This window comes from Dromaius novaehollandiae, chromosome 6 (genome assembly GCF_036370855.1).
Source record: "Dromaius novaehollandiae isolate bDroNov1 chromosome 6, bDroNov1.hap1, whole genome shotgun sequence".
Taxonomy (NCBI): Eukaryota; Metazoa; Chordata; class Aves; order Casuariiformes; family Dromaiidae; genus Dromaius; species Dromaius novaehollandiae.
In genome coordinates, this window is record NC_088103.1 from 14,262,599 (window position 1) to 14,496,887 (window position 234,289).

The 234,289-nt window shown below is 39.3% G+C and overlaps 2 protein-coding genes across 7 annotated transcripts; both read right to left on the reverse strand.

Moving 5' to 3' along the window:
• Positions 1-9,379: 9,379 nt before the first annotated feature.
• Positions 9,380-125,394, reverse strand: BICC1 (BicC family RNA binding protein 1). Of its 6 annotated transcripts, none has more exons than XM_064513725.1 (21): positions 124,875-125,394; positions 89,857-89,903; positions 71,595-71,664; positions 40,521-40,600; positions 38,425-38,583; positions 37,475-37,528; positions 36,381-36,575; positions 35,107-35,358; positions 31,254-31,385; positions 29,973-30,159; positions 28,378-28,536; positions 27,808-28,004; positions 27,373-27,514; positions 26,070-26,226; positions 24,524-24,689; positions 22,892-22,931; positions 22,061-22,215; positions 19,591-19,747; positions 16,543-16,703; positions 13,675-13,774; positions 9,380-12,272 (listed from the first exon to the last, which is right to left on the reverse strand). In XM_064513725.1, the coding sequence occupies exons 1-21, from the start codon at positions 125,329-125,331 to the stop codon at positions 12,142-12,144; spliced, it is 3,198 nt and encodes a 1,065-aa protein (XP_064369795.1). In that variant the 5' UTR covers positions 125,332-125,394; the 3' UTR covers positions 9,380-12,141. The 6 variants fall into 6 exon arrangements, with proteins under 6 accessions (XP_064369795.1, XP_064369798.1, XP_064369796.1 ...); XM_064513728.1 differs by lacking the exon at positions 124,875-125,394 and adding an exon at positions 124,032-124,272; XM_064513726.1 differs by lacking the exon at positions 124,875-125,394 and adding an exon at positions 123,707-123,977.
• Positions 125,395-154,193: 28,799 nt separating this feature from the next.
• Positions 154,194-162,674, reverse strand: LOC112996718 (protein NDNF-like). The gene is made up of 4 exons (XM_026122377.2): positions 162,261-162,674; positions 159,930-160,113; positions 157,771-157,904; positions 154,194-156,493 (listed from the first exon to the last, which is right to left on the reverse strand). The coding sequence occupies exons 2-4, from the start codon at positions 160,103-160,105 to the stop codon at positions 155,142-155,144; spliced, it is 1,662 nt and encodes a 553-aa protein (XP_025978162.2). The 5' UTR covers positions 160,106-160,113; positions 162,261-162,674; the 3' UTR covers positions 154,194-155,141.
• Between the last annotated feature and the right edge of the window lie 71,615 nt (positions 162,675-234,289).

Sequence of the window (234,289 nt, forward strand, 5' to 3'; positions counted from 1 at the left end):
CACCCAGCGTGCCCCGGCCGCCGCCGAGCTGCCACACAGCCCAGCCGCTGTGGTAACCACGGGCGCCCCTGCCCGCGGGAGGGCGTCCGGGAATTAGGCGGCTATCCAGAAATTAGGAGGCTTTTGCAGGACAGACCAACAAACCTGCCCTCGGGGAAAAGGCTCATGGAAGCGAGTCTACGCCCCCGAGCGGGGCAGAGCCGAAGGGGGCCTCGACCGCAGGCTGAGCACCCACGCACAGAAACCAGAGTGTTTTGGGGGCTCTTTTTTGTGTTTTTTTTCTTTTTTTTTTTTTTTTTTGAAACATTGTAATTCGTGGGGTTTTGTTTTTTTGAATTGAAAACTTCCAGACACTTGCTCAGTAGAGGCACGAAGCCACGTTTACATGAGCTCGGTGTGGTGAAACGATAAAAACACCTTGTGAAACGCCACCTCTCTCTGCCGAGCGTGGGTTTGGTGATGCAGCCCGTACCTCCGAGGAGGTGCTCTCTCCTGGCCCGTTCTCGCCTCGATGAAAAATCCTGAAAATGCACCGCGCACAACCCAGAGCCGGTGTCCTCCTCTTAGCACTAATCCTTACCAGCCCGTCTAACAGGGGATGGCAAGGCAAGCAGAGGGCTGCAATATTTTCTGTCCCTTCGTTTGAGGTCCATCGTGGCAGCTCTTCCACGCAGTTTTCCGGACAGTTGTTCATGCTCCTCTTTGACCATCCAGCTTCTCATTTTGTGTATAATACAGCAATATCATGCAGTGTGAATAAAAATAAATGGTGCTGGAAGAGTTCTTTATTAAGAAGTAATGTAATGAAAGTTGTGACTGCTTCAGAAGCAAAACACACCCGTAAGCAAGCGTTTGCCACTACTCGTTTTGGCTGCGGGTCCGTATCAAGTGAAACACTTCTATGCAGACTTGAGTGGCCACCGGGAGATGGTCATTACTTTCGTTTTACTAAATAGTTACCCAAGAGGGAGCAGCCCACTTTGTTCAACAGGAATTGGAATAACTCTACTTTTAGGAGCAGTTTAGCAAGAGAAAGACAGTTTTTTCTTTTTTTTTCTTTTTTTCCTTTCCCCCTCCCATGCTTGAGCAAGGGACATGGCCTAAGCTGGCTCCTGGGGATACACAAATTCAGAGCCTGCCCATCATGGAGCACAAGTTTCTTATCTCCAAGCAGGTGAAGGTTTAGCAACCGGACATTTCTTACAGTGCATGATCAGGTCTAGAAATCTGGAGAACCTAGTTTCAAGAAATATTGTACCCAAGATCACAGCGTATGTGGAGGAAGGGAGTGTTGCTCCATCTTGGACCTCTCTTTTCTGTGCTTAAACACAGAACAACTATCACTACATTCAAGCAAAAAGAAAAACTGACCTGGTGAAGAGTCAGAGGTCAAGCAAGAAAGCTTTCAACATCTTTTTGAGATTTCCATGCACCTCCCATGTTGAATAGCACATGAAAACACCAGAATGTTTACTGGAAAATGATTTCCCTGCAGGAACCATTAAAAATTCATTTGTCTCCTGCCAAATTTTGTGAGCTTGGAAAAAAATCTCGATTAAAAAAAAAAAAGCTTAGAAATGAAACACTGAATTCTTATCTATTTTCAGGAAGGAAGGTGGAAGGGACAGAGAGTCTCAGTGACTGCCTGTCATAACATTCTTGTTTCTGTGTATACGCACATTCTGAAATCTGCATAAAATTTCATTTAAGGATACCAACGGTTACAAAGCCCCTCCACAACTCAACTTCTAGTCCACCCTCTATAAGAAAATGCATCTCAATACAGTATTTAATGCCACTCTTTATCCCAGATAGTATAACCAAAAAAAACCCAAACATGAGAAAGTAACTTGATAAACAGAACCAGACGTGAAATGTCTTGAAGCTTCCAAATTCATCACACAGCGATTAGGCAGTGAGGATTTTAAAGTGTTTGATTTTTCACATTTTCAGCAGACCAACAAATCTGTTCAATCCAGAGGCGCTCTCATCTCCTGCTACGTTTACAGAGTGAGCAGGTAGACGATGAATTAGATCAGAAGTGATGTTGTTTTCAGGGTTTCATTATCTTGCCTTTGCAGCAGCTCCTGGAAAAAACATATTAATACACCAGTGCAGATCACAGATGCACTGGCCTCAGAATCTAGCCTCGGTAGAAATATTCCAGGCAGATGGGAAGCAAGGAAGAAATGTGCTGTTGTACTCTAATACTTAATGTTAAAGAGGAAGGGGGTGGACATTAAGAAATCCTCCTGTGTATGAATCGTTATGCATTTATCACTGGTTGCAGGAGGTGCCCTGAGGAGTCTCTTCACATAATCATATTTTTAAGCTGTAGGAAGAACTCAGCACAAAAGGTCAGGTGCTCCTTTTTATGAATATATAAAAAAATTCTGAACCAAACAAGTAAATGAATGTTATACATAACTTATTATAACTTAATATGTAATTATACATAATAAGTTTCCTTAGCTTATTCTTCATTAAAACCTGCCTAGCTGAAGCTCATTTAAACTGGCCTTGCGATCACAAGGTACTGTTTATGTTGGGGCTTTTAAATTTAATTTCTCACACTGGCTAACGATCACCATCAGCATCAGTACCTTCACTGCCATGGTTTCTAGAGTGCTGAAATCCACGTACAGAGCAATGGAGACACAAGTCTGCTTGAAAGTTTAAAAAGCTTCAAATCCTCCCAGTAGTATTTGTCTGAAACTTGACTGCTCACCAAAAGAAAGCAGAAACTAGAGCCAAGCATGGGAGAGCCAAGATCTAGGAGAGGTGAGCAGACAACACCAGCAGCCAAGAAAGCCAGTAGTGCCAAAACTGTTATTTCCAGTCTTCAGTCATGACTTTTAAATCCCTTCTCCCCCTCCCCCCCAAAAATCCCTTAAAGTTCTCATCCACACTAGCAGTTCTGGATACTATCCATATTAGTCACCCCTAGGCAGAGAAGTCAATGTTGTGCTTGTACAAGCAAAAAGCTCATGAAACTGTGTGTACAATTTTTTAAAAAAATTACCCCTTTCTAGAGTCCAACAGTAAGTATGATGGAAAGCAAGCACTGAATCAACAGTGGAGCATCTGCAACCACTTTCAGCTGAGATGGAAGATAAACCCATGCTAGAGGCATACTCAGGAGGAGCCTTTCTGCATGACCCCTGCCTTGAGCCGGCTGGCAATTGGCACTGCTTTGGTGGAAGAAGAAACACTGCTGGGACAAATAATTTTGATGGAGTTGCACAAAAATATCTGTTGGCCCATGGGGACGAGCTAGCTAGTTGTGTCTTGTCCAGTTTCCAATCAAGATTCAAATCTGTCAATAATTTGACCTCACTTATTGTGTTAGCAGGGTTTGTAATGTTTTCTAGATGTTAGGCTACACAAAAATTATTTTTCAGTACCAGAAGAATCACCATTTTTAGCACTGAAATGTCATTACGAAGCATATAATGCTGCCTTCAAGTTGTTTCAGAGTACAGGTAACTTTGGTACCATGCAACAGGCAACTGCACACTGAGGTGAGCTTAGGCTTGAAAATAGAGGCTTAGTCTTGAGAAACCAAAAACTGCTCTACGGTGTGGTGCAAAAAGACTTCTGCTAGAGGAAAAGTTTGTGACTATTTTGCTGTATTTCAATTTTCCTTTCTTTTGAAAATGGATTCACTTTTTGTTTCCAACTTCTTTTCCCTTAGCACATTCACGCGTTACATACAACGAGATTTACACTGATATTGAAAAGTAGCAGAACTGTCTTCCATGTTGGTTAACACTGAAGGCGGCTTATAATTCTTCCAAACCTTATACCTTTTGCACTGCTTTTCTATATTGCCCATATACAGCATGAGTGTATTTTTAGGAGCCATAACTTAACACCACACACAGTTGCAGACCTCTTCAAACCTTCTGTCCTTCACAGATGACAAACTGGGTGTTTTTTATTATAGAAAAAATGCTAATAATATCCATATCAATTCATGTTTCTAGGATTAGTATAGTTGTGGTAACATCACTTTCTAAAACATTCACCGCACATTGTTAGAAATGACAATTTTTTGATTTCATTATATAATTGTTCTTTTTTTTATGTTATGTTTTGCTTTTTCCATCTGTTGGTCTCCATGAAGTTGCAACACAGTTTTGGCATAAGCTACGCAATTTCCATCACAATGTATTCATCTTTCTTAATATTTTGGTCAAACATCTGGAGTTCTTATGCATCTCTCAGCAGAGCAAATACTGCCCAAATCTTCGACCTTAGAAGAATGAAGAAACTTGATGCTGGATGACACTTTGGCGAGGGTATATGGTTCTGCATCATCACAACAAAAATCATTTCACAACATAACTGAGACCTGCACTGTTTAAATTCAATGTCAAAAGAAATTCATAGAATAATTTTTATAATTATAGTCGAAGATATTCCAAGTAGTACCAGGAACAGCAAAATAACACAGTAAATATACTTAAGCATAATTCCCAGAATTTCAGAGAGTATTTCTGGGAGTATTTTAAAATACTATAACTAAGAGCTTGCAGACATGTCATTTTTTCCTTCAAGGCTGAAAATTTGCTTTTTGATGAAAAGCAATGTATTGGTTGGTTTTGCTTAAACTTACTTGTTTATGGTTGTTTTGTTATTAAACTTTATTAATAGTAAATATTTTGATAACATTTGAGTCTGCTCTTTAATTTTACTTTAAGTGAGGAAAAAATCTCATCTACCTAAGAACCATCAGCTCCCCTTAATAGCCATGTCAATATTCAAAGTTGGCAGATATGACTGTTCTGCTTCTTTATTTTGATCTATAAAATATGCTTTGACGACTTTGTGAAATGTAAAATATTAAAACCAGGAAAATTATAAAAAGAAACTTCTGTATATCCCTAGTGGAGGAGAAAACCCAAATTTTCTTGAATGCAGCAGCAAAGCATATTCTGACCTGAGGCTTCTGCAAAAAGCCTCTTTTGTATCTGAAGACTAAATCCAGAAATTAGTGTACCAAGTGGTATCTTAAGCCAAAAGAAAAACAAAGAAAGTTTATACCAAAAGCACAAATTTATCATTAGAGACTATTAGTGGGTTCTTGTGATATAATGTACAAAACAGAGTTTTAAGGATCAGTGGACTAGGAAACAAGAAAACAGGGCCCAGTTCCTGGAATGCCCGTGCAAGCCTTCCCATTAAAACTCTGATAAGCATGTTAACTGTCCGTACAGATTTAGTAAGGGGATAACATTTCTTGTTCTTCCAAAAGCTGTAAAATCCATTAATGCTGCAATGCACTGAAGATAAGGACCATACAGAGATAAATAGTTACTCTAAGCAGGGTTTCCTCAAAGGGTTATTGCTATGTCTCATCTTTACAACCACCCATTGTGACTTTTTAATAGAAGGTTTCTTTCTGAATCAGAGGTCTCATGGTCATTCTTCTTTGTTGTTGTAATTTGCAGTTAATTAGACCAGTGCTCAGCTGTGCCCAGGGGAAAACAAGAGACAAGCAGTCTACAACTTTATCAGTAATTGCTCTTATCCTTCCCCACTGTCAAGTCCCCTCCCAAATTTCCAAGAAATACTTAGGGCAGTGGAAAATGCATCCTTTGGCAGGATTAGTACCAGAGGCCAGACCTAAGTCTGCAGTCTGGACTGGGGATCCAGCAGGACAAAAACATGAAAGCAAAAGAGAGAGCAAGGGTGGCACGACTTCTGTGAGACTTAAGTCTAGCCGTTTGGCGGACAGGGTAGGGGATAGTACTCGAACCTTGGGAGGTCCCATGTTAAGGATTCTCATTCTCTCATTTTTCACCTGAAAAACATCTTCTACCGGTATGCATACTGAATGAGTGATTTATGCTCCCTTCTCCAGGTATTCAGAAGTCCTTCCTCCCTGTAACAGGTTTTGAAGCTTATGCAGAGTGATTTCCTGTTGCTTTTGTATCTGACATTTTTCCTAACATCCTCCTCAAAGCTATCAGCTTGCTCTTGCTGTTTGTTGAAGCAACAGCTTGATTGGTTAGTGGCATGCCCATAACGTTATTCTTCTTCCTGTATTTGTACTGAAAGACTGATTAACAACAAAACATTACAATAAAGAATATTAGCTATAAGCTTCTTCAAAAAAAAATGAAGTAATGAAAATGACATGAATTCAATGGGGGAAAAAAAAAAAAAAAAAAAAAAAAAGCCACCCCCCAGACCAGTGTTCTGGGCCTGCAAGATTAATAGACTGCATGAAAATTTTCATGGCATTAAATGCTATCATCCACCACCTTAATGGCAGATAAAGAAACATTAGCTTATGAAAAAAAGCAACAACATACATGCTAATGGTTCAAAGCACTATATGAAAAAGTTTAAACAAGTTTTTAACATTTTCCAGTCCTTAGATTTTCTAAATAAGCCATATGGAGCACAAGACAGGGCAGAGATCACTCGATACGCTAAACATCTCAGAGCTGATCAGCATTTAATGGCTAACGCCTGCCAAGGGGAAGCGCACAATGAAGCGCAAATCTTGGATGCAATAAAGACAACAGGAGAACTTTCAAGGTTGTTACTGAAAAAAGGTTTTTGTGGAGGAAAGACGCACATAAAGCTTATCTTTATGAAACCTAGATAATGTGCCTTCTCTGGTATAACCCCTCATTATTGTACACTCATGCATAGCTTCTGACAGCAGTGCCAGTCTTAACAAGGAGCATACTTCTATACCACGAAGCACAGAAGTGTTACACTAGCAGGTGCACAACTGTACTTACAATTGACAGCACAATGTAGTAACTAAGATTTAAGCATAACATTAAGGCTGGTTATTATTTCAGGCATACCACATACAATTTTTTAAAAAAGACTATTTACCAGCATGTCAGCTATTCATAGCTAAGACATCACTGACTTGTGAGAGTTAAAACCTCTGCCTTTCCTGATACAGGCAAAGACTCCCCCCACCTTCTGGGGAGCCTGAAGTTCATTTTGGACCTGTGCAGTTCAGATAGCAATTCATTCCCCAGCAGCTAAGCCCTGGGACATTGTGGCAAGGCAGTGGCCAGCCCTGGGATGAGACACTGAGCAAGTTGCAGAAGCTGGAGGAGAAGGAGAAGATGGTACCAGTCATTGCTGGTCAGGGGGATAGAAGCACCAGTGAAATCTTCCTCTAAGGCCCTGCCTCTTTCCTGGTGCCTTTTCACAGCACCACTGAGGAGGTGACTCCTCCATTAGAAACCCTTGGCATAAGGGCACTGCCAAGCTACAACCGCCCTGCAATATGCCTGCGGGCACCTCCACTCATGGGTCAGCAGGTTGGGGATGGGAAACCAAGAAGGTAGCATAGGAGTACAGTAGGGTAGAAAGAGATGAGGTCTGGAACGAAGAGCAGGGGTTAGACTCCAGCTGTTTGTCAATTCTCTTTTCCATTTTGCTCAATGTGGCATTTACACCAGAGCATGAAGTTTTGTTCCACAGCAGTTACAATCTCAATTCATCATGATGCAACTCTACAGGAAACTTCTGTGGAGCTTCATCTCCATCCACCAACATTATCACTTCCCAAATTCAACTGCTCAATTTTTTGTGCATTTGAGGCTACAGCACAGTCCTGTCTCACAGCTATCCCCAATTCAAAGAGCTCATTTATTTTTCAACTGCTTCGGGCATTTTGCAGAAGCACCTTTCCCAGATGACCGTACATCTTTTCAGCTCTCCCCTTTGCCTCCAAAGCTGCTGTGGAAAATATTGATACTAATCACGCATATCACAAAAATTTCACACAGACCATTTATCTTCCCATCTTCTCAAATCCTCCTCAAGAACTTTGCAGCAACTTCAAATAAAAGCCAAACCTCTCCTTTCTTTTGGTCAGATGTCTGTAAAGCAATGCCAGAAGGTTCTTCAAGGATAAGAGGAGAAATTGTAGTTCCAACAGTGTCCAGACTTGTCAGGACACAAATACTTAGCTTACTTCACAGTGCAAGCACAAGTTTCTGAATACCATTGCATATTGCACTTTTCCTGACCAGTCTGCAATAGTACTCACACACCTTCTATAACCGTGTTTCCAGTGCTTTGGAAAAATAAGAGTTTACTCCACTAAGTACTTGATTTCCGTGGGGAACAAGCAGCAGGGATAGATGTCCCTCTCAACCTTCACACAGCTTGGAGAACCAGTCTCTTCTCTCACGCATTGGCAGAGCCTGTTCGTACATCCTTTTCCTCTTCACATTCCAAATCACCACATTTGCTACTCTGACCGGGAGCAGAGACAAGCTTTCAGGTGGTGCAACCTCTGTGCAGAGAGCGATCCTGTTTGCCACCAGCCACATCAGCCGCCAGGGAACATTGCCACGCCGACAAGAAAGCAGCCCTGCTGCTCTGTCACTCCATCACCACTCCTGCTCTTTCCTTTTGGCAGGACTACACCATTTTTACCACTCACTTGACTGATGTCACATAGGCAGGCCATTAAAGGCAGTATTTCCAGATAAGCGGTCTGCAGAGAAAGCTGCTCTGTTTCATATCTCTGCACTGCAAGTGCTGTGCAATCTGCAACTCCTCTTGCCTTCGCAATTTCCCTTTAGTTTACGCCAGCGACTCATGAGTCGGTGCTCAGCACCATACACTCCAGGTGTCCTCTACAGAAGAGATTGGTGACTTGTCATCTTCCCCACCCCTGCTCCCACAATTTCTGTAATTCCCAGTAGGCATTCATGCAATTACAGAATTTTAAAGGTCAGTGAGCTAGGAATGCTGTAAATTGAATAAGCATAGAGCTGTGTAGACACAATAATTAACAAGGAAAATATGAGGCTGGAATAATGAAGAGCCTAGATGTACTCAATGATGTAAATAATATTAAACTTACATCACTACATGCCAAGCAAACAGACTAGACTGATATAACATTAGACTTACTATGCCAGTTTGAAAGGCTATGCCTCTCCCTAGGTTTTACTGATTGCACAGCCAGCACCCAAAATAAAAAATCCCTACTGTTTTTCAGGAATTGAGTTCTGTCTCTTCTGCACTGAAAGCACCAGTACAATGACCATTAAGAAATAATACTAGCAACTGTTCTGCTAACCAGACCAAAGAATGAATCAAACTCTTGTATTACAAACCATTAAACCCACTATGAATTGAACCTGATATAACTTAAGTCCTTTCATACTGCTTTCTTGAGATACATCTCTCAAAAAAGTATTCTCATTTAAAAGCCAGACAAAAAACACTGCACATGATATAAAAAGAACAGTAAAACACACAAGAACTAGCATGTGAAAGAAACATGTTGCAATTATGTGAAGTACTGGTTTTGATATTTTATTAACAAGCAAGCATCCCTGGAATGGGGTCTAAATAAAAACACTTCATTAACCAATCAGAATACAAGGAAGTTATATAAATTTATTTTATGTAACATTGATTAGTTTTGAAAATTCCCATTTTTACTGTTTTAATTCCATCTTTTATTTAAAAAAAAATCACTAAAAGGACACAACCCACAAAAATACAATCTGTATCTGCTCTATATTTACAGATAACTGGTCACTATTAAGGCACAGATTTAAAACTAACATTTTAATGTAGCAAGTCAAATAGTTGTGCATAATATAACACTAACAATACGGTATGCTGTACTGTCATATTCCCTTTGTGGAATCAAAATAAGTGAGAAATTTTTTTTTCCAGTGTGTTCTTTTTTGTGTGAAGCCCTATTGAAAATAATGCTGTTAATGGGAAATTCTTCACTCTGGTGTAGATGATATAAGCACTGCTCAGCAAAAGACCACATCAACTTAATACTGTAATAAATTCAGTTCCAAATATAGTACTGTCTAGATACATACTATATACTTATGAAAGACTAAAAATCTATGAGTGTAAAGGTTTTTTTGATGCTTTTAAATTTAGGCAAAAGAAGCGAGAAGGGGTCGCAGAAAATCCTGTACAGAGTGTTGCTAAATATTTATTCTATTAAAATATTTTATAAAATTAACACACTTGAATACAATTCCGTTTTCAAACACTGGTCTTGAGAATGCAAACACTGAAATGACAGCTCATCTGTAAACACATAAGTAGTCCATGTCAATGGAGCTATTTATGTGCTTAGAAGTAAGCACAAGTGTAAATACTTTCAGAATTAGGAGTTGTGGCTTCCACAAGGGTTTGCATGAAGTTGCTCTTGCCTCTCTGACACACATACCACAATTCTCACAGATATGTGGATATGGACTTTCGGCATTTAAGCACAGTTAATTTTGATGTGAACCACTGTGTGCCTACCAGATGCAGTTTTATCCATTCTCATTTGTAGTACAATTTTAAAACCAGAGCAAGTTAACTGCTACTTTACCTACAGTGGAAGTCACCCAGCTATACACCATTAAGTAGATATGGCTGACATGAGTACTGAGCAGTCACTTCTTGCTAACCACAAGTCATTTTATTATTGCTTGATCATCTATGCCCTCAAGTAATAGCTTCTTTAAATTCCCTTTGTGTGTGCAAATTTCTCTATACATCATTGTTTTCTCACCTTAAAAGAAAGAATTATCCATGGAAAGTGTCAAAACTATTTCTCACCCTTTTTTGCATAAAAACCAACTACTGTAAATGTTATTCTAATGCCTTCTGTTAAGAGCACTTGACAGTGGTTTATGTCCATCTCAAAAGGCTTGTACACTGAACATAAATAATACATTACAGTAGAGGTAATTCACAATATTTCCTATGGGAATGCTTTTCAACAAATTAATGTTTGGAAACTCCATATTGCATTGCAGAAAGAGGCACTTTATGAATTCCTTCATTATATGAGAACCCTTCATAAACCCATAACAAGACATCTGTAAAGACAGAGGAATAGTATTGCCAAATTTTTTGGACTTTCACAGTATAAGAATGCAACAGTTAGCTCTATCCGCTTATAATACGGACTCTCTGTTGAACATAACTTGTTTCAGAAATAGTTCATCTCAAGAGTTTTGCAGCTGACAATTACAAATCTTAATTGAACAAAACAGATGCTATTACACCTATTTCTGTAGGTTGCTTAATTGCTGCATGCATAGTCATGTAAGTATATACGTCATTTATTAAATGGCAACAGTGCTGTCTTGTCAAATTAGATTAGTCTGTTTAATCAAACTGACAGCCCACAGCTCTAGTTTGATGAATGCCTTTCATTCTCTACCATAAATCCGTAGTAGATCAGTTTAATCTGTTACGTATTGTAGGTGTATAGAATCTAAAAATAAAAGTCTGATATAAATAAGTGTCCTTTAGTGGCAGGATACTAAAAATAGCCCTTTGCTTTGAGACAACCATTAAAAACAGTTTTAGCATTACAGGCAGCAGTTAAATATGATGACTGCAAAGGGTTAATATTGCAAGGTCCATTTTGGTCTTTCATTGCATCTGTTACAGTGAATTATTTTCATTGCAAGCAGCTCTAGGCTGCTTCATAAGAGCGTAATAGGATTGGTCCACTACTAAGTGGTTTGATTTTGGAACAATCTTTTCAGATAACTACCGGGGAGACAGAGACAGAGAAAGAAAGAAGAAATCTGCAGAAGAATGTATAAGAATCAATTCCTAGTACCATTATAGTGAGATGTGACCTAATGCAGGAACATCTGAAAAAGATTTTTTGATTAGTGCCAATATAGCAATTGATATGGAAATGAAAGAGAAGTAAATTTCCACAGGACAAGAAATCAGAACACGTAAAGTGCAGAAAGACCTCAATAATTATCTTAAGCAGTACCAGAAAAATCCATCTTGATAAAACCAAAATCTATGCTCTCTGGCATCCCAGCTCTTCATTCTTCCTTCATTCAACAAAGTAAAAATTCAGTGCATACATTATAGTTATAGGTAATAAAATACTAAACAAAGAACCCTATATTATTATTATTGCAAATTCTGTCCAATCTACATGAGTAAAACATAACCCACATTTGGTGTTTTGAAAGACAACAGACAAAATGTGTTTTCTCTTTTTTTTGGCACAGTATTGTGCAGACAAAATGCTTTGGTCCTTGATACCCAAACTCCCAAAGTGCAGAGGGTGGTGTGCAGTGAAGGCTGTCCACAGGATTGCCATGTCCATCTTTACAGTTGACTTTGAGCCACAACTTACTGCTACCAGCGACCGCTGACGCTAGCAATGTCCGCATGATACTGACGTGGCAGTCTTCCACTAGCTCCACCTTCCAGGAACGAGGCACGTATGTTTGACGGGTCAAAGAGCTTTCTTCGGTTTTTATTCAGTTCTGTAAAGGCCACACACACACAAAAAAAGGCACTCTTATCAGAAATTAACCTTAATAGTTTTATCTAAATCAAAAGCAAAACTATTATTTAAATCAAAACATTATATAGACACAGAACAGTATCAACTGAAAATGCATGTGAGGTACTCATTCAGTATAGCAGTTCTTTGGGATAGTGCAAGGTTAAGACTTTCTAGAGCCTACTTGGGAAGTAAGCTTCTATTTACTGCAATTCTTGATCTACACTGATATGGTATGCAGGAGATATTTTGCAATGCTGACTTAAATCAAATTGCTGGAACACTAAGAAGGCTGCAATTTCCTTCTGAGGTGGCATCCACACAAAATGTATGGTTGCAGCATAACCTATATGCATCTAGACCATCTCCCAGTGCACATTATTATAAACACAACACTGAAGCAATATTTTAATATGGATTTTTATAAAAACCAGGTGCTCACTTCTTATTCAAATCTGCATCCTAAGTTTGTACAAATGCTCATCCAAAATATTTTTCCTTTCCCCACTTCTGCACTCTTGTGAACAAACTCCATAATAGATATGAATCACTGACAAAGATTATACAGATTTTCATGAATACTATTAAGTATATTGTGTATTTGCCCTCTTTATGCTATCACTTAAAATTCATAAAAACATTCACAAGCAGCATCAGTAAAAGGAATGCACTTTTGAGGAAGAATAAAAAACCCTTCATGTTCCATGAAATATCTGAAGAAAACTGTTCCTCTCATATAAATTCATTGCCAGGATGACAACAGCAGAGTACTCCTATGTAAATATGATATCTTTTGCTATTTATCACAATTAGCAAAAAGCTATAGCTCTATATACACTATAGCACATTGTGAGAAACCCTATTTGGCCTTTATCCTTCTGCAAGTAGGATACAAAACAACCTTTTACTTAAAGGCAGCAGGAAAAAATGCCAACTAAGAGTTAGTTTTTTCATTGGTCTTGGAAAAAAGAATCCAGGCAGTTTTTCCAGCTAGTGTGACTGCTTTGCTACCCAGTAAAGTGGAGAGGAACCAAAGGCCTGAAAATGCCAGTTCCTTGCAGTGTGTGGTGCCATTCAGACTTCCACTGAGCCCGAGATTCCAGATCTTCTCCGATCTGCAGTTTGGGGGCAAAAACGCCAACTTTACAGTCTTCTCTGAAACGAACTTTCCATCAAGCTTCAACTTTACAACAGGATACAGCGTTACACAGTGTGAAACCTCTATAAAGCCCAAAGTTTTAAAAGCGTTTTCCAATGAAGGACAAGCCAATGTGATCTGTGAACCAGATTCTTACTCCAAATTCCTGTAAGCCTGCAATTCAAGCGAGGAGAAAAACATCGTTTAAAATCAAGAAATAACCTGTTCAAATTTATTTATTTACCTGAGATTGCAAGCAGCATTTTTCTTCTGGCACCAAAAGTGGTAATTCCTAGCTCTTTCAAATCTTGATCAGTAAGAGTAAGGAATGTCTGCAGATCAATCTAGAGTAAAAAGAAATGGGAAATTTATGCAATACACAAATCTCTCCCCAGAACTATTAAGCCATAAATGTCGTTCAGGACAGCCACACAGGTTTTTTTTCTACTGCTTTTTATAGTCATTCTGCCAACCTATTCTCCATATGTAAACGGCAGTCATTGCATTCCAATGACTACTAAGTGCACACAGCTTCTCAGTTTGCTATTCTGTATTCCATATAAAGAGAAACAACAAAAAGAAAGGCAATTTTTTAAAAAGCACAGAAGATCAATTCATCAGATTCAACTGTGACTCTTGAGATTTTGAGTATTTACCTGAATTGCGACAATGCAATTGGGAACCAGAGAGGTAAATGTCTGTAGATATGGTAGTTGCTTCAAACCGTAGTAATTTAGCAGAGGATATCTGCTCAACTACTGGTGATGTATTTAATTAAAGTACTGACCATTTCACAACATGCTGAAGTGCATGCAGCCATTTTTTTTTTTTGTGGTTTGTTGCTCCTAATACAGTTCAAGGAAACATAGTGGAAAATTATTTATTTGTTACTGTGGCCAAACCACTTGGCTCATCACACTTAATCAGCGCCTCACGAGGTACAAAAAATAAAAGATAAAAAGTCAGAGCATGGGGGTGGGGGGACAGATAATACAAAAATGAAGAAGGTCAATACAAAAAGAGAAGTTAATTAAAAACACAATGGGTCAGTGGCAGATTGAAGACAGACCAACCTAAATTGTCTGTGAGGACTGCATCTCAATACCTCAATCACTTCAGATAAACAGCACCAGCAGCTGAGGCAAACAATCAGATGTTAACTTAGGATTTGAAGGGTTGCTATCTGCGTAGGCCCCTCAACAGCATTCAGAAGTGTGTGCAAAGAACCAGGATACAGTCCATTTCCTCAAGCTCTGAGTAGCACAGACTGCATTACTGTCACAGAGGTAAGATGGACATCATCTTCAAACAAATGTGTTTGTGTGTTTCAGCTAAACAATAAAGGAGTAAGCATGCTGAAACCTTAGATTTGAATATACATACACATGCTATATCATCTATTTCAATAAAGTGGACATACATACAAAGAACATTAACAGACTTTCAAACAAAAGCTGTCTTTAGTGTTCAGAGACAGCACAGCCACCTCTCCTTTCTTAGGCATAGTGGGTGGCTACGATAATGGAAAAGGATTAATACCTGGATAATATGGGTATTATGGAATACACAGGGAAGTGCAATGCAGACAAACCTGAGGGACTGCACACAGGATTGGTGGAAGCACCGCTGGATTTATTCACCCAAATTCAGTATCAACCTCTCACATCATGGCCAGTTCTAGGCTAACCCACTCCTGTGTCTCCCCCACAGCTGTCAGTACTTTGCTTTCCACAGCAGCTCATTAGCTCAGGTGCAGCCACTTCCTAAACATTTCTATGCCATACCACACAGAAATAACAAATTCCCACACAGCACTAAGCAGGATGATTAGAAAGCCAAGAAACACTGGCTGGAAGCACACCAGATCCAGCAGCTCCTGGGCTGAGATGGCAGCAGTATGCTTTGGTGGACTCAGTGTGATTCTATGGGTGCACGTACATTAGTGGTGTAGCACAGAGGAGGAGGTACACAAGTCTTCCTTGTGCATGCCCTTGAAACCCGCGAGCACTCCTGGTGTGCTCAAAGCAGTTCTCCTCTCGTGGAACCAAATCTGAAGCTGAACATGGGCACGCCATCAGAGCTCATGTGCAACATGAGCACAAGGTCCTCCAGGAGCTTGTTCTTTATGCATACACACAATTCTCGTAATAACAAGGTGATCTGTAGAGAAGCCTGCTTTGCACGTTCTCTTCGGGAGAGATGTGCAGGTGAGAATCACAGACCAGCAACTGGTGTAGAACTCAATGCTGACAAAGATGCAAAAGTGGACATACGGGTCCAGAAAGTAAGGAGCACACTGAGTCAAACTGTGGTCCTTCCCTTATACCACACAATTCAGTAGTGCTGACACACCCCACACAGGCACATATCCCTGTGTTTGGTCCTCAGTACACCCAGTTTCAGAGGTGTGACTGAGAACTTCCTGCATGCAACTATAGTGCTTTCAGGACAAGCTCGGTGGCTCTATGTCTGAGGTAGTAAGTCTTGCAGCTGGGCTCACCATGCTTTTCTGACGCAGTTCATCAGTCACCAGGATAAACTACCTGCAGATAACCTAGCTGACTCTACTTCTATCATATAGCATTTTATGGACACGAACTGCTACTGCTTGGACTAAACGGAAATACTAGCTTAGCTGGTGAAGAGGTGGAATGGGGAAGCTCCCACAGATGACTGACTGCATCCCCCTTGTTGGGAATGGGTCAGAAGAAATCCAGTCAACTGGCAAACAGGCAGGCACAGAAGGGAGGAGGGGAGGTATTACAGTATTCTTGGATGGAAACTGGTTTTCCACATCCTCTAATGAAGTTGACTGAAAAGCAACTCCTAGTTATCTTACTAATAGCAGCCCTGAGGTTTAAATTTCCTTGGAGGAAAGAATTTTAATTTATACTTAAAAAAAAAAAATTAAGCTAAGCTGCAGGACAAAAGAGTACATGTTTCCAGGCTGGCAATCCAGGAATTCACAAGATATGTTAACACAGCTTTGACAGAATAGCTCATGAAAATCCTGCTGCTAACAGAGACTTCTTAGTGGTTTTGTTCAAGAAGCAGAACAACCACGAGTAAAACACACTACAAACACAAAGATATCTTTTAAAAGAATACTGACCTCTTGCTGTTGGAATACATCTGTGTATTTGCCCAAACCGAGTTTGCTGAACAGCTCAGGCAGATCAGATCCCTTAAACAAACTGTTCAGATTACAGCCATTGCTTCCTGTCAGCGAGGAAATGCAGTCCATGTAATTACTGCTACTGAGATAGTGTTCAGCTGAAAGGGAAGAAGTGCACTTGAATTTTCAATCATATCAATGTTATATTCAATTAAATCCAAATATACCAAAATAGTTAAAACTCTACTATTTAGCAAAAAAACTCCTTTCAGTGGTTTGACAGAATGAATAACAAGGTTAATGCTTTGCTTATTAAGTTCCAGTGTTTGTTTTCTATAGAAAGATGTTTGGATATATCTTTTGGACAATTAAGTCACATTCCACAACCTTTCATGCAGCTAGAACTCAGGACCTTGAACTCAGAGGGGAAAGAGCTGCAAGGCCCCATTGCTGCTCCTTCCTCTTGAGCCCTCCCCTCTTTTCTCCAGTCAATACTTAGGAAAACACCACTGCACACAAAACACGGCCCACTCCTTTTGGTCTAGGGTGGGGAGAAAAGCATGCTGTAGCAATTACTGATAGAAGGTTTGCATAGTAGGCACATAATTTAGCAAGTACTTCAGCGAGGACACACACCGGAAACACAATAGTTTTACGGTAAATGATTAAATCTGGAAGTACTCTCCCCATTAAACTTTTCATTACATTCCCCAAAAGGTACACCTTAAAAAGAGTTCGCAGGGTGAGGCTCTTAAACTCAAGCAAATGACAACTGATTAAGATGGGCAAGTCTCTTCCTCTATATGCACACACTGATAGTATCCCATCACATAACTAGCGAGTATTTTTTCCAGTGAACGCATCAGGAATTTGTGCAAATGGGGCTGTAAGCAAGCAAACAGCTCTCCCTCACTAGTTACAAACATTGGAAAGTATATGGTGAATGCATAAGGGGCGTGCAGAAGATAGAATAGTTTCTCAGTTGGATAAAATGAAGATTGCCCTGGAGACTTCTGCTATAGCCTCCATTACAGACCGCCGACAGGATGTTAAGAACACAGCTTTTTCACAAGTGGCTACACTATGTTTATTTTCTGGGCATGAAGTAGTTAGAAGCATTTGCATCAACAACCTCAGCTCCATTCTGGAGAAGAATTTTAAAATATAGTAAACTACAAAACATGGTGGATGTTGAAAATGTGAACATTAGGTTGGACAAATGAAGTAGCTGTAAATGAAAAGCTGTAAAGAAGTTGATATTTTAGACTTTAAAAGGTGGTGCCTCAATTTCTTCTGTATCAGAGTAAAACACTACTAAAGATCCAGACAAATCAATAATCCTACACTCAGTACAGATTATGCAGAAACAGTGTAGGGAAACCTAAATGAAACATTAAGAAATACTTCTTATTGATGCAGTTGGGAAGCATCATCTTAACAACAAACAGAAAACGGCCACCACTATGTCATGGTGTTAATGAAAACGTACATTTTAGTACTCCTGCACCTACTCATTAAGGTAAATATACACATTTGTCCAGTCAATTCATAGCTGTTTCTTAGGCAGAAGATAGCCTTTGTGTCCAGTCTCTAGTTTTGTCCCCTGGTTTTCTCTCTTATTCCTGCTGTATTCCCTGAAGCCTCACCAGACTACAGGTATCAATGTTTTGGTTCTCAACAATTCTTTATTGAACTGTGAACATATAGCAAAAAACCTGGAGCCTTAGATGGTTTTACCTGGGCATTCTCACAGGTGTACAATTGTACCATAATTTTCAAATTCCATTTATTAAGTTCCACTTTTTTTTTTTTAATATGTATTAATCTATTATCCATTAGAGCACAATGCACAGGAAGCAACTACAGGCCTTTGCATAACCTATTGACAAGGACACACCAACTAAAGCTTTTTCACGTCTCCAGATACTTCATTCTCTGGCAAAGTTACAGATGCGATGGATTCACACTTCTAATTTTCATCTAATGTGTATACAAATAACTCCCTTAACCCCCTTAATTATTTTCATTCATCTAGAGCTTCTGTTTTTGTCCAGTTAACTTGTAGCTTTACTCATTGGCTTGATTTCAAACAGACTTTTCATCTCTCTTGTACTATGAGTACTTCAGAATATCTTATACAGCCATCGTTCATAGCTGAGCTAGTGTGCTTTTTGAAAGTATGAAAAATTACAAATATACCAACCATGAATATTTCCTCTAAGTGAAGCTATATCCTTTCTTAGGATGCTCAACTTTTGTTGTATGTACTTTAGAGTTAATCTGGGATTTAGGTTTTATTCACCTTTTATAAGAAAAATGCAACAAAAAACTAAAACCACCATAGTACCTCTTTCCCTACAATGCAGTTACACATTTAACATTGACAAGTATTTTCTCTTCTCCACTTTCTCCCCTTTTCAGAAAGGCAAATACTAAGTTACTGAAAATGAAAGTAAGTTTCAAATAGTTCAACCGATGTAAAAATTTAAATGTGTGAATTTTAAGCTTTGTTAAAAGGAATTATAATATTTACAACTTCCATCCACAGAAATGAGTGATTCAAATCATGTGCTAGCCCCTGACAAACATATGGAAGACTTTATTTTAGCACCATAAAGAAAATGATGCTTTAAAATTCAACATCAGCAGATTATGACTTCTCCACCAGCTGCTAGATAGCTCAATAAAGACCTGGCTGTTGTTGCACCGATAACAGAGCAGAATCACAATTGTCTAGAAATAAGCTTTTGTTAGTTCTGTTTTCAGTAAAACTTGACAAACAGCTTCCAAGAAAGGAAAGAACTTTAAGCTACAGAATGTCTTCAATTTTAAAGTTCTCCATAAAGGTTTTCCTTCTGGACCATCAATTTTATATTATTTTACACAATCTTACATATGCTTTCAGTTTTCAATTAAAAAAAAAAAAACACCCTTATTTTACATGCACAGGTAATTTAAATCCCTAGTGATATCAGGAAATATTGATATTAAAATAAATTTGTTGATATCAACATAATAAAAAAACAGTTCTCAAAAATTATCAACCTGATTTATTTTGCTTCCGTTTGGGACTGCCAATCGAGGACACAAATTCATTATGAGCTGTGGGTCCAAGTCCATTACGATCTCTCCAGTTATCAGATTCACTGCCACTTCCCAGGTGCTCCCGACTGTTGGACCGTGAGAGAGACATTGATGAACCCTTCAAGACACAAAAATAAAATTTTGCAGAAAACAGAAATTTCACTGTGATTCAAATATTTCCTTTGAAGCAGCTCAGTTAAAACACACAGCTTTACAAGCTTTAATGTTTGTAAACTTTCTTTTGGCAGTTGACCAATAGTCAAATAATTGCAAACTGTACACAAAAACAGCAGGTGTGCTTAAAACATAAGCAGTTTGTGGATTTTAAGCAGAAGTTATTTAAAGACCATGCTTCAAATATATTGCTCAATACATCTAACTTTATTTCAAAAATGTTCCATGGTATCTAATTGCCACACAAGTTCTAGATATAAAGCAGCCTGTTTTCTATATCTGTTCAAGGCAAAAGGAATACTACAGAACTAATGTTAAAACTGAATCAAGTAAAAGTACAAAAAATTAAAACAATTCTGCAATAATGATTTGCGAATTTGCTAGAAAACTTATGGTTTCTTACACACTCCTCTAAAGTACTTATTATCCAGTCTCATCCTCACTACGACTCAATGTTCCAAATTAAGGCAACAGTATTCCCTAAAAAGCTGCAGATGACTATGGAATTTTTTGAGGATGTACACCAAAAGAGATAGATGTTATCGATACCAAACACATACATGAACTAAACTCAGCTGAACCAAATTAATAATTTAATTCTATTTGCTTGCATCAAATTCTAATTGAAAAACACAAGTTAGGAGGTAGCAGTCTTCTCTGCTGTATTGAAAAACTGACATCATCAGAGAAAAAAGGCAAAAGCTCCTTGCCACTGGAGAAATCAGGAAGGTGTGAACTAGGGTCAGTATGATGCAACAAATGAAGAAAGGAATGGATTGTCTCCAAGTCTGTTAAAAAAGGGGGAGGGAGCAGGCAAGAAGAGACAAGGTCTCTACGCTGTTTGATCAAGGTGATAGCTAAAAGTTGTGAAGCAAAAAAGAAAAAGCCATCTAATGTTCCTGGAAAACTGAATGCACCCAAAATACTACAGTGAAGATGAAACATTCTCAGTGACCTTATTTTACAAATTAGCTTCCCAAACATTAGAGTACAATTCCAATATTATGTCTGTTCAAAGAACTTTCCTTCAGCACATCCCATATGGGTCACATCAAAAGTGACAATGCAGGGAGGAAATGTGCCAGTATTGCTTGGATACGAATGGACAGAGTTGAAGACTGCCAAATAGAAGTAGCAGGATACAAGCTTTTTGTCTTCCAAGATTTTTATCTTCCCAAGATGTTTCCACAATAGCTCATACCAAACACTGAAAGCAGGAACACTGAAGCAGAATCATTTCAGTGGGAAGAGTTAAGGCTGTGGTCTGTACATGCACTGACTCCAGGGGACTACAACACAAAGCATTCCTACTTAGGATAATATGTCCGCTTACAGACCTTTAGAAAAGGTCAGTGCATCCTGATGTGGAGAAAACTCCACCCAGCTTAATTTGTATAGAGAAATATTTGTCATAAAAACCAAACAAACAAAAAAACCCAACAGATTGAGTTTTGGTTGTAGGTCTTCCCTCCCCACCAAGTTATTACTGCAAACTTGCTGTATGTATCTGAGCCTATTATATATAACTAAATGATTCAAAAAGTTAGCATGCATCAAGTGAGGAACACCAAGGCACATTTTGCCATGGTTTATCACTTCTTTTGCATTAAAGGATAGGCACATCCTAGAGAAAAAGCTGTCTGAAGTTCCAGTGATGAAGAACCATACCATTTACATTTGCTATGTAGGGAGAGGAGAGGGGGAAAAAAAAAAAAAAAAAAAAAAAAAAAAGGTGCCTGTATGGAAGCTGAAAGGATTAAAGCATAGAAATGCATTAAAAAGCAGCTTCAGAATGCCTGTAAAACAAAGGAAACAAGTTCCCACAAAGTTCTCATGACGCCACTCCTTTTTCTATCACTGTATCACCATGCAGTAATCTACATTATATAGCTTACTTCTTACATGCAAATGTTTTTAATTAGGTCAGATTTCCACTGCTTATCTACAGCTATTGAATCATTTTACCCCATAAGTTGTCAGAAGTTTGTTTAAACAAACAGATATTCAGGAGCAGACTTCTATAAACTTGGAGCATGATTTACAAAGTTGATATAATTTTGCATGTTGGGCTGAATGTATTCCATATGCCTTCATAATTATATAAGAAACATTTTTCAGAATAAAAATGTTTAGTACCTCAAAAACAAAGCTAAGAATCTTATCTGTAAGATTGCTTTTCACGAAAGGTACAGACACCTCTCAAAGTAAGCAACTGTATTATTTACTATATTTCTATTACAGTACAGTTTTCATATACCTCATATGTAGTCGTCATAGATGGCTTGTATGATACATGATTAGCTCTTCTTAGTTCCTTGATAGTTTCTGCAGGCATAGATTTAGAGAACCCCAATCCACTCCACGTATTTGTTGGAGTTCTCACTTCTGTTACAACTGGCTTCTTTAACATAGCTGAAAACATACAGGGACAAACCAGTAAGTGTCAGTCTACGTAAAGGTAGGGAGACAAAAAATCCTTAGCTCATGTATAAGAACAGACTTCATTAACACACCAGATAGTAAATTCTGAGCACCTCCAGTTGCTATGCAGCTTGAATCCTGCCCTTCCTTAAGGCAATTTATTTTGTTGGAAGTTAGTTAACCCATTTAGGGCTGCAGGGTAGTGAAAACAATCAAACCTATGTTTCAAAAAGAACGTTTTTGCTTTTCTTTGGGGGTGGTAGTGTTTAACAGGGCCAAACCTATGGCGCGGTCCCATATCCATATCAAAACTGAACCCATCCCTGAAATAAAGAGCAACTTTGCCAATATGACAAACATCTTAAAATTTAAACCATATCTAAATAACTTCAAATATTACAAGTGGGAGATCTTTGAAACCACCTGGTTAATTTGCATATGAACATAGCCCCACACAGAGAATGTCCCACCTGCAATTGTTTACACTATGAGTATTTTATCCTACACCAGTATTAAAAATGGTTTGGAACACGCGAAAACCAATACACAAATGTTTCACTTCAAACCACCTTTACGTCTGCTTAAAAAACATATTGCAAAACTGAAACATCAGAAAATTGAGTGACATACACTAACAGACTTATCAGATGTCGGTTTATCCACATACCTTTGGTTGCTAGTAGCTTCTTCTGTTCATAGTCAAATGCCTAAAAATTAAACAGGCAGAAAGTGGCTTAATTGCTGTTCAAATTAAAGGTCACCCCAGTAATTAGCTCTTCTGAAAAACAAAGCTTTTGAATGCAGCCAATGAATACATCTAGGAGAAAATGCGAAGTACTGCACAACAATGTGACAGCAGTCCAGTGAAAGCCTCAGTTAACTTGAAGCATTCATTCAAATCTAGATAACAAAGATTTTAAATAACTATCTAGCTTCCATTTGAGTGAGGTTATAGCAGTATTTAGAATCTGCTTAGGCAGATTTTTCTGTAATACATTTTTTCAAGCATAGTTTATCTTCCCACATCATCTCCTTAGCATTTAAAACGTCCAATAACTGAAGAAGTTAAAATAACAATATACATCTTAGACAGCAATTCTAGGCACCACAGTTTAAAGTTCAATTCTCTGCACAGTTATTTTCTAAAAGAAAAAACAGGTAAGTTTTGACAGAATTCAATAAAACACCCATTCACACTTCCTATGACAATGGAGGATGTGAAGTTTAAATGTTACTGATTAGGTTAATTACAGTTCTTTCAATCACAGATTAGCAAAGTCTAAACATACAAAACTACAAAAACCTGCAGTACTCAGCCTGAAGTGTTAAATTCACTACTTAACATAGCTAGAGCACTGATAAGGAAGAGGTCTGCAAAACACTAACCTTAAACAATCTTGCTCAACTACTTCATGCAGTCGAGTTATGCCAGCACTGATAGAAGATCTATACTGAAAAGTACTCTGTTACTACTGCTTGACAAATAGTCAGAAGGGTGTCTCTTTGGGGAGACTTACAGTAATACAGTCATAGCTAATGTAAAGTATAGTAGTATATTACTTACAGTAATATAGTAGTAGACAGTAGTTAAACAAGCAGGAACACTACAAGAAAGGGTATTCATACAAAACTGTATTTGTAAGGCAAAAACAGTGTGGCTATTCTAGTAAAATCCCCCACAGATGAACCTGAAGCTACAGAAAAATTGTGTTGACACTGCTTATGAAGAGTCTAACTGTATTTTTGTACACACTATTCTCCCTTCTTGAAGCAAAGATGATATAAAATTCTACACACATAAGGTGCTCACATACATTAATATATCCATGAAATTTACTTTGTCCCCCAGCTTCTTTTTCTATCCACCAGAAGCATAAAGGGCTTTTATCTTCGAGACTTTTGGTGAATATCAAGCTATTTTTTCTTCATGTACTTTGGAGTACAAGTAAATGGAAAGATACGTTTTGCTTCTAAATAAAAAATTTATGAAAAGATGCAACTATTTAATTACTTATTTGAAAAGGTCTTGCTGCATCATGTCATAAAAATACCTAGTAATGACACAGCACTTAGAACACACAAAAATATAACCTTACTTTCTTCCCTCTGTAAGATACGGCCCCCCAGAAGGGGAAAATTACCTTCAAGCAAAAGAACTACTTTGCTGAGAAATGCTTTTACTGCAACCGTAATGTCAACATAAGTCTGGTAGCCAGCAACCACCTTTGCATTACTTGGTAATTTCATTTTGCAGTTATCAAATTCTGCGCTGGATTTGGGTGTACTGAGGAAGACCTACCTGCATGTTTACATACGATGGCTGCGGAGCGAGGCGCGCTCTTTCGGAGTTCTGCTGGGCAGCTGCTGCTCGCTCTGCTGCCCGCTCGCTCCCAGGAGCCTTCTTGTCAGCCATGGGACTTTCAGAAGCACTCAGCTCCGCATCCGAGAGCAACCTCTCGGTGGTACTGCAGAAGCAAAAATCAGCGTTAACTCCAGTGTTTCTCTTCTCAAAGAGTAGATGTTCAATGGGGTTTTGATAATCGAGCTTTACCCCTAAAAGTTTGGCAGCCAAATTCAAGAAAAGCCAGTACAAATACATCCCAGGGTTTTTAGCAATATTTTCAAAGTCTCAGCTTTCCTTTGCCACACATACCTGTTTCTCTGCCAGTGAAACAGAGCATATATTGCTGCTCCTTATGTGACCAAATATGAGGTTTAGTTTAGTCTCAATAAAATCATATTTGAGCTCTCCAGGATCGGGAATTATCACATACAATCACTAAATAGAGTTACTTATTTAGCCCTACTTAGGCCAGCTGCTCAGCAGTTCTAACAGACTGATAGTAGTAGGATAAAGAGAGAAATGCAATGAGGACTGAGAAAGTTAGCATCAATCCTACTTGTTCATAAAGCTTTAGTGTTTTTAGTCCCATGGAAGCACCTGTTATTGAAATCTTTTCTTTCTAAAAAAATCAGATATATTCTATCCCCACTCTAGAGAAGGCATGTGAAATCTTACCTCAAAGCAAAGAGAAGTAATCATATTTTAGATGCTACAGACTACCCCAGAAAGAAAAAAAATCCTTAAAGAAACTTTGAGCACTAAATCCACAACAAAAAAACCAAGACATACAAACAATTGAGTTTGGTTAGCAAGAATCCTTGGATTTCTAAGCTATGAAAACAGAATTAATGAAATATGTATTACAGCTTTAACATTGAAAATAAATTAGGTAAGAGAAAATATAATGTCACAAAACAGTTATGATAAACTGTCTGCAAAAGGAATAGTGAAAACACTACTTAAAGTAGATTGGACAAATATTGAACAAAATGTTGTGTTAAGAACAAAACCTGTATTGCCAAGATATATTACGACTCAAAAGATCCTTTCTCTTGGGTTGGGGGAACCTCGCGTGTTTTTAGAACATGTTATGTCCTGAATATCACAGCCTCAAGTGTATTATACACCCCCACACACATATAGGTAGGTAAGATAAGAATTGTTCTTAAAGCAATCATTAAAACAGGAAAAATGCAAAAATGCATCCTACAGAAATAGGCAATGAAATTCCTCTGGGGAAGAAAAAACCTCTTGTGGGAATGGGAAAGCATTTCTCTTTTTTCAATAATTGTACAAAAGAGAAAAATTCTTAGAACGTACAAAGTTAATGAATGACAAACTGGAGGGTACAATTAACAATGCAATTTAAAATATTAAGTCCAATTTAATTCAGTTCTATGAATATCTAACAACTGAACCACCCATTCTACCTACAAAAACACATTAAGTATTGTTTTTACATTGAAAGTTCCATTAATTTATATTTGCCCATATAACATACTGTAAGTGAGAGTTTTTGGTGCCTTGCAACAATTCCACTGTTTGCCTCTTAGAACAGGCTTGTTTGGAAGAACTCATCATCTGCTTCAGGTCACTGGTATTGGCTGAATGTGACGGACTTCTTGGCATGCCCACTTCTACAAAAGCATCGTTGCAACCTACAAGACCAAGAAAGAGAAAGGGTTGGGGTGGGGGGAGGGGAAATGGGACAGAAGGGAACTTTATATTCCAGCACACTTCCTACATGAATTACTATTCTAAAACAAAACCTGTCGTCTCTCCTTTAGAATTAGTCTAGCCTTCTGGGAGACTAGCTTGTTCAAAATTAAAAAGTCAGAAGTGTAATTTCACACACAAAAAAATGCATCAATAATTCATGCAGCATGTCTACTGCATTTTACAAGTACACGTTTATTTTAAAAGTAAAAGCCAGGTAATATTAGCTAATATCAAATCTAAGGATTCACAATCAGAAGTGATTATTTCAAATGAATTTGCTTTGGTATTCTGCTTTAATAGACCTTATTGGATGCTCAGATAGGCTTGGGCTGGAATAAAAGCTCCCCATTAAAATGCTCCAATATCTTTAGAATATATTTTTGCAAATACTTTTCACTTTAATTGAGCAATGGACCTTTTATTCAAGCCAGGATTCAAGATGCCCAGAAGCCTTAGGAAAAGGGCCTTTCCTTGCTGAAGTCAGTATTTGCACAGGAAACATGGCCTTTACATGTATTTGTTCAAGTTTGAAAAGGAACTGGCTTTCCCTCACCAAGAATGACAGAAACAGTTGAGTATGCTGCTTCATAGGAGCTAAAGGAACTAACTGAAATGTTGGTATAAAACATGCAAATAAAGTTCATCAGTGTCAGCTTGTGAGAGCTATACAAAAGTTTGTCAGAGTAACTCTCTGAAAGGCATTCATTCTTTTCTTTCAAAAGGCAAAAATACAACACAGCTTAAACCAGCAGAGATTCTTTTTAGCAATGAGGTTAAGCTATAAAACATACTAAGTTGTCATAGATTATTTCCCCATTCCATAAAAGAACAAATAAAATGATACAAGCACATTTATATCAACTTAAGGTTTTTTTTTTTTTTTTAGTCACACCAGCATAGCTCAATCAGTACAATTTTGTGTACTTTCTTTGACAGCAGACCTGTAAGATAGGGTGCTATTCTCCTTCAACATAGCTGCACAACCAATGCACAGGTAAAAAAATTTACTCTGTGGTTTCACAAACTGCATGTAGACTGCACAAACGTTACCAAGCAAAAGAATAAGATGTCAGCATCTTTCTTACCTTCTGCACTGTTAGACTTGGCAGTTACTTGTTCTGAGGCACCATGAGCATTTGTTTGCCTTGACGGATCACTGTGGTTTGTGCTCAACACATTTTCTCCCAGCGATGTGGCAGACAGTGCAGCATACTTGATATTTGAGGTCTGAAATAATTGTTAAAAAAAATACTGAAATGTTTGCTATATTTAAGGAAATACTGAAAAACATTTCCCTCTCCTGCCTGTGCAGGACAGCAAGAGGTTCATTTCTGATCTAGAAGAACAATATGGTATGTTCCATTTTTTAATCTTTATGTTGCATTTTGCAAATCCTCCTATGTTATTTCCAAACTTAGTAGCTTTAAGAGTCACTACTAATGCAACTAGGTTTTTCTTTCAGATTTTCTTAGAAGGTTCATTACAAACAGATGTGGTTATCCAGAGACCATGTCACTTACCTTTACGTGACCATTTAAAGAAGGCGATCCTTTTTTATTCTCTGATTGCATGCCGTTGACATGGACTTCAACAGGAGTCAAGCCTGGTGGTGGTGAGGGAGTGTTCTGACTATAACTGGGCACTCCAGATAACAGAATACTAGTTAAAGTGGCTTGGGCAGTAGATGGTATCATTAGGTGTGGAATAGCAGAAAAACCTACAACCAAAAATTTGGCAATATTCTGATTTATTTTTTCAAACTATTCTGCTTAGTACTTTAAATAAATCTCTATCTTTACATAGCTTTGACACATAAGTAAACAAATTTCCATTACAGTTCCACATCAAATGCGTAATGCTCTATCAATGATTATTAGGTTAACACAGTTTCCCATATAAAACAGATCAAAACATTGCAAGTGACGTTATATCATAATTTAATTAAAAACTTCAGATTTTGACATTTTTTCATCTGCATGAAGATAAACCTAAAAATTAAGTGTCTAAAGCATGAATGATTCTGGGTTTTTCAGCCGTCACTAATGACTTTATTGCACAATTCATTTAATTTACATTTAACTTTTACAAACCTGTGGCATTCGTGTTAGCAAGAGAAGTTGCCCATAATGTAGGGCTAGGTGTGCCAGAACTTGGACTCTGTAAGGGACTCACAGAGCTATTAAGCGCATTCAAAAGTGAGTTTGGAGCAGTTGAGGTGTTGACCGACAGGGCTGTTGGACCTAAAAGGCCTACCAAAAAAACCATACATATGGATATTTATCAAAGATTTATAGAAAAGCATTTTTACAAAGTGTTAAGCATTAATTATAAAACCCTGAATTTTATTAATGTGAATTTTTTACAAATGAATGTTAACATTAAACATGTTGCGAGCTTGGTGCGGAGAGCACATCAAGAACAAGGATTTTTAAACTAGAAATCATACAGCCAAGAACTGTAGCATCCTTATATCCATCTACTGGACTCTAAACTACTGCAACATCAGAGTCCCCTGGCTGCTTCTCAATCCCACCACCCTTTGCATCTTCTCCATTGCTTCTGTCAATTTGTTTCAAAGAAGCATCTCTTAAAGAACAAGAAAGCAACTACACTTCACAGCCTTAACTTCATTTCAAACAATTCCCTTTTCCTCAGAGGCCCATATGGATGAACCACCACTTCCTCACTAAGTGATTCTTTTTCTGCCTTCAGCACTGATTACAAGTCATCCTCCAAATGCATTGCTTATTCCCCAAAGCATTCCCTCAAACCAGCTCCTCATTTATAAGCATTCATGAGCCAGTTTACTCTTTACTCTAAAAAGGAGAGGGAGGTGGGGAAAAAAAAAAATCCATGAAAAGACCACCCTGAAGCACAGGCATGATGAGGATGACAACAAGCAGAGCATAAAAAAAAAATGCTGTCAGGTGGCACAAACACGTGTCCCTGTGCAACACCCCAATAATCTGACACAGAAGTACAAAGCACTCCTGGATAGCAGGTCGCAAGGGAGCACGGTGGTTACACAACAGCCACAAATTCCAGGAACAAGAGTCAAGATCTGTCACTAACTTCAAGGATTGCTCAATTTTCTATACATTTCTAGTGATCAAATATTTGCAGAGCTTGAAAATAAAATGGTAATTCCAGTCTGCATGATGCATATTTCTTCTATAAAGTTATGTAAAAGAAAGCTTAAACATTCCTGTTCTACATTTTATAATAGTAATTAAGGTCTAAAAACTAGTAGCATATGCATCACTCAGTACTACAGTGAAATAAAGCTACAGCTGAAATGTGCCATCAGCTATGTTAACTCTCAAGTTGCTGCTGAGAAGCTAAAGCTCATACACAAATTCAGGACAACCCGAGACACCACAGTATTGCTAAGGAAAGATTTCGCTTGAAAAAGATTCCTCTGGAAGTTTTAAAGCAGTGTCCTATTTCACCTGTATTTCTCTCCCTTTCACTTTCTGCTGAGCTATAGATACAGGGGTTTCAAGCCTCCAGATTTCTGCACAGAGACAATCCCTGCCACTGATTACTAAAAAGCCTTGGACGAAGCATTACAACAACAATTTGAATTTTCTCATCCTTTAACACAATTCCTTATCCAAAAATATAGCTTTTTTAGTACTAGTGAATTAATTTTCATATATCAGAATAAATAAATATGCATGTATACCAAGTCCAGTGAGTCCCAGTCCTGCTGAGGACAAGATATCCAAACCAGGACAAGAAAGACCAACAGGGCATGAGACGGTAGAGGGATTTGACGCTATGGTGACTCCACTACTTTCAAGTCCTAGGAGACATTTCCTTGCCTCGTACATGTTTAAGGCATTTCGTTCAACGCTTTTTACAATCACAGACTGTGGAGAGAGAAGGGGAAAAAAGAGGAAAACCAATGACCAACACAACTACATGACATGGACCTGCAACACACACAACTCTTACCATTAACCTCTTGGTTAAGAGACTCTTACCATTAGCCTCATGGCTATCTGTGAGATAGTACCACAACTACTTGAATTCAGCATCCTTGATAAAGTGAACACAAAATCCCTAACCTTATAACACAGGGAATGACGAAGCTCCCTTCTAAAAAAAACATATTATTACTACAGTAATTTCAAAAAGAGCACTTTGCTAGTTACTACCAAATCTTAAGTGCCCCAAGATCTAGAGAAGTCAGCCAACTGTTGAAGACTAATCTTTTTCTATCAGAGGTCTATAACACCAAGTGGAAAAAAAATTGTTCATATGGAAAGCTATTAAATTCACAGCTTTCAGAGAATAAAATCATAAGTACCTGGGAATCTATATTATAAAAATAATATTTTTTTTGTTCTTTGTATTCATTTTATATATCTCTACATAGAGAAGCTACGTTGCTGACGCAATGGAGTGGTCACTTATTTTGAAAAGTGTCTCTTATGTCATTATATATAATAATGCAGATAAAGTCTCTTACTGGGCATGTTCAAATTTATGTTTTTAAATGAACATCTGTCCTTATAAGTACAATTAATTCTAATTCTATTTTGACATTCTTTGTAGCAGATGGACTACTCATAGTTTTATCTACTGGGTTCTTTTGATTGCTAAAGAACAGTGGAATTAAGCAAGAAACGTGACTTGAAATAAAATTCTTTAAAAACTAAAATCAAGGGTAGTTTAGATAAAATACAGTTTGTTCATCATCTCATTTTTTTTCCCATTACCAGTATCTTCCATACAAAAGCTAATCTTTGTTTGGTGAAATATTTAATGAAAAAGCCAAACTGACATAAGGATTTAATTTAAACTGATATATTTTAAACAGAAAATAAATAAATAAATAAATAAATAAATTCTTTACAAGTTTCTGATTCATTACAGGAGGGAAGAGGAGCAGACATGTCAACTCATCACTTCTGAAGAGCAGCACTGAAACCTAAGAAGAATAAATTAGCTTTTCACCAACCTTGCTTGGTTGCTTTGGCTTTGGCTTAATGCTTATGAAGACATCTAACTGCTCCATTAGCTGTGTTATAAACTGTGGTTCTACTTCAATTTCTTCCTTCATATCAAACATCAGCACAAGAGGAAGGCAACCCTGAAGAGACAGGTGCAAAAATTCATACAACTCATAACCTAACCTTGTCCCACATAAATGTTGGCAATAAACTGAAATATCAGAGGGATTAAAGTAAAGCAATTACTGTGTATGCAAGAATATCTTTTTTGCTCTGGAATTCTGAACCAACAGCTTGGAAAAATGAGAGTGAAATGATTTGTTGGATGTTCTGACATTCCAACCAGTGCATACTCGCCTTGCATTATCTATCTATGCAAGATTAGAGGTGCCCAGAGGATTCAGTTTCAGAAGCAACTATTATCTATTGAATCCAAACAAAATATTGTCAAGAGTAGAGAGTAAGACACAAATATACTCAAATGGTCCACATTAGATTTTTTGGGGAAAAAAAAAATCTCAAAGAAAAAATCTCTTTAAGTCACTATTGTCTAAGACTTAACTGTCACCTTTCTTTTTGCCTGTCCTCTGTAGCTACATCAACATTTTCAGGTAAAATACATGATATCTCCAAAATCTTTGAAATACTAACCTTTTAAAAACAACAACCACCACCACCAAAAAACCCCACACTCACATGTTATCAAGGGATTATTAGATCGCTAGTTTTCATAACAGAAATACAGTGTACAAAATTAATGGAAAAAATTCTACTGATTGTGAACATAATTTCATAATAAACTAAGCACAGTATCACATACATTAGAAAAAATGCCACAGAAAGATACAGTTTAAAAGCAGCAGTTTGGTATATTCTTCAGACTTCTAGTTAAACATAATTTTATATCCAGATAGCAACATCCATAGCTATACAGAGTACTTCCAGAATGTAAAATTATTAATTAAATTAATTTTGACTTAAGGAAAAAGTAAAGCTACCTATCTTACAGTTTTGGCTTTGGGAAGACTGAAGAACACAGCTTAACTACATAAAGTGAACTTGGCTGAAACAAACAATTTTGAATAAGGATTATTTAAATAACACTCTGAAATCGATAATCCCACAATAAAGACTTCTACTATAACAGAACCACTGAGAAAATTTTGTACGTGGATTTTCCAAATGTTTCTGTAAAGTAGTTATAAAAAGATAATACCAAAAGGTCTCACTGAAAGCCTACTGAATAAAAACACACTAAAGATTAACAAAACAAAACAGGAAAAATCGAAACTTTGAAACATGGAAGTCTGTTTCATAGGCATATTAAATGGTTGGGGTTTTGCACTACAGTTTTGTTGCTGCATGCTTAGAGCAGCTGCATGATGGTGTTTAGTGTGTGTGCGGGGGGGAAGAGGGAGAAGCAGAAACAAATATATTCACAATCTGAAGCCAGTGTTAACTGGGAGGTACAGACTCCAATAACATCCTTTGAGAGAGAGTAAATGTAAACTTAGTAAAACTAAGTTTTAAATGTGTCTTCCGTAATTAAACCTACTATGGCCCACATTATTACACGCAAAATTGACAAAAATTAACCCTCTTTCTATTTTTAGCGATTACCAAGATATGGCTAAAACCAAAGGGCTAGGATGACAGGAAGACATAGCAGACATTTTTTATTATTGACATTTTTAAAAAGCCCCCAAACATGCTTGCTCAGAAAAGTATTTTAAAATCACTGTATGTTCTTTCTTCCCTTTACAGTTTGTCCTAATCACTATTACGAATATTGGCTTTACCTCCACATTGAGTATATTCCTTCAAGCAACACACAATTAGAAACCATCTGAGACATGCAACACTTGTCAGAGATGAGGGATTTTTTCAATTTATACATCACAGAACTCATGACCTTCTCAAAGAACTTATTTACTAGTTTATATTAATATTTTTATTGAGATATATGCTAAATAATTCTTAAAGATAATGCCAACACATATATATGGTATTAGAATGTATGCAATTTATGCATTGCATCATGCTTCCTGGTGATATTGTCAACTCTGCCTCAAATACTAGTCTCGTGACAATTACAGAAGAACACGCAAGTAAGAATTTGGTAATTCAGAAGGAGATTGCAATGTTTCTTTTCTTATTAGCAATATTCAGATGCTTCTAGAGAATTATTTCTCAGAGCTTTGCAAAGATCAAGTTGCCTTTCCCTCCCCATCACATTGCTTGTTCCACAGGACAGTTCTACTATCCAGCTGTGAACAAGTAACAGCTGTTATTCTGACTGAATGAAAACAGTTAGAAGGAGCCAATAATAAACGTGACCATGGCTAGAATGCTACTACGCAGTCACATTTTGCAGAGATATTCTCAAAAATACAAAAATCTGATTCCGCTGAACAAAGCCAAAGAAAACAATCAATTGAAATTTGCTTCAAAAGACCTCGAGAATGATTGCAGCTATCTATGCCAACGTAGTTTTCAGCATAGCTGGCATATCTACATGTTTTTATCTGAAGCTGAAAAGCACTGTTTTTACTAAGTTAGAAACTGGAGGTAAGTTTTACCTGGTTAGTCATTTCTTACCTCAGCTTTTCAAATCTTTAGTGTTTTAAAATACATACTCACTGCTTTTGCAAAATTTGCTTTAAGATCTTTCTATCCACAAAACTAGAAATATTAGCAATAGCTTCAGGAGATGTAATCCTGTGAGTTGAAACAGACTATATCTCGACTTATTCATGGACTTAGGTCAATATATTTCTTAGAGTGTTATATACTGGATACGATTTGGGACACTTATACTCATGTGTTTGTAATAACTAAATCAAACTGTAGTATCTCAAAAACGGCACTCACATAATTCTGAGTTTACTACAGCAAAGTGGTATTTTCACGTTTGCATAGTATCTTGTTTGCATTTTCTTCTACTTCAACAGACTACGTAAGAACACGGTCTGAAGCTCACCAAGCAAATGCACAGAACAAGGATATTTCTTAGTATTTACAGACAATAATATCCTAGAATATAATAATCATGAATATAGCTGTATAAATAGAAAGGCATCGTGTTTCTATTTCCCACTATGCAGCAAGGCACAGTGTGGCATAGCAGAGATCTGGACTTTTTGAACTTTATGATATCATGTTTTATATTGATAACAGCTTTGAATAAAAATCAAGTCTGATCCTCCCACATATTGTTCATAAACACGTAGGTAACAAAAACAAACAACAGCTACAAGCATTAGCACTGTCACCATGCCTAAAGGCTGTTACATTTAAAAATCCATGTAACAAAGACCCATGAAAGTGATAAAAACATCCCTTGCCAGAGCTATTTTTATAAAAGGGCTATAGTACTGATGCTATAGCAAAAGAAACAACACAAGACACTGGGGGATAAGTAGATGTCTCTTGTGGTTCCCCCGTTTCCTTGGTCTCACCTACGGAAGAACTAAGGAATTCCTGCCAGCTTATCTGACAAATGAGGAAAAGGGCAGTTGGTCAAAGGAAAAAAAAATAGAGCGTCTTTCCCAAATACCTGCCTTCTAATCAGGGGAACATTGTTACCACTAATTTAAATTTCTTATACTTCATTCATATTGGCAGGATATTTTTTTAAATCATGATACCACAGATCACATAATTACTTAAGATAACTTCAACTGATAAACGCTCACAAAACACTGTCAAAATTAGAGCACTCAACTGAATCAACATTTTATAATGTAAGTTGTAAACCTTCCCCTCCAAAGCTAATTTACATTTGACCAATAAGTACACACAGAATAAGCATGTTTTCTGTAATCTGTCGTTTTTCAAGCAGACTTCACTGAAAATATTTACCATGAGATATTGTCTGGCAAGACAGACAGACTCAATTGTGCCCTGGAGGTAGACAGTGGATTTCTTCTGTGGATTACTAGGGTCAGGGAAATGAATCTGAGCACCAGTCCTCTGCATGATATGTTTGATGTTACTGCCATTTCGACCCATCATGAAGAGATGATGTTGTGCTGCAATGTCTAGCTGCGTGCTCACAGGGATCGCAGAGGCCAAACTCCCGGCTAAGTGCTCTAAAAGCATGGCTGTTCCCTCCTGCAAAGGCAGAAAATAGCGTTAGAGGAAAAAACAGTGAAACAGTGCTCAGAGGCACATAAAACAACATTTCATCAGATTGTTGGCTTTAGTCATCATGCATCTCACACTCAAGATAAAGAAAATTTTGTTTTGTTTAAAAACCTGCTTAATTTGTAATAGGGCAAGAGACTAAACTTCACCTACTATTCTCACTTACTGAATAAATGCAGCATGTAATTGCCATCATGAAAGGCCGTACGGTGACATCAAATAGTTTGGTCCTGATGGAACTTTTGTGCTCACGTATAGTGGTGGGAAAATCAGATTTATTGAGACAGAGATACTTGCAAAATTCATCCTTCAGTTCCAGCCTAAGATATTCTTACTAACTTGAGATACACCCATTTAAGACCATATCTTTCCTTCTGTCACATTGCCATTTATTAACAATGAAGATTCTTTCTTTTAATAAATAGGCTTACAGCAGTTCCTTTACTTGAAGTAAAATTAGTTTTTTCAATCTTGGTTTTGCAAGACTAATTTTACTGACTGTTAAGACAAATTTCAAGTTTATACATTTGAATGTTTTGAGATGACTGAAGTGTGTAGAACTTTGATTTTTTTGGAAGGGGGCTGGGAGAGAGGGGAAGGCAGGTTTTCTTTTTTTTTTTTTCTTTTCCTTTTTTTTTTTTTTTCTTTTCCTTTTTTTTTTTTTTTTTTTTTTTAAACCACCACTTGGATAGGATTTGGATATACTCCAGAACTGCTGGAAACCCAGCAGGCATGTATTAGATTAAAAATAGATTAAAAGCTTAACACAAAAAACATTAGATGCTAAACTTAAAATCATTTCCTACCCATTTATACACGTCACCTACAGTTAAGGTGTTTTTTTAAATTAGTACTTTCAGACTTTAAAAACAATTATACAATAATAACATGCACTATTGAAGCAGGATATAACAGTAATATAGTGCCTAAGTATCTAAATTACGACTATATTTATGACATGTAGAAGCCTACTTAAGAAGATTCATTACCTTCACAGCACTAGTGTTATTTTGTGACCCTCTGACAATGACTGTAGCACCATACATTCGAGAGCGTTGTTTAAAGGAAACAGATATATTATAAGTCTGAGATATATGCTGAATTGTGGGAGAATTAGGATCTGGGATTGGTTGGAGAATTCCAGCAATAGGCAATTCAAACATGAGTACCAATGGAAGCAGCTCCTAGAATAAGATTGAAGAGCAAATATTGAAAACCTAAATTGTACTCACTAGAATTACCACAATTTTATTACTGACTTATTGGTCAGTGAAGATTAAATTGAGATTATATACTTTCTACCCAGGGTTCATTTATTAAAAAAGGCATATCATCTTCAGTTGGAAAATGGCACTGAGTTTTCCCTGGAACACAAGAAAGGTTCTGTTTGTTTGTTTCAAGATACCAGGATTGTTTGCAATTAGGTAGCAACAAAAAAGCCAGGTTATTTTTCCATATTCACCCATGCAGACCTACAACTAGAGGTTAGTATTTGTAAGCATTCATAGACAATTCCTTCTTGTGGATGAACGGGAGCTCTGAAGTCTGCTACAAAGCTACATAACATCAGCTTCTTTTTTTAACTGTCAGACCAATGTTGTGTGGATGACATACTTGACAGACAGTTGTGAAAAAGTTTTCAGAATTTATTAATTTATTACTAACTATGCCAAAATACATATACAAATCAAAACTAGATGGTGAAGATAGAAGAGTGCAAGTGAATACAGAATGAAACTGAATTCCACCAAATTATTTACACAAACTATACATGAAATAGTCAAAATTAAAGACAGCAATTCCCTTTGCAAAGCCAAGCTTCCATAGGATGCCAGAGCTTCTACAAGCAATTCGTGGAGGGTAAATTAAGATGCACTTGAAGATCCATCTAGGGCTAGTTAGAGATCCGACCAGAACGTGAATCACTTATTATAATACCCTTTACTCATATGGATATTCACATTTGTTCATGTATTTCTGATCTCAAAACAGAGCCTGACAGCCCTAGGGCTCTAAAAACTAGACTGTAACTTTTTCCTTTCAGGTGTTTTCAAAGGAACACTATACTGAAATAGTCTATTACCCGTATTCTAACTCTTGCAGACTCCACTCCAGCTGGCTGTCCTGCAATAGACACCTGAAAGAGTAAGAATACACAAAATATAGCATCAAATTTTCAAATAAAGTATTTGGAAAGTTGTTCAAGTACCTGTGTTTTCTTAAAATAAGTAAATGAAGTCAATATTTATTTTAATACTGGTGTCATTTAAGCATTTTCTAAACAGTAGCTGAAAATAAATCCAGCAAATAATGTATCTTAGAATATTCTAGTATCTTACGGTAAATAAGCTTAAGCAACTAGAAATTATTAATATAGCAACCTGTCAATACAGCTGTTTGGATCAAATAATGAAACTACTACTATACACATGTACTCAATGCTAATACTCAACACATGCATGTTTTCTTGAACATTTTGAAATTACAGTGTTTTGTTGAGCAGCCAGTAGGAAACACAAGAGGGATTAAGTACAATGATGAAAGACATGAAATTAAGCATTTCACTAACAATGGCATTACAGAAGACTTACAATTCAGGTTCAATGACTTATTCTAATAAAGTTAAACTGTTATAACAGGACATTCATCTTTGTTAGCTTGCCACTAACTTTAATTTTCAAAGTTATGCCATGAGCCGAAAGCACCAAAACTGTATTAATCATTAAGCAAGCCAGATGCTGAACAGGAAAAAAAAAAGTTGACAACTTCTGTTGGCTCAAAATAATTTTAATTAAAAAATTAAAATGATTCATGAGCCATCATAAATTGTTTCCATCTGTTTATAGCTACTTTGCTCATTTAGGAAGAACCGTGCTTTCTACAGAATGGAAATACCCTCAAAAATCTATTTCAATGAACTTTAACTCACCCATTCCCCAAACCCCAAATCAACAAAAGTAGTTTAGAAAAGAAGTGTTTTATATTCTCAGGCATTAACAGTATAAATTAGTTAAAATATTAAATAATACTTACTTGGTTGCTTTTTTCTGCTTGATTATTCCTATTTGAGTCTGGAAAATGGATATGGCATCCTGTTTCCTCCATTACTTTTTTAATATTATTGCCACCTTTACCTATCACATGAGAATGCTCTGTATGTGAAACATCCATCTTCAAGGTCACTCGATTGCTCTGGAAATCAAGCACCTCTGATCAGATTCTGTCAAAACGGAACCTTAGTATTTCATCTTAATATAACTTCCTGAATGACATTTAAAAAGGTATTTCCAATTTATGCTGGCAGTGGCTTATCTTTGACACAAATTTTATTTTTTATATATTTGAGGTGGATCACAGTCAGTTGTTAAACCATTAATGTTTTCTTTCCAATGAGGAAATAAACATGGAAAAATATACCCTAAAGGTACCTCTTCACAGTCACTAAAAGCCTTTAAAGCTTGCCCCAGATTCTATCACCAACCGTGATTTCGACGTCCTCTTGCCCCCCCCCATTCCAGTTAGTCCAGGCTGTTCTAGTTGCAGACTCATAGACCCCCATCTAATCTGAGCGGATCGTATGATGAAAACTTCAGCAAACCGGAAAGCTGAAGGTTTTAAAATAATAGCGCGTTCCCCCCCCCCCCCCCCTTTAGTACATAACTTTTTCTGGTACATCAATTTTTAAAACACACGAACATAGTTTAAAGTTATTCTTAACAGGTATAATGCTAACAGCTGAAAGGGCTGTTAATAGTTACTTAAAAAAACTGCACTTTTATCACTGGAGAGTTCCCCTTGGCAATCTGTTCAGCGAATCAAAAAATTAGCATATAACTAAGCAGAAGTCACATCTATTGCCTCAAAACACTTGCTATCAGACCAATGAAAATCTGAGAGGCCTGGTCAAGTTTTAGAAACTTTGGTCCTGATGTTTTAGAGTATAAGAGCACAGTAACAGATAGAAACAGAAGTATATAAAACCTCCTGAAATTGATCTTAAAACACAAATTGACAACTTTAAACATATTATTAAAGTTATATAGCTTTCAAAGCATCCAGTCGATTACATCAGAAACAGTTGCCGTCGATAGTGAGTAGAAGGAATCAGAAAATACTTCTCTCAGGAAAGAGCATTTCTGTTTAGGAACGTAACAAAGAAGTTTGAGTGCTGAAGGCGTTATTTAGTTTGTTTCCATTTTCTACAATACAACCAATGTACGGCAAAAATATTTTGAACCTGAGCGTGAAGAAAATTTTCAGTAAGCAAAATCATTTTGCCCCCCCCCCCAAGTTACTAGTTAAACTTATTTTCTGCAAGTATTTTATCTTTATTTGTTTTCATCATACATATTTATCAGAGTGAGTGGGACTCAAGTGCTCATGATGAAAGGAAAATGAAACAATTCTGTGATGTTCTACCAGTTTTGTGTCTCTCTAAGAACTTGTTTGGACTCTGAGAATAACCTTGCTAAGATAATAATCTAATTGGATTTGTGACTTCAACATACACATATCTGTAGAGATCTGTGTTAAGTTATAGTGTACGAACCGGTACATCTATCATCACTACCTTTGGACTCTTAGAGCAATGATATTAGCATTTTTTCAGAAGAGAAAAGTACTCAAGAACATCAGTGGACAAACTGGCATATGCTTAGAGAAGTCCAGGCAGCAGCCATAGAATGGGAAGTACAGGATTTCAAAATTCAAATCTACACATATTTCATCTTTATTCTATGTGCTTTATTTCCCAAATACCAAAAATGTAGAGAAATGTGGTTTTCACAGAAATTTTGGTTTGCTGATGTGCCCATATAATCTACCACTTGCAGTAAAGTTGTATTTCTGATTTTAAAGTAAAAAAACGAAACAAGTGAACAGCAAACCATTTATGCTTTTTGCCATATGGTTGGGAATATTATTTATAGATCAGATCTGGGAAAACTGTTAATCAAGTATTTTCTTGTTGCATATATGCCATATATCAACATCCACAACGAATATTTTGGACACTCTGCTTCAGCACCTCTAAATGCCTTCTATTTAAATGAACCCACTTAAAAAAAAAGTTAGTATACCAAAGAATATGGGGTTATGGTATCAAACTTTAAACGAGTTTTTTTTCTTACTTTTGTGTCCAAGACAGACATGATTTTCTCTTTAGCTTCTTTAACATTTTCCTTTTTTCCAGAGACTTTAATATGGGGATCTATGAAAGAAAAAAGACTTGTGAAAAAAAACATAATAATAATAAAAACAGAAAAATATCTATCAGACTTTTCCAAAGCCATTTCAAAACTGTTGGTATTCATTATCTACAGTTTATTGACTAGCTGCACCACCAACCAGGGGAATTTCAGCTAAATAACAAAGTTTCATTCAACCCATTCAGTCCCAGTTAGGACTACCAGATGAATTTATTAAATACAATAAACAACTTAAAATTAATAAAAATCAAATACCAAACATCTATCACAGCATCGCAGACAATGCTTGTAATACAGATACACAGCTAAGCCACATCTTCTTAGACAAATATTGACAGAGAGCAAGAGCCTTTTGAGACCTTTCAAACTCATGCTTCTAACACAGACAACCTGTAAAAACTCATCAGAACTTCATTATTTAATTGTTTTCTGTAACTATCCTCTGCAGTCTTAAACTGGCAATAAAAATAAAGCTTCCTTCACTGGAAGAAATTTTCTAATTGAATTCATCAAGTCACATTTAAATGACTACTACATGGTAAATGCATATACTTGACCCTTTGTAGAACTGGTTCAGGATTTGCTATAGAGCTATCTAGCCAACAGGAACACCACGCGACTGACGTTTTTGCCCAGTCAGATCTACTGTATTCATTCTACAACACAATTCAATTAGCATTATAATTTTAAGCACCATTGCCCTTAAATAATAAAATGTATTGTGTTATTAGGTAGAGATTTGACTCCTGGAATATACACTTGGTTAGAAACTGTGTCCACAAAATGTAAACTGACTTTGGAACCAAATCAAGTACTAAAAAAAAAAAAAAAAGAAAAAAAAGAAAAGAAAGCACCACCAACCACCCCACATTGGACAGCTTAGCAGCACCACCTGGTGTCCAGAAACATAAAGTACCTTGATGAAAAATTACTTTCAAAATACTAGAAATAATTTCAAACAAACAAACAACCCCCTCCCCCCAAAACTTCTAGGTATTAGGGACACAGTTGCAATTCTGCAGCTGATGCCTGCTCTGTTCCTCTCTCCCTAACTCTGGCATCATCTGCCTGTTTGCAGCACAGCAGTGGGCTTCCTATGATAGGAAGAACTGTTCTTTCTCAAAAAATTTAGAATCCTCTCCTGGCTCATAAACACTAACTTTATCTAATTCATTATGCTAAACAGATATATGCAGTTTAAAATAATGTGAAAGGATATTTTTTTTTTCAATGGCAGGAAAAAACATAGCTGTAACAAATTACATCTGCCTTTCCCATCATCTCAATTTTTGTAATCACTTCACTATTAAAGAAATGCCAAATAACACAACTTTAAATCATAAGCCTGTTGTAGTCAATTGAAAATTGAAGCTGTTTAAGCCATGCCTGGATATTCTTTCATTAAAAAAAAAAAAAAAGTTGTCTGTACCACTATGAAGTTTTGAACACATTCAGCTGGGGAGAGAAATGCTGGAGGAACACAGGATTCACCGCCAAGTTTTATGAAAAATCACGAAATATGCATTTTGAGTTCTGACAAACAGATATATTTCATTTTTCTAAAATGGAAAAAGTTTTAGTTGCAAAAATGTGGTATGCGTGTAGCATCTACAGAAGCTCTGAAAATTTGCTGCTTCAGTCTTTTCACAATCAAGTTAAAAGAAAAGTCTTAAGGGCAATTTTTCTTTTCTGTTTTAAGCTGACAGTAAGCCATGTGGTTCTAATGTGTTTAAGCTGTGAATGAGATTTGAAGTGGATGTTGCAGGCAGAAATTCCCAGAAACAGAGTCTAGCACACTCTGTATGCCTCAAATGCTCTTTAAAGGCAAGTCGGAAAAAAACAAAAGCAAAAGAATGTCACTTTGGGGTCCCCACCACCACTCATGTTTTTCAGTTTTCACATTTAAATACACATTTGGTCAAAAGTATGAAATATATCTGAAATCACTGCTGATAGCCCATTGCTCCTAGTTCCAAGTAAGACTACTGCTACTCAGCAATGCTATTTGTTCATCGTGGGTGAAAATAGATTTTGGAATACCTATTTCTTCCACTTCTGATCTCGGTTGGACTCTATTTTATTGGTGCTGACAGCTTCGCCAAAAAATCCTGCAGTTCTACATTTAACCTTTCCTCATTCTTTTTGGAGAAAAAAAACCTCCCCATTACTCAGTTAAACAAAAAAAGAAAAAAAAAAAGAATTCACACCCTGATACCAGTGACAACTTTACTCTACAAAAATCTTTCAAAACTGGTCGCAAGTTCCCTCTCCTTACTTGACTTCTCCTCAATAACACCACGGTTGGCAATGAATATGAAGCAGCAACTAGTTTAAGTTAACAGAATTCTTCCTTTGAAACTAGTTCACTCTTTCTTTCAAGGAAATATAATTAGAAAAGACATCCAAATCTCAATCTTGTGTAAAAAAATCGCTTGCAACTAATAAATGAAGAATTCAATTTTTTTTTTCTTTTTACAAGAATTAGAAGCACATTGGAATTAGGTATGATTTCAAAGAAAACCAAGATACTGCAGTAACACTGGACTGACGTACACTGAACAAATGACTTTTTCCAGGAACTGCTTAAAAATTCAGGGGGGCAATTAGATCATTTAGTCTGATTTTCCATATCTTACAGACCATTAAACTTCTTACACATACTTTTCTACAGAACCAATTGACTTTGTTTGCATTGCAGATGCACTGAAAAGTGTGGAAAAGTGGAAAACTCCCACTGGTAGTCTGCTCTAAAATGGTGCATTAGTTTGTCTCCCAAATTTGGGCCTGATTTCTGAACTGTTCTTTTACTTATCCTCAGTGGTTCCTGTTCTGTCTGTTTTTCAGAGATTAAAGAGCCCTCAGTATTCAATGTATTTTCTTCCAGTGAAGGATATACATAACACTAATCAAATCACCATCACTACACCACCTATTTTTCTGAGCCCACCCCTAAACACCCACCTGATCTATCATTAAGAAAAATGAGCTAGAGAAGTTCCCTAGTTTTTTCCTGGGTAAATTATGTATATTCAAAGGAAAAATTATTATTATTTTTTAAAACACTATCGTATGCAGATTTCCCAGGAGATAACCAAAATGCAAGCTTCTCCCTCCGAGCTGCCTAGTGCAGCCTGCATACAGTCCTCTCTGCCCCCACTCAGATCAGGCTACGTTTGACCTTAAATGACTGTCTGCCAAAGAGGGAAAAATCTGTCACTAACAGCATCAGAATTTCACCAGGAAAATGAAGTTGAAGGTAACCAGAACTGTTTTATGGAAAAGTCTGAAACTGGACAGTATCCCTCTGAGAACTGTCTGCAGAATTTCAATCATCGAGTGGGAATGAAACAAGCACATAAGGTTTTTATGCATCTGTACAAGGCAGTAATTAAAACATTCAGTTGACTTAAGCTTTCTAAATATTTTTTGAAGCTGTTGCCACCAGTGAGGAGCCAAATACCTAGAAGTCTTTGTTCCAAACAATATGTTACTTCTTGGCACCGCATGCAGAGGGTTGTTCCACAACTGCATGTGGCAAGTGATGTCTGTTTGCTGTTGTGTTTGCATTAGATTGGGCTGAATACAAAACTTTTCTCTGCCACCTACTTTCTAGCAGGAACTATTTACTCCATGGTTGTTATGATTTTAAGCATGGAACTGAAAAATTACTATTTTTGCTTTACTGAGGCAAAAATCTTCATTTGTCAGAAAAAGCCCCGCACTGGACATTTGAAGCACCCCCAGGGTGCAACCGTAGCAATACGTTCTCAACAGACGAGCCCCAGACAAGATAGTTAGCACTGTTTAATACGCAAAGAGTTGCCGGGCATAAGGTATAGCAGATGTAACATATCTGTAATACTGTCAGTACAGATAAGCATAAAATCACCTTCCCGTTTGTATGCTGACTGACCCCAATTCACCGCAGCACCGGCGCAGACTCTTAGGCTGAGTGAGCCCACTTCAGGGTCAGGGCAACCGACTGCCAGAAGTGCCTCCTGGGGAGGCTGCGACCATAGTCTCGCTGCGTGTGTCCAGATGACTACTGGATCACATCACTGAGATGCTATGCCACTATATCTCGAGGAGCATTGGCTTTGGTATCTGTTCTTACTGAAAACAATCAGAAGAGTTTGGTTTTTTTAAGAAAATCTTGAGGGTATTATTATTAAAACCTTTAAACACAATGGAGCTCCAATTCCACACCTATCAATTCCCTCAACTGAAAGTATACTAAAAATACAGTTATAATAAGAGCAAAGAACAGATGCCATTTATGAATGATGAGACACCGAGTATTTTACACACTATTTGCCACACAGACCAAAGGCTTCAGAAGAAGTCTTCCTGACATAAGCATAGACAGTTCATATACTTTAAAAACAAGTTGGCATCAGAGCCCAGAAAAGCTACAGCCTTATAAGCAGCATGATTAGTGTTCCTCAAAACGTGAACAATTTCACTGCACTGTAATCTATTTTGTAATCAATTTCCATGTGTAGTATCTTCTTTCCTGAGAATGGAAAAGATTAAAGAATTTAATTTAAGAATGTTTCCTTTCTGAAGAATGGGAGATTATTTACATAAAATAGAAAGCTGAAGCTGCACAAAGGAAAGTGCAGGAAATTTTCCCCAATATTCTTCATTTTGCCAGACTCCTGCCCTGAAGTGGCCTTTTATTGCTCCTATCCTCACATTCCTCACTCCCTGCTTTGGCAGAGTTTCCGCCTTCTCTGCCTTTGTCCACAGCTATACCAGCAAGCCTCTGGCTTTTTTGCTACTATTGTGTGCAACATTTCAGTAAACAAAATAAAACTCCTCCAAGCAAAAACACATTTGTGCCAGTGCAAATACATCTACACTGTGGCTTTTGCCAGGCAAGAAGTATTTCAAATAATTAAATATTTCACTGTGTAAGCCTCTACTGCAAATTAGGCATTACCTTTAATGAGCAAGTTTTTCAGACCACAGCTATGCATTTAACTTGTTTACAGGATGGACAGACCTTAAGTTACAGAAAATGCCATTATCCTAAAAATAGCTAGACAACTGGGCAATGCAAGGGCAGATGACAGTCCTTCTTGATGAGTACCTGATTAGGATGCAGAATAGCCCATATGTATTACTGAACGCAAGCCATTCAAATTAAAAACAAAACCAAAAAGGACAGAAGACACTTAGCATTTTTAAAAATAAGTTATGAAAGTGTTTGCCCAAAAAGTATTAGCAAAAACTCACCAAGCTATATTGAAACTCGGAATGAAAAGAGAAAAAAAACGAAATCAGATGAACACACATAAGTTGGTATTTTCTCAACTGAAAGAGTACATTATTTACATCACAAGATGAAACATAAGTCTATAAAACAGCAAGTTAATCAAGAAAGGTCAACTAGGAGTATTTAGCTACTTGAATAAAATTAAAAGTTTATCTAATTCTTTTAAATAAATTAGGCAATACTGCATATACAGTAGTTAAGAGTGGATATACACTGACCAGACTATGTTGATTGATGTCAATAGCGAAGATAGATTTGAAATAAGCTCAATCTGTTCCCATGGATGAGAATACATTAAGGCTAAAAGTGTGCAGCAAATCCTTCTGATTCAGGGCATACACAAACTCACTCAGTGGAGTGAGAAAGGAAATTTGTCATTTAGGCACTTTTTGCTGTTGATTCACCCTGCATCCACTTAAGAGACTTCTTGCTCTTCTCTCCAATGCAGGCCAGTACTGGAGACGTTACCTCACACCACAGAGGAAAAAAAAAAACCCTACTCAAGTATTAAGGCAGAATGCAACAGGTCAGTTCCTACTGCAGACCTCCTGTATGTCCTCATGCAAGTCAGTTGGTGCCATAGGCTTTATTCTTTATGTTTGGGGATTTTGGGGGATTTCCCCCTCCCCAATTGGATCAGGAGGTAAGACTAGATTCCACAGTTATCTAGTGAAAAATTCATCAGATGCATGAGGTACCCAATCTATCATGATGGAGACTATGCAAGTCCTTAGATAGGCATGACTTTTGAAATTACATAGATTTAATTACAGTGCAGCATTGTCATATCTGAACTACATTTAAACAAGCTAACTCGGGCATCAACAAAAGCCTATCCATTGCACCACAAAACTCAACATGGGCTGCAAACAATTAGAAGCTTCTTCAGAGCAGACATATCCCGAGGCTTTCGGCACTCGAGGGCATCTATTTCTTGTGGATGAGCAGCTGATTATGAAATGTCCTTCTGAAGAACGACGACTAGCGCCTACATGCATGCATGTGTGTGTCTGAAAAGCTTGTTTTCTTCTCAGAACTTTTTGCCGTTTAGCCTGCCCTCTCATTGGCATCTCCCTCAAAACCACCTCTGGAAGAATCGCTGTTCTACGCAGAGTATGAGAAGGAAGCTGAAGAGTAAATATTTCTTGCACTGTTTCTGCCACTGTTTCAGAAACAGCAGTGCACATGCAACTGTTATACTCTTTCTACATTTTTATTCCTTTGTGTTGTCACTTGAGGAGCATTAAATTTTGGAGCACTACTTTTCAATACTATACTGTAACAACTGTATGATAGTCAAACCTGCTATCTCCTCCTTACTTCTATTCAACCTTTATAAAATATATATATGTGTGTGTATACATATACACACATAAATACACATAGACAGGTCCATCTGACTGCAGATTCCTGCAGCAGAAACTGGATAAAATGACCTGGAGAACACCCCCATAAACACAGGGCTGAAGATATGCTGTGCAGTATCTGGCAGGAGTTGCAAAAAGGAACTTGTTTCTCAAAGGTTTCATAGTATATGTTATATAGGATAGCTCAAAAGAAAACTTAAATTTTTAACAGGCTGCTTCAAATAAAATAGCTGTTTAATGTACTCTATGAATGAAGTAAATGAAGTGCGCTTTTAGAACAAGTCATAACTATCTACCAAAATCCCTTAGGAAATCCCACATTTATCTCTCTTGAAATATCACGGCCGAACACTGGAAGTTAGATAAAAGTTCAGAATGCCTACAATTATCTAAAAATTTGCCAGACATATTAGATAAGCTTAAGAAAAATGGTTTACCTGTACAATTTATTATTTTTGGAGAAATAAGCTATTGATGACTGGATTTCGGATCCAGTGACAGAAGAAATGAAGTTGAAAAGACTTCTCAAAGCACAAGCATAGCAGACAGACAAGAAATAGGTACAGAACACATGGCAATTTAAACAGAAAGGTGGTCAGATTTGAAGGGAGAAGGGGAAGGCCAAGGTGGAGAAGAAGAAAACCTGAAAAGGAGAAACGAGAATGAATTAATTGTAATCACCCAGAGAGCTCTGTTTCAATTATGCAATTTTAGAGTCTCAAACAATTTTCTTCTCATTATAATTGGCTTAAATTCCTTATTTTTGTTTTTTCTAAGTAATACCATTACAGACATTTTATAAATGCATTCAGACACAAAAAGTCACATACCGTGCTGCAATACTTCTCGGGTAGCTGTTCTTCAGCCTTTAGCCTAACAAGCCACCCAAAGCAAGGCAATCTCTCAGCAGGACAAAAATCTGTTTTGTCTTATTTTTTCCAGCATTGAACCAATGAATTCATGGTTCATTAGCTAGAGGTCTGTTGCCATTGTACCTCTCAAAGGATAAATGCAGAACCACAATGCTTGAGAAAGAAAATGTGAAATAAAGGAAGAAAAAATATATAGTATTAATTCAATAGAGAACTTTTCTCTGAAGTAAGATTTCTATGAAAAAAGGCACCACTATCCCTTCACTGCACACGGACTCAAGTTCAAGATTACAATTTCGGCACACAAGCCTGGAGATAATTTTAGCTTTTTACACGCACATTTGCAAAAGAGAGTCATTGTAGCTGTGTTTCGCTAAATAAAAGGGAGAAACTTCGTAACGTCTGACTCATGAGCCTAAATGCATGCCTCAGGGCCAATCATCTTTCCAAATTATCCCACAACCGAATCCAACTACATTTACTTTGCATCTTTACGTTTCCCGACTACTGCTGTGCCTCTTAACACCTTATTGCTCCCACTGACTGCATTCCATTTTCTTTTTAATACAATTGTTGAAATAAACAATTAGTATTTATCGTGTGACTGAACAGGAAGATGAAGCTCATCTTTCAGCAAAGAACACTGCACTGAATACACCTGAGGGAATAGGTCAAACAGAACTGCTGTTTTGAGAATCTATACGAACTAAAATGCATCAGAAAGAGATGGAAACAGCTGGTTCTTGACAGAACATCAGACACCTCATGACTAAAGCCAAAGACAGCTAAACATACTATTTTTGGTTACAATTACAAATTCTCTGTCACCTTCTGTGCTCTAGTATCATGCTTCTATGGAGCAAAAAGGATTTTACCCTTTACTAGATAATCAAAAATTTTAAGTTTCATATTGCAACTGTGTTCATGATGAACACAGTGAATTTTTATTTTATTTTTATTTTTAAAAGACAGCAACACAAGGTCCAATAAAGAAACAGTTGGACAGTCTTCTTGAGAGATAACCAAGTAACAACAACTACAAAAACTACATAAGAGTGATTCCCATTTCAGGTTACAGCCAGGCATAGTCAGGTCATCTACAGTTCTGTTGCAAAACCTGTGTTGTTCCAAGCATGGTATTTGTATTAGCCTTTTTTTTTTTTTTTTTAAAGAAAAAGCTAGACTAATAATCATCATTACTGCAAATAAACATATTTTAGAACAAAGAACTAAGTATATTCTAGTACATTACAACTGGTCTTCTAGAATACCTTTAAGTATTAAAAAAAAAAAAAAAAAAAAAAAAAAAGTGTTTTGCCTTCTTAATGAAGAAGAACCCCAGAGAACCCTTGAATTACTTAACTACTACATTACAAAAATATTTCTTTCAGTTGCCGAAAAGACAATAACATAAGAAATACTCCAGAGGATTTTTTTTTCTTTTAAAGTTTCTCCTGGATTCACTAATGCTACTGAGCCATGTCCATCATCCTTCCCTCATCTTCACTCCCCATGAAAGGAAAGTTATTGAGTGTCCCTGCTTTTGAGTGACTTTATGCAAGGATGCATTTTGAGCATACTGACCTTTCAAAGGGTACCTCTAAGCTTCCCACCCCAAATGAACCAGACAGTATAAAGGCATAATACTAAGCACTTAACCAGCTGCCAAATAGAGGTCTTAAGTGCAAAGGACACAGAAAGGATGCGACACCCCAGAGAGGAGCAGAGCAAGACAGCAAGCAGCCCCTGCAGAGCAGAGGACAAGCGGGTCCCGGGCAGCAAACACGGCGAAGGGCTCACACAGAACTTGCTACTCATCTTGAGTACACGTTATTTACAATGCTTATTTTTATTACAGGTGACAAAAAGTAACTTGATTATGTATCTTAAAGTCCCTGGGTTACTGCTCATAAATCCTAGTGTGCGACATACCCACACTGACTGCCTGCGTGCTGTTGGTGCACAAACACGCAAACATTCAGACGGGCACAACAAAAATGCAAAGCAGCACAACACCGTGAGTTTCATCAGTTCACTGATAATCCAGTAAAACTCAGCTACATAGTCTAATACTGATTTAATGTTTTATAGACTCTCAAATATAAGTAAATCAAACAAAAACACATGTTCAGTGCCCAAAATTTTGTCTCTAAATGTAGCAGGTATAAATTATATCATTTATAATAGACATGTCCCAAGGAAGAGAAATTCTTAGCTCTTCTTTGAAGCTACAAAAAGGAAAATACTTTTCTATTTGATAGAGAAGTTAATTATTTTATTACACAGATTACATTTCCACATCTTGGGTTTCCAATTTGAAGTGCTAGATATGAATATATATTCAAACTTATTATAATATTAACTTAATGCATGAAATACCTAAGAATTTTGGATTCAAAAATAGGTAGGATTATCATTCTATTTTATCTGCCATTTAGACAATACTATATAGGTTTTTAATTTATTTTAAACACGAGCTACCTATATTACCACAGTGGCTATAAATTGAGATAGCTGAACACCTTTTTCCATGCATCACTGCTATGCAGGCCATAATTTCCAGGAAAAACAACAAGATTAGGCAGCCGGGGGAAGTATTTTCTTCCATCTCCCTTCCAAACCCACCTGTGATAGACCTAATCTACAGAAATTTTTAGTCATTTAGGGGCAATTATTTATGACTACTGAAAACTTCAGAAGTCTTTTAAAGAGGAAATTTTTGACGTTGTGAAGACCACTGACCTACTTTACAGTTTCTGCTTTTCTTTCTTAGGAGGGGTTCACAGCAAGTAAACATGCCGCTCTGTACACAATTTCCATGTAACAATAAATTCGTTGTACTACACAAAAAAAAAAAAAAAAAAAAAAAACTGAAACACATACATGTTAAGTTGATTTTGAAATTGGCAAACAAGCCCTGAGCTGTTCTCAGATTAGTTTCCTCTGCATCTCTTCAGCCCTTCTCTCTCCACTACTACACCCGCAGTGGAGCTCACCTCTGGAAATTAATTGCTTGCTGAGCATCGGTGATGCAAACTTCAGCAAAATCATTCCAATAAATCGCTTTCCGCGTGCCTGAAAATTGAATTCAAATAGGACGGGAGCACACAGCAGAAGACTTTGTCAGTCTCTAGTTTACATGTAGACACAGTATAGAGCACACTTCTTTGAATTTAGGAGCTTCTAGCTATTGACATATCTTGCAAAACAATGTATCAGCTATTCCCAGTTTCAGTCTGGAAAGACTGACAAATCTGTTTTCCCAAGTAATTTAATTATGATGATATGGGTTTGTATTACTACATTCTAGGGCCTGAAGTTTTAGTTTTACAGTCACTGCCAAGCACGCTCACTGGGTGTTGCGCCCCTTGCTTCTTTCCTTCATAATACATCTATGTTTGTATTTTGGCTCTCCTGTATCTGTCCCAGTATAAGCAAATTGCTTTTCTTTTGAAAAGATAGAGCAAGCTCTGATCAAAAAAAGAAAAGCTTAAATCTTTGTTCTCACTCTTCTTATAGGAATGATCACCGTTCAAACCACACTTTCCGTAAGTTTACGTAAAGTTCTTGGGCTTCTTCTTTTGTCTTACCCACCCACTGGCTCATTTGCCACTTTCTTGGAATTTGCCTCCTTAAATCATTCCTAACTGTGACCATACAGGTCTTGCATCTTTCCCTAAGCCCATACAAATCAATGATTTTGTGTCTTTCTGCAGAACCAGGATTCGGTGCAGCAGGTACAACATACATGTGAAAGAAGCAGCAGTTTAACTTGAAACGAGGTAAAAGAATCAGGCAAACAGGACCTTCTTCAACAATTTTCTCACTTGTCAGCTACACTGCAGTCAAAGGGAAAGAGAATTAATTGATCTGGCTTGTTTCTGAAATGGTAGCAATCTAGAGGCTCATATAAATAACTCCAGTAAACAAACCATTTGCTGCCAGCTGCTGGCACAAGGGATGCTGAGGACTTGTGCGTGTCTAAGTGCTCAGACAGAAGAGAAGCAGGATGAACTACTGAGGCCAAGTTTCTAATGGCCCGGGACAGTCTCTTCTGTTCATTTTTTTATTGCGAAAGAGGGAGGAGTCATCCATGCTTGGGTCAGCTCCTCCAGAAACAAAAGAAATAAACCAACTTGTGACCTAAACACAACTGTTCTTTAGAAGACACAATTATAGGGTTTGGGGATTTTTCTTCAGAATATGAGAAACTGCGTGCACTGACATTCCTCATTTACAGAGAAAGTTAACAAGAAACAGATGTAGCTCATAATACGGAGACTGCAATACATGCTGTAATTAATCTGGCATTCCAAATAATAAACACAATGTCACCAAGAGACTTGCTTTAAATCTTAAGGTCAATTATGTATTGATAGCATTAGCAACACATTAAGGAAAATATTTACCATTTACACAGTTGTGTTAAGATAGGCAATAGTTAAAATATTGTGCAACAGCTAGCTCGTAGGGCAATTAGGAAACTTTGCAGCAAGTGCAGTGCATAGTGAGTACTTAAGGTGAATACTTGGAGAACCATTAAAACTACAAAGATTCTTTCCCTCTATTTATTCACAAGCCGAACATCATAAAGACAGAAAACAGCAGAACTTTTCCACCTTTTTATCTCAGCCTGATGAGAGCAACCACTCAAAGAGATTGGACTGGGGACTCTACTTCAAACGAAATAAGCAGATATGAACAATCTTGGCAAATTATGACTAGAAAATGACGACCTATAGGAGATTTGGGATGTTAGGTAGGGAATATATCCACTCTGAAAAACGGTGGCAGTGGTGTGAGCAGCTGTGTTTTATCTGAGGTGCTGAGAAATTCAAGGATAAATAGGCTGCTTTGTTTTGCGTTCTATATTCACAATTTAAAGTAAAAATCTTCCCATATTAATTTGCCATTAAACACTTGTCTATAGCAGAAAAAAACCTCAGTCTCCTTTCCAGCATCTCCTACAACTCTGTCATGTCCCACCAGTTTGAACTAGGAAAATGCACAGAGCAACAGCTGTGGACAAACATAAAACAGCTGAAAGTTGTCCCCACAATATAGCCATCTAAATATTTGTGGGAGAAGACAAATTTTCCATTAAGTGTAAAAAAAACACAAAAAGTCCAAATTCTGTCTCACTAGTGTACTCAAAAAAAAAGAGTAAACCAATTATTCAATCAACAATAAGTTTATGCCATATTTGAAGACTGATTTTACTCTAACAAAATCCAAACAGAATTAAACAGAGTCCATATAAATACTTGTTTTGTTTACTACCACTATTAAGCATGGGAGTCCTTGCAAACATGACCTGCCAACACAAGACTTGCAGAACACAAACTGTTTGGAAGTAACTCAAGCGTACGACCTAGCACTGCCCATACACTACCAGGCCAGTTTGTAATACCAGTGCCGAATTTTGAATTTTGTCAATGTTTCAGTTAGCAGTCATGTTCCTACATACCTCATAGTCGAGTTAGCTTTTGGCCTTCTCATGCAAAAAAGCTACATTCTTAGGGTGGTTAAGACAGTGGCAACCGAAAAAAGGCAGAGAGGAGGGGAAAAAAGCCCATTGTAATAGCAGGATGTAGAGATACAGAGTATTTTCAGAATAAAACTCTTCAGTGTCTCTTCAGAGACAAATTCTGTGTCTCCTATGACTCCTAATTTATCCCCTCAACTCTCTATATTCCCACCTTCCTTAGGAGAGGCACAGTAGGTTTAAAAAATAAATTCTCCAACTTCTCACAGCCGTTTCATGGTTTGGCTTTTCAATTCAGTGCGAGTACAGGAGCTGGCTGTCCCACAGCCTCCTCCTCCTCCTCTTCCCTCCTTTACCGAGTTGGTGAAACAAGGACATTAAGAGCTATCACAGTGGCTCTTCTATAACCACTCGGCCAACTTCTGCTCTGTACCCGACCCTCTTTTCTCCTCCTAGCAAGGCAACGAAAGGCCAGAGGAGGCACTGCTGAGTTGCTGCACGTGGTGGTCTTGGTTTGAAAATGTACCAAGTCTCGGTGCTCTGCCATCCACTAGCAAAACCAGCTAGGACAGCAGATTATCCACCACTTGTTTATAAATATCTAAGTTAATAGCAAAATGCTAGTCGTGACACTGAAATACTATAACTAAACACAGTTGGTGCTGTGAAAGCAAGAGTGACAGGAAGAAAAAAGACCTGCTAAAATACTCTGAAGAGTCTCGACCCATGAGGAATGATCTCTCCAACATATATTCCTGTTCCAGCTCTGTGGTCACTCTCTATATTCCCTTTTCCCTGCCAACAGATGAGAACACCAAAGGACAACACTTGCAGATACAGATTTAGGAATCAAGCTTTAGGCACTCAACTATTAGTTATTACCAGACATTCATTTTCAGCTGCAGCTGAAGTCAGCAATGACTGTGTTTCAAGTCTTACTAAAATAGTGATAGAGGAAGAAGCAAGAATTATGCCAAAACTGTCTAGCACCCTTCTTTAGTTGGGAAGAAAAAAAAGGTTAATTGCCAAAAGGCTTCTTGCTTCTTGATAATTTCCTCCTTTGGGCTGATGTCCTATTTACACTGCTAAGTAGTATATATGTATATATTTAAATGTGAGTCAGCTGATCAAAAGTGCAATCTTAATTGGAAACTGGAAAAAAAAGATTTTGTCATAAGCTATCAATTTCATGGACTTCATTAGCTGTTTTTTCCAGCATTTTAACAAATGCTTCATGTTATAAGTAGCCTGCTCTACAGCTTTTTTTTTTTTAATGTTTTCTTTTAATTTCTTCATTTTGGAATAAACCCTCTCTTTCCTCCTTTTGGGATCCAAAAGTTTGGTCTCCTTCCTAGTGCACAGATGTGCTTTCACTGTTGCATGTATTTTACCTACACTGCTTTTTGCAGCATCCCTCAAAAAGCACCTAAAAGAGGATCAATTTCAGAAAAAAAGTCTCAGAAGGGAAGGACTGTACTACAAGGTGTCACTTAAGCCACCTGTGGGGCAAGCTCTGGTATACCTACAGCACTGCTGATAGTTATTTAACACATCCTGACAAACCAGCAGCATGGATGCCAAAGCCTATGCAACTTACTATAATAATTAGCTATCTCTGTCCTCTCTAAAATCCAAGAGAAATCTGTTCTGTAATAGAAATGTTTGCTTCTAAATTTGTCCTAAGGAGACACTGAGAACAATTAATCACCTTGATCCTATTCCCACATAATCTATATATTTAATATACATACAATTAATCTTTTCTTAAGCCCTTCCCCACTTCTTGTTTTCAAAGTATCTCATTTCTGTTACTCTCCTCTTGATTTTCTTCAATTTGACCATACTTTTGAAGAGCAACATTGACAATTGAGCATGATGTTCCAGGTAAAGCCTCAGCAGTACTAAGTAACACAAAATAACTATCCCTATTTACAAACAATGAGCATGAAAATATAACCCACTCCGCTTTATTTGGGGATGCAGCATCACACTATGGTATCTATTTAATCTGTGGTATGGAATCACCTTTAAATCCTTTTCTTCCATATTGAGCACTTGATTCTATTCCATCAATTAATGATCAAAGAAAACACGGACAAGTATGGGGCAGGATGTCAGAATATGCAACAGAAGAATAGATGCAACATTTCAGTCATTCTAAGGATGGGAAGTCACCTGACCTCCTTGGTTTTAGGCAAATATCCTAGAAGCAGAGAAGAAAACAACAACAGATACTTAACCCAAACAGTGCTTTCTCAGAGAGCCAAAGTTTGTTTTTTAAAGTTTGGATTTCTTTAAAGTGACCAAAAGTATATTTATGAGCAAGTCAGTTCATGTTTATAATTCTCCAAGTGACAGTACCCACAGGCAGAAAAGCTAACGTCAACAGCATTCTTAAGTTTTCACTGCATACCATTACAATAGAAAAAGGGGAATGAATATATATTTTTATATAAAAATGTATTTTGTACATGCCCACAGGTAGAGTTCAGTGTAATTCTACAAACATATTGCTAAAAATCTTGAAGGGAACCATCTGACATTGCAGTATTTTTAAAAAATTCCACAAAATAGCTTGCATTTTCTTAAAATCCAATATTCTCTCAGCTTACTTTATCAGCTATTATTCCCCCTAACTGTTGCAAAACCAGACAGTTTATATTATTTGACATTGCACTGGACTAAAACCTAATAAACTAGATGACAGTTGCACTCAAATTTAAACCTTTTTATTGCTGTCTTGTTTCACTTGCACACAATTCTGTTTTGTGCTTTTTACCAGGAAGCGCCAATATCCTCAGTTCCCACAGACTAGAAATTAATGCTTTGTTCCCAGTATTTTAAATCATACATATGTTTTGAGGCAAGGCAAGACAAGACATCTGTTAAATCTTTAGCAAATTGAAATTGTACTCATCTAAACTGCATCTTTATGGAAACTGCATAAAGATATGAGATAAAAGAACAGTGACATGTTAATGTTAGATATTTAATCAGTCTAGGATAGCACTGCAATTCTGTATCGATAGCAGTGTTTACCAGCTTCTCCACAGGATAGTGATCAAGTAGAAACTTCAAAGTTGTGTGTGATCTCATTTCCAAACCCATAATATGCAGTAGCACGCAGTGCCAGACACCTATAAACAGTCCTGTAAACCTCTGCTCCATTTCTTAGAATATCCATGTTCACTAGTTCCTTCCTCCACATCTTCCTCTCGACTTCCCACTTGTTTTCCTATTCTCTATATACCACTTCCACCATCCGCTTTTTATTCTTCTGCTCCTCCAAAAGCAGTATTGCTTTAACGCTCCCTCTTAACTCTGTTTCTGCGATTCATTTGCTGAATTACATTGTCTTTGCTCATAGTCCTCAGCCCCCCTCTTTTCAGTCTCTCTCCTCCATTCCACCTCGTCCCCAACTTTTCCCTTTCCCACAGCTTTCCTCCCATCAGCAAGAGCTCTTTAGCCTTACCCTTTCATACAACTTAATACAGGGAGTATATTTTGCCAGCAGTCCTCAATGACAAGCCTTGGTTGATTCACGTTGCCAGACTGTGTCAATCTCGCTAGAAAAACTCTACCAACTCAGCAGCTTGAATTGCAGCCACACAAGCAAAACTAGAGGCTACCAGAGTTCATGACTAGCAATTTACCATAAAATAACAAATCATATCTTTGCTGCTGAAAATCTGAAGGGGGAAGGAAAAAAGAAAAAAGTATCACAAAACCACTATTTATTCTCTGGATTTTTTCTCTTTAGATTTGACTTGCTTTACAGGAAAGGTTATTCTTGCCAAATAATCAAGGAATAATATGACTAGCACAGTTTATGCAAGGATAAGTTTGTACAGATGAAAACCTTAAAATTCTGAAAACCATTCTATATTATTTTTCAGATATGCCCTACTATTGCTTACTCAAGAAAAATCGTATGATTCAAATTAGCTTTTCCACAGAAAGCTGTTAAAGAGACTTTCTATCAATGACTGTTTTGTATGTTCGCACTTGGTCCTTCACACAGACTTATTCTATATTTAGAATCCATAGTATAAAGAATGTTTGAAACCAAACTAATTTGGAAAAAGACATTGCAGAATTTCATTTATAAAACAAAAAAGTCTACAGAGACTCAATGATATCCGCCTAGGTTGTGCTTCTAGGCAGTTCGCTGGAGTGGCAGCAGTTTGAAGAGGGGACTGGAATAACCACCTCTATCTGTAATTCCTACAGTCAGCAGAAACTCAGAAACTTCAGGTGAGGCACCAGCTTTCTATGGGGAAAGTCACTCTTTGGATGACAGCAACAGAAATACAGTGTTAACAAACTGGAGAAGATGGGAAGAATATTTTATTATCCACAGAACACCACTGATGAAGTATGATTCCTTCTGGGTGCTGACGTGCAGTGCTCTGACTCACAACTACGTGCATATGAATATTTTTAAGAGTGCGACAAGATCCTTAACAGGATTTCTGCCATGTGTACCTTTTCCCCCCATGATCTAGAAAGCTGTTTTGGGGTCCTGGCCTCTTTTGTTCAAGCAATTTTTGTTCCAAAACAAAATATGACAATTTATGTTATGTTTACTAACCTAACACATCAGTGTTTGCTGACCAAAGCTGAACGCATAACTTATTTGCTTAAATTAGCATCTGTAACTAGGTTTGCATTAAATTTTTCATATTAGTGTCAAGCATCTGCATAACACATTAGGTTTTCATCAAAAGTTTCTCCACTTTGCTCAAAACTTTCTGAACCGTTATGATTTTAACACATGGAAATGGGAATGATTTCTATTAAAAACAGAAAACAGGACACTGCCCTTTTTTCAATGCTTTTTCAGCCAAATCCAGGATAAAGTATATGTTAAAAAACAAAAATAACAAAAGCATACTACAGCCTACAACAGACATTTGACAATCCAGCACTTAATTTTCTCTTATGAAAAATCCTAGAGTATGAATAATCCCTTATCTAAAGGAAAAATGTATTAATGAGCAGTAATAGTTAACAAGCTAATAGCAAAGAACATTATAAATAACTGATGACTCCGGCATCTCAGACCACTGCATTCTGAAGCCTAACAGGCGAAAATATAACTGATTCATAGGAATTACTTGACCATCATTTTCTGCATTTTGATAATTTCACTGAAGACACAGGTTATTAAAGCATTTTTGTAATTCTACTTATTGTTTCAGAAGTGCCTATGTGATTCGGCTCAGAGCAAGATCAAGACAGAGACACTAATTTTAAGTACTTCAGAGGATATGAGTTACTATGCAGCGTAATTACAGAATGCCAAAAAACTGAGCAAGTACTTCTCTATCCTATAATTTCCCAAATGAAGATACTCCACATTTCAGATTATGTAACTGTTCAGTTTTGTTTCACACAATATTCACATGATTTCCAAATAAAGCTACGTAAGATGCCTTGATGATGAAATTAATTCATTTTTACCTATGGGGAAATGCAAAATAGCATATTAGTTTTGCTGTAAAAAGGGCAAGCACAGAAGTAATTTGAATGCCATCCTAAAGAACAAAAAAAAAAAAAAAAAACCACCTTAGAAATTCCCAAATTATGTACCATATCTGACAAGTTTTGGTTTTGTGAAGCAGCTGCAGATACAAGAAACCACCATTTTTTCCCCCTCATGAAATCTTTTGTTAATGTTTTCAAGACACATTATAGAGCATCCTTTATCTTTGATATGACTATCTGCAATATACACAAAAATATTATTGTGAAATTCATGTGCTTCCAAGATACAAGCATAATTTAAAAAAATTTGCTTATGTACAAAGTTACCAAATGTAGGAGAACTACAAGTCAGGATGAATCTTTTTCTTGTTTTCAGTGAGGTTAAAAAAAAAAAAACAAAAAAAACCCAAAAAACCAAAAAAACACCAAGCTGCGAAGGAATTTTGCTTCGTGCATAACCCACAGCAAAGCTGCCACAGAATACCTAAACCAATAGCTCTGTTGTCATAGGGACCAATGAGGAAAAGGCATTTAAATGTCAAGATTTTAAGAAAACCCTTACTGAACTGCCATAATGTCAGACCTACACTTTATACCTTGGGAGCCAAAACTAAACAGTTAAAAAGAAAAAAAAAAATCTGCTGACAAAAGGACGCAGGCCTCAATAAACCCGTGGTCCTGCATTCCCTCTCCATGTGCGGGTTTTGACACTGGGGCATGCCAGGCTGGAGGATGCAGCTGCCTAGCAGGTAGCTATGGAGACACAGAGACACACATTAAGTATGCAGGAAAGCAAGAGAGATAAGACCACAACTGTGCCGTCTAGCAGCTGTGAAAACAGTCCGTCTCCCTGGCCTATTTAATTTCTAGTAAAAGCAGTTACTAGTCTTCCCTTGAAGACTAAAATGTGCAATCAAGCACAGTGTTATCAGTATTGACAACATATGGAATAAGGTCATTCTAAGGATATGGAAATCAAAAAACATGGCGCCTGCTACTATTACATGAAGTTGTCTCAAACTGATGTGCAAGGATCCTGCTTCCACTTACAGATAGGAAAGACATGTGGAGTAACTTTAAAGGCTTATCTTTAACAACTGCTTGCTGCCCAGCCCATAACTAGCTGGAGAACTCCCCTCCTAGACAACGGCTGCCCACACCAGTAGAGCAGCACAGGTTCATACAGCCCGACACGGACCAGATCCACCCAGCAGACCCGTTCTCACACTGCCGGGGACTATTCACCTGACCCTGTAAAGGTGATCCCCAGGCACGCACAAGGGAAGCTACGCTACAGCGCTGAGAGCATCTAAAGTGATTCTCAGATCATCAGCAGTGAAGTAAAATCATGACAAATGGGTAAAAACCTCCTAAAACAGATTGCCTATGTGAAATACTTAGATGAAAATGTTTTCTACCTCATCATAATGCAGAGAATTACTTTCCAGCTGGTTTGAAGCCCCTGTTACTTGGTTCTGCTTGAATGGGCACATTTTCTTAATTCAAGATTTAATGTTCAGTTCACTCTAGCTCTCAGCTCAGCATATTTGTAGCGTCGCCTTTTGGGGGCGGGGGGCAACTGTTATAATTGCTTCTCATTTAATTTCAAAAAAGACGCCATGCTAAGGTCAGACAAAACTCAGGGAGATGGATCGGCTGGCAGAGGTCAACTTGAGATAGGATACGTGGCGAGTTCTTTATAGATCTTTTATGAGACTGGAACCTAGAAAGAATTATAGCTGTTAGGTAGCTCTTTACCAATAAGTCAACTGATCAATTCAAACTTTTCTGTGTTGTGACACTACCTTAAATCTCACCAAGTACATTGGCTAGATGGGCCATGCACTCCAAAGTTAGCCTTCCTAAAACTTGTGAGGACACTGAAGAGAGTTTGCCAGGCAGCACATTTTTCACTGCAGTACCTGGAACGACCTTCTGGTCCAGGCAGTCTTGTTTCACATGATCTAGCCTTCTTTGGTTGATTGGAAGAGTGTGTTCAAAGGGACCCGCTGGGGTCTTAAATATTCTTCATCAGTTGAGTCTCAACACATTCTATGAAGCTAATAAGAGTTTTCGAGGCTGGAAATACTATTGCAGGATTTTAAACAAATACTAAACAGCAAATACCAAAGCATAGTTATAGATGGTTTTGAAATAGCTAACGGGGGTTTTTTACTGGCTTTATTGGCATTCACCATAATTACTTGTCAAAGGCACTGCCAGTGTCAGGAAAATATGATTAATAGAGGGAAGAAAAGTGACCACACTAGAAAAATCAAAAAGTAAAAAGAGAACAGGAGCAGTTTTTCAGTCTTTGCTTCAGTAGACTGTGTGAATATCCACACATGCTCTTTACGTGCTATGCACATATTCTATGTATATCAGAGTGCAGAGGATGGTCAGTTCTGATGTTTGCCCCAGTGTTTGACATAGCTGGATTGGGCAGCAGGCTGAAAACAACATGCACTTTACAAGATAGTTACTTTTTTTAAAATTTACTAAAATAGCAGGTCACAACCTTTCATATATAACATACCTAACAGTAGACTCTGATCATCCATACTGCATGTTCTTGCTACAACTGCCAGTCAGAATATAGTTAGGTAGACTCTATCCATGGATCTTTACTCCTTTCTTTAAAAGGCTCAGATAAAACCATTCTTACCTATGGCTTAAGATCTCACAACTCTGTCTTACCCCCAGAAGTTGAAACTTAGTCTTACTGCACTCGACCCTCCTACTAGCACCCACAATGGATACCTGATTCATGCAGGTCTGCAGACAAAGGCTGAAACCCAGCAAGCCACAGCTTACGGTCCTGTCTCCCTCTAGCACATTCTTGTTGCCCAAACCGACTCTTTCCTGTGTGCCCTACATGGTGTAAGATAGATTTAACAAGTCTTCTGAAAACAACCCCTACTTAATTCCTCCATAACAGGCCATCCCATAGGGTGTTATTTTTTTTAACAGAGGAGAAACGTGTAGGACATGCAACTAATTCACAGCTGGCAGACAAGTGTGATCCGGTACCCTGAACTACACTTAATACTAAGGCAAACTAAGGCAAAGTGCAATGCCCAGTGAGACCCAAGTCATGTTTTATGTTGTTAGAGAAGCTTCTCATTTTTTCTAATGGAATGTACAAATAGTTATGTTTTACTTGACAGAATGTTGATCCCTATAACAATCTTAATATAAAATTCACATGCACAAGGGGTACTAACAAAGATCCAGCCTATTAACGCCCTCTTACATCTACCTGAAAGTCCTGACTTCAAACAGACCGTGGCAAAAAGGTATTATACCTTATACTTATCTTTCCATAGGAATTGAAAATTACTTCTCATGCATAAAGATACATACCTTAGTTTAATTGAAAGATAAGGCCTGACTAATGATGAGAGCCCATTTATGGCACTAAATACCTACACCTGAATTCCTATTTCATCTTCTAATATATTGCCACCAATAAAAAAAGTTAAGAAATGAGGACATCACTCACATGATCTGCTCAGTAACCCATCCAGGCAACTGCATTCTTTCAGTAAAACATACAAATGCAGCTAGAATTCTTTCTGTAATCCAGGTATAGAATTTACTGCACAGAGGAGCTTTATTTCTTGTACAGTGGAACAAGATTCACTTTCATCTTCAAAGACTTAAGATCATACCAAGTGTAATCAGAAATTTAGCCTTTGTAAGAAAATATTTTCACATAATTCAAACAGAAGCATCCTGAAAATACATAACCTATAATTTCTATTCAAAAGATATACCCTGATACTGTAGCTCAATTTATACACAGCTGTAAGTTCCCCTTTTTCCCCTCTAGAGCTTTAAGTCTCAATTTGCCAAGTAGACCTTATATAATAAAGAACAATTGATTTCAAACATCTATCTTGTCACAGATTGAGGCCATACACTGTCCAAATATAAAGAAATCCGAGAATATTCTTTTCCTCAGTGTCCATATTCACAGGAAAGTGCTTACAGCTGCTTATTTTCCACCAAGACAATAGTTCAAATATAAAAATTGATACCATATTCCTCCACTACTCTGTACACACAGCTAAGAGGTTCATACTCAAGGTTAGGATGACAAGCTCTACTCTAAATTTAACAGAGTACTAACATAAGCGAAAGACTTCTCTTTGGTCATTTTGTGAAATGTCAGTTTTATATAGTTGGATGAATAAAATAAAGTCAAGCAATTCCTCCTTGCATTCACTTCTATGAATATTTTTAGAAATGGTCATACGATAGCATGCAGAATGCTACGATTCTTGAAAGGCATGCATGGTTGCATAATTTATTGTATAAGACATCTTGCTGCTTAAATCAATGTGTTTTCATGACCCTGTAGTGGGTTTGGGGTTGTGGAGGTTTTTCTGGTTTCTTGAATGACAAAGTCTAAAAAAGGGAGTAGGTAAAGATATCTTTCTATGAAGTCAGTGGGGATAATCAACAGAAGCTACGTTGCCAACAATAGTACAGTTTTTCACAATAGTTAGTCCCAAATAATTTTTCAATCAAAATTAGGACAAAATTTAAAGCAGGCGTAGTATGCATGCACTGTCAAAAAAATGAAAAAACCCACCACTACCACCTAGTGTCTCTTCAGACCAGAATAATGAAGTCATTTAAGGAAAACACAGAATTAAAAAGACATATTTTAGCTCTGAGTATAGTTAAGTAGGGGATAACATATATATCTAACACCAAAGAAAAGGAAAATACTGAAGACTTCAAAAATACAGCATTCACTGCATTCATTGCTGGAACGCTAGTTAATAAACAGTCTATTATCAATACTTCAGTCAGTCATGGTGCAAGTGAGTAGATCTTGTACACGTCACTATACAAAGAACTATGAAGTCAGAAAGCAGTGGTTTAAATTTAGTACAGTTTACAATTATGCATATACTGTACATAAATGGCTTGTTTGCTCTGAGGTAAGTGAAGAACTATGGGAAAACAATGGACAGGAGCACGCACATCCAAAAGGTGAGTCAGTAAACAGACCTTCCTGAAAAAGGAAACGGCATTTTTACCATGTCGCCTCTCAAGAGCGGCCACAAACCACCACCAGCTCTGCAATGCTTTTTATGCCCAACAGCCTAAGAGACAACAGTCCTGGGTCTGGCTCAGCCAATAGACTCGCAGAAGGCACTCAGTTCTCCCAGCCAGCCTGGCCGGGCGACAAGTTTTAAAAGAAATATAGCACATTGCATTACATATTTAAATTGCAAGGACTTCAGTCTTGTAGATGCCAAGCTGCTGGAAACAGACTCTACAGTTTTCAACATAAACAGCTAGATGAGACAAAGTAGTAAATAGCCTAAACTATCAAGTCATTTTTAGTTACTTTTATCATTGCTAGACTAGCTTCAGGCTTTGCCAAATTCTTGAGGAAAATTTCAGATTATGTAACTGCACTTTGCAAATATGCCAGCCTCTGATGTAGACCAAGCCACCTGGCACTTAGAAAAACATTAAGTAACTTAAATTTAGCAGAATATACTGAAATCCTTGTAGTATTCCAGTGAGTTCAGTGTTCACTGAACACAAAACAAATCCATTCATTTCTTTAAACTTTGCATTCATTATAATAATAAAAATCAACAGTGCAATGAGACAGACATTTGTCTGAAGTAGGGGTCCAAGATCATACAGATATTTGTCATAATACCACTAGTTTCTCAACTGCTGCCTTAGTTCTAAATACTCACATTTGAGGATTATAGCCATGACATTTTTGTCCGCTATTAGTTCTCAGTCCAGAATGGCCGTGTGTATAGCTCGAGAAGGAAGATGACAAGAGCCAGTCCTGTAAATGGCTCTCCTGTGTGTCAGCACCAAACTTAGGTAACAGTACCCTACACAAGGCATTCGAGTGTGCTTCTAAACATTATTTTTAGAAACACTGAAAAGCAGCTCTCAGTGGGTTCCCTCTTATTTGATTTTTAATCACCTAGGAGTGACACACATTTTGACATCACGCTCCTGGCACCACCATGCATATCCTCACACCAAGAGCAGGCAATGCCAGTAAAATTCGGTACAGGCGGGGGCAAAGGGAGGCAAAGCTAGGAGACCCTGACGGCCCACATACCCAAGCAGCAGCAAGAGCGAGCTTCACAACGATGGGCAGAAGAGGAATGACGGACATCACACACCGCTCTTGAAACACATCCACAACATTCCTGCCTTACCTGAACACACTTCATTTCCAAGCAGGCTAGCGCACTGACTATGCCGGCCCCACGCTCATGGGAAGCGCCACCTGCAAGCAGTAAACTCCCTACTTCAGAGAAGCAGAACACCAGCAGCCACCTGCCTGACTGCATTCACGTGGTCCTGGGCAGGACTCAATCCTTGGCTAATTTTTCCATCCACAGAGTACGACATGAGTGCCAAAAATCCCAGTCTTCGGTGTTTGCCTAATACTGCCAAAGGAATGAGGTTTGGTGCTTTGCTTACGTTTTAGGAAATCCAGAGACCTTTGCACATATTAGAAGAGGTTATGGTGCCCTGTAAAGCTCACAGAACTACTATAGAGCTGCACTGCAGAATTAATAGCTCTTCCATTATCGCTGACATCTCATCATAACATACTTGTTTTAAACATGACTATACACAGTGCCTTAACTTGCACCCATGACATATTGGAATAAATAATTTGGAAGTTTTATCCATAATTCTATGCCCTATGTTTCACTGAAATTTCTATTTGGGAAGGGTGACCTCTACTTTGTGTGAATCTGGGATTCAGCCCAGTTCCCATAATGAAAGCTATATTGCATAATGGCCAGGGAGGCATGTATGTCTTAAGAAATGATGTAATCTCTCCATGGAACACATGTAAATTATGAAGTGTCTCCATGTGTGACATTAAAAGCTGGCAAGGAATATGCTGAACTGCTCTTACATAAGCCAATCTTACACGTACAAAATTTTACTACCAATGGAGTTTCAGCATAGAAAGCCATTTTCATTCGTTTTAAATGGTTTTTTTGTTGACAAACTAGATTGAGAAAATTAAGCACTCCAAGACTAAACAAAAGATGAGCTGAAAAGCATAAAATGAGATTTCAGTTATATTAGAAAACCTGCAGCAAAACAGCAAATACCCATGTCACTACACTTGCATGCATTCACAGGGCTGCACAGAAGGACTACACATTTTCCCTTCCCTCCTCCCCTCGAAATGTAAAATTCAGCTTTTAATGCAATACTGGGAAACAATTAAAAGCTGAATTAAAGGTCTGAAGCAATGAACAGCAATCATACTTTGGCCTACCCTTGAAATCTAAGGCAGTAACTTGTATGCAAGTTTGGCCTTAAGTTCACCATAAAGTGAACATTACTGTTCTAACAAAAAAAAAAAGTTCTTAAAATCTTAACACAGTGCTTCTTGGAACATCTAAAGCTCCTCCCCTACATCAAAATAATGCTTGAACAAACAGTAGCAATATTTTACTTGGTCTTACTTTACTTGGTTGAAGCTTTTACTGCATCTCTCACTACACAGAAATTAACTTAGCAACCATAATAATGTATTTGATGTAGATCTTTCATATTATCTCAGCAGCTTAAGATGCACAGGCGGAAGTATTTGACTCCAATTACAAGATAGAGAGTTTGCAAATAGCAAAAGGCAAAATTTAAGGAAAATATGTGAAGTGAAATCATAGAGCAAGGAATGCCAGCAGCACCCACTTCTAGTTGTTGCTGCCTTCTTCCTATCATCTTTACTGCCACTCTGCTTCCTTCCCTCTCGTCACTCTCTTTAGATACGGATTTGACATGCTAAACACTTGACCTACCTTTAGGATATGCCAGTGAAAAATGGCATATGTTAATACTTGTTTTGATAGTAGAGACCAGTTTGAATAACAAAAATTACTGAACTTTGAGTTCTAGTGCAGATGATGAAAGAAGTAGAAAGGCAAATCAGGTAAGGAAAAATAACATGCAAACAGAACAGACTGGTTATTTTTTCTTAACTTAAAACGCATCAGCAATACAAGGGGGGGGAGCACACACGTCAAAATCCAGGAATAACAAATGAAACAAGAACAGGTGAAATGAAACAACAACAGCCCAAGAAAGGAAGAAAAGAATTTACAGTAGGTAACTTCATCACAGGAGACAGATTTAAAAAGCTAGAGGATTAAATCTGGAGAAAAAAGGAGGGAGGAATAAAAATATGGGGAGAGCAGGAAGAAAAAAAAGATTAACAGAAGTTTACTAAAAGCAGCCCTTTTTGACAGGGCTGAACTGTCTGAACAATGCAAGGGACTCAGAGCTATCTCCACCTTGAGCTCAGTTTCCTTTGCGTTTCCCCTTATCACCTTTTTTAACCTTCCAAAACTTTGTGTTCCAAATCCATCAGGGCAAACTCCTGCCTAGTGCCACTAAGTCACCAGCAGCTGAAATGACTCTTATGCCTGTCGTTAGCCAAGTGCTATCGCAAGATTGTTGACATTCTTAGCACATGTGTGCACACACACTCCACACCCCCGCCCCCCAATTTCTTTATGGCTGCTGAAATGCAAAGAGGCATACCTATATATATACACACACATATATAGAAAAAAAAAAAAAAGCCAAGAGGTGAGGTGTGTGGATGAAATCTAACCTCATGTATACACCCCTCAAGTTCCAAGAGCACTTCAAATCACCGCTGCTGTGGAGTACGGCAGTCTTCGCCTGCCCCCAATGCTTTTACCCATCATGCCATTACAAGCTCATACAACCACATGCTGAGCCAGGCTGAGGACAGAGTTTGGGTTAAAACAGGTAATAAACAAAAAAGGTATCCAACGAACCGAGGTCTCCACAGTTAGTTTCAAGCTAACCTGGTCCCTGTATGACAACAATGGCACTGGGGCAACACAATGAAAAGGGCTAGAGAGGAGTGAGAAGGAGACCAGGACCAAGAGCAGGGCAGGAGGACATTTGGGGAAGGGAGAGCGCAACCCTGTTAACTTAGGCCTGCTTTGAAAGTGTTTACAGAACTATGGCATCCAAACATTTAGGATTTGGTGATCTACTTTCAACTTTCATATTAAGGAGCAAGTCTTTTAAAGACCACTAACAGCATTCCTAGGGAACATTAAAAACAGAGGGGAAAAGTAGTGTTGACAGCAGGAGGGGAATGGACAGAAAAGTTTCTGCCTCTCAGTTTGATCTTTAATTCATTGGACTAAGGAAGATCAGAAACCTATCAAATATCGATTTTTGATATGCCCTAATCTCTACCTCTTACATTGCTCATGCAAAGCAGAGCCACTCAGCTTAGAATATGAGAGCTCATTATTTCTGTCATTGGTAGAGAGGAATCAGGCACTACAAAAACCTTGAATTGTTTCCTTCTCTGAAGCCTTAATGTTATCGGACCTCTTTGTCAAGCTGGACAAATGGCTTTCTTGAAAACACATCTTGAAAATTTATTTCCGTTTGTGCATTTTCTAAACATGTACTTCAAAATACTTTACCCTGATCACCCCTCATCACCAGAACAAAAATGCAGCATCTGGTGTTCATTCCAGGCAGGAAATTCTTACTTTGGTCTTTATGAAACTGCTGAGAATTGGTAATCGATTTGTGAATTCCAGCCTTTGTAAAGAGGTATTTTAGCAATTTCACCTTAAAATAGAAATTTTAATTATGCAGAATTTAAACAATTTGCTATGTTCAATCCAGACATCATTTTGTAATTTAAAGTTTCAGAAAATATTTATTGAGTTATATGTAAGTTTCATAATGGTGATTTTTTTATTATCTCAAAATCAATTAAATTTTTTTTAATCAAAATAATACTGAATAGAAAAAGAATTTAGCAACCTGCAGGTCATCTACTCTTAGTGCTTCAAATTTATCAATAGAGCAAAATTTTTCACAGTATCAGAAAGGTTCTGGAACTAGCACAGATCTTCTGCGTCAGACCCTTACTGAACCTTGTTATTACTAACTTCAATATTTGTGTGCTATAATTAGAAAGACAGTATGTACTCTGTCATACTTGAAACAGTATGAATCTCATATTAAAAACTATAGGTACTCTCTCATTCTTGAAATAGTATTAATGATTTCAAATTAAAAACTGACACAACAACGAGAAAAACATGACATTAAGCCCTAAATGTTTCCTGATAGACTAGACAACACGCAGAAACAGAGTGCTGCCAGAGATTTTGTTCTTGCATTTTGCGAAGAAAACTGCGGATGACCAAAGGCCAAAACATACAACTACAGAATATAAAGCTACTGAAACTGCAGGCAAACTTTGCTGGCTTGGTATACTTGGTTATGCTAGGATAGAGATACATGGCTGGGGTACAAGCTGGTGAATCAGTAACTGTTGCTCCCTCAGTGAGGGACTCCTAATCAGACACTCGCTTCCCTCTCCAGAAGATGGAGAAAGAATAGATCTTCTCAGAGTTCAAGTCGACAGAAAGTTGGCCATTTATTTGTTGCAAACTCTCATCTCAATCACAAAATGTCATTAAGTAAAGCTAGATTATGTTAGGCATTTGAATATTTTCCCCAAATAAACAGCTGTTTAAGCCGCAAATGGAAGGTTACAGAATTGCAGACAATTGATGCCAAATGTAAACAGAATAGAGCATTGTTTAAACTACATTTCATTTCACCAGAAATAGGAACCTCTAGGTTAAGGGGTTCTTTCCACACATATTGTAACTTACTATCTTAGGTGCATATACAACTTTCTAGAGCAAAACTGGCCACAGTAAATTCTTTGCTCTCTTCACAGGCATTTGGAACATTTTCTAATAGTATAATATATTGCAGAAGTGCCTAGCTTGCAGCCCTTCACTATCTAAAGTTTCTTTTGGCCTTAAGACTTCCCAAGATAATCACTCCCATCACAGACAAGCTCAGTATGCCCATCTGTATTATTTTATCCCCCCCCCAATTGTTATTTTTATTATCAGCTCGTAACTTTTAGCTGTTTTATTTCCCTTGGTATTGAAATTCATTTCATATACTAGTAGAGCTTCCCCACGAATGTAACATTGTTTTCTGAGATCATCAATAAAGAGATTATACTAATCTGCACCACTAAGTACTAATTCAGAATTCTAGCAAGCCATTTCTCTTGCCCCTTTCTTCATGGCCTTTCATCCACGTATTTAATCTTCAGAACTAGGTTAATTTAAATTTGAAGAAAAAACAAAGGTAGATTTTTATTTCTTTTTCTCTCCCCAAAAAAGAACAAACAAACTCGCTCTCTCCTGCCTCAGTTTCCTGAGGAGTTTTAGCTGTCTATCAACTCATACCATCTCAGGCAGAAAGAACACAAGCAAAGCACAGGTTTGCACAAAGACCTTGCAACTCACACCTTACTATAAGCATTAGTTCCACAAATATATACATACATACACAACACAATTTTTTCCCTAGTCTGAATTCTTTCCCCATTTTCCACTTCCAAGTGAAAAATAACTTTATCTACACAGGTGGAGAAAAATACATATATTCAATTTGTACTTCAATACCATGTGGGAAAGTACCTGAGAGACCAAATCTCACTTTAAACAGTAAAAGTGTTACTAATCCTTCACCTTTCTAAAGAGATAATTTTTCCTCATGAGAGCTTCTTTACTTACAAAGATTATTATTCACCTCCACCAATACATTCCAAATAAAACATACAGAGAAATTATTTGGACTTCATTGTTTCTTGGTTTTAATATCTGTATCTATCAACCTGAACGAAGATACATTTTTAATTTCATTTCTCCTGCAGTAGAAGAATTAAGCATTACTTTCATTCAATCATAACATTGTTTTTTTAAGAAAAGAATTAGAAAACTTATTTCTAATATAGATGTTTGAGATTATATACTTGGTACAAATTGCTACACAGTAGGCTGTACATCCAAAAGAGCCACAATTTAACACAGCCATTAGTAAGGAACAGCTCTAAGTTTAAGAAGCCAAAAAGCAAGCTGGTCTCTATCAAGCACACAATGAGTAGTATATATTGTTCTATAGGGCCTTGAACAACCGTATGACATATTGTATAAAGACTGATCTATGATGTTACCAAAACAACTAACTAGCTTTGGCTACTCCAAAATAAAGAAACCATTCCATCTGGATCTAGAAAAAAACCCACCTATACTAAAGATAAAAAGTACAATACCATTGATAGTAAAATATCAGTAAAGGTTTAAGCTACTTGAAATGGATTTATACATCAGGGGTGTGTGTGTGTGTGTGTGTGTGTGTGTGTGTGTGTGTGTGTGTGTACACACTTTATTTATATATATATATAAAATATATAATATAAATATAAAAATACATATAAAGCTTAGATAACTGCTTCAACAAGAAATTCTTACAGAAATCAGAAGACCGAAATGAAAATACTTCAAATGTCCAGTACTGATAGGGTGACTCTAAAGACAGAATTGCTTGTTCAGTTGTTTTAACTACTTTTCACTACCTAATCCTTAAAAAAAATAAAAAAAATACCTTTTTTCGATTTTGCTCCAATCTTCAACTTTGATGGCCAAGCAATCTGTGTATTTGTTTCTTCCATAATCTGTTAAAAGAAAGTATTTATGCAAAATTAAATTTTTACTGTTCTTTTAAGTCAAGAGTTCATTTCTGGAAAAGATGTTTACTGATTTTAAATCTGTTGACTACTGTTACTTTTAAATAGCACAAGTCATTTGCTTTTGGGAGTTGGGGTTTAGAAGAGTGTGTTTGATGACAGGTAGAGCTGATTTCTCATGATTCAAGAGAAATCCAGAAAGCAAGCCAAGAATGCTGCTCACTGGTTTCCATGAAGTTCAAGTGACTGTCACTGGCTACAGCATGCTCTTTGTCCATCTCAGAGGAAATGGAATGCCGTGAAAACTCAATGAAAATATTTCTTTAGTTACATGAAAAGGCCTTCTAAATAAACCCTATCAAATTTAGGTCAGATCATTCTAAGTCATCATAAATTAAGGTGTATCAGGTTGCCTTCAAGGGGTGATTGTTGTTGTTTTGGTTTTAGAGGCCTTTGTTTTTTTTTTTTCTTGCCTCCACTTCACCTGAAAACAACTTTTCATCCTGAGATATTATCCAGATCTCCAAAATTTTATTTATTGATTCAGCAGCTCAAACACTGTCAGATTTCCATTTATCTGATGCAACAGAGTACACAGTTTATTTGTAAATCTCAAGATAGCCAACAGGGGGGAAAAACCCTTCATACATATATATGTATATACACACACACACAGATACACATATATACACATACACACGCACATAACTTCCTAAAACCATGTATTCATTTGGCTCAATGTAGAGTTATTCTGTTGCCTTCTTCATTTTAGTGAAGTCCACCAGCCACAGGCATATGCCATTGAAATTTAATAACAGCAGAGTTGTAGTCGATCACTAAAACATTTTGTAATAAGGGAGAAGAAACTGAACGACACCAAAGACTTCACAGAAGTGGATCAAAATTCAGTTCTACAAAACGCCAGGCACATGTACGGAGGCTAAAGAACTTTTGTTATATACTGGGACCTCATCAACCCAAAGAAATGAGAAAGACGTGATCAAAATAGACCATTAAAGAGACTGTTGTAGTACACCAAGAAAATGCATATATTAAAACAAGCAAATACAGTCCTGAGCTGTATCAGGCAAGGCATTCTAAAAAAAGATGTTAAATATAGAAGGCTCTGATGAAATTTCACCTGAAACATTTTGTTTGGCTTTGTTCACACATGGACAAGGGCCTTCACAGTGTCTAGGCCAAGGCTCTTTTCTCCTCTAAATTCCAGTGACTTATTGTAAAAAAGGTTAAAAAAGATCAGTTTGTTTAGCTTGATTAAATGTCAGTAACAAGTGGGCTTAGCACCCCAGAACAGTTTGCGATGGAAGGGACCAACTCCCCACACAAAGCAGGACTCCGAGGTTAGGTCAACTTTGCTGAGGGCTTTGTCCTGTCAAGTTCTCACCATATCCAAGGACAGAGATTCCACCACCTCACTGGGCAATGCTTCAGTGTTCAGCCACCCTCACCAAGAAACTCTTTTCTCCTGTCTACTTGGATTTTTCCTTGCTCAAACTTTGGCCATTGCCTCTTGTTCTTTTTGCTGTGAACTTCCAAGAGGAGTCTGACTCAGTTTTCTCTGTAACTACCCACTGGGTAGCTGAAAACTGCGATTAGATCCCCCCCTTCATCTGCTTTCCTCCACACTGAGCAAGCCCTGCTCTCTCACCCTCTCCTTGTACATCAAGTGTTCCACCTCCCCGACCAACTTGACTCACTGCAGTTCATTACCATTTTTCATGTGCTGAGACATATCTGGACTAAGTACTCCATATACAAAAGCTGTATAAGCTCACAAAGCTGAACAGATGGGGATAATCACTTCCCTTGATCTGCATACTATTTTAGACAGTAAATCTAAAATGCTTTCTCCAAAAGAAGGGAAAAAGACTATTTAACACAAATATTAACAATAAATTTAGGGTGAACATTAGGGAAAAATAACCAGAAGACTACTTGATCAGTGAAAGGAGGAAAGAGGTGGGAAAGGAGGAAAAGAAACAGCTTCTTTCAGGTGCATGACCATCCCTCTTGGTAGAACCAATTCCTTCCTAAATAAAGAGCACTCATACCACTTCAGCAAAAGAATTTAAAATGCACTTGCACTTAATAATTATACTGTTTAGTTGCTATTACAAACAAAAATTAAAAACAAAAAAATGGACATTATCAAAAATTTTTAACTCACCAGACTGAGTGTGACAGGGGAAAAGAGGGGGGAAAAAGTGAGACAAAACATTTTAATATTTCTTGCTGTCTGCAACAAGCATAATCAGTAATAAAAGAATATATATTTATATAGTCAAATGTCAAAATAATTCAAGTCAATTACAAGAAAAAATGCATTAAAGAAACAGCTACAACAGCAATCAATTTTCCAGAGTAGCCCAATTCAAGACTAATGCACGCGTGTCTAAGAATTCCTACATTTTCGTATTTTCATCCAAATCCCTAGTACACCACAACAACTTCTAGATTAGCACACCATGTGGAAAAACTGAAAGTGTCAGCCAGGCTTCATTACACTGTACTTTTGACTGGTTTCAGCAAATATATATAGACACACATAGACACACATAGACACACATAGACACACATAGACACACATAGACACACATAGACACACATAGACACACATAGACACACATAGACACACATAGACACACATAGACACACATAGACACACATAGACACACATAGACACACATAGACACACATAGACACACATAGACACACATAGACACACATAGACACACATAGACACACATAGACACACATAGACACACATAGACACACATAGACACACATAGACACACACAGACACACATAGACACACACTATATACAGCTGGAATAAGACATTTCCAGAAGGGTGAAATTCTACCAGCAACATAAGCATTTTGCACAGTTTTCCAATCCAGATGTGAAAAAAGCGATTTCAGAGAATTCACTTGTGTCTGACACAAGGCTTTGTGCCAAGATTATTCTTAATTGTGCAAAAGACAATTAAATACACAGAAAATAGGAAGGAATTAGATAAAATAAGGGAGACATTAAAACAAAAGAACGATGTAGAACTGAGGGGAAAAAAATCCAACATAAAAGGAACCACAAAAGATGACAGAAGAGGACTTAATGTCATTCAAGGTGAAGTGTTGTATCTCATCAAACCCTCATCCTCTCAAAGTTTGGAAACTTCTGTCTTAAAGAAATTAAACCCCCCCCCCCCCCATTTCTTATGCTAAACCAAAGTGAAATTAAAGCCCATAGAGAGATGCACACATTCTGGGGACCTACAAGAAAGATCCATATGAGATCTTCAAAAGGAAGGAATTAAAATTCTCATTGACTTGCAGTATGTCATCTAATATCCTTACGCTTTTTCAAAAATACAAGGCTAAAAATTTACAACATTAGACCAAAAGGGAAACTCACTTTGGTCTCTATAAAGACGAATTTGTCACCTGTCTTAGGCGGTTCAGCAAAAAATAATAATAATTTTAAAAAGTGCATTGACTGAAGTACAAAAAGGCTCATAGAGTGAACTGGCTTTGAATTCTAAACAGTAAACTTTAGGGTAAATCCCAAACTGATTGCAATCATAGTCTTTTCCACAATTTCAGAAACCACGTATTATACAAAAAAACGTTTTGCTGCAGCACTGAATGTTTTTCTTTCCCCGGTGAAAATAATTTCTTTTGCATATACAGCAATCTTGGAGAATTCTGACTACCTAAAAAGATTTGCAATGGAAAATAACTTCCAAGAAACTGAGGTTCTCATAGGAACCCTTAAAAGAACTTGAACTGTATTTTGTAAGTCTCACATATACTACAATATCTAAATAGCTCATGAAGTTTCAAGAAGAGGACCAGAACTGCAAAGAGTTGAATTTTGCATGTTATTGATTACTTTCCTTTTAAGTAATTATGGTAAGAGCAGGAGCATCAAAGCCCTAGTGGAAAATAAAAAGCTGAATTTTTACTACAGCCGTTAAACATTTTAAGCTAAACATGATCTTGAAAACTATGCCACAGTAAAATTCTGCACAATATAGATTGCTCTGTTGCATCAACTTTTAATTCTACTTTACCATTTTAATTCAGGCAGTTCTGAGAGCCAAAACCAGTCTTACCTTTTTTTCTTGAAAAAAGTTTGGAATCATTCCATAAAAAGCCTCGACTGCACGTTGCAATGAAACACATTTATTAGGGAAAACTCAGTGTTAAGCCACATATCCTGGAAGTAGCAGTTCTTTCAAGTGAACAAAACAAAAATGCACTTTACATATGCATACACTTCTATTTTAACTGTACAAATACTTCTGCTACAAAACATTTAGAGGAAATTCAGCTTTGGGATGAGTGAATCAAAGTTCATGATTATCTAGACTGCAGAGCAGCAGCTCTGCTTGGGTTTCCCTTCTCTTCATGGAAAGGGAGGGGGTTCCTACCAGCCCAGCTCTCCCCCTTGAAGGATGGGCTGACCCACAGCAGCAGCAGGCACATTTGGCAGCACACAGCAAAGCATCTCCAGCTTCTTCCTCTCAGAATGGGGGAAAAACCTAAGAAATTATGAATTTACACCTTCCTTTCTTTCCCTTCCCCCCCCCCCCCCAACAGAAATGGAGAGATTCATGTAGCTGAAATATATAAGCCAATCTCAGTGGAGAACATACAGAAGATAACAGAAAATACTGGAAGATACCATGAAGAGAAGCAGGACTGCGCCCTGACTCTGAGAAAACTGGCTCCAGCTGCACAGTATCAGGCCTTCAGGAAAAAAACCCAAGTTTTAAGGCAGCTGGAGGAAAAGCTTTTGGCCTCCTTGTATTCCAGCTACTCTGGACATACTGGAAGAAGTTAGAGTTTAAATACCCTCGGGAGTTTTTAACATTAAGACAGTAAGAAGTCATTTTTCCTTAAGTTGTAATTTTTCTTTAGATGTTTTGGATGGAAACTGGAATTCACTGAATGCAAAAAGAAAACCAAAACAACTCCTCAGAAACCCACAAGCATTTTAAAACTCAGAGGAAGTATTTTGAACATATTAGATGAAGAACAACCAACCAACCAGCCCTTTTCTCATTTACAGCAAACACATAAACCAAAGCAGTATGATCTGCAGCGGGGGAAGGAGCTGCCCGTTCCTGAGCTGCCGGGCTGTGGAGCAAGTGCGCCCTGGCCTCTCCTGCCTTCCTGCTTAGTCAGGGCAAGAGGAGAGGAGAGATGGGCAAGAGGCACCTGAATGGGTTTGCAACTGCCGGGGGGGGTCTGCAATTGTTTTTTTCCCAATTTCAGCTTTACCCTCTCTTTTTTGGTGGTGACAAATTAGCTTCCTCAGTTCAATCTTGTTTAACACAACAGAAAACATGTACCATTTTAATTATAGATAGTACTTAAATGAGTAATTGTGCATGATCAAAACCCTATGAACACCAACTTTAAATTCCACTTTTAGAACAAGTGTATGTTTAATCTCAATCTACATTTAGGAATACCAACATCTGTTTTCATAAAACTAGGTTTTGTAGATGAAAACAATGAATTTCTACATCCACTGGTGGGTTTTGTTATCAAGGTACTGTTTGGAACAGCTGAGTTTTGTCTTCAAAGACTTTTACTGGGTTTTCCCCCATTCGTGTTAGAAACAAACAGAGACATCTACATTTAGATCAACAGCATGAATGAAAGAGTTTAGACAGTACTTAAGCCATCGCCACTTTAGCCCAAAGGGGTACAAAGGACAACACACAGTACAATCCTATTTGGCCCTTAAAAATTTACACACTTAACCTTGCAAGCCAGTGAGAAAGCCACTCTGGTACTATAGGATCAGCACACAACAAAAAATACTTTTGCACAAAAGACAAACTTGGAAGAATTCAGGGGCTTAAAAAGAAATATCCTTTTGCATTTTAGGCATTGCAGCCTCTCCAAGACATGCACGTGTGCCACAAGACCCATATGAGGCCTGCTCCTTCCTTAGGCTTCAACATACGAACTACTGCAGCAGTACCTTATTTTCAGCTGTTAAATCATGCCAATGGTCAGAAAGCACGTAGCTTCTTTGCTACGTGGGACGTTGCAGGGACTACGCTCCATTTCTTAAAAGGCGACTTCAAATCCTGCCAAAAGACCCAGTGATAAAAGCTCAGAGTTTGAAATCTTGTGCAAAATATTTCTGGGGGTAGAGGTGATGAGTACCAATATTCCAATAAAATTCCAGATATGTTGTAAGCAAGGACCTAAAATTTCAGTTACAGTAAGTGGAGATAATGCAGGTAGCCAACCTCCACTTTAATTTGGCACTAAGAAGTAAGTTTCAAAAAATCCCTTCCCTGACAAGGGGAACCGCCTCCAACATTCTCAAGGCTAAAGGCAAAGCTCTTGGCTTTGGCTATCAGAAATTGCCTCTTTATGCAGACAGAAGAAGGAAAGAAAAAAAAAAAAGCAGCACCAAAGTACACAATCAAGACAGGGCTCAAACTACCTCCAGAACACCTTTAGTCAACCCTAATTCTCAGCTCTGTGTTTGCATGTCTTACACACAGAATATTTCCTACTATCAAATCATCTTCCAGCAAGAGAAAAGACATGTCCATGTAAGATAGGACATTTGCAAGCAGTATGAAGTTTAAAATTGAAAGAAGTTTGAGGTAATGCTAACCTAAGAAATCCATGGAAAAACAAAAATAGGAAAAAGGGGAAAAACTACTCTAAATCAAAAAAAGAAAAAAAAGCATTGAAATAAAGAGACAAAATATAGATAGCTGAACTTGCATACTAGCCAAAAAAAAATGTTTGCAAGGATCAAGTTCTAACTCAAGCAGATATTGGAGAGGAACCGAAAACACAGGATAGACTCTGCTCATTTGGATTGTGTGCACACCTCAGACTGCCAAGTGTAAGGACACCTCTAGGGAATTATTACTGGCAACGTCACCACCTTGAAGTTCAGACACAAATGCTCCACAATTTCAAGATGGCTCCTAGTCTCCATTTTAAGATAGCATCAATAAATATCTCTTTCTCTATGGACAAAAAAGTAACTACAAAGCTCACAGAGCCAGAAGCAAACCCCAACATGTACTACTAAGAAACAAGTGCCTCACAGTGTATTCATGTATGGTTAAAATTGCTGAAAAGGAGAAATATCCAAGAATGAGGGTAGGAAAGGGACTGAGAAAGACTGAGGACTATGAATGATATTATATACATAAATGTCATGATAACAGAAATAAATAAATTTGTTTGATAATCCTGTTTTGAACTTGAATCTCCACCAGGTTAAAAATGCTGTAATTAGTGTTCTTTATGGATGACCATACCTTGCTGTGTTCACAGAGGAGGAGTACATGCACTCAAGATAAACATTTCAAACAACCGCTGAAAGAAAGGTGACTGGCTGTTTTATTACATCACTGTGTCCATATTCATTTTTAATTTCTGTTTTCTGGGAACCATTTTTCCCTTGAACCTCAAAAAATTGTTGTATCAATTTTACAGGAGAGTAAGACACAAAGATGAAAGCTGCTGTGCAAAACAGCAGAGCCAAACATGAGGTCCAGAAGTAGCAACAGTATAAGAAAAAGCAGTAATATGGTAATGGCCTTTCAAAACTTGACAAATATACTCTTCTATAAACAAGAAGTTTCAATGGCATGATAGCTTTGCTGTTATAAAAACTAGGACTCTTTATGCAGGTCCAAAACACTGTCAAACAGTTGTTCACTGACACTGGTAGGTGGAGAACCCCAGCCAAGCATCATGTTTATGTTCTGCCAAGCTACACAGCCAGAAACAGAGATTCCTGCCACTAATATCCACCCGTGCGTCTCGGCATCACCCACTGCCGACTTCCGTGCTGAATTCTAAAGGGCATCTTTTTGCTTTTCTAAAAGGACATTTAAATTGCTTAATTATTCACAGGGAACACATTGTATAAAGTGAAAGACGCTTAAGCAGTAAGGTTAAATCACAATGGCAGTTGAGAATATTAAAATGAAATAACTAAGAAAGCTTCGCAGGGATGGTTTTGAATGATAAACAAGGCAAGGTTTAAGAACACAATGACTTCAGGAAGTCTGTGTTTTTTGTTTTTTTAAATCTAAAAACCTGCAAAGCCAGGTGCCTTACAAAAAATGTGAACTAAATGTGATAGTACTGCACTGTTATATATCATGAGAGAGAGATTTGTAAACACTGGGTTTCTTCCAAATATTATATGAAATATTCTTCAGGACACAAAATTAATTCAGTAGTTAACTGAACATACTATGAGAGAAATCATCTCAGAGTAGTCTAAACATATTTGTCTTGCCATAAGATAAACATCATCCTCATATTTTGTTATTGCCTGTTAATTCTCCTTTACACCTAAAATAACCTTAAATAAATGGTGAAATTGAGTAGCTGAGATGAAACCAAGATTTAATACTGTCTTAATCTCAGCAACAACTGTGGAATGCCTTGTGAGTAGACACATGTCCATTTAAAGTTAGATCCAGATCCTTACACACCATCATTTACCAATAGACAAAAGCTGCCTGCAATACCAAAACTTTCCTCTAAAACATCTAGTTTGCTAAGTCAAGTGCTCCAAATGCTTCAGCTCAATGGGATAGCCACAAAGTGAACTGAGAACTCAACAGGTGCTTTTAAATCGAGCTTAAATGCTGAATACAGGTTTAAGAACCACAATGAAATCTGGGCCTATGCACAGTACATTTAAAAATTTGGGGTTTGAAAAAAAAAAAAAAAAAAAAAGACATCAACAAAGTAAGTTCATTAGAAATAGTCAGAGTTTTGCTGTAAAAAGTGCTTGTAATTAACAAAGCAAAAGTACCAGAGTAAAGGGATTAGTAATTGTCTCAGAAAAAATTGTCTCAGAAAGTCTCAGAATAATAGAGAGCTAAAATTCAGTACTGTGGGTCTTGCTCATTATAACTTTGTAACATTCAAATGAGAATTTTACTTCTGTAAACATATGACTACACCATCCATCTAATGCAGTCTTGGCCAATTGGTGACATGTGACAATTTAAAATCTGACCTCACGATGCCTAGCCAAAAAACCCACAAAACAGGCAAGTCTTGAAATATTTTGTTTTACAGACAAAAATGCTCATCTTAGAACTTGTCTGAAAGTACAAGATGTAATAGTTTAGAGCAGTGTAGGTCCCTTGGTATAGATGCATTAATACCAGTATAAACAGGTTCAGAATAAGCTGTAGCAGCAAACATGTAGAATGGTTGGCATAAAGTCAGAAAAATGCTTTTTGAATAAGCAGGACAGCACCCGAGCTAAAGAGTCACAGAAGACAAGTAAAAATCTAAATGAGCTGATGCTTATTCTTCTAATGTGGAGAGGGTAAAGTAGCAGTAGCTGTGAAGCAAGATGACTAATTCCTGTACAAGAGTTTTGGTAGCAAGAACAGAGAGCAATGGGTGTAGCTGTTACCAGGAGGAGTATTTTATTTAATGGTTGGCGGGGGGGAAATAGGGATGGGAATGGAGAACAAGACACAAACGGAATTGTGTAAAGTTGCCCAGGAAAAGACAGCGTGGACTCAGCCTCTAAGACTGGATATGCCAGAGTACATGCTTCAGATGCCAGCCCCAGAACACATCAATGGCAGCGGATCAAGGACTACCGCGTTTGGCAAGGAAATAGGGGGATATAAGAAGTTAAAGAAAGGAGATGACAAAACTGAGCCCAAAGCTCAGTGCAAATATGTATTTCTCCTGCAAGTCTGGTCCACGTTTTGGGTACAGTAATGAATTCCTACCCCAACCACCCCACCACTCCTATTTATTTAAAGTAGGGTTCTATTTTTCCTAACATTTCATGAGAAAATTCTTTTAAAAATACATTTGGAACAAGTTTTGCAAGGAAGATTTTTGCAATCAACTAAATTCATTACGAAGCATTGCTGATAATTTTACTGTAATAGTTCTATACACATTAGCAAAATACAAACTGCACAAACTCATTCTAAATAAAAATTGAAACAAAGATAAGCAAGAAAATAGTATTTTAGCTTTCATACACCACATCTGTAGAGTCCCCAAAGGGAAAGCAGATACTCTGCAATTAAGCAAAACAAGAGCACCCAGAGACTTTTTGGTTGGTTGGTTTTGGTGTTTTTCTTGTTTGTTTTTTGTTTTTTAGGGCAACAGACTCTTGTCTATAGAAAAATTTGCTAGTTGGTCTCTGCATGAACTTCAGAGCTAGGAGTCCACTGTTTACATTAAAACTATATCTCTGAAAGAAAGCAGTAAAACTATCTAACTACACAGTATCAATGCTACCTTTCTTCAGGTAAAAGCGAACAGATGTTTCTGAACACCAGTACCACTAGAGAGTTTGTGCTCTTGCGTAGAAAAAGCATCTCCAACATAGACTGGTGACACAGCGAGAATTTAAACTATAAAACCTAGGAACCATTTCTATAAGTTCCTTCTTCATTTAGATTGCCTAGACTAATCATGTAAACATAAAATATGCAGCAAAACTATATACAGGTGAGGAAAAACACTGAGGTCTAATTACATCTCTGTATAGGAAGGAACAATATGAAAAATGTGGCATCCTTTAGGTGCAAGGAGGTGAATGCCTGTATCTCTTGCAGGGGGCAGAGCAGGAGGACATGATCTATTCCATTTTATTTTCTGACTGTCAGAAACCCAAACACATTTTTACTAAGTATCTGTACATAACAACTTGGCTAGGCCTTATCATTTAACCTTAACTGTCTATGAAAAGTGTAATACTAAAAGATTTTATAGACTATTATGAGATATCCTATATGGATAAGGTTCAGTATTGGTACAAACTAATTCCTTTCATGCTTTGAATGGAAGTCATTCAGTGCTTCAGTACTGCAGGAATCTGATTTTTACATATGTAAGTAGTATATGTTTTGTTAAATTCATTCATTTTTAACTTTAGATTAAGCTTCAGTAAACGCCAAGGTAACTTTACCAAAAAACTGAGTGTTTCAAAATTTTCTAGGTAATCTAGAATCAGGTACAGAGATGTGTCATAAAAAACAACACACTATTTCCAAAACACATATTTCTACATAATTTCATGCCAAACTAAGCAAAGTGCAAAAAAAAGGCAAGCTTTCCTTTAACTTCTCATGACCAAAAATTTTACGGTCTGTATGAACAGACTGAGACTTCCATAAAGAAGCAAGCATGTTGTTGAAAAAGAGTATTCCAAAATAGTGCTCAGGAAACTTAACATCTTCGCTACATATTCATACCTATTGCTTGAACAGTTACATTACCAAGAATTAAAGCAAGCATGTGCAGGTCAAAGACATACTGGAGCTAAAATCACTTTACCTTATATGTACTGGGAAGGAATATTCTTGAAACAGAGGTCCTCTCTAAGCATGCAAGTATTGCAGTATTGTTGCTGCATCTAAAAGCCACACTAAGTGAACCTTTTGCAACAGTAAAAGTCAGAACTTTGTACTTAGTTTATAAATACAGCAAATGAAATTAAGAGGGAGAAGACTAAAGATCAAATGTCCATTCCTTTAGAGAAACATTAAAACCCTTCCTTTACTTGACTTTAATGTTTTGTTAGCCCTGAATGGAAGTATTAATAAATCAGTGGTTGCAGGTAATGTTTTTATTGTAAATAAATGACTGAAGGTATGGTCTAAATGTGAAAGGATTATCTAAGAGCACACAAAAATGGTAGCTATAAATGTACCTCTGTGTATAGCACTAATGAATTCTAGGCAAGCAGCAGAAAAAACAGAGAAAGTTTATTGAGAAAGAAGTTACTTAACAGTGAAGTCTGCTGGAAACTGATACCTAGCTAACTCATCACTCTGAACATAATAAGCAAAACAGGCAGTCTCCTGAATGAGGAATCCAGTGTATGTCAATTTAACCTTCCCATACTCACCTCCTCCTTCCCCATTTTATTTCAGAAGGGGAGGAAAGAGTACAAGCATTTCAGAGGACCAATCTCTGTATTTTAATAGAACATTTTGCTTTCAGAGTGAAAAGGATTAACCACCGCAACTAAGACTGCTGTGACAAATTATTCCTTCTCTAACTGTTGCTGTAAGATGCAAGGGGATCTTGCAGATAGTATTAAGTATAGCAGTGAGGTGGCATAAAATGAGACTTCATTATCAGGTGAAGCTATATGATTCATTCAGAATTCAGTATGAGCTCTAAGCAGTGAAGTCACTCACTTAGTAAAGGGAGCTAAAGCCCCACTGTTCTGGCCAAGGGACTTATTTCCAGCAGCCACAGCAGAGAGTCACCATTCTAGGACTTCCACACGTGGTGGGCACTCCAAGGAGCAGGTCTATCAGAGAGCTGTGATAGCATAGCACAGACAAACTCTCAAGATTGTCTCCATTATATCAGAAACTATAAAACATTTTAAAGAAGATTTAAAGATATCCTTGTAATTACTGCATTCCCATAACAATTGCTATACTAGAGAGACGGTAAGTGCAGTTCTCCACAAGATTGAAGTCTTCCCACCACTTAGCTGTGACTGAAATAGCAAAACTAAGTAAGCATTCTCAATTTACCTTTTTAGAGACACCAATCCAAACTAAATAGTCTCCTCCTTTCCACTGGGTGTGGTTTTGCTAGAAGCGAGACTGAAGTCTTGATCTCACAGTTTCTCACCAGTGCTGACTAGTACTGAAGTTCTTTCAACTCTAACCTGTATCAGCAGCTCTAAGCAGTTGCCTTCTCTTCCCAGGAAGAGGAAGCTAGATGTCAATCAGAAGCTCATGTTCACATTCCCATCACTGACTAGCACAGTTGGGTGATTCAAGCAAATTCTGGAAATGTATGAGCTAAATAGATCCTTGTCACATATTAACTATGAACATAACTTTTTAGTAATGCCAGGCATTTACTGATCTCTCTGCAGGAAAATGGAAGGTGTGGAACCAGTTTCTGCAGTTCACAAATTGCTCCTGTAGTTCACAAATTGCTCCTGTCATTGAATTTGATACAAAACCCACATAGTATAAATAAGCACAAATCCATCATGTTCATCCAGCAAAACAAATAGCACTGGAAGAAGCCAATAGCTGAGCTGCTGCCATCAGAAAGGAGAATATAGCCTCAGGGAAACTGTAATTACAGCTATGCAGTTTGAGAGAAGTCATGGATGAAGACACATGGAAAGCCCTTCAAAAGTTACTACTGAACATGGATTATAATCAGTCTGAGACATCTTAGTCTCAGGTCAATGATTAATATTTATGCCTACAAGTGTACTGAGCCATTCAGATTTGGAGCTTTACCTACATGTTTCATGTTTAGAGATTAGACAGGAAGAAAGACCAACTTTCAGCCTGACCTACTGTGGACAGAACAACATACCTCATTTGGTTAAGTCTGGATTTGTATCAGGATATACAATGTATACATACAAAGGTGTTTATGTATATACAAATGTAATTCAAACAGTTTTTTCAAAAGTTACAAGGTTTACCCCATGTCAGCCCAACAAATATTTTGAAAAATGTTACATGCAAGTGAAAATACAGGGTGTTACAAACAGGGCTTCCTCCCCACCTTCGCTGCTGACCCTCAAACAAATAAAAGGTAATGTACATTCATTAAAAACTACTGCATATGGAAGAGGAACTTTACAGAAAGGCGAAAGATTCAGTGAGATATACCTACTGTTTACTTATTCGAATAATTGAAAATACTTCCTCCCCCCCCATCTCATCTCTTACCACTACTTTTTTTCGCAACCTCTATATTGGAGAAACAGCCAACTTTAACAGATAGTTCCACCAAATATTGCTTCTAAAAGGGCATCAGTAGCTTTTAAAGCACTATTCATATCATGAAGTAAGAAGCTACTGGTGAGATTTATGTTACATACAATGCCAGAAGAAAAAGAAGAGAATCCTAGTCTTCCTTTACATGCATGAGACTATTACAGTTAACAGACGAAATCTGGGTACATACATGTAACATTTTTCCATTTACATCTTCACATTCCCAAAACTTTCAGGCATGATTGTATTTCCTTTACTGAATAACAGAGCCCATAGTGAAGACAGAAGCATAAGCATTTAAACACACATTTTACCTAAATCTAGTGATAGCTTTAAAATCTTAAATATCTACAACTGTGTAAAAGCATACTAGTTTCTACAAATACCATTTTTCTTCATTTAAAACAAACAAAAAAACCCACCTTGAACATTCAGAAACAATAAATCCCATAAGCACAAAGTTACAGTTGTCTGGTAGTATGTTACAGCATACCACAAAGCCAAATTCTCCAAACAAACTCCTGAAAGCCAGGAAAGAAAGAGCTGAGGAGCTCATTCAGAAATACTCCAGAAAACACATGCCGAACACACATACACACTAAACAGCTCACATCTGACTTAGAGTCAAGCACTTGGAACAAACACCACTCCACCTTTTGCACATGCAGCTCCACCTGTCCCCCCACACGACATTCCCATGGTTAAGGTAAGAAGTTCCAAAAAGGAAGGTCATCATTAGCACTAAGACTTGCAAGTGTTAAAAATAAAAAAAATAAAATAAAAAAAGAGAGATGAGGCAAGAGCTAAAAGCAAACGGAAATGATGCATTGAATTCCCCTCTGTCCACACAAACAACAGTCATCTGTTTTGGATTATGAACTTTTCAGGGCAGAGACCAACCACCTTCTTACATTTACATAAAAGTGCCCTGCATATCTACAGTGCTACATAAATTATATGCTCCTTGGAACAATGTCTTGGCTTTGCCTGGGAAGGGCCTTGCTTGCCTATGAGGTGTGAACCAGATGTTATGGAATTCAATGGAAACACTCCATCAACTGAAAATGGGCTTTGGATCAAGAACAAGCCATAATTTTATATTATGTATTACTCCAATGGAATAAATTAGGACAATAATATATATATCCAGGTCTATGAGAACCTTTTACGTAAGATAATATGTAACACAACAGCAAAGCATTCCATGTTTATTTAAGATTACCTGCCACTGAGCTGCAGATCAGTAAGCTCTGGAGAGAAAGCCACCCCATTATATACCTATTTCTTGTTAAAACATTACCACCTTCCAGTGGTCGTGAAAGATCCATGTTAGACTACGTTAGGGTTTTTCATGAGGGTAAGCGGGATGGAAACAGTACTAACAAAGTATTAGAAGAAAGTATGCTAAAGTTCTCAGACTTTAAAGTGACACTATAGAAAAACAGGCAATGTCTGTTTTTGGCTTTCTTATATTTAATTCAGGGGAAGAGGAAGTGGCACTTCATCACTTGGTTCTTTCCCCCCATGACAGCGTGGAAATGGTAGCTTAGTTTGCCCACCATAGCCAAGAGCTGACCAAAGAACAGTGGCTTACTCTGTAATTCCACTAGCAACAGCAGAACATACACTTGTTTCTGCTAAAATGCTCTGTGAAATACTGCATTTAAAACTGTTATTAACTCTCAGAAGTCAGAAGTTGATAGAAGCAGTTTGCATCCACTAATAGTCTGCTTGATGATGACGATGGAAAATAGTACTGCTTACTCGCATGTTTGCAGGCCAGCAAGAGTTGTGAGCACCAGAAACCTCAGTATTAAGTTAAGAGAATTCATCCTTTAAAGGCACGATGGATCCGTTAGAGGACACCACGTATAGCATCACAACCCCCGGCAGTCCCTGACCTGAGGCCCTGCTCACAAGTACAGGAACAAGTCCTGTGCCTCCCGTGGGGGGCCACTGACCCAAGGGGCGCTGCCTCCCCACGTCCGAGCTCCCAGCATCGGCAAGCCATCAGCCCTGTCCCGCTCCCTCCACAACGGGCCTTTTCTCTCCTCCTCTTCAGTGAATCTCCTGACACATAGGACTGCCTTCCTGAATCCCTGCCTCCTTATTTCTATCGTTTCAGCATTTACATGAAAGAGTCTTCCACCCCACACCCCGCTTCCAGCCCACAGTAACTCCCACACGTTGTTTGAGGGCAGAGTTTGTCAGAAAGCGTCCCACACACGGCATAGCAAAACTCATGCAAACTACACCCTCAGCTCTCCACGCCGCTCTTAAACTGTGTGCTTCCCCCTCCCCACTCCACACACAAGCCTGTGCCAACACGGCCCTGAGAAAGCTTCCTTCTAAAGGCTATCTTTAAAATGCATTTAGTGTAGCTTCAAATTCAGGTTAAGTATCCTGCCACCTTGGTTTGCAATGTGTTTCTAAAGCCACAAATCTTCCTCCTCACCACACAACCTGAAACACATGCGCAGATTCCTCACTGTACCTCCCAAAACTCTGCCTTGCTCACTTCACTAGAGAAAGGAAAAAGCTTAACCCTGATTAAAGGAAACTGCACAGACAGAGACGGTGAGTAAGCTATGAGCAACTGTCCAAAGATTTTTTTTTTGAACAAAAGAGAACTTGCAAAGAAGATGGTTTCCATCTGTTTTCATTAGCTGTAGTATGGTATGTATGCACAGAAAAACTGTAGACATCTAAAAATAAGCTACCGAGTTGATTCGGCAATAGAAAGAATGCTAGCCAAAGTGAAGCAGCTTTAGCCCACCACATCATCCAGATCACACCAACATAGTAATTATGCAGATATATGACATAATGTCAGTATAGGCAGATGACACACACCTATTACCAGTATGGTTAAGTAGAAAACTCTTATTCACATACTTAAGTATTTCAGCACACTTCATTTTCCTATTAAACTTTTATTTCCTATTAAACAGTATTTTTCGCTTTAATACCAGTCACTACATAACTGCTGTAAGGTACATTATATTTACAGTAAATACAATAATTGAGTATCCAGTTATACATACCAAATATATAATCCACTCAACCACAGAAACAAGAAGCATTTTGTGTTTAGCTTCAAGACTTATAAGCTGTTTTATTCAGGTGAGAGAAAATGTTGTGTTGTAAACTAAATGATGTGCAGAATGAAGTATATATTACTAAAGCTTAACTTTGCTGCAGCAAATAAAAAGTCTCATGCATTTTGATAAAATCCTAAGGAAGAAAAACTGGCACATTCTGCTCTGTACACACTAATGTTGGAAAGGGAAGGACAAGCAGCATATTCCGAAAAGTAACTTTTGTCATCAGTCAAGAACAGTCATAATCTGAAGTCTCCCACTAATATTATTTGCCCTAAAACAAAATCCTTTCTAAAACAGACATTTTGGCAGTATACACACTCCTCCTCACTAGCCTCAATCAAAGCATCTGACAAGCATGTTCTTCCTGGATAAAGTATTCTTCCACATCCAAAAAGAAACTTTTTAGAAATACCACTTCTATTGTAAGATACAACCAGAACATGCAAAATATGTCAAAACTGCTTATTTAATGGACACCCGATCAAAAGAGTTTCAAGGCCTTTCGTTATACAGCATGAAGATTGACATTGTCTTCTCTATCATACGGGAAGACAAAACAGCTCATCATTTTTATTTGCATAATGTATGCAGATTTTCATTAATGTAACTCATAAATAACATTTTATACACTATTCCTGAAAAAGTATGCTGCTTTGCAAAAGTAATTTCATAGTCATTACTCCTGGCCATGCTTTGCTTTGTAGTTTAGTTGCTGCAGGACTATTTTTTCCAGCCCTTCCGTGACTCTGTAGCTGTCTAACCACAAACTTTATTGAATCAGTGTGGATCAGTATTTCCTTCTTAAAAGGACTTTGCATTTCTTGTCCAAATGTTTATGCTTTCAATGATACCACAATACATTTCATGTCAATATTTTGACAAAAAACCAACCAACCAAAAAGACCCATTATTTATTAAACTTGCAGCAGGATGCAGTGTTTATCCATAGACATGCAAAAAAACTTAAGACCACCTCACAACATCTTTTAAGGCAAACCCTCTTCTATTAATCAAGATGATTTTTATAATGCATATTTCAAAGTTTTTAAAATGAAGAATAATTTTATTGTTGTGTATGAATGACAGTAGAACACAAAGAGCATTTTGTATCACATTTTATGCATGATGGTTAGTAGATATGTTAAATGACAAGAACAAATAAAAATATTTAATCAATATAGTGCAAACTGTCCCATGTTAAATTTAATTAGTTGATCTCATGAATGAATAACGGGGATAATTTTTCCTCTAATAGATTGCCGTGATAGAATTAAATTGCCTTTCTTACCTTCTGAAAAAAGTCTTCCCCACTTTTCCCTTTGCCCTCAGCAGCAGCTGTCAAAAAAAAAAAAAAAAGGCAATATCTGGTTACAGAGTACATAAAAGAAACACTTACAAGTTTATATATAGAAATAATTAATGAAGCCATTCCACTGAAATTGTAACTCCAGGTACTACTACTTCTCATGTAGTAAATACTTTGAACTCTGAAAAATTGGCTAATACTTAGAACAGCCTTTTGCAGTTATTTTCTAAAGTTTCAGTCCAAGCAGATGCCTATATTTGCCTAGTAGAGCTGTTGTATATTAATCTATATTTTAGTTACAAAGTAAATATGACAGCTTAAGTCTAATGATTTATTCACATTGTACACTTTGCCAGGTAACTGTACCAACAGGATGCTTAGAAAATAGCCCTATGGGCACAAGATTTGCTACATCAAGATTAAAAATTAGAGTGAAAAAAACAAAAGACAAAACAAAACAAAACAAATACACCCTCACACCACTGCATTCAGCCAGAATCATGTTAGTTTTTCCTCTATCTTACTATTTTTGATATCAAGGTTAAATATAAAACCTTGACGCAATACTATTTGGCTCATTGAGACTGAGAAAACACAACAAAATCTAAGTAGATATTAGTCCTCTTAAATATTCCTTTTCCATTTGTTGCTATTTAGTGAATTTCTGCAGTAGGCACTCTTCAGCCAGCCAATGACTATGAGCTACTACATTCACTGCAGCTGAAGACCCAAACGCAACCTCAGGTATCGTTGCTAGCTACAGTGCCATTGTGCGAACCAGAGGTATGGTCACGTTGCTGAACACTGAAGAATTACACTTGAGAAAGATGAATTCAAGCAAAGAGCAGCACTGGACGTGGCTACTAGCGTGGCTAGGCAGCTGTGGACAAGTAAGAACTGGTCACGCAGGTAAGGACTGAAACATCTGGACCTGCTTAACCTAGCGAACCAAAGGCCAAAAGGTGAAAATCATGAGGTCTGTGAATCAAAACACTGCATTCAAAACGCTGTATCAGGGAAAAGGGGCATCACCAGATGTGCACATGCCAGAGCCTGGGAGTACCCCTGCGCGCTGGGGTTGTCCTGACCATGAGGTGGGGACATCTGGATTTAACATATAAGGCACAGTTGACATTAGGAAGAGAGCGTACTAACTAATCTAAACATATGGAAGCTGGAAACGAAGTGCACAACCTCGAGTGCTTTTCAGTCAGAGTGCAGGAAAATCAACAAGGGGAACAAACACTAGCCCATTCCAGAACAGGGCTTGTAAGCTTCTGAAAAGAGACCATATAAATCACCAATGTCAAGAGAGGGACCTCTGCTAGAGCCTGGATTCTCTCCTCTGTGTATTTAAATCCCTAATTGTATATTTAGTTAATCTAAATGATCACACTTAGAAACATACAACCGTTTGCATATGTTGTAGCTTATGTGTTGCAACTTGAGACCTACTAACCAATTCCAGAACCAATCATGAAAAGGATTATTTCCTTTTCCCAGAAAAAGATGCCTCCATATGGAGCTCCAAACACAGGAAGAGTTCTCTGAATTGTGTCAGGCCGCTGAAGCAAAAAACTTGCTGTCATTGTGATTTTTCCATTTGTATTTCTCAAGTACAAAACAGACCTCTAGTTTGCCTCATCCATCATCACGGCTTCAAAACTCTTTGTTTCCAGCTACTTAGTCCTCCCTTACTCTTTAAATTGCACAAACAATTCCAAAGTCATACATTGACATTAGCTCATTAATGCAATCAATCTGAGCAAATGAACGCTACTGAGAAGACACAACCTAGAGGCATGCCTTCCAAAGGGTCTCCCTCTGCGTCAAGCAAGACTGCTCCTCCTACCTCAGAGGAAGCAATGCCACTACAATAAAAATGTAAGTATGTATGAAATGCAAGCTTCTCATAAAACACCGAGAGCAACACTTAAATATCATGGAGAAACTGTACACTGCAGAGTTTTATTTAATACAATTCAGAGGTTCATGTTACTTAACTCGAATGTGGTTAAAATGAAGGCGCTGAATTAAGCCTGCCAAGCAATCATCTTGCTGTAGGAGCAATTCCAGAGTCCATTAGTCCACAAATTTAAGAGTAAAACATTGTCCTTACCTTCAAAACCTGCAAGCACCTATAACAGAACAGTGAACCAAGAACAAGGTTCTCTGGAAGCAGAGAAAACAACTGGAAAAGATTTCAGATTTTTCAGATTCTTTTCAGATTTATAAGCCACAGATACTAGCAAAAGAGACAACTGAATGCTAACTTTATTTTTGATGGCAGCCATTTCATCAATACACATCCTTACAAGTTTTTCATTAGCTTAGCAATAGCTATGAAACACATTAGGGAAATGAGGAGTAACACACTGTATCTGAAGTGAAACATATGACCAATATGCTTTTAATCAGAAAGTACAAAGATAAACTATAAAAAAAAGAACACAATAGACTGAAGGCTAAGCTGTAGCTTTAGGAATGGCCAGATTTTGTTCCAGCTACAAATGTATGATTTCTAAGCTGAATACAAATGAGATTAGACAGTAGCAGACATGCTCTGCAGGGTATTTAAATAGAATGTGGACATAGCAAATTCCAGGATTTTTATTGTAGTTTTATTTTTAATCTGCATCATTCTGGTGACCTGATTTATGGCCTGGCCCCACAAAATACTGTATGGACACAAGAGAGATCAAAAAGCATGGAGAAAGTAAGGAATAAGGAAGAGGAATACGTTTTAAATTGGGTTGACAAGAAAAAAAGCCCCCAAAAACACAGAATAATTAAGTTGGAGCATATGGTACTTTAGAAATATCTTTAGTTAATATTCAGTATACTTTGCAGTTGTTAAACTCTACCATAAAGATATGGTCTTTCCTTATAACTTTTCAGTAGATGAGATCTTTCACTATAACCTATTTTTTCAGGTACCATGATACCTGCTACACGGCAGAGAAGACTGTATGGTAGTTTTTGAAAAAAAAGACACAGAAGTTTAATCCGATTTTCTATACCTTATTTAAGTGGATCTTGACATGATTAAGGAGGTATTGCAGTATTTTAGTATTTTGGCCCTTCATGTCCATTATGCAGCACTGCTTAACTCATCAAGAGGTATGCCTATGTTAATTTTTCATACAAAGTATTTGTTGTATATTAAGGTGATCCAGTTATTACTGTCTGTTACACACTCTGAATAAAAATAAACACTCAGTATCGTGGCTCAAAGTACTGAGTTAGAATGAGGATGATATATTTCACTACCAAAGGGAAGAAAACAAAAACAAAAAAAACCACTAAAAAAAAGTTAGAAACCAAAGCAAGATGATCTACCTGAAGTAGTACATTGCTTCCTGTTAGATTAGTATTTTTCCAGTATTTCCTCCTTTTACCCTCCCTCTTCCTTATAGAGGTCTTTGTACCAATGATGCTAGTTTACATCTTGTTTTATTTGGCTTCTTAAAAGTTACTTATTTCTGTGAGGAGCAGTTACAGATAACAAAAATTGGCAATTTCATTAGTAGTTTATGAAGTCTGGGATGCTACCCATATTTGCACACTTTTTAAACCTATGTCTCCCTCCATATATTTAAGGTTTTTAACATGTATGTGAAACATTGACTATTAACCTGAAATTATTTTGAAATCTTCTTCCTCTCCAAATCAGCCACTTCTGAAAACAGTAAGCATTGCCAAACACAAGGAAAAAGTTATCCATTTATTTACTAATTGAAAGGCTAAGGGTTTTTTTCCCCCCTTCCTTCAAACACCACAAAAATTCCATCTTTTGCAGGGAAAGGATTGAGAAAAGCATTCCAGAAAGTTACGAAATTTACACAAAGTCATTAAAAATCAAAACCATTTTGAGGGCTCACTACAATGAGCCACAATACAATAAGGCATTGAGGTTTACCTTAATCAAATAAACTGAGATAAATACAAGTGTTAATTTGCATCTGCAGCTTAGGAAAAAACACCATCACTGTTTGTTAGGTCCCTGCATCCTAAGCTCAGCTTTTCTGAATAAATCTTGAGAGTATTAACCCCAACCCTCAAAATAAATCTCATCTTTGAAGTATTGTTTTGAAAAGCTTTTAGAATTTGCATCTGAGGGACATACCTTGGCAGATTATTTTAGTAATCCTACTAATATTAATTAAAAAGTTAATATAAAACTAGCTTTTTTTAAAAAAAAAAGCAAAATTTGGAAGTTTCAAGCAAAATTTTCAAACAACTAAGACAATAAGCCTTTGGGGGTGTGGGTAGATGGGAAGGGAACACAGAAAACAGTTTTTTAATTTCTCTCAGAGTAAATCTATATGCCTTCCACAATAGGCTAGAACGCACCATGTAATCCATCTCATTATTAATCTTGAAATAAAGTTTCATACTGTAATACACCAAGTTCTGCCTTGTCTGACTTTGTAAACAAAAGTAAGGCCTTCAAAACAGTATGCTAGTAGCAAACAAAAAAATTAAGTGAATGCCTAGCACTTTATTTTTAAATTATCAGTCTTAACTTAGGAGATATTACGTCCACAAGTCCAGTTCAGTTATTTAACTGCTTGCTAGATTCAACTTCAAATGATTAGGAGGAAAAAAACCAAGACACCCCCACTTTTGGGGTTTGCTTCCCACCAACACAAGTTGTTAAAACCACCATTATCCCCAGTTACAACAAGAATGCTTTAAAACGATGAGCCCAACAAATCATTAGTGGAAGACAGACTTATTTTAGAAGAACACTTTCAGTCATGAAAAGAAAAAGCCTTTGCTGCTCATGTCCACCTTGTCCTTCTTTGGATGGCACAGCTTTTTGCGTAGCCACATCAGGGACCAGAGCTAGCTTCAAATTCAGCAGAAAAAGCAGCTTTTAGGAGACCTGCACACGCCTGCTGCAGGTGTTCGTGCACCCGGGGCCTAGAGAAGGGGCCACCAGATGGAGGAGTCCCTCTGAGTCTTCTCCAGACCGACAGGCTCCTCCGTCGGGGGGACCCGGTGCCACGAATATGACCCAAGTAGGAAAAGAGCACTTAAACTTTCGAACAGTGCATCTTACAGCAAAAATGCTACCAGTCAATGGAAATACTCCTTGAAGTCATTTCAATATGTATAATGACAACTGATACGCAAGCAGCGTTTCTGATGAGAAACAGGAAAGCATCAACGTTTTGACAGTATTTCCAGCTGAGCTCTGGAAATTCAGGCCTGGTTACTAACCATGGATGACCACTTGACTCTTCTGCCAAAAGGCCCTTGTCCCCAAAGTGGATTTGACAGAAGCCAGGTCAAACCAAACAGTAATTAATACAAGGCACCGACCGACAAACCTGTTCATCTCTGCCAACCTCTGCTACTCAGGAAACACCATCATCTTAGAAACAGGATTTATTTTATGGTAGTAAAAAAATCACTCAGTTAACCTTCAGAGAAAGCAGGATTATTTTTACACAAAATCCTAACACTGGCTTCAGAAATATGGAAAAAAGACTATGTAAATGTGCATGGTAAGCATTTTGTATTTTAAGCTGTACTCTATGTTTGTTATAATTTCTTCCATACCATGAAATATTTAATATCAGGTTTTTGCTTTTCAAGATATATTGGATTGCCAGGGTTCTATCCAATACAAATATAAAACAGTTGAAACAGGTGTTAGCCATTATGGTACCCATGAAGTACACACATCTTGTCTACTTAATCACCAAAGCATAAAAAAGCCCAACTGTAATTTGTTGCAAGTTCACACAGAAAAGTGAACTTGAACTTTTACTTCATATATTACTTTAATTATGAAAACAATTGTTACAATATAGGCCACATTTTACAGGAACTGAACCCATGGTACACAGAGGTAGTCTTCTCTAAATGAATTATTGTAATTTATTGTTGATCTCACATCAGCTTTGCACCTCATTTTCCAAGTTCTTGAAATTGATCTTGAAAATGTAATATACATTTATGAACTTGTCTTTAAGTTGACTAGTATCAAAAAATTCTTCCATCACCTGCATTAAAAGACTGCATTTATACAGAATGTAACATGTTCTGCTCAAGATTTCAGCTTCATGGAAACAAAAAATTCCTTGCATCAAAAAACACTTCCACAGAGAAGATAATATAACTACATATTATTTGAATGTCAGTAAAACAAGTCAACTTTATGGGATTTGAAGTAAGTGTAGAATAATATACTTCAAGAGAAATAATAAAATATTTTTCACCTTTTCTATCCACTGAATGAGAATGACTTCATGACACTTATGTTGAGATAGTCCTCATCTTGGATTTGATCTTTTCTGAAACTGCCACAAAAAGGTGCCAACTACATAGTAATTTTTTTCTGAAATAGACAGTTATTCAAAAGAAAAGTAAAAATAGAGATATTTTTCAGAAGTTACTAAGCTGTTTATCATATTAAAAAATATTTTTCATTAAACAGCTAGGCCAGAAACCAACTGACAAAGATTGTTTTTATGTGCACAGAAGTCAGACTATAACCCATACATACTTTGAAAGCTTGCTCATATCAAGCCAAGATAAAGAATTCCACCCCCATAGGCCACAGAGTTAAGCTAAATTACTTAAAATAAACCTTTAGGAAAAAAGATACAGTACACATTGTATATAAAAAAAAAACTTAAGTTGCATTTACTGAAATCCAAACAAAACAAAACCTTACATTTTTCTTGCAATTATAAAGCTAGTCTCACTTCCAGTTTTCAACTTAGAAAATATGAAGTTATATAGAAGAAAAAACCCAGTATGCTGAAATGAAAGAGTCTGGCTAAAGAAAAAAGAGGTAACAAGGCCTAAATAAACAAGAGATTTGCATAATAAACAACCTGAACTCTATTTTTCAATTGGCTTTTCACTAGTGTACCAGTTATATATTCTTCTCATTGGAAAGTGCCTTAGATTTTTTGCAACTAGTTTTCCATTTGGCTCAAGTTATAAACATTCTTCCACTAACACAATTAACGTTGCTATCATGGGAAGGCAGAACCTTGCTATTGTGGAAAAAGAAAAAGGTCCACATTAGTAGTCTGCTCTAAGTGACAAAAAAAAAAAAAAAGATTACTTTTATTAGAATTAATTTGATCAAGTAGCCCAAGATATATGCCATCAATCTCAGTATTTTAGGGTATGAGGTAGCCTCATAAGTGCAACCAAGTTTTCCAGAGTCAATGAATGAAAATCAGGCTCTTCATATGTAAACCTAAGACAGTTTCTAAAGTACCCTCTAAATTATGAGGATGTTCATCATAGACAGGTCAGAGTAAAACCACAAAGTCAAAGGGAGGTGGGAGGAGAAGGATAGAGGGGGTTAAGAGAGGCAAAAACTAAACCACAAAAACAAACTAGCAGAAGTACAGCTGTCCATATAGTAAGCTGACAAGTTTGCTGGGTCAGGAACTGCACGATGTCTGCAATATTACATAAATTTCCTAATGGCCTACTTACCCTGTAACAAATGGACTCTAGTACTGAAGGTGAAAAATCAGGAATATCACCTTTGTTAACAAGTTAAAGACTTTAAAAAAAAATGAAGACACGCATGATAGAACTTAAAGTTTATATGTGACCTTTCTTGCTCTGACAGAGCAGCCAAAGAAGAAGAATTGGAAGAATCAGTGTGTTTCATAAATGACAATAAATAGATTGCTAAATAACTAGACATTTCTGGGTGGATTCCACTGTATCTCCTTCTGTTAGAAGGAACTTGATACACAAACTATTAAGCTATTCATAAAAAGGCCAGATGTGCTTTCACTTCTGATAGACATAACTAATTCTGTAAAAAAAAACAGATTCTGAACATAAGGATATCTTCACCCTGCTGTTGAAATACAGTCTGTATGAGCACCCTGGAAATCCTGCGTCTATGGCCTCTTTTCAAACTACTTGCTAGAGGATGAAATACCCAAGAAAAAAAAGTACTATTCAATTATCAGGTGAGAAAAATAATTTCAACTGTGGCTTTTCCTTTAAAGAGTTTGAGATGGAAGAAAGTATCATGAGTAGAGCTGTCTGCAATTACAAATGCAAGAATATCTGTATTAGCATTAACTGAAAAGGAATAGACAGCTTTTCAGCATGGTGTGGTAAAAAGTAGCAAGACCTAGCAACAGAATTGTCTCAGCTGAAAAGAAAAGTGGACTTAGGTGTTTTTCCCTTGTTTAAGGCTGTTCAATATTACTGTAAAGACCTAACGGTAAAATAAGAGAATACTTGCTGGCAAATAGCATTCGACCTGATATACCAAGGAGACAAGTGTAGGAATGTGCACACTTCTCATGGGTGAGAATTTAGATACTTTCAATGCAGACATGAAAGTGTCAAAAACGGCATCCCCAGGGAGAAGTGCTTTCATTTCCACTTGTTGTGGGTGTCACATCAGGGAAAGAAGGAACTAGTCTTAGGAGACACTGAAAGTTAACACAGTACAAAAACAGAAGATGACAACCCTACTCAGATATGCTCTAAAACCCAATAGGACAGACTTTGAACAAGTATTTCTAGTGATTTGCTCCTGGTTTCTTCAAAGATAGCATGGATTTTGGGGGCTAACAACATCAGGAAAAAAAGAGAATCAAATTATACTACAGGCTACCACTTTGTCAATTTTTTTCTCCCTATGTCAATATTTTTATAATTGCCCAACTATAAAAGTCCATCCAGAACCTGTAATACATAATGTAAATTTTAGATATATCCCAACAGATTTTTCCACTTTTGTAAAACATTTATCTCTAGAGAAAACGCTATCTGCCAAGTCTACACATACAGAAAGCTTATATGTTTATTTTTAAAGCCAAGTCACAGACTGAAAACAGGCTGTGAAGCTGGGGTTGCTTTGGGAACCCCACTTTCCTAAGTTAGAAGTCTCTCCTTCAAAAGGCAGCCACAGGACTAGCTTCTCCAGGCAGCCACAGAACACCTCTGTATGTGATGTGGAGTATAACGGACCATTTGGCCAAAGATTTAGGATTTCAGTGAAGAGAATAAAGGGAATTTTTCACTTCCTGCCAGCTATTCTTAAGAATGAAGCCAGGAAAACTGACTAGCTGCCAGCGCTGTATTACCTGATTAAAACTACTACGTTAACGGCTTCAAAGTGAGATGACAGGTGTTTTGTTTGTGCATTTGTTTTTTTCTGAAGTGTCAATTACTTTGCTTCTCTCCCCTTGCGCATGGAAATCCTCATAACAAGTTTTTCCCTTAATAGCTTGATTATGTTCGCAACATTAGAACTGCAATCGCAGATCAAGGAGAAAAAGAAACGTAGCACAGTAACTACTGCTAGCCTAGCCCAACAGTGCGCAAGTCAATTCTGCTCAGCACTTGAACACACTGGGTAAAATATTCCTGAAAGCCTCCTGCATCGGCCTGCAGAGGCATTTGACCATTCTGACCTTGCCTAGAGCAGACATGCCAGCTGATGTTTCTAGATGAAATTTTCAACTTCTTCTCTACTTTCATTCAAACTTTCACCAGCTTTTTCAACTTAATACTAACATTTCCAGAGCCCGTAGCCTGCCTGTTGAAGTTTTTCCAGTCTCATTGTGAAAATCTGGGTTGAAACCAAAGCCTCTTCCCCCTTGGGATACTCAGCTGTCCAAACATAAGCTGGAAACCAAAGAGTAAAGAGTCTATTTGAAAGATACTGTATGCCCTACACTTTTCTTCAAAAAACTTAAGTATTGCTGCTTGAACTACGGTATTTGTCATTATGAGAGTTGACTCCTGTATCTGAGTGGTGTTTAGCATAAATTAACATACTAGATCAGGGAGAGTAAAAGCTGCATTACAGCTGAATCACACTGAAGAGCTATGTGAGAATCTTTCATTTAGTCTGATTCCAATGACTGAGCGAGATTAAACCAGTGGGCATCCTTCTGGGAAGTGCAAAATTTCTTAGATAACAAAAATGGAACCAATATCTTTTAAAAAAATTACTTGAGATTTTCCTCAAAGCATAATTGGTCCCAGGCTAATGCAAAAACTCTTTGTCATCTCTTTAAGAGTGTGTTTTTTGTTTTCTTAATAAAAACAAAGGCTAGAATTGTTTAGACCACCTATGTAGATAGTGCAGCGAGTTACCAGGCTGTATGCAAGGAGGTAAGAACTCAGAGGAAAGGGAGATTTCAAAACAGAGTATCTCAGCTAGAGCACTGCTAGTCATAAAAGATGCTGGGTATTTTTCTGAAACAAGAAAGCCAGCTGGCCCATGACTAAGTATTATGTCCCAAAAAATACCACCTGTACTGAGATGCGAAAGCGAGAGTGGTCTGGTGGTTTGGCTTCTGTCATTTTATGTGAAGAGTTGGCTAACTGTCTCCCTTCCTTCAATGAACCTGCCTTCAAACCAGTCTTTCCAGAAACTTGGGACCCTGCAGTCAAAATTATAGACCAGCCAGAAAGTTTTTTGCATTATATTAACTCGTTCCCAATACTGTGGATGCACAAAACTGAGCAAACCAGTCGAAGGCCAGACATGAAGTCAGCAAGAAGGCAAGAACATTCTCGCACATGAAACAGCCTAGATAACACCAGCTCCCTTGACCTGTGATCCAAAGAGAGGTAGTTTTTGAAGAGACAGCTGGAACAGAGCTGCTATCATAGCTGCAGGAAAACATCACCAATGCCCACAGGACATACTGCTGTTATACAATACTTCTTGTCACAGAAATGAAAAGCTGTTTACCCAGGCAATCTGTTTTTCCATTACTATATACTTACTCCTCAACACAAGGGAGGAGATCAAAACAATGCAATTAGGTTAATCCACTCCAGCCACGCTCTCGTTTTGCCTCCCGCAGTTGACACCACTAATCCTGCTTTGACTGCCTTCTTGCTATTTGTCTGCGAGCTAACGAGCACCTCCTCATGCTGAATTCAGCCAGCAGTTTTCTATCTAAGATGATATTCAGCAAGAGCAGGACAAAAAGCTGGAAGACAAGGTCTTATCTTTTAGGCTCTAGCGCTTTTCCTCCTCCCTGAACCTAGCCACCAAGAGCCCTTCAGCAGGGAAAGTACCAGCTGATTGAGCAGCCTCCCACATTGTCGCACAGCTGGGAAGAAGACATACTGTTGAGTCAAAACATTGTCAGAAGTAAGAGATTTAAAGCTTGGCATTTTCTTAAGCACTCTGCAGCAGGGCAGTCTTCTCAAGTCCCTAGATGCAGTGGAGACGCAAGAAACCCTTGAGGAGTACCTCAGGAGGCAAAAGCTCTCCTGCTGCCAGGGACTGATGGATCTGATTCTGCCCCCAAGCTGCGGTATCCATTTAACAGAACTTGCTGTTTACAGGGGAAAGAAATAATTTGAAAAGTGCCCCAGGGGCTGACTGAGGATAACTGCCAAACACAAGAGCTCTGAGCTCAGCAGATTGATGACTAGGGATATTCCTTCCATTTGTTTAGCGTTCAACTTTCTCTCAATGCACAACCACTTTTCTTGTCAGGTATGTGCACAGATACTGTATGATTCATTACATAGGAGAGAAGAATGCAGAAAGGCTATAAAAAAATTAGAAACAAAAACCCTACAGATTTGGATAAAAATGTACACAATATTTTTCTGATGGGCCTGCTTATTATGAGTCATTCACAGATGTGGAGTTACAGGATAGAAGCCAAGATTAAGTCAAAGACAAAGCTTTATACAGGAAACCGGTTTAAGTCTGTTTCAATGCAGGTTACATTGAGCTACAAGGAAAAAAAGCCTTTCCAAAAAATAATGAAACACTGTGCGTATCTGGAACCATTACACCAAAAGAGATTTTGCAAATACATACAGATGAGGACAAAAACATTTGGAATTGAGAGGTCTCTTCCCTTTCTAAAAGCCAACCAACCACATACTCACCAGCTTCCCAGAGGTAACTAGAGCATTCAGAGAATAAAACAGAAATAGTTCCCTTTTTCTGCCTACACCATTCGAAATACCACTTTCTTTCTATTTTAGCCTTCCATACCATGAAAAACAAAAAACACACAACCACACACACAGTCCCAGGGAGTTTTTAAGGATACAGGCTATGCATCTTTTGCAGATCTCTCAGTTCCTGTTTCTGCATGTCTACACAGTGTCTAAAACCTCATATTAAAAAGAAAAAAAAATCCTTACTCACAAATCCAAGTATCTAGGAAGCTTGATATGACTTTTTTTTTAAAAAAAAAAAAAAAACCTGAGCATTCTGGATGCTTGTCCTTTTCTACTTTGCTTTAATTAGTTTGAAAATAGATGGATCACCTCAGATATAAGTTCTTTCCTAGATACCATTCACACATCTTTTTTAATTTGTGCCACAAACAAGGACACCTTACAACATATTTTGTATTCAGTTTAAGTGTTCAGTACTTACTGTACTATAAACAATCAGCATTAAGAAAGTAAGTTCTACTAATTATCAGAAAACATTTTTACAAATCTATAAAATTCCATTTCATAAACAAACATAAAATGCCTTCATTAATATTTCAAATATTAATCATCTAATTGACTCCCAATTTCAGTTATGGCATGGTATTTTCTAATTCTAGAAAGTAAGGCATGTGACTGTTGAACACCTCTAGAAGTGGGCCATCAAGATATTTAGAATAACATGATTTCCAGCTCAGTACAAAGCTGCAACTCTTCTAGATTAAATTTATAATGTATATCCCTACCGAAACAACTAGAGCAGTGACCGCTTTAAACTGTTACCTTGAGTATCTAGTAAAGTAAATCAGACTCTTCTATCTTATACTCCTCCTGCATGAAGAAAAGAGAAGCCTAAGTTTACATGCACAAAAATATAAACCCACTTAGATACTTTATATAAAGCGTAATTGGGCTATGGACTACAAACTACAAAATAGCTTAGGGCAAATGTTAAAAACAATTCAAGAAGAAAAGTGTTAGATATTAAGACACTGATCCTGCATATATAAATAATTACTACACTGAAATGAGTACATGTACAAGCACTGGGATAATGCATTGCCATAGTTAATTAAATTAAAAATGAAGAAAGTATAAACCAACTTCAACACAGAAGCTAAATATCACACTTGTACACGTACACCAAACTATGGCAATGCATTACTCATCTCAGTTTGTACTGTTCACAGCTTTAAAAAAAATAGTATTTTATTACAGCTTATTGTCAGATACCACCATAATGCAGATAACTAGCCACATTTGAATTAAATCAATTCATCTGTTTCACTTAACAAATCCAATTTTAGTTTTGAATATGAAGGAAAGATTTGTTCTGTATTTTGCAATGTACAGAACTAACAACAATATTATGTACACTCGAGGTTATAGAATAGTTGTGTAAAAAAACAGAGGGATAGATCACCCAAAATAACACTTTGAAAGGAGAGGGTATAGGAGAAGAGAAACTTACCTATACATCAAAATTAGAGCTATGTTTTACAACAGTGTACATTAATGTCACCTGTTTTCCCAGACATTACAAAGAATCTAAATTACACATTATCACAAGAACATGGCAGTATTAAGTTACTTCGCCAAACTGCAGTTTACTCACAGTACTAAAATCTTTCTGCTTTTAAGAAACTACGGAAATGAAGTAATTGTTTAGGTAAGAAGATCAAAGCACAAAAGAAATCTAGACCTTTCTGGTAAAGGTGAAGAAGTTTTATTTTCACAGCTGTTTATATGTCCACATTTTCAAAATCTACATGATTTTTTTCTTATGACCAGTTCCCAAATTAAAATAATGTTATATACAGCTGCCAAATAAGTAAATGATTAAATATGTGCACACATGTGTGCATGTGTATGTGTGCACATGTTCATGCACAGACACAGGGTGAAGGAAGAATGCTAAATTGTATAATTAGGATTTCTAGATACAGTTTACAGCAAGCCTGTTTTATACTGCAGTGGTCAAATTTAGCAGGGAGCCTAGCATCCATACTTGCTCTAATCATTGTATATCAGAAGACTTGGACAGTGTTAGCTATTAAGCATAATTTATAAAGTCTTACTGAGTGTTGAGGACTGTTCAGCAGAAAAGACGACAGCTAGGTTAAGACAAGGAAAAGCATTCCAAATTTTGGACAGCTAGGAGGAGACCAATTAGAACAACTATATTACTTTTATCTCATAAGCTATGTTATTCCATTTGGGAAACCCCAGTTCATTGAATACTATGTATACAAAAAGTACTGGACAGAGACAGAGTATATGCCTATATCCAGAACAAAAAAGTTTGCTCTAAAATGACAGCAGGAGAACACCTTATGGACAGAAAGACACTGCTTCGCAGAAGCTCTGCACTAGCACTGGTAGATACCTCGTTATTACTGACATGTTTTCCTGAGCAGGTTTTTTCTGAGCATCTTCCTCCAGAAGATACATTCCCAGAATATTAGCAAATCCTTGTGAACTTCAGATGAATGATAACTCCATCCTCCCACCAACTGTCTTTAGCCTACTTTTCATCAGTACCTCCTGAAAAATTGAAATGTGTTATTCTCTGCACAGGACACAAGGATAAATCTTACCAACTACATACTGCAGTCGGTTTACTACATAAGATTTCTGAAAACGTAAATGTCCCTGTCAAACTGACTTTAAGGGTGGAAGTAAAAGGGGTAGAACTTCAGGTCACACAAGCAAGCGGCAGAGGCACCAATGCCGTTACTGTTTTCTAGAGAATGCTTTACAGTTTGAAGCTCGGCTGTCCTAGGTGCTATAAAATCCACCACAAGCTTCCTTAGACTGCCTCGGAATGGGATGCACCTCATGGGTGCAGAATAGTGCTAGTATTACAAAGTCAGGCTTAGTCCATATACTGCAAAGGGTCACTGGAAAAGGACCATAAGTTAGTCAACCAAAAGAAAAAAAGAAACACTAAGAGGTACTAACTGCTCCATTCACCTTAGAGCACTGTCCTAGGCTGTTAGTCATGTCCATGGTGATTCCTCCCAAATTTAAGCTGATCTCAAGAGGACAAGAAAATAGACTCAAGCATGCAAACATGGCAATATCTGAACAAATATAAAATATCAACAAGCTATAGAAGTAAAGATAATCACAAACTTTATCACTCAGCTATAAAACCCCAAACTTAAATTTTTGGGACACACTCAAATACACAAAACACATTCAAGTCAAATTTGATTTTGTTTGATACTGTTTTCTTTGGTTTCTACATGATGTAAGGCAGACACAGCAGACACTGAAACACAAGCCTCCCCCCCCCCCCCCCAGTATATCTTCAGAAATCACATCTATTAATCAAGACAACCTTCCTGATTTTTCCCCGACGCGCTAGGTCCCAGCATAGGGTAGCAGGAACACTCCCGAGAGACTGGAAAGCCCTGGCGATACCTTTGGAACTGTTAAGATGCAAAAAAGTCTAGTTTGTGCTGTTCAGTTTTCAGGAAACAAACCCCTAGTTCTACATACACAGGTTTAAGCAGTCAGAGTGGATAGAGCAAGACAACTATAGCTATTAGACTAATTCTAAAGCAACATCTCTCATGAATATGTGTAACAAGATCTGAAAACCAGCCTTTGTGAGTCAGTGAATCTTTTATTCAAAGTCTGTTAAACCAAGTGAGTTGAAGAAACAGTCAGGATAGCCAGGAAACAGAGAATTGCTCTGAAGTGATGTTGCCTACACAAACGGGACCAAAATACATTACTGAAATCATAAGGCCCCTGCTTGCCTTTTTTTTTTTTTTTAAATTAGACCACAGTGTAGAATTTGGAAGACTAGTATCTAGCCCCTCCTCTAGGTAATTTGTATTTTTATGAACATAAAGCTATTTCCAAAACTGCTGCTTACATGAAATGTACAAACCAGAGAAATACTACAGAACTCGATTTACACAAACTTGTGATGCAGAGCAGGAAATGTAAACTTAAAGGAATATATTTAAGCTAAATTCACTAATGACTATGACTAAACAAGAAAGAATTGTTTTGAGGTTAGACTACTCTAATTCTGACTTACATGACTTATTTATCTAGTAACTTTGAGTATTTCTGAAATCAAAGCTCATTTCCATTTTTAAGATTCAGGAAAAAGTCCTGTTTATAACAGCTGATACAATACCAAAAACCTTTAAGTTCATGCAAAATAAACTAGAATGAGACTTGCAAACTTAAAGGATATAAAATGTCAAGTGTGGGGAAATGAAAAACTCAAACAAAGAATGTGTGATTTCTGCCAAAATCTAGAAAAACAAACGATAAAGAGTAAGGAATTAATATTTGGCCTACTTCTGCCTCCAGTTCCTGTGTGGGAGCTTTAACTCAAGAAATACTGCATTTCTGCAAACAAAAACAATATTAAGTAGCAAGATGTTAGTTCAGCTGATGTAATGTAATGCTGTTAGGAATAATTTGTATCATTTCTGCTTCACATTAATCAACTCAAATACTTTTAAGAAATTGTTCGGGTGAGTATGTTTTTTGTTTCATATCAAGTATCAATTCCTTTTTCAGTATTTACACAGTAATAAAGTAACTTCCATTCATGACAATGAATTAATCAAAACCTAAGGTATATGAGAAAGTTTTAATACATTAAACACACCTTTATAAATGACAGCTGATCAGTGCAAAGGTGGCAGCTGTGTTGCAGTTAACAATAAAGGGATAAGCATCACAGTTCTTGTCTACACTGGGGATTTCATGTCATTTAGTATATCCTAACATGATATTTACCACCATAAACAACACCCTAAAGTTTATATTTACATTTTCTTTTGTATGTATATGCACACTCAGTACTAAAGCAAAAAGCTTACTGAGTCTCAGATACCATGCTAAGTGCCCCTTATTCATGTTGTATACCATCTTACTCCTCAAAAAATAGTCCAAGACAGCCGGCAAGACACCTAGCAAAAAACTCACAAGGTTTATAGCTCTTTGAAATTAGAGATTTTAAGTAATAGCGTGACAAAGACAAAAATCATTATTCTTTATTGTAAAGCACAGAATGAAGTTACCACCTATAAACATAAGTGAACTTCTATGCGCTATGCACTACACATTGTGTAATACTTTAGGTCACATCTCAACATGCTGTACTTCTTGCAAAATACCACAGTTTTATAAATATTGTTCATGTGTTTCATGCCTGCATAAAGCTTTTGCCAAAATGCTTGGCTTTCTCTAAGCGACATGGAAATTGCACTAATTTGGAAGGAATGTCAGTGAAACAATAACAGGAGGGGGAAAAAAAACAAAATACAAAGCAGAATACTTTTAAAACCTTGTCAGTTGCCCTATTCATTACCTGCCAATTTGCATTCATTGTAGAAGTCAAAGTTAACCAAAATAACTTAATGTACACAGCCATATTTAAATGTCAAATCTCAGCAGATTCACTGCCACATCCTTTAAGGTGTATTTTATAATCAAGGTGAATAATGTCACTTTAAGGACCTAATAGCAAATGAAACGACAGCCACTGCTAGCCGCAGGACAAACAAAACATCAATAAACTGGTTTTGAAGAACTTGTAAAAATTAGACTGCTATGGTAGCAGAAAACATCTGAAACCAGTAGACTTACCTACAGGAAACCTTCCTTTATTAAACAGGTACCTAAGTATTGATAGTTACTTCAAAATAGATCAAGAAATAACTAGCCTAACACATGAACTTACATAGCAAGTAAGCCTAACAAAAGGAGCCATATTATCCAAAAGTCCTCATAAAAGCAGCACAGCAAACAGTTGAAGAACACTTTTTAAGAGATCATTCTGGAAAGTAATTCTAACTAGTAACAACAAAGAAGCATAATATGAGAGGAAAAAAAACAGTGCTCCTTTATTTATAGAGCGATATTTATGTCTGGCAAATTTCTAATTGTATTTGATTTATACAATGTGAAATACATACAAGCTATCAATTAAAATAATCATAACTGTAGTTTAAATGTGGGAAAACAAGAACATTATATGAATACTCCATTTTTAATTCAGGAACACCTCCCGGTTTTAAACAGGCAAGGGCCTTTCAATTGCAAACCTACTTGCAGAAAAATAGTTTACTTAAGAGCAGTGTAAAGTAGCTCAAAATCAGCATTCCCAGACATAAGCATGCATTGGTTCAGGCTTATCTGAAGGAAACAAGTCACCCATCAATGATAACTAACTATATGCTTGCAATAGCCATCAATAATATCTTCAGCCAAAAAAGACAGTCTTTTAGTGTCCAGCTTAAGTAAGGATAAGCCATATCTAGAGGAATCACTTTTGCTGGAGAGTAAAAATACAATGGAACCTTTGTCACTTGTGAGCCAGAAGGAACTCAGTTTTATGTTTCAGTTGAAAACAAAACAAAAATGCAGTAGAAATTACTCATATTGCTTATTTGCTTGGATTTGGTTTCTGTCTCTCCTAAGCACTGGTTAGTAGTTAGCTGAAAATGCAGCAACAAAGCCTTTCCCAAGGCCTTAATAAGATTAAAGTAACAAATGCTGAGCAGGTTTGTTTTATGTCCTCATCTGCCAAAGTCTGTATTAAGAGAAAATACAAGAAAGTGATAAATAATGCAGGAATACAAAACCCCCATTAAGAAGTATATAGCTTAGCTAAAAGGCAAACACACTATAACTCACTCTGCCTTCCTTTCTGAGGACTATCTTAAGCTATATCAACTTTTAACACCAAATGCAGTCCACACAGGCAAGTTCACAACCACAGAAGAATCATAATTTGAGAGAGGGTGTAGATGAAGTTCTTAAATTGTAAGAAAAAGCATTAGAGGGTAAAGTCAATGTGCGGAAGTTTGCAGAAGTGTAAATCTAACTCAACTTGTAACAGATTTCTTTGTGAGGACCTTGTAAAAGCCAGAGGAAGTAATGGAGGACTTCACAATTTCAGATTCTTCTGTGGTTGTGCAGTACGTTCTCCTTAATATATTGAACCCTTCCCCCTCTATTTCACCCCTCTTACCCATATGCAGTGGCTCAGGACAGATAGCACGAGCCAGAGAACACCACATTGGTATTCTCAGATTCGTATGAATTAGGCAAAGCCTAGAATAACGCCAAATGCTGCTGCTAAATCATCCAAGAGCAAAAATGAGAAAACATGGATGTGCCACCAGCTGAAAAAATGAAATTTAAGAATACCTATCCTAGCTAAAATTGCAAGCACTACAAATCTTCCCCCTCTCCCCTCCCCCCGCCCCAACAGGAACAGAAGGAACAACGAGGCTTTTTGATGAGAAAATACTAAGGAACTAAAAATTAAACAAGTGATTACAATCTTTGCTCGTAGCCATCCGAAGTAAGGATACACAAAGCACTGCAGCAAAACATAAACTATCCACAAAAGATTCCTAACATTCTTCTTCCGTTACAATAATATAGACTTCAAGATGTTCCACAATGTGAACTATAGCTTCTTGCAATGCAAACAGCTAACAAAAAAAAAAAAAAAAAAAAAAAAAAAAAAATCTTTCTGCAGTTAAAATGGATTAGTTTTAAAACTAAGCAGAAAGGGAAAATTGAGCAAAGAGTCAGGAGCTGCTGCTCTCATTTCTCCATCAAACATTTCAGAAAGTTCATGTTTCGTAAGTTTAAGCAGAATAAACAGTATCTGAAGGCTGCAGAAAACTGCACTAGAGACGAAGAAGATTAATTACTGTAAGTTACACTTGTATAACTTTCTTGTAAGTGTATCATACTAAAAACTTCCACTTCCAAGCATGAAATATTTTTTGCGTAAAAACTACCTCTTGAAAACTAAAAGCAGCATGCTTTAAGCGGTCTTAAATCACAAAGGCTTTGAGAAAGAGTAAGGACAAGTCAAAGCAGAGCAACCTCTAACAGAAGAGCAGGCGCTCAGCTCTTGGGGTTCACAGTATTCCCACTTTCATGGCAGGGATGCAATGCACATGAGAAAACACAAGTATTTTCAATGCATAAAAATCTCTCAGAATGCAAGTGTGTACTCAGAACAAGAAGCGCACAGTTGCCTGGGGCTGACAATGAACATTATTGGGGCTGAGCGGGAAGCATGACAACAACTCTTAATTCAGAGAGCAGCAGCATCTTACGCCTACTCCAAAGCAACAGCAAAAACACAGGCCGACATATGATAAGTATCAAGCACCAAAGCCTCCTATTAACTGTGTTTAACTGGGTCCTCCTGCAGTTACAGCTGATTTGCAGGAAGTTTCCTAGTTCCTCAGTTAGCAAAGACTCAAAGCAATTTCATATTCAAGTCTACTTTTTCAGTTGAAAAAGAAACTTAAATCCATACACTCACGGAAATGCAAAACTTGTCAACAACGTTGACTATGCCATCACACAGCTCTAACCATGCCTATATCTACTCAATCACAGAATACAGCAGTTCTTCCAGAAAAGAAACATTTACCTACATTGCAAAAGAAATAGCATCAGGGAGCTAACTCAAGCGTCAATCCCTAATTATCCACGCTGCATTTATTAGTTAGCTGCCAAGCTCCATTTCACAGCAATTAGCCAGTTCCTTCTACAGTCACGGAATAGTCTCTCCTCTCTCTCTCTCTCAAAAAAAAAAAAAAAAAAAAAAAAAAAAAATCATACATCACAAAGAATTCATTCCTATTTCTTTGGTTATTAAAAGGATGTAAGAAAGGATAAATAAATTACAAGATAACATTAAATAATAAAGATTTTAAGGTGTCTCAGGATATAAAATGCTCTGTCCAGAAGTTTACCATTACCATCATGATATTACCAGATAAAACTGATATGCTTTTAAAACATGCATATTCTCCTAACTACTTTTAAATAACCTGCAATATAGAGAGATGACTGATAAAACTGCACAACTCCAACATACAAAGTGAATAGTCAGCTCTACTCAAAAGTAGTTAACCATTATCTTATTCTCCAGAGCTATCTAGAGGATCACGACATTGATTTTACGTTTGTTGCTTTCATCTTTAGAGTAGAATGATACAAACCAGCAATGGCTGACGCACAGCCAGCAGCTCTACAGCATGGTCCTCCAGTTGAATTCTTGAATTTTATTAAGGAAGTCATTATGCACTAAAGCATCTGAATTTGCTTTACCGCTGCCTTACCACTGTTCAGTGGAGCAGGTCTTATGAACTGGAGTAATTCTTTTCTGACTGCATGAACTACATCTCTCTACTCGATACGTAACATGGAAAGAAAGCAAGCCTAGATAGATACGTAGATAATATTTACCAAAGCCTAGATTTTTATACACACATGTATGCGTGTACCAAAGCTCTGTTTCCTCTTAAAGAGGAGATTAGGAGAGGAGAGCAGAAAGTTGGATATTCATCTGTCCAGCACAGCTTCCCAGGTCTTTGTGCCTCCCTTGGCCTGCTGTAGCTCCCATGCAGTATCAATGGCACTGCATCTATACCAGCTGTAAAAATGAGTGAAGTGTGCTCCAGTTGGTCTCGATCCATTACACTGCTGGAAGCAGGCATAACGGAACTGGCAAGCGGTTTCTCCTCCTTTCCTCTCATAAAACAATACAAACAGAAAGAAAAAGGAAAAGAATTTGAATGGAAGTACTGATAATAGCTCCGCTCAGGAATATCATGTCTGGCTGGTCTCACCACTGAGAGATCTTTCCTTTATGTTTCCAAAGCTACTGGACTTTTACAAGCCTCTTAGTCATGTATCCGTTCTCCTCTCCGGCCCCAAGATTTCTCACTTTACAAGCTTTCCTATCCATCTGCAAAAACTTGGCCTTCACGCTCTTCTTGTGAAGCTCTGGTCTGGCTAATGCACACAGGCAGCTACGCAAACCTTTCCTTCGGCTCAGCTGCTTGCTTCTCCTACACCTCACCCAGTGCTGCCATACACCCTCGCATGCTGCTCTTCTCTTTGGAGGAGAACGCTCTAATTTGTAACATGTAGAGAGGCAGCAGATAGGGAAGACTAAAGGCCAAAAGCATCCTAAGCTAAGACACAGACAGAGCAGAAAGCTGACAGCATTTAACCCTTCAACATGTATTAAAAACCTGCCTCAAGCTCTCTGCTGGCTATTTAAGCCGGAAGGCAGTGCCAAACTCAGCTCTGTAGCAATAACAGAAACCTACCCAATTAAGACCTTATACATATATATTTGATATTCCATTAAAAAAAAAAAATCATTCTTCCATTTACATTTTAAATTTTAGTCAGTTTGAGAGGGCCAATTTGAAACATATTCTCACTTCAAAACTCCATTAACAATAATCAGTTCTACATACAAACAGAAAACTTGCTTCCAGCTAGAGAAACACTGCTTAAAGTTACTTAACTCAGAAGATAATTGATCTGGTATCAAAGTTTGTGTCTTTTGGGTGGTAAATCACTTAACTATACTTAAATTCTGACAGGATACTCTTCTCTCAGTACTCCCAAACTTTTACAAGACAACAGGGAAAAAAAAGTTTTGTAAATGTTTATATTTAAACAGAACTTTACATGAAACGGACCATACGTTTTTCATGGCTTAAACGGTTCCTCATGTTTCAAACACTAGAATGACTTTTTTTTCCTGTCAAATCTCTGAGTAACCTAAAGATGTCACCAAAAGCCATTTAAAATAAAAACCTGACTGCTGCTAAGCAACCCAGAAAACATCCTTATATGTGCAATTGTTTAGTGCATTATAAAGTCTCACACTTACTGAGAATCCATGTATTCTGGACTCTAATGACAATAACTTCTTCCAAACAGCAGGAGAAAAGAAAATTCTGCAGGATATGTTCATATGTCAAGAAAGAATTGCTTATACAGTACTAAAAATCTGATCAAATTTATTCACTGTTTCTACACATGGAATTGATTAAAAACCAATTCTTTCTTATCCCCTATTTTATGCACACTCCAGAAGTAAATTTCCTAAAGAAAAATGGCACTTACATTTGTTTTAATAAAAAAGCACCGAGATTCTTTTCCACTATATAAGACAGTATTTTAAAAATGTATTCCATAGCCAGGCTCTTTAAATACAGTGCTATTTTAACAGCTCTAACTGCATATAAACAAGAGCCCTTCAATGTAATTTAATATTTCACCATTCTATAGCACTTCTCATCCATGGATGCACTATACATTCAGAAAAAAAAGACAAGTCTCATGCTCTTTGAAGTAGATCATGATAAAATATTTCATTTATTTTCATGCCATGATAAAGATGACATGCATGTGTGTTATGCATTTGAATTATACACTAATACTTTTGTACTCTTTAAATAAAGATTACAAACACACTTTTTCTATTAATAACTATTCTCAATATTTTAACATTTCCTTTCTCTTACAAAGATGAATTCTCTCCTCCTCACTACTGAATTTATTTGAAGGAAACTATTAAAGGCATTTCCAACCTCACAAGTCTACTATAATCTCATTAATTGAGGGGGAAATCACTTACACGACCTATATATCTATCTTTCTATCACAGTTGTCGGTAGCTCAGGGTAGCAGAATGGAGGATGGAGCCACTTACATGTACAAATATACAGATTTGGTTTTAAACAAAGATTTTCGTTAAGTGATTAACTTTTCACTCATCAGGGTTTTTGTAGTACAATGTAACATTCTGTACAAGAACTACCTTATAACAAAGTTTGTGGTTTAATTATATTGCAAACAGTTCACAGAATCTCAGTTTATATTCCCCCAAGCAATTCAGTTATCTCACCATAACGGTGAGGGGGAATATCTTTAAAATACATCTCAATCTGCTAAAGCTTTGCATAACATAAAAATGCTTCAATGCACCGCTTAATTGACCTAATATTTATTTTGGAATTAAGGATTTCATTTTTAACATTTCTCAAGATGCTTAGTCTTAAGTTACCAGTCTCATGTATTTAACTGCCATAAATTTATTGCAGGCACACTCTAAACAGAACAGAGCCAGTAAAAATAGATATAATCAAAGCCCTTCATTCACACAAAGTTATTGGCAATGAGGAAAAGGCAAATTTAAAGGTTAGTTTAAACTACTAATCCAGAATGGCTATACAGATTCCAAAAAAACAGACTTTGCTTATAATGGAAAAAAGTATCATCACCTGTTAGAATCGGGCAAAATAAAAAGCTACTTTTATAGCCAAAAAGGAAAGGTAGTGAAAATACATTTAAAACTTTTGAATATCTGATAACCTCATCATAAAACTTTAGAATACTGATATACTTTAAGTCTTAAAACTTTATACAGAAAGATACGAAGAGTACAAATAGATGGCAGAACAGGGTTTTTTGTGTGCACATGTATATATTACGTCAAAAAAATGTTTCAGTCCCTTCAAAATGAATTGTGTATATGTAATTTTTTTAACTACAATAAGTCACTAGTATTATTTATCCTTTTAAGTCCAATTATCAATTAACACTGTTTCTTTCAGGCCAGATGTACTGCTGATTTCCAGAGCTGCTCTGTTATGAACCATTTAGCCAAACTGCACCTTTCCAAGAATGAAGTTCAACCAGATAAGGCCTGTGATCTGATCTGTTCCTCAAGCAACGAAAGTGGCATATTGGTTTTGTTTGCTAGTCATCTCATTGCTAATAAGGGAACTGATCTGTATTTTACAGATCCTTCCTACCAAAGGAGTCAGAAATGGTAACATTGGTCTTTTTTTTTTTTTTTTTTTTTAATTCCTATCCAAATTATATACTTATTTCACTTGAATAATCTGAAATGAGAACTTCTAATTTTTCCTCATTTGGTATTTTTAATTGCATTTATTTTTAATATATTCACCTCCAAAAGCTGCATTATATTCCAGCATCTAGAACAGAAACATGCCGTGGCATTCTAACTGTTATAAACAGAATTAAACTTATCCTTGCAAGTAAAAAGTTTTAGAGTATGACTGAAAGACCTACTATAATGGTTATCCCATAGCTTCTTAAGTAAAATGTTAAGGTGGGGGGGGGGCGGAGGAGTGGGGAGCAGAAAAGCCTATTTGTGGCAGTGGAGAAAGCAGCATCCATAAAAGCAACTGTACTAAAAAGAAATTCTTCAGTATCTGAATACTGCAGGCTTCAAAATAATGTTATAAGCACAGTGATTACTGCATGTTTTTCCTCGAAACAATTCTTACAGACCTTATTCATATCACATCCTTTTAGTGGAAAACTGAAGTGAGACTCTACGAAGCCTCCCAGGCCTGGCCTGTAAAGAAGTTTAGCAAATGGAAAATGGAAGGCTCATGCTTCACTTGCATCTACACACGTTCCCGACAGGCAAAAAGCCAAGCAAGAGGAATGGGGAGTCGCTGTTTTCTCAAACTGATATTTGAGAGAAAACTTTTCCATACAGATTTATCAAGTTTTCTACATAATAAGTATTTTTCACAGGGTTTATAGCAACACACACACAACAGGTAATTAATTATTCAACTTAAGATGGGACATGGCATTCAAGGCCACTTTGTAGCTGGCACTGCCCTGACCGACTTTCTACCTCTGAGAGCAGGCTCAACGGTCAAAATAGACTGCAGAAGGGAAAGCAATTTCATCGAGGTCTCAAGGCAGATCAGTGGAGGATATAGCTCCCAGTCCAGTAATATTTCTATTAGGCTGCATTTGCACCTCTCTAGAGGTGGAGTAACAGCTAAAACTCTTAACTACATATGCAGGTATCATTTATCACGTGGTAATTAAGCCCTCAAAATAATCTTCAACTGATCAGATTCTGCTATGTGCCCTGGCAAGCGACCTCCTCAAGTGACTGCAAAATCCCTTAGCTCCTAATAAAATGGGTCCAAAAAAAAAAAAAAAAAAAAAAAAAAAAAAAAAATCAGATCTGTAAAGGGATCTGGGGAATAAAAACCTGGGTAACGTTAAGAAAAAATTAACAATTAAAGAAGTAGCTTTATTCTGCAGCAGTTCTAAGACTGTTGATCTCAAAACGTCATACTCAAAGGAGCAACTGCTGGCAGCTGGCCTTTTTGAACAGTGTCAGAATGACTGGAAACCCCATACCTTTAAGTACAAAGTATAGCATTACCTTTCTCAGTACAAGTGATATATTTATGAAAAAAGCAAAACAAAACAAAAAAAACAAAATACCACACTTCACCCCTGAAGAAACAAACCCTAAGGAATTAATAAGTTCTCTCTTGTTCGTTCTTGCTCACACATGATGCATTTAGGAAGAGACTTTCAAAAAGGGTACACTGAGCAGCAAGTACTTCTGTGGCGTATACAATGGATTTCAAGTGATACAGATAACGCCACTTTGCGCTAATCTTCGCTGCATTAGGAAGTCCTTTTTTCCCAAGTTACCAATGTGACATCAGGAAAAACTTCAGGCTCAGTGGGAGGACATGGTATGAACCATAGCATGAAATCCATGAACTATAGCACTTTAAACAGCAAGACCACTCCAACATGCAATCAGCTCCCACAGCTTGGCCAGTGAACCTCTAATTAGTTTATCCCATTTGTGTAAGTGAATTCTGATGCCTCAATCTACGTTTAGGCAGTTACAAAACACATAAAGCTACCTCGAAGCAATTAAATCCCTGTCACAGACTTACTCTATGAGTCACTCTAAGGCAGCAGAGCCACGGTGCCCAACGCATCCCCACAGCCCGGTGGTAGCCCAACGTGGCCCGCTGGCCTCCTTCCCTCCTGGGGGCCCCCTCCTCTTACACCACAGGGCGCAGAGCCCTGCGCAAGACTGTGACCAGCAACCAGACATATCACCTACACGCTCCTTGCACGGGACAGGGAACGACCCGACAGTGCCCACGGGGGACTGCCAATGGCTCCTGCAGCAGCCACCACCTGCCGTCACAGCAGCAGAGGTCCAGTCCTTCAACAACACAGGTCTACACTACATATTCATATATCATCTTCTGCACGCACAGCACGTCTAGCCACACAGCAGGAGAGAGGTGACATGTCATCAGAAAGTACCAAACAGAACTACATCAGTCAGGTCTGTGCAAGCTAATGCAATATGCAGTTTGCTGGGGATTTTAAGTTGTTCTCAGCACTGCTTATTTAAAGCTCTGGCCACATCAATATATAAGGCAGACTATCCAAAATATTTCCTTACACATTTACATATTGACAACAAATAAGGAAATAAGACAGGAGACAGCCTCAGCACCTGAGATGATATAAGGGGCAAAAACAAAAAGGGAATATAAGGAAGAGGAGGCCAGCCATCCCAAAATTTTGATCTTGGCTGTTCATCGCAAAATGACATTTCCCAAGCAGGGGCTAATGAGGCCAGTGGTCAGCAACTGACCTGCAAAACTGTCAGACACATCAACAAAAGAATTTTTGAAACCCTATAAGAATCACTGATAATTAGTCTAAATTTAGGAACCACTATCACAAGTTGTAAAATGCTAAGGGTCTGAAGAACAGCAGTAAGCATATTAAACAAAGAGAACAAGAATAAAAATACAAAAAGTTTAGTGATTTTCTAACTGTTCAAGAAAACTGCAGCTTAAAAATGCAAAGGCAACTGAAATAAGTGGTGGTTAAAGTCCTCCATGAAGACCAGAGCCTGCAAATATAAGGCTTCTTACAATTGTCTGAAGAAGGCCACATCTATTTCTTCCTCATCAGGCGATCTGTAGCAGACACCCACATCACCCCCTGCACTGGTCTGCCTGCTGATCCTGACCCACAGCATCTCAAGTGGCTTTGCCAGTTGCCACGCATTCCCACTGCTTGGTCACTTAAGAGGCATCGCCTCCTCCTCACCTTCCTGGCCTGTACTTCCTAAAGGGTCCATATCCATCGACTGTAGCACTCCAATCGCGGGAGCCAGTCCACCACATCTCCATGATCCCAATGAGATGACCGTCCTGCAACTGCACACAGACCTCCTATTCCTCCTGCTTGTTTAGCACACAGGCACTTCAGAGAAGTATCTGTTCACCCAGAAAAGGTGTAAGAGCTTCCCCCATAATGCTCTCCTGTAGATACTTCCTTATTCGTGTACCTTCTTTATTTGTATAACAGAAACCAGGGCATACAAGAACTACGCAGCCAGGATAATGGCCTGGAAAGACCAATATTGCTACATGCCCGCCAGCCGCTACTCACGGAATCAGATTTTCAGCGTAAGAATCAAACATAGCTATGTTGCCAGGCAGGTGATGTACTCATTCCAGACACACTCTATTCTGTATATGACTGAATCCCCCTAACAGTAATAGCCATCTTGTCTTACATACACATCAAGAGCTTTTTCCCTGTATCCAAAAACTACACTATTACGTAGAAATATGACAGAATTTGTTGAATACCCTGATTCTTCACAGACTCCTGATAGCTAGTGAGATAAAACAACATTATGACTCTGGGATTTCTATGAGGATTACAGTTGTTTCAATAGATCTACATACACTACTGGCAAAGCCAAACTGAGTGAACTGGCAAAGGGGTCTTATCTCACACTAATAGAGTCACTTCTTGCATATTTTCCTTTGTTTGGTTCTAATCTGTGATAAAGCAGAGGCTCCTTTTATATTACAAATACACTTGCTACCTTTAAAACTGAAAAAGCTATTTCCGTTATTTCAGCCTTTCAAGTAAACATTCTCTCACAACAACAACGAACCTTTAAGAGGAAACAGTCTTTTTAAAAAAAATTATATTTCTATTCCAGTAAACAGGAGATCATGGTAGAAATCTTATGCTTTACATAAATCAGCTACAAAAGTCACTGAAACATGAAGAGTTACATTACCCCACGTAATATACTCATACTGATCTTAACTCGATAAATTGAAAGTTTGAACAAAAACAAGAGAACAGATACTGACTTTTGGAAATGTTTTGTTAGCTTTAAGAAATGTTTCAGTTGCTTAATTCAAAATCATTCCAAAACCTACCACTGACTGACTAGCGAAGTTTCAAAGAAGGAATTCTTAAATCAAGTATACTGTCCTTGAACCAGAGCAAGTACACACAATTAATAAGCCATCAGATGTCCGACTCAAATGTATTCAGTACTGTGTGTTATGCTCAAAGTACATGAAAATTACTACAGAGCCTTCTCAGTAAAGGACATTACTGTAAAAACCAAAACAAAAACAACAGCAACAGAGCTTATATTAGTTCTTCAACACAAAGCTCTGAAATTGAAGAAAACTAGCATGTTTCATTGTTAGACAGGCATAAAGCCAAGAGCCTGAAATAAGTACTCAAAATAGGACATATTTTCCAATGGAGGTAAAGATTACAATATAACCAACAGGAATGTGCAAGCCAGCAATACTTAACTTAGCAGTTCATGCCAAACCATGATAGTCCGTTGTACTACTTAAAAAACACTGAAACTTGAGAAAGTGGTATTATTACAATTGTTAACAATGGAATGCAAGAGCATTTTTAAACTACAAGTCACACAAATTCATTTCATATATTTATTTTTGTAGAAATAGGCTATTCAGCACTTTGGGGATTTGAAAGCTTGACAAAGAACTAGAACTTTTTTCCTGCTACATGTAAGTCAAACACCAAATGTAAATGCTATTAGAAAGGTTCCAGTTACCCCACAACTATGTCCTTGTCCAGGTTACACTGATACATTGCCAGTAAAAAAGAACAGAAATCTCACAATTTAGCAGAAAAAACATTTTCTTCCTTTCAGAAAATAAACTGTGTTTAGAGCATATCAAAATAAGAGTTTGAGGAGTTATTTTAGTAAGAGGCTGGTCAAAGAAAAGACATAGTTCACACCTCTTACAGCTCCAACAGGGACATGGAGAATTTTAAACAGAAGGATAAATCAACAGCACTAAGTATTTGTAAATTCAGTTACAAGCAAGGTACACTATTCATTCAAATGATCATAGTATAGCTTTTACATTTATTGTAGAGATCTCTGCAGCCATCACAACAAAAAATCTGGAAGGAAAGTAGTAATTCCTGCTTAGCAGTTTAAATAAATTTTGCATTTTGATGATTAACATACATCTTGCCATCTCCACCCAGAAACCAGAGTCAGAACCTTTCTATCTAAGTTAAGATTGCCTATTAAGCAGCTAACTCCATCTAAATATATCAGTTCATGTCTTCAATGTCTAGCCTCTAATAAAACTACTGTTTATAAGAAAGTCACAGCATAGGCCCAGCTTTCCTAGAGCATCCTCATCCTCTTCGACATGCTCAGTTTCTTCAAGCATTTCCCCCCCCACTACACATTTGCTTGTCACATTAAAAGACGCATTCCCTTATCAATTTATCATTCTCAGTAACTGAGGCAAACTAGTATAGAAGTTTAAGACAAGTATTAGAGGAACACTTTCACACATAGTCATGTCTTAAACACATGTATTTTCCCTACTTAATTGCAGAAAGTTTCACCTGACAGATCTGCAATGGGTTATCATCCAGGCATCAGAGCTAGGCATTACGTAAGTATTGTATTTGCATTGAGCAATGGGCTCAAGGGAGAGCTTTGGGCAAAGGAATCTTCAACAACTTACTTTCAATAAATAGCTTTGCAGTAAATACGTATTTTTTACTAAGATGAAGTGTTTAAAAAAAGAAAAAAGATATTTAAGTATTTATCTGACTTCTCTCCAAAACAACTGTGATTTGATTTGGCAAAAAAAGTATCATGCTTGAGCATTTTTTCTTGGACTTTTCAAACTCCCCACCACAGGCAGAGAACTCCAAAAATAAGGGAGTAAAATAGGGAGCACTCACTGAAGTCTATGAGCAGACAGAGAGAGAACTATACAAATGTACTGAAATGAGCTACTTGTACTGACAGTTTGTATTAATTTTGAATTTCAGTACTCTTAATCCTTGCTGCCTGAACAATAAGTGATCCTTTATTATTTTTAAAAATTAAGTCTATATTCAGTCACATTATCTGCATTAAGATGTGACATGATTGCTGTAAATCTTGATCTACTTCAGTTAATGCAGGAAGGAACAAATCACAGTCAGTACTAAACCACCACAGGACCACTGCTGTTTTCCAAGACTCCCATTCTGTATCAACACAACTTTCTTCGGAGTATGATCTCAAAGACTGTTTGTGGTGCTGATTACTCTTCAAATTTTCCCAAGTTCATTGCTCATCGTGCTTTTCTTGTGTTTATCAACAAACAAGAAAAATGGTGAATTAACTCAAAAAAACCAAAAAGACCCAAGAACAAGACATAGTAAAAAAAGTCACCAGATCCCAAAGCTAAAAGATTACCCAAAATAGTCTCCAAATGCGAAGATAATGCAGTTTAAAAAAGAAAGAGGAAAAAAAAAAATACTGCCATAATTTCTTCAGTTTGCTACAAAGTATTGAAACACACCATGCAAAAGAAAAGGGTTTTTTTGTTTTGGAGGTTTTTGTTTTTTGGTTTTTTTTAAGCTGTATGGCAAACTTGTCTAAGTTTATTGATGACTGCAGCAATAACTTTCAGATTATACTTTTTGGATAGCTTTTGTACGTTTAATGTTTTTCATTTTTGTAATAATACTCAGCTGCTACAGTAACAGACACTCAAATAATCACTAAGTAAATCATTCCTTAGTATTAAATCAACCAAGTGTTCACTGGAACTTAGAGCACAGCAGTTATAATTAATGAGTACTATGAAATATTGTCTTTAATGATACGTCACTACTAAAAAGAACAGCCAAACCATTTTATTCCTATTTGTTTCCTGAAAAAAATAATTATTCTAAGGAGATCTCTTCACCAATAAACTCTGATAAAGACATGATAAAGCACAGGAAATTGCATACCTCACTGTAAACACTGAGATTTGGTTACTGAATATTACTGCAGTCATCTAGGATCAAGCAATAACATGATAATATAAAACAATTTGACACTACACAAAAATTGACTTTTCAGTTTAACGTTTTCACTACAACATCTGCATTTTCTGGAATTCTAAACAGCGGAAGTACAGCTCTTTGACAAGCTCCCTCTATCTTTCATTTATCTTCAGGCTAGTCAGAATCAAACTTTGAAATGCCAAGAATACAAACAGCAAAATAATTATTTCAATGTAATGAATGAACAAGCAGCACCCTCAAGTCTATCAATATGCTCTGACACCTCAGTATAGATTTGGCTTCCGCTTCAGCAGCTATTGGAAATAAGTTAGCCACATATCATTTTTGAAAAGAGAGCACCTTAACTTCTTGCTACAGCACTTGCACAAAATTTGTGAGTTTTTTTTTCTTAAATTAAGGTACCCAAGTCCCTACTCCACCCATAAACCCATGCAAACAGCCTGCTGTGACTAGATGAGTCTTGCTAAAATCAGCATTCTCCCTCAAGAAATTGTCCACAAAACATCAACTACAGAAAAGATGAAAAATAATTATGGCAGAAACATATACAGGATTCAAAGCAATCACAAAATATGATACGTAACAGAAGAATAAAACCTAACACTAAGCTTCAACTTCTGACTGCTTCTTAGATTTCACCATCAGTAAAGCAAACAACAGATGCTGACTACCAGAAAAACAAGGGTTCCCCAAGCAAGAATGAGAACACTTCCTGAAAAGGTTTCTTCAACAGATGCTGTTTGAAACTTGGCTTTAAAGACAACTGAATTAAAGATAGTATATTCTCACTTTCCCATAAGTAAGAAAGCTACTGTGAACACTTGAAATGAAGAGGCTAGGAGTTTCTACATCACATAAAAAAATAAGTTTCACAAGCATAAACACATTCTGCAGGAGATGGTACAAACAGCAACAGAAGTACCTTTAAGCACCTAATATAATTACGAAGGTGTATTTACACCAGCTCGGATTAAAAAAAAAAAAAAAAAAAAAAAAAAAAAAAAAAAAGCCTGCTTACTCCTGGAAATTAGAGACCTAATCATCACCACTTAGAATAAAGAGGCACTTCCCTGCCCCAATGGTATTTCCGCCTCTTCCAAGACCTTCCAGGGGAGGATGTGGTACCACCATCAGGGAACATAGCCTACAACTTGTCTAGTGTAAGTAAGAACAACTTCCTGAAGATGGTACAACGTTTCTTTCCCATCGTTCCTTTCCTACTGGGGGCTAGTTAAAGCTTACACTTCCAAAAATGGGCCATCAAGGTGGAGGAGGGAAGGGAGAGGTTAAAAAAAGAACCTTGGCTTGTAATCAGCAACATAACTGACTCCGTATTTTGGGGTACTATTTACAGGTCTGACTTTCAGATGCTGTATGTGACACCTTGGGCAACTTACTCTGTGCTTTCGTATTCTCCTATTAAAAAAAAAAAAAAAAGAAAGTAAAACCTATCCCAAAGGGAAGTCAAGAGGTATAATAAAAGTTTGTCAAGTACTGAGATCAAACTGAACGAAAGTACTAGCATTTACCTAACAAACAGCTCAGAGTTTTCTGAGAGAAAGCACTACGATGTTTGTCTCTTATGTTTCCTAATAAATCTGTTTTTTAGTTACTAACAACCAGAAAGCTTAAGTTTTCACATAAAAATCACTTATTACCGAGTTCAGCATGTGCTGTTCTCCACAAAAAGGATGATGAATACAAAAGCCATCTAAAGCATGTGTGTTCTGGAACAGATATAAAACAATCTATCACCAAAAAACCACACAGCGTTCTACTCACGCTTGCTTAGTGTGCTCTGCACCAAACATTACCTTTTCAGTAGAGTCTTGCACAGATATACAAAGAAAAACTCTCCCAAAAACAGACGAGCAAACAGGAAGTCACACACTTTGATGGTGACTACTCCTGGATGACACCAACTATACAATATTTGGATTCTGCTCACAAGCTTTGTTTACCGCCCTCCCATGCTCACCACCTCAAGCAGTAGGACAGCCTGTGGGATGAGATAATGGAAATTTAATTCACTGGTAGAGGAAACATTTTGGTCTTCTTACAGCTCTTTGTAACTTTTTACCTTTTTCACTGCCATTTCGTACACACAAGTACTTTATCTTCTCAACATCCCTCTGTGCTTTAATTCTGAGACACTTTGATGAGCGCATCTCTATAATTAATTGTTTCTTCTGATAATGGTTCTGAATTCCTTATAGTAGTTCGGGATTCCTTATTCTTTACTGCATTACCTAATGGGATTTTTCTGCTAATACTAAAGTATTAACCGATTAAAGATTAACCCACCCCCAGGAGAAAGAATCTCATTTAAGAAAATTCCAGTCGCTGTAGCCACCAAGCCCAACCGCAGATCTCCAGCGGGCGACCCAGCCCGCCGCCTCCCTCACCTGGAGCCCCCGCGCCCTTCCCTCTGCGGCAGGGGCAGCCGCGCCACCAGAACACGCCCAGGCTTTAAATCCATAGGAGCGACAGCAAAGTATCTGTCAGGTTGTTTCGAAGATGCACAGGAAAACGCGGATTACCGCGTAACCCCAGGCGGCCGAGGGCAGCCTCAAGCCCGGCGAGGTCACTCCAGACGCGCCACGCTCCTCCCGGGCGCATCCAGCCGCGACCCGCCGCGGCCCCAGGGCACGAGCCCGCCGCCCGCCCCGCTCCCTCCCCGCGGGCCCTCGGGGCGCCGGGTCGCGCCGCCGCCGCCTCTCCCGCAAACAGGAGCGGCGGCCGCTGCCCCTGCGCCGTTCTGTCCCAAACGCTGCCCGCGCGACTCCCAGGGAGAGTCGGATAATTCCAAACACGCCGGGACAACACACGCAGCCCCGAGGAAAGAGGGCAGAGAGGAGGGGAGAGGAAAGTGGGCAGGGGCAGCCCGGCAGGGGCAGGCCGGCGGGGAGCCTGTCAGACGCCCGCTGCACCGAGCATCGTCCCCTCCCTGCCAGTCCGCCCGGCCGCTTCCCGGCGAAGTTTCCCAACGCCCAAACGCAGCGGTCCGGGCGCCCCACCAGCTCGGCGGGGGCACCGAGGAGGAAGAGCCCCGGCAGCCCCCGGGCCCCCGCAGGGAGCGAGCCCCACCGCCCCCCCCCCCCCGGGGCCGCCATGTCGGAGCCCCCCGGGCGGCAGCCCGGCCCCGGCCCGCCGCGCACCGCCCGCCGCGGGCGCCCCGCTCCCGCTCCCGGCCCCGGCCCCGGCCCGCGGAGGCCGCGCTGGCAGCGGCGGGACGCGGCCGCCCTCACCTTGGAGCATGGCCTCCAGTTTCTTCCTGTCCACCCGGAATCGCTCCTCGCCCCACTCGGGGCTGTGCGGGGCCCGCGGCGGGCCGGCCGAGTCCTCCTCGGAGCCGGGCACCGGCGAGTCGGTGCTGCGCTCGCTGTTGGAGCCCGGGTCGGAGAGCGGCGGCTGCTGCAGGTACCCGCTCAGCGGGTCGCGCGGCGCCGCCATGGCGCTGCCCGGCGGCCCCCGCCGCCGCTCCGCGCCCCACTCGGCCGCCTCCCCGCGGGACGCTATCTGCCCCCACAGCCGCCCGCCCGGCTCATCCCAGCCGCCGCCGCCTGCCAGAGTCCCGGCCCCGGCGCCGCCGCCCGCCGCCTCTGCCCGCGGCTCGCCGCCGAGTGCGCGCGGCCCCGCGCCGGCGTCCGCGGCTCGGCGGCGCCCCCAGCCCGCCCGCAGCCCGCACAGCATCCCCGCCTCCATTGGGCCGCCGCCGCCGCCGGGGAGGGGCCGGGGATATCCCCGCCGCCGCCGCCGCCGCCGCCGCCGCAGCCGCCGCGGGAGGGGGCGCGCGCCGCGGCCGTTGGCGGCGGGGGCGGGGCCGCGCGGGGCGGGGCGGGGCGGGGCGGGGCGGGGCGGGCGGCCCCAACGGCCGCGGCTCGTGAGGCGGCCGGGCGCGCGGCGCGCAGAGGCGAGGCGAGGCGAGGCGAGGCGAGGCGAGGCGAGGCGGGGGGGTCCCCGCGCGGAGGGGGCGCCTCGCTCCCCCCTCACGCCGCCTCAGGGGGTGCCGCCGCGGGGGGCACACGCGGGAAGCGCGCCACGCTGCGTCTATATATCTATAATATGATAAATAACCGATGTGCGGGGGCACGGGGGTGCGGAGTTGCCCCTCAGCCCAAGCCTGCCGCAAAACCAACCCCCTCCCCCGAAACGTATGGAAAATAAACAAGCCGAGCTCTGTTCTGGTGCTGCTTGTACCCTCTGGTGAGGGAAAACCAACGTCAGAAATGGGGGGAACCGAGGGGCCAGCAGAGGTGAAAGCGGCCCTTCCGCTGTCCCCGTCGCCCGCTTGGCGCCCCGCAGCAGCACCCGAGCGCGTCGCAGGGCTGCTTAGTGCCGCAGGGCTGCTTAGCGCCAGCAATCTCGGGGGTGACGTGGGGAGTCAGAAATGCTCGTCAGCCCGTGCGTGAAGTGCCGTTTAGTTTGCGTAGCTCGACAAAGCCCCGTGCGGCAATAGGGGCCGTGATCTTTGCCTCCGTCGTTTCTCCGTACCGAGGTTCGGAAAGGTAAAGTAGCTATGGTGGCAATATGCAGCGCAAGAAATGAGGGTTAGGAGTCCCTCACCTACAGGGCATAACTGCCTTAATCTACACACAACACTCCCAGGGCTCGTCTGCTAGGAAAACCTAAGTTGTGTAAAGTGTTAGTTTTAACCACAACGTAGTTAGTGTCGCTTTGCGAACAGTTTAAACTAAGCCAAAAAGCATATATTAGTCTAGAATAAGTGTCCACACGAGAAGTTATGCTAGTCTAGTTACAGCGGTTTAATTCCACTGACATAACTGGAAACATTTTCCGAGTAGTCAGGCCTTCTGGCATTGGAGACGAATTGCTGTCCGCCCAAGTCAGGCGGACGGACGAGTTGCTCAGCTCCCCGACCGCCGCTCCCCGGGCGGCCCCTGCGCGGGAGTGTGTCTCGGTCTCTCCAGTTGCAGCCAGATTCTTCCTCCTGAAGCTGAGAAATCCTTTCTGACAAAAGTTTTGTTGTAACTGGTGCATTCCAACAAAAACTTTCTGTTTCGATGAATTACTGTTTTCCAGTGAAAAAGCAGTCTGCTAAAAGACTCTCAGCCACCTCCATGTCTACAGCCCCACAAGGTGTCAGATCCTGTGACCGTCATGTTTTACCTGCCGTACTGCAGATGCCTCTGATCTTTCTCCTCCAGTACGGGAACATGCCATCGTCACCCACATATTTGTGATGGCGAAACAAGGTTGCTGTACGTGTGCTGGAAGGCAATACAAAAATTATGACTGACTTAGATGATGGTTACTCACCTCATAACAGTTAACGTTAGCTTGAAGGACCATGTTAAAACACCTCTTCAGGAACTGCGCTGGTATTCCAGATTGATGCTAACCGTGCTGCATCTAGTTGCAATATGCAGTCATTTTTACAAAGGTTTAGATTCTGGCATGCTGAGTTGTTACGTATTTCCTGCTTAGTGCAACAACAGTGTGAATTCTAGAACACCTACAGTTTTGTTTTTACTGAACATTACATGCATATAGGGAGGCACTCTTATTGGAAATGCCTGGTATTTAATTATATTGTTTAATTCTCTCAGTGGTCTCACAGCCTCTGAAACTGTGGATTCCAGCCAGTGGCTTGTAGGCAAGATCCTCTGGTACTTCTCCTGACCATGGGAAATAAAGCAGTTAAAGCCAAAAACAATGGAGCAGGATATGAATATAGGTCTTCAAGGTCTTCAGCACAATCTCCATTTTTCTTCTTAATAGTTTGCTTGTAGCGTGATGATATTTTATGTGTGCAGGGCGGTCTGAGGGAAGACTGAAAGCAGGCCAATGTTTTTTTCCTAGTCCAGAAGTGTACAATTATCAAAAAAAATTTTTATTACAGATGGAAAGTGGACATTGTCTATATCAAAGCAGCCTAAAATTCGTAGAAGTCTGCTGCTTCATGCCATATCACCACCAGCTGGAATCGACTTGTCTTCTAGATGCCTGGATTGGTGAGTTACATAATACAATGTTCAGAAGTTATTAGTGTTGACAGAGCCAATTAAAGCCCGCAGCAGCTACAGGTGCTTAGCACCTCTGAAGAAAACAATTATTTGGCTATTTTCCACTCATAAACTAGTGAGATTTACAGTCAGAGATTCTCAGTGTAGGAGGTCCATTGCCTTGCGTTTTATCAGTTCCTGCAGAATAGCCTACTTTCTCATAAAATAGCTGTCGTCAAACTCGGACGGCTTATTGCTCAGCAGTAATTTTTCAGCAGCCATGTAAACAATATAGTAAATCAAAGATCTTGTTGAAAATAATGTACATAGTTTAGTTTTTATTCATTGAAAGTAACCCTTTCATGACGTGGTTTTAGACTAAAAACGAAAGCTCTTTGCTTTGCAATTTAAATCCATGTAAATGGTCAAAAAGAAAAAAAAACAGTTTTAGCGATCCGGAGTTTTTATTGGTAGTGTATATTCTGTAGAGTGTCATATGTGTTTTATAAATGGTGTTTTATTTCTTCAGTATAGTGCAGTGGAAGAATGAAATGTCTGTTACACGGAAAAAGAACCAAGTAGAAAACCACATTTTTAATGGCTAAAAAAATATTAAATGTGGATACAATTGGGGAAAATGGGAGGAAGTTGGCAGATAAAAGATCAAATGGCTAGAGAGAACATCAAATGAAGCTGATTTTGGCACATATAGCTTATGTTGGCCCTTTTCGTGTGGCTAGTAGCTTGATCAAAGAAAAGAATAACAGGATCTTTCTCATTTTGGTATACCATTTCTATTTTGCTACATTCTCTCCCTCTTTTTTTTTCATCCTGGTCCCTTTTCCTCACCTCACAGGCACATAGTATCTGCAAATCTCAGAAAAGCATAACTGAATAGAAAAATAAGTTTTTTTCTCACGCTTGGCGTATATGTTAAGTCCTGTATGATATCCATTGGGATGGAATACATCCTATGAGTTTAAAGGAGATTGATGAATTAGCTGATCTGCTCTAAAAATCACATCTCCTTGGGACTGCATAGAGCCCCCAAATTTTGAACTGTGATGTATCTCTCTTATGAAGAATGTGGGTCTAGCCTTGGGCCTGAGGAGGAGAAGTGACGGTCACCAAGCAGATAGCACCATCAGATGGCTGAAGGTCTGTCTTGCTGCTGCTGCCATTTCACAAGACTGAATGGTGGCTATCTCTGCAGTCCACAATTGCAAGATGTAGAGGTTGTCTATAAATGGAGGAGTGGCACAATGTAATGTGTCATTAATATAGCAGGGTCTGAACACTAATACAGCAGGGTCTGAATTTATTTACTTCACAACACCATTATGAAACAAAGTGCTATTATCTGTATTTTTCTGAGGTGGGTGCAAAAAGAGCATCTCAGGAAGCTGTTAAGCGAGGGTGTGAGAAAACCAATAGGAGGCTTACAAAATCTTTAAAAGTGATCTGTGGTATCTGTAAGTGCTTCCTGAGGGAGAAATTAAAGGTGGTTGTAGTTATTTAGGAGAGGTTTCGTGCTGGTGAAAATTAATGCTGGTGGCTTTTTGAAATGCTTTACTTATTGCATTCATTTGTTTAGCAAAAGAAACAGCCCACAATATTTTGGCTTTCATGGTGTTGGGCCATATTCCCCAAGTAGGCCTCATTAATTTCAATGTCTTGGAATAATATAATGTGGCCCACTGTGTACTGAAGTACTGTGTACTTAAGGCACATCGGCAAATAAACAAGGGGTCCTCCACAGATGTTACAAAAACTTTTCCACCCTTCAAATTCCCAAGATAAATTCTTTAACCATAAGATTGGAGAGATTCTGAAACATCTTTCTAGTTATACTTCATCATGGAACCATAAAAGAAAAATTGAAAGGGATCTCAAAAGGTCATCTAGTCCATCTCCTAACTATGCTGAGTTCATTCCTGACAGATATCTGTTTATCCAGTCCTTAACAATTTCTAATGATGAGGTCTCCATGACCTCTCCAGGAAATTCCTGTGCTTCACTTACCATTAAGAAGTATTTTTCCCCTTAATAAATAACTTGAATTATTCTTGCTGCAGTTTAAGGCCATTATTTCTTGTCTTCTCCAACATGGACATGGTGAATGGATTATTTCTTCTTCGTATTAGCCTTCTATGCTCGTAAAGACTTCTGTCAAGTACTGATCATTCCTTAAGTATTCTCATCTTTTAGCTAGCCACCCCTAACTCTTTCGGCCTTTTCTCAGAAGTAATTTTCTGCATTTCTGAAAAGCTACTGTGTAAGTAATTATTCCTCATCCTATATCCATGGTGTGGATTATTCTTGCTCAGCATGATCTCCTGGGCTTGTCTCTATTGAATTTCATCCTGGTTTTTTTTCAGACTGTTTTCTGAATTTTTTACCTCTTTTTGCACTAATGCTATGTTCCAGCATACTTGTAGTCCCTCCTCCTTTACTTTTAGTCTTTATGCCTCTAAGAAGCATACTCTCAATTTCCTCACCCAGATCATCAATGAAACATTGAACAGATCTGGGCCCAGAACAGAAATTACAGTCCCATTTGATACGTCTTTACATTTTGACAGTAGAACAATGATAACAGTGCTGTGTGGAGGTGTTTGTTTATCCACTTTTATTTTACCCATTGTCAGTTTTATCTAGACCAAATCAGGATGTTACAAGAAACAGGCTTTAAACTCTGCTCGACTCCTAATATATAACCTCTGCTGCTTCTCCACTATCTTCAGAGAGTCATTAGTCTTACAGGATTTATTCTTGTCAGATCTATACTGGCAGTGTTTAAATTCTCTTACTACTTTTCAGGTAACTGTTCCAGTTTATCTGATACCTTTTTTTTCCAGAATATTTCTGGGTACTGAACTTAAACTGTCTAGCCTATAATTTCTTGGTGCCTTTTCCTCCCTTTTTTAAAGATAATCACTATGTTTGACCTCACCCCCCTCCTAAGAATTTTCGAAGAAAGCCATTAACGGTTTTGAGAGTGAGCAGCCGAGTGAAGTACAGCTTTGGTGAACCTGACAGAAAACCAGAGGAGCTAATAAAGGCCAGATTAGAAGTCTGACTGATCACACAGAATGTGTTAACAACATTTGGTAACATTCAGTGTGCTGTATAACCTTACACAGTCTATATACTGTTATTTATTGTGTTAAATATCTTAATCTGACTGTAAGACTTTTCAACCAACAAAAGGGCTTTGTGAACCTTATCTTAGCTGAAATGTTAGGAGAATGAGAAACTAATGTATGAGTCTCAGAAATGTAGGAATTTTCACTCTTGGAAATTATACTGGCGCTCTCAAGAGAGAACCTATTTCTTTCGGTTCCCAAAGCCAAGGTATGTAAAGTCATATTCTAAATCCAATTAGAAACCAGCTATAAAGAGAGATTAAACATTACCAACTAGAGAAAAATATATTGATATGGATTCTCTCTAAGGAGAGTAATTAATAAATAATAGCATGAATTAGAGTTGGAGATGTCACTATAAAGAAACAAAAAGGTTGAGATCACCAGTATCCCACTGGGAATCTCATTGGCATGTCAGATAATATTCTGCTTTGCTGTCAGAGAAACTTCATTGTTTATCTGTAAATTAGGATAATTGTTTTGTATTGTTTTCAATAAATTAGGATTTAAAAACTAAATACTGGATTTCATCACCATATTCTTTTCTTAGTTAAGAGGAAGAGAGATTGGCTCTTAAAACTTTAAAAAAGTCCTCCTGGATTAGGAAAAATGACTCCTGTTCTGAAACTCCCTAGTGCCACTGTAATCTTCACAGATGATTTTTAGGTGTTTCACACTCTTTCTATTTCACCCAAATCAGTTTCAAGTGACAGGCAGGACAGTGACAGACAGGACAATGTCTTTATCAAGGTGTGTATTTTGTCATCTTGACCTTTTTCAAAGTCAGTCTTTGGACTGAAAACATGGACACTATTGTATTATGGCCTTCTGGAATGTATTTTTTTGTTTGAACACTGATACATAGCTAATTTTTTTGTTTTTCACAGATGATCTGAATTTGCAGAAACATAAAATCTAGTGAGCCTGTATGTTTATGAACAGCTGTTTTTCGTGCTTTCATGGCAGGGATACTGTGAGCATGGGTTTGTTTGCCAGAGGAATGTCAGAATCTGTAGTTATGCCTTCCCTTTGTACCTTGTGACAGAGCACGTGTATCTCACTGTATGACTATACAGTGACCTTCCTCCCCCTGTTCAGACTGGGGTGGGGAATGCACATTACTAAACTGGTCATCTTACTAAAAAACTAAGTAGTTGTAAAATGCAAAATGTTTCACATGGTATGTGCGATTCATGTATTTTGAGATTTTTTGTTTAGTTTTAATAGCTTATTTTTTCCTCTTAGAGTTTTGCCAAAAGGCAGAAAAAGGGCATGAAGATATTCAAAACATTACTGAACAAGGCTCTGAGCAGCTTGATCTAAGCTGGTCTTGCTTTGAGCAGAGGTTGGAGGAGATTGCCTCCAGAGGTCCTTTCCAACTGGAATTACTGTATGATTCTGTTCTTATTGCAAAATGGAAGACTTATGATTTTGCAAACTGTGTGCTAAGAAGAGCCTGTCGTGCATGTTAAATTAATCCTTGATTTTACTCTACGGAGTTCAAGGGAATCAAACTAAGTGTGAAGTAGGTAGGAGGTTGTGAATTTTAGGATTTTCTATGGTGAATTCTGTGTCTATTCAAATTCAGATAGTGTGAGCATGTTTTCTTAATGATATCTTTAGGAAGCCCTCAGCTGATCATGAGAAGATATATATAAGTATATTTTGTAGCGCCCACTTATAACACTGGTCATTACAGGTGTTACTTAAAAAAATCAAATCTATGAATTTTTGAATCTTTCCTTTTCATGGAAGGAGAACCAGAATAACAATGCTCTGTTAACAACATCAACACTCTGTTAAAGCAGAAAGTCCTCTGAAGCCATGAATCGTGGAGCAGTTCTGGAGAGGGTACCTATATCCATTTCTGATATCACTTTACAGCCAAGGGGCCTTAATCCTTCAATTGATGTCAAATATATGCTTAAACATTTTTCCTGAATATTCCTAAGTTAATAGAAATAAACTTACACGTGTTAAAGTGTTTTTTTGAGTCAGGTTCCAAATGGATCAGCCTTCTCTATAAATAATGTTCTGTGCATTTTTGTTTCGCAAACGTGTGCATGTTTAGCATCCTGCATCATTAAAATCTGTTCTTTCATTTGTATCAGCAAGTAATACTTACTAAATTACTATAATGCTGCATCACCTATGAAAAATTCTCCTTTACACTGCACAGGTACAATTCCTGGTCAGTCAAGGCTTTCATGCTGTGTAGAGTAACTGGTGTATACATACATTTCCACTCCAGTAATAAAGGCCAATAGCCAGTTTGGTTATCTACCTGAAATCTAACAGAAAAATGTGATTTGATCTTTTTTTGCTTCCTTATACAAATCCAACATATAGTAATAAGATTAACCTCTTGATCTCATTACTAAGAGTTGCACTTTATGAGTTACTATTTTGTAAGCCAGTCTAGGTTGGCTGAGTGATTGAATAATGCTTTCTTTGCACGCAACTACTCATCATTCTACCCAACTCGTCAGCACTCCCCACTAGCCTCACTCTTGTGCTGTTGGGGCTCTTAGTGAACTAATACATATTAGTTGCCCTGACTAGCCTCACCTGAGACTCCCACCTCCACCCTGTGCCCATGGGCACAGGAGCTCCATTTAAGCATAGCCCTGAGCCTATGTTCTTGGTCTGTGCTATGCTTTTAGTGGCTCTGTCTTCAGCCTGCTCTCTTAGCTGGACCTTGAGTCTGTGTCAGAGATAATTGGTTTCCTGACCTGTTGTTTGCTGCTCCTGCACTTCCTGGATGGACCCTGGGCCTGGTTCATTGTCTCCCTTTGTCTGGGACCATAGATGGGACCATTTACCAGCACTCTGCTCTGCCCAGATTGTGTGGGACTGTGTCTGGGTTGGTAATGCGCCTTGTGGAGCAGCCCTGCCATAGCTGCTCTCTGGTATGGGTGTGTTTGTTTATTCTTTTTAATATGAATATCCCTAAACAGCTGGCTGTTGTTAATTTCTGAAAAGGAGCTTGAACTGCTAAGTGGCCAAGTGTCAGTACTGTAAATCTTGTCAGGTTACCAAATTCTGAAATCTTAGGGGTGATGCTGGTGAAGATTGAACTGTTAGATTAGGCTTTTCAGTAATGCAGGGTGGTGTGGACATGATTTTTCAGATATCAGGGGAAAAAAAAGAGGAAAAAATACATCATTTAGGGGCAGGGGGGAGAAAGAGAATATTGCTGGAATGTGAACTCTAGTTGCCTGTTTCTTTCCTACTATTCATTGTGTGTGGTCACTTGTTCCTGCAGTGTATAATGCTGCTATTTTAGAATTACTATCAATTTAGTGCCCAAGTAGCATTTAGGTCTACTTTTACAGGTATAAGTCAGTGAACAAAATATGGGGCCCAAAAAACCCAAAAATATGGGTTTTGACTTGCCTTTTTTTCTGGGAATTGAAGGCTTTTGTTTAACTTGTTTTACGTAAAGCCGCATTTAGACTTGGGACATGCTTAGTATTTCATTTGGTCATAGACATGCAGGAAAAGCTAGATATGAAAGGACCTTTTCTTTAGCTTTTATTCAATTTGTTTTCCTCCTAATACTGTTAAGTAGCTTTTCTGCTTTTAAATTAAAGATGTCTTTGTCTTGCATGATTCCTGGAGAACCTACTATGTTTTCAAAAACATAATAGACATATGAACTCTGGTAAAAGAAATGAGACAAAAGATCCATGAATTTCAACACACAACTAGCTACAAGAGTGGAAGACTTCTTGTCCTTATAAGAAGATAGGCAAGTAGTCAGTAAGAGGCAGAGAGACAGCCTCATCGTCGTTAGTGCTAAGGAACTGATACATTAAAATAATCTTTTTTTCATGATTTTTTTTTTTTTTTCCCCCACTATATTGCAGAGGATTAAGTGGTTTTGCTATAGCAATTCAGAACCGGCAGAATTTTCTAGGAGACAAAGTCCTTCAATACCGTTTGCCTACTTTCTTAGCTATTATCATAATTTCAGCATAATACCTCTCAATGTTATATATACACCGGTGTGGAAAGCTGTATCCAAGCCACACAGAGTGCCTTGTATGGATGCCTGAGAACAGTCTGGTTTTCTTCTGGCTCAGACTTCATGTTATATATGCTGTATGAGGTGATCATTTCCATATTGAACTTGGGAAGGGGAGAGGTGATGGTTTCTTCACGTTTGGTGTATTGGGCTTATCAAGGGCAAGGAGTTACCTTATGATTAATTGGTGGTAAAACTAGTTTAATGCACCTATATGAAACATGGGCCATGACGGGGAAGAGAGTAGTTTTTCAGTGACTTCCTGTCTGAGGCAAATGCAACCCTGATCTAAATGGAGTGATTTGCCAGCCTCATGACTGCAGCTGGGTTATGTGATACAGGAACATGTGTCATTCCAGTTGGTGCTAATGGGGAGATCAGCAGAGCCTAAAGTGCCCTAGTTTTGTCTATACATCAGCCTTACAGTGAGGTAGAATATATTCTTACTTGATGTTGCTTGCTTTTTCTGCACTGATCCTTTTTCTCTTCCTTCTCTCAGTGGCATTTCTATGAAACAGATACTTTTATTTTGGGATGCCATTTAGTATTTTTTACTCTTCTAGAGTATTTTAACATCTGCCATCAACAGGAGCTACTTCAGCAGCAGTAACAGTCATGAACCAAGTGGTTCAAAGATGATGCAAACTGCCTTTACCTGGTCTCCTCAGGATCTATCTTCTTGAATACAGGAAATCTGTATTCTCCATGGATGTATTTGTTAAGAATTTGCTTAATGAGTTCTGTGTATCATCCAGTAGTGAATGAGATGAATAAAAAATGAATTATTCACATTCAGGAAGTCAAAGACTTCATGGATTGATATTCTTGCTTTTTTTGGGGGGGGGGGACTCCCCCCTACCCCCCGCAAGCCTTAAGGATATGTAGAAGAATGCCTGAGCCATCAAAATGCATTAAAAGGCTTTACATAGCTATTTGTGAAGATTCTTTCTGCTTATTCCCACAGTTCAGTAGTACAACCATGGGTTTTTTTTAAACACATGAGAAACTGCTAATCCTCTACAAGGGCTTTATCAGAATGATAATCAAACATAGGGCTCAGTCCCTCAACAGGTGTCAATTGGTATGGCTTTGAAGAAGCTATGCTGACAGCTGAGCTTGGATGATTTACATCAAGTGAAAATCTACTTACTTCAACAAAAATACCTTAGATAAAACCAGTGGGATAGAAAAATGGTTCTAGCACACAGTGGAATTAAAACCAGAAGTGGAAGAGAAGAGCATTGGCAGTTCTTACTATCCTAAAGACTGTAGCCAAACCAGCAAAGATTTAAGGAAATGACTCATAGTACTGAGAAGAAAGAAAAACATAATAGTAATGGCAAGAAAAGCTAGGTTAATGTAACCATACTGTTGAAGTGAAGTTTACTAGTCCATAGAGGCAGAGACAGGAAGCACTGAAATGACTGAATTACATTCCTAACGCAAGTCTGTAATAGTGTTTTATCAGGTTAGTGACTATAAATGACCAAGAAACTTCAGTGGACATGAAGGAACATATTTTGCTATTGGGCATATTTACATAGACCTGTTGAAGTAAATGAATTTGCATGTGTAGCAGATAAAGATTTGGATCTTACGCTGTAACAAAGATTCTTTGACAGTACTGTGGAGCATGATCTCTAGTTTGCCTAAAAAGTATCCAATTATGCTAATTCTTAAAAATGTCACTTCTAAAAAAGAACTGTGTGAAGTGTGTATTTTGAGGACTTCTGTGATAATGTTTGTATTGCACTTAAAAAAAAAAAATTGTACGTATAGACACAATTATTAGCAAGAGAAGAATTATGTAGGAATGCTTACTATCTTACTAAACAAATGGGCTACAAGTAGTAAAGCCAAACTTGGGCTTACACTATAATTTCAAACATCATGTGTAGACATAGAATTCATCTGAAAAATACAGTTTAAACCATAAGTGTTACCATTTGTTCTATATAAAAACTCTGAATTTATCAGCATTTTTCCTGAACAATTGGTGTTGCCCTCAGCTATCTACACCCACAGTAAAATTGGATATTTAGCAGGTTTGCCTGATTAGAGCCATTTTTTTAGACATAGAGGGGTCAGCTGACAGAAGCTGTGAAACTTTCTCCCTCTTGTTGGAAATAGTCTGTGTTTGGTGCTCTTCTAGCTGTGTTGGAAGATGTTGGTTTGATGGATTCATTTGGAGGAAATGGGTATGCTTCCCAGACTGCTGAAAGGGTGGAAAAGAGTTTCTGTAGGAGACTGACTGGATGAATTTAGACAACTACTTGAATGCGCCTGTGACTTTATTGAATTGCTAATTATGATTTATAATAGCTTTAAGCTTATTTTATAACTTCAAATTTAAATATATAATAAAACATTGCTTTATTACCTTTGTATATCCTTCAGCCCTTTAGCTTTATTACAAATTTGTACAAGGAAGCAAGAGACATTAATAGCCTTGTGGTTGGGGTATGGTGAGATGGTGAAAGGGAATGATAAACTAGCAGAGAAGTAAATTATTGGATCAAAGCTTCCTCAAAGATGGAGGGGAAAAAAACAGAACTGTGTAGCAGTCTTGATGTTCAAATATTATAATACCTGGTACTGTTCTCCTGTATTCTGTTCTGATGGATATGGTACTGTGTTCTTCCTTAACAAGAAATAAACTCTTTGGAAAACTAGTTTTACTAGGAACTATTAGTGGTTGCTGTACCAAAACTGGGAAATGGGCAGATAGCATAGCTGCAAAGAATGAGGTACTTACTAATGAATTTACAGTGTACACACATGAATACTCCTACTTAACGGAATTAAGTGTCCGAGTCATTAAAAACTGAGCCTCATTCTGAGGTAGATCTCAAAGTCATCTTGTTATTTTTTTGCTTTGAAGCCTGATCAGGTGTGCTGAGACACAGGAGTGGTGTGTGAGTGGGGGAGCTTAGCCCCTAGCCCCAAGTGGGGTGTGTTTCCAGGAGCTGAAGCACATCGGGGACAGGGGTTTTTGGAACCTGAGTTGTTGCGGGCCTGGCTACAGCTAGGCTGCCCCAGGATGCAGCATCCATTTCTACTAGATACATGACTTTGGGAGCAATGCTGCCTTTCTGTGAGAGAGCAGACCGAGACGGGCACGGCTACATTCCCAACAACCTGTTGTCGTGCTTAATTGTCACTATTGTTAAATCCTCCTGGTGGTAGCTAACCTTAACCTTTGCTACATGTACTGCAAGGTAAAGAGTTTTCTGTTGTAATATTCATGTATTGGTGCACCCATAGTATGAATATACGTGTAGATGAAAACTCAAAGTAGGAATACCAATACCTACCTTGTGACGACCACTGTAAGGGTGGTCAGGTGCTAGAACAGAGTGTACAGGGAGATTGTGGCATCTCAATCTTTGGACATATCAAAACTTGACTGGGCAAGGCCCTGAGCAACCTGATCTAGTTGGCCTTGGTTTGACCATGGTATTGGACTAGATGACCTTTGAAGTTCCCTTTCAGCCTAAATGAGTCTGATTCTGTTATTGCCTTTTTACAGTGAAATAATTATGGGGGGTTGTTTTTGTTTTTTTTTTTTTTTTCCTGAAATTGCTTTTCAAGCTGTTGTGTGGCCATCTTCTAGCAACTTACTCCAGACCACAGTTTCTGATTTAATTTCAAAGGATGTTGTGCACAACTTTATGGAAGGCTTATCTTACTACTATTCCAAGTTATACTACGTCTTCTACTTGTTAAGAGATGAAATGGCATGTTAAGTTCTTCACAAATCCATGCCAGCTATTCTTTATGCTCTAGACGTTTAAAAATGTCTTCTTAATTTGTTCCAGTGACTACTTTGTATCTTTCCCATTTCTTTTTTTTTTTTTTTTTTTTTTTTTCCTGTTTCTAAGATATGCTGCTGTGCTTGTGCATTTCTCCTCCTCTGGAACTTCACTTTTCCCGTGAGGGTTTTCTTTTGTTTGTTGTTTGAAGATGGTCACTAATGGCTCACCTACAGGGAGAGATAGTCTCTGACTGTCCCAGCCTTTGGAAAATGCACTGCCTCTACTGTGATAACTGAAGCTGCTGCCTTTGCACTGCGTAATGCTTCCTGACACCAATAGATGGGGGACATGGGGAGAGTTAGGTTTGGGATGAAAGCACAATTTACTGTCTAGAGAAGGCAGTGACTAGTCTCTCCCCTGGAGCTACATGTTCTATCAGCTGGTATCAAGTAAATGTTGCCTTTTGTAAGGCTGACTAGGCTGACATTCTGTTTTTCTGCTGAGCAGTTTTCTGGCAGCAAAAGACAGGAGATTTACTTTCCAAAATGCTAAACTAAAGATGATGACAATGACTGTCTTATTGTCAATCTGGATTTAGTTTGTGTAGGTGAGTATATCAAAAAAAAAGAAAAGGTGGGGGGGTGGAATATCTCAAAAGCAGATGGAACGGGGCACTCAATTTCTATTCATTTACAGTAGGAATCAAACACCTAATTTCCCTTAGTTCCACCAAAAGTGCTTTCTCCACTCCCCCCCCCCAATTCACACTCTCCTACGGTTCAGTGTTTGTGCAAAGCTGCAGATAATATTGGGCTTTAACTAAATTAAATTTGCTTTTTAAGTATTTTTGGCATAGTTACTGGCTAGGACTGTCAGTCACAATTCACCATGGACCATACAAGAGGTAGAAGGTTAGGAGTAACTTTGCAAATGTATCTTTACATGTAAGTTTGTTTCCCTTCTGAATGAATGCGGTAGTGTTTGAGGAAATGTTGCAGTCACCAGAATAATTTCAGATATGCAGTTATGTCTTCCATAGCTATCTGAGGGGCACTGAGAGGTTTGGATAGCTTCAAAGCATGTGGTTCACGGCATTGTTGTTGTTGTTACAACTAACAGTGTTTATCAATATTTTACTTTTCTGTATTAATATTGCATTTCTGTGTGCAGTTATGTAAGTATATAAAAGCTATGTGTGGATGAAATACAAAACAATTAAACAGTGTCCTATATCTTTTTATCCTAGTATGCACACTTTTAAATAAGATGAATCACTAACTTGACTTGGTTAACCCTGGGAAAGGTCTTTTAATAATTAACTTAAATAGTTGTAGGAGTTTTGCACATTTGCTCTAAGAAAATTAGTTATGCATTTTATACTCAAATGGACTGTGTGTGTCTTATCTGACTCTGCCAGGATATTTAAAATACACAAATCTTTTGATATCTAGTATGAAACTGTGGCTGAAACCATTGAACCAAATTAATCTTAAGGGGTGCGGCACTGATTCCAACTGACAAAGCACAGTGCTCTTCTATACCGCCATAATGCAAAAGAAACAGATGCTTAGAGCTGGCAGAATTAAAGTGAAGAGTAACAAGATTTGAGAGAGCGATTTAAGAAAGCAGAGAGATGAGGGCTCTCATTTCTGAGACATGCAATAAAAAGGTTTCTACACCGATGCTGGATGCTAAATTAAGCTTACTTCACTAATCTATATCCTTCCTGAACTCATTTGGAGTAAGAAGCAGTGTATAGTGCTAAAGAGGCAAAGGGAGTGTGAGGCTTGAGGTGCGAGCAAATGAGACATGTAACCATTCACATGGAGTCCAGAAATACAGTACAATGGACAAATAATGCACCAGTATGTGTATAGTAATGACACTGCTTCTAAACACAGATGTAGAGAAACAGATTGCTTGAATCCCCTTTGAGTGTGTAAGAAGCAGGCAAAAGAAATTCCTGTGTAAATACTCTGTCACTCAGGAGAGCCAGTAAACAGGACCCAGATCACCATCTTGGGCACACTGTAGTGCAGGAATACCAATGTTTAGCTGATTGCATAAAATTATGGACAAAACTATTTTAAAACATAAGAGGAGGAGCTAAAACTGGTCACAGATACATCATATTTCTTGACATGAAGGTAGCGAGATAAGCCTAGACAATATGTTAGTGAAGACCACAAAAAAGACCATAATTTAGTAAGGTACTAGGGCATAAAGGTAGCATTAAGCATACAAACAGGTTCACCAAAATCAATAAGCTTACTAATGTGCTTGAATCCATGCATCTGCTTAAGTCTGTTGCTGGAATGGAGTTGCATAGTTTAACCTACAACATGTGAAACAAAACACTCCGGGGAGAAAGCACAATCCACAAGAAAAATAAGAGCAAGAAAAAAAGATATGTTTTTGTCTCTTGCCTAATGGAGGTCTGAGAGAGCCCAAGTTTGACAACTGGAGCATATTGTGTAGTGGGGACTAGTATTTTGATGGGTGGATTGTTGCTGATTTACTTAGAAGTAGGTAGTTTGGAGCAGTTGTCTGAATACTTCTACCATGGTTTAGTTGAAAAAAAGATATGTAAGGACCTAAAGGAAATACTACTGGCTACTAGTATTTAGTCTAGTGATGAGGAAGCATTATCACTTAGTTGCTATTAGTTCTGGTGAAACCTCTTTTTGCATCATGGAGCTGATAAAACAATAGCTAATCATTGAAAGACCTCCATGTGCTCATACCAGATTAAGTTGCACAATCAACATTCCTGTCTTACAAATGAGCTGCCATGGCACTGTGATTCCTGAGCTATGAGAAAATGTTTTCCTTGGTTTACAGGTGGGTTAATATTGGAAATTCCTATGAACATTGCCAGATATTATTTGCTCTGATAAGGAACAGCAGTTATCTCTGTTTGGGAGAAATGCATCATTTATCTACATTCAGGTGTCACGGAGGTAGCAAACATCAGAATGATCTTTACTGTTTGAATCCTCTGACTGTACTTAAAAATAACCTACGCAGCTACAAAAATGGGACACTTTTTCTTTATGACAAGTTAATCAAACCAGGCAGATTTTTGTGTTTTTAAAAACACCTGCTTTTCTTTACACTAGTAGCTCAGGTATTCCTTACTCTGAAAGTTAATACAATAAATGATAGATTAGTGAAATTAGTTCAGTTTCATGAAAGTGAAAACTGAGCCATTAAGAAAAGATTGCATTTCTAGATTCCTTAAAAGCTCTTCTGAGGTTTTTCTATGTGCAAATATTTTAACATTGAGCCTGTGTTAAGGATTTTGTGATTATTTCAAATAAAATTTTCCTTTGATTTCAATGGGAATGGAACAGTTTTCCTCATGCTGAACTTCACTGGCTGAAAATCTTGAGGATGGAGTTCTGACATCTCATAGGTTTTGTTTTGTTTCGTTTCATCGCTTACTTCAGCAGCTTGACTTCTCCCAGGCTTTTCCTTCAGCAAATAGCCCGGTTAGACCAGCAGCTTTCAGTCAGGCCAAACTGCCACTAGAGCAAATCAGAGGTTTGTAGTGTGGGAAGTGAATTTCGCTCTGGTAGAGATTGCACAATTTGACCCAAGGGGAACTATGTCTGAGAAGTGACTGCAGGACTGTGACTGATGAAAGGGCAAGCACCTCAGTAACTGGCTTGCCTATGGATAATTGTTATTTAGTGTGTTTTGCTACCACCCGTTGCTCAAACCCTAGAACACTTGCAATAGTTGGAAGCCAAGTATAAAGGACCTAAGCAGTGGCTTTCATTCAACACATTGGATTCAAATATACATGCAGTGTGAACAGACCTGTAGATCTTCATATTCCTTGCAAGATGAATGAGTGATTAAAACAAAAATTAACTAGGAAAAATACTTATTGAAGAATCTCTCGTTGCACTATGTCAGTGTGCTGATCCAGTTCAATGGGAATGATCCGTGATAGAGTTCGTATAGCTCTTAGGATGATGTAACTATAATTTTACAGTATGAGTATGAAATACAGATTGATTTACAAATGTGTTGTTTTTTTTTCTTAGCAATGCTATGAGTTATGGTTCATTGTTGTGAACATATCATTATTTCATTATTTTTCCATCTCTTACTGTTAAGTAGAATGCTTAGAGGTTCTTTGAGTAAGGCTTGATAAGAAAACACACAGATTTATCTACAGATTCTGTGTCTAACTATTCCCCTGAGTAAAAACATGGGATCAGACCCAGTTGCTTAGTCAAATGTATCTGTAATGTGCATAGTGTACCAGTGTTCTGACTGTTAATTGTAGCCTCATGTTTATCCAGCACTACAAGGATGTTGCCTTCAAAAGCCATCTGCAATTAATCATTTAAAAAATGTAATTGAAAATGATTTGGTACATTCTTATCATCTTATGTAAGAAACATTTTTTTTTCCACTCTGACAAATGAAATAAATAAGCTGTTATAGGAGTCTTCTGTAATGCTGGAAAGTAAATGTACCTCTAATAGTTTATGATGGCTTGAAATCAGCATTGGTAGAATGCCTAAAAATTCCAGCTTCCTGTTGAAAGCACATTCGGCACACTGGGACGTATTTGTCTGGATGTGATATGTAAATGGTCTACTTTTTTTATTATTTTATTTACACAAAATTTTCACTGATTCCTGTTATTTCAAACCACATACACCCACACAGCTATGGTTATTTGGAATCTGTCCTGACTGGAATATGTCAGGAGTAATTGGGTTGGTATGCCATCTTTTGTTGATAATTGGAAACTTTTGGATCTGACACAAGAAGTTAACAAATTCCCTGTACTTAGCCATATGTTTTAGAAGTTCTTGCAACAGCAATTTTCAGGTCATTTGTCTAGCTGGAATTCGAGAAGAAACATATGGCTACTGCTTATGTCCTGCCTTGCTATTCTTAAGAGTATTGTTTCATAAACAGAAAAGAGGTCATTAGCTGCTAAATTATTCATAGACGTAGCTGGAATTATACCAGATATGCCCAGAGACTCTTCTCTTGAAAGAGTCTCTGTCTGTCTTTTTGTTTTGTTTTGTTTTTGTTTTTGTTTTTTTGTTTTTAATAGCCTACATTTGGAATTGTCTGGACAGAGATATAGGTTTCTCTTTCCAGCAAGATAAAACACTACAAAGCAGTTCATCTCATTAAAACCCAACTATGTGGCAGTTTTACATTAAATACTTCTCATGTTTGATTAAGAATAGGAAAAAAATCTTGCTAATGAAGAAATCATGGATTTAGCCATAACTTGCATTCTTATGAGCTATCACTTATAGTCAAGTAATTAGAGCACTCATATGCATAGTAAAGATCACTATATGATTTTTTTCTAATTTAGTGGCTGCATCTGCTTTAAGACTATTCCAGATCTCAGTTCTAATGATCCTTTGTATTAAATCTTAAAATATTCTCTGGTGCCACCTAATGGTGAAATTATTTAATTACTTTAAACTGAGGATAAACAATGGGTACCCACCACATTTATTATTGTAACAGTATTGCCCAGAGGCCCATCAGGATCAGTGGTGTGGCCTGAAAGTACATATTATAAAAAGATGGTTCCCAACCCAAATTCCTCCTAGTCAAAACACTTCACTGTTATAAGGGAAAAGTATAATAAACCCTTCACTACTTCCTTTAACTGTTTTAACTGAACTGATTTTTAAAAGATTTGGATACAAGCCTGAACCAAAACAACCAGACCTTGAATCCAAGCTGCGTTCTGAAAATAACCCCTAACTTTGTAAAAGGACAAATGAAAAACTCAATATGCAACTTGCCCTTAAACTATTGGGAATAGAAAATTCTGATCCAGATCTTAGGTTTATATCTAGATTTTTGTCTATTCTTGCCAAAAACTCTGCAATTTGCTGGTTTTGTCCTATTTCCAGGAAGCAGGAAGATGCTATGGGAAGTACAGTGTGGCTGTATGGTAGTACTGCCACTCATCTTGTACCATCTTCCTTGTGGCTGTGTATTTGAGTTGCACTGTCTGCATAGTCAATAGCTACTCAGTGAAGGCACTCCAGTGGGCAGAGTGCGCTGGAGAATGTGTGAAGGGACCCCCTGCGCCTGCAGCACATGGGGGGAAGGTGCGAGGAGGAAGAGGCTGCAAAGCCTTGTGAGTCACTTGGAAAAGTGATCAGTTTCCCACAGAGGGATCATTGCCTGGGAGTTAGCTGCTTTCCCTGCCCAGAGTAGCTCTTAGGAGGAACAGGTTTGCTCATTGCTACATGAAGGCTATAGGTAGTTCCTTTCTCTCATGCATTGAAGATCTGGTCTTTCCGGTTCTGATTTAATTTCCTTGTGTTTATATCAGCTTTAGCAGTGGGACATGAGCATGAGTGGGACATTTTTATCATCTTATGTGAGAAACATATTTTTTGTTTTTTTACAACAGTTTACAATTTTACTGTTTGCTGTCATTGTGTCTTGCCATCACTTTTAACACATTTTTCTTTAGAGTGAAGAATTGTGTTTTACTATGGAAAGTAAGTCTTATTTTATTTAGACCAGGAAGTTATATTCTATGTGAATATTTTGCTAAAGTCTGTAGAGGAAGAAAAAAAACCTATAATGTGACAATAATAGATGTAGTTCTTTATCCTTGTTAGGAGCTAGTGGAAGGAACAGCATAGCCAAAGGATGTTGCAAAAGAACTATTTAAATAAATGAATTATTTCTCAATCCTCTGGAGAAGAATGTTTGGTATGTTTTGATTGATCAATTCTACTATCACACATTTTCTGAATACCTGGTAAGATTGAATTAATAGATTTGAGGCAAATAAACAGCAGTGCCCTAGAGGCAAGGAACAGTTTTATCCAGATAGCTGAAATATTAGGTTTGCTGCCACTTTCTGAGACTCAGAAGACTATTTTAATAATTTAATTATCAGTTACACTAGTCAGAATTGACTGTGCCCAATATGAGTTGCTGATTTCTACTCTAATGTCCTGTTTCAAACTATAGATTTAGATTTCTTTGCATATGCAGACCACCTTTCAATTCCATCTTTGAGTCCTTTCTTCAAGAACCATGGATGCATAATTACCCTGCAAATAAAAACTGTATGAAGAGGAGTTCTGATACCACACTATAGTTTTCTAGAGAAGTTTCATCATGGACAAAGTGAAACACTCTGCTTTTTTAGCTATAGAGTAGTTGTATTTTTCAGTTACAAAAGACTCTTGTTTCCCTATGTAGCTAATTAATTATTCTTTTCTGGGACAAAAAGAAACCTTGCTGCTTTGTTCTGGGTATTCCAAGTTGTTGAACATCAGTGCCTAAGAATGATGTGGATAAGATGGTTGCTATGAAAGTAGTGTATTTCTTCCCTCACCCCTCTCTCACGCTGCTTTGCATAAGCATGACTAGGGAAGAAAATATTATGGTTCAAATTGTTTGCAGATGTAACTGGTGTGGTTTCATTGACTTAAGGACAGATTTTAAAAGATTCTGTCCCAATAGGAGATACTGTGTGTAAAGCATTTCTGAAGGTCTGGCCAATTTGTGGGTTCTTAGTCTGAGCTGAGAAGCTGGCGCGATGTCCTTTTGGAAGTCTGGCTTACAGGGTATTGTGCCACGTTACAAAACCAGAAAGTTTGGCCCACTTACGAAACTGACTCCCTGAATACAGATCTCTTATTTTTATTTATTTAGTCAACCCAATAATAAAACTTTGTGTGTGTTTCCTTCTCTGACTGAGTTGAAGGGATAGGAAAGAATCCTCTCTGTGGGTGGACAGCTGTTGTTCTCAAAGGCACTGAGCACAGATAGTTGGTGCTTAATACTGGTTTCCTCTTTGTTTGGTTACTTCTACGTAAAAAAGACCAGAGAGAATCCTCTAGACTAAAACTTTTCCCCATCTACAGTCAGCATCCAGATCTCCACTGTAAGCAAACTTTTCTTGCTTTCAAAAAATCTGCTTCTGACTATCCATTGTCGGGGTTCTGTCAAGCCCAAGTGTTTAAAATCATGAAGCTGCCTCCAAATCATGATATGGATCTCCTGAAGATACTCTTAAGCCATTTGTTTTCTAATGGGGTCTTATAGCTCATGCATGCAACTACTTTCTGCGTGATGAAGATGGGAAAGGGTAAATGAAGGAATTAACTCATAGTAATTGTAGCACTTCAGTGGCTAAAGCATTAGGAGACGAAACCTTGGCACCATTGCAGTGAATAGAAGTAGTCCTGCTCGTCTCACATCAGTAATTTTATCCCTGTACTGCAAGCCCCTTGGAAACCAAGTGAGAAGCTGGAGTGCTGTGTGGTGTTGGTAACTTCATTATTTCCTGAAATTATAGAAGACAACTCTGACCAGTCTGCTCTTCCCAGTTGTCTTTATACTCCCCCCGCCCCCCCCCCCCCCCCCAATGTATGAAATATATCTCCTGAGTTGTCTTTATGGCAAGTTTTTCTGGTCCCTGCTCAGGGTTAACTTCTTCCACAATTAGTTCAATAGGATTTGAAAGTATGAATTATCAAGAAGCCTGGTGTGTCTGTGTGTCTGTATGAGTGGGTGGAAAAAGCTTTAGCTCCCTTCCTTAGCAGTGTCCAGAACAGCATATGGGGTGACTTGACATTTCTAGATACCCCTTGTGCAACACTATATAAAGTTATTTTGTGCACAGGTTTTATCAGAATGAAGATAGGTCTAGGAGAAAGCTTTACAGACCCACGCATCTTACAAATGCACTTAGTATTATAGCACAACATTGTCAGGTTTTTTTACATGCTGAAATGTTGACTTTCAGTAACTTTCCGATTGGATGGCACTTATTCTCAACATCTGTGAATCCTTCTTAGCTCATTGGTGAGGCCTAGAAAACTAGCCAAGTTGCTAGGTGTGCTTCTCAGCCAGTCCTCAGTGGTATGACTGTAACACTTTCCGCTGGGACATGTCAGAAAAGTTAAGTTTTGGCACTCATTCCTAAGAGATCCACTCAAATGGCTGACTGTAAACTTTCAAGTTAATCTGTCCCTGGCCTTAAAAAAGGCTGGGGAGCCGGAGCTGGCTGTGTACCTGGAAGGCAGAGCAGAATGGGGGGTGTTTTAGCTACAGCCACACCTTCCCATGAACGCTGCTCTCTGAAAATAGGAGAGAGAGAGATCATAACCTAAGTTCATCATGGAGGTGCATTTAACTTATTCAGAGCAATCACCAGGCTCCTCCTGCCTCCACAGAAAGTATGGGAGACAGCACAGAGACCGGTACTTTCTATCTTTAAATTGGACACTTTTCTCAATAATGGCATCACCTCAGATGTGCTGGGTAATGTCACTTTGCTCGTTTGCTGTTTCTGACCTCTACTTTTCAAAATAAAGTGAAAAGCAGAAAAGCTAGACTTTGGCTGTTATTTGCTGAAAGTCTCTGGTTTTGTATTGTTTCTTATATATAGCTTATCTGTTAGATAATAAGGCATTGTGCTGTAAGATATCGATTTAACAGTGTGGTGTGTATGGTTATTTTCCGAGGCCCCTGAAGGAGGCACAAGACCGGGTATTTCATTAGAGTCACAGCCTTAGTATAGATAACGGGCTGCACACTGAGTTCTGCTATTCTTGTGAATCATGAGCTACAGCAACAGCAGAGGCTTGGCTGGTTTACATGCTGGCACTGACTCTCAGGGACAGGAATGAATTGGTAGTGGAGTTCAGAAACAAGCACAATCCTCCTGCTGGAAAGAGAATGAAAAGTGACAGGCATCAGAGTTACCACAGCAGTGCTGGTACTGGGAAAATCCTGCAGGATATGCAGGAAGGGCCAGTCCTGGTGTATCCCATGGGCAGCCTTTGTCATGGAAGGCTGCAGAGCCCTGCTGAAAGTGGATGGCACCCTGGAGAAATCTCTGTCCAGGTGCAAAGGTTTCGCATGTAGTAGGTAACTTATAAAAATAGGAGCCAGATGCAAAATTTGTTTGCAGATTAGGCCCTTCCTTTCCTCAGAAACTTCTAGTAAACTCAAACTTTACCCTGTTACCTTCAATTTCTTTATGCTGTTCTTCTGTTCCCACCCTGGGCTCTGAAAGTCTGCTTTCCTACTGGGTTCTGCTTTTAGAGCAAACTACTACAGGAGTCTGAAACAGTCCTTTTCAAAGTGAGCTTCCAGGACTTCTTCTCAGAGTCCCTCCTACATCACTGATACCAATACCCAGAAAAAGCAATGACACTCACTTTCTGATGCTTACCTTCTGGGTCTAATCTGCTCTTATCTCAGGGGCAGACTATCCTTGTTCAAACATTTTCATCAGTTTATGAGGTAGAGGAACAGCATTGCAGAGAACCTTACTCAGAGCAAGACCAGTATAGGACAGAGGATACAGTTTTCCAGAGACAGCCTTTTGGTCAATGAGCCAGCACCCTCAGTCCCTGCAGGCAGATCATCAAATGCTTCTCACAGAGCCTGTGTAATCACTGACCAGTATCCTCGATGAAGAAACCCCTGACAAACAGGGGTCTGTTGTGAATGACTGCTGCCCATCTGCCAGAGTGCTGGTGTGAGATCCAGCTCTGCTGGGAGGTAAGTCCCTGCTAAGAGCACTGTCACATAGTGAAGGGGAGCCAGCAGGGGACTGAGACTCCTGTTCCCTGTCACCTGCCCTGTCTGCAGTGTGGAATCCATTCCTGCTCCCTACCCTCTCCTGTACCGTGGGCTCCCAGGGCTCTCCTGTACCATGTTTCTCAATCCTTGAGGAATCGGGACCTCCTGTGCTGTTCTCTCCTGCAAGAGACATGAGGCTCCCTTCTTCGAGTCTCCTCCCACTGTTAGAAATCTCTGCTTCTTTGCTTGGACTTCCTCCTTGCTTTATCCTGCGTTCTTCCTACCATGAGTTTTGGTTTTGGTTTTCTGACTATCCATGCCAAAGTTTGCCATGTGTAAGGAGTACACTGCTGTTACCATAGAGAGTCTTTTCTCACGCTTACTCTGCTCCTATCTGAGGAGGGGAGTGGCCTCACTAAACCTTTTGATCATCACATCTTATGAGAAAGGGAAGTAACATTCCAGAGAGCCTCCTCTGAGGCAAGAGCAGTAGAGGAGAAGATAGGCAGATTTCAGGGGAATGCCTACGATCACAACTTGCTGGGCAGGTCATTCACAAACTAAAATTTCCCACTTGTCATCCCATCAAATCTGGTGACTGTCTTTGGCACCTCTGCATTTCTCATCATTAGTGATGGTAGTTCTAATTTAACTTATGAGGCACTGGGAACACTGAGGTGTTAAAATCCTTTTGGGAAATGTCTGTTGTCCTTTTTTTCTTTTTCTTCCTTTTTTTTCTTTTTTTTTTCTTTTTTCTTTTTTTTTTTTTTTTGTTCATTGACTGTAACTTCTTTACACCATTTAGTTTTAAATATAAAAACCAGAATAATCTTGGAACACTCAAAAGACTAAATAAAGATGTTAGTAAGCTGTTTAGATTTTCTCCTATCCGCTCTGCTTTAATGATTTTATCAGCAAGATGCTTGGCTTGTTAAATTTGCTGAAATATATTTGCTTCTGATAAGTCTTATTAAATGGGCTCCTTCCACTTGTCGTACAGCATGACACTGCCCTCTCGTGCTCCCAGGCCTGACTGCAGCATAGTGCTTCATGCGCTGCCTGGGCTGCTTGGCCGGCTTCTGGCAGTATCGGCTGCTAGAGAGCTGCTTCTGGAGCAACACGAGCTTGCACCATCAGCAGTTAGTCCAGTATCTTCTGGGCTTATCCCTTGGTTATATTTAATTATTCTTTGCAGAAGAATGTAATGTGAGAGTGTGACATACTTATTTTTTACTAAGTTTGTCTCTTCATGTAAATTTAGCTGCTTCTCACAATGCTATTTCTATTATTCCTTGACAGATTTGCCCATGAAATGCCTTATGTTTTGCAACAGGAGTGCCTTCAGCTCTCTGTCCTCTTCTTTACACTGATATGTCGATTTCCTAATCCATCTTATGCAGAATAGGTAGCACTAATTGGCAGCTGTGCTGCTTTTGTTCACCTACATCCCCAAAGATCTAATTATTTATTTTCCTTTAACTGTGTGTTTGTAATGATGGTGAATGAGCGTTCAGCTGCCAAGTCATCCATTTCTCTCTAAATGCCAGAGACCTTCAGTTGCTTAAACAGCACCTGAAAGCCTTTGGCATTTTTGGGTCGGTGGTTTGGACTTGACATCAGAGCTAATGCTATCTCGCTCTTAAAACTACATTTTAAGCCTTGCTCAAGTATGCACTTGGCCAGGATGTTTCACAGCAGTGTCAATGGTTCATAAACTCCATCCTACCAAAAATAACAATTAATAGTAATAAAAATGAGAATGGGAACAGTGTATATACGTGTACACAAACATATCAGCTCTATGTTTTTGAAAGTAAGTTGTGAGCTCCATTTCAGTCCAGCACCTGGGGCCAAAATAGCAAGACTATTTTTAACATATTGCTTAAGCTGGAAGCAAGTCTTCGGAGTGGGAAGGCATTAGCTGAAAAAAAGATATTTTGCTCAAAGCCGTGACTGCATCGCTGACGGATTTGTAAGCAGAGAGAGAGCAATTTCTTAGAGAATATCAGACCCATTTTGAAGGGTAATTACATTTGTTAGGAAATTTTTAGTAAGGGGGATGAATAGTAATGGGCAGTTAAATACAGTAAATACAGTTTTAGTAATGGGCAGTTAAATACAAGAGGAAAAAGGAATGACAAAACAGATTCTCAAAATGTCAATTAATACTTAACTCATAAAAGTCATCAGTGCTTGAACCCAGTGACAGAAACCCCTACTTTGGTTTTTGGTAGCACTATCTTTCCAAGTGTATAACTTGGACGAACAATTATTGCTGTCTGAGTTACACTTCAAAGTTTCTAGCAACAGCAGTTGTATGAAATACTGGCAAGTGATACTGAAGAGCCCCTTGCTATGTTGTTTTGCGGCTTACAGGCCCACGCTTTATTATTTTGCTGTTTCAGACTCCTGCTCCTCGTTTCCAGAATCCAAGTGGTGATTTGTGACACTGAGCCCTCCCCAAGGGAAGAGACATGGATATGAAGCTTGTGTATGAAGCTTCTGGTGTTACCTGCCCTTACTATTTCTCAGTACCCCCATACTCCCACTTCCCATGTGGAGTGATGACTTAGCAATGGGGCAATTCTGTAAAAATACTAGGAAGAAATGCATGACCTCAGACATGACAGTACTTCAGATACCATAGCTGGAAACATACAAAGGCTGGAACCCACCACTGAACACTAGGATGAATCTTTTGGCGTGATAAAGCCATTGAGGACTTAAAAATTAAGTCATCCACAAAAGCAAAACATTTCCCTTGAAATGTTCTCCTTGAAGGTAGCTGTGTTTGTGCACTTCCTATATGGCTCTGGTTCAGAGAGGACAGAGAGCAGATGGGAAGCGCTGATGACAGCTTAGGACAGACTGGACTGAAGGAACTGAACTTCCTTAGAAATTTAGCAGGAAAGACTGAACAGAAAGCATCAAGAAAAGAAAGGAGATGAATGTGACTTGGGAAAGGTTTATGGTCAGACTGAAATATCCAAGCACGCATCAAATGGGAGGGAGAGAAGATGGAAAGATGCCAAACATTTTTGAAAAGGAAAGAAGGGCTTCCGAGTATCTTAGATAAGGAGTTCTGCAACCAGCAGTAGGCAGGGGCAGGAAAAACACCAATGATTTAACACAGACCCTTTGTTTTGGTCATGGATAAACTTCTGATATTTCACTGTTAGGAGAGCAATGAATAAAGTGATACCTGACTTAAAAAAATAGCATACCCAAGAGCTGCTCCATAAACAAGGTATGGACGTGAGTGAATTGACAGCAGTTTTGCTGTCTAGCGCACAAAGGAGGAATCACAGCGTAAAGATCAGTGGAGAGGAATACTCCGTGCTGTTCATGGGTTCTGTATTAGAGACCGTGGCTGGCTCCACACATAAGCAAAGTGGGCCACTACCTTGAGGGCAGGTTGCCTGCTCTGCCTACATTAGATGAGATGGGTTTTGACAGAACGGCATGTTCTGCTTAACAGCCAGACTCTACCTCCCCTGCACAGGGCCCTTTGCTGAAGGAGGGGATGGGGTGGTTGTGTAGCAGCTCCTCCTGCGAGTGGGGGGACTAGTGTCAGCCCTCCCAGAAGTGAAAACAATCACTGCTCCACTTGTTTCACAGCCAGAGTTCCCCCCGGCTCTCTGCCTTAGCCCATCCTCTCTTTCCTCTGCACGCAGCAACGGCCAGGGAGAGGTGGAAGAGTGCAGAGGATCTGGTGAAGCTGGAAGAAGTGGAATCCCTTGGGTCTTTTCAAAGCCCCCCTAAAATCCCTGCTGACCTCCAGACCTGCAGCCTCTTCCCTCCAGATCCTGATTAACTCTCAACCACCACAGCGCTACACCACAGCCATTGCTTATGTATCACCCCTGGCTCTCCTTAGCCCTCTTTCTGCTCTCCTCCAACGCTAGCTCTCCACCCCTTCCCTCCTCACATCTCTCTTGGCTAACTGTAGTTTACCTGAGAAGTCGTCAGCCGGTTCTGTTATGAAGAGTATTCTTCAGTAGAAGTACTGATATCAGGCAGGGTGGAAATGTGCCTTCCTCCTTCAAGTGACATTTTGTGACGTTTGTATATAGAGGGCAAAAACAAGGGTTAATGTTCTGACAGGCTAAGGGCAGAGTGTTAACAGTGTGTTGTATCTGCAGTTAAATAGATCTTCCTGTTCCTCCTCTATTATTATTATTCTGGTTGTTATTACAGTCATTTGTAGGGCATCCAAGTGAGTTCATCCAGAAGTGAGTTCACATATAAATGCCCAAAATTGAAGAGGAGGACAGAAGAAAACATTAAGATTTCCAAGTGGACATGACCTCCGTTGCTGTAAGCAGGGTCATCCTTTCTGAGCTCAGACTATTTTTGGCAGCAACAAAATGAAGAGAAGGCTTGCTTTGGAGAGAAAGCAATGCAGCTGCCAGCCCCTGTAATTAGCCAAAAGGCCTGCAGAGCTTGAGGGGGGATGTCACGCAGCACATGGCTTCTACCATGGCATTGCTCTCAATCCAGAATAGCGCCTGCAGGAATGTAAAGCCTAGCCAAAGCCAGGATACTGCAGCTGATCCCATGCAAAGGGCCAGAACCCTTCTTCTGGGATTAACGAGTCTCCTAATGTATAGGATGCACAGCAGAGGGGCTGGGCAAACTGCTCCCTTAGCACAATGCTATAAAGTTGGAGCAGGACTGTGTAATCCTCTGTGTATACAAAGCGGTTAGCATAATGGGACTTCAGTCCTTACAAGGTGCCTCCAAACATGCTTGGAGGTAATAATTATTAAAAGTAAGCTAAAACCTTGATGATCCTGCATTGCAAATGAACTGAGATGTACAATAATGGAATTAATAATTTACATCTTTGCTTAATATAATTGCAGAGAAGAATTACAGCAGGTCAGATTTCTCTGGCAACCTCTGGGTCAGTGAATCTATCACATCTCTTTCTATGTAAATTCCAGATCTGCCAGAAGCCTGCATGCAAAGTCTTTTCTGCTGATAATTGAAATCGAGCGTAAGTTTTTATGAGGACTTTTAATTTTTTCAAATATTTTTCATGCTTTTTCTCTTGTGTCATTTAAAAAGGTAATCAAGGAAATCAAGACAACAAAAACCATGTGTTTGTCAGGTTTTTTACTACAAATATTTATCTCTCCATGATATTTAATAAGAAAACCACATTTACTTTTTCCTAAAGCAACACATTCATTGATGTAGGCTTGGCTGAGGATGTAAAGAATGAGTTTATTATACTCAGGAGTCACACAGGGATAGACATGGGCTTGATATCAGACACCGTAGAAGAAGAAGCCTCTTTTCCATGACAGGATTCCTTACTCAAACCTTTCTTCAGTGGGCAGAATCAGAGTGCTGTATTCATACACACCCACAGCTGAAGCAAAGTTGGATCCAGAACGAATTCATGACTCGAACGTTGTCTCTCACCAAGAACAGTTTGTAGAACTGAGAGCAAAGCAAACATACAGGTAATGGGGGAAGCAGTATTTGAGCCTGCTTTACTCGAGCTGTGGAGCTGTACCTACCTGACACCAGTTCTACAGCTTTTTTGTTTTCTTCCCAGCAAACTGTTCAGGCAGCAGGGAAATCCAGTTTCTCAAAGGCAGCTTGACTTGTGGAGTCTCTAAGTTCCTCATTAGCTGATGGAGTTACACAAAGTGGAAAACTGTGGGACTCTAAAATAATGATGTGTGCTCTTTGACAGGCATTTCCCATCACTTCTCTATTGGATTTCTCATGCATTTTAGGTAACTGATTGATTTCTCATGAGTCCCATTGTGGGTACTTTATTTTTGTGTGCATGGGTTTGTTTCACAGCTGGTTTTTTATGTCTGAATGAAACAACCGAGAGAAAAACTTATACATGAGCGAAGATGCAAAAGTAAGCGTAATGATCTAGACTACTAAGATGATGCTGTCCCAGAATCTCCTGGCTTTAGAATTTTTCCTGTTTATGCCTCAGCATATTTTAAGCTGTACAGCTCTGACATGGATTTGGCATAGGTTTTGATTTTATTCTTCATTCACTCACTATAAAACATCTGTTGAAGAACGTTCAGCATTTTTTCCTGGTCTTCACAACTTTGCTGTGATATCTGACAGGGATACCTGATGGCCCAATGAGATAAACATCAAACAAGTAAAGTGTCCCTGCATCCAGCCCTTTGATGGTGTCTGTGGTGACAGCTCGCTGGAGGTTTATGTCATAGAAATACTTGCACAGGACTTTCTCAGACTTGTGCCGAGATTCAGGTCCAGCGCACCTGTCTGTACTCTGCAGTTCCATCCACACTTGATCTTCTTCAATCCTTTTCTTGTACACACAATATTTGCTCTCCTCTTGTGTTCCTAGCCAGGCAATGGTGACAGAGTTGCAGGTCCTCAGTTTACTGAAGGACTTGATTTTTAAGCTCTCTGGAAGAAGTGGAAATAAGGGCTTGTGGAAATGGGAGGACACCTGAACTTTCACAGAAGAATTAGACTGCTCTGTGGACCTCAGCTGCACCAAATATGTGTCCAGCAGGTTTCCCTTGAGTGAGAAATACCTCAGTCCTGAAATGTTTTCTGATGCCACTGTTTTACCATTCTTTGTTATGTGAACCCGTACTTGGCCACGACATGACTGAAAGGTGAACTGGACTCTCTTGTGCCTCGCCTGATACTGCAGACTGTAGAATTTCTGCTTTTTCCCGTCCAGGACCACCTGAATCACCTTCCCATCTTTCAGCTCAGTCATCTTAGGTTCAGGTTCTTCCAGGGTTCTTGCAAACGTCCCAGTGTAAGCAGCGCTGGCATTTGTGAGGAGATTGACAACAAAAACATCGAAGTAATACTGAGTGCTGGGACTGAGACTGGGTACTGTGTAAGTGTTCTTGGTGCCCATGCATATCTGCCTGACTTCCCCACTACTAGCTTTGTTGATGATGCTCAGTTCACTGTTGGACAATATCATTACCTGCTGGGGTTCAAGAAGGTATGGAGAGAGAGACAAAGCTAACATAGGCGGCAGCTTCATTCCAGAGGATCTGATTGCTGTCTCAGCAGCACACAAGCTCTTGTAGTTGTGTTTTTCATTAACTAGAAGACAGTACTGGATGTTTTCTCTATGTTGCAAGACAGAGGGACTGTGTTTCCAAGCTAGAGTTACTGTTGTATGGCCAATACCAATAACATCTATACGTGGATCCACTGGAAGTTCTGGATAGAGGTGGCCAGATGTTGTGTCAGTCGTTAAGTACACAGTAATGTGTGTATCTCGCTCAGTGGATAAGAACTCTAGCATGTAAAGAGCAGAATAAGAAGACATACCCACATAGGTCTCTACAGAATTTCCTTTATAGTTAAAAATTGTGGACGCTATGCTTGGGGTCTTTTGAGATTTTGAGACCTCTTGGGTGTCACGATCACCTGCAAGGAAAGAGCAGACTTGTAACTTTTGTTTTAATAGGCCTCAAATACAGCACATCACTTAGGTTTTACTGTTCATATGTCAGGGAACATCCTCTTTTCTTCCTTCCTGAAAATAATAATTATAGCTAAAAATTCTTTTTGGTATTGGCAATTTATTTAAAGAAAATCTGAGCAGCTTTTTATTTTAACAGTGCAGTTGTGGAATCATAGTCCTGGTCCTCAGAGCAGCATTAGCTTAAGAGAGCACTGAGTGTGGCTGCAGTCCTAACCCCTGTTTTCAAATAGGCTGTTACTATAAAACCACAACTTGCAAAAGCTTGGACTTATATCATACCTGATATCCTTACAATTTTCTTCTTCCTATGGCTGCCTCTTTGGGTACTTTACTTCAAGAATACTCACACTTTCTGTGAAAGGAGTTTTCTTCAGTTTCGTTTTAGGCCACTGACTGTCTCCTATGAAGAGGGAAAACTTAAGGTTTCAAAGGAACATTATTTGAACTCCTCAGTTGCCTATACCTGTCTGACAGGTAGGAATTCATTAATGGCAGCTTCCAGATTTTAGATTTTTGAAAAATTAATTCCAAAAATCAGGAAAGAGAATGGAATTTCCTCTTAAGCTAAAGGCAGCACCATGCCTATTGCCATCGTCGATGTATTCCTAGAAAATCAAACAGTTAAATGTGCTGTATATCACTGTGGAGAGCAAACCAGAAAATGACTGGTTGAAGGGGTCTAGGCCACAGAGAAGCAGCTGAGACAGCTCTTCCCTCATTCTGGGGTGACTGGAAAGCCTGCCCTACTAATGCTGTAGAGCAAGATTTCCTTGGGAAGAAGGTGGGTTTTACACTATGCATGGAGATTCAGGTGTACAAGTGGTATGTTTTCCAATGTGATAACGTTACTGCTATCACTTTAGCTTTGTCACAAGAGAAGGCAAGATTGCAGAGGGGAGACCGGGCCCCTACAGACAGTTAATAAATCCATATTTGTGGAACGCCAAACACCCCATGTTGTTTCTAAATATTACCCTGAGATTTTGACTTTTTGACATGTAATCCTGAATTTACTTGAGTTGATGGCAAAATCCCATGGGTTCTCACAGGGCCAAGATTTCACCTATGGAGACAGGGATGTCTTGTTAAGCCTGTGGCCGAGTTTATAGGAGACAGGAGCATGGGATGTTTAAGCTTTTGGAGGACTTCCTTTAACACAATGTCCTTATGAATAACTTAGGTTTTCTCCATCCCTGCTCAAGCCGCTTGAAGGTCTTACCATGTGCTGCTTTTCCAAGGAAACTTGCTGAAGCCTTGTGTATGAGTATGCTCCATTCAATGGGAACATCACAGGGGGTCACTGTTATTGTGAAAGGTGCAGGGGCTCTGCCTTCCTCCAGAACGAAATAGTACCTGTAAATGTGGATTAAAAACAGAGCAAAAGCTTTAGGATATTCAGGTCTGCTGGAGACTCCTAGTGACTGGCCATCTGATGTGGTTCACTCCACTGTAGGTAGAAATGACAGCTCCCCTTCCAGGTGCATTAACACAGCAGGACAGTGAAGGTCTGAAATTTTCAGCTATAGGAAGAATGGCTGCTGTGCTTATTTCTAATCCGCAAATGTTCAAGGGAAGTTTTGTCCACTTATCATAGGCAATATTTTTCACACTAAGTTTTAACACACTTCAGGTGAATATCAGGGCTTTAATATCTCAGTTCTTGCCCTGTTATTTTGCATGATGAATGTGGTAAACTGACTACCTTCTGGTTAGCCACTCATTGGCTAACTCTGGGGAATCTGGTACATTTTTACCAGAATTTCCTGACTGGGGTTCGGTGAAAGCCGTTAGAGCGTATCTACCCTCATGTGTACCTGCATATCTAACTCTTCATGTATGTAAGATGAAGTGGATAGAACAGAATAGTTTTACTGAGTCCTGAAGATTATCAGATGTCAATGGCAGTTTGAGCCAGGCAAGTTTGCTGTCGTGACAGAGGCTGCTGTGTGTTAGCAGTGCGAAGGCACATCAGTCTGCTCAGTCAATTTTTGATTCCTGTCTGTTTGCAGTAAAGCCCAGCCTCCTGTCTCACCCCTTTGCTCTTTTTCTACTTCTGCGTTTTTCTGCTGTTTCAGTATATGGACTGTGTACAGCCACAGAAATGTTTGGCCTTGGTTAGCTCACTCTGCTATTAAACGTAGGGAATTTCAGTTTTTTGTTGATTGGTGAGACAAGCCTATTCATTATGGATAGATTATGTCATCCTAGAGGTCTAGCTTACCTTCAGGGTGCAGCTGCTGAGCCATGAGCTTTCCCCTTCACTGGGCATTTCCACATTTCCACTAAGTCTTTTAATTGAAGCCAGAACTTGTCATCTCCTGTTTTCCTATTTGGATAACTCTGAGGTTCTTAAGATTCTTACTTAATTGTGATGATTTGTCTAAGCTGAAGGGTTTTTTGCTTCCTAATTGAAGTCTTACTGTTATGCCACAAGAACACAGCAAAATTAAAAAAAAAATCACATTTCCCAAACTCATTTCCCTTTAACTAGGAGAGCTCCTACTTTTGATCTTGTGGGCATTGTCATATTATGTAACGTGTGCCATGTTCCAATTTCTTTCTGTGCAACACATATTAGGTCTGAACCATCTGACTCACCCTCTGCTCCATGACCATTCTGCTACGGTGTGCATCAAAATCTGTATATGTTGGTTACTGCCCAAAGAGGATTCTGACTAAACCACTTGAAGTGCATCTCTTCACAAACAGGCTGATCAGTCAGTCTTTGATACCTAATATGGAGTGCAGTTATAAAATCTAGGCCACCTGTATATCTAGATTTGACAGAAAACTTTCAGATATTTTGGGGAAGTAAAGAATCTGTGGAATTTCCATATGGAAAGCACTTTTGATCTTAGCAAGCTTTAGTACCATTTAATGAAAACAAGTTCAGGATGCAGCACATTGAAAGTTTTTCTGATAAGAAAAGATAAGAAGTCTGTGCGCATATTCAACGAATTTGGGCAGTTAGTTTGCTAGGGGAAATCCTTGTATTTTTCAGTGAATGCAGCCAGGCCCACGTGCCTCTGCAGTTGTGAAGCCTGGCTCTTCACGCAGCACAACTGTTAGCTAGTGCAGCCCAGCAGTTCTGTATCAGCTCTCCTGCTGGTCCCTAATGAACACGCAGAAAGCCACCTGAAATGCAAATGTGAATCTGAACTTTATCTGAGAGGGGCTTTCCAGGGCAAAGTAACGACAGACCTACAAACACTGGAGGACACTTGAGCTGGAAATAGGGCATGGTTCATCTCAGCAAATTCAGTGGACATCAGTGGAGCTCTGCAGGCACATGGCAGTTCTTGACTTTGTCCTGGTAGCGTGCGGTTACCGGTATCATACGAATGGAGCTGAGAATGGGAGTGACTGATTTGCTCTTACCTTTTAGGTATATCCTTCAGCAGGTGAACTGTAGTTTCCTTACCATCAGCAAGAATCAGGGAATGATAGAAGTTGAAGAGATCACTCTTGAAACTGGTAGTGGGTGCTCTTATGGAATGACACAGACAGACAGCCATGAGAAGATGGAGGGGCAGATAAAACCAGACCCAGGACATCTTCAGCACTACAAAGTGAGATGATAAAAGTGAGCGAAAACTGCCATCTCAAGGGAGAAAATAATGAATAACACTCTCTTTCTGTGCCTTTTGTGGTATTTATCATAATCACAGCAAGCCAGGCATTCAAACGGTGCAGTCTGCATTTTGCTAAATTGCTTAAAATTCATGGAGAAATGTTTTTGTCTCAGCAAATCTCTGCAAAGATTTAACGGCAGAAGCTGCTGTGGAGTCTATTTTTATAAAAAAATATAGTGCACGGAGCAAAGTGCAATAGGATGAGACAGTTATGGAAAAAATGAACTATTGCTGACAAAATGAGTGGAGAATTACATTTAAAATATTTTTCCTCATTTATAGTGTTCATTTGCTAATTTTCAAGCCTGGGTTATTCTCAGTTATCTGCCACTTCCAAACTCACAAAAGGTCACTATATTCCTAACACTATTTCTGCCATTCTGTCAGGGATCATTAATTTTTATTAGTATACAGATTGTAAATCCATCATGACTATAGGTATGTGTAAGAAAGAGGATCAATATAAATTTCACAGAGCGAGTAAATACTATCAGATGAAAAGCAAAAGATCCTGGGTAAGAATCCCTAAACTAGTACTTCCTGTAGGAGATTTTAAGTTCTTTGTGTAGTCATTTGGAGGAAGGCTATGTCACTGTAGGGCAACTGGATAAATCGTTATGAAGTCTGGTGTTACCTATCGCTTTCATACCTGCATCACTTCCAACCCATCTCAGCATTTGCCCCTAGCTGGAACTCTAACAGCTCTGCAGCAGTCACCCTCACCAGAGATTTCCAAAACCATGTATGTCCCCCCACCCTTTTGCCAAGAGCCTTTATTACCGCTTAGAATGTATGAAAAAAGTGTATGCAGCTCAAACAATTCAAAAAATCATCTGCGAAAATGTCAATGTTATTTAAACTGTGCTGTGTGTATTATACAGAGCTACACAGATAGGACGATCCAGTTAGGACAAGAAATTTTGACAGTACTTATTACATGAGATTGTTCATTATCCTTACAACTTTTTCTCTCTGCCACATCCTGCTTTAAAAAGTGAGGAAAGTGCAGAAATGGAAGGGGCACAAAAGGGAGGAAGAGGGAATAAACCTTTAAAACAGGTACCAGCTGTATCTCAAGGATTTGGAAAGCAGAGGCAGCTCTGTAAGCAGTAACCCTTTTGGGGAACAGCTTATGGCATCTTACAAACGATAAGAAGGAGTAAAGATCCTGGTCAATCTGATTATCAGCCAATGATAGAAGAGAGCAAGAAAGACAAATGCTGCATCCTTTATAATCTCTACTTTCCTCACAGTACCTGCCAATGTGCAGGTCTTCAGGCTGTCAGAAAATCAGAATGCAGAGCTGCTGTCCCTTACAATTTATCTTTCCTAGTGACTTTATAAAAGGACCAATTCCATTGTAAATCTATTTCAAAGCTGTACATTTAAACACAATATTGAATACCTCTGTAGATTCTGATGTACGAAACTTATTTTCATCAGTGATTCCCAAAGTAAGACATCTCTTAGTACCAGAGAGATTGTTATGAAAATTATCACTACCAGATCATCTGAATATTCACTTTAACATCCTAATAAAGTAATGATATTGCCCCCCTTCAATATGTTTTTCTAATATTTTTAGCACCTAGCTGAATGCAAGATTAAACAACCATGCTAACAAGTCAAAAGAACAGTTGAGAAGATCATTATCACATCAATTCCATTTTTAATATTCTTATAATACAGCTTTCTGTATGACTGTGAGGCACTTCTCTGGCACTTTGTCATTCTTTAGTCTAACTAAAGTCTAACTAGCTAGTTTACAGATTCAACATGTAATCCCAAAGTATTTTGCTTTACCTTTGACAGTGGAATCTGAGCCGCTCTGCACTTCGGAGAGGTTTTTTTTTAAAAAAAAATTCTTTCTGCTGCTTAAATGACAGGATCTTGAAAACCACACTGATACCACGGCAGCTCAGCTTTTCTCATCTAGGAACACAAACAAACCAAGCGACCAACCAACCTATAATCAGCTTATCCCAAAGAGAACATCATCCTAAAGGCTGATTTCTCTCAGTTACAGAGTGTACTCTCAGATGCTAGGAAATATGCTACATAAAAATACTCTGCTTACCTATTCTATTCCTGGCCAGATGATCCCCCGACCACTCTCTTTCTTTGCTGAAAAAGCGTAAAATAAAACAACGTAGACTTTTCAGATCTCTGTAGACAGATGAAAACCAAAACTGTGCAACCAGTTTAGCTGGACAGAACTGATTTTTCCGTATGGCCCCTGAACAGACATAATAACTACAATGCTTGCAGTCTTTCAGGAAAAGAAGAGAAAAAAGGAAGGAGTTTTGGTATTTTGATGGGTTGTTTTTTATAGGGTTTATTTTAAACTTGCATAATTTTGAAGTCTTCAAAGTTCTAATTCTTGCTTTTTGAGTTCTAGAATTCCTTCTGGAGGGCTGCGAGGCACGTTCCTGTGTTCTTCCTCCAGACAGCAAGACTTTATTCCCTGCACAGGGTGTCAGCCAGACTGCTAGAGCAGCCTAATCCCACTGGTGGCTGGCCAGAGAGCAGGTCTTTGACAGAAATGCACAGAGAGGAGGAGGGGGTGAGACACAGAGAGAGAGAGAAAACACAGTTAACCCTTGTAATACTAGGCAGCCAAGGGCACAGTGATTTCTTTCAGAAAATTCGTTTTGCATTATCAGCTTGATGGCCCTTCAGTGGATCATGCCATCTCTTTGCCTACAGCATTGGAGAAATTTTGTCTTGTTTCAGGTGTACTGTGTCTCAGCATGCTTTTTATGACCCAACAGGTGCTGACTGGCTCATTAAAGGGAAGGGAGAAAAGCTATAAGGGAGGGAATGCTCTAAATTTTTTAAGCAGACTGGAATTAGCAACCCTTTGAAGACCGTCAAGAATCTACTGAATAGAGCTATGCAGATTTCTTGGCTTGCTGAGGCTGTGTAAGAAAGAAACTACAAAAGTGTATGGGCTATATCGTGGCTGGAGAAGCAGGCAGGAAACGGGTGCATTGGAAACCACTCACCAAGAACAAACAATTGCTTCTGCAGTTGGAGTTACAAAGCAGTCGTAGCAAAGACATGGCCCTGAAAAAGCCTGCTACTGTGCAGCAAGAGCAGTGGTATAGCCAGGGATCTTCTGTTGCTTGTATTTCTTGGTCTTGGCCTGAGGCATCAGGGAGGGAGCCGCGGGGTCTTCTCTGTGTGGATGTGTACTCTGCTTCTTTAATTCTGTTCAGAAAGGCAACCCCCAGAAAGCTGCATGAGCTTCTAGGCAGGCAGTTTGCCGTGAGCAAAGAGAGAGGATAGTAGGGAGACTAGGCCTGTATTTATTTTTAAATAAAACCTCTTGTTTAGTGTTCGAAGAGAGTCACTCTTTCTGTAACCCTTTACTGTCATTCTGGATTTGAAGATGCTATCCTTTAAGCCTTCCCAAGGCTGCAAGTTTGCTAAGGAGAGAGGCAGGCAAGGGAGAAGTAGAAAGAGGCTCCAGCAGATTCTGCTCAGCAAAGTCTTAGGAAAATGTAAGTTGGCTCATCAGATGAGGTGTATGCACTGAAAGAAGGACATGAGAGAAAAGCTCTTAGTCATAGTATAAGTGCAGGGTCTACTGTGTGTTTTTGCTGAGATCTGGAGGGACTCAAGGGTGGAAGTGAATAGAGACAATTGAAAGGAACTTCTGTAGCTAAGCAGCAGGATCGTAGGGCAGGGCTCAGGAGCAGACATGTCACTCATTTCTCGTAAAATTGGTAGTAAATACAAAAGTGGTAGACTCGTTTGTTATAGAAGGAATGGACTCACTATCTCATCCTCCCAGACCTCCCCATTGCCATCAAGACAAGCCATTACTCAGGGCACAATTCAGCTTCCAGGGAAGCCAGTGGGAGTCTTCCCAAGGAAAGGAACGTTCTGTCTCCTGCTGAACAATATGGATGGGACATCAGGTGAATGAGATTGACTGTATGGTTTAAGTACGGAAGTAGTCCAGTTCATCTCACTATGATTTCTCACATACCTCCCGTATGTATTTGCTTACATGCTTTGCTGAAGCAGGATGCACGTGGCTAAATTTAGAGGTTCACTGAAGCAGCATGGAAGGAGAAATAAGTATTCTCTTCTGAGACAGTTAAGAGCTAAATTCATAACTCATAAGCTTGACTGAACTCAGTGGAGTTACAACAAGGATAAATCAGACCAACAATTTGGCATAAAATTGATACAATAGTCTTCTCAACTAGAAAAATGTAGTCTACAACCAGCAAGTTTTGCTGCCTCTCTGAGCTGAATGAGTGATTTGAAGAGGGCTGTTCAAGAGATCCTGCTTTTGTCCCAAGCCTTGCTGGACGTCAGCACCTTTCAGAAATGTCGGAGGTGACTGACATCAGAGACTTGGTTTATACCCTGTTATGTATTAGCTCTTCTAAAAGATCGGTCACACTGGAAACAAAGGAGCTCTGTTGAAACTTCAGCCAGAAGTCAGACAGTCAGGGTTCCAGCTTTACGCTCTCCGAGGAGCTTCGGACGTGTATTTCCTGCAACTGCAGTCCACGTTTCCGTATTCTGATAAAGGATCTTGCACATTAGAGGAGCCTCCCTCAGTCTCCAACAGCTGTCCCACCGCGCTTCCTGCCCGCAGCGTTTGCTCGCCCTGTTACAGCATGCCTCGCAGAAGGGGTGCTCGGTGCGCGCCTTGGAGCTGCGCGGCCTGCCCGGGCCGCCCCCGGCAGAAGACCTCCGCACTGCTTCAAGCTTGGCAGTGCGTATGCAAAAATTTGACCACACCTGTTTCTGATGAGGCAATGCCACTACCCTGGCAACCTACCTTTGAGATGGTCAGGTCCGCTTAATCAGGAAATGGTACCTGCAGGAAGGGCTAAGAAAGCTCTAGTCCCCCAGATTAGTTCAGTATGTTGAAACCCTCAGGAGAGTGGTAGCAGGACTGTGCAGTCTTCCCATCCACAGCCCAACTGGATAAGGCTCTGGCTGTAACCCAGGCAATAACCCAAACACAGACAACTTTCCTGCGCCCCAGCCCTGCCCAGGGAGTTCTGTTTCATGGAACTCTGTGAGCACATTAAAAATTAATGGGGAAACAGAAATCTAGTCTCTTGGTTATGAGGCAAGTAATATTCTCCCTTTCTCTCTCACACACTCATACATCATACAGACAATTGAGTTGAAACTTAGTCTTTGGCTCCCAACTACCTATCTGCCTACAAATTCTCTTCTTAACTAATTAGCATTTACAAAGTGTGTTCATAGAAGCCCTGAGCAGAAGTAACTGTGGATGTCTGACATTGTTGAATGTGTTCCATATCACATCTGTAGAGGGAATTATAGCATCCAAATGCATTTTGCATTTTCCATGGCTGCAAGTTACAATCTATTCCTCTTGGCAAAAGAATCTAACTTCTAACTCATTTTAATGGTATGGAAAGGGGGTGCAAATTCCGGAAAAAATCCCCTCCCAAGTGGAGGGTTTCTCAGAATCAATATTTGACAGCTACCAGGACCTAATGTGTCTTTGAGAAGCTAACATACTTCTAGTTAGTGTTTTTGCTCAAAAATATCTTCTTAGACACACAGCTGGGATCCAGAAAGAATCACACTTTATTTCGAAGATGTGACAGAGAAGCTCAAGCAAAAGTCTGGAGCTTAAAACCTACCAAGGGTACGGTAGTGGGGCCGCTGTTTCTGTTTCTTCCACTTTTTGTCAAACTCTGGCTATGCACAAGCACTCCAAGGACTGTCTGATAAGAAAAGCTCTAGTCTGTTCCCATTCGGAGGCATTAATAAGCAGTAGACACAGGGAACTACAAATAAGTGAAAAACAGACTGGAATCTTCCTGCAGTGCGCGTCCAGGTGAAGTGTGTAGGAATCGGTTATTTTGGAAGCTCTTGGGTTATCCTGGCATTACGTATTCGCTTTGTAGAGTAAAAGCTAGTGGCTTTTTATATTTTGGCTTCATGGCCCCCATTTTGGTGTATCTACATTGAAAAGTTCTCAGTGGGGTTATATAGTGCTGACTGCTATGTCTGCTAACTACAGATGCACAGTATTTTTACTTAGTAGTCCCTTTGCTGAGGAAGAGATGCTGATACGTGAAAACGATCTTTTTCTCTGATCACGTTGAAACTAAAGATAGCCCTGAAGGGTCTTTTAGTAAGTGACTATCTAAAGATTGTGGACAGGATTACCCCCCTCCTTTTTCTTAATTCCATATTTTTACAGTTATTCAGAGGAGTCCGATGAGAAATAACAGATAGGATGTAGGGGAGGTTTCTGTGCAAAGCTCTGATCTTGCAGGATATGGGAGATTGCTTCTGAGAATTACGGAATCCAATTTAATGGGAAAATTCCTTATTTTTATGACAGACTTTGTTCCTCCACAAGCGTAAATTCAGTGCAACAGAAAAACGTCCAAGTCCCCAGCCAGGATTCAATATTGCACTAACAGCTTCTTCACGAATTAAAGAGGAAAACATATTGAAGGTCCTAAGCTGCTATTTTCATTTCCTTTTCCTTTTGCTGTAGCCCCAGGCTTTCAGGGTTTTAAGTTAAGTCTTGTTAAAAAATGCCTTAGAAAACACCTACAAAATAACCTTTAAACCGTCAAAGCAGCATAACTGTTATTTTGGGCAGGTACAGCATAACAACAAGAGGTTTTCAGCTTAGCTAAAAGCTGCTGAGTATCTCAATTGAAGAAGTTGAAGGAAGAAAATGGCATTGTCCGTAATTAACGCACCATTTTAATAGGGTAATCCTATATTTTGTTTTTAGCTACAGTGTTGCTTGTTTTACATACCAGAGGATTAAACTAACATAAATTGAACTAATCCACCATAGTGAACAAAGAATATCGAAGTGTTTTCTGTGGCAGAGGTTCTCAAGTGCTGGTCTAACTCCTTTTAACGACAAGTTGAAGAGGAGCAGGGAATGCCAAGCAGCCAGACTCGCTCTAAAATCAAGCACGGGCCTGCCAAATGTCACTCCTCAGGAGGGAGGCTCTCTGATCCTGCCCTACGCCATAAGTTTTTTTAAAAACACCTTCAATCTGACCAAGCAGCCTTTTGTGTTGTGGGTGCTGGTTTCACTTAGAACATTTCACTGCCCTCCTGGGGTTCTGCCACAGCGCCTGCCTTCACCTACCCGTGGGGATTTGCAGGTAACTGAAATTTCCACCCACCAGCACTGAACAAATCTTCTGAAGAGCGTGATTATCAGTCATGGTTCATCCCCACTGACTGCAGCACTTTGCTATCAGGAGCTTTCAAATACAGACTGCACTTTACAGTTTTGACATGAAAGCAGGCTGCATTAATTTTCCTGTGCTAACGTTGTCAGTGGTGGGGGGCTGGCAGAGAAGGAGTTAACCGCTGTCCTCTTTTCTGCCTTTGCTGGCTGGAGTCATTGGCATCCCATCTGTTCCAGGCGTTGTCCGTAACTCTTCCCAGCATTCTCTGGGGAAGGCACTACAATACCCAGGAATTTTAACAATCCTAAACAGATTGGGGGCCACATATGGAGCAAAATGATTAGATTATAAGAAATCCAATCACATTTGCTGCCCCAGCCTTATATTTTTAAGCATTTGGGATCAGGCTTTCTGCTCAATTATGAATATTTTACATGCAGCAGAGATAAAGTTATTATGTTCATCTCTCCATCTTGTCCCCATAGGAATAGTATCCATTTTCATGTTTGATTGGAGGAATTTCATGAATAAGTTAACATTACATCTAATAAAATCTGACAGTTTTGTCATAAATTGTCTTAGTGAACTTAAAGTTTGTGATAGTCATAGATAGACTACAGAAGAGGGAAAACAAAACATACTCATGCATATGTATACAGAAGGGGAAGAGTAATCTCCATGCTTTGTTTGTTCTAATTTTGTTATTCTGTTCAATTAAAAAAAGCTGGATATTTCATGAAAGAGCTGAACAATAAGAGTTTATTTTCTGTGAAACAATTTTTAGCAAAAATTCTTCATTGAGCAAATCCCTCCAAATCTTAAGTATAAAACAGAACAGAAAATCACGGAGCTTATCCTACAGCCATCTCATCCTACATCACTTGATACCATCCTCCCTTGTGATACAGAACATCCTCTCCTGTGACTTAGCTTGCCACCGCAGCAATGAAATCCTGTCTCCTGTTCCAGCATCCCTGCCTGAACACAGACCAGTAAGCAGCAATTTATTTTGATAGATGGATAGGTTGTTTTTTGAATAGGCTTCCTGGACGTTTATCTAGGTGTTGAGCAAATGCCCCCAGGATGGTAAAAGAGAGTGGAGGTGGACTGGGGCTTGTCTTCAACTGCCTGGAAAACCTTCTTTGTACCTGTGTGGGCCTTACCCAGCCTGCTCCAGAAGAAAGTCTCAGCGTTGAGCAGAGCCATAAATATTCAGGTTCTCTGGGCTTTGGGTCACATTAACAGTGATCATTACATTATAGCAATAACTAGAAGCTCAGCACAAGCCTCTTACCTATTTCTAAGCGATGTAAGAGCTACTGACCCCACACAAACATCCCTCCCTCTAAACAGCCATTCCACCTCCTTTGCATCCACCCCATTGAGCCTCCTGCTTTTGAGAATAGCAAAATCTCCCTTCACCCAAGTCAAAACTGCATGCAAGGCAGGGACCTCCATGCCAGGTCTGATAGCCAGTGCTTCCAGGCATGTGTTAGCAAAGGAATATAGGACTCCCACCTCCTCCTGTGCCTTTGGCACCCTCCAGACCTTTCTATGGCCTATTCTTTATGCTCCTTCTCTGTTACAGTCTCCTTTACGACTCTGACAACCCCTGCATGCTGTGCCTTCACCAGTGTGTTCTTCAGCCTACCTGTCTCCTGCTTCCTTCCGATTGTTCTCTGTTCCTCTCTGATCTTCACGTGGGACTGGTAAATGTGCACACAAAAGGGCAGGAGTACAGGTCCTTGCAAAGTTGCAGACGGCCTTGTAAAACCACTAACACAGCTTTTTTGTCCAGGGGCAAGCCCGAAAGGTCACAATATAGCCAAAAGGTCCCTTAGAGAATCCTCACAGTGGAAATATGGAGCTAGCAGATCTGGTTCAGCTCCTTTCCTTCCCATAGACCAAAAGTTTTGCCTGGGGTGAATTTTCCACTTAGAAAAGTTGATTATAAAAATTTCCTTGTTAATTATTCTCCTGACATCCTGGGTAAGATAATGCAAGTCCTCAAGCACCCCCTGAAGGAAGCAGTCTGACAGGCTGCAGAAAACAGGAATTGCTATAATAGGGCAGCCTAATAACGATAGACTACTTTATCTTGTCTCATGCGTTGGTCTGCAGGAGAAGTCTTAGCAGAAGTTGGAAGATCTTTGCTGTAGCATAGCAGAACACCTAAGACCAGTGATTAACAGCAGTGGCTGGACTAAGCTAATGCTTCAGGGTCTTTAGGAAAGTCACGCTGTTGATTTTTTTTTAAACGTAACTGCTCTAAATTTACAAGCTATTTTATAGACTCATTAATTTTTCACCAGGGAAGGATAAATGAGTGGCTGGAGAGGAGCTGGGAATAGGGGCTATTTACACTTAATTTATAAATTATGAACTTGAAAGCTGACACTTTATGGTGCTTGGTATCATTTCATAGTGAAATGGAATGAATCACTGCTTCTACGCTGGATCTAGCATAACATTAACATCTATGCTTCCAGGCAGTTTCTAACAGCAGTGGCAGTGATCACTTCTCAGCCCTTTGGTGGAAGAGAGGCTTCCTTTGCAATGTTCTTCTCAGCTCATTTTCCTTGTGTGCCCGCTTTCCTGTGGCAGACGTTCGGCCCCCATGTTCTGTAGACCGTAGGCTATCCATTAGAGTCCTGGCATGGTCTGTGCACAAATGGTGACTCTGTCCTGACTCCAGAACCACCTGGCCTCATCTCTATGCCCCAGAAAGTAAGAGTCAGGCTCACTTATCCCTACCATGGCTCCTCCAAATTACCCCAGGAGATTTCTGTGGCACAAGGGGAAACTGTGGGAAACTAAGGCAGCTCTGATGACACATTCATTCTGGAGAATTACTTGAGGTATGTGGGGCCAGGAGAAGAGATATTGCCCTTTCTGCACCTCCATTGTATTTCAGTGAGCCCTAGTCTCCATGGGCAAATCCCTGGACTCCTGGAAGGGCCTCTGGAGAGTCCTGTGTTTGGGGGAAGAGGTGGTGATGGCACTGCAAACAGGACTGCAGACAGTTCTGGGAAATTCCAGTCTTTACACAGTGTTTACAGGGACTGGGTTTGCACCAGAGACAAACGTGTGTAAAGAAAACACAATCACAAACGCACGTGGGACTGATTCGGTATTCTCCCTTTGCTGACACAGCTGCTTCCATGTCATGCTGAGTCTGCCTTAAAATACCGTTTCTGATATTACATTAGCTCTGGTCTCGTCCAGCATTTCAGATTTATTCCTGACACTGGCCTCATTTATTTCACCACTTGGCCAGTGGCCATTTCTTACTGAGTCTTGTCTTTAGATTTCAGTGTGAAATGAAATTTTGACACCTTTTTAGCACTTCCTATCAGTGTGCAGCTTTCCAGGAAGCTGCTCAGAATAGGACTTCAGCATGAGCTCGTCTCAGAAGCCAGTTCTGTAAATGGTGGCCTGGCCTGCTAGCCCCTCTCACTGGCCCCTCCGCTGCTGGCTGCGACATGTGTCTAGCAGCATGTGTTAGGCCCTTTATGTCCATGTATCTCGAATCCCTCTTCCCTTTGAGATGTTTTGGGGAGGCCTCAAAATTTACAGTAACCTGTTGCCCCCACAGATCATTCCAATAGTGAAATATAAAGGAAGTGGGATGGCCAGGCCAACTGTAGGGCAGGCTGCTCACTGTAGGGACTTCAAGCCACCCTTTATGCTGTTTTGTCCTGCCCCCTGCTCCAATGTTCAAGAATCTTTGGGGGATTCTGGTAATGCCAAACTATTTCAGGCTGAAGTCTCCTCAAAGGTCTGAAGAACAGGTTGTCAGAAAGAGCGATCCTAGATATCTCTGAGCTCTCCTCCTTGGTCTGTGAGCTTCTGTGGACTTCATTTGATGCCTTATTATTCCTTCCCTACATGGAATTGTTCTTGGCTTCGTTCAGGCTTGATTTTAATTGATGTCTGTCTAGTATCAGGATGGATATTTAGAATAAGTTACCTACTGTTGTGACATTGCCAGAGCCTTTGCATCTGTACGTGTATCTGAATTGCATGACAATTTACATTTTGGTACTTTCCTTGAGTGATGGTTAGAAATTGCTTATTGCTAGAGTTCACTAGCCGTAAGACAGGCTATCCATCAGCACAGCCTGCCCTGTGCAATTGGAAGTAAAGGCACTAGGTTTTGCCATTTCCCGCCCTGAACACTTTCTACACTGAGCCATTCATGTTTGGTTGGCATTTTCCTCCCAGGCTGCTGGGAACTCCTTTTTTCTGGCTGTTGTATTACACAAAATTCAGAGTGAGAGGGGAGCTGGGGGCTGTGCCTGACCCTTCAGCATTGGAAAAAACAAATTTCACAGCCATGAGGACATAGGGTTGCGATTGGGCCAAGGGTGGGCTGTTGCTGCCACAGAAGGGGCTGACCTAGAAGGAAGGGGCCACATGCTTCACCTCTTCCCTTTGCAGATGTCATGGCTGCCAGCTGGCTCGCCGGGGCTCGAGGCCACAGTCACAGCTGCTTTGCTCTCTACCTTGCTTCCCAGTATGACTGCTTCTTGTTCACCCTTACAGCTACAGGGCAAGCTGGCTGTAGGAGAAAGGCACCATTTCAAGACGTGGCTGACCACAGAGTAAATGGCAGGCAACTGGTGAACTTGTGGAAATAAAAATGAGCAGAACGATGAGCTTTAGGAGGTGCTTAATTCTCCCAGCAGACACCACATTCAGAGGAGTCATAAGCCAGGGTCAAAAGATGTCTCTTCCTCAGACTGACTCCCTGTTTCTCTTCAAATTCAATTAGACCCAGAGCAATAGGGATGCTGTTCCAGATGGTAGGGGCCGCACGGGAGCATTATCTACTCCCTGGGACATAGACAGGAGCAGAGGGGAAGAGAGAGGAACTGCCGTCTGAGGAGCATAGGCAATGAGTTGATGAATAGAAAGCCAGGAGGTCAGACAGAGGAGGGAGTGGGAGCAGCCGCACCATTTTAGCTCCAGGTCAGTGCTTCCAAAGGTTGGGCTCCAGCGGATGGGGGGAGCTCTTTTTCTATTTCCGTTTTTACGATGCAGGTTTGTCAGATTTTCTTGGCTCGAGCAATGTAGGCAAACTTGTTGTTTTCCTTCATTAGCTTCCACAACCTGGCACTACATAGGCCCAAGAATGAAAATCTCTTCACCCCTCACCTGGCTCCTAGGATGAATTGTCTGACATATGGTGACTCAGTTTTATATTTCTGATTTATGCGAATAAATCCCCTTTTCGCAGGGGAATAGGGAAAGAATCATGGAAGTGGAGCTTTTAACGAGAGACAAGCAACTGCTCGGAAACCAAATGTTGATAAACGTCTGCTCTGAGAGAATGCCTTTCAAAACAAAACTGCTCCCAGCACTATTGTCAGGAAAGCAACAGTCAATTCCTAAAGGAATTAATCTCTTCATAATCGCCTCTGATGAGCATCATGATCACAGTAGCTGAATGATTGCACTACTGTCAGCAGGGGATTTCTGTTAATTGATTAAAAATGTTTTTTTCACTGCAGTATGCACCTGACATATGTCTGAGGGAGTGAAATAAAATCTGATAAAACATCTTGGCTGAGAAAAAGATAGTAAAAGCAAGTTTGGGGAGAAGGGTGGGGAAGGAAAGTGGATTTTCCTCAAAGGATCTACTCAGAAAATACAAAGCAGATTTTCAGAAAAATGCATGCAAAGGAATAATCTTTCCCTGCCATCATATTTTAACTCCAAGACTCCAAGGAAATGAAATTCACCTTCATACTCCAACATGCCAATCTGATTCAGCTGTAGAAGAAAGCCAAACCAGAGAATGCACATTGCTCTCCTATAAAGATGCGAAATCTAACAGCTGGCTAAGGGAAGTCAGCAGTCTAAATGGTCAAGACAAATGAGACTTTGTTTGGGCCAAGTTGGCTCTATTCCTAGGTTTCATAAGCCCACACGTGAGCTCTCTGAACTTTAGAGCAGATGATCAAGTTAGCTCCATTGTGCAGTTATGAATAAGCCAGCTAAGTCTTTTCAAAGCTTTTTTTTTAATACAAATTTCACACCTTTATACAGTGAACTCTTTTTTCCTTCCTTCACAACAGGAGCAAAAATGCTTGAGGGCCCCAATCTGCAAGCACATTCTCATGAATAATTCCCTCACATTTAAAAAGGCTTCTCATGCTGGTGAAGTTATGTATAGGGGTAGGCAGTTATGAATTTGAACCCTTGGCTCAGAAAACCTGTTCTGGCTTAGAAAGGTGCTAAGAATGTATTTATAATTGCACAGATTTAAAAAGCTAATAAAGAAGGAATAATACCACAAACAACACTGCTTAACAAGAGGCAAGCCCCTTGTCTTTGAGATAGGAACCCCACACAATTTCATCTTCTCTTCATATTTGCTTAATGCACAAATGACATTGACAAATTTGTCAGTCTGACCTTATATTTTCTACTTATGAAAATGAAACGTGTGACCACCTCTCCAACCTGCTTTGAGAGTGTCTACCTCTTCACTTTGGACAAAAGAGACTTTTCCAAAATTTTCCACTTCTCAAAAATCTCTTTTCAGTGTTGGCAGCTCCCACAGCAGGATCCGAGACTGCAGCTACCTTAGTGATTTGTAAAGCCTGAGGGACATACATCCACACTGCATACCGCAGTGCAGCAGAGAGGTGCTAGGGCTGTATGCTGGGTGATCCCAATCAGGCTGCTCACAGCATCGTATTGCTCCATGCAGGCCCATACCAGAGAAGCAGGCTGAGCATTTTCACAAAGGCTGAACTGGACCCTGGGGGAGCTGTTTTGTTCTTCTTGGCCAGAAGCACCTAAAAGTTGTGCAAAGGGAGCACAGGTACAGATTGTATTAACGCTAAGGGAAGGACGTGATACCTGCTCCCTCTGAGCTTGCGCACTGTAAACCATACTACGAAGAGGTTCTTGGTGGCAAAGACTGGCTCCAGAATCTTACTGCCTTGACCACCCTGGCCAGCTAATGCCTGTGCTGTGCTGTAGTTCAGTAGGGCTTGAACTCTGCTGATGTCCGGTCTCCTTGCAGCTTAACAGAGTGGAAAAAGAGTGGAAGCTGGTAGGAGGGAGTGCCAGAAGCTGCTCTTTCCTTCTAGTGTAGGTCGAACGTTCAATGTGGTTGGCAGAGTGTGCTAAGAACTTTCTCTGAAGGTGGGGGATAAAACTCCTCTTCCTCCTGGAGGTACTGTGTAAAGTCATCAACTTTGGCTGAGCTGCTGTGGATCCAGAGCTCATTTCTTACCAGGTCTTTTGGTTAAGGTAGACCAACTACTAGTGAAGGAAGTGCCCTCATTGTACTACACAGCATTTAAATATGCAGATGCAAAGGTTTCAAACTCAGCGTGCTTATAAAGTCTTCCTGTAAGGCCTAAATCTAATTTAAAAGATCTAATTAAAACCTGTTCTGGGTTTTGTTGGTGATGGTGTTTTATTTGTTAAAAAAAGAGAAAGTCTGTCTTTCCCAGGCTTTTCTTTCTTTTGGATATGAAAACACAGGCTGGCGTAATGTTAGCTGGTCAAAATGGAGGAAGACAAGTCATATCTGATGCTGTGTTGGTTACATTTTCCTTGAGCCCTGTCTCTTACTTTTTCAATTTCCTGTTCTCTCTACATGTTCCCTCCCCAATTACTTTCCTTTCACATTGCTGATAATCTGATCCAGACCCATCACTGGGAGACTTTCCATTGAGTTGAGCTTGCTTTGGGTGGGCCCAATACCTCACACACAGCCTCAGTCAGTCCTGGCCGTGATTCCCTACAATGGAGTTTGTAAAGATGACATTGTCCTGTGAAGAAAATTTAGCACAGTAGTGGGGTTTCCAGTTTTCTCTGCATTTCTAATTTTCTCTCTACCATAAACTCAGCCTATGACTCTGGGCAGGTGTGTGTCTTTGGTCTGCCCTGTCTGTTTAATGGGAAAACATGATACTTTTACCTTTTTATTACATCCAATGTCAGGAAGATTAAAGAAAGTTTGGGAAGTGTTTGTAAATCTTGGCAAAAATACAAACTACTATAGGTGCTTGAAATGAAAAACAACTAAATAGCCATCTGGAAATGATAGTAATGGCAACAGAACTCTATTTCAAAGCAACATAAAAGCATAACTTATAATATTCATAGCATGTCTGAAGCTGCTTATATGTTTTCTCAATATTAAAATACCAGTTTCCAAAACACATGTAAAGAAGGCATGATTTAGGCTACAATTTTCCAAGCTGTGCTGTCCCAGTAAATTTTGCCATCAGACACATCTAAGAAAGCGGAATGATGACTCTGTGTGGTGAGATTACCTCTATTTCTGTCTGCTAGTAATGGACTACTGGCACCTGTGAGAGATGGTGTATCAGCTTCTTAATTGTATTGTAATGTATATAGTTATCAGCAGCACACATTAGGCCACTGTCTTTGACCTTGAGAGTCCTGAGACAGTGTTTTAATACTGCTTTTGGCAGAAGGTGATATGCTCAGACTCAGCTTTAACCCTGGCAGCCCTTTATATCAGCCCCGATGGGACTTTAAGCCACATAGACAATAATGAAGAATTCACTTCACTATGTGAAGACTCACATAAAAGCCTCAAATGTGACACACACTGACATGAAGCAAGAACAAGTCTTTTGTAGGAGAGGGGCTCAAGTTCTGGTGGATTTGGATACTCTATAGTTTGAGCCTGCATATGTGAAATCCCATATTTTACTATGGAGACTGTCTTCATATTTAACATGTACTTACAGAACTGTAACAGTAAATAGACACTATGATCAGGTCCATTCTGCACTGGAAATGTATCACTTTTATACTTAGTTTGCGTCACCTTTTGGAAGGTATAAATGACCTCATGAAATTCAAGGCAGGGAGGAGTCAGATTTACAGGGCTGCATTCTCCCATTCACTGTGTCACCTTGCACTATTCTGCTTTAGGAGTAAGGTCACCTTGTTCCAGGTGTGTTTTGTCAGTGAGAGCCCTTTCCCCTCTTCCAGGCCAATGGACAGAGCCATTTCTGGCCCTGCACTGTCAGCCCTCTCGGCAGGGTTATTTGCAACTGGGCCCTTCTCTTAGCTCCCAGTACAGCTCTACAGGCATTTCTGTAACAGGAGTGGGGCATACGGCTGTGCAGGGATGGGAGCAAGGGTGGCTGGTGGTGGGATGTCAGATGTGAGACATCTCAAGCCAGTATTGCACCAAACGTGGAAGTACTCCTAATGGGAAGCAGTGCACTTTGAGACAGAGCGGGGAAGCCGGTGGGAAACCCCCTTCTCTGTGGGAAATCTCTTGAATGCCTCACAGCAGCACTTTAAACTAAAGCAGGAGAGAGGGGCATGTTGGTTTTTAGGACTGTGTCAGTACTACTTGGTGAGAAATTTGGTACCTGCTCCTCCAGCCTATCATTCAAAAGTTGTGAGGCTAGGTTCTTGCCTCGCCTGCTCTTGCTTTGTGTTTCAGGAAGAAGAGATTCCCCCTTTTGCAGATGTCCCACTAAACAAGGGGCAAAATACGCTTCTCCCTGAGTGCTAGTAACAGAGACACCCTCAAGAGAGCCATTGTACACCTTTATGGCAAGGCTAGAGGAGAGATCTTAGAGCTATCAGCTGAAGCAATGTCTGTTTGCAAATTTGTCTACCTGACAGCATGACTCTCGTGCCTCTCTGTCACAGGCATGAGGGAAGAAGGAGCTTTTATTAGTGGGAATTTCATTTGCTATATATGTTCTGCCCATCCACCACTCTTGCAAATTAAAGAGCAGGTGTATTCATAGCACTGGAAAGCATCCACACTAGGGATGATAGATACATTATCATAATTACAAACAAGAATAAATGTAATAGCATGAGATGATAATACTTCCAATTTAAGTGGGGTTATGAGCTCCATCCAGGCATATGTGGTGTGTAACACAGAGTTGTTCACTAAGCAATTCAGTGAGGAATTCTTCATTCTTTTGTCTCTAACCCCCTGAGTTTTGAGGGAAGCATATTTTCCTCTTCAGGGTTTTTCCCTTTTTCATTTTTGTTAAGAATCAAAAGACTTAAGGTGACTTAGACTTAAGGCCGAGAGAATTCTTCTGATTAGACAGGAGCAAGAACCATGGCTTGGACACTTAGTGATGCCACTTCTTTCACAGGGTGGACATGAATGAGACTGCAGGTTGCCTGTCTCCTTCCCAAATTAATCTGGAGAATTAAAGTATGTGAGGAGGCACCTCCTCCAACATTTAAGTCAACTGTTTTCTATTTGCAGTTCATGACCCCTTTGTCCTTTCTGCACCGCTAAATGGAGCAGGGTGGGATGAGAGTCTAGCTGGGACCCAACATGCTGCTAATGGGGCACTTTTGTGGGGAGTCCCAACTGGGAAAAGCTGAGACTCACTGATCTGGGCATTTCTGTGTATTGTTTTCAGAAGAGAGCAGATTAACTAGGAGGCAGGACTGTTACCTTAAGACTGGCATTTACAAATAGATGAATGCACTCTGAAATGAATGATTACCAGTTAATCTACTCCTACTTACGATTTGTCTCATGACACTTATTAATATTATTTGAGATGAACTGGATGATAGCTTTGTACTGCACAGTTTGTGGTCGAGGGCCCATTTAGATTTTCACCTCACATTATTTATTCTCTTCATTGATTCACTGTTACACAACACTGCTGCCATTCAAAAGTCAGATGGTGCCCCCCCCCCCCAAAAAAAGAGAGAATTCCCTGTTTTCTTGACTTCCACTGAAGTCCTGAATTTTTTTGCAGTGTGTTTCCAGACAGGATCTCAGCTCTTAGGTCCTTTTCTGATCTCAGACAAGCAACCTAATCACAAGCAAGATCCCTATTTTGGGCATGTCTGAGTCTTACCACTTTAAGTCTTAAATTCATACCTTAGGTTTCCAACACTTTGTTCTTCTCTTCGATTCTGAAGTGAGTAGCACAATTGAGCAAATATCGAGTGTTTCCTGTTTTCATTGTGCTCCCAGCGAGCAGCTGAAAGGCAATCATTTAGCTGAGGACAAAGCGATGGGACTCTGGGCAGTTTTGGTTATAGATGGAGATTCAGTCAGTCAGATGTGTGCTTGTCTTCAGTGGTAGTAACTGGCCATGATGGCTGGGTTTCTTAACACCACTCCATATTTTTTTGTAATACTGTGAAGAACTGTGACAAAATAATCTTCCTAAAAGAATGCAAGCTGATAAAAGTGTAAATTCACATGTGCAAGTATTGATCTACAAGGTGAATTACAATATCATTTAAAAAATCAATATGTAGCTGCAACTGCAAAATGCCAGCAGTTTAGCATCATTCTGAAGAGTCAATAGTACTTTTCAAAACATCCAAGTAGTCAAGACAGAGGCAAAATGCCACTGTGTGAGCGGTTAAACTACAGGGCCTCTCACTTTCATGATTTCTGATAATGGAATATGAAACTTTTCAAGTTTAGGTCACTCTGGGATACTACTAATATAATTGAGAGTTATGACTGTCCTCTGTGAAATGGTCCAAGTCCCATTCTCCAGGTAGAAGCTCTCTCCTCTCTCTCCCTGTGTCCCCTTTCCTCCCCCTATATACCTTTCTATATAATCACTTTTTGGTACTTTGGATGAAATATATAAATGCCTCACTAGCCCAGTGAAAGGATATATAGAACCTGCCACCACAACAGGAATGGAAAACACACAAGGTGGTTGTGAACTGGATGGAAATCTTACTTACCCCTGAGAGATCAGTCTTTAACTAAGTCCTTGTCAATAAGCTGCTGGTTAGTCCTCACCAGAACGTCCTCATCCAAGGCTAGCACAAATGGGGTGGTCTGGCATGATACAGGAGGGTCTGACCTGCCTATATTACACTTGGTATCGTCATGAAACTAGCTGTCAGGGCCCTGAGACCACTAATGGGTCTTAAATGCCCTGACCAGCTTCACCTGGGCCCTCTACACACAGCCCTGCCCTTGGGCCCAGGAGCTCTATTTAAGCTCAGCCCTGGGCCTTCAGTCCTGGCTTGAGCTGTGGTGTAGGAGTGCTGGTCTCCAGCTTGGCATGGCTGTGCAGCTGCCTGGCCATGGGCCCTGTTGGTCTGGACACTGACCTGTGGCCTGGCTTCATGGTGTGATCTCTGACCTGTCTTGTCACTGTGGGCCTGCCCGAAGATCACTGGGCTGTTGTCTGACCCTGGTTATTGCCACTGGACCTGACCTGTGGATTGACTTCCTGGCTTGACTGTGGACCTGCCTCATCACCACAAACTAGCCTGCTGGTCTGGGCTCCTGGTTGAACCTGACTCCTACCTCCTGCCTGCCTCACTCAGGTACTGTGGGATGGGGCCCTGGCTGGTGCTGGCCCCTGCCCTGCTGGCTGTGGTGCTGTGCTCAGTACCCTGTCCCTTAGGATGCAGCTGGCACTGGTCCAAGTGCTACTTGGGACAGTCTGTTTAATATTGAGAGCTGAGCTTTTACAAGTGAAAGCTGTAAAAGGAAATACCTCTCTTTTAATTAAGTACAAATGTGGAGCTAGTATTAAATATACAGGTGGCCTCTGTGCCCCCACTCACCAAAATCATGGTAACCTGAGGATGTGTGTGATCATTGGAGCAGCATGTTTTCTGTCTCTTGAGCACTGACTGCTCTGGGATTTAGTACAAGTGCCCTCTACACTGTAGAGGAGGCACTTCTTTTTGAAGAGAGGGCTTATAGGTACTGCTTCCCCAGGAGGCTGCCTGGAGCACAGGTTCCCATGCCATATCTGGATGCTGAGGCTGGCATGTTCTGTTTGGGTTTCTGTGCTCAGTCAGATGGTGTCACTTGGGCTTCCAGCACCTCCTTGCTGCTGGTCCCGGCGTTGGTACAACATCCTGCAGTGTCAGGGAGAGGCAGCTGAGGCTGGCAGAGCATGCAAGGAGGAGGTGTCATCCTTTGGCAGCCTGGATTTACCCCTGAGGAAAGTGGCTGTGCAATGGTGGCTGATGTTTGCCAGTACTCAGTGTGGGCGGAAGCCAGGAAGCTTGCAGGTGACTTTGCAGGAGCTCTGCTTGGTCTGGGAGAACAGACAGACTGTTTCTTGGACTGCTGCAGGGCACTGAAGGCTGGATTGATTAAAACAGGCTGATGCAGGTTGTAGTTGTGCCCTGGGGGAAGCACTGAGCCGGTTCCAGTACCTCCTGGAAACAGCTAAGCTGTCTGTGGGAGGGCAGTCTGCTACTTCAATTTTCTCCCTTATGTCTTTTGCTATGAATAAAGTCTTTACTTTGAGTAAAAATCTTCATCCTTAATGGCAGCTTCTTATCAGCTAGTGTGACACCCCATCCCAGTACTATGTTTGGATCTTTGATCTTGACAGTCCGGCTTGGCTGACCTGCGGAATCCACATCGTGCTTCAGAGCGGTGCTGCAGCAGGTGATACAGCGCAGTGGGCATGTGCTGCTGGGCCGAGGCGGGTGGGACACAGCACACTCGCTCCAGGCTGCTCTGTGGAGTGCTCAGAGCACTGTGGCCCAGAAGGAACCAGAAGTTTGCTGACACTCCTCATGAATAACTTCATTTCTCCTTCCTCCATCACTCACAAACCAAGTGGTACCATGGTACTGTACACAATAAGCAAGTAACTCTTCCTAACCATGACCTCAGTGTGTATGCTCTCTCCTACAAATGCAGGAAAAGGTTACATTAAAACTGTTCTATTCATGAAAGAAATCTGAATTAAGTCATTCTTGTGAGTAAAAGGTGTCTAGCTATCCCCTAAACGTGCTGCAACTCTGCAGTAAATGAAAGTCACTGGGGGCAGGAGACACCAGGTGATTAACTCTTTCTCTCTGCCCACCCAGTATTTAAGGCACAAGCCAGGTGTTGCAGTGGGCGTTGCACTGAGTCTAGTGAAACTTCCAGAGCAGAACCAGATTTACAATCCTGACATCCTTTGCACTGGGTATTTACCAGGCACTGCTCAGGAGTGTCGCAGGTGCCTTTGGAGAGCTGTGTGGAGCAGGGAAGGTAAGGCTGTGTATAGCATAACCATCCATGGCTAGGAGCTGTGATCCTGTCTCAGCAATTGGGCTGCTCTGGGTCTGTGAACCCTCTGTGCAGCAGAGAGGGAATGGATGGTGCTTCTGTGGAGTGACAGCTTCTCATTGCTGGTTGCCCTCTCTGGCAGGCTGCTCAGTCTGACAGCCGAGGGAAGACAGAGGTGTTAGCAGTTCTTTAGAGAAGGCAAGAAAACAAAAATCAGACATGTTGGTCAGTCATCACGCTGCTGCTGTGCTGGGCTGTTGACAAGCTCTGAGACATGGAAGGGGTGTCTACCTGCAAGCACATGGAACAAGCTAGAGGAATACCCACTTGAATCTCTTTATAGCCAATTCCCACAGATCATGGAAAGTGTTTCTGTTCAGTGTCAGAGGCAGCAAAGGACATGAGTAATGGGCAGAAGAGGTGCTACCTGTTGCAATAACCTTAGTGACCACTTTCCTGAGAGGTCTGGAGCCGCTTCTGCTCTCACATGCACCATTTTCAATGGGATCAAGAGTCGAGACCAGCAGTAAACATGAGTCCCTCACAGGTGGACTGCCCTGGTCAGAAGCAGACTACAGGAGTTAGTTTGATAAACTTGTTATTAAATTGCATCAGCTGAGAGTCATTTTGCAGCAACTGTGCACAAACTCAGTAAACAGGTCCTGCAGATGAATCTGAACTACTCAGTGAGTGCCCAGCAGGTCTGTCTTTGGCATTTATTTTTGGGGAATCTCTTATTCCTGAACTGCCATGGCTTGAATGTATGCTTCTTATTTTGGGCATGCCCTTGGTAATGGGGAGTGCAAGGTGAGAATCTCTGGAAGTGAAGGCAGATGCCCCTTCTAGTTGTTCTCTTTGAAATTTTCTTGAAGGAGAATGTTTGTGTGGAGCTATTCAGTGCTATTTGGAAGGGAGGAAAATGCTGCTAGATATTGGCTTGGAGTATAGTAGCACCTTTGAATATGGAATGGACTCTTCAGCTAAGCTCACTTCTCTTTTTCCTTTCAGGCTTATTCAGACCCCTTCAGAATTTCTCCTGTATATTTGCATCTGGGTTTTTCCTAGAAAAGACTCTCTTTAAAAAAGTCAGTCATGTGTGTGAATATTGGTTACAATTCAAATGCCATGGGATGGATATTCATTTCAAACGGGTTTGTACATTCATTCCTCATGAGAATTAACACCATGTGGCTTATTTGAATTGTCCCAAACAATCAAGTTGGTTTGATTAGTAAAAACTATATAATTATCTAGTGTGACATATAATGCAAGGCAAACTTTTTGAAAGAAGCCTCCCAAGCCTGTGGTGAGGAGTATTGCACAGGAAGGGCAGCACAGGGCTGGCACAGCCACGCTGTGTCCCCGCTGCCTGCTTGCACTGGGATGCAGGATCCCCTTTGCTGGGTGGGGAGCTCGGCCTCCTGGACGCTGCCCTGTGCCTATGCCCAGCTCCTGCTCGTGGTGCTGAGGGGGGTGCTGAGAGCATATATATATATGCTCTCTATATATGCTCTCTATATATGCTCTCTATATATGCTCTCTATATATGCTCTCTATATATGCTCTCTATATATGCTCTCTATATATGCTCTCTATATATGCTCTCTATATATGCTCTCTATATATGCTCTCTATATATGCTCTCTATATATGCTCTCTATATATGCTCTCTATATATGCTCTCTATATATGCTCTCTATATATGCTCTCTATATATGCTCTCTATATATGCTCTCTATATATGCTCTCTATATATGCTCTCTATATATGCTCTCTATATATGCTATATATACACATATGTATGTACCTGAAGCTCCCATCTATCCCTTTTGACCAGGCCTACCTATAGTGGGTCTCCGAGCAGTTTCACTGCCAATATGATATGAATGGAAGAACAAGAACAAGCAAGGGAAGGGACATGGGCATCTTCCCCACCATACACTGCAACCAATTTGATGAACTTCAGTTCTCTCCTTTGCCCCAGGCAAGGAACCTGAGACCTGTGCTCCATGTAATGCTGAGCCCCACATGCCACCTGGCAATCACCCCCCTCTGCCCCCACAAACAGCACTGCCAGCCCAAAGCTCCTCATTCTGTGTAGTTTAAAAAAAAAAAGTGGAGAGGATTAGTGTGCTCATGGACAATTTGCAAGCTCAAAAGCACGTCCTGTGTCAAATGATCCCTTATGAATTATTTGCCTGGCACTAATGGGAATATAGCAGCAATAAATGGATAAATATGGCCTTCTCAGGAAAAAATTGGTTTCTTCTTGGAGATGCAAGGGAAATCATCCTTCTTAATATTTAAAATAAAAGTTGCTCACTTGTTAGCTGTGATTTATTATTTTTGCTTGGGACCTACAAATGGAATGAATTCAGAAGGTTAAGCTTAGATGAGCTCATGCTGTTCAGCTGGATGATATTAGGAGTTAATCCCTTTGCGTGGTTCCACATTCTGTAATACCTCTCAAGCCTGACAATTGCAGCTATATTTTAAAGATAATCTGCTGGAAATGCAAAGCTGGCAGAAATAAATAATATTCTCTTCTTTCCATAGAAAAGAGAGTGCTTCTTCCCACATTTAAACGTTTCTCTGAACTGGCTTGCAAAATAGATTCAGGATTCGTTACAGTCTTGCAGTGGTAACTTGCAAAGTCAAATCTACTAGAAATGTAGCCTGTAACGTTTCCCACAACTGTTTTAAGTATTTAAAGGTGTCCTTCACAATGTTGTTAATCTGTTTGTTTTATGGCTATTAAATAACTTTTTTCATTTGGTTTCTTTGCTTTGTGTTGGTGGCACTTAAAATGGCTGGTTTCTGGGAGGTTTTGGACTGTCATTTGTGTTAATTGTAGTTTATGGTCGTGAACTGAGTAACTTTAGCCTTCTAGTTATGAGATTATCAAATATATGCCTAACATCTACAGTGTGGCAGAACAACCAGCGTGTGCTTGGTTGACCCAGGGGTCCCAGCAGGGGTTATTTGATTCACATGCTAACAGAATGCTTCAGGGATTTGCTACTTACACATAAAATCCTCATGCCAGGTTTCTGAGCCATCTACCAAACCGCTGATCCACTCATCCAGGTTAACCTTCTTGTTCCCATCTGTGCCACAGGGCTCAGGATAGAAAGTAGATTGCAAATAGCAGAATGGCTCTCTTTGAAGAGCTGTGGGAACACCGAAATGCCCTGAGTGTTTGATACACCTCTGGGCTAAATATCAATCAAAGTAAGCTCATCTTTGAAAGAAAGCCAGAAGCATTGTGAATCCTGGCTTGCTTCTTAATTCTCATGAATTTTATTTACAGCTTCTGTGTAAAAAGAAAAAAATGCCCATATGGTTGCAGAGAAATGTGAGCTGAGCAAATCCTAATAACTTGAAAATCAGAAAGGAAAGGACCAAATATAGGTAAACATGGCCTTGTCTTCTAATGTCTGAGTTGAAATGCAAGACTCCCTAGAATGCTGTCATTTGGATAGCCGGCCTCAGTCTGGTATGGTAGAGCCAGGCAGAGCTAGGAAGGAGTTTTCTTTTCTGTAACAGCATTTAATGTATCAGCTGTTAGACAAAGCTGCTTGTAGGCATATGCTGTGTATGAAGTAAACCTGCAGGAACACCACAGGGGTGTTATTTTCAAGATTCTTGTGATCTTTAAATCAATCAAGTAATTCTGAGGGCCCAACATTTGATTTAGGAATGCTTAGGCTTGCCAATGCTCAGAATGAAGCAGAAAGTAATAGAAATGGTGTCTGGAAGGAAACTAACTGATGGAGGAGAAACAGATGGGAGTAAAAGAAGCAGGGTGTTCTTAGCTTATTCGTGTTTCTCTCCAACTGGTGTCCTTTTTCCATTTATCCCTATTCCCATTCCCTCTTATGCTTGCCCTCCTTTCTGCTTCTCACCTGCTCAGTGCTAGAAAATAAGTGTCCGGGCAAGATTGCTGATACTAGTTTTTATTTGCAGAAATATATGCAGAAGAGATTGAAGTTCTGTAAGGGACCTCTGCTAATAGAGTCAGATTTTGTGTGACTCAGATTGCTGGTACACAGAACTGGCCAAGAATATCATGCTGGCTCTTTTGGTGTTAGAAAATCTAGTCTTCAAGGTCATGAACCTAGCTAAACAGGGCTGAAAAGGAGGTTGATCTTGCTAAATGAGACTTCACTGCCTTGTTGTTTAATTGGAATAGTTCTCAAGGGTTAATCTTCAGTTTGTCCTCTCTGGTATAGGTTAAACTTTCCTAGTTATGACTGAAATTGGACTTAAAATGTTAGTTCTTTGCTGTGCCTCTGAATGACCTTGGAAAGTGTGGTCTCGGTGTATCTGTTCAGTAGGAGCAGTGCCCATCTTGGGAGTGGGAGAGGTGGGTAATTGGTATTTACCGTGTGTGAGCGCTCCAGAGTGGTGACGAGCATATGAATAGCTACAGACAGGTTTAGCTTCTAGGACTGTAAACTGGAAATACACTGCTTATTTAGTGTTATGACAGCTAATGAATTTCAAATTGCTTTTAAGTGAGCATAGCTAATAGGACTGTTTAGTTTTCATATAAAGCAATGGTAGTTTGAGCTGTGAGTGTAAATTAAGCTGTGTTCAAAGCTTTCCTGGTGGTGATTATTCATTCCAGGACCAGTCAGGTTTTTTTTAGCAGTTTCTCTTGTAGAGCACCTGCATGTCACCACCCTAGCAAGCTGCTTGCTGGTCTGTTCTGCATATCAGTGTAGTTTACACTACCCCAAGGCTGTTGTAAAATCAGCTCAGTGAGATGAGAATCCACTCCACGGACTAAGTCGCTGTGCTAGCAGAAGGGCTTACCATCATAGTGCAGTGAAGTGGGTGGCTCATGTAAAATCCAGCCTCTGGGACGTATGAAATGTATAGCTGAGAGGTATTTCTAGTTAAACTTGGAACTCCAGAAGGTATTGCTGCTTGCTGAGCACTTGGTGTGTGAGCTCTTAATTTGCGGCTCTGGTCTTATTTACACAGAGGAATGGGGGAGACCCCCACAGATATGATCTTTGGGAGGTACATTCCCATTCCCCTGGGCCTCAGGTAATGCATATGGAAATGAAATGTATTACATCTAACAGGTGTGAAAACAGAAGTACATCTGGAATAGGAAGCAGAACTTTCTGCTTGCCCAATTTAAAGGAATGATATGTTTTTATTTAACTGGAGGGGATTTTCCATTTATGACCTGGTGGAAGAGTGCTTGAGCCCAGTGTGCCAGGGAAAGGCATATGCTTGAGCCCAGTGTGCCAGGGAAAGGCATAGGTAACAAAGCTTTTTCAGCTCTTGCTGGCCACGTTTGCCACCTCTGTTGTGATCCAAGATGTGGAATCTACACAGGAACATCCTGAAAAGGAAGGGAAAAGCAAATGATTTGCTAATAAAGTTATACTATCAAAACAATTTTGTAGTACTGGAAGACTAGATATGTTCTGTGTATTTTTAAAAATATGAGAAAGGGCAATGCAAAGGTTCAGAGAGCTGCAAGTCTTACTTTTAGCCAAAATATACAGTGGTTAAATGATAGTTAAACAGAGTTAAATCCTGGATAATGGAACCTGAAGTACCCAAGCAAAACAGTGATAAAAGGCATGCTTTGCTTATGATCTTAATCTGCCAATACCACTCTTAAGAGCTAATTTAATAAGTAATGTTAAGAATTAAAGCAGTGTCTTGGTTTGTACCCAGGTTAAGACAGTGATGAAAACGTTTTAGGTAAACTTCAGCACAAAACTGTTAATTATGATGTACCTCAGGATTAAGACCTGTTAAACAAATCACACAGTATGTGAGGGGTGGTGTTTTTTGAGGTTAAGTGAGGTGATGAGGAACTCCACGGAGATTTCAGACTTCAGTTCTTTCCAGTGACAAATTAAATGCAAAATTGATAAATGCTACTTATATATTATATACCCTATATACCATTATACCATAATGCTGACTTGAAGAATTAAATTAAGTGTGAATACTGAAGGGCTGCTAACCAATTACCATGACTTGAGGAAAAAAGACTTGGATGTCACTGGACTGCTCAGCAAAGCTTGTGTGACAGAGGTCAAAAAATGACAGGCAACTGGAGTATAAGGGATAGACAGGACTGAAAATGTTCCAGAGCAAGTAAGTGGTGTAATACTGTCCCCCACAGTCAGATGTCAGGAACCTGGGAGATGCATGAGAAGCTGAGAGTGAATAAGCTGGAAATGTACTCCAGAAAGTCTCATAATGAACCTCCTATTGAAATAAATACTTGTTTCAAACAGATGAGCAATAGTTAGGAAGAAATTTTTTTGTGCCCCTCTCCTATTTTTACTCCATTACAACCTCATTTCTTGCCTGGATGCCCATTGCGTGTAGTGCAGATGTGACTTGGAGCTGGCAATTGTCCTGGAAAGTTTGTAAGTGGCTGTGTTGCTAGTAAATACAGATCAAGTGGCCAAGAGAAGGATGAGTGCAGCTTTCCCCACTGAGCTGGGAAAGGCTAGCTGCTGTATCTCAGCTGGGCTCACGCAGGCCAGGCTTGCTGTGCTTGGCTATCTGGCCCTGGTCCCACTTTCTGCCTAGGGCAAAGCTGCCCCAGAAGGCACAAGGAGACCTAGTGCATCTCCTCTTCTGAGCAGGGCTTGTTCAGGATGATCACCATGCGGCATGCAAATCAGCAGCCAAAAGAAAGGAAATTGCATTATGATCTCAAAATGCAGGGCAACAGTATGAACCAGGGTATTGTGGTAAGCTTGTTTTGGACTGCTCTTTTTAGTTAGTTTTAAAATCTTATTTTTGTTGGAACTTTTTCTAGGTGGTTCCCCAGGTGATCTCCATTACTTGTTTTTCTTTCCTTCTATTTCCCTACTATTCCTCAAAGATTAAAAAAAAAAAAAGCCTCATAAATGCCTCAAGTGCTCACAGGGAGCTTTTAACCCTTCCAGATTCTGGGATGGACTTGGTGGAAGACACCAAATCATACCTGATGATCACATGAGATCTGGGAAGCTAACAAATAGTTGTGGTCAGGAGGCTTTCCAGGCTGGGGGGCTGAACAGTGAAAGAGGAGTGAATCTTTGCAGCTGGCGAAGGCTATGACAGGACCCTCTGCATCTTGCTGCTTGCTGGAACTTTTTCCCTGCTGACAGAGATGAGCTTCAGGTGTGCTGCTGCCTCTGGGCTGGCTTTGGCAGCCTGGCAGAGCAGCTTGGTAGCTGTGGATCTGGGCAATGGTCTCCTTGAGGTGCCACCTGCAAGTCCAGTTAACCCAGTGGTTCCTTTGGGCTTCAGCAATCGCTGAAGTCATGACTTGGCTATGAAATGCCAGTCCTGTGAGCTGTAAATGGCATGGTCCAAAAGATTAATAAGTATGGGAACCAAAGCCATTGGGGTTTAACCCTAATTGTGAGGATATGGTCTGCTGTCAGGCAGTGATTACACTGTGGTGTGCTACATTTCACAGTAGTGTGCTCCCCGATATGGTTATGATGATGAAGTAAGCAAGACCTGTCACACCTTCCTCCAAGTTAAATCTTCCCTTCCCTTTTCTTAGTTGCTTTCTCTTCCTCTGTGCCCATGCTTAACTCCTGGTGAAGCATTGTGGGTTGCTTTGCGTAAAGGGTGTAGACAATGAATTGTATGTAGTAACAGCTGAGTGGGCTGAGCTTTTTGATACTCCACAATGTTTTTTCCACTGTGCTGGATTGCATGCCACATCCTAACCTGGGGCAGGGCTGCAGACACATGCTTGAGACTCTTGGCTTTCTGTCACTATTTGACACTAGGGTCCAGTGAGGTTGCTGCATTTCACAAGCCTGCAGAGCTTTCCTCCTGAGACAGGATTAAAAAATGCAAGAGGACAGCGCTCCCTTCATGTTCCCCAGTTTGTGACTGGAATGGTAATTTTGAGAGCAGGAAACTCTTTTGCAGTATCAGCTCCTGGGGCCAGCAGTGAGGCTGCACTGAAGGACTGGGTCAGGAGCTGGGCCTGATAGATGTGCTGCTTTCAGTTCAGTTAGTGACTTATCAAGTCAGCCCTGTCATCCTGGTGGTGCAGAGGGTAAGGAGTGGAGAGGCAAAGCTGTAGATGGACTGACTGATACAAGCTGAAGGCAGGCTTTCCCTTGGGTCTGAAGAGAAGCAGTGAATTTTGAGCTGAGCACAGGCTGAGAACAGTTGCTCTGAGTTTACTTTAATCATGTTTTTGTGATGCATCAAACCTTGCTGGATTAGAGAGAAACTGTTGGGTCAGCTCATTAGTCAGCTATGCACTGAAGTGACTGTTCCTGTCATCTGGTGGCCTACTAATTACGTCACCCCATCTGCTAGCCAGGTGTGTGCCCCAAACCTGAGCGCAGCCAAGGTACAGTCCCTCCTTGGGAAAGGCATAGCCAAGTGGGGCTCCAGCGAGAGCAGCCTGGGCTGTAAATCGCTGCTGCGTGAAGCAGGCTGTTGCTCAAAGGTTGCTTCTGCCGGCTTTAAGGGCAGCGAAGGGCTTCACAGGTCAGACAGACTGCAGGAGCCATCAGAGCTGCTTGCTCTCTGCCTGCTCAATGATTTACTGCATCTCTGCTTGTGGGTGGTATACAGTTCATGGCAAGAAGTCTTATACATACTTAAATAGCTACCAAAAAATTTATTTTAGATATTTCCACTGTAAAAGGGGAGCAGGAGAAAAATAGGCTATGATGTGATTCACATACACTTCCTCTGGAGTGGGAGGAGGAAGGAGCAGACAAGTATCTAAGGTTTTCACCATTCTTTCCAGGTGACTAAACAGCAATTTTATCTTTGACAAAAGCTAATGCTTGGAAAGCAAATAGAGCCAGTGATGCATCTGAGAGCTTGTGTCATTTCCTGCACTGTGAACATCTGCTTAGGCTTGGAGAGATGCACTGCACTAGGTTGCATTGATTTTTCTCCTCTCAGCTGTGTGCTTGTTGGCTTTCTTCCCCCTGTCAGATTGGGTCGTCTGTGCTGAAGGTCACTGATTGCTTTCCAACACCTTTCCTATTACCAGAGGTTGGGTTTCTGACTTGCCTGTCGGTGCTCGTTTTGGCCAGCAGAGGGTACTAAAGGAAAGGTTAACACTGCAAAAGCTTTTTCATTTGTTGTCAGCCTGTTTATCAGGCTGAGCTCAAACGTGAAGGTAGAAGCTGTGCTTCTGATAACTGAGAGGTCCAATAACAGAAAAAGAACAATTAGAAATGCTAATACCTCCAAATTGCCTTTCTATGCAAGTTTTCTTTGTGTTTTATGATTAAAACACTTGATGAATTTGAAACTTGCTGGTTAATTGTGCAAATGACTGCAATTTTTTATTCAGTGATCAGTTAGTAATATGAGATGTTATATTTCACATCCTTAATAGCATCTTTGTAGAAATGAATAAATGCTAATAATAGGCTTTTAGTGAAAATAAAGCCATAAAAGCAGTCATGAAATGATTTCATTATGATCAGTTGTTTCCTTATTTTTATAAGGAATGTGTATCTAAAGCTACTGCTTGAAAGCATCAACATAAAATGTTTATCCTTTAAGATTAACACTTTTTTCCACCCACTAGTTTTATCCTCTTGGGACTTTGTGTTCTCTTATGTCACAGCTAGCATAATCTATCTTGCTGCTGGGTGTTGCCAATCTTGCATTAGGAGGGGAGATAGACCGCCTTACTCCACCTCTTTTCAAATAGCTTGTTTGCCTGTATTTGGGTAAAGAGCAGGCTCTGCTTTTGCTAGCTTATTGCTATGGTTAATTCATATTGCTGCATGGCCTTATTGTCTTAGTCACTGTTTGAACAAGAAAACACTTCAGAGGCTTCTGGCTGGGAGAATATGGAGACTTAAATTGCCGAACTCTTGCAGTAAGTCTCCAGAAGCAGGACAGTGCTTGCTCTCTGCTCTTAGTGTATCAGAGCTACAGAGAGGCTCTCCCCAGGCCTGCTATATGGTATGTACAGCACATCTGTCTGGGTCGCTTGCTGGAGCAGGCTGCAGTCCTTGCCGGCTTCTTCTATCAGGGAAGGAAACCTCCCCCTGCTCTTCTGTCACAGATCCAATGACAGAAGTATTGGCTAGTTGACCTGAGATTAAAAGAAATTTTTCACAGTGGTTATGCAGTGTTGCTACTAGTGAACTCGTGTGGCTCCTGAGTTGATATCGGAGTTTGTGGGTTGCCCTTGAGAAGGTCTCCTGCCCTTCTGTATAATTGGTCCTGCATCACCTCCTCTGAGCACCCTTGCTGTGCACAGCCACTGTAGCAAACATTTTGTACAGCATTTGGAGAAGCATGACAGTGGGGGCCAAATGGGAGATCAGAGGTGAGAAATTTGTTCCTTTTGGCTTATTCTGAGAGATCTCTGGATTTCAGGTTTTTTCTCTGCAAAACAAGGTTAATAATACCTTAATATTTTGATGAAGCTGTGACCTGTATTCATATTTGCCAAGAAAATATAATGTTATTGCAATTCTGTTCACTTCTCCAGGCATCTCTGCCCCTGTCTGGGAAGAACTACATGTGGAAAAGTACAGCAGTTCTCAAAATTTCAGGAAAAAATCTTTAGAAAAATAGATTAGTAGAATGGTGGCATTTTGCAGCTTTGTTTCTAAAAACAATCTCATCCTTCCATCTTCATGTTTCATACATAATAATGCATATTAATTAGCAAACTAATGCTAATATGATAGTAAAGTTGATCACCAAGCACTTATGTCAGGAAATACAATGTTAAAATAAGAAATCAAATGTTCACAAAAGGGGAATGCAGAACTGAGGTTCAAAGCTCGGATGGACTTCTGTCCCTCATCTCGTATAACTTGGGATTTCACCTCAATTACACATTATTTGTCAAAAAAAGCTATCAAATAGAATATATAAAGAATGCTAAATTATGAATGTGTGTACACACATGCAGAAGTGTAGAACAGGAGGCAAGACTTGTGCTCATTTGAGACTTTTCTCTGAAGCTCCAGGTTTCACCCTCTAAGCCGCAACCAAATGTGGAAAATTACAAATCTCAAGGAATCTTTTTCAGAAAGCAGTGAGGGAATAACAGGTGCTACAAAAGGAGCTGGAGCTCAGCCTTGCTAATAATGTGAAATGCGTGTGCTGGTTGATAATGTAGTGTGAATGAGAATTTATACTTTAGAAGAACCTGCCCATGCCCTCCACCTGTTTCTCCAGTTGCTGCCTGCCTTCCCCTTTGCTGTGTGAATGTGCTGTCTGTCCTCGCTGTCTGAAGCTCCTTCCTCCCAGCCTGGCCCTGGGGCTCCCTAGCTTTTTGCTGCTAATGTTCTCCCTGCACTGCCAAAGTCTCCAGTCCCTGCAGAGCTCGTAACAAGCACGCTGCCATCCTCCCAGGCCCCTCCGCTGCCTTCTGCACCCCTCCGTTGCTCCTCCTCTAGAAACCATCCTTTGCTTCCTGTGCCACTGTTCTTGCTGAGCTCTCCTTTGTCTGCACTTCGACTAGGTCTGCTGGAGGATCTTTCTCTAATGGTCTGGGATGCTACCACACAGGTGTCAGGGGGTTTTAATCCCACTTTCTTCTCCAGCTTGGTCACAAGGAATCTTGCCTGCAAAGCCTCAGGTAGTTACTGTCTATAGACATTTTAGCCTGCTCCTTCCCACCCTGTTATCTCCTCTCTTCAAACAAAAGCTTTGGCCAGTCTTGATGGCATGCTGTCAGCGTCCACCTCAGCACAGCTTTTGAGCCCTCTCCTTTGGAGTACTGCAGGCATCACCATCCTGCTGTCACTCAGGGTCACTGTGTGGGTATCATCTAGACCTCTCTGTCCTCATGCCCAGAATCGGTGTGTATTTCACAAGCTGACTTTGGATGAAAGCTGTCTAAGATAGTCCTTCCTGTTCATCCATGTACTAAAGCTGCTCAAACCATCACCTTTCACATCTTACTGCAGTATACTCCTCTGTCCCTGGCAAACACAACCTTGCTGCATCCCTGTGCTATGCTAAGGCAAGGAGGCTGTCCTGAGTGTCCTGTCTCTCACTCCTCCCTGCTCTGGTGCATCAGGTATGTTGCTGAACTCTCCTTTGAGTGTTTTCACAGCCCGGTGCTTCTGGCCCTTTTATGGTGATACGTCAAGCTCTGCTTCTGACTGGCCCACAACAGCCATCTCAACCATCCCTTTGGCTGCAAAAGATCTTGTATTTTATTCTAGTACAACAGATTTCTTAACTTTCTCTGTGCTTTCCACAACAAACTAGTAGAGAATTCCACAGAAATGCCTGTATGACTTTCCATCCAAATCTCTCCCAAACTGTTCTTTGTTACAAGAATAAATTAGGAAGTTTTAAAACCTAGGCTAGGCTGCTGGTGTGCTGAGATCACTGCCTGTCATGGCAAGTAATACTTGAGCAATACTTAATTGTTTCTTTGTACTCCTGTTTCGTACTAGATCATGAGGCATCTGGTAGAGGGACAGTTAATCATTAATTACAATGTTTGGCTACACAACTTTCTTCTAATTGATAACTAGGAATTGTAAGAGTAATAAGCAGAATTAATCTACTACTATTTATAAAAAGAGCATCTAAAGAAGAATAGAAGAGTTTACCATATAAACCTTCATAGCTGTGACACTGCCTTTGCCTATCTGTTGCAACTCTCGTGACCTCCCTGAGGATACCACACCAGGGTATGAACTGAGGAGAAAAATAAGTCTATCTGCATTGCCTTTGTACCACTGCCTGAGGCAGAACAGTCCCATGTTTGAAAGGTGGGGTTAACAAGATGAAAAGTAAAATAGAGAGCACTTGCTTTAGAAAAGGGTACTGTTTTGCCATGTTCCGACTCTGAAAACACAGTTTAGCTTGGATTATGTGAATAAATCCACTTGCAGAATAGGGCCTTGGGTCAGTGGGTGATGTTTGGATATTAATAGTATTGCTGTATGACGTAGAAGACAGTATGGGACATATGTCCTCCAGGGTTTGTTCTATTTTCTACAATTGTTGAATTTCCTTGTTTTGTATCTGCCTCTTTCAGAGGTTTCTCCAGACATTCCTACAGACCTCTTACGTCTCTGTGTTCAGAGCACATTCAGAGCTTCAGTAATTTTTCTAAACCTCTGTATTCCCTCATCTTTGTGCTGTGTTCACTACTGCTCTGAATGCTTGGGGTGCTGAGCAAGTTTGGATTCTCTTAAGTCCTGGGTTCTTAAAGTCCTGTGTAGAGCTTAAGCCACATGATTCTCCCTAAAATTGCTAAGAGGTGTATGACTACAGCTCTGTGTAATGACCTGAGGGTGTAACAGCAACTATCCTTTCATACCTCAACAATGATATTTTTGCTGGCTTTGACTCTTGGGAGCAGGTGCAGATTAATTAAACCATAAACTGAGCTTGCAGAAATGATAAACATTACTGTTTGTTCAGGACTAACAAGGTTAGTGAAAATGACCCCTTTCCATGCTGCAGTAGAGGTTTCATGTGTATTCATTGTGCATTCAGGAAACAGCAACACAAAGCTGTGCATACAGATCTGCCATTAATTTTTTTAACAGCTGTGCCAATTATTCTCCTATATAGCCCAATACAACAACATACAAAATAAAGACTCATTTAAAAGCCCTCTGAGTTGTGCTGTGTGTCTGGTATGTAGGCCAAGCCCAGCTAGCAATACTAGAAGCTTTCATGTGTCAGGAGCACAGAGCAAAAAGGGAGTAATGGCATCTAGTCTAGTGCCCCATAATTCCAGACAGCCATGTAATAGATACTGCTACTCCAGTCTTGTTTTTCAGTTCAGACTAGAGTTTGCAGTCAATTTGTCTGAAGAGTTAGAGCTGAAGCATGAAGCAACCCTGTTTCTCTCCTGTGAGAGTCAGTGAGAGCTGACATGGTGGCAAAGGTGGCAATCAGTGAGTCTTGCCTCAAGTGTGATCTCAAATCCTGAACTAATGTGGAAGAAAAAAAAGCAAATGGAGCTGCTTAGCATGGAGAAGTTCATGAAGCATCTATTCCATGTGCTGCAAAACACTTCCTGATATCCTAGAGAGCTTTGAACTGGTAACTAGAGATCATAACTACAATATGTCAGGGAAGAAAGCAGAGATCTGGGACTCCATTAGCCCCATGTTAGCAGCAGATCACTTAATAGCTGAAATTCTTCCATCCTGCTTTGTCTTCCTCTGCAGCAGGGCTCACAGGGCACTAAGACCCCCAAACTGCTGCCAGTCCTCCTAGAGGTAATGTCTTCCTGATCACAAATTCACCATCCATATACCATTTTAAGTGCTGTCAGTCCTACAATTCATTTCTAACAGTGAAGTACCTCCAGGGCTTGTAGGAGATACAAAACCCCTGACAAACCAAGCTGTGCATTGGGAAGCAAAAGAATCTTTTTCTTTCTTTGCCAGTGTAAGTGTTAACTAAAGCATAGTATCTAATGCAATGTGTGCATGTTACAAACAAAATGATCATCAAGTGATGGTCATATCTCCTTGTTTTTTCTGGGGAGTAGAAACAAATAGATAATCAAAGGTTTGTGTTCATGAGCTTGCATCTCATATGAGGAAAGGCTGAGAGTTGGGACTCTTCAGCCTGGAGAAGACAAGACTGGGGATCTTATGTGTATAAATATCTGAAGGGAGGGTGTGAAGAGGACAGGGCCAGACTCTTTTCAGTGGTGCCCAGTGACAGGACACAAGGCAACAGGCACAAACTGATCATGGGAAGATCTGTCTGAACATAAGGAAAAACTCTTTTACTGTGAGGGTGACTCAGCACTGGAAGAGGTTGCCCAGAGGGGTTGTAGAGTGTCCATCCTTGGAGATATTCAAAAGGACACAGTGCTGGGCAATGTGCTCTAGGTGACCCTGCTAGAGCAGGGGGGGCTGGATTAGATTGATCTTGAGAGGTCCCTTCCAACCTCAGCTGTTCTGTGATTCTGTTAATTTTACTTAAAAGATCCTTAAGTGTGTCTTGGTGGTGGTGTTCACATATCTCATTTCATGATAAAACTCCAACTCTTTCTTCCTACTGTCTTCAACTAACAAACACAGTCTTGCCCCCAGCTCATAGTTTAGCTGCTAACCAGCCACAGACAACATGAGCCATAGAAGCTTTCCCTAGGAAAGTTTTTCTCAGTTCTATGACAAACACTGACTCCAGCTGTAAGGAGATTGGGGTCTGTCTCTGAAGCTTGGTCTGTAAGGTAAATTTATGGGCTTTACCTGGCTCCTTGGCCTTCAAGACAGTCCTAAACATAGGGAATCACTTATTAGGTCAGTAGCTCATTCCTTCTATGTCTGAACCTTCTGGATGCTCTAAGAAGGTGCTTGTTCTTACAGTAATACCTAGAGTCCTTGAAGGAAAGAGATTCAGTCCATTAAAACTGCACTAGGAACACGAGCCCATCTTACTGGCTGCAGGCCAGCTGCTAAGGACTCTCTGCTACTTTCGTTTCCCATCTGGACTGGATTTGAATTAGTGGCACAGGGGTAAAAAGCTTGCTATCCCATTACAAAATCCCTGCTGTTTCTGTTTCAGCAGCTGTCCTCGCTGGTAAAGCTTGCTTTCCCCCTAACGGCTATCTCCTGCGTCCTCCCTGGAGGTTTTGCAGCTCTGTCCTTAATTCATGGAGTTCTGCAAGTAGGTTGCACTCCCAGACAGTCAGTAATGTTTCTAATAATGCCTGGTTGTCTGGAGCTGGGCAGGGTTTAGTGTGGAGGCAGCTCTTAGTCTAATTGGGTAATTGTTCAATACTGTAAAGGCAGCTAAAATGGACCACCATTTTTCATATTATTAGCTCGTATTTGGGTAACATAACTAGCATAATGCACTAAGTAGCTGTTGATGCTTATTATGAGGCTGCACCTGGAAATATTTGCAACATCTATTTTTGCTATGACTTTTCAAATTGAAAAACAAATTTCTAGAGCAGTAGATAAATCATGTTTTATTTCAACACTGAGGAAAAGAATGTAGGAAATTGTATTTTTTATATTAAAATAAACTTTTATCATTCATGCCTCAACTTTTGACTGCAAGGCATAAATACTTTGAAATATCATTAATTCAGCAGAGAGAAAAGAAATTTCCCCTAAAATACATATTTCCCTTTTCTCACCTAAAATTCCTCATATTGAAGCATATCTTTCATATATAATTAAGAAAGCTGTGTTAGTCCTGTACTGAGGATGTGCTGTCAGATGCACTACAGAGTGCTTGGTTCTCTCTAAGTGCTACTTAACACCCCTGTTCATATGTGCAACAGCAGTTTCTACTACAGTGCATGGTGTTAAATAGCTCACTTTATTAGGAAGACATGGCAACCCCTTCGTGATGATCACTTTTACATTATACATCTATTCTTTACTCTTCTGTATGCCTCACCAAGAAACGCTCAAAATTTTGGTATCCAATCAGTTATATGGATCTTACCTCACAAACGGAGAAGCAATTTATGGGAGCTATAGACGAATGGCAAAGTGTAAATTACTTTTAGAAAGTTAAGGTCATTTCTTTTACATTATGTCTGAAAGATTTTATTTAGCCTAAATCAAAGGAAAGCAAACAACTCTAGAACATATCTAAGTTTTGCAACCTAGTATGTTTTGCGTAGCAAAGCAAGTGTTAAAAGTAATGTTTTGCTCTTTATTTCTGTTAGTCTAATGCTAAAGACTGCATAAAACAATTTTTATGCTAGTGTTAGCTGCTTCTGAAAATCATGCCAAAGACCCTTTCTATCGAGTCCTAAATCTGATGTTAACTGTTTATATGAGGCAGCAGTGGGGGGGGGGGGTGGGGGAAACTGGCTTCTCTTCAGAAAGCACCACTCTCCCTTGCAGTGTTTTTCGGCCTGTGGTCCGGCTCCATACCTGGGAATCTCGGGCTCTGTGAAAAATGGTTAGCAAGTGAAAGTCGGATAGTGGGCTGCTGCCCTGCTGTGTGATTCCTGGACGTGGTCCTTCCTATGTACTGCCTTTGCAGGCTGCCAGCAACGTGACCTGGTATCTGTTCGGTGCTTGGTGTAAGAGGGCTCTGTGCTAGGAAAGGCTGCAACTTGTGTGTGCTGTTAGCGTGAACTGGGATGGGGGCGGATGGGATGGGACGGGACTCTAGGTACATTGGAGCTGGCTGCGCTTTCCTTAGTGAGCCGCGTTGTCGAGATGCTGTGATGTTGGCCTCATTGCATTGAGGGACGTCAGAATTGCTTATTTTGCTGAAGCCGGACAGAACTTGAGGGCCGCGGAGACGTGCTGGGCTGCAGCGGTGCGCAGGCGGGCAGGGGGCTGGGCGCCTGGCCTGCGGGGTGCCTGCGGGAGGCTTGGATGCGCTCTGAGAGCAGCGTCAAAGGGTACATACGGGAAAGTCTCAGCTGTAACAATATCTTGCTGAAATATTTTTGTGGATGTTTAGGAGATAAGTGCTAAGTGTTCTGTTAATTTAAGTTGTTTATCCTTAATATTTTGGATGTTTTCCATATAGGGGTATCTAGGCAGGTCAGATTGCCTTTGTTCAGACCCCAGCGTGCACCTCGGGGGCTCCCAGTATGTACGCAAGAGGAAGCCATGCAGATCTCCTGCTGACTTAACTTCACATCGAAGTGCCTGGAGGCATTGCAATTAGGAAACTGTTGCTTTCCCCTGAAGGAACAGTGTAGGATTTTTAGAGGGGTTAAAGCCCACAGGACTGTATTTAGCTGAGAGATAAGAGGGTGCAGCTTCTATTTATGCCATGCAGCTGCTGAAATGAGCACATTGCTGGCTAGGGGCATCAGCACAGCTGCTTTAAGAAGCTTATTGAATGTGAAGCTTTTCTGTTTACTGCTGCCCTTTATTCCTTTCAAAGCATGCACAGAAAACTCATGTTTGTTCTCACAGAATAAATACCTGCTTCATGCTTTCTCTAGGAAATATTTGCTTGCTTCTGAAAAGCAATGCAGGAAGGCAAATAAGACCTGTCCCAGTTTTCCAGAGCCTGCTCAAAACAGCCACATGTGCAGGGAGGAACCAAGCCCTGGGCTCAGCCTGCAGATTAGGGAGTCAATACTCGGATGCTGTATCAGTCCGTACCATACAGCACCCCGTCTCACGCTGTATTTCTTCCCCCAGTGCCACCTGGTACCCCTTATACAAGAGCCTGAGCCTGAGGGTTCCTGGTAAGAGCTGGCTGGAAGGCGAAAGAGGGATGGCAGAAATTCGGCACCTTGAACTACAGCTGCTCTTAGCCCCTTGGTGCTGTAAGAAGCAGAGTAGATGTTGGGATGCCCCAAGCAGCTTCCAGTTCGTGCTTGCTGTGCAGAATCTAGATGACCACCAGGTTCATAAAACACCGCTTCAAAGCACAAACCTTTGGTGCTGCAACCTCTTTTCCCTGCTCCCTTCCCCTTGTGGAAACTGGGGAACAGGGAGCTCATACGCTGTTTTACTGTAGGCTTTGGTACACATATAAAACGCTGTTGCACTGGTTATGCTTCATAGGCATGTAAGAAAAAGGGAATAAAAGAGATCTCAATCCTATATAATACTCAACAGAATAATTAAATCTTATGCTGCTGACGCAATGTATAAATAAAAAATGTAGACTGTCACTTGTACTTCACACTTAGTAGTGCAAAATAATTAAATGAAGTAGAGATTTGTCAGCTTATCCATACATACGTACAACATGAATGCAAATCAATGCAGCTGGCTACTAAGGAGCTAGAAACAATACAATTTCTGTGTCAGCTTGTGAGAAGTTAGTATTCACTTTTAATTTTAGATCTGGGACTGGAAACATAACATTTAAATTGAATAGCATATAACTGGTAATTTCAATCACACTAACTTTATCTAAAATTGAAGGAACAGTTTAAATATCTTTCCAGAGAACATACTGTCCTTCTGTGAAAACAGGGTTTCAGCAATAGCAATATTTTAATGAAAGCCCTTATTGAAAACTGAAATTAATTACTGAACTGCATAAAAGGACTTATAGTGAAATTAATATAATAGAAAGTTTGTAATGTTAATTTAAATCTAAATCAACTATGGAAAAAAAACTTCTAAGGAACTACTCCAGTGGGAGTCTTCCCCTGGCTTCAGTAGGCATGGGTAGGGCTTGTAATTATAGAAGAGCTGTAAGAGATGATTGAAAAAAGATGAGTAATAAAGGAGTAAAGCAGTGTGCACATCTCAGTGAGTAGGTTTCCTAGCAGGACTGTGGGAATGAGCTGCGGATGCTGGTTTCTGCTTTGTGGAGTGGCTCCACAGCTGCCTTTGCAAGCTTTTCAGCACAGGGGCAATGTAAAGCTGATTTTGGCCCTTTGCTGGGCCCTGTAGCAGCCCCATAGCCTCCAGGACAAGGAAATGCTGTTACTAAAGCCATCCACGATGGGAGGGAGAGTGACTGGAAGTCTGTATGTATGCCAGCTATCGGATTAACAAGCAGGCAGAGCTCCTGTGAATTACAGGTCTTAATAATATCAGGATAGCATCAGATTAACCTGAGACCTGGGAAGCACTAAGCTGGTATTAGGGCACCTTGGGCTGACCCCAGTTTGTGCCAGGGCTGCCCCAGTTCCCGCAGGACGTGACTGCGCGCAGGTCAGCAGCGCCTCTGGTGTGCCCGCAGCATGTCTGCCCAGGAAACGTAGCCCCCGCCGCTGCAGGTGTCAGCTCGCTCGCGGGATATGCAGGGTATGAGAACGTTTTGGCACTCTAATATCATCCATCTGCCAAGGATTTACACATCCTAACCCTCCTCTGCAGGTGAAGCTCCTGACTGTGCCAGGTTATTGGTGTAACTTGTCTGCTGTAACTCAAGGCAAAAGCCTTGGCACAGAGGTGCTTGCAACTGGCATATAAAGAAATGACTCATCCAGAAATCTCTAAAAGCACCCACACCCTATCTATACCCCCGCATATATCCTAGAAAAACAATAGGAGCAGAGCATTTCCTCAAAAGCCCTGCAATGTTCCTAAATTTGTGAGGCAGTTTGTAAAAATGCCCCATGTTGGCTCCTGTCATTTGAGAGCCAGCTGGTCATTTAAGACTGCGCTAAAACTGCCTATGCACAAGGGAAGAGAGCTTGGATTCAATGAGCAGCCTTAATCTCGCATCTCCAGGTACTGCCCTGAATAGGCCTACATGAGTTGGGCAAGAAGCAGAGCTGGGTTAGGCATGCATAATAACAGCAGCCTGTGGAGCACAGTCCTCCTTTAATATTAAACTTTTTTTTTACTTGCATAATTAAAAATGGTTATGCTGTTCATTTAGTATTTCTGGGCTGGAACTTGCATGATCTACTTCAGGCTGTTACACAGTTTAAGACAGTTGTAAAGGGAAAGAAATCACTGTTTGGAATGGAAAAGGCTTCTAAACTATAATTACAGCATCACCATTTAGACGTGGCAATTGAGCTCTGATGGTCATTGCAGTAGCTCAAGAGCAGACATACAGCTTACTCCATTCAGCTTGCTAACTGCTGAAACTTGTATTTCCTTTTCTACTGGAATATTTTCCTCCCTTTTATATAGGCTGGTTTTCAAGAATATACAGGAATATACATGTAACTTCCATGAATTCCCCTCTATGCCTGGGCGCTATTAGCCCCAGATGTATTCAGCACACTGCATGTAGCCAGACTTAAACTAGAAAGTGCCATGAAGAAATAGGTTAGCTGCAGCATTAATCCGCTTTGTGTGCTAGGTTCAAGCAACGAGGATGCGATGCACTTCTCCAGAGCTGCACAAGGCTCTCGGGAGGGCGCACCTGAGAGGCTGCGTACCTTCACGGGACGCGGTACGGGCGCTACGCAGCCTGCTCCTGAGGGCTGCTGAGCAGCAGCTGCGCCCCTCGGGCCCGCTCTGCGTGGCCGGGGCAGGCGTCAGGATTCGCCCTGTGCTCTCTGAAGCTGGTACTGCAGAAAGCTCCGCCATAGTCAGAAAAATGTAACGCGTGTAATGTGCTGCAGTTGTCAGGATTAGGCTGCTAGTGCTAGAAGCTGGTTTCTGTGCTGACTTGGAAGCTGTCCTATTGATAATAAATTACGAAAAGAGAAAAATGACTGACCCTTGCTGTTTGGTTGTGCCATGCACTTGGAGCTCAGGTGGCCAGCTCACCCGAGGGTGGCTGTGCCCTCGCCTTTACACCACTTGCCCTGGCAGCACTGCCACTGGGAGGCCAAGGAGATTTTAGGTGCCACAGGGCTTGAAAGAAATAACTGTTATAAATATTATTGTTCTGGTTGTTCTCATTACTGTCATCATTATGTTGAAGATAAGAGCTGAAAGCCTGAAGGATTAATTCACCTACTGGTAAATAAGTAGCTTCTTGAATTTTCAAGCCATTTATATACGGCAGGCAAAAGACTAAAAAAGAGAAGCTGAATTATAAATTGGATGAGGAGTGGAACTGAATGCATCCCAGCCTGCAGCCAGGGAGGCTGTCGCAGACTGAAACAAAAATAAAAATACAAGTTTGATTTATTTTCCACCAAGGTCCCATAACGGTTGTCTCTTATATAAAACATAAGGAAGAAATTCCATGGAGGTTGCATTTGAAGTTTCCATTTCACTTGCATGGAAAACTGTGTATTGCTGCAGAATGTGCTGGATGCTCACTTACACAGCTGAGGGAATTTTCCATTTCTAGGTCTAATTCAGTCTCATGGGTGCATTAAAATGTATTTTAGATACCTATCGATGGTGCTCGGATACCAGGAAAGTTCCTTTCAGATCCCTCAGGGCCTTGCTGCCTTATTTTGCAGCGTCATGCTGCGATGCATCGTTCTGCGATGTCACTGCTGACAAATGATTCCCTGGGCATCCGGTTAACCCGTGTGGGTCTGGTGTACAGCTGCTTTTCCAGCACATGGTGAATATTTTGAAAGTGCTCCGAAAATACTTGCTTACGCTGTAGTATGAAATGCTGTAATTAAAGAGCAGCTAAAAGCAGAATTGTGCCCCACAGGAGGGAAGCCCCCCCCCCTCACCCAGTGCCCTCTGAAGGAGGACTTTTCTGCTGGGGAGGGATGTAGCAGTGGTGGGACAAGGCACGGGCAGCACCAGGGAGCCAAGCCACATGGTGGGACTCTGCTGATGCACGTGGGATGTGAATCTTTCCACTAGTACGTGTGTAAACGCTGTTCTCACAGAAGGGTAAAAATATCAGTGCTTCAGAAAGGGCACCAGTGTGAGGTTGACTGCTGCAACACCCCCACTGACATGACGTAAGCCTGCTGCCATCAATTGCTGTGTGCTAGGAATACTCTAAGTAGTAGTGCTGTTTTGCAAACACATAGAACATCTAAGCAATACCCAGACTGTTACAGGCTGATACTCTTTGTGGCCTCTGCAGTAATGGTGTTGCACCCTGCTTTGCACTGACCAGTTGTGCCCTGCCTCTGCCCTGTTGCGCAGGTTGTGAAGGCTCCCCGTTGAGGAGGAGAGGCTGGACGTGGCCCGTGCTCCCTGCAGGGAGGCCAGGAGCAGAGCTGCATCGCTGTGCATGGGGTGCTGATGGTGGTCGGTAAGTCTGGGATGTGGGGGTGGGACGGATGGAGGGGATTGTGTTGGTGTAGGAGGTCCCACAGCCTGGAGAGAAGAAAGTCAGCTTGTGTCGTACCCTTGAAGATGATGTGCAGTCCTCCAGAGACAGCCCCTGACCCCCCAGGGTGATCGGGTAAGGTGGGAAGTTGGAGGTCAGTGAGAGGAGAGGGAAAAAGAGGTTCCCGCTTTCAGCAAGCCCACCTACCCACTTTTGCACGAGCTATAGCAGTATCGTAGTATTTGGTGATAATGCAATATGTTTTTGGTATTGATGTCATAGAAGCTTCAATATGATATTTCCCATATTAAGAATGTCTAACTAATGAAAAAAAAAATTGATGGACTTATTGAATAAGTCTCTTAATGGGGAGAGTGCTGAATTCTTTGCCCCTCGAGGAGAGAACTTGGCAGTTGTCAAATATCCAGAAATCCTCTTCGAGGAGAGAACTTGGCAGTTGTCAAATATCCAGAAATCCTCTTGCCTTCTCTGGGAACTGAAGGAGCTCAACAGCTTCACCAACAGCTAAAGATCTTTCCCCGTGCTATTTGTAAGGCTACAGCACATACAGATGCCATCAAAAAGAATATTCACTTGATTTTTCAAGCAATATAAAATCATATAAGAAACATGATGTGAGGGTTCTGTGTTTTGGAAAATGGAAATCACAATAGCGTAAGAAAAAACTTACCTAAATTTGTACCTAAAGATGACCACAATTTCATACCAGCGTATGACTGTTATTTCCAGTTGTCACTTCTGTCATGATCAAAAATATGTATTTGCCCCTTTCTGTCCACTTCTGCCCAGGGAGAAACAGGTCTCTAGTGTGTTCTGGCTTCTGTATATATTACATGAATGGTACAGGTAAAATCTCAGTATGATTTCTAGGAGCCAAAAAAGGCTCTTGAATTTCTTTGTGTACTGTAAATTCCATCATAGGGATTGAAGTTAAGAGCAAGGTTTAACGGCACTCTATGTGCTTTTCTGTTTATTGTAATTTCCTGAGCTATTCTTTCCATTGTGATGTTCTGCTCTTCGGTGGGACAGAACTTTGAGTGCTGTTTTTGCCCTCTGGAGTCCCGGGGAGTGTGCGTCACAGTCTGGGTCACAGCTTGCTATTCCTTCTGCATTCCCCTCCTAGCTCAAATTATTCCCAAAGAAGATGCCTAAAAAAGGGGCAGCCCTCGTTCCCTTTACTTGCTTATGTAGGTTGCAAATCACCAGCTTTACTCCAAATTCATGGTAGGATAAGTGAAATCAGGTCTTGGCCCAATATGTCTAGGTGCATAGCTAGTACAAATTTTTCGCTGTTTATCATCATTTTACCTATATCTTCTCTGCCTTTTAGAGAGTGGGGGAATAATTTTGAGCTCGAGGTTTCTGCAAAGAAGGGGTCTACTGATCAGAGGTGTGTTTATAAAGGAGAGAGCCAGGTTTCATACGAGCTGAGAATCTTGGCCTTGAATATTTTCACGTGCATAAACAAATACTGTTGTAAATAATAGCTTGGACACTGCACAAACATTCATTACCATGGCCTAGAAAGAAAAGTTTGTTTTCTGTTTACACTTTAATGGGCAGCTATGTTAATTTAAAGATGTAAAGACAGCAAAAAAGCATATTAGGACTTGGCATCGTAGGACCATCTAAACAGGAATGTTCCTGAAGCAAATAAAGGGGCAAAAGCCTTTGTAGTGCGAGTGTTTCCTGTGTTTGCTTGCAAAATGTTTTCTGTGCTTCTACTAGAAGTAAATGCTAACACTTGTGACTCTAAAGTATGCTAATAGTGCTTTCTTTTTAATGCTGTAAATCAGAACTCTCTGGAAACAAGTAGGAGAGGAACTGGGAGAGGATCTCTTACCTCCATAGGAGGCTTTTCCTTATCTTGTTTGCTGTCTAAAGCTTTAATATTGGAAGGGATTTCAGCAAGTGTTCATACTCCTATTCTGTGACCTTTTAGTTCCATAGGCTCCTTGGGAAATTGTAGTCCAATGGCTACGGTTTAGATAAAACATCAGAGCAACTTCTGTTATTGCTGTCCTAACATCATGAGGACATACCCTGAAAGCTATATCCATTCTGCTTCTGCAGATCAAAATGGTGTTTCATGCAAATCCCTACCTCCGGACTGTAATTGTAATCAGCCTGCTCAGTTACTGCTGCCAGAATATTTATGTTAAAAGCAACCTGAAGCTCTTTCTCCTGAGTGACTAACTGAATTGGATTTATGCCATGGTATATGGCATTGCTGTCAGGCATCCCATTGACTGGAAAGGTTTTAGTGATTATGAGGTCAAAGTCAGTAAAGGAATGCATGGAATTTAATTAAATCAATATGGTCACACATCTGTCAAGATAGAACAGAGATATAACATAGGTACATTACCATTAATAAAAGGGGAATAAATAGTAAGTGTAATATTTACTACAAGAATTAAGGTGAAATAACTCTCATTTAATATTTTTCAACCTAAGGTCTAGCAAAGAAACCTCACATTGATGCAAAGCGCTTATTATAATCCTTGTTAATTAAAATTTATTCAATATTTTACTTTACATACTTTGCTTAGGGAAAAAGAAAAAAGCTAAAATCTAGAAATTCTAGGGAAAAAACTCTACTTAATATTTTTGATTTCTTATATGATCTTTGTTACTGCAGCCGTTCATAAGAAACGTGGATTTTTATTTTTTTCTAGATGGTTTTGGTTCCCTGTAGTAATTCTGTTTGAATTTGTTATCCTACTTATAATGTGAAATACATGATACCAAAATTATTTCTGTCCTAAAAAGGACTGTGACTTTGTCAGAGTGTAAGAGAAGTATAAATATATCTATGTATAAATATATTTATGTATAAATACAAGTACAGTGTGAAAATTTCCATTATCTGACTAAGAAAGTACAGATCAAATTTTATTTTAAATCAGATGATAAAATGATCATATGATTGTTCTACAGACATGACTGTTCTTCCTTAAATCACACTTAATAGATCTATGTTTTAATGTAGTTAACACAGGATTGCTCTCCCATTCTAGACCAAGGGGAAGTGTTTAAAGTTCTCACTTTTTAAATCTCAGACAAGACAAGAAAGGAAATTAGCATAATGGTCAACTCCCAGGCTAAGTTAGCAATTCAGTAATACAAGAGGCAAATAAACATCATGAAACTCAAACTCTGACCTGAAGTTATATCATAGGACACATAATACATACATACATGTCATGGTTAGGTGCTGTATTGCACTCCTTCATTTAGAAGGCTCATCCTTTAGATGAGCATTTGCTCCAAGGTTCGATCAGTTCAGGTGGGGGAGTGAGGTTGCCTCCTCTCGTCCCAGTTGTTGTCTTTTGCATGCTAGTAACAGTCACATACGCACTTTGTCTTTCTCCAAAAGAGAGCTGCAGATGAACTCCTCTATATCAATTACTTTTTATGTGAAGCTGTAAGTATATTCTTCACTATGCTTGTTGTCATGATATTGCAATGAACTCAGTCTTAGCATATTAACCGAGAAAGCTATTTCCTCCGCTCTGATCTTTCACTCTGTAGGGCACGTCCTGCAAATACATACCTATTAAACACGGAGTTCTCAGTGTGACAGGAATATTTGCAATTTTATTATTGCTAAATAAGCTCCTGCAGTGGAGAATCACCACGTGGCCCAATAGTGGTGGGCTTTGATTCAGTCGAGGCAGGGGTGGAGGAGCCAGCAATGAGCTGAACGTCATAGAGCTGCAGCCAGCGGACAGTCACTGTCAAGAAGCTCAACGTGGCAAAGCAGCAGCTCTGCTTTTTAGCTGCTGTGGACCTAATGCAAATTCTGCCTAACCAGATCCTGTCAGGAATGTGTTACATAGCAGGCTTTTCTTTTGTTTAGTGAGATAGATTAGATTTCCTCTAAAAATCCTTTCTAGACTAGTTTTCTATGAAGCTATAGATCTGTGCTTCAGTTTCTTACTGAAGATCTCTCCACATAAGGTCACTCTTATACCTCCTCTATTCAGAATAATGAAATACCTGCATTAACAGCACGCTCATCTAATCCTTTCTTTGATCAATCAAAACTTGCTAATAGGGTAAGATATTTCAGGCCAAAAGTATTCTAGCATGTAGTACAAAATAAGAAGGTTAGAACTGTCCTTTTAGGCCATTCTGTCTAGTTCCTTGCTACTGCAGGCAACTGCCATATAATCCCTTTCATAAACTGATAAAGCTTTGCAGATACAAAGTACATAATCTTGCTTTTCTGTCCAAGCTGGCAGTTGTCTCCTACCCCATGTGCTAATTCCAGACTAGACATTTTCTATGAAGAATCTAAGTATTTATGCTCCTGAAGTAAAATATTATGCCAAGATATTAGCGAACAACAACCTGTAATTTAGATAATTAATACTAAGTGAACGGGCTCTTTTGTTCAATTACTAGTCTAATCAGAGAGGTGCTGAGAACCATCAGCTCCTCTTATGCAGTCCTCCCCAAATAAAGGAACCAAAGATATCTTTTTGTAATGCCATTTTAATTAGAATCATCTAACAATAAGAACCAACCACCCTCCCCAAGTGAGTTGGCCAGTGCAGCAAATTGACTTTTTAGAAGCTAAACTTTAACTGTTCCACTTCAAAGTTTAGGATGCTGCCTCTGCTTCCAGTGCAGGAAATTCAGTCCATAAAACCCTGCTCCCCTGGAGCTGAGGCAAAGCACTGCACAAGCAGGAATGGTTCTCTCTCAGCGTTGATTCCTTCTGTAATCAGAATTTAAAAGCAAAGGAGTTTTTTCCATGTATTAGATGAAAAGATAGAGAGAAGAAAAGGCCAGCAGTTAGTGCCAGTAGGTAGTTAATTGATGGAAATGTTAAAAATCACTTTGATAATCCCATAATGAATATCAGATTCTGAGCATGATAATGAAAATTATGGAATACGCACTGATCTGGAAAACCTGCTCCCGTATTGACTAAATTACCAAAATCTGATTTAATGTGACTTTGCTTATTCGTCTTCAACAATGATTATATTACAGAGGTCTGTACTATGTATATTTTTTACTCTGTGGTGTTAATATCTATTAAAACAATTACAGCTCCACTTTTTTGCCCCTACATATCGCCCCGTAGTTCTGCACCTCTGCAGCTTGGAGCACAGAGTTTAGCTCAAAGATGGACCAGGCAGGACTCCTCTGAGCCCCAGACACTGGCCCCCCAGGCAGCCGCATGGAGGGACACGAGGGATTTGTGCCCGTGCACTGAGAGGTTGTGCTGTGTAGCCAGTATGACGCTCCGGCGTTCCCGGGGCCCTTGGACTTGTCACTTCGTACAGCTTCAAGGCCTGCACGACCCAACAGACCCTCCAGGCCTGCTGGCAGCGAATAGCTGGGTGACGCTCATCTGAGTTAATATCCCTCCCTACAGACATTTGTCCCTGGTGCATCCCTTATGTGAGAACTTGGTATGGAGTTTGGTATTAAATATTTCCAGTTGCTCTGCATCAGGTTTACGCTGGCAAAAACTGGGGTTTCTTTCCACTTCTGTATTTTATTGGCAGAACACAGCCTGGCAGTGGAGAAATCCAGAAACAAGCCTTTTGTTCTTGATGCTTCAGAAGCAAATGTCTGAACCTGGAAATAAATTTTGGCAAGAAAGTCAAATTTAAGAAATAAAAACTTAATCAAAAGATGTGGGCATATGCTGGACCAAATTTCCCCAAGCCTTTCTTTTGAAAAAGGATAGAGATACCTTAGGTATCTCATGCTGGATATGAAAAGCTAGAAGTTAGAAAGCAAGAAGAAAAGCACAACTAGAGAAAAGGTAAGACAATAAAGACAAGAATATTAAATATTCACAATTATGAAAAAAGATAGAAAATCTGTTTCTCCATAAACTGTAGAGCTGTGATATCTGTTTTAAAACCTGATACAAATGTTTGTAATCTAACCGCTGGTGTCAACTTTTTTCTGCTGAACATTCCTGTCTATTGCAGAATGAACTGGAATGAGTTGTTAAATCCTCTTTAAACAAGCAGCAGTTTCTGAATTGTTTCTGTGCTTAACACGTGGCATACCAGCCTTCCACTTCTCTGCTGCCTGCACAGCATCTTTAGTAGTATACAATGAACAATTGCATTGGCCTGCCAGGACATCAACACATCTGCGAGGGCTCAGTATCTGGCTTTGTAGTAGCTGCCAGGATCACATCTGTTACCTGTTGGGGTGATACTCAAATACCTCTGATTTAAACCAGGTGTCAAATTCAGCAAAATATAATGTATAATGTATGAACTCCTACAGGAGCTTGAAATTTGGTGTTTAGATGGAGTACATCTGTTTGGTGTCCTTTATCCTTCGCAGAAGGCCGCCAATTCTCAGCTGAAGAACAGTGCCCTTGCTTTTGTATTTAGCGTTTGGCTCTGCAGGCTATTGAAGGCTCTCATGGGAGTGACCTTACAAACTCTTCAGTAATAAAATCCTGTGGAAAATCACAGTGCAGCTCAGAATAATCGCTTAATTTACATTGCAATACATGGAGCAGGGCTGCTTTAATGCACTTCTGATTCCCAGCTTGTGTGCCATCGTGAATTCTTTTGAATCTGAGTGGTGAAATGGCTGAGTTTCTGCAGAGCAAGGCAGATGGGATTGATTCATTAGAGTCCGGTAGGTTATCGTTATTGTAGGAATAGATAATGACATATATTCTAATTAGGAAAAATACTTAGTGGTTAGGGTGAATTAAAAGCTATAGCTGATTTGACCCCAATCAGTATAAATGAGGATATAGTGCTTCATCATGCAGACAGCACTGGTAGCATCAGGGTTCAAATGCCATCTGCTCCTTTCAGCCTTCAAAAGAAATGTGCTCAAGGGTGTTTCTAGGACTACTGCATTTCAGACTTGTGTTTGGTCTTTCCATGCAAATGTGAGTGAGTTTGGTTTCCTGGGTGCAATTGCTTTAATTCTTTCTTAGGTCATTGTAATGTTCTCCATCTAGTTCAGGATAATCTTAGCATGCTGGCAGAATCGGTGCTAGGAGTATGCCTACCTACTGCCCATGTTTGGGCTGACAGTGTTAGATTATACATTAAAATATGAACTCTGGCTCCTGGTCAGCTTTATTTTAGTGACATTTATGGATGTGCGATACACAGCATGAAGAACCAAAAACAACAGGGCTGTTTTTACTATTTCTAAGATTCTTATACACCTTAAAGAAAACTAAAATTGAATTTGTCTCATTGAATGTAACAACACTAATAAAACTAGATACCCAAGCATATTTCTAAGCCCTATCATAGAATTCAGGTTGCCAGCTAGCCATTGCAAAGTATAATAAATTATGTAACAGTCAAACAGGTACAGCTAGGTTTAGGTATATGTAAATTATTTTTAAAATCTTTAAAAAAATTTTTTCTGCTACAGGGAAGAGAAGGTTTACAGTAAAACAACAGGCATAGAAAAGTACCATTCTGATTTTATCAAAAGCCTCCCCATTATCACTCACTAGATTTTGAGGCTGCCTCCTATTTATGTCCGTTTCACATTAAGTCATACAGTGCAAGGAAAGCGTTGTTCCTCAGTATGACACTTCCAGGCAGAGAGCAAAAAGCCAGCTCTGTGGTACTGGCCTGCAAAAGGAGTAGCTGAAACTTTGTATTCTTCCCTCCCTTTTCCATTCCTTTGGAAATATTTTTGCCTAAGGAATGCGTGGAAGATAAAGGCAAGTCAATCTCCTGAAAGCTGGGCTTGCGCCTGTTGTAGGGTGGCTAGTCCTTCTTCTCAGTACACTCAACAGAGGGAAAAGAGATGTGGCCAACCATGGAAACAGAAATTTGTTTTATGTTTTAAAATGAACCTTGGGTAAAGCAGAGAACTGGATGTGTGAGAAGTGCAAACAATGAAAGCCAAAAAGACCATGTCTTTTCTTACTACCTGACATCAAAAGAAAACTAACCAAACAAATAAGAAATGCCCCCAAAAGAGTAAGACATGGCCATGCACCGTAATGGCAACATATTTCACCATGAGGCCTCTCCTTTTTTGCTTCATGAAGACATAGCAAAAATTCCACAATACTTTACCTTTTTTATGGTTTTATAATAGATTTACAATATATATGTTAAATAATTCTAATTAATATCTAGATTAAATAATAGAATTAATAATTTTCTTCAGTTTCATAGTTCCTTTTAATATTAAATAGATTTTATGTTGCCCTGCATGTACCTTTTAAGTCTAGATGTCTATATTGTACCTATGAGCTGCATATTTTTATATTGACAGCATTCAGATAAATGTAGCAGCATTATCTGAGTAGGACACTTGGCATTTTGGATGTCTGGAAATGTGGTGTATTTAGCTCAGAGTTCTGTTAGAAATGTGCTAGATGGAAACTTTAGCTAAAATAATTAGTAATGAAATAGTTAAGTGGTATTTTATAATCACTTTCAAGTAACAGAACTGACAATCCATTGAAGTGAATGCACCAGTTTTGATTTCTGAAAGCTATTGATTGTTTTGGGTGGTCTCAGAGCTGAACAGATATCAACATACTAGTTTCTACTTTGACCTAATTTTGGGGGTTATTTTTGCAAGCCAAAGGACTAGGAGAATATCTTTAAGCTATTTAAAAGAAGATGCTTAGGCTTTAGAGCATAATTTGAAGGCAATGGGATGGTGAATGAAGGCTTTTTACAGTAGCTACCAGAGATGCAGAAATGGGGAAGGCGTGTCAAAAAAACAGCTGGATAAATAAGAGAAAGGGAGCACAATGGACCTGAGAAAACAGGGTTATTTACGGTGTTACTAATCTCCCCGTTGAGCCCCTTCACAGCTTTCAGGGGATAGTGTACTATTGGCACGCTGGTTCTACTAATCTCTTAGCAAAGAATAAAGCAGCCTGGGGATTTTTGTGTCAAACTGTGAGAGGATGTAAAATCAGGTATGTGATGAATTGTCATTAGGTATTCACAACTTCAATCCCATAGCGTCTTGAAAAAATGAAACAAAGTATTAAAGTGTATTACAATCTTGTAGTTGCTTTTGAAGGTCAAACTCAGAGTATTTAACTTGTTTTTATTAAAATGTGTGATTAGCTGTCAGGTTCTTAGAGTTAATCATAGCCTTTGCGTTTAAAATAATTCACTCTAGGGATGAAGTCCTTATTTTCTAATGGAAGTTATTTCAGGAAGAATATATATTTGAAAACCTGATTTAAAGTTATTGTAAGTTATATGATAAACCTGCTTTCATATAAGCTGAAATATGTTCTTAAGAAATATACATGCTAGTTTGGATTATGAGGAAGTGCAAAATATGATCAAACCTGTACTTACATTGCTCAAAATGATGTTAAATCAACTAGTAAAACTGTAAACATACTCAAGTAAATATAACAGCCTAGTTGCCATCTATCCTGGAAAAAAATAATTCACTAATTGGTTTAATTCTTGTCAGTCTGTCAGAATCTTGGCACTCCAAGGAGCAGAGGACAAATCCCGAGACAGACTGCAGAGGCTCGACTCGCCGCAGCAGTCCTGCTGCACGGGCATCTCGCTGCTGGTGTGACTTGCCCCAGCGAGGCAGCGGCACACCCAGGGAAAGCTGGCTGGCTGCCCCAGGTTTGCCGGAACAGCGGCCCTGCTTGGAGAGGGAGCTCTGGCAGTCTCTGAGGCTTAGCTTGTGCAGGGGCTGGACAGAGTAACTCTTCATTTTATAAATCTTACTGCTTTCAATATAGGTTTGGGTTTCCAGGTTTTGCAACTGTGGAGAGAGGGCTTGTGCAAAATATAAGCTCTGTATTCCAAATACAGTTAAAATTTCTAGCTGTATATCTCCTGAAAGCTAATGTATTTAATATACAAAAAGAAAGCAGAATTATAGGAAAAAAGATGTATGTTATTATCCACATCCCACTTATGTTTGAATGGAAAAAAATAAATCAGGAAGTCTCAGTCATAAGGTCTAAACGTGGAAGAGAATTTTGAGCTATTACTCATTAGACTTTGTACGTAAGTCAAAGAACATCATATTTAAACTTATTAAATATGACAAAAACTTTAAGTTTGGTTTTTTATATTGCAGGAAACCTAGCATAGAAATACAAATAAAAATACAACCGTTTCCACATTTCAAATACTCTATTAAACAAGTGACAAAGTCCAAAATTTTAATTGAATAGCATTTGCTTATCCTGTATGAGAGGAACCTCTCATTGGTACAACACTTGTGTTGCTTTGATTCCAAAATAGAGAAATAACTTTGGAACAATTTGCCCATATTAAATGCTATTTAATTGATAAATATTGGCAAACAAGTTATGAAAATCACAAAAAAGTTTTTAAAAATTGATAATATGTAATAATGCATAGTATGTTCAGCTTCAAATTATATTTTAAACATTTTGGATAGACAGAATTCTGTTTTTTGTTTGTCTTAGTCAGTTCTACATTATGCAACAATTTATTTCTGAAAGGATTAGCTAAAATTGAGTTTAGATTTCTTACCACTTAGTTTAGCTCTTTAAGTTTATAGATTGCTGATGCTCTTATTTTGGATGTCTCTCTTTCTCAGGCAGTTATTTTCCAATGTCTTGTACTCTTCTCTAGTTAGGCAGCTGTATAGAAACTCTTAAGAATCTAAAAACAGTTTAAACTACAGTTGGATCTGGAGCCCTTGCAGTGGGGAAAAACATTAAATTGAAGTGGTTCTGTTTACTACAGCTGTATCCTGTGGTCATAGTGCTTAAGGGATGTTTCAATCACAGCCACAGTTTAAAAAAGAATTAGGAATAAATGATACAATCTTATATTTGGTAGCTGTTTCAATTCCACTGGCTTTACAATGATGTGGAGACTGAAAATTTTGGGGGCAACAGCAGGTTTCCCCTTGGTTTCTATATCTCATTCCTTCACCTCTAACTTCTAATCTTTGAGGGTGTTTTATGTATCAATGCATCTGAAATATAAGATTCACACTTTCATACTAAGTACTTGCTTTTCTGGGAGACCAGCCTGGTACAGGAGCTTGGCCTAGAGCTTCTTGGGTGCAAAACACTTGCATGTTCCAGTCACTCCCATTATTGCTGTGGGTGCATTGGGCACATCTGCAAGACAAATCCAGTGTCTAAAGTTGATCATCCAGAAACATAGTGTGCTTCTGAAAATCTGACTTTGTGTGGCTTACTCAAGTTCATACAGCAATTTTATAGCAGAACCCAGAGTGCCAAAGTTTGAACCCCCACTTTGGAGCCCTCACTTGAGTACCTCACTGAAGTGTGCCGTTAATTTTAATGTGAAAAGAATTTTTCTTCAGAGTGACAAGAGAAGTACAACATCGCAGCAGTATTCTGTGTACTGCTTGACCATATCTTGTTAATATGGCATTATGTTGATACAACAGCTTTTGTCCAGGATAGTAATGCTCATGTTGCATAACTGGTATTCTTAACAGGGTAAGGTAGTGGTCTTAATTCTGAATTCTTCTATCCTCGCTCTGAGCTGAAGAACCACACTTTGTAACACTTCTAGCCTTTCTTGAACTGCTCGGATTATGGGCTTGACAGGAGCCTGATGGCCTTCCTCTTTGCTCTCAGGATCATTAAACTCGCACACGATATAGAACCAAAGATCGATTAACAAGGGTAATCTTTAGTGTACTCTTTTCTTCTAGTCCTCCTTAAAGGCTATCGTGAGAGTACAGAAGCATTAACTTACAAAGCTTCAGGATCATTTTCCATAGTGCCTTTTGGCATATTTGCTCTTTGGTCATAAACTCCATCTTGGAATTCCACTGATGGATTTGAATGTATTGGGAATAGCATTTCTGTCAGTTAAACATTTTGTGTTCATGCTCAGTGTTGAATTTCTACATACTGAAATCAGAAGGGAGGGCAGGAGAAAGGCAGGGAGATGGAAGATTCTGTTGCTTTAAAAAAAAAAAGTGATTTAACAGCTTGTTGGATGAATAGACTAGCAAAAGAGCTCAATCTCAGAGGTCTACTGATCAGGTTAAAGGGTCTCCACAGTGGTAGGGAACTACAAATAGAATCAAATACCACAAACACTGTGGAAGAAGTGTTCACTTGGAATGTCTATTAAATTACAATTAACTAATTAAATAGGTCTTCAACAGCAGATGTCACTGAAGCATTAAAATTTAAGAGGGAGGATTTCAGAAGGCAGGAAATGGAATGAGAGCACCTTGGTGTTACTTTAACCTTGAACACATCTAGTATATGTATTACTTAAACATTTTTTTAATTACTCTGAGAGCCTCCTCTCTAGAAGATACAACAAACTAATATTCTTATTGCACTCATTATTACTGCTGTTGCTATTATATTTGACTATAGCATCACTAATTTATGTGTGTGTTTAAAATTTTTCCTTAATTTTCTACTATGATTATTAATAGCTCAACTTTATCAGCAGTAATATGTATAGGAGGCATTAGGGTAAAGATGATTCCCATTAGCCTTCAATCCTCAACCCCTGATTAGACTAGCCTATTCCATGCAAAGCTCAGGAAAGAATCTGCTGTTGTAGCCTTTTTAACGTACTGATGTAACTTGGTATTCTTCTGTTTAGAGATCCTGGTGACAATGTTTAAAACATCGCTTGATCTTAAAGAGAAATTCTGTTCTTTTGCAGGCCTAGGGGCATCTGTATTGATGGCTGGTTCAGCTATGAGTCTGTCTGGGTCTCCCCTCCTGCAATGTGGGTCAGCCAGTGGCTGTGATTTTTCTCTGCTACAGTAGACTCAAATGCCTGTGGTTGGCAGCCTTGTGATTATATCACTGGGTCTGGCTGCCCCAGTGACCTCAATTACTCAGGGACCTAGATCATCTTTTGCTGAGACAGAGCTGCTGAGACAGGGTTGAGGGAAAAGGTGTTTGTGGAGAACCCAGAAAAGGAGCATGCAGGTTAAGGTATTAGAGATTAGTCTCCGCATTGTGTTACAGTGATATTAAGCTGTTAAGTTGTCCCACTTTTCAGGTCTTTTTAATAATGCTGCTTAAAATGGAACCAAGCTTAATACCTGTATTTGTATCAGCCCTGATTAGGACAGCCCAGGACAATGAAATAGTGCATAAGCAGAGTTGGATTGATTTGTCTGTGGCAGATTTTAACCTTTCCTTATATTCAGCCTGTTTCTTCACCCTGTGTTTACATAATGCAAATGTAATTCAATTTTCTAATGAGAAACTGACCCAGGCGCTCTGATGGCTCTAAAATAAAGTGGGGGGGACAGTCACAATCAATTAGGGTCAGTATGGATGAGCCCAAACAATCCATATGGATGCAGATATAAAACATCTATATCTGGGTACATATCTTAGAGAATTGCATTTTTAAACATCTTTTATCTTTTCATTAGGGTGTCAAACAGGGTTATCTACACTTAAACTTTCTTGGAGGAAGCTTAGGAGAATGAATCTGGGATTTTTCATTTCACAACCTATTGAGATCATTTGCATCAGAGAAATTAGATGATGGTAGAAATGTCACATGCTTTATTCTTAATGTGTAATGTGAAAAAGGCTAAATTTTTTCCACCAGTTTAATCTTTGTTTTATTAAGCTTCTGGAAAAAAACAATAGTGTTTCCCAAGCTCTTTTGTATAGCTTGCTAATCCAAAATGTCTGAAAGCAGCATTGCTCTTAACAGTAGCTCATTGATGACATCTAAAAATAACCAGGAGCAATGTCAGACAAACACCTTACATGAGAATTGTAACCTTAAAATGTAAGAATTTTGTCATCTGTCCAATGAGTTAGCAGTTGAAGTCTGCCCCAAAAGGTAAATATTTTGGATTTAGCTGGCATGAAGAAGAAAGCAAAGAAACTAAGGAAGGTATACACTTCTTCCCTCATGTGAGCATGGTTGGATGTGGCACAAAACCTCCCATATCCTGTGATGTGTTTGCCGTCATGTGGTTGAGTAGCTCTCCCCTTCTTAAAAGTTTCTTAAAAGCCTCTCAGGCAAGGTTGTCTCTGTCTTTGCTGATAATCACAGACACAGTACACTAACTTTTCCAGTGCAGTGCAAGAAAGGACTGAACTATGCTTGGCTAGCATGGATGAATAATGAATACTGTGCTGAAGATGTTCAGGCTCCATCTCTATAAACTTTGTAAAGCACTGAAAGAGTTAGGAACGTTAATGCTTTACATAATATTTACAAGAGGTCATTCTTTATGATTTACCTTAGAAACTTCAGCTGCTCTGCTTTGGGAGAGAAAACCTCACTGCATAGACCTGGCAAGATTTTCTGACCCACGTACAGGCTGTGTTCCATAGCTTTGGTTTTGTTGAAATGATTCCAAATAATAAACTATAGCCACTATTGCCTGTTTCTTGCAAAGAGCCCAAAGTCCTGGAGACTTCTCTTAATTCTGAGCTGTGCTCTCCAGGGACCACTGGGAATACTCCTTGACAGAATCCACCACGCAAGCAAACAAACAGAAGACGTTTAGGGTTATACTGTAATATTAAGTCACAGGTCTTATAAGACATTGGTGAAGAGTGTTGCTGTCTCAGGAGCTGTCTGCTTAATTGCTTCCACTCTAAATTGCTAAAGGAAGGGAGTACTCTCAGGCACTAAAAGAAATGGAATGGTATACAGATGCTGGCAAATTATTTAAATATATCCACGGAGTAAAATACGACTTACATAAAGAAGTCAGAGTCAATAAAGGGACAGTGGATCATAGTGACAATAAAATTTGAGGGGAATTAAAACATCACAGGTTATACTGTGGTCATTGTATAAAGCAATAGTAAAAAAAAATCATGATACTATTTGAGTAGCAGTACATGATATGACTAAAGATTGGAGTAAAATGTATGTACCCATAGAGAATAAGCCATGTAACTACCGAATTTCTCAAAATCATTTTCATATGCAGTGTATGTTAACTGGTGATAAATGTGGCAGATACTAAGGAAGGAGCATCTGAATCTATTGTCTAGCCTTACTGCTGTTATTTGGCATCTGTTTCAGACAAAAGGCAATTTCAAGAAATTGTTAATGTTTTCCAAACAAAATAATGCAACAAATAAAACTCACACATTAAAATATGCATTGATTACTGACAGACTAAATTTCAGGACTGATCTGAGTGTTGTTGCATCCAGCTGTGATAGTTGTGCCATAAAAAGGGTTGTACCAAATTGCTGTTTGGCCAAGAGGAGCTGCAGCAGCCAGGACAGCCAGCAGTGTCTTTTATGTTTGTTTTGAGACTCACCACAGTTCCCAGCAGTGCTGCACACTTCTCCAAGGCAAGGCTGCTTTGCCTGTCCTAAATTTAATCTAGTGGAAAAAATCTTCTAGATTATTGCTGTGTCCTTTACTGACCCTCAGTTCTTACCAGTAGGTCTTGGTGCCAATATCTTAATTTTTCATTTTATGCTGCTTGCTTTAACAATGTGTTCTTTGGCAGTCCGCCACGTCTACAGCACTCTGCTATTAAAATGTCTGCTCTCTGCTGCAGCTGTCCATTTACTTTATGAACTGATCAGGCAGTAGAGTGTAATTTCAGAGAACAGGAATAAGTCATAGTTGAGGGAACAAAGTATCAGCTGATTTGCTATATGCTCATCTGTCCTTCAGAGATTTTTGACTCTAACTTGTCATACTATATGTTTATTTTTTAATGTGTACATAATGTGGAGAGAAAGAATGACTTGACATGCTGCACCCAGCAGATGAACAAAACCAGTAATGCCCTTGTGGAAATACGCTCGGTACCAAGAGCGCTCAGAGGTGATACAGTTATCAAAGTGAACACAGCATGTAATACCTTTCCTACTTAAATGTTATTATGGGTCTAGAGGGCAGCATAATTTGAATTTGTAATCGCATTAGCTTTAACATTTAAATAGAGCAAGAAGATGATATATTCTTAGGAGACACTCACATACCAGATTTTCTTTTGTAATCACTGAAGTCTTATCAGGCCAAACCCAATTGTAAGCTGGATTTTTAAGAAGTGAGACATTTTGTAAAATCTCCTATTTGCCTGTAACAATGGATGTTAAGAGAGACAGTGGAGAGAGAGGCTTACTGCACTAATGAACACAAAAACATCCTTTCATACAACCCAAGGACTGAGTTGACATCATGTCTGGTAAACAAGAGAAGAGTGGACCCAGAAATTAATGGATAATAATTGATGTGTTGGGAATTAGAGCTGACTAGCAGACAGAGTAATGAGAGGATGATTCTGCTCTTTCCGTGTTCTGAAAAAAGTGTGGGAAGAGGCTGCGGAGAAAGGCTGGGGGAATGGCAGGAATTTTACTGTCATGTTTGCTATCTTTAGTATCCCTGGGCTTCTAAGAAGTCCGCTTGCTTCCCTCTTTTCCCCACCCTCAAATCTTCATCATTCCTAGGGCTGATCCAGGGATACATATTGATTAGATGAGCCAAAGAGAAGGAATGTTGGCATTGCCCTCTCATATCCAGCAGCAAAAAATACCTGGGAAGACCTCTTTTCCTTTCTCTGCCTTATTTCTCTCCCATCTCTTATCTTTTACTTTAAAAAATAAATAAATAAATAATAATAATAATTGGCATCAGCAAGACATGACTTGCTCTGTCTCACTGTTCTCATAAGCTGATGGCCTGTAAGGCAGCTAGAAGCAAAGACTGAAATGGTTCAGCAGTGGTGTATGTTTGCCAAGCCTCGGAGTAGCCAGTGGGACTGAGTGCCTGAATTCATTCCCCCAATAACAAGCTGGCGAGGTCTGTGAGCCAAAGCAGTAACTGATACCCTCTAAGGTGGGAAATATGAGGCATGCAATTTATATTATTTTGTGTAGTCCTTTATACATGGTAACTTTTCCACATGAGCAGCTTTCTCAAGATGGTTACCAAAAGCAAAAAATCAGAAGCCACAATTCCAGTTTTTGTTTTTGCCTCAGCTACTGATAAATGCTGGTTTGAAGTATAACTGTCTCATCTATAGACATAAGCAGTGAAGAAGGAGCCAGCAGTAGCAGAGCCTTCTAAACAGGCACAGAACACATTTCTAATTCGCCCCAGATCCACAGTCATACTGATGTTGCTTAAAGCTTGAATGAAAATTGAATTCCACAAGTCCCACATAATTTGAAATGCTGTAACACGTCAACAGTGAAAAGACAACTTTTGGATGGATGGCATTATGTCCAAAAAGCAGTATAGCTGTGGCTGACAATGTTCCAGGGCCAAGAAGTTATGGCTAGATAATTAAGATCAAGGGTGTTTTGAACAAAATCAGTGGAAGATTGGATGAAAAGCAATAAAAGCTACCCTAGACCATCTGAAATGTATTTTTAATGTGTTCTTATTATATCTATGAATGCCTATGCAGAGATGTGTAATCTGCAGATCTTTACCAATCAAAAGACTGGTCGTGAAGAGGTAAATGTCCTACAAGATCATTCAGTGAAAACTTGGAGTTGTGTATGATAGTATGAAAGCTAGATTCTAGTACTTTACATATCAACTGTTTTAATGCTTTTTCTTTATTAATAGATAATTATAGATGTTATCAAACATAGGTATGTGTCTTGTATTTGGCTGTTGATGGCAATTTCTTGAAAAAACTATAAAATGTTTTATATATATATATAATGAATTTTAAATTTTTGATGTAAATGTAATATCAAGGGAGCTGAATGGATTATAAAAATAAGCATAAAAATGTAGTATGTATTTAGATTTTCTTAAAGGTATCAACAAGACAGTACCAGACCTGTAATAATAGTAAATTTTGTTCTTCCAAAAAGGGAAGAACAATCTCTGTAGACAGAAGACGTTTAGTATATTCTTTCCCCCTCTTTCTTCCCCCTAGTTTACTTGTAGGATGATTAATACAGAAAATACTAAACTAATCAAAATTTGCTCATCTGTTATGACTGTATTTTGATAAAGAAATGTCTTCTGACCTGTATGTATTATTTTACAGAACTCAATGTTGCAGAAGAAATGCAAAAGTCACTCTCATCTGTTTTTATTCTTTTTGTTTACTATACACGTTGATGAACTCTTAGTGCTAGCTTCATTCCCTTTTGGCAATGACAGACAACTATCTAAAACAGGTCTCGAAACATATTATTAGCGTTTGAAAGAGTGATTTTTGTAAGAAATGTTACACGCTCTACAAAGAGATAATGGATAATAGGCTCCTTAGATCAGAGGAGTAGTAAAGGACAGTGAGATTCCATTGGCAGCCACCAACTGGACTACATCTTAGCGAAGATGTGGTATTTCTCATAGACATTATGATCTGGTGGCTATTAAAAGTGCAAAAGGATAAGTTTGATAGTCCTAGTCGAGTCTCCAGTGGTCAGATCTCTACATTAAAGCTGCTGTCCTCAGAGGGTATCAATATTTCTGCCGTGCAGCAATGTGCTTTTCAGTCTATAAAGTAGAATGTTTGTAGTTTTGGCAAAAAGGCCATGGGCTAATTACACTTGCATCTTGAATTATCTTTTCATCTGAAGAGGATTCTTTTAGCTTAGAGGAGAGATGTGTTGGCAGTGCAATATGTTCCTTAGAGCTGTTTCTAAATCAGGTATAAATAGAGGATTTAGAGGTTCAGAGGTTTTCAGGTTTGGTTTTCTTAGTCTGGTACCTTTATCACTATAGCATTCTAAACTTATGAGAGGCCCAAATGATTCTCCTGCTGAATTATTAATCATGGAAAGATCTGAAAGGATCCATCAATATATTTATTTTTTCCCAAATCAGCTTTTATTGTTAGAGTTGATGTTTGCCATGAGCTGTGGAGCCCTTTAATAAGTCTTGGTGCGTGTAAGCTGGTCTCAACCTACTTTGTGCAACAACTTGGTGATGAATTCAGGCAGCTGAGTGATTTTTATGATTTTTGATGTGGTAAGAGATTAGGTACATTTTCTTCAATAAGGACCAATTCCATATGACAAACCAAAGCAAAATATTAACTCTCTAGTAATTTTAAGGGCAATATCAGATCCTTAAAGCAAGATATTTGTGAATGAAAACAGAGCAGTGCAGCAAATGATCTGTCAGCAGGACCTTGACCAGGAATGCAAGCCTTTTGTGATGAAATTCTCTCTTTGCAGCTATTTGTCTTTCCTTGAAAGCAAAACGAGATTACTAACGAATAATGTTATAAGCCACCCTACCAAGAGTGATCCTATAGGCAGGGTCTTCCAGAGATAGGGAGATGTATGACATCCTGGTAGCAGGCTTGGGAAAAAAATCTTAGTGTCCATCTGAGAGAGAAAAATTATGATGAAGTTTATATTTTGTACTTGTTTTTTCAAATAGTTATGCCATGCAAAGTTAACTTGATATATATTTAATAACAAAGGTGCTGACTGAAGATGAAGCTATAAAGATATGAGACATTTCTTCTACAGGAGATATGTTCATCTCAGTACTGAACTTGTACTTTCTAATAGTATTTTTATCTACTGACAGATACACAAATGTGAAAAATGCACAGGAACTAGATTTTAAGGACAGTTGGTCAACATTAGAAAGAGGAACAGGTAGAAAAGAAAATGCAATTATTATTAATGCCAAAGCATGCATAATACCACAGTACAGCTTTCTCTGTGAATTATATTGTGCATTATTCTTAAAAAAAAAAAAAAAAAAAAAAAAAAAAAAAAAGATAATTGTATTGCAAACGTACATGGCTAAGTAAATGTGCACCTGTGTTGTAACATTGTTCTCCTGGGTATTAAAAGAGAAATGAAAAATTAAAAGTAAGGCAAAATGTATGAACAGATATATGATCACTGAAACTGTTAAAGCAAGGAGGCCCAGATCCTGCAAAGACAGCTCCGTGGGTAAACCTGCAAATCCACATAACATGTCAATGACATTACTGTATCGTTCTGTGTGGACACGAGGTCTGCCTCGCTGGAGCTCAGCTGACATTGGCATATGCAGCCAGCTGCTGCTTCTTGAGGACTGTGGCATGGTGCAGCAGCACTGAGCAATCATTACAAAACCATCATGACATGAGAAGGACATCTTTTGGTTCTGTTATCATCAGTTAAATTTGATAAAAGATACGAATTCCCACAAAGTATTTCTCAAAGTGAAAGGAATTAATCTGGAAATAGTGTCGAGTATATTGTCTCTGCATTGAGTTTCAGGAGCAACCATAATAAAAAACATGCTATTCAATACCATAGTGGTTACATCATGTGTCAATGTCTTTCTAAAACTTCATCTCGCTCATCCAGTGCAGAAAGCTGTACTACTGACTCTGTAGTCTGTATTTCTTGAAGCTAATCTAACAGTAAGTAATGGAAAGAAAAGACATTAAATACTAGTAAAGCAATGTCACTTTCACAGAGCAGTAGGGAGCTGATGTTAAGGAAAAAAATCTAACTCATATCATAATTCATCTGTTTCACCTGTATGACTGTTACACATATAGTGTGTCTCAGTGACATACATTCTTGGGGCTGCAGAGAAAAACAAAAATGTCTTCCACTATACCTTTAACCAAAATCCTAATGTTTAAAATTTTATTTATGCAACCACATTACATAAAGCAATAGTCCTGTAAATTCATTATGAGTAAGTCTAAAGGCTATGAGGATGGTAAATATTTGCATATCCGTCATGAACCTACAGAAAATGTGTGTGCAGAATTTATTTCATTTAAATTATATTTCAAATAAAACTACCCAAGCAGATATTGAATGTACAATGTGCACCTGGAGGAGCAGAGCAGAACTATAAGTGTCACATGACTACAGATTCTTAATTTTCTTTTTAAAGCCACTATACTCAGGGACTAAATTTTTTAAATTGCCTGGTAAGCATTTCTTCTTAGAAAATGTCAGCAGACTTCCATGACTCATGAAATGACACAGCAGACTGCAGTAGCATCCATTTATTGAGCAACTAACAAACTAGCAGAGATTTACATGTACCCATAAACACTGATTTAGAAAACAGATCTAAAGACCATTATGTTTCTATCTGGTACATACATTTTAATTCCTTCACTGAATATGCAAATTATATAGTTAGCTAAGTGTTTATAATTGGCCTCAGGTGTAAGATTTTACAGCTAGTAATTGTGTTTTCCCAGTTTTTTCTTATTCTTTTCCTCGTTTCCCTAGTTTGGTGTTTCCTCCTATGTATCCCTCTAGCTAGAGCGTGCCCTTGTGTGAGAAACAGGAGGGAAAAGCAGCACGAAGTGAGTGTGGCGAGGGGCAAATGGCAGGCCTATTTCTTCCCTCTTTCATATTCCTGAGACCTGATATTCTCTTACCAACAGCTTTGCCTTTTTCTCCAGGTTTGGAAAACCTTTATCTGTCTGCTTTTGTATTCTGTTTCCCCTTCTTTCCAGTCTCTTATTCTCCACTGTTTTCTCTCATCTTTGGACCACTCCAGCTCATCTGCATCTAAACAAATACTGCTTAATATTCTTATCTGCAGCTGTTTCTATCCCTTTCACAAACTCAAAAGACTTCCACTTCAGAAGCTGGACTTTTAGCCTGTAAGAGAAACAGCTCCAGGGAAAACTGAGGTTCATTTCTCTTTGCTAGAGTCTATGCCACTACTCATGAGTTAGATATATCAGCAGCACAGGCTACTATTTTGCCGATATTGAAATATGTCACTTTAAATGCACGCTGTCACCTCCGACAGGATGAAAGATAGTTATTTAAGTGATTATACCTGTAAAGAATTCTGTCCATGGAGAAAATTAACATAGGGACTTTTTCCCAATGAATTTCTGTCTTGTGAAGTATTTTGGGATCAGGAAGAGAATTTCTGTTGCTGAATTTTCACACTGATGAGGGCTGTCATCTTTGAAGATTTTCGTAAGAGTAATACAGCATCTCTTTTAAAACAAATGTCTCCAGACCCATTTTCCCTGTAGATACTGCAGTGTGTCCTGAGCTATTTATGTTCAAGAAATTTTGAATTGGAAGGAGAACTTTTTTTTAAGTGTTTTGTAAGGAACATGAAAAAAATGATCATCCCTGCGATAGTGTGTAACATTATATGTCACTTAGCAACAAAACCTAGAGTCTTAGTAGGAATTAAATATTGTAAACATTCAGCAGTGGCTATCACAGCATGCACTGGACAAAGCACGCTGCAGGCAGTACCATTCTCACTTTGATCAGTGACCTATTCAGGAGAGCGTTCCTCTTTCACAAGGCTCCTCCTTGACACGCACATACCATATTCAAACCCAGCAGCTGACATTAAATTACTGATTGAGTTCTGTCTAAAATGTTTGTCCTCACTTTGTTTACAGCATAGACATTCATGTGACCCAGCGCGTATCACACTGTTCTTAAAAAAAGGATTGTAGTGGATTATAAATACATAGCATAAAGATAAAATATGACTTTAAAAATGCTTGCAATCAAATACAAAGTTTAAAGCAGTATTAAAGGATGGAGGAAAGCCAGACATTCCATAAAAGTCTGTCCGCCTATCTATGCATTGTTCATAGCTTTACCATTTTCTAAGTGTTTATCTAATAATGCTTAAAGTATGTCCATCATTGTTGAGTTAGTTCTGCACTTTAATTGCATTCTCAGTAAAGAGATATCTTTTAGTTTGTGTTTTGTGTTGTCCTCTTTTTCTGTCTCTCTCAGAATTACACACACCTCAGTCGCATTTGTTTTAACCACCGACATTTAGGTGAAAATCCACAAACATTTCTTAATTTGCTCACAGTTAATACTGTTAAAGCTTTCTCACATTGAAAGCATTGAATTTTATGTTCTTTTTCTGCAGCATTTTGGTATGGGATGCACTTTCATACTGTATTCATACTGTATTGTTTCATACATATAGTACTGGATGGCTCAGTCATAAACATACTGATTTGACAGTGAGGAATTGTGGATTCCAGCCCTGTGTCTGCCACTAGCTTGCCCGTTTGACACTGCCACTTTCTGTACCTCAGTTTATTTAAAATGAATTAGAAATAGCCTCACCTCTATTGAAACATATTCTGAGGATACATTCATGTTTGCAGAGCACCAGGAGTTCCTTGATTTCAAAGGATCTGGAATGCAAAATATTTTTCATAGCTATCCTCATAGTGAGACTGAAGAGCAGCAATTTTACTCACTTATAATTTTGCATGTACCTTTTGGTCTGCCAGCTTTTTCTAATTGATTTTTCGCAGTGTGGATAGAAGACATTTTTAGCCTTTAAAATGCCACGGTTTTCCTTTTCAGAACTTGTCCTTGAGTCTTGTGACAACCATCTGAAACATACCCAATATTATTTATTGCATGCATTTCTAAAATAGTTCAGTCTCTTTCAAACTTGCTGCTATTTACAATTAGTCAATATTAACTCAGAGAAAAACACCTTCAACATCTTCTGTTTTAGAAGTACAACAGAACCTGGTTAAGCACCTTATTAGGTAGATCAGTGATTGAGTCTTTGGCAGCTGTATTGCAGGAACCTGTCAGGATGACTCAGGATAATGGCTCAGAAGTCTATCAATCAGAGGCAGGTGCCAGCTTATACGAATAAAACTTCTGTTTTGTCTTTGTGAGAATTCAGTTTTCTTACCTGACACAAAAGCAAGTATTTAACACTCATTGCAACTGAGCTGTGTTTCACTTCAGAAACAATCTCCAGCAAGATAGCTATTCGTTGTTAAGGAAGGAACTTGGAGATACATTGATACCTTATTCTACAGCCTATGTTGAGATGGACTAAGCAGTCCCACTTGGAGGAGCAACCAATAGCAAACAATATATGCGGTATCTCCAGCAGGATCAGTGTTTAGGAATAAGGTAATGCTCCAGTTATATTCTCCAGGCTATTCTCAACCCCTAGCATATTTTTGTTGAGATATATACACATATATACATATATATATATATGTATCAGGATATATGTAATATATAAAAGTTACATTTTATACATATATGTCTGTATGTACATACACATGCATATGTAAGCATAACTTTCTTGAGTAACTACAGCTAATATAAGAAAAAAAGGGGGGGAGGGAGTACGTGTATATAGTCCCTGTGAGAGCAGACAAAAGCTACAATGCAAATTATAAAAGAGAAAAAATCCTTATAAGACACAGCATATTTTCTGATGTAATATTTCATGATTTTTTTCCAAACAACTATGTTTTTGAATATACAGTGTTACTGTATTTGATGTTCCTGTAGAGTTCTGGGACTTTCAGTTAATTATTGAGATGTTCTGGTTAGACTAGTTACATATACAATTGTGGATAAGGTCAGCTCCTTTCTCAATGCACGTGTTACTGTCATGTGCACAAGAACAGGAAAAGCAATTGCATCTTTTAATCTGCATCTTTGACCTGTTTGTTTTTTATTGTCATTTAATACTGAAAATGTAATCTAATCACTGAAAATGGTATTTCAGCTTTCATTTTTTATCTGATGTTCTCATGTTCAGACAAGAAAGATTAGGGTCAAATATATATATAGAATAAAACTATTTTAGAAGTGCTAAACTATTTTGAAAGTGCCATTTGCTATTGGAACTGTCTGCTTGTATTTTCTTTAAATAAATAAAAAAATTGATATGGTTGAAGTAGTAGCGTTCATGAAAACAGTATCACTTTATTTCACTCCTTTCTGCAGTTTGCGTCAGCTATGAATCAAGACTCAGAAATATGTAATTCCTCTTGAAAGGATCCTCTCTGGGATGAGGTAAATGAGAATGAGCCTTTCCTGTGCTAGGTTCTGTGCAGCTCAAATCCTGCACATCGTGCAGCTGGTCCTGTGAGTGGTGGGCCGAGGTCTGTCCTGTGACCAGCCAGCGCAGAGATCTTTGAGAGAGCAGAGAGGGGAACCAGGTTAGGGGAGGTGGAGTACTATCTGCATGTGTCAGGCAGGAGTCTGAGCAGTTCTTTCTTTCTGTGTCAGGTTTCTTGTATAGTCTCTCTCCACATTGCAGAGTATCTATCATGGGAAACAGACAGATACGGGGGAAACAATAATATTTAAAGAAACAAAATTAGTAGCTGATAAAGATAATTTTGCACGCTCCTTAAACATTCTAAAGGAAAATAAACGTTACAATGAAACAGATGGTGAGGCAATGCAGGACTCTTAAGAGCTTGGATGGGACATCACATAATCAAACCATTGTTAGGACTGGTAAAGTTGTTACTGGCAGTCCTAGCAGAGGGGGTAAGTGCTGAGTTTGACTAGAATCAAAGTGGTGTATTTCTCTTCTCATCTGTCTTTTCAGTTCAAGTTAAGAGATTCATTAGTGGGGCTATAAATGAACAACTGCACTCCGTATATTGCATTTATTCTTGTGCTAGCAGTATGTAGAAGTCTTTGGTCACCACACCACTTGGGCATCTTTCCTCATCTTTAAATTGTTCTTTGAACAAGACTCAAAAGGATCATGTTTAGTTCTTTGCTTCCAACTGCTGAGCGATGCTGACAGTCTCTCCCTATGGATGAATGTTAATGCGAATGCTGTACTTTGATCAGTCGAATGAAAACAAAGATAACTGTAATGTGCTTACTGTACGTATTCTTTGCTATATGATTTCTTTCCTTTTACATTTTATTTCTTAATAGGTATAGCTCTATTGCTGTATTATCCACTGCATTGCATGCTGATTGTAAATAGATTATTACTTCTGCAACTCATAGGATTAAAAACTATAACAATAATGTAAAATGAGGACACAGTACCTACACAAACAAAAAATAAAGTTGCATTTCATCTTTATTAAATGTTTTTAAGCTTCATACTATTTAAAATGTTATTAAATAACAAAATTATCAAAAATACAAATCCTTCATATCAATCAGGTTAGGATTAGCATTCACTCAATACAAGATGCTTTGTAACAATGTTTACATAAAGATAAGCCTTATGTTGCCAAATATATTTGAATGTTTTCACTGAATTATATAAGATTTCGCTGAATTCCAATCAACTTTTCTCATACTCTTAATTTTGGAGGTAGTTATTACAAACATAAGTGTAAGTTATATTTTTACTGTTGTGTAACTGAATGATGTCTTCACAGATTAATTGAAAAAGAAAACCCAAACACACTAGGCTAATTTCCATGACAGTGTTGCTAGTAGAAAGTTAGTTCTTGAATTCTGAGATTACAGTCAACCTTTCATTTATAAAATATGGTCGAAATGTTTATCCAGCCTGACTTAGCATCCTTTTTAATTATACAAACAGAAATAATTTCCATACCTGCAAGTCAAGCTGAAATAACAGTTTTATTTACGTTTCAGAATCCTCAGAAATCCCACTGACTTAATGGAAATGTTAGACATTTGTATTCCTTGGGGGATTCAGCCTATGTGAATACAAATTGAGTTGGAATAAAAAATAAGAAACTGTATCAGACTTAAATGAAATATATTATACACAAATGCATTTTAATAGATACTGAAAGGCGCATATTTTTAAAAAAGAAAGCATATTTGGATTTTAGAAGTGTACAATATGATCTTTAATAACTGCATAGAAATGTTTTTCCAGGTTTGTGAGGGGCCCTGTGTTGTAGGAATATGGCCACTAAAGACGTAGAAAAAGTTTGGCAGTATTTTACAAAGTAGTTTTAACTTGACTGTTCAAGTTTTTTAACTAGTTTGTTTCAATACTTTAGACCTAAATAGGTCTTAATTATTTAGACTAGTGCAGTGTTTGGAAGCACCTGGCTTTGCAAGGAACAAAAAGGCTCCTCAGTCTCGGGCGGTCAGCCCGTGGAAGGAAGGGCTGGGTGCAGAGATGCCTGAGGCAGTGCTGGGCAGCGGGCTCAAGCCCACCGGGCCAGCCTGCAGCTCCCACAGCGCTGCCGGAGTAACGAAAGGAGCGCGATCTTCACCTGTGTGTGGTACACCTACCTTGAGGGAAAGGGACAGAGAGGAAAGCTTGCTGCCTACTTGTTAATTTATATGAGAAATACTAAAAAGAAGTTAGAGAATAGGTTAGGCTTGTGTAACTTCATGGTTTTTCACGGCATGGGTAGACAATGTAACGCCATCTCAGCAGCTCTGGAAGTCAGCAGTGCTAGCCGCAGAGTAACACATGATGGAGTTTTAAAAACAGAAACCCTGAAATGATATTTAAATATTCTTTTTCAGTTCAGAAGTTCAGTTTCAGTTCACAAGAAGAGTTTGACTTACAAGACAGAAAAAAGATGATGTGAAAGGAGAAGGCAAAGGAAGGGTTAGTTCATCGTTCACTCACTAAAAACATAAATAAAGGCACATTGACTTAGCACATTCAAAGTGGATGTCTGAGCCAATTATTTAGAAAGCAAACCAGCTGTGCAACTGGTAGTGAAAAGTTCTTCATTTAAATGTTATCCTATGCATGTATTTAGAAAGTGGTAAATATCACCAATGTCTAAAAGTATCACAAATGCTCAAGTATTTCATTTGTATAAAACTGGATTCCTTTTCAGGTAACCAGGAAAAATACAGGACTTAGTCTTAAAAATGATAGTGTTATCGTATATTTCAGCAGAACAAGTTTGAGCTCATCTCTGTGTTTTCCCACACATTCACAAAGGAAGGTACGGTTATCGTAAACCATTGTCGAGACCTCAGCTTGCACCAAACAGAATTTCCTATCAGTTATTTTATTCTTATACAACTATTTATTGCATAGTGCTACAAAGTTTAGCTACCTGCAGGTACTGTGCTTGGAAACAATAAATATGTACACATATTACCACAGTCATGTAATTATTTATGTATGGGACATTAGTCCAGTGATTTTCTTGTACCTAATCTCAGAAAACAAGCTCATCAACTTTTAATACTTGTTTTAGTACGTATTTTTAAGGTATTACAAAGGTGAAGTTATTTGTATAGCTTACAAAACTATAAGAGGTTGAAAAGGAAATAGGTAATTCTAGAGATAGCAAATCTCTGGTGTCAAGTTACAACTTGGAAAATAGAAAGGATCTACTTACTAATAAAAGAACTGTTTGTAGAGATGCAAATTAAGAAAACAGATTTGCTTCTAGAAGAATACCTCCAGGTAGCAAAGATATTCCATCTCTATAAGGAAAACAATGCAAATGGCTTTATTAGCTAGGACAAACAAAATTCAATTTCCTATTGCAAAAATAATACTGAGTAATAAACTAGTGAAAAATTATTTTCAATACCTTTTCAAGGAAATATGGTCAGCATTTCTCTATTAATTTCATAGTATTAAAGGGGACAATGACTGAAACTGACAGTTCTTTCTTTAATGCCTGTCAAGGAATAAATTTTACAGAATGAGTCAAGACGCTTTGAAAGGAAGAATTTAAAGCCATAACCATCCAGGTGTATGTGCTCTGTCATATATTTCATGGAAAATCCAGCTATAACACAAGAAAAATATGCTCTATAATTCTGATGTTTTCCTTTTTTAAAATATTTCCTAGATAGTGAGAGTCCATACAACAGTGTTTCACTTTTTATAAAAATAAAATGCCAGCCATTACTAAGTTATTACTTGTATGTGGGAGAAAACTGTGGTCTAGGTAGATGTCTAGGCCTTTTGAACTGGAAACAATGCAAAGAGATAAAATATGGTTCGAGCATCAGATTTAATAGAATCAGAGTATAAGTAGAAGACAGTTGGATACAGTAACAAGAAGGGTGAACAAGGTAAAAAGGAAATGATTATGAAGAGCATAGTAAGGAGTGGTCACAGCATATTAGCTATCTAACAAGTCTGTTTTGTGTGAGCATCATGGCAAAAATGATTTTTCTGAAGTGGTATGAGGAAGGAGATTGTCCTGGCTTTGAGGATGGCCTTAACTGAAACAGACTGTCTCAGCTTCATTGTAATGCAAGGGCTGGGAAACATCAGATTAGGTTTTGTAAAGAGAAGGGAACACAGTTACAAGGACAAATTTGAACAACCCTTCTTTCATTTTCCACTGGAGTTAGGGAAACACATGCACTTCTAGTCTGCAGAGATACATGAAATGGAAACCAGTCCAAATTTAAAGGCACAGGAGTTTTCCTTCAAGCCAACCTGTGATATAGCTACTGTCTGGAAGTATTCTTATTTGCAATAATCAGTAAAGTTCATATTAAATAGCTGGTTGTTTACTCCTATCTCATTTCATTATCTGTCAGCAGGTCAGGTGAAACTGAGGAAGCTAGCAAGGTTACAGCAGGATACTCTGCAAATATCTGCTCAATTATTACTAGGAAAACTAGGCCTCCCTGCATTGAGGGAGGCCTGGTTTTCCTGCAAGTTGCTCATACCTGAACAAATCTGTGGGAAAAATACATCTTTGGCTCTTAAAGTCCCTGGTCTGCCAACTATGGGAGGTTGGAAGAGATTTGTGTAAGTACCACTTATACTCTGCTTGGGGCATTTGCTGTTATCCGTTGCTGTGTCTTCTGTTTTCGGAGGCGCCACAGTTCTAGGTCGGTGAGGGAAGCGGATGAAACAAGCTTCTAGTCCATCTCACAATGTAATATAATGTCCATTTAAATCAATTTAGCATAAAATCAATTGAATATAAAGTCCTCAAGCTGAGGACGTATCAGATGCTAAACTGGTAAGAGGAGACTGAACCTTAGCTAGATCTTAGTCTGTAGTCATTCAGTAGGATTGAGACTATTTTTCTGGTTAAATAGCCAGAAGCTAGAATTTGGGTATGTAAGGCTTCACTTTTTGAAGCTATTATTCAAAGAAAAGCTATGGATTTTGCTCAAAGACTGGATCTTAGTCATGGGGCTATGTAAGCATTTTGGCAATCTATTAAATGTATAAACATTTAGGTTTATCAGATCTCTCAGATCTGCCCTAAAATCTCTCCAGATTTTTTTTTTTTGGTATTGTTTTCTTTTAGAGTTTGGTATCATAATCATTTTCAGATAATACAAATATGAGCTAGAGTTAAAAAGAGTGGTTATACCACCATTTCCAGGTCAGTGCACGTAGCTTACATGCCTCCTTTATATTGATACAAGTGTTCATGTAGTTCTGTGACGAAGCTGAAAAATGTGATGGCGAGGAACAATTTGTTCCTTGATCTGTTTCACTGTGCTTGTGGGTGCCTACCTAGGAGATGCACCGTGAAAGCTCCACAACTGAGGAAATGCTTTCCAGGGACTGCAGAAAGGCAGTGGGAAATGTAAGAATCTCCCAGTGAGTCTGTAATATGATTTCTTTTGGTTTTGGGAAGGAGATGGAAAAGAGGAAAGTTGCGGGAAATTTCATTGGTAGCAGTGGAGCTGTTCTATCCAACAAAGTACAAAAAAATCAAATCTATGCTAATGCAGTTGATATTTACATTAGCGCTCAGAAGTTGAGGATGACTCAAAGAAAGGATGACTGTGTGGTTAAAGGAACAACGCCTGACTCAGGAAATCTGAGTTCATTTCCTGGCTTTGCTATCTCTTTAGCTTTGTGCAAGAGATTTAATCTCTCCCCACTTATTTTTTTTCTTCCTGTACCACAGGGGAATAATTATGCTTCAAAATTG

Coding starts and splice junctions, on each gene's coding strand:
- LOC112996718 (XM_026122377.2), bottom strand. CDS start 160,105: ATGTCCTGGGTCTGGTTTTATCTGCCCCTCCATCTTCTCATGGCTGTC. Junction 157,905..159,929: donor CTGAAGGATATACCTAAAAG/GTAAGAGCAAAT, acceptor CCACATTTACAG/GTACTATTTCGTTCTGGAGG. Junction 156,494..157,770: donor CCTTGGAAAAGCAGCACATG/GTAAGACCTTCA, acceptor CTTTCCTTGCAG/GTGATCGTGACACCCAAGAG.
- BICC1 (XM_064513725.1), bottom strand. CDS start 125,331: ATGGAGGCGGGGATGCTGTGCGGGCTGCGGGCGGGCTGGGGGCGCCGC. Junction 37,529..38,424: donor AAGCAGAAAAAAGCAACCAA/GTAAGTATTATT, acceptor TTACTCTTTCAG/GTGTCTATTGCAGGACAGCC. Junction 26,227..27,372: donor CAAGTCTAACAGTGCAGAAG/GTAAGAAAGATG, acceptor TTGGTCTTGTAG/GTTGCAACGATGCTTTTGTA.